Raw genomic sequence first — 207,634 nt, forward strand, 5'->3', positions numbered from 1 at the left:
AAAGAAAAAGAAAATTCTCCTAAGCAAACAACATGATGATCAACCATGCATGTGGTTCACTGGAAGAAGAGGAAATCAGGTCTCACTGAGGGACTGTGTAGATCAGGTTGGCCTGTGGGTATATCTGTGGGGCAGTGCCTTGACTACCTAAACAGATATAGGAAGACACAGGCTGAGAGTGGGCAGCACCATTCCCTGGTTTGGGGCTGTCGCAGCTGAGCGCTAAGAATGCATGCATTTGTCTCCCTGCTCCTCAGTGTGGATGTGATATGGCCAACTGTTTTAAGTTCCTGCTACTGCAACGTCCTTGACGTGATGAGTCTGTAACAGAATTATCAGCTATAGTAAACCACTTCTCTCCTTACTGTCAGGGTATTTTATAACCACTGAATTGAAAGTAGAACAAACAGAAATAAAACAAACCCCCCTGTAAGAAGAAACTAAGTACAGTCTCCCTGTAATGAGTAGCAGAAGCCTGGAGCTTGAAAGGCAGGAAATAACTTTTCTTAACTGGGGACATTCCCAGATATGTGAAAGCACAGGGTGGCTCAGGAGCTGGAACTCTGGTAGTGATGGCAGTGACAGATGAAGATCTAGAGACTTAGAAGCTAATAATGACCTTGTTCCAATGTATTTGGTGTTTAAACTGTAATATATACAAATATGTAGACACACACACACATATATTCTGATAATGACCTTGTTTCAATTTATGTGGCATATGTGTTTATATTACAATATACATCCATATTTAAACATACACATATATATGTATATATACATACATACACAAGATATAGGTGTGATTGTGTGTGCATGTGTGTACACATATAAACATGCTTAAATATGCATAGCCTTACTTCAGTCGGACAGACCACACATAGAGAAAACATAATAAGCCCAGCTGACACTCACTGAATCACAGAGAGAGAACTATGGAGAGCTGTCACCAGCAGTTCATTGATAGAGGGGGACACTGAAGAGCCAAGAAAAGTGGTTTTCCCAACTCCACTAAGAGAGACAACGTGGTTCCTAACTGTGCTGAATGTTTTAGGTGTGCTATGTACTCAGAAAAGTATACTCCGATGAGGTGGTCCCTGGGTAGAGTTTGGACTCAAATCACATTGGAGATCCTGAATATAGCTGAGCCCAGATAGTATCCCAGAGTGTGACTTCTGACTACAAGCTCCTCATTCCAACTCTAACTGGGTAGGTCTGGATGTCAGAATTCTAGGTTTTGAGTGCAAAGGTCATCATGGACAGATGACAAGTCCTTGAATACCAGGTTCTTCCTCTCAGACCTCCTAACAAAGGTCAGTCCCAGAACATAGGGAGTTAGGACATCTGCGGTTAGCTGCAGTGAATCATGAGGCCTAAGAGAGTACTTGACCTATGACAGGAACTCCATACATGTTTACTGAATAAATGAATTAACGTTGTGACAGAAGGGAAAATCAAAAGCTGGGAGCTACAAGGCCTTTTCAGCATGTATTAGAGGGCAACTTGGTTCATTTAGGCTACTGCTAATGAGAAAAGGGAACAGATGAGAAAACGGCTCCTTTATGGTCTGTAAAAGCCACAGCAGAGAGGGAGAGGTCCGTAGTCTCCTCCCCGTGCCAGGGCATGGCTTTTCTCTCCATTCCAGGAGTGAGAAGAATTCCACAGAGGAGTGTGCTAGGCAAGCAGAGGCTTGTCATCTTACGACACTCGCTGAGCTCTAGCCCTGAACGGGCTCTAAAAAATAAAGAACTCGATTGTCTTTTGGTATTGAGGGGCAGTGTTGGAATGTATGTATTTGATTAGTCAACCCACACCTAAGATACATAAAAGTCTTATAACTCAATAATAAAGGTAAATACTTTTCTTTGCCCAGGGTAGCTTCCAAATTGCTATGTAGCTGAAGCCTTGTATTCCCTATTCTCCTACAACTAACTCTCAAGTGCTGGGATTGCAAGAATGAGCCTCCATTTCTGGATACACCACATGTTTTTATGGGGTAGAATATTTTAATAGACATTCTATGATGTAAGGTAGATAGGTATGAAGTAACTACATGAAGAGATTCTCGTAACCATTAGTCATCTGGACATTTACATGCAAACCACAAATACTATAGCACACTATTTATAGAATAGTAAAATAATAATCATAATCATAATCATAATAATAGATTGCCATTTCCAGTAATGATGGTAAGGAACATTCACATAATGTTGGAGGTAACTGAAATGGTATAACTCACCTGAAAAAGTTATGTTATTTCTTAAAAATCTCTAAAAAGAGAAAGAAAGAGTATATAATTTCATTGTAGCAGACCTTGAGTATTTACTCCAGAAAAAATGAACACATATGTCTCTATGACCTTAACCTAATCTCCCTGTAGTGCACAGGCACTCAGCACCCTTCTCTCAATGGCTCTTAACATGTTCAGAGAGGAGCATGTTTTGGCATTCTCTCCAAAGCCTTGATGGAGTCAGTCCCTTCCACACAGGCGCTTTCTCTGTGATTTCAGCATTTGGGCTCTGGAATGCATAGGTAGCATTCAGAATGACAAAGCCTAAGAAATTCCTTCTGCCTGAGAAAATTTGTGGGAGATAAACATTTGCCCTTTCCAGGACACCTAATCTGTCTTTCTGTCTAAGTAATAAGTCCCTTAGCAATGCACCCCCAAGTGCTGCCCACCCACAAATACTGTGCACCCACTAGGACTGCTCACCCACAAACACTGTGCATCTACAAGTCCTAGACACCCACAAGTACTGGAACACACATGTACTGTGTGTGCATCTACAAGCCTTGAGCATCAACTGTACACTGTACTCTGTAAGCCCCAAAGAGCTGACATGTCCCAAGGGTGAGGACAGTGGCAAATGATAAGCCAATGTAAACACTATTAACCCATGGTTCTTTGCTAAGGTGACATCTGAATGGGACTCTCAGGGAATGAGGAATGGCATGGTTGTCTGGAGACACAATCTCCAGGCAAAGAAGCAAGCAGGAAGTTGAGAGGCAAACATGTGCTGCCATGATAACACTTTGCAGGGCATCATGGGCTGAAGAGGTATGGGGATGAGAAGACCAAAACCCAGTGTGCCAGCCAGGTCAGGCTCGGGGAGGAGAGACTATGGGACCTGAACCGAGAACGCATCAAAGCTTTTCTTGGGTCTCCTGCTGCTACCAACTTAAAGTAAATGAAAAAATTTTGTCTTTTTTTTTTTTTTTAAGATTTATTTCTTGTTCTAGATTCCCATAAGCATGGCTGCAGAGCAAAAGCAGAAATAGAGGAGGCTGTGAGTACAGCTTCATTTCTGGTCATTTCTGGTTCTGCTTCCGTGCTAAAGGACTTCTTTGGTCTCTCTATGGATCTTCATTCCCAAGTCAGTGGGGCTCTAGATGTGATTTGGGGAAATACAACTGGGAAGACAATAAAAGGACAATGTTCAGCTTTAAGCTAAGAAACAGGAATAATGGCTGGCACTTAGGTGATGTTAGGGTGATGGTGCTTTGTGCAGAGTTGTGTCTCAAACAGACAGCATAATAATTCCTCAAGCTCAATACGGTCAAGCACCTCCATTTTACATAAGAGTCAATTGATCCCCAAAGAAGCTCAGTCACCTGCCAAAGGCTACAGAGCCTTCAAGGGGCAGACAGTGAGTAAGAACTAAGGTAGACTGGCTCTGGCATGCAGAAATTATTCCACAGGTGGTCATGATTTTAGCATCTAACACAGTCCTCCTGCTCCAAGACCCCACCCCCACCCCAGGCACCAATTCAAGAGGCACAGCCCTGCCTAGGATTCCCAGCCAGGAAGGTACTGGGGCTGGCAAACAGTGAAGTGGTCCCAGGACACTGAGTGTAATCTCTTTTGATATATAGCAGAAAGACAAACACCTCACATTTGTAGCACATAGATACAAGATGGGAATTCCACTAAGATAACTTGAACAGCCTGATACCATGCCACGGGCATACTGGCTTCCTGCAGATTAATAAAATAAAGATCTAGGTCAAATGTGCACGTCTCTGAGCTAACCCTAAATAGGAAGCTCATGGTCACACTTGTGAAGAGATACCCAGAGGGAAGAGTGACACCCTGGTTTCTATTGCAGAGATAGTCGGAATTTTACTTTGTACACCCTGGTTTCTATTGCAGAGATAGTCGGAATTTTACTTTGTACACCCTGGTTTCTATTGCAGAGATAGTCGGAATTTTACTTCGTACAGACTCAGACTGTACTCTCTTCCTCCAGAAGGTGGCAATGTTCCCCTAAAACTCAAGCCACAGGTGATCTGATACAACCCAACAGAACATATGCTCCTGCTACACATGTCTAGGTTACACTCGGACTCCAGGTTGCAGGGACCCTAAGAGTTTACTTCTAATATTAAAGCAGCAAAGAAGTTGATTCTCTCCTAGCTTTATTATAACTTGCTGCAATTTTTATGATTACTACTGATTCTTTAACCAAACAGAAGCTATTCCATATTTTAAAAATGAAAATTAAGAACTAAACAACAACCAAAAAAAGCAACTCAGCTTTTTATGTGCATGTGTATATGCACATGTATCTGGGTTCATGCGTGTGCTTGTTTGTGTGTGTGTGCATGTATGCATGTGTGTGCATGTATGTGTGTATATGTGTGCATGTATGTACACGCAGGCAGTTTAGGGATCCAACTGGATGTCTAAATAGGTGCATCAGATCTAAACTTAGCCCATCCTACTTATGTAAGCATGCACCTTACTCAGTGAGCCATTTTCATATCTCAACCACAATCTGAAATCTCCTCCGCTTTAAATCAGCAACAAAACTCCTCCACTTTAAATCAGCAACAAAACTTCATTTCTTGAACAAAAGAAGCTTTGGGCCAATCAGTCTTCAGGCATTAGACAGTTGTATCTGCCGTGCTTTCCCACTCCACTCACTCTGGCATGCCACTTGTCTCTTTCACTGTGACCATGGTTCAGTCCTGGGGGCTTGCATCCACCAGGCCAATCTTCTTATCCCAACACTGGGAAGAAGTGGAGCATATCCCGTATCCCTGAGGACTGGGAAAGCTGCAGGTCTTCCTGCTTTTTTGGCATCTATAAAAGCTTACAAGAAAGGTTTAAAAAAAAATAACCAAGGCAAAGAGAGAGCAAAGGCCAAGTTCAGGTCCTGGAGGGCAAAGGGCCTGTTCTCCGTGACACTTCCTATTGATGGAGACTTTGCTGAAGAAGAAAGCAGGCAAGGAGGACCCTGGGCAGTTCTTTCTAAAATGCCACTGGAATTTCAACCACAGAGACTTCTGACACTTATTAACGTGCTGCTCAGACCTCTGGCTTAGCACAGTTTAAATGTTCATGTTTTGTTTGGACTCCTTCCATTATGCCATATGTTGATGTCATCAGGATGGAATTCAAGTCTTGGTAGAGGATATGAAAATCAGGGAAAGCAGCAAGGAGTCCAATGGTTTTCTGACAAAAATCTTTCCGGTGTGATCCATCCTGTGGGAGCTTACACGCCACCAGGAGATGGTCTCAAGAAGGGGGGCAGCAGGAAATGAGAAGGATCAAAACTCTTGCAGCAGGGCAAGGTAGAAAAAAATAGAAGCAAGCAGGAAGGGGTGGGAAACAGCTGCCCAAATAATGCTGTCCTGTAGTGCTAAACAAAGAAACAGCAAGGGATACTGTCCTGTGACTAGAACATGTCAGAATCTATAAAAAAAAGCCTCCTGCCTTAGCTTATGGCTAAACAACAGCATCTGTTTCTAGGAGACCTCCTACACCCTGGATCCTGGGTGTGCTCCCTCGTATTATGACTCCTGGGTATTTCTGAACTGATGCCCAGAGTGGCTACAGAGGAGGACAGTCTCTATAGTCCTCACCTGCATCTGCCTATGTAGAAACCCTATTAGATGAAGAGCCAGTGTATTGGTATCTTATATATGGGTATTCCTTGTGCATGAACAGCAATTTCTGAGACAAGACTGCAAGTGGGGCAGATATTCAGAAAATAGTTTGGTTAATGTTAATTGTTTTGTTTTATGTTGTACTCATTTACATAACAAGCATGTTAGTTACTTTCAACTATAGTCTTTTATCATCATCCCATATTATTATCATAATTATTGTTTATCTTATAAGAATTTTCATTTGTTTACAAGGCTTATTAATTTCTGGTTTGTTATATTCATCGTGTAATTCATTTTCACTTACATCTTTAACGATCAGTTGAGAAGGATGCAGTTGGGACTGAGGTCGGGTGTGAGGTCCAGGACATGTACAAAGCTGGAAACTCTACAGCACTGCTAACGTGGGCTAGCATATCTTTGTTCTCAAACAAAATATACTATTTTTTAAGATGGAATTACCTTTAATCTTTCTTTTCCCTTAAAGACATGAGGTAATCATTCTTCCTTGGGACAAACATTATTTTCATCTTTTCTAAGAACTATACAAATTTCCACTTTGAAATCTCTAATGATTTCCTTAAGATATCAATGTTTCTGAAGATGAGAAGGTACAATATTTTATGTTTGGAATGCTTGTTTGCAAAATTGCTCTGTCCTTACATATCACAGACTATGGGTGAAGACAAAGGAACAACTACTTAATACTTATCAATTAAATATCTTCATGTATACTCTGCTACTCACACCATCATTAGCTGTAGATAAGAGATAAAAAGATATTTGTCTAGAGTAGAAGAACAGGAACCAACATCCTTAACTTACGATTAATTATGGTGCTAATTACAACCATCATATCTTTGTTAAATTTTCCAAAACAATGAATGACATGACTTTTAATATCACAAAGGATGACTCATGTAAAAGAAATTACCTTTCCCTACCTAAAACTTTTGAGCCCTAATAGTACATTTAAGCTCTTTTGTTCTGCCTGTCAGTAAATAACTAGTAAGCAAGCCTGAGTCATTGAGAACCGAAATCACTAAACACCGTAAAAATTGCTTAATTTTACTTTACATTTTGTATTGGGCAGTTTTTAGTTATGTGGTGTAATGTATAATGACATTAACAAATTATAAAAATGACTCTGCTTCTTCTAAAAGAAGAAACAAACACCAGTAATTGTTGGGGAAATGATTGCAGGAAAAGGCCACTGAAAACGGCCACATAGAAAGCTGTAAGTAAGTTAGATGATCATAGAGACAAAACTGGAAAGAAGAAAGACTAAGAAAAAGCTCAAGGTAGGGACAAATCAAAGGTTTTAACAAAAGTTAAAAAAAGGGAAGAGAAACAATAAGACCATCTTTCTCAAGGGACTGAAGCTGGCAGGCACAACAAAGTCTCAACTGCACTTCAGATTCTACACCACGACAGCATCCTGCATATATGTAGGCCATCCACATGGGGTCGCATTACAATATGATCTAACGTCCACATGAGATACTGACCTTTACTGGTTTTCAACAGCACAGTAGTAAAATGCTAGTGTGTGAATCCATCATTAAATGAATCTGTTCTCTTCAGAAAGAGACACATGTTAAAGACAGCCAGGTTGGTGCTTTGAAGGGGGGCTGGAGCCCTTCCCCATGTCAGTGTCTCAATGCAGCTCACCACCTGCTCGTTACGGTTTTCATGGAAACAGCAGCAGACTGGACAATGGTCAGCAAGATTCAGGGGACAGTGAAGGATATTTTCAGTTTGCAATATGAAATTTAGAAACCCAGAGGCCTCAGAAGACACAACCTCACAGATAGGTAAGGAGTAGATGGTCTTGTGAAAAAGCCTATGAATTCAAGAAGATAAAAGTTTGTAAATACAATTTATACTTAAAAATGTAAGCTTATACAAAATTCTCAAATATTTAAATGAGAACAACAAAGACAGAAAAGCCAGAGCCGCCACTCAGCTGGTGATGAAGACTTTCCATTAGAATCATATAGTATTACTAAAGTCACATGATTTCTATCTTTGAATTGTGGGAGCCACAGCCCTTTTGGTGTACAAGCCTTAGGTCTAAGATCCAGTTTTCAGGTCATTATACTTGGCTTATGATGTTATTTACATAGAAAGCCTATTAGCTGCTTTCACTCAACTGCAAATCCCACAGAGGTCTTTATCATGACTTCTCTATATAGTTATTATATAAGAAGTCTCCTCATTCATCTTAAAGGCACATTTGTTATATTGTTATGCGCTATTGTTTTCACTTACCCTTGAGGTCAGTTGGCTGGGACTGTGGCAGCGCAGAGCATGTGCAAGCCTGAGTCCTATTGGCTAGATGCTCTGTGCATCACAGCAGACAAGGATTCGCAGACACATCTCCCCTCACACATGAAATACATTGTTTTTAAAAGCAGAGGAAGTTACCCTTAACTCATGACTATCTTAATTATACATATAAATGGAAGAAAACGATTTCTTAAAAGTATTTTGTAGGATTTTGGCAGCATTTACATAAATTAAGCTTAATTATTTTTTAAATTTTAGCATGTTTATAGGATATTTATTCTCATGAATCACCTCTCAAGGGGAAAGGCCATACATTATTTTTCATTGTATATCTTAAATTGGCTTAAGATTACAAACAGTGGGACACGGCTCTATTCAGTATGTCAAACAGCTAGAAACACATGACTATATGAATTCAGCTGCTTCTAAGAAAGACAAGAAGCAGTTGATAATAAGAATTTGGGGATAGCGAAAACTATACTCAACAATAAAAGAACTTCTAGGGGAATTACTATCCCTGACATCAAGCAGTATTACATAGTAATAGTCATAAAAACTGTATGCTATTGGTACAGAGACAGACAGATAGATCAGTGGAACAGAATTGAAGACCCAGAAATGACCCCACACACTTATGGTCACTCAAAGGAGCCAAAACCATACAATGGAAGAAAGATAGCATTTTCAACAAATGGTGCTGGTTCAACTGGAGGTCAGCATATAGAATGCAAATCAATCCATTCGTATCACCCTGTACAAAGCTTAAGTCCAAGTGGATCAAGGACCTCCACATCAAACCAGATACACTCAAACTAATAGAAGAAAAAGTGGAGAAGAGCCTTGAACACATGGGCATTGGGGAAAATTTCCTGAACAAAACACCAATGGCTCATGCTCTAAGATCAAGAATCAACAAATGGGACCTAATAAACCTGCAAAGCTTCTGTAAGGCAGAGGACACTGTCATTAAGACAAAATGACAACCAACAGATTGGGAAAAGATCTTTACCAACCCTACATCTGATAGCGGGTTAATATCCAAAATATACAAAGAACTCAAGAAGTTAGACTCCAGAGAGCCAAATAACCCTGTTAAAAATGGAGTACAGAGCTAAACAAAACATTCTCAGCTGAGGATTATCGAATGGCCAAGAAGCACCTAAAGAAATGTTCAACATCCTCAGTCATTGGGGAAATACAAATCAAAACAACCCTGAGATTCCACCTCATGTCAGGCAGAATGGCTAAGATCAAAAACTCAGGTGACAGAAAATCCTGGCAAGGATGTGGAGAAAGAGGAACACTCCTCCATTGCTGGTGGGATTGCAGACTGGTACAACCACTCTGGAAATCAGTCTGGAGGTTCCTCAGAAAATTGAACATTGAACTACCTGAGGTCCCAGTTACATCTCTCTTGGGCATATACCCAAAGATGCCCCAACATATAACAAAGACACATGCTCCATTATGTTCATAGCAGCCTTATTTATAATAGCCAGAAGCTGGAAAGAACCCAGATGCCCTTCAACAGAGGAATGGATACAGAAAATGTGGTACATCTATACAATGGCGTATACTTCAGTTATCAAAAACAATGACTTCACGAAATTCATAGGCAAATGGAATGAACTAGAAAATATCACCCTGAGTGAGGTAACTCAATCACAGAAAAACACAGTTGGTATGCACTCATTCATAAGTGGATATTAGCCAAAAAGCTCGAATTACCCAAAATGCAATCCACAGACCACAAGAAGCTCAAAAAGAAGGATGGCCAAAATGCAGATGCTCCCACTCCTACTTAAAAGGGGAAGAATATCCATAGGAGGGGATATGGAAGCAAAGTTTAGAGCAGTGACTGAAGGAATGGCCATTCAGAGCCTGACCCACATGTGGCCCATATATATACAGCCACCAAAACTAGATAAGATTGATGAAGCTAGAAAATGCATGCTGAAAGGGACCAGATATAGATCTCTCCTGAGAGACACATCCAGAGCGTGTCCAATACAGAGGTCAATGCTAGCAGCAAACCACCAAACTGAGAACAGGACCCCCTTGGGGGGAATTAGAGGAAGGATTGAAAGAGTTGAAGGGGCTTGCAACCCCATAAAAACAACAATGCCAACCAACCAGAGCTTCCAGGGACTAAACCACTACCAAAAGACTATACATGGACTGACCCAGGGCTCCAACTGCATATGTAGCAGAGAATAGCCTTGTTGGGGCACCAGTGGAAGGGAAAGCTCTTGGTCCTGCCAAGGTTGGACCCCCAGTGCAGGGGAATATGGGGAGACAGTAAGGGAAATGAATGGGGGGAACACCCATATGGGGAGGGGCGGGGAGGGGATGGGGGCTTATGGACAGGAAACCAAGAAAGGGAATAACCTTTGAAATGTAAGTAAAGAAATATATCTAATAAAAATTTTTAAAAGAAAGAATTTGAAACAATAATCGATGAATAAAGCCATATACACCTATTACACAAGGAGACACAACTAAATTAACCAACAACAGAGAAAGAAACTGTAAAGCATTTTTAAAAGGCAGGAGGACAGGAAAACAAATAAAACTCTCAGTATTATATCAAGTTCTACTGTCCTCTGTGACAGTGAAATAGTAACTCGAGTGAGACACTAACCTCAAACATTCCACTCTGCAAGGTGAGGTTCTCTTTCTCAGCATTGAGGTTGATTCAGGAACCTGTTTTTTGGTCACCAGGGAAAGATTAAAGTAACATAACATCATTACTAGTTTGGTACTTGGTACTTTGAGGGAGGACTGGAGCCCAGAAGTTCCCAAACTTCTTTGTTTCTGTGCTATTGACTGAGTTGGAGAAGACCACAAATGACAGAGCAGAATGATAGCGAACAAGTTTCAGAAAATGGTAAGGAAAGATATTACCAGAAATTAAGACACCCAGAGGGCTTAATACACAGTACTCTATCGATCATTAGAAGAGGAGGAGGTCTTACTTAGGAAAAGCAAATGATTTAAGAAGATAAACATTTGTAAAGTATGTTAAATAAATGCAAGGATACACAGAAGTTTGAAACATTTAATATAAAACAAGAGAGAAATATCTTAGAATTATTTCATGCAGCTCTATGGTCTCTATCTCTCAACATACAGTGTGGTTTTGTTTTTGTCATGTGATTTATTTCTTTGAGATATATAAAGCAAGGTCTTGTTTTCTTAGACCTCAAATACTCAGAAAAAAATGTTAACTGGAATTTCTTCAAGAAAAGGAGTCAAGAAAAGGGGAATAGTTCTGGTTGTAGGAAATCAGAACCATTCAGTGATCAGGTTGTTGGAGGTGTCTGGGATCTGTTAGTCATGCGAATGGTGTTTTTAAGAAATCTCTTCCTTATGGTAGCTTAAGATTTGCCAGGGAAAGATAAAGATAGGTGACCAGTTTGACCCTGGAGACACCCCAAAGGATGACCCTTTTGTGGGTTCAATGATCCCTTCACAGGGGTTCCCTAAGACCATTGGAAAACATATTTTACAATTTATAACAGTAGCAAAATTATACTTATGAAGTAGCAACAAAATATATTGTATGGTTCAGGGTCACTGCAACATGAGGAACTATATTAAAGGGTCACAGATTTAGGAAGATTGAGAACCACTGCCCAGGGGTTCATAACCCACAGGTTGAGAACCACTGCTCTAGATGTGCCTACTGAGCCAGTTTCCAGCATGAAGTGCCTTCATACTTGCTCTTATCTCTTCATGAAGCATTTCACATGTCAGGGATGGTTGGGAGAAAGAGAGCAAGAGAGAGCAAGAAGGGGGTGGGAGGGAGATGGAGAGACAGAGGCAGAGACAGACAGAAACAGAGAGAGAGAGAACTGTTGACATAGCAGGGGTCTTTGAAAAAGCTGTCTTGGTGACACTGATAGGAGACGTCTGAGTGTCTCCTTTACCCCATCACTGCTGCATGCACTTTGGCCTCCTCTCTCCTGCACCTTATTTCTCTTAAAATGTCTGTTTGATGATAGTATACTGTTGCTTTTCTGTGGCTCTCTGTCTTTGCTGTGATCTGCGTGTCTGTCTATCTATCTATTCATCTATCTTCTTTCTGAGAAACTTCCCCAGACCCACAGCCACTCTGGGACCAACTGTACATTTATTTACACTATTCTATTTTTTATAAACTTTCCTACTTTATTTTAGTATTAAATGTGCCCAGACATCTCCCATCTCTTTTGATCAATATTATCCAAAATTCCCCAATTTATTTTTTGGAAATTCCAGAAGACTATGCCTGCATACCATGTGTCATCTTCAGAACAACTGGTCTCTATTTTGTGTTGAATAAATTCAACTGAGTAATAATTTCTTATTAATTAGGATTGTGTTACCCACAATGGGAACTGAAATTATGGGATTTAAATCTATATTTTTCTGAGATTCATGGCTTGGCATTAATAAGTAAATAAGAGTACAAAATGGTGTTCTAATTTCAATAATCTGACTGATGTTTCAAGCTTATAAAATTATGAAAAGTGACAGCCACAAGATGAAGATGTTTTCTGGGATTATGTCTATGCACAAGGAACTTCTCTCTTAATTCTGGGCAAGAACATCCAGCCACAGTGCCCAGCTAGCTTAGCTTCTCAAGGGGACACAGCTAGCTCTGTGTGCACTAAGCTGGGATGACAGGAAGGTTGGGTAGATTCTGTGTGTTCTCATGTACAAAGTTCAGGGACAGCTGTGCCTACATATGAAAAACTGTTCTTCCTCCATTCACATCAGCTTAAGTGTGATGCTTAAGTCTGACTGCCTCAGGCAAGTTTTCTCACTGTATGTAACCAGAGATGCCAGACAAAAATAAATATTAAGTAAATAACTACAAGAATTGGGAGCTCAGGAGTATGCCCATCATTGATCTTATTTTTTTCATGGGATGTTGCCAATGAGACCACAGATCCTGAGACGCACATGCCAGAGTGAACAGTGGTCTCTGAAAAGAATGCAGAGCTCCACAAGAGCACGAGGGACTGGGAGGAAACAACCTAAGACATTTTCCTTCGTCGAAAATCTAGAAAATAGCCATGTTTCCAGTTCAGACCACAGAAGGGCTGCAACTGGGCAGTGCCAATCCACTGTCTGTAAAAGAAAATTAGTTTTTTTTTTTTGGGGGGGGGGTCTGGAGAAAGATACCATCAAATAGACTCTCAAACTAACTATGATTACAGAGTAGGTGGGATTTATATAAAACTTGATAAAGAATATACAAAGACCTAGGGATTGAATAGGAAGCGAAATAGACACGGGGGGATTCTCAAGAGAGCCAGAGAAAAGGCATCCAGTCACTGGGAATTACAACAAAACTAAACAGAGTCTTCTCACAGAATTACAAAAGCCAGAAGACAGGAAAGCAAGTCCAGCCCACTGTTATGGCTTAGACATGAAATATCTTCAAATTTCCACTTGCTGAAATCTTGAATACTAGTTTAGGGGCTTTTATGATTGATTCATGAAATTCCTGACTTCATCAATGAGTAACTGAGGACAGCACAGCCCACAGGGCTTATTAGGAAGGGGGCTGGCTGGAGAAAGCAGTTCACTGGGGACAGGCCTTTGGCAAGTACATTCTGTCTCTGGTGCTTGCTGACTTTCTGCTTCCTGACCTTCAGGAGGTGAGCAGCTTTATTCTGCCTCAGCCTGTGGCCATGATGCTCCTCCTCACCACAGGCTAGACCTCTAAAACTATCAATCAGAATAAAACTTAATTCCTTTTAAATACTTTCTCTAAGGTATTTTGTCCCAGTGACAAAAAGAAGTCTAATACACTTATATGTACAAATCTTAGAAAAACACAACTGGGCAAAACAGATGCAAGAAAAATGTGTAGTTTGAATAACTGTTGATGAAAAGAAATCCACTCAAGAGGAGGCGAGGCCCACACCAATCTGCAAACTTCTCTCTTCCTCAAGATCAAACAAAAGCAAAAGAAAGGAAGATAAAACACCACAAATTCAAGTTTTCCCAGAACTACTAGGCACAAATCATTCTCAGATGCTGAAATATTTCAAAGTAATATCAAACACAGATGCCACATTAAAGGAAAACTAAAGAATCATGAGCATATTGTAAAGAACCCAAAAGAGACATAATACCAGCCCAGGAAAAGATAAAAATTCAACATGCAGCATGTTTCCACTGAATTTATACTGTGCTCATACCATCATAAATACAAAAATCCTGAGACTGCCTTGGGATAAATTTTTAAAAATAATTTTTAGCTTACTTAAATACAAATCTACTTGTAAGTTCCTTCCAGTATTTTTAAAATAATTGATACAAACACACACACACACAGAGAGAGAGAGAGAGAGAGAGAGAGAGAGAGAGAGAGAGAGAGAGAGAGAGAGCATGGAAGAAGGAACGTATCTCACTGCTGTTTCTGGGAGCCAGCAGAGTTCCTCAAACATAATGATGCCACCGTACAACCTTTGATTAGCAGGTGAACAGGAAATGCTTCCATGAAAGGCAGCACCTTGATTCCCTATACCCCTCCAGAGCATAGGGACTTGATTGTCAGGCCAACTCATCTTGGAGGGAATACCACAGATGGTAAGAAAGGAAACTGACCCTTGGTGTCATTTACCTGAGAGTGAGTCTGACTGGTTTGTCTGAAGACCTTTGAGCTGATCTCTTGAGCAAAGACCGTTCTGTCCACTCTATTTACTGAACAGCACAGCAAGTATGGTGTGGGAAAGGAATGAGGAACTTTTGTCTTAAGTTTTTACAGAGTCTCGTGAAGGGAAAAATTGTTTCTCTAACCCCATTGACTCAGAATATCACCCAAGGATACAACCACACATTGCTTTCAACAATGGAGGGAGAGGTCCAAGCCTTACTGCTTCCAGCAAATGGTCATAGTTCTAGACCTTACATCTTTCGCACAAATACCTTGCTCTGAGCTAGGACTCAATGAATCATTAAGGAAATAGAGCAAGTTAGGGAGGCCACAGCATAGCAAGATTAAATACGTTGTTTTTCTTAAGGGTCAATTGACTCTGAACAGGTTAAACACACTGTAAGTAAGCAGAGCAGTCAGAAAGACCTCAAAGCGCATTACTAACTTGGCTGTAGGTTGGGTAAAGTTTGATATGTAATGGCAAGCTGCAAACAACATTTCTTAGAAAAATCATTGTTTCTTCTCCTGAATCCACTAACCTGGATTTGCAGAGGGGGTGCGTCAACATGCCTCGGTTTCAAACTGGAAAAACATGTATGTCTTTCAAAATACTCTGAGCCACCACATGAAGAAAATGGGCATTCAACCATTGTTCCTGAATGTAGGAGGACTGGAAGGCCACACTGACAAGGCTGTAGCCACTTCGTATAAACAGTGAGTGGGGCTGTGCAGCCACAAAGATAACTTCTGCATGAGGGCCAAACTGAAGCTTGACTGAGAGCCTAGAGGTTGGTGACACAGACAATGACAGCCAGTGGGAAACTGTCACTTGGAGAACATGCTTGCTTGGGATCAATGGAGCATGGGTGAAGGACATAAAGGGCGATGCCTGAGAATAAATGAGCTTGCTGCCTCATTCTCACCTGCTCCAGGAGTCTGAGCTCCATGACTTCTTACCCACTGCACCTAAGAGGGACGCAGGGCAAGACAAAGGACTCAGGCAACACCTGAAGAGGTTTCAGGACAGAGACAAGGAGTTATGTCCTTCATTTGCAATCTAAAAGTAAGAGAAAAAAGTGTGTGGGAGGGGGTGGGGTAGGGGTAACAGTGCTGCTATAAGGGAACTGGGGCCTGGAGAGCATTTCAAGTTAGTTCAGAAAAGAATACTTTTCTCTGTTCAGATCAGGGAGAGTCTCCCTCAACAGATATCAGCTTTTGAGTATGAATTCTCCTTTCCCGTGGTGATGCCAGACAGGTCAGCTCAGCTACTTTAGCTAGGCCTCAAGCAAGCCATGGAATCAACTTCCCTTGGATTAGTCAGATGGTAAAATCATCTTTTGTTCCTGGATTCTTTCTCAGGATTTATCAAATCAGAAGCCTTTCACTCTCTTGACACACTTCATAAATCCATTTGTAATGTCCAAAAACAGTTATCCTAGGATTTCTGTCAACACTGTTAATGAGGATAGAACGTCCCAAAAGTGGGAGGAAAGGGACTTCAGAGGTCAGAGTAACTGATGGGCAGTCCTTCCCATGGCATCCACTTGCTTAGAGAATAGGGAGACCTCTGTAAAAAAGGAACCACCGCTATGACAGGCCATTAGCAGGGTGTCAATGCCTGAGGAAAAGTCAGGAAATTTGTGGCTGAAAGTTGAGCTCCTTCATTGAAGCCATCCCTTGAGGAATGTAAGCTCCAGGGATGTGGCAGAGAGGATCTGGTGTGCTCCTACTTGGAGGAGGTTTGGTGCAGCAAACAAGATATGGTAGATACTTCCCTTAGCAAATAAGGATCTGAAACTCTTTACACAATACAGAATTTTCACATGCCTCTCTTTGCTCACTGATGATACAAATTGTTAAATGGTTGCTGCTTCCTTTGATGAGCTATTCTGGTTAAAGTTTATCTGGAAATGAACTACATGAGCAATTTTGAAAAAGGAAATTAAGGAAGTTTTGTAACCAGCCCAAAGGAACAAATTCAAAGTCCAATTGCTTCAAACATGCACACGCGCGCGCACGCACACACACCCACACCCCCACACACACACCTTTAGAAGGGGCCTGAAACAGTTAAGTTTTAATGAAAGTCAAGTACAGAATAGTTGTGGTGAGGCTTGCATTAGAGGAAGAACTGGAAGGCTGTTGTTCACTAGTGTCCTAGTTTTTATGTTTCCTCAAGAGGCCATGTCCAACCTGACCCAAAAGTTCTGTGCAATCTCTGAGGAAAACAGTCTTCTGTCATTCTGTGTCCTGCACCGTTATCTCAGTAGCAGCACTATGGGCAGTGTGAACCAAGTGATTCTTCATTGGGTAGGGCCAGGGATGGAAGAGCAGAACACAACCCACTTCTAGGGCTCCAGACACTGGAGCCAGCAACACCTCCTCCTGTGCCGTACAATCAGAAAATGTCTCTTGGGGCTGGAGAAATAGGTTGATAGATAAAGATTTGGCCACACACACAAGCATAAGAACCATAGTTCAGATCCCCAGCAGCCACATAAATGCCCAGGTGACTATACTTCTAATGCGGAGAAGGCAGGCATGGTTTGCCAGGGCAAGCTGACTAGCTAGACTAGCCATACCAGAGAGCTATGAGTTCAACTGAAAGACTCTGCTTCAACAAATAAGATAAGAAAAGAAGACTCACAGCATCAACCTCGAGCCTCCAACATACATGCATGCACATCACACATGCACATGAGAGAAAGTGAAAAATCTTCTCTAGATACTGCCTTTGTCCCCTACAGGGTGAAATTCTCCCTGGGAGGGAAGCACTGCCCTGTATCTGTGCCTCTGAAAGGGCTTAAAATGAAATTTTTCTTTCAAGAATTGACTGTTACTAAGTGGTACCAAGAACACTACCATTACACACCAATGAGAATTTTTTGAAGGATCTCACAACCCTTAAGAAGCCCCCACTTCTAAAAGTGTCTTCTACTCAGAAGCAAAAACTACACACACACTCAAAAAACAAAACAAAACAAACAAACACCCCCAAATCTGCCTTGAACTTGTTTTCCAGAGAAAGGAAGACTCCCTTTTAAGCTTCACCAAGTGAAGATTTAATCTATAAGACTTGGTGTTGATTCACTGAAACTAGGCCTGTGAATTGGCTCAAAGGTTATAAACTGTTGCTGTCAGAAGATACGAGCCTGATGATCAGGTTTCAATCCTAGAACCCACATACAAGAGGAAGAAAAGAACTCATTCATCTTGCACCATAGTATGCACACCCCCTGTTTAAAATAATAATACATAAAAGAAAAATAGGTCATGAAACTTTATACTAGTAGCACATTACATTCAGACTACAGAATAGCTTAGATATTAACCTAGAAGACTGACACATATTATGATCGAATTGTCAGTACTAAGGATTCCCAGTTGATAAAGATTTCTAGCTAAAGAATGAGCCTAAATGTCTGTCAGGAGCCATCCAGGAGAGGCTAAGGCTAGAAGGTGACTTTGCTGAAGGTGGCCACCTTTTTGCATGGCCTTAGATGGGTGAGTTCTGAGAGACCAGGTCCCAAGACACTGCATCCCAGGATTGCTTTTGCTGCTGATATGCCTTTCCTGTCACTATTACATAGCCTAAGGATTCCTGGACATCAGCCCACCCGGTTGAGCAGATTTCCTAAAGATTATCATAAAGATGAACTTTCATGTTAGTACTGTTCAGACAAATTAATTATCTTATAGAATTCCTGACTTGATTCAGATAATTTTAGTAAGAACGTTTTAAAAAAATGGTTTTAGTTGTTTTGCCAGAAAGATATAATGTAGTTAGAATCAAGAATAGAATGTGCCCACTCCTCATAAAATTGTAGTAAAGGCTGTATTAAAAGGAGCTTTCACACTCCAATGAACAATCGCACTAAAAAGAATAGGCTTGGGACAAATTTGTGATCAAGGAAAATCATTCATTTTCAGTCAGATCCAAGGATGAAGCACTGTGCTTTTAAACTTCTAATGAGCTTACAGAAAGAACACTGATTTGAACTTAATATCAACATCCTTTTGTAACTCCCCTTTTGCATAACATTTTATCTATGAGGTAATTTTCTAAGAATTTTTGTCTATGAGAAGGCCAGAGACTAGAAATAAGGTGGTGGTTTGGGGGGCTCTGCCCCATCCATCCATTCAAATGTTTGTGTATGGCATTTGGGGCTCATCTCCATCCTTGACTGTGTGTGTGTGTGTGTGTGTGTGTGTGTGTGTGTGTGTGTGAGTGTGTGTGTGTGTGTGTGTGTAGGTATGCATTAACACTTGTGGAATAGATGAAACAGGTAGTCAGGCGCAAGCAAAATGTGTATGAGTGTGTGTATATAAATGTGTGTGTATGAATGTGTGTACATGAATGTGTGTATATGAATGTGTGTATATGAATATGTGTACATGAATGTGTGTATATGAATGTGTGTGTATGAATGTGTGTATATGAATGTGTGTATGAATGTGTGTATATGAATGTGTGTACATGAATGAGTGTACATGAATGTGTGTATATGAATATGTGTACATGAATGTGTGTACATGAATGAGTGTACATGAATGTGTGTATATGAATGTGTGTACATGAATGAGTGTACATGAATGTGTGTGTATATGAATGTGTGTGTATGAATGTGTGTATGAATGTATGTGTATGAATGTGTGTGTATGAATGTGTGTGTATGAATGTGTGTGTATGAATGTGTGTGTATGAATGTGTGTATATGAATGTGTGTATATGAATGTGTGTGTCTGTTCATATTTGCCTGTGTAAAGGATTTTAATTATTTTCCTTTCTTTGTAGCATTTTATCTGAGATAATTCTTTCTTACACAGAGAACATTTTGTCTAAAAGCTATAAAAAGCTGAAAGTAATTTAGAAAAAGGAGGTGTAACCATTCCAGCTTCATCTGATATGTATGTTGTCTGTGTAAGTGACTTCTTTCTTTCCTTTTCTTTTCTCTCTGGTTGAATAAGAGTTGATGAGCTCTGAGCTTCTTGCCTGGCCAGAAAGGGGCTTCTGGCTGGCCTGCCAGAGAAAGGAACACTAGCAACTAAGCCTTTACTTAATTCCCTGCTTCTAAACAGCATGCACTATTGCAAGGAATCAGCATTTACATTTAAGCACAAATAATAAGAAGCCAGCACTTACTAAAGCACAAATAATAAGAAAACTAGAGAGTAAGAGACAAGACCTTATTAAAGCACAGCTGAGAAGATTATAAAGCCAGAGGTTGTTCAGTTGTTTAACCTTCATCCAACTCTGTGCTCCACCCCAGAACTGTTCCCTTAAGACTGGGACAGGCCTCCAGCAAGTGTCTGTACACCTTAAGTTATTTAAAATGTCAGTGTTTAAAAATTATTTTTAAAAACGTGTCATGCATCATCTAGGCCTTTCTCAAGGGATGGCTCTTTTGGTGAACGAGCTGTACTGATAGCATCAGCTTGGGAGTCAGTCGTTTGTTGCAAAAACAGCAAAGGTATCTTTCCCCAAGAAAGGTGACCTGTTGCACTGCTACAGACATTTTGTAGTTGCATTAGCAAAAATAAACAACTATGCACAGTACATCAAACACAACCCTGCAAAAAGGAATGTGACCATTGGAGACATTTCTCTAGGATAAAAGAAAACTATCGGGAAGCTGTAAGGGAAGAAAAGAGCCTTTGAAGGAATCTTGGAGAAGGTGGCTATCAGCAGCATGCCCTGGCTAGGGAGAAATGAAGAATTCAATCCTTTATTCCAACTCTAAGACACTGCAATTTAGGTAGTATTCTAATTTATTTTAACTATCGTAGTGTGATACGTTGGAAATGACACAGATCTGTAGAAACACAGCCATTTGACTGCCACCACAATACTGAGAACCGGGCTTAGGCCTGTGAGGTTTAAGAGAAGACACATAGACTTGGATCATTCCTGTTAAGAATGCCAAAACTTTACTGAGGTTCACAGAATATATACCCCAAGCCCACCAAGTGGAAGCACAATGGAAAAATGAGTTTACATTCTCAGCAGGAAAACAGAAACCAAAACCTGACAAAGCTGACATCAAAGATGTTAGCGCCCAGGTGTTAACTGCCATGACCAAACAGAAAGGCCAGGATGTTCCTTCAAAGGAACAAAGGCTTTCACATGCCTCAGCAAGGCTCAGCAGTGAGTAAACACTGTCGAACCCAGGAGGGTCCGACAATTATTATATGTTAATCTTGCACCACTGTGTTTCATAGCAATTTTTGTTCATATGGACAATGGACACTGTATAAGGGTTCTCTAGGGTCACAGAACGTATGGATAGTCTCTATATAGCAAGGGGATTTGTTATGATGACTTACAGTCTGTAGTCCAGCTCCCCAACAATGGTTAGCTGTGAATGGGAAGACCAAGGATCTAGAAGTTGCTCAGTCCCACGTGGGTAGTTGTTTCAGCTGGTCTTCTGTAGAAGTGGCTTCCAACTGGCGAGTGCTGATGAGTAAATACAAGCAGGTGAAGAAGAGCAAATCTTCCTTCTTCCAATGTTCCTATGTAGGTCTCCAGCAGAAGGTGTGACCCAGATTAAAGGTGTGTACCACCAACCATGGATCTGGGATTTGGTTTGTCCCAGACTGACCTTGAACTCAGGGATCTTGCCAAGATCCAGGTGAGAAACTTGTGTCTTCCAACCTCAAGATCTGGATCACAGGTGAGCCCTAAAATTCTGGATTGTAGTTAATTCAAGATATAGTCAAGTTGACATCCAGGAATAGCCATTGCATAATAATTAATAATTAATAGTATTTATTATTAATATAAGTGATATGTTATTAATAATATTAAGATGATATTAATAGTGTTGATAATTATATTAATAATGATATTAATTGATATTATAGTAGTGCTAATATTGATATTATGATAATATTAATATTATACTATTAATTAATAATAATTACCCATCCACTGCCTCTCCAGTCTTCCTCCCCACATAGACCCTTCTACTTCCATGTCTTCCTGTTGAAATGTAGATTAGGTATATAAGAGAAAAATGCAATGTTTGTATTTCTGAGTCTGACTCATTTACTTAACATGATCTCAATTTGGCCCCATTTTCCTGCATAGATCTTTCACAATTTTGCTCTTTCTATGGCTGAATAAAATTCCATTACACACATGAAGCATAGTTCCCCTATCTGTTCATCTGCTGAGCATCTAGACTGTTCCACTTCCTAACTATTGTGAACAGTGTAGCAATGAACACAGATGTGCAAACTTCTCTGTGGTGCCCTGACTTAGCCTTCCGGGTATATAATAGATTCAGGGGTGGTATAGCTACAGGTACATGGTCGTTTCTTTGGGGTATATTCCATGCTGATGTCCATAAGGCCCCAGTAATTTACATTGGGTGATTTGCGGTCAATCCTTTGTTACTAGGAGAGGTCGGGCTGTCAAGGGTTTAGGTTTTTGACAATTTGCATGTAGTACTCTCATACGCAGTGTATGAAAGTCTATGAAATGTCCTTTAGAAACAAAGTAAAGCAGGATGGTATCCAGCCAGGGGCTGCTGCCCTCCTCACTTTGTAATCCTCCTACTTAACCTTCTTAACAAGGAAAGTTCCTGCCCAACAGGGAAGAGGGGCTGCATGGGAGAATGTTAACAAAGAGGGCTATTTACAGAAAAGTGAGCAGATGACAGGAAAGGAGCAAAGAAGAAACCACAGGCTAAGGACAATAGGAAGCTATTTTACATAGTAACTTAAAGCAGGGCATAAACTGATTTTCATAATCATCTTGGCTGGACAATTTCACAAGGACAAGCTAGAAAGATTTCCATACACACCCTTTACTGGACATTATCCTTAAAATGAAAACCTTGATTTGATAAACGGGTCAAAGGATACATGTGAGCATCCCCACATAGGAAGTTGTACCTTCCCTAAATAGGATGCCTCCCCAAGACTGAAAGGGAGAATAGCAAATGTTGCACCTATGGATAGGCTGCCCTGTCTGCTCCAGGACAAAACAGAACCACAACGTCAATGGGCAAGCAAGGAGACTGGGAGACAGTCGCTATGCCTTCTACTTCCCCACCCCTGCTCCTTCCATCTGCTGCACCCACAGGAGGGAAAGGGGGAGGGAAGGCGCTGCTGGGGTCTGAAGACTGTTCACTGGTCGGGCAGGGCAGAAAGACACAAGCGAAGAGGCAGGTTGTTAGTATTTCCACTGTGTGTAATCTGTCCTGAAATCCTTACTGTGGAAGGAACAACAGCCTGGGATTCATGAATGAAAGATGCACACACATGCATACACAAACGCCAGTTAATTTTAAAAATCCTTGACTAGTTTAATGCCTAGCGTTTCTAATCCTTCCAGCTGCTAGCAAACACTCCCCTCTGGTACTCCTGAGTTAACTTAAGGACTGTGAAAGGTAGCTTAGTTCCTGGTTGAGCTAAGGCTCAAAGCCGCAAAGACCCTGAAGGGACAGTAGGTACTTTGCCTGTTCCCGGGCACCAGGCCCCTGTCACTGGCTGCAGCCCACTATAGATTTGTGGCCATCAGTCCCGTAAGGGCAACACCCCAACCCCCTCCACAGGTAGAGGATGTGACCTGTGGTCACATAGGCTCAAGACAGATCTCCATTTTATGAGGTACCTAAAGGCCTAGAGGGCTTAGCCAATAAGCTCTCCTTCCCAGACACTCCTCCCTGGAAAAGGTATTTAGTCTCAGGCCCACCCTGACAAGGGAGGTATGGTTTTATACATCCACTTTCCACCATGACAATAAATGCCTCAAAACCATGGACTGCCTCTTTAAATCAAGATCCGCCATTGCGGCCTTTGTCTAGAGATCTGCTGTCTAATCTCCCACACAAGGCCTCTCTGTGCTCCCAACCACAACCGCCACCAAGCCCAAGCCTGAGGGGCCAGGCAGAGCTCCTCCCTCACCTCCGCCTACTCCGGGCTAGATCCAGCCTACAGGCCCAGACTCTGTTCTCAGCTCTTCTGCATCTTCTAGTGGCACCTGGATGTCCAAGAGCCTGAAAACCAGACGGCCTAGGCCTCCTTGCAGGCCTGGGAACCCAAGAGCCAGCTCCGGCTGTCCCGCACCTCAGAGAGGGCTTTCCTACCCTGGAGCGGTGTCCTCAGGCTTCCCTACTACCCAACACCCACTCAGCGACAGCGTGGGGTAAGCTGGGTCAAACTTCCTGCGTCAGGCTCCGGGAGCAGCCATGCCCTCTGGCAGAGCGGACGGACGCAAGACCTACAATCCTACAACTAATGTCTTTTAAAGTCTAGATTTCCTCTCTGCTAACCCAGGGGAAGTTCCCCTTGTCCACTTACCCTGATTCTCACTTGTCTGTGGGCCATTAGGTCTGTCCTTCTTCCCTGTCATGGAGATCAGTGCCTCCTTCCTCTCTCCCAGTTCCTCACCTGCGCAAATCTCCAAGTCCCGCCTCACTCTACCTGCGCTGCCATTGATCGTTAGCTTTTTATTGATCGATCAAAATCTAATTGGGGACAAGGACCTTTAACATATTGACAAAAGGATTCCTGATTTTGGGAGCCGGATTAATTCAAAGCATTAGAACTATCCCCCAACAAAAGCTACGGTAAAATGATTTTGTTAAAAACATTAACACTGGGAGTCTTACTACACCGGTACCACAGTGAAGGGAAGAAACTGGAAGGAATTTTTCATTCTTTTCCATACCTTTTTATTATATCCTCTAATACTCACAACTTGCATTTACCAACCTTAAAACACCTTCTTAGACCCTCAAACACTTTCTCGGAGCTTTCATATCCTCAGACTTACACAAACTTTAAACTTTACACTTTTCTCCTATCCGGTTATTCATCGTGCGACACAGGTGGTTGATCACTGGGATCAGTTACTGTAAAGTGAGTTTGTTTAAAGGAATAGTAGAAAGTTACTTCTTTCACTAGTCTAGTCTTCAAACCCTTCGGAAACCTGAGAAGAATAGATTTCACCTGAGTAAGCAGAAAGTATAATTCAAAAGGCCTGTGTGTCAATTAAAGTGGCAGAGATTTACCAGTTACCTAGATGACCACCCAATTAGGATACTATGATGTCGTTGGCTTCATTGAGGGCATAAGTCCCACGGCAAGATCAGTCTTGGCTGTCAGGCCTGGCAAATCTGAGAGACCTTCCTGTGGAGGAGAAACTTAGGAGACTGACCTGACTTGGTTTTAAGCAATACAAGGCATGTCCCCTGATGTCATAGACTTTCCTGCCTGAAAAGAATATTTTCGTGAAGTAGATCCACTGAACTGAGCACACAGATGATGTGGACTCAACATTTGTCTGCCTGCCCAAGTCTTTATTTTCCTTACTTTACTTTGTATGTACAATTATGGATTAGTAGTTTCTTCCTGGAGGCATGTTAAAGATATCATCAAGCTTCTATAAATGACTTATTTTCACTTTCTGCATTAATGTTACTATTGTTTCTCTGGTTGCCTTCAAAATCTTTTCTTCTCAGAAATTCAAATATGGCACACTTATGTGTATAGGTTTTTGACAGGCTTGTTGTTTTGGGTACAGATGTAGCTGGTTGGATTTATGATGTATAGGGCTTTACATTTTTAATTTCCAGATCTATTTATCTTTTTAATATTTTATGAATTTTTAAGTTATATAGCTGGTATTAATCTTTTTTTCATTTTATTAACTTGAGTATTTCTTATTTTTTTTTATTAACTTGAGTATTTCTTATTTACATTTCGAGTGTTATTCCCTTTCCCGGTTTCCGGGCAAACATCCCCCTAATCCCTCCTCCTCCCCTTCTTTATGGGTGTTCCCCCCCACCCTTCCCCCCATTGCCCCCCTCCCACAACAATCACGTTCACTGGGGGTTCAGTCTTAGCAGGACCAAGGGCTTCCCTTCCACTGGTGATCTTACTAGGATATTCATTGCTACCTATGAGGTCAGAGTCCAGGGTCAGTCCATATATAGTCTTTAGGTAGTGGCTTAGTCCCTGGAAGCTCTGGTTGCTTGGCATTGTTGTACATATGGGGTCTCGAGACCCTTCAAGCTCTTCCAGTTCTTTCTCTGATTCCTTCAACAGGGGTCCTATTCTCAGTTCAGTGGTTTGCTGCTGGCATTCGCCTCTGTATTTGCTGTATTCTGGCTGTGTCTCTCAGGAGAGATCTACATCCGGCTCCTGTCGGCCTGCACTTCTTTGCTTCATCCATCTTGTCTAATTGGGTGGCTGTATATGTATGGGCCACATGTGGGGCAGGCTCTCAATGGGTGTTTCTTCTGTCTCTGTTTTAATCTTTGCCTCTCTATTCCCTCCCAAGGGTATTCTTGTTCCCCCTTTTAAAGGAGTGAAGCATTTACATTTTGATCATCTGTCTTGAGTTTCATGTGTTCTAGGCATCTAGGGAAATTCAAGCATTTGGGCTAATAGCCACTTATCAATGAGTGCATACCATGTGTGTTTTTCTGTGATTGGGTTACCTCACTCAGGATGATATTTTCCAGTTCCAAACATTTGTCTATGAATTTCATAAAGGCATTGTTTTTGATAGCTGAGTAATATTCCATTGTGTAGATGTACCACATTTTCTGTATCCATTCCTCTGTTGAAGGGCATCTGGGTTCCTTCCAGCTTCTGGCTATTATAAATAAGGCTGCTATGAACATAGTGGAGCACGTGTCTTTTTTATATGTTGGGGCATCTTGTGGGTATATGCCCAAGAGAGGTATAGCTGGATCCTCAGGTAGTTCAATGTCCAATTTTCTGAGGAACCTCCAGACTGATTTCCAGAATGGTTTTACCAGTCTGCAATCCCACCAACAATGGAGGAGTGTTCCTCTTTCTCCACATCCTTGCCAGCATTTGTTGTCACCTGAATTTTTGATCTTAGCCATTCTCACTGGTGTGAGGTGAAATCTCAGGGTTGTTTTGATTTGCATTTCCCTTATGACTAAAGATGTTGAACATTTCTTTAGGTGTTTCTCAGTCATTCAGCATTCCTCAGCTGTGAATTCTTTGTTTAGCTCTGAACCCCATTTTTAATAGGGTTATTTGTCTCCCTGCGGTCTAACTTTTTGAGTTCTTTGTGTATTTTGGATATAAGTCCTCTATCTGTTGTAGGATTGGTAAAGATCTTTTCCCAATCTGTTGGTTGCCGTTTTGTCCTAACCACAGTGTCCTTTGCCTTACAGAAGCTTTGCAGTTTTATGAGATCCCATTTGTCGATTCTTGATCTTAGAGCAGAAGCCATTGGTGTTTTGTTCAGGAAATTTTTTCCAGTGCCCATGTGTTCGAGATGCTGCCCTAGTTTTTCTTCTATTAGTTTGAGTGTATCTGGTTTGATGTGGAGGTCCTTGATCCACTTGGACTTAAGCTTTGTACAGGGTGATAAGCATGGATCGATTTGCATTCTTCTACATGTTGACCTCCAGTTGAACCAGCACCATTTGCTGAAAATGCTATCTTTTTTCCATTGAATGGTTTTGGCTCCTTTGTCAAAAATCAGGTGCCCATAGGTGTGTGGGTTCATTTCTGGGTCTTCAATTCTGTTCCATTGGTCTATCTGTCTGTCTCTGTACCAATACCATGCAGTTTTTATCACTATTGCTCTGTAATATTGCTTGAGTTCAGGGATAGTGATTCCTCCTGAAGTCCTTTTATTGTTGAGAATAGTTTTAGCTATCCTGGGTTTTTTGTTACTCCAGATGAATTTGCAAATTGTTCTGTCTAACTCTTTGAAGAATTGGATTGGTATTTTGATAGGGATTGCATTGAATCTGTAGATCACTTTTGGTAAAACGCCATTTTACTATATTAATCCTGCCAATCCATGAGCATGGGAGATCTTTCCATCTTCTGAGGTCTTCTTCAATTTCTTTCTTCAGAGTCTTGAAGTTCTTATTGTACAGATCTTTTACTTGCTTGGTTAAAGTCAATATAAATATAAGTACTTTATATTGTTTGGGTCTATTATGAAGGGTGTCGTTTCCCTAATTTCTTTCTCGGCTTGTTTCTCTTTTGTGTAGAGGAAGGCTACTGATTTATTTGATTTAATTTTATATCCAGTCACTTTGCTGAAGTTGTTTATCAGCTCTAGTAGTTCTCTGGTGGAACTTTTGGGATCACTTAAATGTACTATCATATCATCTGCAAATAGTGATATTTTGACTTCTTCTTTACCAATCTGAATCCCCTTGATTTCCTTTTGTTGTCTGATTGCTCTGGCTAGAACTTCAAGAACTATATTGAATAAGTAGGGAGAGAGTGGGCAGCCTTGTTTAGTCCCTGATTTTAGTGGGATTGCTTCAAGTTTCTCTCCATTTAGTTTAATGTTAGCAACTGGTTTGCTGTATATGACTTTTACTATGTTTAGGTATGGGCCTTGAATTCCTATTCTTTCCAGGACTTTTATCATGAAGAGGTGTTGAATTTTGTCAAATGCTTTCTCAGCGTCTAATGAAATGATCATGTGGTTTTGTTCTTTCAGTTTGTTTATATAATGGATCACGTTGATGGTTTTCGGTATATTAAACCATCCCTGCATGCCTGGGATGAAGCCTACTTGATCATGGTGGATGATTGTTTTGATGTGCTCTTGGATTCGGTTTGCCAGAATTTTGTTGAGTATTTTTGCATCGATGTTCATAAGGGAAATTGGTCTGAAGTTCTCTTTCTTTGTTGGGTCTTTGTGTGGTTTAGGTATAAGAGTAATTGGGGCTTCATAGAAAGAATTCGGTAGTGCTCCATCTGTTTCAATTTTGTGGAATAGTTTGGATAATATTGGTATGAGGTCTTCTATGAAGGTCTGATAGAATTCTGCACTAAACCCGTCTGGACCTGGGCTCTTTTTGGTTGGGAGACCTTTAATGACTGCTTCTATTTCCTTAGGGAGTTATGGGGTTGTTTAACTGGTTTATCTGTTCCTGATTTAACTTTGGTACCTGGTATCTGTCTAGGAAATTGTCCATTTCATGCAGATTTTCAAGTTTTGTTGAATATAGGCTTTTATAGTAAGATCTGATGATTTTTTGAATTTCCTCTGAATCTGTAGTTATGTCTCCCTTTTCATTTCTGATTTTGTTAATTTGGACACACTGTCTGTGTCCTCTCGTTAGTCTGGCTAAGGGTTTATCTATCTTGTTGATTTTCTCAAAGAACCAACTTTTGGTTCTGTTGATTCTTTCTATGGTCCTTTTTGTTTCTACTTGATTGATTTCAGCTCTGAGTTTGATTATCTGTCCAGGATCTTCTGGCTTTCATAGTCTCTGGCGAGAAGTCTGGTGTGATTCTGATAGGTCTGTCTTTATATGTTACTTGACCTTTTTCCCTTACTGCTTTTAATATTCTTTCTTTATTTTGTGCATTTGGTGTTTTGACTATTATGTGACGGGAGGAGTTTCTTTTCTGGTCCAATCTATTTCTGTAGGGTTCTGTAGGCTTCTTGTATGTTTATGGGCTTCTCTTTCTTTAGGTTAGGGAAGTTTTCTTCTATGATTTTGTTGAAGATATTTACTGGTCCTTTGAGCTGGGAGTCTTCACTCTCTTCTATACCTATTATCCTTAGGTTTGATCTTCTCATTGAGTCTTGGATTTTCTGTATGTTTTGGACCAGTAGCTTTTTCCGTTTTACATTATCTTTTACAGTTGTGTAGATGATTTCTATGGAATCTTCTGCTCCTGAGATTCTCTCTTCTATCTCTTGTATTCTGTTGGTGATGCTTGTATCTACGGCTCCTTGTCTCTTCCTTTGGTTTTCTATATCCAGGGTTGTTTCCCTTTGTGCTTTCTTTATTGCTTCTATTTCCATTTTTAACTCCTTCACCTGTTTGATTGTGTTTTCCTGGAATTCTTTCAGGGATTTTTGTGATTCCTCTCTATAGGCTTCTACTTGTTTATTTGTATTTTCCTGCCTTTTTCTAAGGGAGTTCTTCACGTCTTTCTTGAAGTCCTCCAGCATCATGATCGAATATGATTTTAAATCTAGATCTTGCTTTTCTGGTGTGTTTGCTTTGGTGGGAGAATTGGGCTCCGATGATGCCAAGTAGTCTTGGTTTCTGTTGCTTGGGTTCCTGCGCTTGCCTCTCGCCATCCGATTATCTCTGGTGTTACTTTGTTCTGCTATTTCTGACAGTGGCTAGACTATAGGCCTGTGTGTCAGGAGTGCTGTAGACCTGTTTTCCTGTTTTCTTTTAGCCAGTTATGGGACAGAGTGTTCTGCTTTCGGGCGTGTAGTTTTTCCTGTCTACTGGTCTTCAGCTGTTCCTGTGGGCCTGTGTCCTGAGTTCACCAGGCAGGTCGCTTGGAACAGAAAAGTTGGTCTTACCTGTGGTCCCATGGCTCAAGGTTGCTGGTGGGGTGTTGCTTTTGAGCTCTCCGTTAGGGCGGCAACCCGGAGGGCCTTCGCCGCCTTTTCTGGGAGCCCCCGTGCACCAGGGTCCCAGCTGGCGTTAGGTGTTTTCCTCTGGAGTCAGAAATGTGGGCAGTGTAGTCTCTTCTGGCTTCCTAGGCGTGTCTGCTCCTCTGAAGGTTTAGCTCTCCCTCCCATGGGATTTGCATACAGAGAACTGTTGATCTGGTCCCTTCAGGTCCCGGTGGCGTCTGGAGAGCAGGGGACCTGCAGCTCCAGTGCCCCTATCTTCCGGTTCCCAGAGGCCATATACAGTTTCCTCTTGGGCCAGGGATGTGGGCAGCGGTGGGCAGTATTGGTGGTCTCTCCCACTCTGCAGTCTCAGGAGTGCCCACCTGTCTGGGCGGTGAGCTCTCTCTCCCACTCTGTCCCACAGGGTTTGGGAGCAGTGAGCTGAGGGCGGGGATCAGCGAGGTTGGGAATCCAGCTAAAAACCGGACGTGTCCGGTCCCAGAGGAATTTTGCCTCTGTGTGTCCTGAGACCACCAGTCAGGTCGGTTGGAGCAGAAAAGTTGGTCTTAGCTGTGGTCCCTCGGTTCAAGTTTGCTCGTGGGTGGTTGCTTTTGAGCTCTCCGTGAGGGCGGCTGGAAATGGAGTTTAATGACATGTAAAGGTGAAAAAAAAAAAGAGGAAAAAACTCATTCTCTGTGCACTAGGGGCTGTGGAGCTGGTAGGTTTGCTCTGATGGGGTTTTCTGGAATACAACCAGGGAATGAACACTAAGGCCGCTCCAAAGAAGCAAGCTGCTGAAACATGAGAAACCTCCATAAAATAGTCTCTCTCTTCATGTTCTTCCCCATTCACTCTAATGACAAAGACACACAGTCAAGGGCTGAGATGGGGGAAGGAGATGGGACTGAACTGAGGCAAACAGAGACATGCAACTGTCCAGCTTAGAACATAGACAGTAAGAACCATCAAGCCATAATCATCAAGCTATCCAGCCATATATAAACAAGAGCTAACCATCCAGCAATCCAGCCACATATAAATGAGAGCATATTGGAAGAATAGCAGATGGTTCAGTTTAAGGTGATAATTCTGAAAGACAACATTCATGAGCACACATACAAAAGTCAAGTACTTTGCTGTCATACTTCCTGTGCTTATAGGTGACTAACACAAGGCAAACCAGAGTCAATGATGTGGTGGCAGAGTCGGCTTCAGAAGGTGACATGGTTTTTAGGGTTTATGTGTTTTTTTATTCTTTCTCTCTGAGCCATGTTGCCAGCCCTCACATAGCTTTCTAGAAGTTTATTTTTTAGGAATAAACATGGAACAATCTGCCCAGCCTTGACCAGGGACCCATCTGCTGCTTCTACATTGTCAGCATTAGCCCAGGCTAAGCTAGCCTTCTCCAATGACCTAGACAGTCAGCTTTCTTTCTCAATTTTGAGATTGAGCCACTGAAATACTAGGTGATCTGTGTTGTATAGTGAATGATTATGTCCTCCTGAAATCTGTGTGTGGTAACTGGGACCACAGGATGATGTGATTATGAGCCTTTTGGCAGATTACTAAGTCACAAGTACGTATCCTTCATGGAGTACTCATGAGTGTGGTTCTATCCTTAGAAAAGAAACCCTGAGAGCTCCGATATTCCTCTGCCATGGGAACACAGCAAGAAGATTGCAGTCAGGGAATGGTCATCTCTGGACCTCAGCAAACACCTAACCTGGCATCCTAACTTAGTATTTCCAGTGTTTCTGTGCTGGAAATTTACGTGACTTTTTTTATAATGATGGAATATAACACAATCTCTGTTGTGTTCCTGCAGTGGAAACAGGCATGTGCCACACACCATCTGCAAAGCAGTCTGTAATGACCTGTACATGGCAGCTTTATGAGAGCAGAGACCAGGGCCCACATGGTCCTATAGAAGTGGGGCAATATCCTTTGTCCCCAATTTCTTATACCTAGCTTTACTCCTTCTAGTAGCTGTCCTGCTAAAGTAGAAGATGCCCTTTCTCTGTAACTGTATTTCTGTTACTACTATCTTCTGTCAGCTATTTTTCCCTTAAAAGAGCATTCTATCTTCAATTTTCTAATCAAACCATATATTCTGAACTCAAAAAGAAAAATAAATTTAGGACAGTAGAATGAGACAAATGCCTTTTCATTATAAAGAACACCTCCCCCAACAAAGAGCTAGTAGAATAGTCAAATTATGTGTTCCCCAGAATTACGTTTTTGAGTCTGAAGCATTAAAGGAAAGCATTTTCTGTATTTTACAAGCACTAGTTACTGGTAATTGTAAAATACAGCAGAGCCAGCCTGCTACAAGAAGTATGTGAGATCAAACACAAGCCAGATTGCTTTTTTATGTTCAAATCCCCAATCTTTATTTAGCTTTCATGTTCTTACTCTTTCTGTAGACTTTGGCACTGTTTACAATTAATTTCAACTATTAATTTATAAGTGCTACCTCCCCCACTTGAAAGCAGTCCCCTTGCCTTCCATCTTTTTTCTTTTCTCTTCTGTCTCCTTCTTCTCTTTCTTTTTTATTTTTCAGACAAGGTCTCAGTATGTAGCTCAGGCTGGTTGTCTCAAACTCTCCACTCTTCTGCCTTAACCTCCCAGCTTTAGCTATGTAGACATGCCATACCACATGCATGTGTGACAACCTTTTCATTCAATCAGATTGTCTTTTCTGTAGCAGTGATGGCTTTTCCTTTATATAATAGGCTAAACATAACTTTCTTTCCCAATCCAATTATTTTTAAATTTTTAATTTAATTAATTACTTTATTTTTACCATTTCCTTCTATTCTCAGGAAATACAGTCAAATCATGGTCCCAGACTCAGAATGACTTACAGATAGAAATCCCAAGTATTTGCTGTGGCATTCAAAGCCCTTCAAGCCCTCTGGAAGGAGCTTTTCTGCTTCCTGTCCATGCTTTCCACCCACATGGGGCTGCCTCCTGTGTGTGCCCCTTGCCCATGAGGAGCCCTCAGGAGCTGGCATTCTTCACTTGCTCATTCCTTCTTTCTTCTCAGTCTGGACTCTCTCTCCTCGAGGCCCCAGGACATCCTGTGAAGTCTCCCATTCTCTCTTGCATTCAGTAACTGCCCATCCATTGCACTCTCCTTGCCAGTTCTCTCAACCAACACTCTTTTTAAGTCTTGTTGTGGGTTAGCCTGAAGCGTTTCACATTCTGATGTTAATTCAGCTTCCTCAGGAGGGCTGCCCCCAGGCTTCGAGCAGTCCATCAAACCTTCTCTCCATTTTAAGTGGTCAATAAAGGCTAGAGTCCGTGACTGGGCAGAGGAGGGGAAAGGTGGGACTGGAGGTTCAATATCGGAGGCAGGTCTAGAAGGAAGAGAGGACAAGAGGGGAAGGAGAGAGGGAGGACACAGAAGGAGGAAGCACAATGGACCAGAACCATGTGGCCAAACTGTTGGGAGCGATGCCCTTGAAGCCCTCCATTATTGGTGTTACTATTATGGTTAGAATTAAGTATGATTGGGTTCATGGAAAATCCCAGCCAGCTGCAGAAGACTAATACAAATCTGGTGGTTAAGATGAATAATGAATGATAAAGTTGTGACCTTGCTGAGAAATACATCTGACGTCAAGATACCCAGTGTGATGACCTGTAACCTTTCTGAAAAACCAACATCCTGCTGACTAATAGATATGACAAACCTGTGACCTTTCTGACATCCTATCAACATCAGCCGATTCCCTGACCACACGAATACTGTGTCCTTGGCCTGCATAAATGTTTCACACTTCCCCCCTCCCTCTGTTACCCCTGTTATGGTATAAATTCAGCCTTGGGAAAAATAGCCTTGATCAGACTCTTGTCTTGGCGTCCTTCTTCATGTCTCTTGTCCCCTATTCTCTTCCAGGTACCCTCAGCACCCCTCGTTGACACCAAACCGCAAGTAGGAAGGGGGTCTTAATAGCTGGGGAATAAGTTAGTATAGTGTTGTATCTGCCCATTCGCAACACTGTCTATCTCAAAGTCTAGATGTTCTTTCTTCTACCTTCCTCAAAGGATTGTTGGTTCTTTCTAAAGGGCAGTGCCCCCTACTTCCATTCCCCCTTGTTGCTTTGTAAGTCACATGTTTAAAACATTTTGGCTAGATCTGGAAAGTCACCAAGTGCTATGGTTGAGAGAACTAGACCTCAACTAAGGTCACAGAGTCTTGTAGGAATGAGAAGTACCAAAGTAGGCTGCCTTAATAAATTAGCCTGGTCTTATTTTTTTCCTAAATAGAAGGGTTCACATATGTATTCTTGAACTAGCCTATTAGTGTAGAATCTTACAAATATGGGGAAATCCAGTGTTTTCTAACTAAAACATGTCCATCTATTCAAACAGAAATCATCTTGTCAGTTTAGTATAAGAGCTTAATACCATATATGGATCATATATATCCACATATATAAAATATACCATACATATAATATGCTAAGTGCTTAATGCCATATATATCTTCATTTATATCTTCCATTGAGAGTGGACTCAAGCTAATAATGGATCATAGCAGTAGAAATTTTGCCTATACCCATTACTTGATATGTAATATCTCAGTTATAATATATGAATGACATCACACTACTTACCAGAGGAACAACGGATAGAGGTGAAGAGATTATGATGACAACAGATCAAGGTTGTGTAATGCCCAAAATTAACCTGTATGCCTCACCTGCCCAGGGATCAGGTAATTTCCTGGAAGGCTAGAAATTGTAATTCTTAGAAAATAACAAAGTCCCATGGGAAAATAAGTGTCCTATAGGCTTGTCCTTATAAACCCCTGCTCGAGGCCATTCTCAGCTGGGAAATTCCAAGAAATGGTCCTGAGTAAAGTCTATCCCTTGGTCAATATTTAATATTTAAAGCTTGCTTTAAATTTGGCCCAAAGTGGTGGAGCTGGTTTTTCTGGGCAATCTCAGGATTAACAGTTGATAAAGAATAGTTCTACCATTATTGTAATTGTTCACTTGATTACCAAAGACACCTAGGGTCATAGGTAAGTAGTTCTGTTATCAGGTGAAATGATACTATGGGAGTATAGCCCCAACCAAATGACTGTACAGGATAATGCACATCAAAAGCCCTAAGAATCCTGAGAAAGGGCAAGGCCCAGCAGTAGCTCCCCAATCTCTCTGATTTTATTATGAGCCAGGAGTCTGTCTTCTCAATGGGTTTTGTCCAGGGCTTTGTACCAAGAGGACAACATCCAAACTTGGCAAGGATGGCTTTAGAGAAGCTGTTTTCTGTTCTGGACTTCTTAATGCACCTAAGTGAAGAAAACCATTCCTACAGTGTCTACTACAGATATCCATCCCTTCCAGGCTCCGTTGGCCAAGCTTAGTCCAGCTTTTGATAAGGGGTTATCAAGTTTGGTGAGAACCAATCATCATTTACCTGAATCTTCGAGCACACCTGGGATTTTGACAACAGGAGAGTGGCCATCTAGACAATGAATGTAGCTATATCAGGGTCTATATAGCATTTAGGCTGCCCCAGAGCTGTGTTACAAAATAACACATAAGGCAAATGGCCCTGAAGGCAATCCCCTAGTGCATTGTTTATTTTGAATAAAAATAACAATACCTCTTCTTGCTTGTGAAATACAGTTAACCATCCTCTCTGTGCACACAGTAGACTTACTTTAGTAATTCATTTTAATAGATTTCCATCAACTTCTCGGAATCTATTTCTGTTTCAAAAATAAAAGATAAAAATAGATTGTAACTGACAGGACTGTGGTCATATTTTCAGTAATTGTGCTAGAAGCATTTTATAGTAAGTGGATTTTTAATGTGGAAGACTGTATGAACTCCGCAGCTTAGTAGGGGTGAGATGACTTAATGGAGGTTGCTATGCACTCACATTTGAATCAACTCAAGGTATGTCCCATAAAAATGTCCAAACTATGCCTGGGCTGCTTGTGTTTGAGTTGGAACCTCCCATTTTTCTGCTTTGGTTAGACTTGAATGATAAGAAACCTCATGCAGTTTGGAAAGGCAGGCTTATCAGAGGCCATTGTCCTGGATGTTGTAGCTCAGATGTGTATATAAGTCTTTCCACATTGCTGGCTGCATGTGCACAGAAGCTATCTATAAAGATTTCCTAGGAGCTCTCATTTTGGGGACATGGCAGAAATCTAGTACTCCCTACTGTTAGCCCATTTGGCCTTTTGGACAGTTGTCCTGGCAACTGTGCTCCCTACTCTTGTAAAAGTCACAGAGTTTCAGATTTTTTTTAAATTGGATATTTTATTGATTTGCATTTCAAACGTTATCTCCTTTCCCAGTTTTCCCCTCTGCAAACCTCCTATCCCATTCCCTCTCACCCTGCTTCTTTGAGGGTGTTCTCCCACCCGCCCATCTACTCCCTCCTCCCTGTCCTAGTATTCCTCCACACTTGGGCATCAAGCCTTCACAGGACCAAGGGCTTCCCCTCCCACTGATGCTTGACAAGGCCCCTTTAGCTCTTTCAGTCCTTCCCCTAACTCCTCCACTGAATCAGTAAGTCCCTGTGATCAGTAAAATGGTTGGCTTTGAGCATCTGCATCTGCATTGGTCAGATTCTGGCAGAGCCTCTCAGGAGACAACTGTATTAGGCTCCTGTCAGCAAGCACTTCTTGGCATCAACAATAGTGTCTGGGTTTGGTAGCTGTATGTATATGGGATGGATCCCCAGGTGGGACAGTTTCTGGATGGTCATTCCTTCAGTGTCTGCTCCATTCTCTGTTCCTGTATTTCCTTTAGAGAGGAACAATTCTGGGTTAAAAGTTTGGAGATGGGTGGGTGGCTCCATCCCTTAACCAGGGGGCAATGCCTAACCTCTGGATTTAGTTTTGACAGGTTCTCTCTCTCTCCTTTGTGGGGTATTTATTGTTTTCCTCATCAAATCCAGACAGGTCATACCCATTTGCTTTTATACCCAAATTCACCTTACATCACACACATCCACTCACCCACTCACACACACTCACACATAAACTCATATATATATTTTTTTTTCACATACACAAACTCATGTACACTCACACCTGTATACACTTTCTAGATTCTGTGAGACTAGTGTTCAGCCAACTCTGGGATCTGTCTGTCTCCCTCATTCTTCACAGTACTGAGGTTACAAACACGTCGGCACCATGCCTAGTTTTCAGGTGGGTTCTGTGCATTTGAACTCAGGTCCTCATACTTGCACAAAAATAATTTCACCACTGAGCCATCTCTTCTGTCCCTCTAATTTGTTGACTTTTGACAAAGCCTGGCAGGTTAAAACAGGATTTGTAGACCATGTTCTTCCACTAGCAGGCTGTCAAGGTTTTTCCAGCCTTTTAATTCTTTAATTGGTAGGAAAAAATGAACATGATCAAGTCTCTTAAATGGTAATGTAAGGGTGCTGCTTACTGCCTTATTCACTGTGGCCTGCTCAGCCTGTTTTCTTACAGCACAAAGGACCACCAGCCCAGGGATGGCCCCATCCACAATGGTCTAGGCCCTCCCACATCAATGGCTGATGAAGAAAATGCCCTACAGGCTTGTCTACAGCCCAATGTTACAGAACATTTTTAAGTTGTGGTTCTCTCCTTGGATTGACATAAAACTAGCTAGAATATAAATGTTGACCAAAAAACTTTTTGAAACCTAACTGATAAGAAAATCTGATGTTTTAATTTCCAAACTTAAGTACCAAATTTTTCATTTCTAATTCAGTATTCTTGACTTTTAGCCTGGGAGTCTTTCAAGAAGGGATTTATAAGGAATTCATGGTAATGAGAGCTAATGACAAGCTGTTTGAGTCTTCTGTTTGAGAGTTGAACTGCTTCCTCACAGATCCACAGTACAGAGGTGAGACCAGTGTCAGTCTGACCCTTCTTTGGCCTTTCCAAATAGATCACACACACACACACACACACACACACACACACACACACACACACACACACGTGTGTGGAAAGAGAGAGATTGGTCAATTAATTTATAGAAAGTGTGGTTTCAGTTTATATTCTAGTAGAATATAGTTGATAAAACATTTAAAATAAAACATACATACATACATACATGACAGGAAAAACCACACATAAAATGACATTAGGAACTAACCTGGGTTGGCTTGTTACCACCCCATAAGTGCTAAGAGCACACAGTAAGCTCCTTGGGTTAGATGAAGATGTTTTAAAATAATACAATTCACAATAGGACTATTAAGAAACAGAAGAAAGATTTATTTGAAAAAAAAGAGCTCTTTTTCTCCTTCTCTCTCTCTCTCTCTCTCTCTCTCTCTCTCTCTCTCTCTCTCTTTCTCTTGGGAGGGAATAGGGAGGCAAAGTTTAGAACAGAGGCAGAAGGAACACCCCTACATGTGGCCCATACATATACAGCCACCAAACTAGATGAGATGGATGAAGCAAAGAAGTGCAGGCCGACAGGAGCAGGATATAGATCTCTCCTGAGAGACACAGCCAGAATACAGCAAATACAGGGGCGAATGCCATCATTAAACCACTGAACTGAGAATGGGACCCCCGTTGAAGGAATCTTAGAAAGGACTGAAAGAGCTTGAAGGGGCTTGAGACCCCATATGAACAACAATGCCAACCAACCATAGCTTCCAGGGACTAAGCCACTACCCAAAGACTATGTGGACTGACCCTGGACTCCAACTTTATAGGTAGCAATGAGTAGCCTAGTAAGAGCACCAGTGGAAGTGGAAGCCCTTGGTCCTACCAAGACTGAACCCCAGTGAACGTGATTGTTGTGGGGAGGGCGGTAAAGGGTGGAGGATGGGGAGAGGAACACCCATATAGAAGGGGAGGCAGAGGGGTTAGGGGGCTGTTGACCCGGAAACTGGGAAAGGGAATAAAAATTGAAATGTAAATAAGAAATACTCGGCTCCCAAATCCCGTGGGAGAGAGAGCTCACCGCCGAAACAGGTGGGCACTCCTGAGACTGCAGAGCAGAAGAGACCACCAACACTGCCCACCCCTGCCCACATCCCTGGCCCAAGAGGAAACTGTATACGGCCTCTGGGTTCCCTTGGATAAGGGCACAGGAGCAGAAAATCCGCTGAGTCTGAGACACCGCCAGAACCTGAAGAGACCGACCAGATAAACAGTTCTCTGTACTCTTGAAGTTCTAGCCAGAGCAATCAGACAACAAAAGAAGATCAAGGGGATACAGATTGGAAAAGAAGAAGTTAAAATATATATAATATATATAAAAGAAGAAGTTAAAATTTGCAGATGATATGATAGTATATTTAAGTGATCCCAAAAGTTCCACCAGAGAACTACTAAACCTAATAAACAACTTCAGCAAAGTGGCTGGGTATAAAATTAACTCAAATAAATCAGTAGCCTTCCTCTACGCAAAAGAGAAACAAGCCGAGAAAGAAATTAGGGAAACAACAGCCTTCATAATAGACCCAAATAATATAAAATACCTCGGTGTGACTTTAACCAAGCAAGTAAAAGATCTGTACAATAAGAACTCTTTGTATGTATTCCCTTACATTGTGACAGGTAAAATGCAGTACTGGCTGATACAGCCCAAAATCAACTGATTAACTCACCATTTCCTATCATGATTGCTCTAAGCAAAGTTTTATGGATCACTTTTAGGAACCTCTGGGCTTTACACTATTACTGTAGTTACTTTTGACAAGAAAGAGTTTGCCTATTTAATAGGATGTAGCGCTTTTGCTATAAATTATCCTTTCAATTGATAGTTTTTAGTTCTTAAAACTTGCCGGAAAATTCCTGAACTGGAAGTGACTTACAGGTGGAGACATGAAAACCCAGTCACTTTCCTGCCTTACAAAAAACAGCTAAGAAGGCCAAGCAACTTACTCAACTGTTCTCTGTCACACTGACAGACCAATTACAGCACACCAGTCCTTCAGCTCCAACGGCCCGAGTCCACAGCCCCGCCCGCCGCGTAGGACTAGGAATACGCAAGCGCCCTGCAAGTTGCGGGCGAACATCCGCGATCCGCTCCAAGCATCAAACGCTGTCCTATGGTCGAATGCAGGCAAGCACACTGGGATGCGCATGCGCTCTCCGCGCCACCCACTATACCCACCCTTCCCTAGTTGACTGACACCAGCTCGAAACTCAGGCATCACACTGCGCTTGCGGGAAAAGGAGGATGAGGGCGGGTCGCAGCTGTGGGCGGAGCCGGAGGCCGGGACCCAGCCGCGCAAGCGCGGTGATTTAGCCGGCAGGAAGCTGGGGAGCGCGGGGGTGGGGCTGACGCGCGTGGGCGGGGCTCGGGCCGCCGCGCTTTGTGCTGCGGCTGGCCGGCGGGGCAGGCCCCGGACCCGTGCGGTTCCTGGGCATGGTGAGCAAGGGGCTGCTGCGCCTTGTCTCTTCAGTCAACCGCAGGAAGATGAAGCTTCTGCTGGGCATCGCGCTGTTCGCCTACGCCGCCTGTGAGTGTGTGCATGGTGGGCGGGAGCCCATTCATTCCCGCGCGGCGGGTAGCGGACGCTGCGGCCGAGCGGCCGGCTGTTTAGGGCCGGGAACCGGTTCACCGCTTCCACGAGGCTGAACTTGTGCAGTGGAGCCTCTGGCCGCTTTACTTGCAGCCCGCTTCCGCGTAGGTCCGGCGTCAGACCCGTAGCCGGTGTTGGGGCCTTTGCCATGGGCGCGGTGGTCACGTTCCCCAAGCTGTAGACACTGCGGACTCGGCCAACCTCGCTGCGCCCGCCAGCTCTTACTGACCTGATCCTCTGTGCGGGGTTAGGGCGAACCTGGAGAGTGTGGCACGGGGACATCCATGGGGACGGTGCTGGTTCAGTAAGATAAAAATACTATAGCTATTGGCAGTGCCCCTGCTTCGACTGTTTGATCCGCAGGAAAATTACTCAGCAGCCGATTGTTGCCATTCTCCGTGGATGTCCTGTGTGGCGGTGCTCCGATGTCTAGGCGCACACTGCCCCCGCTCCCCGCACCGCCAGGTACTCCTCCAGCGTGTCGCGGAAGGAGGCACAGCTTAGGGGGCGGGCGGGGAGGGTGTCATTGGATCCTCAGCCTGGCTATCTGGAAGGGCCCTCAGCTTCTCAGAGAAGTCAAAGTCTAGTTTTGGGGGTTTTGTTTGTTTGTTGTTGTTTTTGAACTGTGCAACTGGGATATAACAGCTATTAATACTTTACCAAGTACCAAAATTGGGCTAAAAATAGCTCTCAGAGTGAACTCCTTCTGAATCCTGGCCACCCAGGCAAACATACTCAAATGAAAACTGGTAAGTGATTGAGTTTCCAGGGTCTGATTCCCAGGTGAGTAGGTACTTCCGGAAATTCAGTTCAACTGATGGGATGAAGGGGTTAGTAGGATGCAGTCTGCCTGCTGTAGATGAGCTGTTCCAGGAGGAGGGGGAGGGGGAGGAGGAGGAGCCAGGAAGCTATAGAAAGGCTTCTGGTTCCTAGGAGAAGTTTTAGATCTGGGTTGCTTGGTAGATCTGATTGGTTTCTGCTATGAAGGAAGAATTAGCCTCAAGTGTGATCTGTACTGAAAAAGATGATATTCAAGGAAAAAAAACCCTTACAGCTGAGTAATTATTACTGTTTTATTAGTAATGCCTAATAATGAAGTTTTAAGCCAGTCATTCATTTGACCAGCATGTTTCACTCAGTCTTCAACATTGTCAGTTGTTGACAGTAGCAGCAGGGCACAGCATGGAGTGCAGAAACATCAGGGTTTTGCCAGGACGGTACAGAACACAGACCCAGTAGTTCAGCACATGGAGTGTAGAAACATCAGGGTTTTGCCAGGATGGTACAAAACACGGACCCAGTAGTTCAGCACAGCACTTGCACCCCTGAGTGCATCAGAATCACCAGTGGGATTTTAAAGCACTTCGTTCTGTGTTCAGCAGGTCTGAGATGTGGCCTGGTAATTCCGTTTTCAATAGCTTGGTTTAGCGAGTAGTTTCTTGTTTGTTTGTCTTTTATTTTGTTTGTTTCACCCTGTAGTCTGGAGTGGCTTCAGAGTCTCAGAACCCAGAAGTCTTTCAGAGGGAGGCAGTGCTTTGAGAACCATTTGCTTGGAAACAGAAAGTCATGAATCCAGTATTCATGTAAAAAAGGTTAAGTTTACAAACTGATGTGATGGGAGGAGATGGGTTAGCAGTCAAGCATGTTGGATTCCCTGAGAAACCAGGATGTGAGCTGAGAATGAAGGATGTGTAGGGGTTAACAGGAAAGAATACTTTCCAGCTGGAGCAGCACTTGCACAGGTCCTTCTGCAGGGGAGATCAAATAGTAGTCTACTAATGCATGGGAGAGCATGTTCTGGGAGTGTGAGATCGCAGCACAGCAAGGCTACCCAGACAGGCAAGGACTAGAGCAGGGAGGTCTTGGTACAGCTCAGAGAATGGGTGTTGAGTATACTGTGAGGGCTTAAAGGCTGGTTGAAGATAATATTACTAATGAGTGGTAGCAATAAGTCTGGGTTGCTTTGCCAGGAAAATGTTACAGAGCTTCTGATTGGTCATAATAAGATTCTAAAACTGTAGTCTGGTGGCACCTGTGATTTCTTTTTAAACAAAATACCTTTTACTATTTGACAGTTTCACATGTAAACAGTGTTTCATATACACCCCTACCACCATTTCCTCTCCCCTAGATATCCCAAACTCCTTTCTTGTTGTTAGTAATGCACTGAGTGGTTACTGCTACCTGGTCAGTGTTGACCCATCTTGTTGGCTTGATCTTGAATAGGTAACTGCAGCTGCAGTGAGTTCATGGTTACAGTGGTTGTGATGTGTCCTAAAGACAGTGTTTCACAGCACTCCTCCCCATCTTTCAGCCCTTTGGTTTGTTCTTTCCTCCTGTTCTTTAAGATATTGCCTGATGTTGGGGGACGGAGCTGTGCACTTGAGGGACTAATTGTCCCCACTGTGGCCAGATCTCTTAACTGCAGAGAGAAGCTGCTCTGGCCAAGGGCAACACACTAACCTATGGGTCTGAGCATAGATATTTAGAAGCAGTTTGACAGCATGTCTTCCCAGCAGAACAGAACCACAGTATTAGGTTTGGCCCTGGAGCCTGCTTCTGAGCCTTGGCCTTTTAACCAGGTTTATAGCACTAGGTCTGAATCCTTTCCTGTGGGGCATGCTTGAAACCAATCCAGGGCAATTCATTGGGTTACCCCCTAAGTTTTGTGACCTTGTAACACTGTCACACCTTGCACAGAAGGTTGGTATTATAGCATGAAGGTTGCCTGCAAGGATACCATCTAGGTCATATCTCCCCCAGGAGCCTGTGCAACCCCTTTGCCACTATGCAATGTAATTAAAAGGGAGGATGATTTGACATCGTTTCCAGCTTGATTTCTCTGTCCTGTAGCCAAGTGTATCATCTTTGGCAGTGAGATTTTATCATCTAGTTCTGGTATGCCTAGGTTTTCTAATCTCTGTTTCTCTTTATTAATAATCCTACCTTTCTGTTATAACAGAACTTTGCTGTCACCTTCTACAATGCACAAATACTCCCAATTATAACACCTTTCCCTTTAGTCTGCTTTCTATATTTTTTTTCTCTTCCATCAGAGCTCAAGCTGTGCGAGCCCTCTTCTTTTTCCAGCACTGCTCTTGCTGTAGTAGACCTGCTGTACTTGCTCTCATACAACTTGTGTGCCAGGGTAGTCTGGGTCACCCTAGACTAACTTACCGTTGCACATGAATTCTTTTTCCTAGCCTTTGCCTCAGACCATGTAGCACTTCAGTGTGCATTAGGCAGTGCACATTGAAAGAGCCCAGTAACTCCCCAAGGGAATGAATTGAAATTCACTGCAACTTTCCATGTAGTTGGCACAGGTTCAAAATGCTTACCCATAGTGCTTTTGGTTCAAAATGCTTACCCATAGTGCTTTTGGTTTTTAGCCTGGATAGAACTGAGAAATACCTGATGAGTTTTTGCAAGGCTTATAGTCAGATAACCTCCGAGAGATGTCAACAATCAACAGCCTCCTCTGCTGCCATCCTCCCTGCACTTAGCAGTGGACACTGCTTCTGGCATAATTTCAATGGTTTCGGTCTTATTATACCTCCGAATTTTATGCTTCTTGATTTTTCCAAATTGAGCTGAAATTTATGACTTCATTCTTTGGAAAGTGATCGGGTGTTAGCTTTCTTTCTCCTTTACTATACACTTGTTGACCCTATCCCCACATCTGCATGGTATATTTGAGATCATGTGGCGTTTGCATGTGTGACTGCTGCTGGAGGAGAGCCATGTCCTGTGTGTGTGTTCTTGGCTATCTCTCCCACCTGCTTTTGAATGTGCCTTCTCTCTCTGTACTATGGCTGATTTTACTTTTTGTTCCCCAGTTGTTTTTGTCTAGATTTTAAGTATTAGGGCATCCTTGTGTTGTCACCTTCCAGAAGTGTGGCTAGGGTTAGGCTGCCAGCCTCAGAGTTCCCATCTGCCTGGCTCTGCCTCTGATCAGGGACTTTTGACACTTTATCCACAGTGCCTTTTTTGCCTTATATTTAGAGACTGAAGGTAGATTCCAGAAAAGCATTTTTTTTTTCAGAATCTGAAAGCATTTCCCATTCCTTCTCAGCTTCTAGTATTATTAGAGAATTGTGAAGCCAGTTCTTTTTTTTTTTTTTTCTCGGAGCTGAGTACCGAACCCAGGGCCTTGCACTTGCTAGGCAAGCGCTCTACCACTGAGCTAAATCCCCAACCCCATTGAAGCTAGTTCTAATGTTTCTGGAAAATGTCAGACTCTGCCTTGTGCCCCTGGTAGGCACTGTTTCCAGCCACTTTCCTCTTCTCTAGTAACACTTTTTTCTCCCTCTCTACTTGGTGTCCTTGAATAGTGGCCGTGTCCACAGCCTGCCAGGGACAGAGCAGACATGCTGATCCTCATCTTTGGGCCAATGTTCTGATAGGAAAGTAAGCTAAGTTGTTCTTATGGGCTTCTCTTCATCTGGTTTGGCAATGAGCCATGGTTAAGGTGATGGAGCAATTCAATTCCTCTCCATCTTGTCTTTGAGACTGGCCTCTCACTGGCCCTGGAGCTCACTGATGTGCTAGACTGACTGGCCAGCAAGTCCACACATCCTCCTGTTTCTCCTTCCCTAGCATTGGGATTATACAGACTTGCACTGCCATGCAAGCTCTTTTACTTAGTGTCTGGGAATCCAAATTCAAGCCCTCTGTGCTTGTGTGGCAAGCACTTTACTCACTGAGCCATCTCCTCAGCCTGTTTTTATTTGTTAAATATAGAATCTAGTAAGTATGTGTTGCATTTTGTTTGGTTGCTCTGTCTCAGATTTCTGGAATGATATTATACACACGTGCGTACACACACACACACACACACACACACACATTTCTCATGGTATTTGCCATTTCTGAAATTTAAAACCCACATCTGTTGTCCTATACAACACTCCAATTTTGGATTAATATGATTGTTTCATTGTTATTAAATTTGGCTGTGCATTATATTATGAACTGAGGATAAAGCTCAGTGGCATAGTGGTTATAGAGCACCAAAAACAGTTTTCCTAATTAATGCTAAATTAGGGGACAATTATGTTGAGTTGGTTCTTCTGTTGATGATCCAAACCTGATGGACCAGAAGGACTGGCTGTCACATTGCTTCACTTATAAGTGCATGTCCCAAACATAACTGTAGGGTGATTCTTGAAGCTGCAAGTATCTGGTTCTTCTGCCTGATCTAGTATTTATATGGGAGGTTTGCAGGTGGTAATTTTCTAATCTAGTTAATCCTTCTGCACTTACTGTTATCTTTCCAGAACAAACTTTGTGTCCTTCCCTTTTCTCTCACTCTATGGTTTAGTTTCCAGTAGGTAACTGCTGTTGCCAGAATTACTTGGCTTTAGAGCAAGAGAAGTGCATTCTGCCATCTTGTTCTCATGGCTGAGGGGAAAAAAAGATGTGCAAGGATTTATGGAGGCCACCCCTGTTTATTGATGTGTAGCAATCCTCTGAACAGTGCTATATTTTAATGGACCAGTATCCTAGCAGAGAGGCTAGGGTTCCAAATGCTGCTGTAGCTGATAGACTTCTGTACAGGCTTCCGCCCTTTGTGAGACGGGCCCTAACCTCAAGGACATATTTGCATTTTTTTTTAAATGCAAGTGTGAATATAGGAATCATGGTTTCCTTTTGTGGGCTTTTAGATTCATTGATTAAAAAAGAAGTTCGAGGACCATTTTATTAGAGAGAGGAAAACAACAAGGCAGGCAAGCTATAAATCCCCCATAGCAACTGGGAAGAGAGGGATAGAAAAGATGAAAAGAGGAAGTCATGAGAGTAGGTGGGCTCAGTGCTGAAGGGCTGTACATAACTGCACTGCAGTGGTGGGGTTTCTTTAGAGAAAGAGTTGCTTAGAATTTAGGCCAGTATCTAGAAATAGGGGGGAGAAATTACAGTTTATGAGTTAGACTGCAGAAAGCAGACAGGCTAAGTAATGAAGCAGCCTGAGGGAGAGTGAGGGGTCAGGGCCAGATTCTTCAGCCATAAGAAGGCCCAGAGTGTCCTGATCGGCAAGCTTAGGGTTTTGACCAGTATCCAGAAATCAGAGAAGGGAAACAGGTTACACTTGAGTTAGAACTCCAAGGAGCTGGCTTAGAGGACTTAGCAGTAAGGTTACATACACACCTGCATGGAGGGAAGGACTTTGGGATGTATGTATAAGTACATCCCATTGAAAGGTTAGTTATTGTTGCCAACTTTCATGAAGGGCGAAGGGGTGGTCTTCTGGGCAGGTGATTGACAGACCCACTTGAATTAACTCTTGAGAAAGCAAGCAACAATGTCTTTGTAATATATAATTTGGAGGAAATTTGGAAGGGCAAGTCTCTACCTAGAGCTAGAGATGGGGCTTAAACTTCTATTGGCTTCTGGGATTGTTATGCCAGTGCTACCTTTGGTGGTTTGAATGGGAATGGCTCCCATATCGATGGTGGAACTGTTTTGGGGAAGGTCTAGAAGGTGTAGCTTTATTGGAAGAGGTGTTAGACTAGTGGTGGGCTTTGAGGTTTCAGAAGCCCAAGCCATTTCCAGTCTCTTGCTCTCTCTTTCTACAACTTGTGGATCAGATGTAAATGCTCAACAGCTACTGCTTCAGTGACATGCTTGCCTGCCCACCACCATGCTCCCTACCATGACGTGTGGATTTATCCTTCAAAACTATAAGCTTACAATGAAATGATTCCTGTTTTAAGTTCCCTTGATCATTTTGTCTTTTACAGCAATAGAATAGTAACTAAGACACCGCCTAACACTATTCCTCACAGTTTTAATCTGCACTTTCCTTGTTGCAGATGTTTGAAAGCTGTTGATAGACCTTTTCTGTTGACTTTTTAATACACTTTCCTCTCATTTGTTGGAACTCTGTTGAGGTGTTAGCTTTCCTTTGTGTTGTAAATGACAGTGTCTCAAGCCTGGTCAGATAGAATGCAAGGATATATTTGGTTTTGTTCTGGGTTCTTGGCACAGTTGTCCTAAACCCGTGGAGTATTCTGAGTGACAAGAATATTTTCTGTTCCCTTTTAACATACTCAAGTATATGCCAGTGAGTTGGTTTAGTCTGGGACCCCAGTTTCCCCAGACAGGCGGTTCCTAAGAAAGACTGCTATTGAGTTAGAAGTGTCAGCCCCAGTCACTGGACACTGAGCTTGGTAGTGAGGTTTGAGTTTCCTGGTTGAGTTTGTGAAGCTGCTTAGAAGGCATCAGGGAGGGCATGGATGCTACCCAGTTCTTCTGACCTTGGCTTATGCTGCTGCTTCATTTGACTTTCTGGTTATATAATTTATAAACAAACTGGCAAACTATTAATTATAAACAGAGTGCTCTTAGAGTTCTATAGCTACTCTTACACTGAGGGAGGGGTCACAGGAGCTCATGGTTTGCAGTTGGTCAGCTGTACAGGAAGCCTTAGAGCACAGAAGGTTTTTCAGATGAGAACAGCTCCATAGCCTAAAGCCCTTTGCCTGTGAGGTAGCAGAATAAACTCTTTTGTTGGGAATCCAGGTTGGCAATTAGAGAGTTGGTGAGTGGTTTCCTGGAGTGGAAAAAGTCCACACATTTGATATCAGCTCTCCATTATCAACAGTTTCCTGTTTCTCATATCATTCTTTAGAACTTGCTCATGATGGAGTGCCAAGTGCCTCAGAGAAACAGGCCACCAGAAGAACAGTGCCTTCTCAGTACAAGGGCAGCGTTCAGCATTTGGATATTGGAGTTGAAGGTAAAGGAACCTGAGCAAGAGGTACAGGATGCAGGGCATGAGGAGTCTGAGTTCTGGGGTCCACAAAGGCAGTCCACAGAAGATCGGTGGGCTTGGTGAACGACCTCATATTGGCCTCTCCGTCTTGAATGTTCCCTCTTGTGGGTGCTGTCTGATATGGTAGACCTACTAGAGGGTTTCAGCCCTGACACTAGCTGTAGACTGACCATGGTCTGGAATTCAAATGAGAAAGTGGAGCCCTGGGAAGTGATTGGGTCATAGCATTAAATGTCTTATGGATATTAATTCCCATAGAGCTGGTTTGCAAGTCCACCATGTAACTACATGTTAGGAACATGCTACCCATGATCTATGAGCTCTCCTAAAACAAAAGCCTATTTATCCTCATGGTTCTTAGCCTCTGACCTGTATGAAACACAGTTAAGTTGTTTATAAGTCATGAAGTCTGTGGAACTTGGTCACAACTGCCTGAGCTGACTCACAAATACAGGAAAGTTTGTTGCGACATCAGAGGGCTCTCATGAATAAGCTTCTAGTTACTAAGACAAGTCACCAGATTCTCTGTGTGCACTGAACACACATTTACTCCACCTTTGCCTTTTAAAAATGTCTTTATATTCTGCAAATGTGATGGGTTTAAGAACACCTGAGAGAGTAGACTTGAGCTCGAAGGGAAGGAAGGAGCAGTCTTTAGGACTGTCTCTCTTTGAAAGTGATTCCATTTGTCCTTCAGGAAATTCTAACTTGGGACAAGCTTTGCTATTTTCCTTATAAAATGAAATGTCTATGCTCCATATTTTCCAGGGATAAATAGATACTTAAAACCTATTGTGCAGAAAGGCCAGAATGTATAAAGAACTAAAGGCTTTTATTGATGAGTAACATGGAAACAAAGGCACTGCTGGGATGGGTTTCATATGAAGGAACTTGCAGGGTAGAAGGGTAGTGAAGCTCTGCTCAGATTGACTTTCAGATATGTTGACCAGTTTTTTTCCTTCCTGGTTTAGCTATTTTGAGTTTCTTTGACCAAAATAAGTAAGTAAAGTAGAACAACGGAAAACACTTGGCCTCTTCAGTCTGTTTTTCAAAGGGGATCTAAACGTGCTAGAAAAGAAAAACAGTGTTGTCAGGGTGTTGAGATCTTGCAGTGGTATTTCTAGTATCTTTGAGAGTTTTTATATCATTTCCAGAAACTGAAAACAGAACATGACATAAATACTGAGAGTGCTGGATTCATTTATGCCTTTGTTTAATGAAGGGAGCAGGCAGCTAGGTTATGTCAGCAGCAGCAGCAGACATAGGTGTGGGGGTGGGTGGCTCAGCTCTAAACCTAGACCTGAGATGCCCATTGGAGCCAGTGATAGGCAGGCCTCGTGGGATGACCATGAACTAACTGTAAAGGGTCCTCTAAAGGAGACTCTGCCCAGTTAGGATCTCTTTCTCTTACTTTCCTTTGTGACTGTATAGTTTACTTCTAATTCTCTGTTCTCTTTACTCCAGCACACCTTCTTTACTTAACAAGCCACAGTGGCTGTCTCGGCTTCTTTTTTTATGAATGATGGTTTATTTGCCTTTTGGGACTTTGATCTTCTGCAGATAGAACTCCAGCTCCTTGCCTTGGAGCACATAGCTCTGCCACACTGTCCTGGTCTTGAGGCAACACAGGTGAGAAGCTTTGCCCTGCTGGAACTACTCCTGAAGACTGCTGATCTTGGCATTCTTTTTCCTTTCGTCATATTTCTTTTGAATTTTGTTCAATCATTTTTGTTTAAAATTTCTGTCTCCTCAGCAGTCAGCTTGGCCCCCTTCCTATGGCCCAGGGCAGTGCATAGTGGGAATGTACCACTGCCGGTATGGTGTGCTGTCAATAAGCACAGTGCACTTCACCAGGGTCTTGGTGCGGACGAACTCGTTACTGGATGGATTGTAGACAACATCAATGATCCTTGTTTTTTAAGTACAACACTCAGAGCCCCAGGAAAAGTTCCCCACATCCAATCTCATGGCACGGTACTTCTTATTGCCTCCTCGAACTCGGACTGTGTGTCTGTGTGTATGCGGCAAGAGCCAGTCTTCGTGTTGGTGAGCTGGCCATCCCAGCTCATACTTCCACTTCTTGTGGTAGGGTTTCCCTTAACCCCGGTCTTGAGGTGCTTGTGCCACTGTCCCAAGAGATACCCATTGCTCAGCGCTGGCTGGAGAGAGGAAGCCCAAAACTTTACAGACCGGTTTTTCCTCTGGTTCTTAATATGGTGCAGTACCCCCAAATCCCCCAGTGAGGCATTCTGTGCCCTCTTCAGCTCCCCCTACCCCACTGTGTTCTTTACCTCTATATCTGCAGCAGTAATGGGTTCCAGAAAAGGAGTGGTAGCCAAAGTGAGGCGTTGGATGGGGAATGTGCTCTATTTACAGATGGGGAAACTGAAGAATACAGCAGTTATATCTTTTTCTCTATCTAGATTGGCAGTGACTCTGTTGTATCAGGTAAGGACCAAAAAATTCCTATGACATTTTTTAGCCTTTAGGTAGGTTTATTTTAAAATGATGATAAAATATCCTGTATAACAAAAATTTACCACTTTAGCTATGTTTTTATGTGTTGGGATCTGGTCCAGCCTGTGTTTTAACTATTTCTAAATATATGGTTCAGCAATGCTATGTATTTTCACATGATTTTATATCCAGCCCCCAGGACATTTTCATGTACCCTAACTGGTGCTGCAAACCTGTTTAATAGCTCCCCAGCCCTCTCTCCAGCATCAGGAAGTTGTGCTTTGTATCACGTGAATATGATTATAAAAAGACCTTCCTTTTCATGTATTCACACACTGTGTATGTGAGTGTGTACGTGTGTTTCCCTGGCTTATTTACTTATGTTCATCCACACTGCAGCATTAGAATCCCCTTCAGTCTAAGTGCTATTCTACTGTGTTTACTCATCACTTTCTGTTTACTCACGTATCAGAGCATAAATACTCAGCTTGTTCCCACCTTCATACTGTTGACAATGATGCTGCATGGGCATACTTGCTTTCAATTATTTTTTAATTAATTCTTTGAGAATTTCATAATGCATGCAGTGTATTTGATCATACTTTCCTCCTACTCCTCCATGTAATTTTTTCTTTTAATACAATTTTATTTATATTGGTGATTGTGTACACAAACTAGTATGAGCGCGAAGGTCAGAAGCTAACTTTTGGGGAGTAGTCTACTCTCTAGCTTGTCTTAAAGTTCTCTTGTTGTTTCTGTTGCTGTATTGTGTACTTCAGGCTAGCTGTTCCTTGAGCTTTGTCAAGTCTTCTGCACAGTGCTGGGATTATAGCTGTGTGCCACCTTACCAGCCTTTTTAAAGTGGGTTCCAGGAAATGCTTGTGTGTGCTTTTATGTTGAGGTAAAAATTAAAAAGGAGACATTTTCTATCAGTTCCTGCCAGCCAGATCTGCTCACTCTGGCTGCACGTAGTCTGCAGACTGCCCTCCGCCGGCTGTGTCCCTTTTGGCCTCTCCCTCTCCTGGGTGGTAGTTATCCCCTCTCTCACTCCTCTTCCCCCTCCCTCCTTCCTAGACTTTCCCCTCCTACCCTTCTTTCTCTTCCAGTGATAGGCTATGCCTTCTCCCGGACCACCTTGCTGCATAATGACATCATCCTACACTTTTACCCCCTAAGTTCCAGTTCTTTTAGCTCTATACTCAGAATTAGAATAGGTAGGTTATACTGTGTTCTGAATTTGTAAAGAACCATCCATTTTTTCCACAGCAGCTGTATCTGTTCTTCCCACCACTAAGATAGAGACCCAACCCCTAGCTCATTCTTTTGTTATGGCAGCCATCCCAATGGTCCTGAGGCAGCTCTAATGGGATGCAGACAGTGCAGGAGGGAGCAGAGGGTACAGTCAGCTATATATATTTGTGGATACCTTATTAGAGATCAAACCAACCATGACTGAAGATAGTAAAAAACGGTACTGAACATACACATATTTTTCTTCTGATCAGTCCCCAAACAAAAGGCATAAATATAATAATTAGTATTCACATTGTGATAGAGATGATTTAAAGTGTATGTTAGGTTATATACAAATATACAGGGAGGGGGACTTGAGCATTTGTGAATTTTCCATTCCTGAGAGGAGTCCTGGAACCTTGGCACCATGGAGACCAGAGAGAACTGGATTTGGTTAGATTGAATTTGAAGGTATTTTCTTTTCCACCTGCTCTTTTCTTCTAGAGGGTGACCCAGCAGCCTCCTCTCTTCCTTTACTGGACTTTTGATATGCACACTGTGTTGGTCCTAGATGGGCTATTGTCAGTTTGTATAGATTAGATTCTCCATAGATTCTGTCCCTGAGTTTGGATAACGGGAAACACATTCTTTTAGCCAAACAATAATGATCTGTTTGGCCACTATGCACTGTGTCTGCAGGGTCCTCAGTTATTATGAGCATGGTGGAAATGAACCTGCTTCTTAGAGAGATAAATTAAATCTACTATATATTCTTGCCCTGCTGTACACATGTATCCTGCTGTGTTCTACCTTTGCTGTCTCCTCCAGAGACCTCCACTTCATTCCTACCGCCTTTGTTCTGCCCCATGACTTCAGAGTCTTCCACCTGGAGCCTGCTGCTCCCAATACTCCTGTCCCTCTCCCTCCGTCCTCTTTATTCCTTACTCCTGGTCTCACCCCCTTCTCTTGCAACATTCCTATCTCCATGCATACTTGACTCTGCCACCCTACCCCATGACTTAGTAGTGACTGTCAGGGCACATTGTTAGCTTGATCTCCAGGAATAACTGTGTCACATAGGGTCTGTCCATATTGATGACCACCCCTGTGGAAAATGAGCCTAGAGTTCCTCCTTGGTTAGGGGACAGCCCATTGAGGATCCTAGTGGTGAAATGAGGAAAAGGTACAAATTGTGCCCCTGGGTACTTGTTTTAGAGGTGGTCATCCTAGACCCCCTTCCCCACATTCTGGCCCTCTTTGCCCCTATAAATTCAAAATGAAAGGCTGATTTAACCATTCAAAAATGTAAGGCTTTATTCAGAATTTCTATAAATCTACAAACAGAAAAAGGAGCACTCAGTGTGTGAAAAGTGGAGCAGGTCACAACGCTTGTAATTTACATGTAGAGAAATGCTTTTCCATCCTGAAGAGGCCCAGTTCAATTGTGCATCTAGACAGGTCTCTATTTTGGCCCTCAAAAATAAGTTTTATAATTTCTTTCCTATAGATATCTGCTTTTTTCCCCCGTTTTTTTATTCTCCCAGTGAATCTCTTTGCTTTCCCTCTAAAGATCCAGTAGCAATTCTGATACACCTTCAACAGCAAGCATTAGTCAAGGCCTATAACATTAAAAAAAAGTTCTCTTCTGCGCTCATTCTTGATATATTTATATTTGCCTATGCTGTTCTTAAATAACATGTTCACGTTAGTCAGAGTGTTCTGGGTCTGTTTGGGTGGCAGGGCTCCTTTAGCTGAATTTATTTTTCCTCACCACTAGTGCTTCCACCCCCAATCCCTACTTTCTTTGTCTCTGTATTTTACAGCTGATCTTTGAAGCCCTGTCTGTACTGGTGGTGATGCAGGTGAGGCTGTACCACACTGGTACTGCCTTCCACTTCAGACGCTGTAGTTTGTACCTTAGTATGATGAAGCCCAGTTCACTTGAGCTTCAAGGGCACCAGAGAAATGGGGAGAACAATGCTTTAGTAACTTCTCCCATAGACCTGGACTGATGCTGGGGGACTCGGGGAGAGAAGAATTTTTTTTCCTTTCTTGTTCTCTTTTTAACAATTCCAGTTTCATAAGAAAATCTAAGGAGATAATATTCCTTTAGTAGCATCAGGAGAGGTGTATTTCCATTCTTTGAGAGAAAATATTGCCTCATGTCCTAGGGTCATCCTACAACTGACCGGCAAAAGCCAGAGAAACAGTATAGTTGCATTTCCTAAATCACCCAGATCTGTGTTGGTATTTGAGGCACCTGGGATAAGATGAAGGAGAGTTTATATTCCTTATCACTTGATACATGTCTCTTGATACTTCAAAAAAAACTATTTGTTGTGTGTTTTAAACTGAGTCTCACCATGTAGCCCAGAAACTTGCTATATAGCATGGCTGGCTACAAATTCATGATCCTCTTGTCTTAGTCTCCTAAGGAAATAATTTTAGGTATGAACCACCAGACCTGGCTCTTCAAAGTAGTTTTGCTTTTTGGAGATGAAAAATTGTTAAATGTATTTCTTTCTGTTTCTTCCTACTGTCTTCACCAAATCTGATGATGTTTTCTAAATTTTCGGGTGTAAAGACTTGGGATGTGTATGTGTTAAGAGGAGATTCGACAGACTGGAATATTGAGTATAACACAGGATGGAAATGTACTCAAGACCCATGTGTGCCCTGCTGCAGATGGTAGGAGTGGCACTTTGTGGCAGAGATTTGCAGACAGAATGAAGCTTGGTTCCAGATCTAAGAATTAGTCACATAACTGTTATCAAGGCTCATTTCTAACAAGCTTTTTCTTTATAGGCCTGTTACTGCTGAGCTCAAAGTTAAGTTGGATAGTCTAGGATCTAGGCTCTTAGGATTAAGAGCAGTTGGATAGAAAGGTTTTGGGTCTTTGGAAATTTTACATTACTTCTGTGATTTAGCTTTAGTTCACAATGTCAATATTTAAGTAACCCAGGACACTTGAACAGTGTGTTCCCCTTCTAGCCAACCCAGTTGCCCTCCCTGTAGGCATCTGCATAAGCCACCCAGGTGGCCTTCTTTATATTCTGTATCTCCAAACAACCTTTGAGCACTTTCAATGTGCTGATGGCCGTTAGACCATGCAGAGCACATCCCATTCATCTGATGGTTGTGCAGAACTCAGATAGATGCACAGCCTACTGTATCCTCATTTATACAGAAAGAAGCCTTTGCATAAGTGGGGCATCACTGCTCTCGAAAACTCCAGGCATCCAGGATTAGCAGTGGAACTGTAGCCTTAAGCCTGTCTCAGGGGTTACAAGGTCTGCTGTTTTAAAGTGATTGTTACCATCTGTACTAATTAGGGTTCTTTAAAAGTATAGTGCCCCTACCCCCACTATAATTATAAAAAGAATGTATTAGATCAGTTTACTCAATTAATACTCTGGAAATAGTAGCAACAGCTGCATCACACCAGAGAGGACCAAGAACCTGGTATTTGCTTAGTTCCCGAGGCTGCTGCCTCAGCAGTCTCAGTCTGATGCCAAAGAATCCTGGAGGATTCCTGGAGAGTCACTGGTCCTCAGCCCACATTGGCAGGTTGGGCATGCTTATTCTAATACCTGAAGGAAATCAGCAGCATTACAAAGTAAATTCATTGAGTAGCAAGAGGCAAGGCCAATTGAGCAAAAGGCAAATGAGTATTTGGTGTGTGAGCCCCTGAGATAAAGGCCAGAGAAGGTGGTAGAGCTCAGAGTTACAGATGCTCAGGAATAGGGGACATGGGAGTGGTGGGGTTCACTGTGTGGTAAGAAATCTCCCATATAGTCTAGAATGTTTGAACACTTCATCTTCATTAGGAGGTGCTGCTTGGGAAATTTAGGTGGTATAACCTTGTTAGAAGTGTGTCACTGGAAAGTCACGTGGTAGTTGAGGTTTGCTTTTCCTGCTTGGTGTGTATAGTAAAGGATGTTTGCTCTCAGTATTCTGTTTCTGATAACATGCCTGTTCCTTCTCCACCTAATGGACTCTTATCCTTCTGGACCTGTAATCCCAAATAAGCCTTTAGTTCTATAAGTTGGCATAGTGCTTTGTCATAGCAACAGAAAAGTAATCTGAGTTTGGAGGGAACATTGGACTGCAGTGGTCATGCAGGACTTGGCTGTGCTGAGTGTAGGGCAATGGTTTCATATAATCAGCAGCCTTAGATCATGTACAGTCTAGTAGCAGGAATGGTGCTGAGCAAGCTTGCCTTAGCATCTTTCTGCTTTCCATTAGAAAGATCACTCTGTGTTGAGATACGGACCATTTAAGGATGTGCAAGTATTACGGAAGAAATCAGAAGGTACTCTCGGTTAGGGAGGCTGCTATTACAATGATAGTTAAATTACAGCATGAGTTTTGAAGGGAAATTCAAACAATAGCAGTAGGAGTTCATGACGTAAGCCTAAGGGGTATGAGCCACTGATAATGATTTTGTAACTGGGATTTGGGACTTATCTATCAGCAGAGGCTGACTATAGGTTGGGACTTATAGGGCCAGGCTAGAGACACAAGGAAGTCTAATTAGTCTTTTGTTGTGCAGGAGACACAGAATGTAACAGTCATAGCTTTCATTCACCATTGTTGTTAGTACCTATTTGCACGCACACACAGACCTGCTCTGTGAGGATAGAGGAGGCTGCAGTTAGAGTGTAGGCAGCCCTATTCGGTGAGGTTCCTGTTGCCTGGCCTTTAGCACCTCAACTTTGCCTGTAGTAGGAAGTAGAAAAGGGAAGCTAATGTATTTCTGCATATCTCCTTCCCCGTTTCAGTTTGAAGAATGAAAACCAGCATCTTGAACCTTTTGACTAGTTAGACCAGAGGTGCACTGTTGCTTTTACTTGCTGGATGTTCTCTTGTGCTGGGAGAAAGGAGGATTTTAATTGGGCCAGCAGAGCTCATCCAGGGTTTTTGTCACATGTTTACCACCATACGCAGTCTTTGCCTTGTTGAGGTTTTGAAGCTATGCAAGGCCCGTTTTCACAGGGAGCACCTGATGTTTCATGGTGCTGGGGAGTAATGCAGTTAGATTGTCAGCAACTTCATTCACTGGGGGGTCGAGATTTCCTCAAGTCTATGTCTTGTTCCCTCCTGTGCCTAAAGACAGTTTGCCTGTATGAATCGGTTGCTTTTGATAAGGGAGGTGGGCTGGTTGTAATGCAGCTCATACTGTTTCAGTGCTGGAAATGATGTCTGAACATCTGTGGGCTTAAAAGGGTGTTGGATCCAGCTCTACTCTAATTCAGGCTGTTTCACCACTTTTACTACCGTTATATTGTATCATGGCCTTTGTGGGTTGGGAATTCATGTCTGGAGCTTTGGTCCGATTAAATCAGACAGCCAATGAGAAAAGACTCACCAGCACATGGCTTCTTGGCTAACTCTGGAATGACACACTCAGCACTGGCTGTCAGCGTGTCCGCACACAGACACACACATAGACACATAGACACTCTCTCTCTCTCTCTCTCTCTCTCTCTCTCTCTCTCTCTCTCTCTCTTTCTCTCTCCCCCCCTCTCTCTCTTCCCCTCTCCCCTCTCTCTCCCCCCACTCTCCCCCTCTCTCTCTCCCCTCTCTCGCCCTCGCCCTGTCCAGCCTTCTTCCATGATGACCCGGCCCTCAAACTGACTGTCCTAGCAGGTGAGGAAGCACTAGGTTGGCTGTGCCCAGCTTCAGAAGTCACTTCTGTTCTCCTTGTAGTCAAAGCACATAAAGCCCATGGAGCTCAGAGATGGGACACAGAGCTACAGACTGTTGGGACAAGTATTTTAAATGCAGCCTTGGAGTCTCCATGATGGCCTGAATGAGAATGGCTCCATAGATTCATATATTTGAATACTTAGTCCCCAGTTAGTTGAACTGTTTGTGAAGGATTAGGAGATGTGACCTTGTTGTAGATTTGTCACAAGGGTGGGCTTTTGAGGTTTTTTGTTTTGGTTTGATTTTTTGTTGTTATTGTTGTTGTTTTTTGTTTTTGAGCTGAAAATGTAACAAAATTTAATTTCACTATTAACAACTCTTTAAGAAATAATTTCAGAGCTAATCTCATCTCACCAATAAGAAGAAAATGGCAAGATGCCCACTCTTTTAACTTTTACTTAACACAGTACTAGTCATAGCCAGAACAACTAAGTAACAAAAAGAAAAGGCACTCAAAATGGAAAAGAAGTTTAAAATAACTTTGCAGACAGTATAATCTTACATATAAGTCCCCAAAACTCCACCAAAAACATTAAAATGAACATAAAAATCCAGTTACTTCACCACATAAAATCAAAATATAACAGTCAGCAGTCTTTCTAAATATTGATTCATCCTATTCATGAAAACAATATATCTGGATTTTCCTCATTTATTTGCACCTTTTATTATTTCATCCTTGTTTTATAGTTTTCAAATGTAAATCTTCTTAATTTTATGTTTTACTTTTTTTAGATAAATGAGATTACTTTCTCAGTTTTGTTTGTGGGGCTTTGAGGTTTTAAGAGCTCACGTTATTCCCAGTTAGTATTTTTCTCACTCTGCTTAGGGATCAGGTACAAGTTCCTCACCACTGCTTCAGCACCATGCCTGCCTGCTGCCTTTCTCCCTGCCAGGATGCTCTGTAGACGCACCCTCTAAAACTATAAGCTCTCTCCCTCCTCCCCTCCATGAAATGCTTTCTGAAAGTTGCTGTGATGGTTTGAATAAGAACAGACCCCATAGGCTCCTATATTGGAATGTTTAGTTACCAGGGAGCAGAAGTCTTTGAAAGGATGCGAAGAAGTAGGAAGGTGTGGCCTTGTTAGAAGTGTGTCACTCAGGAAGGGCTTCGATGAAGAAGAGGAGGATAAGCAAAGCCCATTCTTTGTCCTTCACTCTGCTTGAAGATCAAAATGGAACTCAGCTACTGCTACAGCACCATGGTCCCCACTGTGATAATAAACCACTGAGGCTAAACAGGCCCCCAGTTATGTGCTTCCTTCTATAAAGGTCGTGTTAGTCATGGCGTCTCTTCACAGCAATAGAACAGGTACTGAGACCGTCCCTTTGTATAAAAACACAGTGACACCGTAGAGCTTTTCCAGAAGCACTGGGTCAGGTGAGACATTTGGTTCACTGAACTCAGAAGGACTAGAGGCAGGCACTAAGCTATGCAGACAGAGCAGAATGAGTGCAGCAGTATTGTTCTGGAGCTTCCTCTGCCAGCTATACTTGGAATGAGTTTAGGGTACCCTCTGTTTGTACAATTTCTGTTCTGAATATTTTCTAAATTAAACTGATGATTACAATAGCTGCTCATCTTCCTGAACTGCTGAGTGTCCTCCATAAGGGAGTAGGCTTACTGCCCACCTGGAACTTCCTTTAGGGTAATGACACGCTGAAACACTTGTCATATGGCATCAGGGGTGGGGATCAGCTTCAAGGACAGTTTTGAAATGAGCATAGTGCCATTCTTCCCTGCAGATAGTTTTTAAGTGAATATAAATAAGGTCTGTGTGGTAGCTTATACCAATAATTTCAACACTCAAAGAGTTTGAAGTAGGCAGATTACCACAGGTTCTAGTTGTCTTAGGCTACTAATAAGACCCAGTTTTAAAAACAAACCATTCAGGTAGAGAGTGGTAGTGCACACCTTTAATCCAGAAGCAAGTGGATCTGTGATTCCAGGACCAGCAGGTGCTATATAGCAAGTTACAGGCCAGTCAAGTCTGCATAATGAGGCTGAATGAAAAATAATAACAGAAGTTTTAGAAATGCTTTAATCAGTATATCTTATTTTAAATTTTCAGATTTCTTACTTTCTTCACCCTTTAGTGTGCAAGTTCAGTTTTTCCCCCTACTACTTCCCTCCTCTTCTGCTTGGGAAGTTTTGGTGTTTGTTTGTTTGTTTGTTTGTTTGTTTGTTTGTTTGTTTTGGGGGGCTGGTCAGCTACATTCTTGACAATGAGGTTTATTGGGAAAGATGCTTTGGATACTGATAACTAGTCAGTATCCAGTGACAACAAAAAGATACCTGGACCCATTGGAAACTAATCTTTAGGTCTTCCAATTTCATACAGAACCCAGCCATGTCAGCAAGGAGATCTGTACTCACTGTGTGTAAATTACCAATACCTGAACAGGAAATAATGTTAGGACTCCACATTCACAGCAAAGGTGTCTATGAAGTAGTCCTCTGCATGGCCTAGTACTGGTTCAATATCTCTTCTGTAAAATAACTGGGGCCAGACCTGTTTCATATTTTCAGAGGTTTTTTTGTTTGTTTGTTTGCTTGTTTTTGTTTTGGGGTTTTTTTTTGTTTTTTTTTGAAAGAAGAGTATTTGCATGTCCTTGAGTTATCTTAGGAAGGGAACTGACTATAAACACAGGATTCATTTGTTTCTTATATGTGCAGTCTGAAGATAATTTTATACAATATTCTAAATAAATTTCAGCATGAACTAAATTTCATGTATGAAATTTCCTTATTGTAGTAACATCATGCCAAGGTTCAATGTTTTGCATTTGGGCACATGTCAGATTCCAGCTTTTTTTTTTTTCTTTTTTCTTTTTTTTCGGAGCTGGGGACCGAACCCAGGGCCTTGCGCTTGCTAAGCAAGCGCTCTACCACTGAGCTAAATCCCCAACCCCTAGATTCCAGATTTTGAATTAGGGGTTTTCCAGATTTTTATGTGTCTAGATCATGTATGGTAAGATGTCGTTGTTGGGTCAGGACTAATTCTGTGCAGTTATTAGAGGCAACTGTGCTTAGGCACCTGGTTGATAGCCTGCCTGTCAAGTGCCTGTGACCAGAGAAGATGAGAGCTGAAGTCAGTTGGTAAAGGCTGAGGGCTGGGTGAATACAGCCCAGTGGGCTTCTTTGGGTTCTGTCTGCATCAACACCATGCATAGGGAGAGCTCGAATAAAACTCTGGGTCTTCAAGGTGTGCAATTCTTTTACATTTCCTTCCTGCCTGCCTTTCTTCCTTCTGCCCGCCCTTTCTCCCTTTCTTTTTTAAAGGAATGAATCTTTCTTAAAACAGAATGTTGAGGACAAAATGTTTTTCATTCAAAGCACATCCTTGAATTCCAAATGCCAGAGCTACAAGAATACGTGGAAATCTTATTTTCTTCTTTTTATAGTCGATTTTTCTGAAAACAGACTATATCTTTTATTGTCTTTGTAAACACTGATTTTTTTTTTTAGTGAACTTTGAATAGCATTTAAAAGTTAAAATTTGATCAGTTGGAATCACAGAGTATTGTAGATTTAAACACTGATATATATTTTTTTTCTCCTTTCTCTTGCAGCTGTTTGGGGCAACTTTGTTAACATGAGGTAATTGTTTTTAATTGGGCATTATGGTTGGGTTTCATAGACTCAGTTGGACTGTGGGTTAATTGAGTATATTTTCGGTGAAGCTGTTGTGCTATTTACACATCTGGGTGTTTCATGTAATGTCTTCTGTGGGTGTTCTCAAGGCATACAACTGACTTTAGAGTCTATCTCGGCAAGTTCAGATGGAAACGATGGTCACTTAGTGTTGCCTGCCTCCATCCTCCTCCTCCCGTAGATGTACACAGTTGACACTCGCTTTTACTACTCACACGTAAAGTGCATTCTAGGTGACTTGAGTGACAACATAGGGCCTTTTGCACAGTTCTTCTAGAAGGATAATGTCTTAGAGAAATCATGGTTGCTTTTTTGCCTAAGGGAGCCAGTTACAAGTTGAGTCTTCCCTATCTCCAAAATGCTTGGTTTAGATTAAAGTTTACTTGTTTATTTTCTTTTTCATATTTTGGAATATTTTTGCATGTAAAATGAAATTGTGTGGGCTAGAACCCATGTTTAAACACAGGTTTCACATGTGTTTCTTACACGTAAATAGCCTGAAAGTGACTTTATAGATACTTTTGGTAAGCCTGTGTTTTGATCTGGACTTTTCACTTGATGTGAGCTGTGGAACTGTCTTATTGGTGCTTATTGTGTATCAGATTTCAGAGCATTTTGGGATGTTTGGATTTTCAGATTCAGGAATGCTTGGTTTATACTAGATGTGGTTGTCTAGACATCCTTTCTTTCTGGGGTTAAAGCTTGTGGTACCCTCTAAGTTGAGTGACCATGGTTTTTTTTGTTTCAGTTTTACTTATTTTTTGGGCATAATATTACAATGAAGTACAGGCTACTTTTGAACTTACAGTGTAGCCCAGGTTGACTCAAGTCCATGATCCTCTGGGCTTAGCTTCCTAAGCATCAGGGTTAGAGCCATTCATTACTGAATTGGCTTTAACTTTTTAAAAAAATAAGCAGGGGGTATACTTGCAAATATCCAAGTTCCAAGTAGGAATTCTTGTGTACCAAATTAAAAAATAACATTTAAAACATCAGGTGAGGGGTTGGGGATTTAGCTCAGCGGTAGAGCGCTTGCCTAGCGAGCACAAGGCCCTGGGTTCAGTCCCCAGCTCCGAAAAAAAAGAAAAAAGAAAAAAAAATCAGGTGAATAAGCATTCGTTGTGCAAGCAGATTTGCTATAATAGAACAGTTTTCTGTTTAAAGAAACATTTGTGTCACCTTGTTATCTCCTAGTATCAGATATGGAACAGTAGCTGTTTGTGATGGGAGGTTGGCTTTGAAATCTTCAAGCTTCTCACTAGAAACAAGCTAACTTCCCCAGCCCCCAGCAGCCTCTTCTTATGGAATTGGGTTTGTAAGACGGGTGAGGCTCTGTTCATCTGATTCCCACTGCCAGTGTGTGTCCGCTAAGAAAGATAGCTGTGTGTGGAGAGGCGAAGTGCTCAGGTCTCATTGAGAGGTACTCTGTTTTCACTTGGAATAACTCCATTTTGTGTTAAATCCCTGAGAAAGACCAGTAGACAAACACAGGCTCCTATAGACACTCTACATCCTGCATCATAAAATTTCTTGTGGGGTGTAACATGGGTGAGATTATTTAGTTTAATAGAAACAATCTGTTGGATAAAACCACTTGTTCACAGATCGGAGGAGATCCCTTCACACTGTTACTGGTGACCAGTACTTGAACAAGGCAGAGGGTCTGTAAGTAGGATTTGTTTTGGGCTAACATATCGAAGGCACAAAGTCTTTCAACTGATTTCAGTTCTCTAGCTTTCTGCTCAACAGGTCTATCCAGGAAAATGGTGAACTAAAGATTGAAAGCAAGATTGAAGAGGTTAGTCTACTCTCTGCTTTGCTTCTATTTCATTTGTGTGTCTGTCCATTTCCTTTCCTCCGTGATTCTGTTCAGTGCTTCTGAAACTCAAACATCATTCAGTTCTGTAAGGAGACTTTCCGTTTGTCAGTCTCCAGACCATCTGCCCTATTCAAATCTGTTTTGCTCATGCCACCTGACCCTCCATTGTTAAGCTAGGACAAAAGTAGTGGAAGACCTGTTTGCTTTAAAATTGATTTTGTTCTTGTTCCAGATTATTGAACCATTAAGAGAGAAAATCAGAGATTTGGAAAAAAGGTATGCACCCTTTTTTTTGGTTTTACCTTTAAAAAAAATGTCTTAGATGTATGCCAGGAAATATTGGTGTTTAGAATGTTCTTCTCAGTTGAATTCATTATATAGGAAAGTTACATACGAACTTAGAGGGCATAAAAAATTCTCAAAAGGGATCTTTTCCTTCTGTAAGAAGCTAAGTTCTTAAACCTTGAATGTAGTGGTAGTTGTTTAGAGACAAGGTCTGTTTTCGTTGCTCAGATTCTCATTGTGTCCTTATTGACCTGGAGTTCTCAGTTCTCCTACCTTAGTCTGAATTACAAACATTATCATTAAGAACTATTTTCTATGAAAGCAATGGATTTCCTTTAGGAAAACAAAAGGGAGATTTTGTTTGTTTGCTACTTGTTTGAAGTTAATTTTTACTCTGATTTTGCTGAAGTCTAATGAGATCCCAAGTTTTAAAAAAAAAAAAAATCCTTCTACACTTAGGCCTAGGACATACTTCAGTGGAAAGTGCTTACCCTGTAAGAATGAGGGCTGGAGTTAGGAACCCCCAAACCCACATGAAAATCCTATAGAGGTGCAGCTCCTGCAGTGCTGGTGAGACAGTTGATTCTCCTGCCCAGTGCTTTGTTTTCCTCATGATTAGCCACCCCCTATACACACACCTTCTTGTCCCTACCCCACACTCTTTTTTGTTGTTGTTGTTGTTGTTAATTTTTGGTAAGACACTGACTCCAGTTAGTGATTCTTGCCGGGATGATGTTGACTGATCTTGTTGGCCTTATCTTGTGCAACTAACCATAGCTGCTGTGAGTTCATGGTGCAGTGGTCATGCTGTGTCCACCCAGCAGCACTCCACATCCTCCTCTGGCTCCTAGAGTCTTTCTCCTACATGTACAGTTCTGTGAGCCTCGGGGTGGGGGCATGGATTTGACACTTAAGGTTGAGTACCAAACAATCCATTGTTCTCAGCACTTGGACAGCTCATAAGTCTGTACATTAACTATTGCCAACTTGGAACAGAGGTGACTCTGGCCAAGGTTAAGATAAGCTCTAATCTAAGGCATTTAGAAAAAGGAAGAGTATATTTGAGCTTATGGGTCCCAGGGCTGAATCCATGATGGCAATAAGTGATAGACATAGCATTGAGAACTGAAGCTGAGAACTTAGATCTCAAACCTCAACTAGGAAACAGAAAGGAAGAGAGAAAGGGAGGGAAGGAGGGAGGCCATACCACCTAAACCTCCACAAACAGCACCAACAACTGGGAACCAAGAATTAACATGCAGGACATTTCTCCTTCAAAGCATCCACTCCTTCAAAGTAGTCCACTCCTTGGCCTCCATAAAGCAAATGCATTTTGTCAAGCTTTAAAGGTCCCTTTAGTCTTTTACAGTTACAACACTGTTAAAAGGGCCATAATCTCTTATGAGATTCCATGTAGTATCTTAATCGCAACCTCCTGTAAAATCAAAAAATAAGTTGTATACCCTTAACATATAGTGACACAAAAGATACATTACTCTTTTAAAATAGAAAAATGGGGGCATAGTGAGGAAACACTGGAGTAAGCAAGACTTAAAACCATCGAGCAAACTCCATATCCTGTAGTTCATGTCTGAATTTTGGAACTTTAATTTTAAAGGGTTTAGATGACTCTACTCCTCCAAATTTGTTATCTTTCTTGGGCTCCTTCAACTTTTCTGTATACCACATCCCTTGGCAGGAACCATGGCCCTGGCATCTCCCATGTCTTGTGGCTTCCAACACAGCCTAAGTTTTACTTTATAACTTCACAAAGTAACTTCTCAGGGCCTTCACATAGGGACTTCCCTGGCACATGCTGACTGGCAGTTGGAGGCTCTGAGACTGCAGTGGATGATTCTGTAACCCCCTCACTCCTAACATCCTTGTGCCTCTAAAGACAGCACAGTATGGAAACATTGTCAAGTTTAGCTGCCCTCAGGTGGACCCCAGCCCCAGAACCACATCAACGTCAGTTTTGATTGAAGTTGCCTTTCAGAAGCAGAAACAGCCTTATGCTTTTTGTTCTTTTGAAGTTGGAGGCTTGGCTGGGTGGCCTCTCACCCTGAGTACACCCTTCCCGTTCACTGTTCCAATTCAGATCAACCTTCTCCATTGCGGGGTTAGACTTTTTAATGACTGCAGCCTCTCTTCTGCCAAGTTTTGTCTATACCATTTTAAGGTTTTCAGTGTCCCTTTGCTCGGAAAACTAAACATTTTGTATTTTTGCTGCCCTGTTTGCTCTTTTTTATTGTAGACCCATATAAGACTGACTGCTAATAACCATACTGCAGGATCTATGATAGGGCTGTCTGGAAATCTCCTTTGCTAGTGAAATAAGCCCTTCGCTTTTACGTTTACCATGGTCAGATTCTTAGGACAAGGACAGAAAGCTGTCACATTCTTTGCCACAATATCACAAAACAGTCTTTAACCCAGTTGCTAATATTGTTCTTCTCTGAAGCCTCTGGAACTAGGCCTCTGCTGTCTGTCTGACTCTCAGCAGTACTGTCTTCCAGGTGCCTATTATAATGGCCTAGGGTTTCTTTTTGTGTAGGGTGAGTAACAGATCTAGTTTCATTCTTCTGCATGTAGAAAGTCTATTTGTTGAAGATGCTTTTTTTCTTTGGTATGCAATTTTTGGCACCTTTGTTAAAAATCAGGTGGCTGTACTTTGGCCTTGTATCAAAGTCCTTGGCTCTTTGACCTTTGTAGCTGTTTTTGTGCCAGTACCATGCTGTTTTTACTACTATGGCTCTGTAGTTAACTTAAAATCAGGAACAGTGATACCCCCATAGTACTCTTTGCTCAGGATTTCTTTGGCTATCTGGGTCTTTGCTTCTATATGAATTTTAAGACCCCATCCCCACTCCTCAAAGCTGCAAAGAACATCATTAAAATTTGGGTATGGATTGCATTGAATTTATAGATTGGTTTGGGTAGAGTAGCTATGTTCACAGTATTAAGTTTGTCAGTTCATATGTATGGGAAGTCCACCCTTTAGTGGCTTTCTCATTTTCTTCAGCATCTTAAAGTTTATGTCACTGAGGTTTTCTCACATCCCTGGTTAGCTTTATTCCAAGATCTTTTGGGTTCTTTCTCAGTGTATTTGTCAATGATATATAGGAATGCTACTGAGTTTTTGATTGATTTTGTATCCTGCCTTTGCTTGAAAGTGTTTATCAGGTCTAAGAGTTTTCTAGTGGAGTCTCTAGGGTCTTTAGATATATCTTACGGTGATATCATCTACCAGCCATGATACTTTGGCCTCTTTCTTTCCTTGTTTGCCTTTTCCCTTCTCCTCCTGCCTTTCTACTCTAGCTAAGATTTCCAGTGCTATGCGTTTCACCTTCAGTCTTGACTATGTTGAAATGTTTTCCTTCTATTCTGAGTGTCTTCAGGACTTTTGACATGAAAGGATGTTGGATAAGCGTCAGAAGACTTTTTTTGCATTTATGATCATGTGATCTCTGTCCTCGAGTCCATTTATGTAGTTTACATTTTTTATTGTGTATTGATTACATTGATATGTGTATTGACCCTTCCCTGAATCTCTGAAATAAGCCTGACTTGACTATGGTGAGTGATCTTTTTGATGTGTTCTTGAATTCCATTTGTATCTTAAGGAGTTGTTATCTTGTCCTCCCTCCAAGAGTGGAGTGGGCAGACTAGAAGGGGTTGGCAAACGAGGAGAGTTTTACTTTGCAGATAGGAGTACCAATTATAAAGAAAAGTAGAATCATAAGTTGTGGGTAGTAGCAAGATCCGTCAGCAACCATTGCAGCTTTGACCTCTCTGTGGGTCTGTGACTGGAGACACTAACCAAGAGGTTGCTGAAAAGTGTTACAGCTCTGCGTTCACAGCTGCCTCATCCAGCTGTTAATAGTGCATGGAGAAACAAATCTGCAGAGGGCAAGAATGGCATAAGCAGTGACCTTACAGCAATGGTGACCTCCACCTGTGTGACCTCCACCTGTGTGATCCTTTGGAGTGTGGGTCAAATGACCTTTATACAAGAGTTGTCTAAGACCATCAGAACTGTCAGATGTTTATATTTATGAGTGGAATTATCGTTATGAAGTAACAACGAAAATAATTTTATGATTGGGGGTCACTACAGCATGAACTGTGTGAAAGGGTCACAGTATTAGAAAGGTTGAGAACCACTGTCTTAGAGACTGTAGGAGTGGTTTCCATATTGATTTCTTGCTGAAATAACTGCTTTCCTTCATGAGTGAGATCTGAGGGAAGAGCCTCCTCTCTTCAGACAGTCTCACAGTATAGCTCATGTCCTGAGCCTGCACATTGGTTCCCATTTATTAATACTGATTTTGCAGTTATTCTCGGTTATTTTGTGGTTCTAGTACCTTCCATAGAAATAAGGTCCTCAGATGTTCCATATATAAGGCAACATACTACTGCATAGAATCTGAGTACTTAAGTCCTCTCTAATGGCCTGCTTTGGTCAGAGAGCATGCTATGCAAATACACTAAAACACTTCTGATCTGCACTCACTGGAACTCAGAGATCCTGCTTCATGCTGTTGCTTAATTCTTGTCTGTTTCTTTAAATGTTCTTTGGATATACTAATTAATGATGACTCTTTTATTGTGATATAGGTTTGAAACCCAGGGCCTTCTGCATGCACTGCAAGCACTCTGCTGCGGAGCGTCAGTCCTAACCCGGGAGTAGTTCAGACTTGTAATGAGAGTGCTTACTGTTCTACAGGTGTGTCCTCAACCTAAGGCTAGAGTCTAGACTGACTTTAGGTAATTGATAAGTGATAGCTGGCACACAGTTGCTTTCTGGCGAGGTGCTATATGCTGGATGCACACCTTTCAGATTGGCTGTTTCTAAAGTATACTCCTGAGAAAACTGTTTGCCATTTTCTTCCTGAGACAAATAAGCTCAGCTTTCTTTCAAGGGACTATAGATGGCCACCTATATCCTCAGGTTACATATCACTTTCTACCAACTATAGTTTGAAGATGTTTGGGGAAGAGTCGCATTTGTAGCAAACACAAACAGTTTTGTTGTTATTCTCCAAACACTCTGGTATAGCGCCTATTTGCATGACATGCCCCTTGTGTTAATGTCAGACTGCACTTGAGAGGACTCGAAGCGTTACTGTCTAGGGATCTGCATTAGGTTTGTTCTCTGTGCCCATTAAAGGACTAAGACAGGGAAAATCTTGAGTGTAACAAGTATCAGCAGGGGAAATCTTAGGCATTGCGGGTGGATCAGGCACCTTTTATTAGGAGTGAAATAATATGCACCCAGCAACTACACAGAGAAGAAGACCCTCTGAGGGAGGACTTTGAACTCCTGGCTTTTCCTGTGTTTCACCAGTCCATGTCAGGGGGCTCAGGTACAACCTGTCCTCCATAGTTGGGGTTTTACAAGTCTTTGAGGGAACTTCCTCCCCTGAGTTAGGGCCAACTTGATAATGGCAGGGAATTGATAATGGCTCACAACTTTGGGATAAACATGCCCTGACCCCCCACCTTAAACTTAAACTTATCAAACAAGTCTATTGCAGAGGGATCCTACTAAAGACAGAAAAATCATACAAGGCCTTCAGGCCTTTGTTTCAGGCCCAGAGTGTGAGGAAGAAGCAGGAAGTTTGGAAATTTTGTTATCCATTTGTGTCCACCTATCTGGATAGTCTCTCAAAAGCACTCTGGGGACATGTGAGGGTTCTGCGTAAGCACTGCGCCCTTGAGGAGCTTGAACACTCCTCTCCTCTCAGGATTTCTGGGGACTTGAACACTCCTCTCCTCCTCTCAGGACTTCTGGGGACTCAGAGGGGACTCCTGAGATACTGCCGCATCCAGAGCTAAACTTAGGTTTGTTTGTTCCCCGGCTGACTCGCTCTTGGGATTTACTTCACAATCTTATGCTTCTGGTCCTCTGAGCCATGTCTTTCCTCCCACTTCATCTTTCCAGTGTGTTATCTACCGACTCACTCCCCTGAGACAGAGAGAATGAAACTCCTGGGGTGGGTCTGTAGGTGAGCAGGATAGAAAGTTTGGCTAAGGCGCTAGCAGCCTTCAATTTTATCCTCGAACACTGTTTGAAAAATGACAAGGTAGAGTGGGTCTTAAAAAAGAAACCACGGAGAGGGAAGGCACCACCATGTCTAGTTCTGCCTGTATTTTCTGGCCTATGGTTATGTCTCTACTGCCAGCTTGTAGCTTCTAAGAGCATCATCATCTCTTAGCCTGGAGGGTGGGAAAGGAAGGTGACCTGTGACCTGACTCAGAAGCTGGGGAGACATGGATGGGGCCGACCACTTGACTTCCTTATTCCGAGGCCTCACAGGCCTAGATGAAGGAGGTGGTGTAGCAGAGAGTCATTTGGCAAGTGGGGCGTCTGTCCAGCTTTTCCAGGTCTTCCAGAACATTCCACATGCACCAGCTCTGAGCAAATGCCAAAGACAGTCTGTGACTAAGACAGCACTGGGTAAACCCAGAAGCACTGAGCTGCACAGAACTGAGTGCCCAGAGTTGCTGTCTTCATCTTCATTGGCCCTTCTGTCTGCCTGGGTGCAAGGGAGTTTGCCTTTTAGAGAACATGGAAGCTCTTCCTAGGGAAATTCTGCTTTATTTTAGTGTCTCTGCCTTCCACTTTCAGGGAACATGCCCCTGTATACTGGATGTGATGTTGAGTTCAGTGACCACTAACATGTGCTCTGTACCAACTCTGCTTGCTGGGGACAAGGACATTGCAGACAGCCTCACTCCTCTCCTGTTAAAACAATAACTACAAAGCTGCACAAAGATTTATTTAGAGCACTCAGCTCCTAATAGCATTAATAAGAAAGAACATTTAAGTCTACATTCATCTCCTTTGACTACTTTCTATGCTAATTATGTTGTTCTCCTTCTGGGATGTCAGTGTGCACTGGAGACCCTTGGAGCCTTTGCAGGGTGGGAGGGCATTGGAAGAGCAAGTGGCTGACGGAAAGTGCAGGTGCTCAGTCTCTCAGCTAGGGATTCTGGCAAGAAAGGAATTGCAGAAACTTCTAGAGTAGGACACAGTTTCGTTCTGTTTCTTCACTATCTTGAGTCACCTTTCATATGAACCTATGACTTCATAATGCTCCTGTGCTCCATTTTGTGTGTGTGTGTGTGTGTGTGTGTGTGTGTGTGTGTGTGTAGGCGGGGGGGGGGGCTACTGAGGATTGAACTCAAGGACTTTTCCGTGTTATATCTCTCTTATCTCTCTTACATCCTCAGCTCTGTCATGCTGACTTGGAACTCTCGATCCTCTTGCCTTTGCCTCCCCAAGCTGAGGATTACCGTGTACTTCTACCATGTCTACTGCATTCCATATTTTGACCTGGCTGAGTACAAGTAGTGCTTCTCTTCTGCTGCTGACAGCCAGCAGCTTCTCTTACCTTCAGCCTGAGTCTCCAGGTAGAACCTTAATCTAAACAGGGGTGGGTAAGGAATATTGTAAACTAGAGCTAGCCGGTGTCCTTTCTGGCTAAGTATTTCTTCATGGAGGAGAAAGAAATGGAAGCCTTATTCTGAGAGAAGATGGGAAAATACTCAACTGAGATGTTTTCTTTAACAAAAAGATATACATGTATATACCCTTAAACATGGTGTCCCTTTCTCTTTTTTTGCTGTCTTGAGTGCCCCTTTATCCTTTTTGCTGTCAATACAGCAAAAAAGGTAAAATCTGTTTGTTGGAAAACATATAGGGCTGGCATATACCTTGGTGGAATGGTGCTGTTTCCTGCATGGTTTGTGAAGCCGGACTTTGTCCACAGGATTCTGAGGAGTGCTCCTCTGTGCCATCTCTACAAAGCCTGGACAGTGACCTGGGAACCACACTGGGCTTACTTTTTCTTTTAATCTTTTCATATTATAGTTTCACCCAGAAATACCCACCAGTAAAGTTTTTGTCAGAAAAGGACCGGAAGAGGATTTTGGTAAGTTTGCATACCAGATTTACATTTATAATAGTAAGAAATTTGCTTTATGTTGGGATTTCAATGCTATTAAATTCTCCCCCCTCAAGTATCCAATTCTCTGTTTTATATTTTGTTTGCATTGTCTTAATGGAATCACATACTGACAAGAAACCATTTACCATTAATAGCTACTTTCCTTTTCTCCTCCTGGTTTTCAACATCCACTAAAGCTGCTTTCTAGCCCAAGGGCTTGCCCCGTTTGAATCTTTCATTGAATGAAATGATAGTACACTATACCTTTTTGTGCCTAGCTTCTCTCATTGAGAATACTGTTTTCAATATTGTTCCACTACCTTTTTGATTCATGGCCGAACAGATACTCTTTTGCATGGCTGTGCTACATCTTGCTTGTCCATTTCTCAGTTGATGGGCATTAGAACTGTTTCTACTCTGAAGCTATTGTGAATCACGTTGCTGTGAACATACATGATGTTGTGTGGACTTTCAGCTTTTTTCCTGTATACTCAGTGATAAAAGGAATGTATAATGAAAGGCCAAAATTAAACTACATATAATCAAAGGTAATATGATCTTATATTTATAAAGCTCAGAATGAATCCCCTTAAATAGAATTTCTAAAACTAACCAAAAAGTTCAAGGCTGGAGAATACAGATTATAAGGAGATCTTGAAACTTCACACCTGCAGCTTTTAACCCTTTCTGGTTCTTGGACCACACTGGCAAATGTCCTGGGGGCTTTCCTGACTAAGAGTCTCCCTGTTAAATATTAACTCAAGCTCTCCAGGAAAAAAGATGAATCATTATTTTGTTGGATGTTACATAGAGATTTTACTGTTGTGTTTTGTGTTTTTTGTTGTTTTTTTTTAAAGTCACATCTTTATTGGGGCACCAGTCTTATACCTTGCAATTCACCGTCTACAAGTTGGCTTCCTTATCTGGTTAGGGTAATGCCACATTTGTCCAGTTGTGATGGATCCTTTTATTTAGCATAATGTTTCAAATGTTTATTTGTCATGTATTAGAACAATTTTTGGGCTTATTGGCTGGTTTGGATAGTTTTTTGAAAGTTGATTGTTTTCCTTCTTACCATTGGATCATAATTGTGTTTTTTTTTAATATATCTGCAGGATCTTTTCCACTTTTTTTTTTTTTTGCATGTTATTTTTTCATTTTATAAGTGGTCTTTTTACTTTCTTGATGATGGTGTCTGAAGCACAAAAGTTTTATGTTAGTGTATTATATAAATTCTAGCCAGAGAAGAATCAGTCATGCATTTGGATAGACAAGAGAACTCTTTTGCATGGGCTGTGACTCAAGCTAATGCCTTGGAAAAGTTCAGTACCCTCTACAATTTCTTACAACCAGATAACCTGTGACCACCTGAGGGTGGTCTCTGAATCTCTTGCCACCTAATGAATTTTGCTCACAGTTAAGCATGTTTACAGGAGCAGAAATGTCAGGACCAGACATTTTGCTAGCAGATGTTTTAAAGGTATCAATAAATACACACAAAAAATTTGCAAGCAGTTTCTGGCAAGTGTTTCCCTTCCCGAGATACAGGAGTAGGGCCTTTAGCTAGCAGGTAGATTTCAGCACACCAATAAAACCTACTTTTTTGTTTAAAGCACTCTACTTCTACATAACCCTATGTTGCTAGGCAAAGATTTCTACTAAACTATCATAATGTAGAGTAGTAATTTGATTTGTCAGATGCCTGTACAGTTGTATGTGTATGTTCAGATGGTCCAATCCAAAGTCACTAAGACTTGTGCCTTTTTCTAAGAGTTTTATAGATTTGAATCTTAAGTTTAGGTCTGTGTATGAAGTGAGAACATCACTGTTTCAGAGTATGGTTGAGGGGAAGGTTTTTATCATAGATGAGGGAGAGTATAGTCCAGAGCAGGAAGAGAAAGCAGTAAAACATGACCAACAGAGTGTACAGGGCCAGAAGAAGAGAGAGAAGTGGAAGGGTAAAAGAAGAAGAGGAGAGAAGAGGCAGAAAGGCCTAAGAGGGCGGGCACATGGACAACATGGCAGGATTCTATAGGAGTGAAAAGCTTGGGGAAGGGAGGACTGTGAGCTGGAGGACTTGATGGTAGGGTGGGGTTATAAGAGCTGAGAAGAGCCATAGGTGCTGAGTGAGCCTGGAGGCAGCAGACACTTGGACTTGCTATTGGGAAGGGTAGTTAGCCATTTGTCCTGAGTTTCTCTTGGGCCCAACAATTATATTTTGAGGTAATTTCTGAATATAGTGTTAGGTGAGGGACTTTTTTTCTTAAGCTTCACAATCTGTTTGTCCTGATACTTTTGCTGAAAGTGGAAAATCATTTGAATATAAGTATTTATATCTGGACTGTCGTGTCCACTGACTTAACAGTATTGATTTCTGTGACTTGGTAGTAGGTTTTGAATTTGAGTGGCATGTCATACTACCTTGTCTGTTCCAACCACAGTGTGTGTGTGTGTGTGTGTGTGTGTGTGTGTGTGTGTGTGTGTGTGTGTGTGTGTGTGTGTGTGTGTGTTTCCAAGATGATTTTGGCTATTGTGGATGGATCTCTTTGCAATTCCTTAAAAATGTTAGGATCAACTTCTCAAATCTTCCAGAGAAGCCATCTGTGCTAATGGTAGACTACGTTGGACCATTTTGCCATATTATTATGGGCTGTGTTATTCTTGTTGGGATCATGGATGTCTTTCTGTTTCTGGATTTTCTTCAGAGTACCAGTAGCAAAGTCTGTTCTTCTAGTGTGTCTGTTGCCATGTATCAGACTGATCACAGATGAGGTCTGCAGTTGTGTGACTGTATTGCCATAATGTCCATTACACATGTAATTTCCAAGGCACAGAGTAAGTAGTTTCTGATGATCAAAAATATGGAGACTAAGGTCCTGTGTCTGACTGGGTTACCATGTTACTTTGTGCAGATGTAGAGGGCAAGGGAAGACAGAGGCTGAGCCTTTGCTCAGTGGTAGCACTAATGTACCCAGGAGAGCAGATCGCTAATGGCCTCCCAACTCTGTTGCCTTGCAAATGAAGTACATTTCTGATAAGGGGACTTAGGTGGACTCAAAGGGTAGGCGCATTGGTAGATAAGCACTCTGTGGTCTTGTGGATTTTTTTTCTTTGTGTCTTACTGCAACAAATGCACTTAGGATTTTTGGTTCATCTGCCATCTCATAGGCTATCCTCATTTCAGCATCATTTGGTGCTTGAGTCTAGCATATTGGTGCTAAAACCTAAAACCGTTTGTATATTTGTTTTAAGCCTTAGACACAGAAGAGGTTTGTTTGGAAATTTATTTCTGTCGATTTACTGGGCAGCGTAAGTTAAATGCTCACCTTAACAAGGCTATTTGAGCTGCCTGGTAGTACCCAGAAAAAAAAAGAAGTACATGCATGTACACTGAAATGAGCCTAAGTGTAGAACCATGCCGTGCTTGGGTTCACTGTTCCTGGGAAAGCTTTGTAAAAGCTGAATTTCTGCTAGTGTTTCCATTTGAAATAGTTGTCTGATGAAATAAAATTTATAATTAGAAAAGTATAACTATGTAGATATGTTGAAAAAAACCTTTAAGTATTTTCACTAGAGTGGACCTGCTTAAGAAGGAAACAAAAGGAATCTCAAGCATGGCAGCCCACGATACACAAGATGCCTCAAGAGTTGGCCTGCTCAGGCTCTGGACGCTTACAGTGTAGGCAGCTGCATTTCTTCTTCCTTGGATGTCCTCAGTCTTTTGGCTACAGACATACTAGAACAGAGGAGCTCACATCATAAGCATTTGCACAATGATTTGTGGAGTGTCTGTCAGTGAAAACAGTGAGAGTTTTTAAGTTGGTAATCATGGATCACCTGGAAAATGTAACCGGGTAGAACATGAAAATTTGCTGGAGCCAGTGGCACCTCAGGCCTGTAGTCCTAGCTACTCTGAAAGCTGAGGCAGGAAAGTCAAGGCCTCTCTGGACTACAGAGTGAATTTAGACAACTTATTGAGAACCTATCTCAAAAAGTGAAAAGAAGAAACAGCCAACAAAAGATGAATGTGGCTCTAGGGTAGAGCATTTGCGCACCATGAGCAAGGCCCTGGATTTAACCTCAAGGACCCCAGAAAGAAGTGTTAAAATGTGTTACATTTGATTCAGATATTTTCCCAGAAAACCCTTATAATATAGGTACTGCATTCCATATAGGTAGAATATAAGTATATTGCTGTAACAAAATACTTGAAGGTGGCAAGAAGAAGAAGAAGAAGAAGAAGAAGAAGAAGAAGAAGAAGAAGAAGAAGAAGAAGAAGAAGAAGAAGTAGTAGTAGTAGTAGTAGTAGTAGTAGTAGTAGTAGTAGTAGTAGTAGTAGTAGTAGTAGTAGTAGTAGTAGTAGTAGTAGTAGAAGAAGAAGTAGAAGAAGTTGGGAGGCTGACCATCACTTGGTGCTCTTGAGGTTCACCTGGTAGAGGACATCACAGCAGTAGTATATGGGGACCAGAGTGATGTGACAAGGCAGAAAGCTTTCTCTCTTTTATGATATCACCTGAGACATAACTGGGATCCCCTGAGCTCCATTAATCCCTTCTGAAAACAGCATCCAAACCATAACAGTAGGAGGGCCTAGGGAAAAGCAGCCTGTGTGAATTGGTGGGTGTGCGAAGTGGTGGGTGAGCTTGGAACTGCAAGGAGGGGTGAGGAAGTTTGCCCCAGGCTAGTGAGTGATTATCTAAGGTTATCTTGAAATCCCAGCTTCTCTGGTATCTGTTTATCTCTAAAGCAAAGGAGTGAGGAAATGTCCTTAATCTGAGAAAACTCACCTTGGGACTTGCACTCAGCCATTTTCAGAGCATAGAAAAATGGCTAGCTGGTGTTTTCTGACTAGTCTTATTGGTATCTGTCACAGGTTACTTGGCCCTCTTACCTGTGGGCAGAGCCATGTACAAGAGGTTCGTGGGTACCGACAACTTCTAAAACCACATTTCTAGTCGTTTATGTACTTTTATTGTAGAGAGAATTGCATTTTCCTACTGATGACTCTTTCAGGTTGAAAAAGTAGGTAAAGAGAAGGACAGATTCATATCTCATAGAATCTCACCTTCCCCACCTCACCTCACTCAGTCATCTTACTCCCCTCCCCTCCCCTCCCCTTATCTCACCTCACCTCACTCTATCATCCCAGTTCAGCTCCCTTCACTTAACTCAGTTCACCCCACTTAACTCACTTTATAAGTTGCCCAGGCTAGCCTTTAACTTTTGATTCTCCTGTCTCAGTTTACCCAGTACTAGGATTGTAAGGAACATTGATAAACTGAAGTCCAAGTGGAGAAAGAACAGAGCAGAATTGTGGCTGCCATCGCTGTCTACCTCCTAAGCTGGTGCTTTACATTCTCATCTCCTGTTCTCTGACCAGAAGGAAGCCATCTTGTGCTTCTGCTTCACCCCATGGTCACATTCAGTTTGTATGAATTGGGTTGGTTGGTTTGTTTGTTTGTTTGTTTGTTTGTTTGTTTTCAGAATGTTTTTAAACATAATCAGTATGGCACATCTGTGGTGATTTGGATTTAGGGAGCATGTTGCTGCCAGCCCTCTATGCTGGCCCCTTTAGTGCTTCATTGGCTTTGGAGAGCTGCAGCTTTCATGTTTCTGTTCCCACTCAGCTGTTCCACCAGGCAGCGGAGCATCACTTATGACTTTCTTCTGTAAGAACATCTGTGGTTCTCATTTGTCCATAGAAATAATTGCACAGACCTTTTTAAAGTATAACAAATATCATATACTTTTTTGGTAGTTAGCCAAGTCCTCTGTACTTTGCTGATCACTTTAAGAGAGTGACTTTAAACACTAGCCATTTTTATAGCTGTGTACGATTGTCCCTCCATACCTGTAAGGTCCTCTAGGTCCTCATGAGGAACAGAATCTAAGGATGCCTGTACCTCCCTTTCTGCACTTTAAATTATCAGTAGACAGCTGTGTAAATTATCAGTAGACAGTGTAAATTACACTCAGGTCATTCAGGAAGGGGTCAGAGAACACCCGTGTGTATCCGATTCGGATACAGCCATCACAAACCACACTGTATTTTCAGTCTAGACCTGTTGACTCCATGGCTATGGACCCTAAGGATATGGAAGGGCAGATGTTGGGGGATGGTCAGTATTTCTTCTGTGGTATACACCTCTGCCGGTAGAGATGTTTGGAACTGAGTAGCTGCTATCCCTGAACACTGTCATGGCTGAAGATGGCAGTCTTCAGGTAGTCAGGCTACTCTGCAGTATGTCAAGATGCTGCCATAACCTTTCCTGTTTGCTCCTTACCCACTGCCAGATTTTTAGTTGTGTCTGCATCAAAGCTGTGTCTCCATGTCATCTGTCATCACTTCTTTCTGGGGATGTCCCAATACAGATCACTGGAGGTGCGGGCTTTGTGGGCTCCCATCTAACTGACAAACTCATGATGGATGGCCATGAGGTGACCGTGGTGGACAACTTCTTCACAGGCAGGAAGAGAAATGTGGAACACTGGATTGGCCATGAGAACTTCGAGCTGATTAACCATGATGTGGTAGAGCCACTCTACATCGAAGGTGATTGTTATCACATTTTATTTTTTGACTGTTTTTTGAGTTTTTTGAGTGCTATCCTAGTTTATGTAAGAAGACTGGTTGTTGCCAGGTGAATGCCTGTCTGCTGTCATGTGGCTTCCCAAGTCTTAAAATTGGTCTGTGGAAGGTAGCCCCTATGAGGTGCACAACATTGTGGTCTAAATGTGGCCTGTTGAGGTTCTGCTTCCTAGGGTAATGGTTCTGAGAGGCGGGGCCTTTGGGAGATAGTCATTTCATGAGTAGTGCCCTTACAGTCCAAAACACTTCTTCACCCTGAGAACACAATGAGACACAGTGAGAAGAGACCATAAACTAAGAAGTGGGTCCTTCTCGTACCCCACGTCTTCAAGCACCACTGGTCTTCCCAGCCTCCAGTGTTAATAGATTTCCTCTGTTTATAAGCCAGCAGTGTATGACATTTCCTTACAGTGGGCTGAGTGAACTAAGACAGCATCCTTGCTCTCTGATAAGGCTGTTGCCTGATGCTTGTATGCCATTACTTTTAGTATTCTATATGAAGTTGGCTGTTGTAAAATGGACCAAAGATCCATCTAATAACACTTTGTTTTCCAAGGTGATTTTATTGGTGGGCCTTTAAAGGTTACTACTGGTGTGGGTAAGGGGTCAAATGGCCTTTTCACGGGAGTTGCCCAAGACCATCAGATATTTATATTACAATTCACAACAGTAACAAAATTACATTTTTGGAGTAGCAATGAAAATAACTTTATGGTTGGGGTCACCACAACACGATGAGCTGTATTAAAGGGTTGTAACATTAGGAAGGTCGAGAGCCACTGCCTCAGACTGTCAGGAGTATACTTTTAGAGGGAATTGTGGGATCTAGCTTATTCTCTCTCTCTGTCCCAGGATTTATAATAAAAGTATTTTGTCCCACTGTACACTTGTGCCATGACATGGCCTCTTCCCAGAGGCCTCAATTCATTGAAGACACCTGATTTTAGATAATAGCCTGCTGTGGTTTGCCCTGGAGTTATTTGTATTTTGATGCTAATTCCACTGCCCCAAGGATAGCTGCCCTGTCACTGCTCAGGTATCAGATGACTTCACCAGAACCTTCTCCCCATTGAATTTGTAAAATACAAGTGAGGGGCAGGTACAGGAAAGGAGGCCTGTCATTGGAGGAGAAGGAAAGATGGGCAGGAGAAAAGTTTAAAGAGGAGGAGACTGGAATGGAAAGGAAGAGAGAAAGGAGGGAGAGGGGGAGAAGCCATGGCAGGTGACGTTAAGATTCCTCTCCGTGTATTTACAGGTTGTTATGAATGTTCTTAAGGGATGGATTGTACTGAACTTTGTATGTTTAGGTGGGCAATTATATCTTACCAATTGGGTCAAAGGTTATTGTGTTGTGTGTTCTTTCATGTGTAGATTTAATGTAATGGAGTATGGGGCGGCTGGTCTGGGCTGCCAAGGAATTGGAATGTGTGCTTCTAGCAGATATCTTGGGGCACCGCAGTGCTGGACCTAGTGGGGATAAAAGACAACCTTACTTTTTTAATTTTTTATACAACAACAATAGCCTCCAGAATTGTCAGCTAGGATAACCCTTTTCTTTTATAAGTTAATTATCTTTGGTATTTTGAGACACTTATAGAGCTATTATTATAGCTTTTTTTTTTTTTTTCTTTTTTTTTTCGGAGCTGGGGACCTAACCCAGGGCCTTGCACTTCCTAGGCAAGCGCTCTACCACTGAGCTAAATCCCCAACCCTATTATAGCTTTTAAATAATAAAATCTCACTTTTAAATGTATAAGACCTTCAGGGAACCTGGCTACTTTATGAGATTGCATTGGACAATAGTGTAGGTGAATGGTGGGTCAGCAAAAGAACCAATCATAACCTGTAGAAGCTGTGAGTGACCCCTTTCTATGGAAAATGGATCTTTGCATAGGTGATTGAGAATCGCTGTCTGACTCTCAGCTTCAGAGCTGTCCTTATAGTGGAGACCAAGAAGGACACAGACACATGGGGAGTAGGGCCTGTGAGCATCCAGGCAGAGTGCCATTGTGCAGTCCCAAAGCCAAAAAGCAAAGACTTGGCGTTGGAGCCTTTGCACATGGCCAGCCAGAGGTGCTTAAATGATATTAAAACTTTCCTCTGAAGTTCTGTGGTGTGCTAGTGAGAACTGCCTCTCAGAGACCTAGCATCATGCTCTTGCTAATCCAACAGTGGCACAGGAGCTGAGTAGTGTCGTATTCACTTCCCTTAACAGTGCAAAACCCAGTCTACCTGGAGCCTGCCAGTCAGGAGTCCTGCGTGGGTTGTTGGTAGTAAAAGGCTTCTGCAGCCACACCCACCCACACCACCACACCACCACCATCGGAGGTGAATGCATTGCTCCATGTGAGACAGTGTGTTGAGGCTATGTAGAATTCATGTGTGTTTTTCATAAATGCCTTTGTTGGAATTTTATCTCAGTACAACAGTCTTAAATAGGAGTTCTACAAATGACACTCCATCTCCTTCATGTATAAACTGACAAGACTCCATGGTATGGTCAAGGGGAAGGTTTTTATTGTTGATGAGAGAGAGAGAGAGAGAGAGAACAGCCAGAGGCATCTGAAAGAGTTGGGAGCAGTAGACAAACATGGCCTGCAGACATGGAGTGGGATGGGAGAGCCAGTGAGCTAGAGGAGTTTAATGTAGGGAGAAGGTAAAAGGAGCTAGGATGCTAACTTGGACTGAGGGTATCTGCAGGTCAGCTTGTGCTTTGGAATGCTAATGGACACCACAGGTGGCCATTTGTCACTTCTGACTTACGGAATTTGGGGTAGAGTTTCCTTTGGACCTGACAGTCATGGTTTGGTGGCTTGGTATCTCTCACTTCTATATTGAATACTGTCTTTAGAAAAAGGTGTTAGTTAGCAAATGAATTTTGCTAATTCCATGTAAAACCAGTGTCTCATTCAACAGCAGCAGAAAAGGCATTCTTTACAAGCTCACTCAGTGTTGTGAGACTACACTGAAAGTAAACCAGGCAGGAAGATATCATGGGAAGTTAAGTGTCTCAAAGATGAATGACCCACATCTTCATAATGTGGGCATTTAACTGGAGCTGGGGAGGTAGCCTAGTGAGTAAGACTGTTTACTCTGCAATCCTGAGGACCTGGGTGTCCTCAAGTCATATGCCTCTGCCCCCAGTAATTGGGGTGGAGACAGACAGATCCCCAAAACTCACTGTCCAGGCAGCTTAGCCCAGACAACAGTCAGAGACCTCACTCAAGGCAACAAAGTGAAGCATGATATAGAGAGATGTGCAAGAACCTGCTCTGGCCTCTGCGTGTGCACACACACAATTTGCACACTCGTGTTTGTGTATTACATGCAACAGACATACAAGTTGATCATAGTAAGCAAAAATTTAGTTTCTTATATATACTTAGTAAAGAACTCTTAAAGGGGAGACAAATACTTTTCCTTTTTTTTTTTTATTCTTTCCTAGTGATGAAAATAAAGACTATGTGTTAAAGGAAATTTGGAAACCAATCAAAAACTGAGGAAAAAACTACCTTGAATCCTCATTTCAGAAATGAATCTATTGTTAACATCTAACTTCTACAAGCAGGTGTGAAGGGCAGTAAAATTACATAGTTCTCATTTATGCAAAATTAAAAATAAATGTTGTGAACAGTCTCTTACATTTCCAGTCCCAACTGGACTTTGGAAACTTCTGTGTCTGTTAGTAACCAGCTAATATAAGTGGATATTTCACACCTGGTCTTTCTTCAGGAAGCAGCCTCTGCCATAGGTCTGCATCTCATCTTCCAAGGGCTTTCACACATAGAAAGCTACTTAATTTTTAAAGTAGGTACTTAGTGTTCTGTTGTGTTGCCTTACTACATCTCTCTATAAAAAAAAACAAAAACACATTTCTCTCACTTCTATGTTATTACAGAGGCTCATCATGTGAACATAGTACAGCCTTATTCTCTTTGTTGGGCATTAGATTGTTGGCAATTGAAACTGCAGAAACCCGCTTCAGAATACCATCCTTTGTGCCTCTGGAATAATCTAACTAGGATTCTGTTTATGCTCCTGAGGCAAAGAGCCTGTACTTTGGTAGAAGCTCCTCCATTTTGGTTTTCCAGTAGCTGCATAAACAGATTTAGAGAGCAGCACTTCTACAGTGCTCAAAAAACAGTAACATCCATGAAAGAGCACAGGAGAGAAGGGGAGAGTGAAGGGGCAGCCCTGTCTGTTGTGCGAGCTCAGCTCTCTCTGTGCTCATTCAGTTATCTTCCATTACACCAAGCCTCAGCAACCCCTTACCAAACACTTCAGTGCTGGGAGAGACCATGGGGAGACACTAAGAAAGGGGAGGAAGTCAGAGACCTAGGCTATTTCTCATGGGCACTCAGGGTGAAAGGCAGCCTTGGGAAAGTGTTTGCAGAGGGGCCTGGCTCCTTGGTGATGTAAGCATTAGGGCCATGTTTTGCTCATGAGAATACTTCAGTTAATTATATTTATGAATTAATGTCTCAACTTTGATTTCACACTCAAGTGTGAAAATATACTGAAGGAGGTGGTAGATCTCAGATGCCCTGTCTGTTTAATTTGCAGCAGAGGGCTTCATGCAGAACTGTAGACATATGAGAAAGAGAACCCTGAAAAGCCCAGCCTCCGCCCCAGGCTCAGTTCAAGTTCTGTTTGACAGGAATCCCACTCACTGAGCTGAGAGGAATGTGAAAGGTTATACATCTGGAATTCTGTTTTCACTGTAAATGCTGCTGTCAAGGATGGGCTACACTGTGGAACTCCATGTTATAAGCACATTCACAACAGCAACACCCCCACCCACACACCCCCATTCCTGTGCTAGTTGGTTTTGTGTCAGGTTGATAGAAGCTAGAGTGGTTTGAGAAGAAGGAACCTCGCTTGAGAAAATACCCCACCAAATTGGCCTTTGGGCAAGACTGTGGGGCATTTTCTTGATAGGTGATTAATGTTGTAAGGCCCAGCTTATTGTGGGCAGTACTGTCCCTGGGCTGGTGGGCATAGGTACTGTAAGAAAGCAAGCTGAGTAAGTCCTGAAGAGGAACAAGCCACTTAAAGCACTGTTCCTCCATGGCCTCTGTATCAGTTACTCTCTCCAGGTTCCTATCTTGAATTCCTGCCCTGACTTCCTTCAGTGAGGGACTGTGGTGTGGAAATGTAAGATAAAATAAACCCTTTCCTCCTCAAGTTGCTTTTGGTCATAGTGTTTTATACAGTCATAGAAACCCCAGCTAAGACAGTATCCATGGAGGATGGTTCCAGATTCCCAAGGATACAGCAGCTACAGATTCCACACAGAAGCTGTGCACATCCACTTGGCACTTAGTATTATATACACTATGATTACTGTGACTCAGTTGCTATAGTGGAATCATAGCCGGGAAAGGCTTCATGTGTTCAGTGCAGATGCAGTCGTGGGGATAGTTTTAACTTATGGTTGGTCTAATTTGTGGATACAGAACCTGTGGAAATGAGGCTATGTTTCTGCCATGTCTTTGATTTGGAGTGTTGAAAAGAGAAAGCTTTCCTTATGCACATATTCACAGAGAGACTCATAGACTTCAGTGTCATGGTGCAATCCTTAACCAGTGTGTACCAGTCCTGCTCGTAAGCATGGACACTATCCCAAAGGAACTTCAGTGCCACTTGGAACAGTAAGAACTTCAGTAGTCAAGAGGAGCCTGTTATTCTGCAGTTGGCTGTATAAGGATGTGTCTCTCGGGAAAGACAATGCCTGATTTCTCTTGTGACTTCTGAAAATGGCTGTGGGTTCTCTTCAGGTGTTATTTGAGATACACAGTGTCTCTTCTTGCATCTGCAGGACACACAGGAAGCTCCTTTTGTTGCTATTTGTGTCCCCCGTCCCCTGGCAACCTCAGTGCCCAGACTGCTCTACTCTTCCCAGACTAACCTCTTGGGAGGCGGGCCTGATGATCAGAGGTCTCTCAGGAGTTTTTTTCTCTAGGTTCTTTTTCCTAGCTAAGATCACAGCTCATAACCTTGTAAATGCAAAGGGTCAGGGCACTGGCAGCCCACGTCCAGAGATAACACAGAGCAGTGGGTTAAGTGGGTGAATTGACAGACCTCTCTCCACTTCCAGTCTGAGTGTTGTGCTCATTCTTACTGTGCTTTGAACTCACAGCTAACATGTACTCAGGCTTTTATCTGGACGTTGAGCGTTAAACACTTTGTAGCTTCATTTACATTCCAGAGCCAGCTATTAATATCGCTTGTGGCATCTCACATTTGTACTTGTTTACTCCTACTCTGGTTTCCTTCTCTTCATAATTCCTTAGCAGACTAAGTATGTCAATAGAGCCTGTGTAATGCCCTTTTTGGGATAGGATCAGGGGTGCTGCAGACACTGAGAGGCACAGGGAAGTAGGCTGTGTAGAACCTGGATTTTCATGCAGTTTTCAGGTTCTCCTTAAGTGGGCCACTTCATCTAAGTTCTGCTTAATCAGAATTCCTGATATAGGGTATTCTTCATCTTTCCAGGGCTAACCTGTCAGATGGCAGAAAAACAAACCAGATGGACTAGCTTTTGGGGTGTGTGGAAAAGACCTAGTTTATATCTCATATCTCCACTCTCTTAACTTTGCAGTTCCCAGAGCCCTGGGCTGAAGCACTGAGGGAGGACTATGTGCTTTCTGTTGACGGTTTTCAGGACCACCAAGGGATTGTGTTGATCCCTGCAGTGGAGCTTGGGACTCTGCATTTGTAGTCTAAGGTCACTACTGTGTGGAGGTGGGAAAACAAACTACAGTGCCCAAGTAGTTTGTTGATTTGTTAGACAAATCAGATGACAGTTGAAGTCATTGGCTAGCAGCATGAGTAGTCAGCCACAAGAGGGATTATATCTGACTGAGGGCAGCAGGAAATTTCTCATACAAACTGGCGTCAGGGTGAGTCTTGAAGAAAGCTGGGCTGGAGTGATAGGAAAGAGGGCAGCTTCATGACTTCGTTTGATGCAGGGAAATGCTTTGGGCTCATCAGATACGCTCTCCCTCTTAGTTTATAAGATGCACCCACCGTCTTAGTTCCCCAGTCCACCCTTTTAAGACATGGTTTTACACAGCCCAGGCTAACTTTAATTTTCCTCTGTAGCTGAGGTACATAGAGGTAATCCAGGCCTCTGGGAATTACATGCAGGAGGATCAGAAGTTCATGGCTCAGTGGCTAAGAGCACTGACTGCTCTTCCAGAGGTCTTGAGTTCAAATCCCAGCAACCACATGGTGGCTCACAACCGTCTGTAATGGGATCTGATGCCCTCCTCTGGTGTGTCTGAGGACAGCAACAGTGTCTCTCACATACATACATAAGTCTTTTAAAACAAGGTTCAAGGTCCTGAGCTACACTAGACTCTGTCAAAAACAAACAAACAACACACCTCCCACAGACAAACAAACAACACACCTCCCACAGACAAACAAACAAACAACACACCTCCACAGACACACAAACAACACACCTCCCACAGACACACAAACAAACAACACACCTCCCACAGACACACAAACAAACAACACACCTCCCACAGACAAACAAATGAAACGTCAAATTAGTAATGAATCTGAGGTGTTTCTGGCAGTGCTTACCCATGTGTCATTGTGCAGCCTCACTGTAGCCTTGATCTGAACACACAGCATGCACATTGCACTGCAGCGCCAGCCATGCCAGCTAATGTGCAGATGTGAAACTATTTATTGTATGTTATAAACTACGTTTCTTTTACTGCTCAGTTTTCTCCTTATGGCATAATATTTTTCTATCTCCAGTGCAGAATTATCAAATATTATGGATTATAATAGGATGTCTGATTTTAAAAATTGCTATATGGGTAGCTGTGTGTGTACAGTTATATATTTATACAGTTTTATATACTTATATATCTGTGAATATATAATGTGTATTATATATTTAAATACATTTCCACTTAGAGTTAAGCCAGAGTTTCCAAAATTTTCAGAAATACCCTAAGCTCACTGTTTGACTGCACATCTGTGTGAAGCAGTGCTCTCCACAGTGGTTTCTGAAGTCAGAATCCCCATCGGCTCTGAAGCACTGAAGGTGCTCGTGCCCCACACTAACAGTATTCAGTAGATAAGCATGTTCATCGTAGATTTACTTTCATTTTCAATAATCCCATAATTATATATGTACTAAAGAATTATTCTAAAATAAATTTATCTGTGGTTTATTGTTGGTGCTTGCTTTGTTTGAAGTTAAGAATGTGATTGGTTTCCAAATGGAACAAAATATTAGCAGATAGAACTTCAGTGTGACTCAGAAACAAAAACATGTTCTTGGAACTGATATTCTTCTCTTTGTCTCCTTTAGTTGACCAGATCTACCATCTGGCTTCTCCAGCCTCCCCTCCAAACTACATGTACAACCCCATCAAGACCCTGAAGACAAATACAATTGGAACACTAAACATGTTGGGTCAGTATGCTGTCCTTTGTTTCTCTCCTCTTTGTGGAAATATTTTAAGAGATTTCAGAAGTACACAGAAGTCGGACTTCCCACCCATAATGCATATTCCAAGACCCCTGTGAGTCTCTAACGTCAGATTGTACCAAATCTGTGACTGACTGTCTTTCCCATCCTAAGTCAGGACTTGAACCCTGCCTGTGTCCTGAGCTTTTACAACGATAGAGCTAGTATGTCTTTCTCTTTCCTTTATTTCTACTCCAGTATAAAATTCATTCTTAGATAGATCATTTCACCCTCAGTGTTATTGTTTTTCTTTCCTGAGTTGAGAACATCTACTTTTTATCTGAAGGAAGGAAGCATTCCTGGCTTCTTGTTGATATTGAGTCACAGAGAGTCACTGCTCTTAGGCCTTTGGGATATTACTAAGTTCTTAACTTAAACATGATTCTTCTGATGCCATCATAGTCAGTCCTTGATATGGACAGTGACTAACAAGTGGGTAGGATATACCACAAGAATATGTCTGACACAGAGGAAAATGGGTAATTCATACCATGGACAGGATAAAGCAGGAAGGTACAAGTTATGTTTTTCATAACAGGGCACAGATACCAACTGTTTGGATTTTTTTTTTTTTAATTTAAGATGTTTAGATTGATATTGAGTATCTACAGTGGTCATTGAAACTTGCTCAGTTCTATGGTTGGATCGTCTGCTGGTTTGATTATGGCGTTTGCACCCTCCTCCACCTCTCTGTGGGGACTGTTCAATAGTTTCATAGTACGGCTTTTTGACATGGGGAAGGCACCTTTCTTTCCTGAATTATGGTAACCAGTCTTCCATGGCTCTTTTCAATTCCCAGGGAGTGGGACAAGTACTTAATTCAAGAGCCAACTTGTTTTCCTTTTCTTTGTCCCTGAATCTAGGTCACCAGTGTCTAGGATTTTGGGGAGAGAGCAGCAGAGTGCTGGTGGCCCTGGTCTGGGGATGGGTAGTGTGGCCTTGCACCTAGGAAGGTTCACTGATCCACCTGGAAGGAGAAGGGGCCTGCATGGGAGTTTGGAGGATGAGCTCCTCCTCAGACTAATCTGAGGATTCACATTAGAATTAGGAGGTGAAGGGAAAGTATGAAGAAAGGTGGCCACATGCAGAGTCACATGCTGCGTGCCCTAGAAGCAGATTATGTGTCTGGGGATGATGACATGTCCTTACGCTTACTTTAGACTTATTTGTGTTTTGGTGATTGCAAAGTGGAAGAAAAAAGCCACATTTTAATGTTGAATTGGAAAAATAGAAGTTAATAGAAATGTTGAAAACAGGTTGTATGGATAGATCTGGAAACAGCCCTAATCTTAATTTAGGCAAAGCGTGAACCAAGGGTCTACAAGGGCTGGAGGTTGGTTTCAAGTCTCATGGGCTGAATGTTTTGGAGGATTTGTTAGCTAAGATTTGCAGGGGACAGAAGCAGTGTGGTATAATTAGACAAGTAGAAAGGTCTATGGTAGACTTCGTGATTGCAGAGACTGAGAATCCCCCCAATTTGCTTTTCACCCACCGGAGACTAAGGAAAGCCTATATGGTGTAGTGCCTGAGAACTGGAGAATACTGGCATTTCCAGCCTGGTTCTGTGATGAAACACCATGACCAAAAGTAAGTTGGCTAATGCAGGAATTCAAACAGAACAGGAGTCTAGGGATCTAGGAGCTGATGGAGAGACCATGGAGGGGTGCTACTTACTGACTTGCTCCTCGTGGCTTGTTTAACCTGCTTTCTTATCACCAGCCCAGGGGTGGCACCACCCACAGTGGACTGACCCCCGCCCATCAATCAGTAAGACAATCTGACTGGAGTAATGCTTGGGTCAGCATCACGGTGCTATTGTGACCTCTCATCTAGTTGTACCATTTGGGTGCTGTGTGCAGGGGAAAGAACAGGATCTCTCCTTTGTGCATTTGAATTTGCATATACAATTATCTCAACATCAAAAGGGTTTAAAATAAACAAACAAATAAAGCAAAAGGAAAAAAAAAAACCCTCAGGATCTTTCATTGCACTACTCTGTAAGACTCCACAGTGCTACACCATAAGTCTGGGGGCATAGGTGTGTAGGAGGTAGCCTATGAATTCCAGCTGATGTATGGGAGTGGGCAGTCTCTGTGCTTGCCTTCAGAGCAGCCCCTGCTTTCACTCTTTGATTCCTTCCTTTCAGTTTGTTACTGAAAGGTCCTGCCATCTATTATCTTACCACATGCTGGTCAAGCTACCTATAATTGAACTACTCCAGCCCATTTGTCTCATCCTCCCCGCTCCCCCTTGTTTCATTCTTGACATTCATCTTGGAGGCTCCCTGCTACCCTCCCTAGTTGCTCACTCATCCCTGGCTTTCTCCCACTGTTGCCCTTCAGCCTACTTCCCCAGCACTGCCCTCAGGTCATGGATGCATGCCTGTTCAGTCCCACTATAATTCTTGGGCAGCAGTGTGGATTTCTGTTCCATGTCAGGGCCAGATGCCATAGCCATCCTCTCATTGTCCTGGTGTACAGTAGTGGGAGACAGTGGGGGTGTATCAGAGTTAAGTGAGAGTGATGGGCTTCTTCACTATATGTTGGAAATCTGGGAAAAGTTTGGAGGACTTTCCGTGTTTGCTTGACTCCACACTTGGTAATGGTCTAGTTGTTCTATATGTGGGTAGTGAGTGCAGAAAACTGATTTGGGGATTATAGTGGCTATATCCTAGAAGGTGCCTGTATGTAGAACCTGGAAAAGGATACAGGTAGTTATCCAGGCAGGGTATGCAGAAGAAGTGGAAGGTGTGCCTAACATTTGGGAAGTCAAGATGAGAAGCAGTTGGGAGAGGTTATCTTACTAGGTAACCTGCCAGTGTGGTTACTTAAAAAAAAAATATGGGAAAGACACAAAAGGTGATTCAGAGAAAACTATTCCAAACATAACAGGATTGGTGAGCATATGAACTCATAGAGACTGTAGCGGCACACACAGGGCCTGCACAGGTTCAAGCAGGCAGGGTCCCAGCACTGAGCTCCTATCACAACCAGGAAACTGACTGATGTCTGCTAGCAGAGGAGAACTTCCTTTCCTCCACTTGGTTCTCACCAGCTATACTAACCAAAGTCCTGCAGGGAAGGGCAACGCAAAGTGAGTTCAGTAAACTTTTGTAGATTTTTCAATATTGTGTTTAGGCATTTTATGTTCTATGTGTCTTTTGCTTGTATATTATTTCCAATTTTCTGTTCATATTGGTTTTGTTTTTGTGTGAATATCTGTGTTTTTTTCTTTTTTAGATTCTGGTTTGTTTGCTCACTTTATTTTTTAAAGACGCAGAGAAACTGTTGGATGGATAGGAAGGGTAGGGAGGAGCTGGGGGGAGTTGGAAGAGGGGAACTGCAATCAGAATATATTGCATGAATAAAAATTGTTTTTCAATTAAATCGTATGAGGTAGCATTTTTGGAGTATAGTCTGTGCAGAACTCTTGAAATCACACTGTGTTCAACAGAGTCTGGATCTGGCCCTGTTTGCAGTTACCATGTTTCACTTGAACATTGCTCGTTTGAAGGATCCATTTGCAGTTTTCTTGTTGGTGGTTTTTCTTCATGTTCCATGGAAGGTGCACTAGGAGTAGATAATTTGGTAGATACTAAGGCACCTTCAGGACTAAAACATTGCTTACATTGGCCACACACACATGTGTGCCTGCCTGTGTAAACTGGCTGTTTCTCTTATGATTTACACTTTCTACAGGATTGGCAAAGCGTGTGGGTGCCCGTCTGCTCCTAGCCTCCACATCTGAGGTTTATGGAGGTGAGTGGTGGGGCCCCTGAAAAAGCCTCCTGACCCATGGGACTGTACCCTGTCGTAGGCAAGAGGGAACCAGCTTTCAGGATTCCACTTAAAGAGCCCAGTCTGTTAACACAGCCTCTTTTTACTGCTACTTGGAGGCCTGGGTCAGGTCAGCTGTCTAGTAAGGTTTTTATGATTCTACAGAGGTGGCCATTTTCCTATTTGCTCTGAAAGCATCTCAGAGATTACCAAAATGAAGTTGCTTTTGTCTCTTTTGTTGGTGCAATTCTTCAGCGAGAGCAGTGAATACGGTGACCTGGACTAGTGACATGGGCTCATTTCCTCGCGTGTTACAGAAAGATTGCTAAAAGAAGCAGTAAAGATAGTGCCAGTCAACTCCAGGTCACATTTTTACCGACCCACCACCATCATGGTCCCTCCTGAGCTAGTCAGTACCCAGGAACTTGGAATGGAGTTTTAATTCGTGTTTGGTTCATATACACAGTCCAAAAACCAGCTGGCTGCAGGGTGTGCCTCTTCACAGGTACAGCAAGGAACCAGACCCTGGCATGATGTACTTTTTCTCTTTTTGCATTATTCTCCTGGACAAGGGAAATGAGGGTGTTAAGATGTGAAATTGGAAGAGACCATTTTTTGAAGTAAGTTTGCCAAGTAGGAAAACAACATAGCAACACAAATCCTACAGAAAGTAGTTGTAACTGCAGTGCATCCTCCTCTCTGAGGCTCTCGGCCATTAAAAGGGCAAAGCAGGTGCCCCAGCCTCGCCCTGCTCAGTGTCTGAAAGGCACAGTGTCAGCAGCCATTTGTGTATTTGGTAGGAGTTGTAAGCAATGAGGCTGGGGTGATTCCCGTGGTTCGGCACTTTCTGCACCAGTGCTGATAGAGCATTTGGGTTTTGTGAAGCCTCTGCCTTCCCTTGCAGCATCACAAATGCTTATAAGAGGGTAAGGATTGGATTTTTATTTTGTCTTTAGAAACCGAGTGCAGCACAGGCTGGGCTCCAGTTTGCTATCCAGCCCAGGCTAGCTTCCACTTGTGGTCCCCTGCTCAGCCTTCCAACACCGGATTTTGGAAATAATTTCAATTAGACCTTTGCATGTGTAGGCATATACAGATGCTCACTAATAAAAGCATGAACACATATGGGTATTCCATGTGCGGGTAGGTGCCCATGTATTTGTAATGGACAGAGAATAACTTTGGAGTCTGGTTCACTGGGGTGTAGAGTGCACTAAGTAGGGTGGGGAGGGCAACTGGCCAGCAGACCCCAGGATCTTTGCCTCCTCAGGGCTGAGGTTACAAACTGGGGACCACTGTGCTGAGCCTTTTTTCTTTTTTAGTTGCTTCTGGGGATAGAACTCAGGCCTTTGTGATTGCAAACTGAATACTTTATGGAGTCACCTTCTCAATCCTGGCCCTTTACTTCTGTAGCCCCTCCCACTAACTCCACCCCCAATGGTTTTCTGAGGCAATTTTGTGAAGGAGATTTTTGAGAAGCTTGGCTCCCTGGGCATTCCAGCCCAGAATGGTGCCAAGACTGAATGGCTTAATGCTTGGCTTTCTTGTGTGCCAGAAATATATGACCGTCTCCTTTGGGATCTAACCTGTCAGAAGCTAGGAAAATGCCTGATCTTGGTCATATCTTTGTATATGTAAATTCTTTTTTAGGGAGTCTTTGCCTTGGACCTCTTGTCTCACGTGTACCTTGCCTCTCATGGGAGGACTTTCACTCAGGCCTTACTCTGCACTGTACACGGCTGCACAGTTGTAGCTGCTTCTTGACGGCTTCACTGGCTCAGATGCATGTGCCAAGGGTCCACCCATACATGCTCCTCTCCCTATCCCAACAAGCCTGGTGTCAAACCATGTGCCAAGTAAATTGGCCAGGAATTTATAACACAGAATTGCTCTATGTTTTTTTCCACATTTCTTAGGAGAGATTTATACATTTTATAGCATGGTTGGACACATACATATATGTAGGGAGAGCACCAGGTACCCTAGAACTTAGGAAGGAGGGCACAGAACTCTGAGCTTCCCTCACTGGCATTTCACTCTGTTTTTAAGTGTTCACCTATTCCATCATAAATAAACATTGCTTCTGGTAACGAACTAAGGGCTGGGTGGAGGACCTAAATTAAGTCCATTTTCTCTTGCTTACTCACAGATCCTGAGGTCCACCCTCAAAGTGAGGACTACTGGGGCCACGTGAATCCCATAGGACCCCGAGCCTGCTATGACGAGGGCAAACGTGTTGCGGAAACCATGTGCTATGCCTACATGAAGCAGGTATTGGTCCGTACTACAGGGCACTGTACACAGATGTGTGTTTACTGTACAGGAATAAACCCCAGGGCTTGACACCTGCTAGTGGGTGTTGGGAAGACCTGGTGTTTACTGTTACAGACAAGAGTGATATTTCCAGCCATTTCTACCAATCTTCTGGTTTTCAAAAGGATAGGAACTTGTTTATAGTACTGTGAGAGGCCAGGAACAGCATGCTTCCCTACTGCCATATTGTGCACCATCAGCTAACATCTGCCTCCTTTTCCACGGCCTCCAAGTTGGTGTGGCTCACTTTTAATGTGTATTTACTATGCGTATGTGTGTATTTATGTTCCTGTGTGGAGCCCCATGTTCATGTTCATGGAGGTATGGGGAACTTGCAGATCACCTGGTCTTTGGTAGCCAGCTTGCTCCAGATACCCTGTTTCCTCCTGTTGTGTGCTACGGTTGCAGGTGGGCTGTCATGCTCATCTGGTTTTTGGGCCAGGGACTCTGGATCTTATCATTGCACAGCATGCACTTTACCTAGCTATGGTAGATTTTAAAAATCATCCTCTTTGATGTCTATCATATTCTATACATTTCCCTGTCGTTCCTACGTGCATCATCGTTACACTGGGTGCTTCCACCATGGGTGTCTCGTCTTGTTTGGGCATCATCTCACCCACAGACCAAGAGGCCAAGCTTCCCACACTGGCTCTACCATAGCATGAGTTGGAGATGGAGGGCACTCAGTTCTTCCCTCTGACTTCTGGTCTGGGCTTGTAGCTTTGGGCTGTTGCCTTGGGGGTGCAGTAGAAGGCAGGTCGTTTGGCCAGGTGAAAACTCTGTACTTTCCCATTTTCTCACTAAACTTGTTTGTGCTTGGGACCAGCACGCTATGGTCCTTGGGAACTTTTCTTTGTTCATTCTTTATTTGTTTGTTTCTTTTTTCTTTTCTTTAATTGAAGCAGGACATGCAAGAAAATAACCATGGGCATAGATGTACTGTCCACCCTGGGAGTAGTATTGTCAGGCCCACATCTAGCCTGTGGGAAAGAGAGGAGGGCAATATGGGAGTACACTTGGCCCCTGACTACCATCAGTCATGCTTTTATGTAGATGATAATGCAGCATGATGGGCCTAGAGCACTTAGCTTCCTCAATTTTAATACAAAGTAACTTATGTGGGTATCAGGCTCTAGACCTCTCTGCTCTGTTTCCCTGCCAGAGGTAGACTTGAGTTCTCACAGATGTAGCATAAGCCATGGTGTGAGCTTCCAGCTTTCAGTCCCTATTCTCCCTGTTGTAAATAGTAAGCTCCCACAGGGGCATGTTGCTGTCACTCTGCCCCCGCTCTTGATCCTCTGGCACTTACTCTAAGCATGCAAGGTGACCCTTTAGAGAATGTAACCCATAGGACCTGTCACCAACCCCCTGCCCTGCTGGACACCATGGTGTTCTACTTGTCAGCTTATGCTACTGGTTAGAGATGACATAGTACATGGGGCTTCGGCTTTGTTGAGGCTGGGTCTATTTAGTCTTCCCTTATTCCACCTAGCGTTCTTGAGGTTAGTATTGGTTGCCTACTATTGAGATAAGAGAGTGGACTTCAAACTTGTTCCCAGGTCCCTGGCTCCTAAGTGGAGCTTGAGCTCCCTATACGTATAGCATGCTCTGTCCTGCTGTCCGCTCTGTCCTGCTGTCCTGACAGGCTGCTGTGGATAAGTGTCTTAGGGTTTTACTACTGTAAACAGACACCATGACCAAGGCAACTCTTACAAGGACAACATTTAATTGGGGTTGACTTACAGGTTCAGAGGTTCAGTCCAATTTCATCAAGGTAGGAACATGGCAGCATCCAGGCAGGCATGGTGCAGGAGGAGCTGAGAGTTCTACATCTTCATCTGAAGAAGACTGGCTTCCATGTGGTTAGGAGAAGGGTCTCATTGCTCACCCCTACAGTGGCACACTTCCTCCAACAAGGCCACATGTCCTATTGTGCCACTCCCTGGGCCAAGCCATAATCAAATCACCACAATAAGAAAGTATCCAGTGAGGTGGCACAGCTCTGAATCAAAGAGCATCAAGTCTAGGACAGTAAGCACAGTCATCGACAGTGCCCAGAACAGCAGCTCATGTGGTGTTATCGGGTGTCAGTTGTTCCTTACCCAGACCTAAATACCAGGTCACTACATGGTAGCGTCAATTCTGAGTTCTAAATGTAAAGTATTTTCTAGCAGTTTAGAGAAAAGTAATTTAGTTGTTAGGATTTATGCTTTTAGAAAGTCCTGAGTCAGGTTTATATTAGCATATTATTTGATTATTTTAATAACTATATACAATAGCATTTTACATACAAGAATGTATCTTTTTTGTTAATGATAATCTTTTTATGGTGTGTAAATGTAAGAAATGAAAATGTAAACAAAATAAATAGTTGTCTGAATTGCCTTTTTTATTAAATAAATGTTGCCTTTTAACAATTTTCTTTCAGGATTCTCATAATTAGTGAAACGCCCTAATAAATTCAATATAAAGTTTTATTTCATTGTACATCTTTTAGGGAGATCAAAGGGCAGAGCAGAGCATCCTTCATAAATAGTTTGAATTTGTCAGGGAGGAACTAGGTTGCTGCTTCTGTGTGCCTGTGGGCATTGGGACTTTATAATGTGGGGCTTGCCCTAGGACTGTGGTCAGGGCTTAGGGTACATTTGCACTCCTAGCCCCCTGTGACTGTACCTTTGAAGTCACGGACCACCCACTTTCTGAACTGAGTCTGCATAGCAGGCTACCATTCATAAAACCACAGACCAAGAGAACAGAAAGAGAACTCAGAAGTCAGAAGTCACTTGGGGCAGTAGCCTTGAGGGCAGCATATTTATTTTTTGACATTAGTTAGCATCCTTTAAAAAAACAGAATAGTTGCTATGTATATAACGCTACAGGGCCTGCTTTGTTTGCTGGTCCTGGCCTTGTTCTCAGGGTGTCTGCCCACATCCTGCCACCCCACATACACATCTGTAGTGTGCTATTTGACCCTACTAGCTTTGCAGTGATGTCAGTATACCCTGACGCATATCAGCCATGAGGTCCACTTATTAACGCAGTAGTCCCTGTTATCTTTGAGGGAGATATACCTAAATGACCCAGGGGATGTCTAACTTGAAAATGCAGGAATCTATATGTTATGTTTTTTCTGAACATTTATAACTATGTTAAAATGTAATTTATAAGTTAGGCATAGTAAGAGATTACTTGCAGTTACAAAACAGACCAATCGTAGCAATAATGCTTGGTAAAGCTCAGAGGCATACGCTGCCTCATTGTATCTTCCACACCACACTGGCACTTTTTGCGGGCTGTAAGTGACTGAAACCATGGCTAATGGATCCATGTCACTAAAGTGGATGTGTTGAAGAGGATTGTCAGGGAACTACAGACACATCAACTGTCACCCAGCCTTATGTGGCCTTCTGCCATCCTCCAGAGTGAATGTGAGTATCACTCAGCCTAGTGAATTATACTCCACAGTGCAAAACCTGAGGTGTATGAGAAGCAGCAGAGAATGAGATGATTCAGTCTCCTGTCCCTATTGATTCACACATTTGCAAGGAACAAGAAGACTTGAAAGTGTGGCAGAGTTAGGGCTACCATTTCTGGGAGCACCGTATGTAGTTTTCAGGTCAGCATAACCCAGGCTTCTCCTATAGGACAGGTCTTTGTAGATTGGAGGGTGACAATCTGTGTAGTGCCCCTCTGTCCTTTGAGGACTTTCCATCATTGAACATTGATCAAACTACAGCATCTATGACTTAATAGAACACTCTTCAAGGCATAGCTTACATTTAAGAGCAGTCTCGATGGAGAACCCATTTTACTCTAACTCAGGACTTGACCATTTATAAATGAAGCCGTCCGATGCCACCTTACCTTTGTGGGTGGTACACTAGGCCCACCCAGTTGCTCTTCCTCAAGCCTGTGATTAATCTTCCCCAGAGTGCTGTGGGATTCCACCATGTAGTCCTGTCACTCTGGTGAGGAACAGATACTGAGAAGCATTGTACATGATCACTGTGTTTTAGATTGAAGATAATTTTTAAGCAATATATTCTGATCATAGTTTCTATTCTTCCATCTTTCCCCAGGTCTTTCCTGCTTACTCAATTCCATGCCTTCTCTTTCTCTTTAGAAAATAAAACAAAGTAAAACTAGCAACCAGATTTTTAAAAAAATAACAAAGTGAAAGCACAAAAAACACACATATACACATATACATACATACTCTCATATACACACATATACATGTACACGTACATATACATACACACATGCACATACATACCTACATACACAATACACACACTTACATATACAATACACACACATACACACACACCTACATACACAGTACACAGAGAGAGAGAGAGAGAGAGAGAGAGAGAAGAAAACAAAAACACAAAATTGGAAACCATAATGCACAAGCAAAAGACTAGTAAGCCCACACACACACACAAATGCCTAGACAAAGAAATATGAAACAAAAGTCTACAAAAAATACCACTGAGTCATTTTGTGTTGGATGTCTACTTCTGGGCATGGGGCCTACCATTAAGAGTGGTTTATATATCCAGTGAGACTCTGTTGAAGAAAAGTAATTTTTCCTTTTCAAAGGAATGTCTACTGATGATACCTTCTTGGTTAGGGGTGGGAGCTCATAGCTCCTTTGCCCTTTCAGTGCTGGGGCCCTGTCTAGCTTAAACCTGTGAAGGCCCTGTGAATGCTACCAGTCTCTGTGAGTTCATGTGCATGTCAGTCCTGTTGTATCTGAAGGATAGTCCCATTTAGCACTGCATGTTCCAGGGTCTCTCAGTCTCTTCATGCTGTCCGATGGTGGGTCCAATGAGGGCTGAGGAAGGATTGTGCGTCATTAGTCATTTCGTTGCTGTGTTTGGTTTCCCTCCAGACCCCTATCCTATGCAATCTCAGGTTCTTGGCCACCTGAGCATGGTTAGTCATGAGTTTCAAATCAAATGTTGGTTGCTGCCACAATATTTGTGTCACTGTTGCACCAACTTATCATTGTCAGTAAGTGACCATTCTCAGGCTTTGTAGCTGGGTTTGTGGTAACCAATTCCAGGTAAGTTAGCATGATTAGGAGACAGAGACAAAGGTCAGTTACAAGTGCGGACATCTGTCCTTCACTGAGGGCTCAGTGTCAATTATGAAATAAAAGCACAGTGGAAATGTTGCATGTGCTAAATGCTTAAATCCTCATCCCGTGAGCGATGCAGTATGCAGCTTTGTGCAGGGCACTTACATCATACTAGGTTCTGAAATCATCCAGAGCTGACATGTATGATTGGGAAGGTTACATGCAAATCCTCCTATTCAGGACTTGAGCATTGTCAGATTTTCTATCCAAGGGACACTGAATATCAAAAGACACCTATTTGTCTTGGGCTCAGGACTGTGACATGGTCAATTTTCAAAGTGGTGTCACTGTTTTGTAATTTTTGTGACATACCAGAATAGACATTGTTATCCCCACTTCAAACATCAAAATTAAGTATAACTGGAGACTGCTGGGAAGAACATGGAGCGTTCCCACTATGCTCATGAGCTTGTGCTCTCTGCATGGGTATTCACACTAATTTCTCTCCTCTTAACTTTCCATTGGTTTTATGCTGACCTAACTCACTGCTCAGAGTCTTGAGTGAAGGTCTCAGGGTTCCGGTGAAGGGCAGAGCATAGCCCAGCTGCCACCATAAATAGCTTGCTGATACTTCAGGGCTATACCTTCACTCTCCCTCTGTGAGGGTAGAGGATTAGTGTCAAATGAACTGTACACGATGAACCAGTGTTACCTTTGTGTCAGGGCAAAGTTTGCTAACACTACAAAGAAAGAGCTGGGCATACTAATTCTAGCAGATGCCAGTGTCTAAAAGGAGAACAGTCTCAGCTGAACAGAGATTCGGACTTATGTCTTTCCATGTAGCTAATCTTGGTGTGATATCTGGACTTGAGAGTAAATGTTTGCAGAGGTCGGTTTATAAGGCCATACTTTGGAATGTTGTTCCTGTGAAGGGGGAGAACAAGAGATTTATGCCTTCCTCTGCTGGGCAAGCTTGTTTGACTATTGTAGAATTGCTGAGGTTTTCCAGTCTCTTAAAAGAATAAAATCATATCCATCCTTTTCTGATTTACTTATCAACTGAATGCAAGTGGGAACATGAGTTATCTTCTGTTGAAAGCCTAGTCTCTGCTCTTCCCTCTCTTTCCCTCTTTAATACATTATCCTCTGCCATTCCCAGGGTATGAGTTCTGAGATCTATGGTGGATTCCTGGAATCATAGACTAGTCTGTGCTGTGTAATCTAATGCCATTTCTATCTTAACCAAACATTTGGCACACATCATGGCTGTAACTTAGTGCATAACAAGCATATGTCTGTTTTTTTGTCACCAGTTTCACAGAAGATCCCCTAGTAAATTTTAGGGCATGACCACACACAGAAAAATAGGCACCTGCAGTGAAACAATTTATATAAACAGTTTACCCTCACACACCAGAGTTCCCATACTACAGCCTTTCCACAGTGAAATGGACGGCAGCGTTGGCGTTGATGCCGCTCTGCATCCCGCAGTTGCTTTATGATGAGCACATTAGCAAATTAGAACAGAATCTTGGCTTGTGAACACAGAAAACAGCCTTTTCTCCATCCTTGCAAGGCACTAGAAATGTAGCAGAGGGCTGCACACTGCAGAGAAGCGTGCCTCATATTCTTTCTCTCTCTTCCAGGAAGGTGTGGAAGTACGGGTGGCCAGGATCTTCAACACCTTTGGGCCACGAATGCACATGAATGATGGGAGGGTGGTCAGCAACTTCATCTTACAAGCACTACAAGGGGAGCCACTCACAGTGAGTACTGCCCAGTAAACAAAGGGCCATTTGCTCCAGGGATTTAATGTTTCCTGAGTTAGCATACCACTTCCACATGTATCTCTGCTACCTTCATGAAAGGAAGAAAAATACGTGGGTAGCACACAGTGCAGGAATAGCCTTACAATGAGCCTTGAGTCTTGTTTCATTCAGCCTATACTCAGGGACTCTACCTGTCCCAGCTAGCCTGCTTGAACCTTCCCCATAGATTCCTGATGGCCCAAACTTGCTTTCCTCTTCTAAGTGGCACCTTGCTGCGCCTTGATGGAGGCTCTATGGTAATACCTGACCTCTCTTTCCATATCATTTATGGATTCCACCAGTTCTTCCTGGTGGCCTGGCTTTGGATCCACCCTGCCACCGTAGTGCCCTATCTTTGAAATAGTCCCATTCTTGTTCTTTAGTCGTGTTCTTTCAGCCTGTCCTATAGCCAACCTTCCTGAAGAGGAGAAACCCAAAGATCTCAGGGACAGCATATGCCACGGACCTTTCCCAAACTTCCTACCTTCCCCACCCCTCAGACTGACTCCTTCAGCTTCTATCTTGCCTGCTCTGGGAGTATTTCCTGGGCATTCTCCCCATTCTCTGTAGACAGTAGTAACTGGACCACTCTCTATATGAAGACATTGGATTCCACTAACTACATGGTTTTGTTTTCATTGCACTTGGTACCAGTGCAATGCTGTATTTCCAGGTCCCCAGCACAGCATTAACTCTGGAAACCAGGACCTCTGTTCCTTCCGTTCATAGCTGTGTCTCTGGCCACAGCACATAGGCAATATAAGACAAATGTTGGTTGAATTAAAGATCAGATAATACGATAGCTGCTTTCTGTTGCAACAAGTAAAAAGTGACTCTGGGGTTAGCCACAGAAACCAGGAGTTTTAGTTGTAACTGCTAGGTGAACCTGTCTTTCATATTCTTTCTTGCTGCATCTGGCTTCTTTTTTTTTTTTTTTTTTTTTTTTTTCAGATTTATTATTTTTAGGTTTATTTATTATATATAAGTACACTGCAACTGTCTTCAGTTACACCAGACAAAGGCACTGGATCCCATTGCAGATGGTTGTGAGCCACCATGTAGTTTCTGAGATTTGAACTCGGGACCTCCGGAAGAACAGTCAGTGCTCTTAACCACTGAGCCATCTCCCCAGTCCTGCATCTGGCTTCTGTCCACAGGTTTCCCACATGCAGATTCAGCCAGCTCAGAGTTAAAGTGTTGGAAAAGATGGTGCTTGTGATGACATAGACAGACATTGTTTTCCCATGTGGAGAATGTTCATGATTTATATGCAAGTTCCAAACCATTTCACAAAAGGGACTTTGCCATCTTGGATGTTGGTATCTGTAGAGTGTTTTGGAACCAAACCCCATGGATAACTATATTCGGGGTTCAGATGATCTCTATTGGGATATTCCTGACGGCTTCTCAGCCCCCATGCACAGTCACTTACCCAGGGACAGAGCTACCTCGTTTGCAGAGAAAACTGTTAGCCGCCTCTGAAGAAACAGCTTTTTGATTTATTGCCTCCTTGGCAGCTTCAAGGACCCCATATTAAGGAGGAAAGAAGTCCACTGGCAACCTCAAGAATGTGCATATTGTTGGCACAGGTCATGTCTCATGTGTTGTCTTCAGTCCCAGAGTTGTGGGGAGGATCACTGGCGCCATTCAAAAGCCCTTAATCCAGAGCTGGCCAGATTTCCCCCTTTACTAGCCACCCAGGCAGAAGGCTCATGGAGGCATTTAGAGTGTTCTGGGGGGTTTTACTTGTTTGTTTGTTCCAAAGAATTCTATTGCCCATCAAGGACTTGAAAAACTGCTTGTGCTTTTCTCTTGGGTTGAGATACCATTTCTTTCCCTTGTCAGGTAGTTCTGTCCAGGAGTCAGCAGGGCGGAGTGGGGAGAGCTGTGGTGGAGACCAAACACAGCTTTGAGCAGAGAGGGCAAGTGGAAACTCACAGCAAAGGAGCAGAGTGGGAGTCGGCAGATTAAAAAAAAGAAAGAGGAAGAAACATTTGGGAAAGAGGGTCCTGATGGAAGTGACCTAACAGGATTCTCGCTGAAGGAGACCAGATGGCCCCACAGCTTTGAGGGGTTGGAAAGAGATGAGTAACTGAGACAGTTATGAAGGTCAGATTCAGTAAGCAGGACCTTTTGTTGACTTCTGTGAGAAGTACCCAACTGGGCCAAGAGACTAACTTAGTTTAGTAGAGGCTGTCATAGCTTAAGTATTTAATGCACACTGTAGAGGGCAGTGCTGTGCATTCAGACAGCTCCCTTTGGTATGATTGCTGATCCTACTCCCTGAACATCTTGGTGACTCCTAGGTCACCATATTGCTGTGACCTGAACATGGACAGCACTTAATCCCGAGAACAACTTTGAGTCTTCAGAATCTCCTCAAATCTCTCTCGTCCTGTAAAATATAGCTGGGAGAACCACACAGACAGCAAAGTGCAGTGCTGCACAGATCCATGAGGATAGCTGAGCACTCACTCTGCCCAGCCTGTGGACAAGGAGTAGCTTCTGCCCCCGAGGGGGTGGGGGGAGGCGGGCGGGCGTCTGTGAGCCAGGAGAGCACATTCACTCTCAGGATCAGGACTTTGTCCTTATTCCTCCTTTGCTGAGATTTGCTCCTGCAGTTTCTGTATCCTGTCAGCAGACTTCTCCATAACTAGTGACATTCATCCTTTTCTCATGGGCCCTCTACCCTCAATTAGAACCTAACAACACAGACCTCTGAGCTAGGCACATGTGGTCTGTGTTGAGACACAGCAAGCAGGGTTTTTAACTCCATCGTTACAGCATGCAGCCTGGGCATGTCAGCGATGCTTCTCACTTTCCGGGAAAATGTGCACTGGCTGTTAGAACTTTTGAATTTTTTGTGTCATTTTTGTTTCTCTAAGGATCTTCCCCAGGCCCCTCACTTAGTCAAAATCAAGCTCCATAGTTATTTAAGACAAACACGGATACAGTGTGGTGTAGCCACATTCTATCGAGGAATTTTTGTAAGCATTCATATCTTGTAGCTCAGCAGTTCTCACCGTTAACCCAGATCCATCAACATCACATCTGAGGTCTCAGAAAGGTGAATTCTCAGTCTCGAACCGAGATCTTACAGAAGTGAAGTATCTGTGTTAGTGAGCCTGGGGACTGGGGTCCCTCTGGGTGTGTACTGAGTAGTTCTGAGCCTTGGCTACACCTCAGAATCATCCCAGGAGCTTGAACAGTAGTAAGCTTTGTCCCCCACATCAACTAATCCAACTGTGGCTGTTACTCAGGAATTGGTGTTTTTAGGGCAGTGAAAATACAAACTGCAGAGCCATAGGCTGTGTACAGACGTAGTCAGATAGGAAGGGTTGGTAGCCTCCCAAGAATAGTTCATCCCGCCAACCAGGACCACCTACTTCCCATTGTGAATTAATTTTAACTGCTGGTTTCTGTCAAGGTGGAATTTTTATGAGTATTCAGGTCGTCTGACTCGGTTCTTGGTTTAGAGGGACCAGGTCTGTTAAACTTGTACCTCTAATATCATATCATATCATATCATATCATATCATATCATATTATATCATATCATACCATACCCTACCTCTAACTCCTATCAGTCATCTAGAGGATCTTAGCTTGGTCTTGGCCATATGTTGGAATTCCCTTAGAGCCAGCTATGCAACTATGAACAAGTCTGCCCCATAGTTTATCAACCTATCTAGGCAGAGTTCTATCACTTGTAATGGGCATTCATGGTGGAGAGTTCCCACTGAGTATTCTTCACAGCAGATTTTCTCTGGCTCTCAAAAGTCTGCCTATCCCCCTTTCCACAGTGTTCCCTGAGCCTTGGGAAGAGGAGTTGTGTTGTAGATGTGTGTTGAGGATGAGCGCTCCATGATCAGTTCTCTGTATTCTGGCCAGTTGTGGTTTTCTGTGATAGTCTCTGTCTGATGCAATGGGAAGCTTCTTTGATGAAAGTTAGATATACCAGGCTAGAGGGTTTGTAAACCTTAAGATGTTAAGTTAGATATACCAGGCTAGAGGGTTTGTAAACCTTAAGATGTTAAGCCCATATCAGTGCCTCTTCAAGGATTGGTTCTGAAGTCAGACCCACAGAACTCCAAGGACCCTCACTAATAGTATCAGAGTGGTTTTTCTCAGGTCTAACTCTTGGTTTCCTTTTAGGTATATGGATCTGGGTCTCAGACACGGGCATTCCAGTATGTTAGGTAAGGCTCTCGTAATTATCCTTGGTTCTGAGTAGAAGACAGCAGTAACAGTTCACTTTATATTGTACGTGCTGGTTATTTCCACAGCTCACCTGTGCATTAAGCTAATTTTAATATTTGATTGGAAACCTCTTGCTTCTCTGTTTAGAAGTAGATTTTCATCCATTATTTCCATGATTCCTGGTTAATATTTTACTGCCACCTAGTGTTGCATAGCTAAAAGTTATCCAGCACTGAGGGGAACTTGAATAATTAATGCTACAGACCAATTAGTCACCCGTCAAACCTGCAGATTCGTATTTTTTTTTCCGACCAATTTTTGAAAACATGGCTCTTTATCATGCAGAGTCTTTAAGACTATGAGGTAAGAGTGTCTTAATGGTGTCCTGTGTTGAAGCTGAGGCAGGCTCTTGTTCCCTCATACTTTCACTTGGTGACTTTTATTATTGTCTTTGGAATTCTACCTAGAATTTTGTTGGTCAACACAGTTGGTGATTATAAGCAACTACTGCACTGACATACCTTGTGCATACACATAGCTAGTACAATTTCCATGGAAATTTCCAACACCCTTGGTCATTATAAAACGCAGTTCTGTATTTTAACACATGTACTTTTGCTCTTAAATGCAAGTTCCTCAAATGGATATTGGCCAGGAAATGCCATCCCGGGTGTGGAGCCTTCCAAGGGAGCTGTAGAGTGAGATGGAGCTATAGGGTGCAGGCTAAGGAGCTTCCAGCCTCAGCCCCCGCAGCCATGTGTCACTAGATAAGGAGCTTAATAGAAGCCACTTAGAAAAATGGAAAGTTAAAATAACCAGTGTACACTTTTCCCTGTGAGTGTGTAAACTCTTAATTGAGAGTCACACAGTCAGTGTTTGTTTCTTGAAAAGAGAGTTAGCTGGTCATGTGTTGCCCAGTAGATTAGTTTATCCTAAGAGACAGTTAGTTTCACAGGGGGACATTGTCCATTCCGCCCTCAGGACAGTTCTGTTTTAGAGTGTAAAGCTTGAACTATGTGCTTGGAGAAATGGATTGGGGCTCATTTCTGTAGCTGTGTATTGAACCATCTCTTCACAATAATAACAGTGTGTTTTCATCCCACGCCCCTCCACACACCCATCAGTCATGCACTTCCAAGGAGATCTTAATGTCTTCAAGGACAGAGATTCAGCCTTGAACTATAGAATCAGGGCCCCAGACGTTCTCATCTTCCACCATCATGAAACTTGGTGTAATACAAGGAGCACTGTTTAGAGACCTGTCTTTTTCCTAGTTTCAGTGGCATCTCATACAAAATTAAATATCTCCAGATACACTTGGTGGGGAGAAAAAAAAGGGTAGATGATTAAAAACTTTAAGAATTCAGCAATGCCTGTGCTGTGTACTATCCCAGTTAGAACAAAACACGTGGCACTAGGCCTCTCACGGCCACAGTTTACACACCTAGTTGCTGTGACCTGCGTGGCCACCTCCTATACCTACCTGAACCCTTGGAAAGAGGATGTAAGTAGTTTCCTTATTCATAGGTGTGAACCCTTTCAGCAGAGCCTTTTTCTGCAATGCTACCATTGTCTTGGTATCTGAGATTACTAGGATGCAGGCACATTGTGGGTCAGTTTCCTGACGCATGTGCTGTTTAGTAGAGAACTGTTTGGCTATTTTTAACACACTCCCTACCATTTTAAGAAACTGATTTTTTTTTTTTTTTTTTTTTTTTTGCAGTGAAAGAGTACAATGTTCCAATCTGTAGCTACTGTCCTTGGTTAACTGTCCCCAGAGCCACAGCTGCCTCAGCAGCACTGCAGGGATCCAAGGCCTATATGGTCATCTGCATTGACATCTGGCATGACATGTCTGATACTTTCATAGCTGGGCTGTGTCCTCATTCACATAACAAAGGCATGTTATATATTTCTTAAAAGTCACTTTGTCAAAATGACACTTTTAAAGAGCTTTAGGCTGAAGGAGTTTGACTTACACAATTTTAACTTTAAAAGTTGTCAACCTCTGTTAACAAGGTGTATGGCCCTCTCTCCTCTCCCAAAGAGGATGACTGCTTAAGAAACAGCCATCTTCTGACACCACATGACCCTACCCTTTTAACATTAAGAGCCATTTCTGATGCTACTAAGTGGTAGCTTTTTTTTTTTTTTTTTTTTTTTTTTTTTTTTTTTTCCCGGGGCTGGGGACCGAACCCAGGGCCTTGCGCTTCCTAGGCAAGCGCTCTACCACTCAGCTAAATCCCCAACCCTAAGTGGTAGCTTTTAATGTCTCCTTACAGACACACCCAAGACTGTGTTGTGAATTTAGTGACTACTGCCATGGTGATGAAGTGACTTTTTGCCAGTTTCTCTTTTAAAAAAAAAATCATTAAAAGTGGTTTGCATTTGCACTTGATCTGTGAGAACAAAACATTAAGCATATTCATATAAAATTTCCATTGTTGAAAACTGAAAAGCAGAAATAACCTTACTAAATGACACACCAAAAAGAAAAAAAAAGTTTTTTTCCAGTTAAAAGAAAAGCAAAACAATCTCGGGTTTTCCTTTGGAAGCCAATCATGGGCCATAGTGGCTTGCGCCTTGTGGTAAAGCTGGAGGGAGAGGGAGAGGTTTCCACGTGAACTTCATTCAGAACCATAGCTGCTGGGCATGGGCATAGAACAAGCACTTAGATTCCCAATGAGGTGTCATTTTTACGAAGTAACTTTCCTTTAACAGAGCTACACTTTAACGCTTCTGAAACTAAGACCCAAACCTTGGTAAGCGGAAGTTTGCTTACTTCTCTTCACCCTCATGGCTCCGCTGATCACAATTCATCTGAGACATCCAGATGCCCTGGCAGCTTCATAGGATGTGTTAGGGGTGGGCTGCTGAAGGCTGGGGCGGGCAGCAGCTTCTGTTGGTTTCAATACTCGGTTTGTTTGGCTATCGCTGTGATTTGCCAGTATGGAGTCAGCATACTGAGGTCCATTCATTCCTGTGCAGCTTATTTTATACAGCGATCCGAAACTTCTGTTTCCGTGACCAATGTGGGTTCACGTTAAACATGAGGTTTCATCAGATGCCATCTTGGAGGTGTATATACCTACTTTATCTTATGTTTGTTGGTCATTAATTGTTTTCAGAAATGCACAGAAAGGGTAGATGTCACCCATAACCTCCCACCGTGTTTACCACCCCACCACACCCACCAAAACAAATCCCAGTGTTACAGGACTCATTCCATCCATGAACATGCTAGCATTACAAGCACCATCTTAATTTACAGGGTTTTATTTCCACATCCAGTTTTCCATTTGGGTTTCTTTTTGTCTGGGAAGGGTTGGTCCATGCCCTCAGCACTCCTGCACTCTGGCAGGCAGTGCCTGACCCAACTCTCCTTTTTTTCCCCAGCGATCTAGTGAATGGCCTGGTAGCACTGATGAACAGCAATGTCAGCAGCCCTGTCAACCTGGTGAGTACCATTTATTTGCCTCTGCTTTGCAGCCGCCAGAGGGTCTTTTGTGACAGGCTCTCCTTGTATAGGGCATCTGCTAAGTACTCAAGTGAAACAAAGCCAAGTAAGAGACTGAGAGAAGGTAATTGTGAGGCATTCATGAGCAGTGTAGTGAACTTCCTCTGCCTGAAAGTCTTTCTGTAAAGATCACACATGGAAGGTGGATGAGACTTAGGATAAAGTCCCCCTGCTCAGTTGTTTTTACCTGCACATTCTCTGTACATTGTGTTCCCTTATTCATTTTAGAAAACTTTTGTACAAGAACATTTAGGGACTGTAGCTGTTTAGAAATCTGTCCTCCCTCAAATCACAAAATTATTTGGCAGGAGCCTCCAAAGCCCCTACATGTGTCTCCCTCCATCACTCTTTTCTGCCACTTTGCCTTGCTTTGTGTCTACAATGAAGCCTGGGTCTTCCTGAAACTTTGATCTCTGGGTCCAGGATAGCCTTGGAAATCGGGAGCTGGGGGAATTTAAAAGTCACACCTCCCAGGCTTTCCTGTTGTCTCTGCTAGAGCAGTGTACTTGAAGTAAGAATAATAGGGTAAAGAAATGGCGGAGCACCTGCCTAGCCTGGGAAAGGCCCTGCATTCCATCTTCAGCACTGCAAAGATGAAGGCAGCAGCTGTTAGAAAATGTGTGTGATGGAAAAAAGGCAGACCTTAACAACTTCCCACCCCACCCCAATAAGCCGCCTTCATAAGCTCATGGAGACTCTGTGGCTCACCCAGAACACTGGTCTGTGTCAGCATCCATTGCTGCTGCAGCTGTCTATGAGGGCCATCAGTCCCGCACTGTGGAAGACGTTGGCACCGTTCTCACAGAGGAAGTATGCTGTCCTAGGAGAGCCAGCATTGTGAAACCAAACATGCAAAGTGACACTAAAGTAAAGGAAAAGGCAGATTAAAGTTACTCGTCCTGGAAGCTCACCCGATGTGTACGCCACCCTGTAAAATGATCTTGTCTTACAACGTAAGGCCCTTCTTCAGAACAGAGAGGTGAAAGGTAGTATATGTTTGTATCTTGCATGATGAAAACCATTCCAGAGTGTGCCAGTGGAACAAGAAGCTGGGGTGAAGTTACTTGGAGAAGGGATCGTCTGGGAATTGGTGGTTAATGCAGCAAATGTCTCTGAAGTCATATGTGGTCCAAGCAGGGAAGTGCTGCAATTGTCATGACATTTATAAGAAAATCCACTTCTTTTTTAGGGAAATCCAGAAGAACACACAATCCTGGAATTTGCTCAGTTAATTAAAAACCTTGTTGGTAAGTAGGCTACTCCACTCTGAAAGACCTCATCTGTATTCCCCCTGTGTTAGCAGCACCTTCCTTAGAAAGTAGACGTTGATTAATTGTATCAGAGCAGTGATTTTAACAAGTAAACACTGCTAGTTTTTCTGAGTTGGAGATTAGAGGGAGGATGAAACGAGATGGGTTTGCCTCCTAGGTCCAGTTGTAGGTCTTGATGGAGTGGAGGGCAGACATTTGACCTCCAGGTGTGACACAGGTGCAAGGAGCACTGCTCCCATTGAGACCAAATTTCAGGAGCATGGAGAGAGGGACATTAGCTCTGACCAGGCTGGATTAGAAAGTGTGACATTGGAACAGTGCTCCCATCAGGGAACAGGGTGTTCTGGGTCTGGCCTGGCTCTTGGGTTACGGTGCCAAGAAGGTACTTCTTGACCTGGCCTCATTCTCAGACTTGCTAAAGCTCTGGGAAACCTGGTCTCCAATCCAGAACCTTGATTTTAGGGCATGCCAGTCTGGCTTAGACCATTATATGATAGGTGTGCTTCAAGATGCTCTGACTTGATCCCCTCGGCTGAATGGGCTCCTCCTTCTTGGCTGAGGGCTGTGGTGAGCAGCTATGTACAGCTGGAATCCTATTTTCATGTTACAGTAGAGACTGAAGTCTTCTGCTGTGTGGTTCTAGCAACCCCATTAAGACTAGTTTCCCAGTTACACATTCCCACTGTTGAGGCGAGGACCTTCTTCAGTCACCATAGACCTCCAGTCACCATGCCTTTGAAACCTCTACTGCCCAGATGGAGTCCATGGGCCAGATACTTTGGTATCTGTGCATGTGAACTCTAGGCTTTTGTATCAGAGTGTGCACAGTGATCCATGTGCACTTCAGAGTTTAGAAAACCCTGACCTGCAGAGTGTGTGTCTCTGTGTGGTGTGTGTGTGTGTGTGTGTGTGTGTGTGTGTGTGTGTGTGTGTGTGTGTGTGTGTGTGTACGTACAGCAGTGATCCAGGTGAACTTCACAGTTTAGAAAACCCTGACCTGCAAACTAAGGAGAACTTAGGATTTCAGCCTTGCTGCTTTGTGACTTTGTGTGTGACTGTGCTATGTGACTTACCCAGGTCTGCCTGGTGGTCACTGCAGTAGCTCTCTTTTGTGGTTACTAGGGTCTAGTCCCCACCCTTAGGTGCTAAGCCAGGCTTTTTTTTTCCTTCACATCAGAGCTGACATCTCATGTGAGTGACTTAGTTCTGTGCTTGCTCTGGTAGAGCATTGATGGCCAGGTTTTCCTGGGTTCCAAGTTACCATCTGCATGTAAGAACAGAACAGTATAAGCCACTGATCTTCATGAAAGGGACCCAGGTATGGCCCATTAGGAACATCCACCTCCAAGATGCTTCCAGCCCACATTTATATATTTGTGTTTATGAGGTGCACCTGTTCCATGAGGTAAAGATTTGTACTTGGGACAAGCCCTTTTGCCGTCCTCGGAAGCTCTTGTGGGACCAGAAGGAAGCCTGGCACCTGCATGTGGTTGCTTAGTAATAACCATGCAGCTGCACTCCTGTGTTTGTGAGGACTGTCCTTTGTGGCTTTGGTAGAGCTATAGGGTTCCTGCTTACAGATAGGATTATTTCCTCTGCCGTAGATGGTAAAACATTGCTCCCTGGATGCACTTGGCCTTACCTTTTTTTTTTTTCCCCCCAATAACTCAGGTAGTGGAAGTGAAATTCAGTTTCTCTCTGAAGCTCAGGATGATCCACAGAAAAGAAAACCAGACATCAAAAAAGCAAAACTGATGCTGGGGTGGGAACCTGTGGTAAGTTTGAAGGACTCCCACTGCCTTGGGAGAAAGGCATTTCCTCCCTTGTCCTTCTCCTCCTAAGCTTTGGCCCTTGTTAGGTTTCCTGTGAAATAGGGAGAGTTTGATCATCCAGGCAAGTACAAGGTTTTCTCCATAGGCCATTCAGTGGTATGTGATCCTGTTAGTAAAAATGGCTTGGGCCTCCTACATGACCTCTGTTTTCTCAAGAGTGCATAAACACATTGTCCTTTCTTATTCAGTTGCTGTGATAAAACTCTCTGACCAAAAGTACCTTGGGGAGGAAAAAGGATTATTTGTCCTACTCTTCCAGGTCATAGTTTATCACTGAGGGAAATCAGAACAGCAACCTGGAAGTAGGCACCATGGAAGAGGGCTGCTGATTGGCTCACTGGTTTATGCTCAGCTAGTTTTCCTATACATCTCACGACAGCCTGCCAAGGAAATAGGGCTCTCCTCAGTAGACTGGGCTGTCCTACATCAGTTACGACAACCAGGGCAGTATCTCACAGACATGTGCACAGGTCAGCCTGATAAAGACAGTTACTGTCTTGAGACTCTGACAGTAGTCCTCGTCCATCAGGGTGAATGTTACTCTTAACTCTGACATACATCAATCTCCAAAGGCAGTGTTAAGGTCTATGTTGTTGTTTTCCTCAGTGCTGTAACAAGATACCTTAGAGAAGGAACTTAAAAGGGAGAAAGGGGTTATTTTGGTTCACAGTGTCATAGGATTCCAGTACATCATGGCAGGGAAGGCATGGCAGCCAGAGCTACAGAGTCTGTGGCTGTTGCTTCTCACGTTGCAGGGATAGGAAGCAAGGGACCAGGGGCAGATATAATCTCCAAAGGTCCCACTTTCCTGGAATAGCATCATAATCTGGGTGACCTTTTAAATTCAAATCATCAGAGGGTAACAGCAGCATAATTGCAGGGCCCTGGTGTCTGGGGATGGACCAGGTGAGATTTTATGTAAACAAAGGCGGTCTAGTCATAAAGCTCCCATGCTGTTGGAACTTGAGCTGGAAAGTGTGAAGACTGAAAGACATTGTGGAATGTGGGCTTCCATACCTTCCTGAGACTCCTATACTGCTCAGCTCTTCATATCTGACCTACGAGACCAACAGTTCTCAGTCTGTGGGTCTAGACCCCCCCAGGGGGAGGGTACATTTCAGATATTTACCATACAACAGTAGAAAAATTACAACTATGAAGTGACAATAGAATAATTTTATAGTTGGGGGTCACCACAATGTGAGGAATTATATTTACAGATCACAGCATTAGGTCACTGTGCTAGACACTGAAATCTACCTAACTCTCTCCCTCACTGCTAGGCTGCATTCATACTCTGAACCCCAGTCTCCTTCTCCATCTGTTAGTGGAGAGCTCCTCCCCTGTCCTCGAGCACCCATCTCCCAGGCTATATATGTCTATCATTGTTGAAAATTTCCCTGGCCATCCAGGTTGCAGGAGTAAGACGCATCTTTTTTTTTCTGAGCAAGCATGTAGCCAACAGCTGTGACAGAAGCAGAGACATATTAAAGGGAGGATAAACATGGGGTAGATGGAGCTGTGGTGTGTGATACCTTGAATTTGAGAGGTCTGCAAAGGATAGAAAATTGGTAAATGAAATACAACCGAGTTTGCTCAGACTTCAAATCTAGTTGTCCCAATTGAACAAAGTGAAGCGCAGAAGCAAAGATCCTAGTTCTCCGAGTTTTCTGGTTTTGTTCATTTAATTTATGCTTGTGTTTTGCCTACACGATACATTGACTCAGCAGCTAGTTGGCTTCTGTTTCCTGTTTCCAGCTCCTGGTTAAGATTGCTTTCAATGTCATGTTTCATGGGTCCTTCCCTACCTGTGCTGTTGGTACAAGTTCAGGTGTATCACTAGGGAGGCCCAGTGAGACAAGCCTCCGACAGCTGCAGACAGCCTCCTCAGAGCATCTTCCTTGAAGGGCTTCCTCCCAAGAGCAGACCTGCATATGTTTCAGTCTTTGCAACTACCTGTCATAGGCAAGCCTGCAGGAAGAGACTCAGGAACTTCAAAGGTCTGACGTCACTGCCACAATGTCACTCGCAGACACTGTACAGTATGTGTTATAGAAAGCAGCTCTAAAGGATGTTAGCATCTCTGAAGTGGCCTTGGTGCACTTCTCTTTAGAGTGAAGCTTTCAATGTCCTCATGAAGCAGGAGACTGATGGCAACCTCTCGTCTCTAGGGCACTCTGCTGTTTGCTTCAAGGAAGTCTGTCTGTTAATGGTTACCTTGTTCCTTTTTCTCACTCCAACAGGTTCCATTGGAGGAAGGATTGAACAAAGCCATCCACTATTTCCGGAAGGAACTAGAGTACCAGGCTAATAACCAGTACATCCCTAAACCCAAGCCTGCCAGAGTGAAGAAGGGCCGGACGCGCCACAGCTGAGTTAGCCTTGGGAAGCGAGACTCTATTTTACTTTATAAGGTGGACTTTTGTGGGATTTTTTTTTTTTTAAAGACTTAAACAGGTGTCATGAAGAACAAACTGGAATTTTATTCTGAAGCTTGCTTTAAAGACACTGATGTGCCTAAAAGCTCCCTTGAACTCTGCAGACTTTGCCTTGCACTTTTTAACTCTGTCTTTTTTATGCACAACAGCCTAGATGCATTCTCTGCTATTTTCAGGTTTTTTTATCTTGCTGTTAGAGTGTATGCTGTAACTGTCACTGACAGTTTTATTTACTGGTTTCTTTGTGAAGCTGAAAAGAAACATTAAATGGGGTGGAAAATGCCAATTTTATTTATAAAAGTGAGTACTTTATAAATGAGATGTTACACTATGCATAAAGAATACAAACCTAGAGGTATGGCCAGCTGGGCAGTGCACCAGTGTTTATTTGGGGACAGATGAAAGAGCTCCATTGGAAAGCTTTGCATTTCTTTTTTAATTCTGAATTTTCTGAAGGTCTAGTTTTCAGTTGCAGACTTGACTTTGAAACATCCCTGTTGGTTCTTGATCAAAGATATTTGAAATCACTACTGTGTTGTGCTGCATATTGGGGTGGGGGTGGGGACAATGTTAACATATTCTTGGTTAACCATGGTTAAATATGCTATTTTAATAAAATATTGAAACTCGTCAGTCATGGGCTTTGGGCTACAAAGATTTTTTTTTTTTTTTGCTTTGCATCAGATGTGGGGTTGCAGAGAATAACACATGAGATCTTAGTTTGAGGGAGTTCGGAGAACGTCCAGATTTATACCATATTTAACTTAATGTGAGGCTGTTAGAACCATCTGTGTGCCACGTGGGCTGAATCTGTGCATATGATACACACATGTATATGTCTTTTATCTGAAATGCTTAAAACCAACAGTTTCAGATTTCAGAATTTATTTTGTTCCACTTGGGAACACTCTCCTGAACTATGCAATTTGAACATGCTAAATCCCAATGCTGAAGCCGCAAAGTCTGAAGTCTCAAGTCCCAGAGTCCCTTCAGCACTGGGGACTTGGGGCTTGGGACCCAAATTAACTGAGCTGTGAAGTTTTCGGAACTCAGCCTGGGTTAAGATAAGTTTTGTGTCCTGTAGCAGCACAGACCAGGTGGAACAGGAACTTCCATCTTTCTGGTGTGGAATTCAAGCTGAGTGCAATGAAAGCCTTAGGGGTTTTCACTTTCACTAAGAATTCTCTCAAGGTTTGTGCTAGGATTTTATTTTGCACCTTAAAATAAATGGAAGGAAAGCACAATGCACAAAAACAGCCTATCTCCAAGGAGATTGTCCCTCCATGGTGGCAGCAGAAACCTAAGCAGATGCCCAAGGGATAAAGGTGTGGACCGGGTGTGAGCTTGTTCTAGTTTTCAAAACCATGGTGGGCTTTTTCTTTTTTTAAATAGGGTTTTTGTTTTGTTTTGTTTTGTTTTGTTTTGTTTTTCTATTTTTTAAAAAAAAAAAAGCTCTAGTATTCAGCCAAAGATGCTCTGACTCTGTCATGATAAATTTACCAGGTTCTGAAGCTGCACTGAAGATTGAGCATGATGTGAGAAGGCAGAGTCAAGAACAGCCTACATACACACACACACATGTCCTGCGCGCGACCTTGCCAGCAAGAAAACACGTGGGGACATACGAATCCTCGCTGCAGCCAAACTTTTATTCAATCTTAAGGAGAAGCCCCGTGCGGCTTATATACACCCTAGCGCGGCGCATCCACACCTGATTGGTCGCTTACCCATGATCTCATTAGGCACGCCCCGGAGTGGGCAAAGACCTGGCACGAAGGCACTCTTGCACATGCGCACACAGTTAACTTCCTGAAAGGAAGTTGGCTGGCGCGGCGGAGGCCAGCGCCATCTTGTAATGGCGGAAGCTATCCTGGCCTTCCACATGGGGCGCAGTGGAAGCCAGCGCCATCTTGTGGTGGCGAATGTTATAGCAGCCCTCTACATCTCCCCCTTATTATTTATTTTATAACAATCATGATCACCCTATCGCGTGCAATGAGGAAACCTCAGCGATGTTGAAGGGCTGATCAAAGGATCATTGAGTCTCTCTCATCCCAGTGCAATGGATCCACAGATCCATGGGGTGCAAGAGCAGAGAACTCAGATACCGACTAATTTTTGAAGATAGATAACCAAATTCCAGGGGAGGCCCCTTGTACAATGGCCACGAGTGCTTGAGTGATAACGGCCTTGTCACGTTTCTGTTGAGATCTGAGTTTGCAAACCAACCATAGCATGAACACTAATCCACAGCATAGGGCTGCACCAAACAGAGCCACTCCCGATAAGTAGTGGGCACCTCATTTGGTTCTCTTCAGCTTTACCACCAAGGGCCGTAGTCAAGCCGCTCCTATAATAAAATTTTGAACTCCCAATTGTTAGCAACTACTCCAGAAAGTTCACCCACTGTGTTTGTCTAACAATAGATTGGGGGAGGATAACTCCAGATACTGCAGACACAATGTCTGCAGCAGTAATGGCTGCTACAATAGCAGCGAAAGTGTCAAGGTCTTTTCCAGGACAGTTCAGGATCAGTCATTTTTCTCTGGAACAACCAGCAGACAATGGAACCATTTCTGAGATCTGTACAACCAGGGCAGAGTTCCCCAGTCCACAGCAGCTTTACGCAGGTGGCATTCCTGTGAAGCTACAGTCTGTAAAATGACCAGTTAAGGCAGCAAGAGTCACCAGGGAAATGAGGGGGGCAGCAACGGCTGGAGTCCAGTCTTCTCCAGCAAGCAGCAGTGCACAGAGGGTCAGAGAGTGGGCCATAGTGGGACGGGACACACGCAGCGGTAACACTGACTGCAGCAACGGCAAAATCTCTGTGATGACAAATGATGAGGGGGAATCTTCCATCTTCCTCTCAGGGCAGAGGAATGACTCCAGGGACCCGAACCAGGAGAGCTGAATCTTTATGCCACCAGGATCATTCAAGTCTCAGCAACCACCTCTGGCAGCTGGCACACTCTTGTAGCATCCTGTAGAAAAAACACAAACATTCCCTCTTCCCCATATAAAATATCTGGACAGGATCATGTCAATATGTGGATCTCTCTATTTCACCTAGGCAGAAGTATGCCTAGTTGTAGGGTGCCATAAACTTTGGCATCCAAATTTTAAAATTGAAATAAAAGGAGCATTATTTAGCATACAGGGATAACTCCCCCTTTTTATTTATTAAGATATAGTAAAGATATTATTTATTAAGGTAAGTCCTCGAGGATTAAATTGAGGACACTGAGCACTTGTATTTATAAATTGACTTGTATACCAAATTATTGTCTCCAGCATTATTGTTTTGGATATATAAAGAATGAGATTTTTTGACTAATTGTTCCTATGTAAGGCCTACAATCTGTCTGGTATCATTGTCCTCCCTTGTTAAGGAGCCCAGGCAATCCAGTTTGAGTTCTTAAATGGTCTATTAAGGAACAGTACTTAGTGCTCTTAACCACTAAGCCATTTCTCTAGCACCTCACAAACTTTATTTACCTAAACATAAGCATTAATTAGAAATGTCAAATCCTGTAAATATTGTCCAGATTTAGTCGTACTAGAAATCCCTGAGCTGGCAGGGCGAGGCTGAGAATTTAAAGTAAGCAAATGGAGTCTTCCTCTTTTTCATATCAACTCCATTATCATTTTCAAAGAGCTGGGTCTATGGTTTTGTTTAGTTGTCTGAGCCAGAGCACTGAAAGGACAGTGAGTTGTCAGACAATTCACACTGAAATCATCACTCACTAATTTCAAGTAGAAAACCTGCCTCTAATAAAGCATTAAGTAATTGAAATCAATTGTAAACCACAAGCCACACATTGGCTATCAGTATGTGAATTGAAAGCTTGATTTAAAAACAGTGGCTAAACCATGGAAATTAATAATCTGTGTTGAAGCAACAGAAACTCAAGAGAATAAACAAGTGATCCAATCATACATGTAGCCTTTTCATTAGATGAACCACCTATAAATACACTAAGCGCATTTCCTATGGGTTGTATGCACAAATATATAGGAAGTACAAAAGCATGTAAAGAGTAAAATTATCAATTTTGCCTGAAAAATTTGTATATGTAATAGGCCAAATATCAGTATTTTGTAATAACCAATTAACTGTTGTTTGGAATAAGATATGTTTTACCAGGTTTCTTTTTAAAATGCTTCCATGACTCTAGTCTACAATTCTGTATTAACACAGCTGAAGCTTTATCTCCAACGTGCATAACAAAGACCTCTAGTAGGGTGAGGTACTTAGCCAATTAACATATCCTTAGAAGCTTAAAATTAGCTTCAAATATTCTTTTCTGGAGTAGTGCAACAGCTACTCCCCAAATATTAAAGCTCATTTTGAAAAGCAAAGATTTGTAGTAAAAATTTCCATATACACTGAAAGATTCAAAGTTCTAACTTCTTACATTGAAGAAGCAACAAAATTACATAATATAAGGCTATTAGCCATTCTTTTGTAAAAATTTTTAATGATATCACTTCATGGGCTCTCTAAAATTATAAGCAAGCTCACAAAATGAAAACTCACAATTGCCAGGACGTAAACAAATTGTATAAAAACAATCCTCTAAATCGTGAAATGGCAGTTGGAGTAAGCAAACAGGCTATATAATGCTCTCACAAGTTCCAAACCCTCATCAATCTTTCATAAATCTTGTAACAATCTCTACCTGTTTGATTTTTTCTTAATTAAAAATAAGTTTGAGTTAGTCAGTGTAACATTGGCAATCCTTAATCACAATCCTTAAATTCTCCTTGTAACACCAGAGCACAACCACAACTTTGGGAAGTCACCTGAGTTCTGAGTACTGACTAGGCAGCTGTTCTTGGGGCAGTGGAATTAGCATCAAAATACAGATAGCTTCAGGGCAAACCACAACTTTGGAAAGCAAAACCTCCAACAAACTAGTCTCCAAAATCTAGTCTCCAGTCTATCCTTCATGCTACAGGGTTTGACTGCCAATTCCTACATATGAACGCACGATGGTGTAGTCTCCAGTACCTCAACAAAGTGACATTGTCTTAAATTCTTTTAGAAGCCTGGTTTCTAGAATAAGAGTTCCATAAAAATATTATCTCAATTTAGACCTGTTTCCCTAGGTTGGCTCATGCCACATGTTGTCTAGAATGACTCCATCCAAATTACCAGTTTTAAGCCAACTTTCTGTTACCAATATTATACTTTTTTTTTAAACCATATCCAATAACTTGAAAGCCAACAATCCATGACCAAGGCAAGTAGAACATATTTATACATTTAAAACCAATGAGAAACAAAATTGAAGTGGCTATACATGTCTTAATATTTAGACCAAACACCATTTTTACCTTTTTAGCTATGATTTTAAGAGAAGCACCTTGTCACCTGTTGAGTCAAATAATAAGTCAGGGATTTTTCTAAGAGAGACAGCTATCAGCTCTTGTACTAAAGAAGCTGAGGAGCTGTTGGCGCCTTTAAGATCAGCTCGTGCAGACGCTTAGCTCCTGGGCAGCTTCTCCAGCTGACCCAGACTCCTGGCTGCAGGTGCAGGGCTCTAAAGGCCTGATTGAAACTGTTTTTTATTCATTTGTTCCTTTTTTGAAGCGAGTTAAAACCAAGTCAAGGTGTGAACAACCAGCAGATAAAGTTTTTACCATTTTTTCTTTTGAACATGAAACATAAAACATTTAAGTAACAAGAAACAAAAACCACAGACATAAACTGACATACATGGACAGCTTGGTGCACCAAGGACAGACAATAGACAAAGAGGGGAAAAAACCAGATGGTGTTCCACCAAAGGGACCCAGATTCCAATAGGAGTCAGCAGAGAGGTAGGATTTCCCCTTTCCCACCACTTCCACGGTGACCATCCACTCGAGTGGAGTTGATATGGACGATGGATTGTCTCAATTCCTGGACTAGTCCATCAACGTGTTGAAACCAAATTCCTGTAAGATACTGAGATATATTACGGGATATCTGAGCAGCATGACTGACATTCACAAATGGTATGGAAGTGGAACACAGTTATCTTTCTTCTTCATAGCAAGCTTCCTCATCTTCTAAATCCTCTTCCTCAGAGGGGTTAAGCTCATCTGTTTCTGAACTATCAAGCCCCAAAGCCTCTAACTCCTTTACCGGATAAAAGCTTTTCCTTTTCGGGGTTTTCTCCTCCTTTCCCTGTTTCTCTACCGGGGCGTCCTTTCCCCTATCTCTCGCTTCCTCGGATCTAATGTCCTTGGAAGGGTCTTTTTTCTTAGGTGCACCTTTTCTCTTTGAGCTCTTTAATCTTTCATTCCGCTCTGTTTCTGACATGCTGTCCTGTAACTCCCCTAGCGCTCCCTGTCCTGCTATTACTGTTGGGCGGCATTCCTCATCTTCTAGGCACGATTTCTGACTGTGCCTAGCGGCAGCCGCAAAATCAAAAACCAAAAGAGAAAGAATGAGTGCTGCCAAAACAATAACAAAAGCTTCTACCGCATCTTTTAATGGGGGAGAGAGATGAGAGAGATCAAGACCAAACATGCCTCTCAGAGCTTACCTTTCGACCTGCAGTTCTGGACCCTCTCCGCGAACGGAGGCTCTCCTCGGCGCCGGCGATGGTGAGGCGTTTTTTCCCAGGTTTCAGCACCAAATATCCCGCGCGCGCGACCTCGCCAGCAAGAAAACATGCGGGGACATACGAATCCTTGCTGCAGCCAAACTTTTATTCAATCTTAAGGAGAAGCCCAGCGAGCTTATATACACCCTAGCCATCCACACCTGATTGGTCGCTTACCCATGATCTCATTAGGCACGCCCCGGAGGGGGAAAAGACGTAGCACGAAGGCACTCTTGCACATGAGCACACAGTTAACTTCCTGAAAGGAAGTTGGCTGGCGCGGCGGAGGCCAGCGCCATCTTGTAATGGCGGAAGCTATCCTGGCCTTCCATGTGAGGCGCAGTGGAAGCCAGTGCCATCTTGTGGTGGCGAATGTTTTAGCAGCCCTCTACACACACACACACACACACACACACACACACACACACACTTGCCAAGCACTTACTTGGTCATTAGCTACACCCCCAGCCTCTTTCTCTTAGGCCCTGTTATTTTGGTCTGAACTAAGTGATGCATCATTTACAGAGATGGGGTGAGCAAGCAGAAGCCTGCTTGGGAAATTAGTAATGCTAAATTTGGACCGAAGAAGAATGTGAACAGAAATAGCTCAGAGCTTTATGTATAATTAGGAGTATCCTGTCCCGCGCTATTGTCTCGCCAGCAAGAACATGCGCGGACACCAGGATCCTTCTGCAGCAAAGCGTTTATTACAACTTGAAGAGGAGAGACCAGGGCCCAGAAAGGCGCTGCTTATAAGACCCTAGCACGGCGCATCCACGCCTGATTGGTCGCTTACCCATGATCTCACTGGCACGCCCCAGGGTGGGCAAAGACTTGGCGCGAACACACTCTTGCACATGCGCACACAGCTAGTTTCCTGAAAGGAAGTCGGGCTGGCGCAGCGGAAGCTAGTGCCATCTTGTAATGGCGAATGCTATCCCGGCTTTCCACGTGGGGTGCAGCGGAAGCCAGCGCCATCTTGTGATGGCGAATGTTATTGCAGCTTTCCACAGTATCCAAAATCCTGAAGACCTGGAATTCCCTTAGCTTATTACACACTAATATCTGGAATTCTTTCTTCTTGTATCCATAGAATAGTTTCAAAGTAGTAGAAGAGAAGCAGATGTGTACAGTGAGTCCTCTAAGGAGGTGAGTAAAGCAGTGAAGAAAACACTGAAGTTTGAATTAAGCATGATAGTATCTTAGTCAGAGAGGGAAATGAAGTTGAGGGGTTGTTAGGGAATGGCTGCTGTGGTCCAGCAGGGTCTACATGGAGATACCTACTCTTCAGTGCAGTAGTGTTAAGAGATGGCGCGTCTATGTAAATTGATGAAGGCAGAGGGGCACCCTTTCTATAGGAGTCCCAGTGGCACTTGCTTACTGCTTCTACTGCTACTCTGAGAAGGCATCATCTGTGAACCAGAAAGTGGCCTTTACCAGACTCCAAATTTTGTTAGCACTTTGATCTTAGACTTTGTAGCTCTCAGAACTATAAGCAATAAATCCCTACTGTTTACTAACTACTGAATCTGTAACTTTTTATAGCAGCCAGAGGCTGCTATTTGGAAGTGATTTCCTTTGGGATGTCACTGCTATTGCTTATGGGGAGAGATTGCTACAATTTGGGCTCCAACAAGGTACAAATCATAATCTGAGTGACTTGGGTTGCAGCTGCAGAATTGAATACTGAGCCCAGCCTTCTAGTCAGGTAGAACCTTATGGCATTATTTTTGATTATGACCCTGGTGGTCGTCAGTCATGTGATCTTGATAGAAGCTGGGGTGAGTCTTGTATTGCTGTCAAGTTTCGTCTCGTAAGGCAGTGGGGAATTTGGAGGTTCTTTAGTGATTCTTCAGAAACAAGAGTTGCATGCTAACTTTGTCGTGTATCTATCAAAATAATTTGCTTAGTTGACCTAACCCTTCTTGGTGTTGACTGGTACCTTTGATGGGTGTTAGAGAAATCTGTAATTCTGAGAATTTGATACCACAGTATCCAAAGGCAACAAGACTTTTCTGTTTTCATCACCATGTTAGCCCACATATGTGCCTTGCTTACATCTTACTTACCATGATAGGGATGGGGCCATTTTCATCTCCAGCTACATCGAAGCAAGGGAAATAGAGATTTTTCACCAGGAAACCTGAGCTGTGGAGTGGGTGGAGCTGGAACGTAGCTTGATGGTTCATGTGATAGCATTCAGCTTCATTTCCTTGAAAAGTTCTCAGAGAGAACCTTCCCTCGGGAAGGAGTCCCTCCAACCCAATGACCAGACCGAGACCACAGGATGCAATCAGCAAGAGGATTTGGTTTATTGTCGGGATACACAGGCACCTGTGGGCGCTTCAGTCAACTCGGGGGACTGGCACGCCCAGCGGAACCAAGGATGGGCTTTTTATAGCATTCTGGGGAGCAGAAGCAAGCATACAGAAGCAGATGCATGGTTACAGGGATATAATTGGTGGATTCTAATGTGGCAAGGGTTCAGCCCTGGGGCAAGTTCCCTAGCTGCCTTCCTGGAACATAACGGCTGACTTGGCCCCCCACCAGGGTGTGGGACCTCTCCTGGGGCTTTCCACATTCCTCTTTCTCATTGTCAGGTGCTCAACCGAAGTCATCCTGTCGCCAGGCTCTCAACCACACACATCCTGCTTGGCAGCCGCTGTGTACTCAGTGTTCTAACCTTTCCCTGAACCAGTCATCTTAAGTACAGCCTTGCAAAATGGCGTTACTGCTGCTAATTCCCCCATTTTTTTTTTTGCTAACTTTAAGTGAAATCCTTCACTCGACTTGGTTAAGAAATCTCTGTCTCTTGTTGTCTCAGCCTATGGTACTGCTGCGTCAGTACGAGGGTCTGAATGACTGAAAGTCTATCCCTCATGAACAGTACCAGCCTATTAAGGATACAGGGTCCAAAAAGAAGAATTAGGAGAAGAATAAGCAGGGGTCCCATCAGGGTAGACAGGAGGGTAGCAAACCAAGGGGATCGGTTAAACCACCCCTCGAACCACCCCTGCTGGGAATCAAACAGCTTTTGTCTCTGGGCCAGGTGTTCTCGAAGCTTAGCCATATTATCTCTTACTATTCCAGTATGGTCTGCATAGAAACAGCACTCTTCTTTTAGAGCAGCACATAATCCACCCTCTCGGAGGAACAACATATCTAGCCCTCGTCTGTTTTGGAGGACCACTTCAGACAATGATGTCAAGGACTTTTCTAATGCACTCACAGACTCTTCTATAGCTTTAAGATCTGCATTCATGGCTGCTTGTAGCTGACGGAAATGACCAGTTTCTACGAGTGCAGTGGTCCCGGTCCCTATACCCGCAGCCACTCCCCCCAAGATGATTCCTCCTAGGAGTAAAGCTAAAGTCAGGGTGGCAGGCTCTCGCCGGAATCGAGTCTGTCTCTCGAAAAACGAGTATATATACTCAGATTCATGGTAGGTGACTTTGGGCCAAATTTCTACTAATACACAATAGTCAGAGGATTGATTGAGGACTGTGGCTGAGATGCAGGGTGTTAGTCCGGTGTTGCAGGCCCAGTATGTGCCTTTTGGGGCTGTCAGGAAGTAGTTCCCAGTGGGAACCTTCTGAGTGGTGTTGCAGAGGGTCTGGTGTGTGGGGGGTACATTCCCCAAGCAGAGCCCTCGTCCCGAGACCTCGGGCAGAGTTAGTTTGTGGCTAGGAGTATTGGCACAGCTGTCTGGGGCAGCAGTCAGGTTGGTATAATTTCCAATGACTACCACCCCTTCATAATAGGGTGGACCGGAAACGAGGCACAACCAGCACTCCTGAGTCCTAGAAGGGTCTGAATAATTGAGAGCCAGATATGCACTAGCCACCAAATTGAATAATCGATCCCCGGTGCCTGGCGACAGGGAGATCAAAATGGTGGAGCCCCCCATCGTGAAGAAGGGGCTTGTAGGGGTACTACCAGGGGCCTGAGTGACCTTAGGCACTGACGGGGGTTGGGCCTGTGCCGGGAGCGAGGGAGGCTTCTGATCTGGTAGAACTAGGTTGGGTCCAATGGGTCGAGTGGCCAGGGGAGAGACCTGTCTATTTAGCGAGAACAGGCCCACCGGGTCGGTCCCTGTGACATATAAGCGCAGGCCCCAGTAAAATCTTGTGGACATTGAATAGGAAACAAACATAAGACTGAATGTGAATAGAAATGGTAGCCTTCCCAGGGACCTCAGGACTTGGGGAAAGACACACTGTGTCAGGGGCTGTATTGCACGGTTCAAAATTCGTATGTTGTGATCTAAATTTTCCCTCCATTGGAGGACTGCAGAGTTTAGACATACGTTCTATTAAGTTAGGTTCTGATAAAGTCTTCAGAGTGGACCCTCATCTAGTCTGACTGGCATCCTTTCGAAAGGAAAGGAAAGTTAAATACCACACATCTGCATTTACAAAAGCCCTGTGAGAACACAGCAAAGCAGCTATGTGTAAGCCTAGATGGCAGAGTGTGTGTGTGTGTGTGTGTGTGTGTGTGTGTGTGTGTGTGTGTGTGTGTGTGTGAAGGTATCCTGCTGACATTATTTTTACTATTCTTAAGACAGAATCTCACTTGTACTCATGATTCAATTCCTCTTAAACATTGGGCTGATGGGCATGTATTGCCATGCTGAGTTCCTGCCTATTTCTTATCTTGAACTTACATCTTTTAGAATTGCAAGAAAATTATTATTATTATTATTTAAGCCACATACTACATTCATAGCCACCCTAATAAGCTAACATTAATGGTAAGTTCCCTGGGTTTTCTTTTTTATTTCAGGAATTAGGATTTTAACCTGGCGTTAAAAAATAATTGCCCCAACAAAAGCCTGTTCTCTCTAGCCACTGTGCTAGAAAGTGCAACCTGGGAGAACATTTTACTAAAATAACTACTAGAATCAAATAGCACTTAAAATTCTGTTCATTCCTATACAGCAGGGGTGTGGTGGTTTGAATTCTCGGCCATAAGGAGTGGCACTATTAGGAGGTAAGGCCTTGTTGTAGGACTGTGTTATTTCATAAGTGGGCTTTGAGGCCTTCTATACTCAGGCTTTGCCCAGCACAGAAGAGACCCTCCTCCTCTCCTCCTCTCCTCCTCGCTGTCCGCTGTTGCCTTTGGATCAAGATGTAGAAATTGGCTCTTCTAACACCATGTCTGTCTAGAAGCTATCATGATGATAATGGACTGAACCTCTGAAACTAAGCCAGCCCCAATTAAATGTGTTTTCTAAGAGTTACCTTGGTAATGGTGTCTCTTCACAGCAATAAAATTAAAGTTAAGACACCTAACCACCAGCTTTCCTTCTACAGAAAAAAGACAACAAAATGGACAAAGGAACCCAGGTCCCTTGGTTGTTTGGACTCAGATGCTTGTATCAATGTCTTCTCAGGGGCCCTTTGAGTCCTCTGTCTGGGACTGGGGTTTGTCTCACCAGTTTCCTTGGTTGTAAGATTTCAGGCTTCTTGGACTTCGTTGTGTCACTGCCTACCCGTCAGAAGTTCAGTCCACACACACAGAGGAACAAAATTATGTGTTTTGCAAGAAAATGGGGAAAGGGAGATGGAGGGGAATATGGTGAAAGAAAAACAAATACATGTTTTCTTTCATGCAGGATCTTGGGTTAGCAATGCAAACCTATGTGAGACACGGAAACAGGGAGGCAATTTGGAGGATGAAGAAATCTGAGACGGTGAGAGGGTGAACAAAGGTAAAGTGTCTGTGAGAAGATCACAGAGAACTCCACCATTAGGTATGATAACTAAAATACACTAAAATTTGAAAAGAATGAGGTTTACCAGGACCCATGGAGGTGGCATGGAGAGGCAGTGTCTAATTGGGACAGCTTGGTTTAGGGTGATAGAAATGTTCTAGAGTTGATGGTGATAATGGCTTTGCAGCAGTGAAAATGTACTTGCTCCCACTGAAATCAACACCTAGAAATTCCTCCATGCTCATTTTTCATTTGCTTCAGGCAACTTCTCTCACCGTTTGGACTCAAGCAGTCTTCATTGCTCAGCTCCCAGTGCTGGGACTACAGACAGGAGCCACCACACCTAGCTTTAAATGGGAAGACTTAGGTGCTGTGCGTTTATTACACTTCTTATTTACCCAAGTCATGTTTCCTAATAACTTAGGATGGCTCAGAAGCACTTTATCCTGAAGGCAAGACCCTTTTAAGAAGGAGTCATTTACTCCCTAGATCTTGTAAGTCACAGTGTTCCAGAGAGGATATAAAAAGTAGCCTACAGGGCTGGGGATTTAGCTCAGTGGTGGCGCTTACCTAGGAAGCGCAAGGCCTGGGTTAGGTCCCCAGCTAAGAAAAAAAGAACCAAAAAAAAAAAAAAAAAAAAAAAAAAAAAAAAAAAAAGTAGCCTACAGTTTTTAGGAAAAGAGTAACACATTTCCATGATACTGTCAGAGTACTGAGATCCAGCACAATGTGACACCCATTCTGAAAGGCCTCTTACTATCTCCATTCCTCACCTTCCTCTTTCTCCTCTGCCCATCCCAGTACACTTCTTTTTTCCTTCACTCAGCTTGTTTAAACTTCATGAGAAATGGAAAGTCATTTTAAAGAAATCTTTGTGGGTTGATTGAAGCTCATTAAAATTTTTATGGAAGTGTCATTCTGATTCCACTAATCTTCAAGTCAGTTTGTGCTCTCTTTCCTGCATGGCTTGTTAAAAAATAGGCCCTGTTCTGGCCTGCATCCCACAGCAGAGAAAGCCCCTCACTGCTGGTGAGAACTTTCCAGATCATGTTTAAAACTAAAATTAATTCATCACCAACTGGATGTTCCTATGGAATTGATATTTTGCATTTAGTACCAACTACATTTTAACAAGCAGACACCCCTGGCTTTCCCTCCCATGCTGGCTAGACACTGAAAGGATTCCTGGAAGGAAATAGAGAAGCCTTCAGATGACATGCTAACTTCAAAAATGGAGGCGGTTAGAATTGTCACAGCTTTTCTCCCAAGTAAATTCTCTTTTTAAAAAAATGCCTTTATTTCTATTTTTAAGGGAGATGTATTGTTAAGTGTATACATGAAATATAAAAGGCACTTACTTACATTCTCTCCTTTAACCTGATGTTCACGTGTTACAGTAAGGAAGGCCTGCTGAAGCAAGGCACAGGCTCTGTGGCACCTCAGGGGGCTTAATAGTCATCATAGTTGACAGTGGCTCCGTGACTGAAGCTTCCCGGCTGCAGGGACCAGTGGCCGTGTCTTCATCATAATGACTTGGTAGTAGTCACCATAGTATATATATATGGTTTCTGTTTAGCCAATAGTTGACATCATCTTCAAACTTCTGTAGGAAAGAGAAAAGGAATGATTTTGAAGACACACACTCCTCAAAAACACAGAAATGATGGCTTTTCTCAAAGTGGCTCTTTTTTTTTTTTTTTAAGTGATTGACAATGGGAATCATGACAGCTGCCTGTTACAATATTTTTGTTCACAGGTCAATCTGGCCTTAGGATACCAGTATGAACTACCTGCCCGCTAAAAAAAAAAAAAAAATCTATGCCTATGCTTTTGATAATTTCCACCATGCCAGGGTATATTCCACACCTGAGCACTTTTCTCCTTATGAGGTAAGTAAAATGTGCATCTGTCAGATGCAGTAAAAGCCCACTGGCCCTCACTATCTCCACATCACCATGTCCTGCTGGCCTCCTCCTGGGCTTGGCCTGCCACAGGGATTAAGTCAACCACTGGTGCCTTCAGCTCTGGGGTAGTGCATCTGGGACACCGCACCCATGCTCTTAGCGTGCATTGTTTATGTCTGGAGGCTTCCAGGTCATGTTTTTATATCTTGGCTGATGGTAAGTGACAGAGATGAAGCAGGTGAATCTATAAGCCATGGAAACTTCCATGCGTTTGCAATCTCCCCCTCTCGTGGAAGGTGGGCAGTGGCAACATCACATCATCCAGGAACCCGCAGGACGCCATTGGCTGCCCCTGAAATCTAAAGCTAATCATTTATTCAACACTGCGATTTCCAGTTTAACCCCTGGTTCTCACAGAGTCAATAAGATAAAGCCCTGTTTATAGGAAGGGACTCCCAGGGGCCAAGCCTTGTTACTCAGCAGTTTTCCTAGCATCTAAAGATCCCAACGTTCACCATGTATTTCTACCTTCTAGATAAACCTTTAGCAACCCAGTCTATTTTTGTGCTAACCACAGACCCCAGACTCGATGATGCCAGTGTCTGATTGGGTCCTGTCCTCAGGAGGCTGACCCAGTACTGAGGATCAACATACAAACAAAAAACCCATAATTACATTTGCAAGCTATTTGAAAATCAAGAATTTACTAAGGACTCCAAAAGGCAAGATTAGTGTCGTTTTAAACAAGAGTGACAAAGATTTATAGAATCATCAGAACACTTATGAAGCACCTTGGAGAAACTTCATTACTTTAAACAGAGTTCTAGGCTGAGACTGAAACATGTTTGCTGGACTTCAGACTCTAACAAGCATCTCATTCAGGATAATTTTTTAAATTTTTATTTAGTATGCATATACTTTTCTGTCTGCAGGCCAGAAGAGGGCCTCAGATATAGATGGTTATGAACCACCCTGTGGTTGCTGGGAATTGAACTCAGGACCACTGGAAGAGCACCCAGTGTTCTTAACCACTGGGCCATCTCTCCAGCTTCATTCAGGATGTGACCCAGGAATTCTTTCTCCTACTGATGGTTACAGTGCCATTGAGTCCAGAATGGCACATAACTTCTAAACGGCTCAGGAACTGCCTTTAGGCCCTGCTCTATTTCTTGATCCTGTGTGTGCTGAGGAGGGCAGGCATTTTTCACGTCATGGTTGTGAGACTTGCTGACTGGATATGCACACTGAATTAACCAAATCACCATTTACTACTTACTCTCTCATCCTTGGAGAGCTGCCTCGTGATGGAGGCAGGGGTGAGTCTCCCCTATGCAGGAGACACACCAACTCCAGCAGGACTGTGTTATGGGGCGGCTGCTGAGGGTCTAATATCTTGTCTCTATTTGAAGGAGTCCCTGCAACCAAGCAGGAATGATAGGTGCCTTAAGACCTGTACAGCTATACAATTGTCTCTTGCAGAATGAAACCTGAGCATCAATCGTTAACATAGTCTGGGAGACCCTAGGCCTTGGAGGAGGTCCACTTAGTTGCCTTTGTGTAAGAAATGCATACAGTTTTGCTTTCTCCACTGGTGAAGCTTAAAAACTCTTATCTAAGCACACCTACATTTCCTAGTTATGTTACTGAAGTATCTTAAACTATGTGACCCAATGAATGCTGGCAGCTGCAGTGACAACAATAGCAAGACAAGTGCTTACATCATCCCTAAAGGGGATGATGTAATTCCCTTTGCAGCACCCCCCTTCTTCTTCCTACCAATATAGTTTGTCTTTTCTGAAACTACATCAAACAAAATTACACAGTGGACCCTCTCTTGTATTTAATGTCTCTGTACATAATGTTCTCAAAACTTTCCACATGTGTCAGTCATGTCTTCCTCTTTAAGCGAGTTTAGTTGGTGACAGTACCATATGAACAAGCACCAGTTGTCTATGTAGTCACCGTGATAGATAAAGCTGCTGTGAATACATACACCTATGTCTTTGTGTGGAGACATTTCTTCAGTGAATCCCTATGCGGGTGGGGGCTGGATCACATAGTGGTTTTCTGTTTTTATGCATTTTAACCCTCTTTAATGATAATGAAGATGAGGGAGGCAGTTATTTATTTATAAATGTGTATTAATAGTTACCAGGAGAGCCCCAAGGGGCAGACAAACCAGTGAATCCCCCACTTCCCCAGCCTGATGACTTAGCATGTCAAAATCAAGAATGCCCACACACAGAAGGAAAGAAGCTCCCACAAGCCACAATTTTACAGCCCCTGAGTAGAGGCTCAGCCTCCCTCCACAGCATGTACCTGCTAGTAGGGGCATCTGCAGTGGGGTCCACAGCTGCCTCAGAAGCATGTGATGCTGCTCTTGGGCATGATGCCTCTGCTACACCTTTGTTGGAACTCAGAAAAGATGCCCCAAAGCCAGCTCTCCCTCATTTCTGGCCCAATCTCAAGGAGCACAGTGAGCCCTCAGTACTCAGTCCCCAGCATAGTAGTGGACTATGACTGCTTCTCTGCCTTTCACTAGTCAGAAGAGCCCATGCTTCTTGTTACACACACCCGTGATCAGGCCCTTTCCTTATGATCCACCTACACCTCTCCTCCTTCAACTCTGAGCCAACTTCCAGGCAACGTTGACGTACAGCGTGACCAACACACGAACCAAGCCCACTGCTTGTTTCAGTCAGGGAAGCTTTGTTGGAGTGTCTAGGTTCATGAATTTAATTATTGCCATCTGTATACCTGTGGTTGTTCAGTTCTATTTGGTTCAGATGAGTAGCAGGACAGAGACCTCTCACAGCTAAAGTACTGTCTGGTCATTATAGGAAAAAGTCTGCCATCCCTGAGAACAGGGTACAGTAAAAATGACACCTGACCTCCCCTAAGCACCAGTGACTCATTCCCTTCTCACTTGGAGGACAGCTACCATGTGAGAAGTCCTACTGTCCCTTCCAGAGGGGGCCACACAGGAAAAGATGCCATGTTGGGACTTCTGACCCAGCCAGGCCTCAACTGAGTCCAGCAGGAAAAACTTTCAGCAGAATTGCCCAATTCAGGGAAGCTGTGGGAAATGATGAGCTGTTGGTGTTTATGTCCCTACCCAGGAAGATAGCCTGAACTGCATGCACCCTTGTCTGAGCTCAGTGCCACCAGGCTGTGCCATAGGCTCAGGGCATGTGTGGAAGATCCATGAGGCAGAGTCCAGGGAAGAAAGAACACAGGGTTGAGTGGGGGTTGGAGGGAAGGGACTTACACAGGAGAAAGAAAGCAACAGGGAGCATAGTGGTCTGGGTTTGTTACTGTAATAAAATACCCAAGCAGGTACATGGCATGCTGAGCCTCACTGTCACCTGGCAGAGGTCATGGTGAGAGCATGTGTGGGAGAGAGGGGTCACATTGCTCAACAGAAAGGCAGGGGAATAGGGTCCTGACATCCTTCCAAGGGCACACAACAATCACCATGCCTTCTATCTTAAAGGTCCACATCACCACCCATCAACATTCGGATATGAAGGTTTACAGGACACAGGATGTCATGCACCATCAGGAGTGTGCTTGGACACGGGACACAGGACATAGCAGCACCGTCATGAGTGGGCTAGGACGTGGGGTTGGGTGACATGGGACAGGACATCATGGCACTGTCATGTGTGTGCTCAGACACGGACAAGGAATGTAATGTCAATAAAACGCATGTGCTCGGACATGGGACACAGGACATTGCACCATCATGCATGTGCTAGGACTTAGGGTTGGAGGACACAGGACATCATAGAACTGTCACATGTGCTCAGATATAGGACACAAGATATAGCAGCACCATCTGGCCTGTGCTCACACACAGGAGATGGGATCTCATATCACCATCACATGTGTGCTCGATTGTGGGGTTGGTGAAAGGAGACATGGACACAGGACATGTATGTCATGGTGAAATCACACATATGCTTAGACATAGGACACGAGACATCATGGCACCATCATGCGTGCGCTTGAACAAGGACACCAGATACAGCAGCACCACCGCGCATGTGCTTAATTGAGCATCACAGGTCATGGACATCAGGCATCATAGCACCATCACATGTGTGCTTGGACACAGACATGGGACACAGCAGCACAGTCATGCATGTGCTAGGTGGCACAGACCACAGGATATTGTGGCACTGTCATGCATGTGCTCAGACACAGGACACAGGACATGGCAGCAATGTCACACATGTGCTTGGGCATGGAGTTTGGTGACATGGGACACAGACAAAGGATGTCATGGCACTGTCAAATGTGTGCTTGGACACAGGACACAGGATATGGCAGTACTGTCCCACATGTCCTCGGATGTGGGGTTGGGTGACACAGGACACAGACATGGGACACAGATATCATGGTGAAGTCACACCTGTGCTTAGATACAGGACATGGGACGTCATGCCACCATCACATGTTTGCTCACACACAGGACACGGGATATAGCAGCATGGTCACAGGTATGCTAGAACGTGGGGTTGGGTGACATGGGACCCAGGACATCATAGAACTTTCACGCATGCCCAAACACAGACAAGGGACACAGCAACACCATTGTGCATGTGCTCTGACAGGACACAGGACATCATGACACCATCATGAGTGTGCTCGGTCATGGGGTTGGGGGACAGGGGACACAGATATGGGACACGGATGTCATGGCGATGTCACACGTGTGTTTGGACATGAGACACAGGACGTCATGGCACCATCACGTGTGTGCTCAGACATGCGACACAGGATAAGGCACTACCATCACACGTGTGCTCGGACATGGGGGTGGGTGACACCAAACACGAATACAGGACATGGATATTCTGGTGAAGTCATGTGTGTGCTAAGACACAGGACATTGGACATCATGGCACCATCACGCCCGTGCTCAGTCATGGGGTTGGGTGATAGGGGACACAGAAACGGGACCTGGATGTCACAATGAAGTCACACGTGTGTACTCAGACACAGGACATGAAATGTCATGATACCGTCACATGTGTGCTGAAACACAGACATGGGATATCATGACATCATCACACATGTACTTGGACACAAGATGTCATGGCAACATAATGCGTGTGCTCACACATGGGACACAGGACATAGCAGCGTTATGCGTGTGCTAGGACGTGGGGTTGGGTGACATGGGACACAGGACATCATGGCACTGTCACATGTGTGCTAGGATATGAGCATGGGACATAGCAGCACTGTCACACATGTGCTCAGATACAGGATGTCATGGCACCATCACACATGTGCACGGGACATAGCAGCACTCTCAAGCATATGCTCAGACATGGAACATCATGTCACCATCATGCATGTGCTCAAGCATGGGGTGCCATAATGGCCCATTTCCTGTGTCTGTGCACACACATGACGGTGCTGCTATGTCCTGTGTCCCTTTCCAAGCACAGGTGTGATGGTACCATGATGGCCCATGTCCTGTGTCTGAGCACATGTGTGACTTCACCGTGACATCCATGTCTCATGTCTGGTCTTCTGTCACCCAACAACACGTCAAAAGACACGTGTCATGGTGCTACTATGTTCCAAGTCCCATATCTGAGCACAAATGTGATAGTGCCATGACGTCCTTTGTCTGCATTCCATTTCATCGAACCCCACGTCCAAGCATATGTGTGATGGTGCTGCCATATCCTTTGTCCCGTGTCCGAGCACATGCATGACAATGCTGCTAAGTCTTGTGTCCGTGTCTGAGCACATGCATGACTTCACCATGACATCCATGTCCCGTGTTTGTGTCCCGTCACCCAACCCCTCAACTGAGGACATGCGTGACAGTGCCATGATGTCCAGTGTCCTGTGTCTGAGCACATGTGACTTCATTGTGACATCTGTGTCCATGTGCCCTGTCACCCAACCCCACAATGTAACACACGCATGATGGTGCCATGACGTACCATGTCCTGTGTCTGAGCACACATGTGATGGTGCTGCTCTGTCCCAGGTCTGACTTTGTGAGTATGAAGACGAGAATTGGGCATCCCCCTAATGAGGTCTGCCAGGATATGCGGGCCTCAAGGCCTATGAAGATGTGAAAGGGGTGTTTCCCCATGACGTCTACAGGGGTAGGGTCAGCCTAAGTCGGCCTGAGTCTGGCTGGGAATTGTCCTGTCCCAGCTCATTATACAGAGGTGGGAGGTGGGAGGGACTTTCTGAGTATGCAGATGATAGGGGCATACCCCCATGACGTCTGCAACAATGGGTGTGCCTCATGGCCTATGCAGATGAGGCAGCAGGCCCAGCCAGGGTCCCAGTCAGCCTAAGTCCGCCTAAGTGTAGCTGGGAATTGTTGGGGCGTGGCCATGTCCCAGCTCATTATACAGAGGTGGGAGGTGGGAGGGGGCTTTCTGAGTACGCAGGTGAGAAGGGGGCTTCCCCCCAATGATGTTTGCCAGGATGGGCATAAAGAACTAAAATAGTATCACTCATACTTGGGGTGATGTAAATTTATAAAATTAGACTTTGGGTTTGCCTACAACTTTGTGAACTTTCTAAACCCATGAAAATATGCTTAATTCTGTGTGAAAGAGTGAGTTCTATACTATGAGATTACATCTCAATAAAGCTGTTGGGAAAAAAACACAAAAGAAAAATAAAGGGGAGAAGACTAGTATGGCTTCCTCACAGTACTTTATTCTCTAGTATAAAGCCTTTTTTTTTTTTTTTTTTTTTAAATTTGGGCAAGGAAGGCCCCACCGTTGCACAACATTTTAGGGCCCTCTTTAAAACTTTACAGTCACATCCTTCAGAGAGATGTTATGGAATCAGATCAATGAAATGGCCCAGATCCAGGAAGCCAGGGCTCTGTTCCTGTTATTCCTCAGGATACTAAAAAGCCTTTGTAGATGCCTAAAAGGCTGACTACCTATGGAAGATGGACCAAGAGCTTCCAAAGTGTCTCTAGAGACTATACCTAAAGAAAAGGAAGAGGACAGGGTTATGGAGTTGTAGAGTCATGAAGTTCTGAGTCAAGGAATATAAAATTACAAAAACAGACAGACATATAAAAGATAGTTTAGGGGTTGGGGATTTAGCTTAGTGGTAGGCGCTTGCCTAGGGGCGCAGGCCCTGGAGTTCGGGTCCCCAGCTCTGATAAAAAAGAACCAAAAAAAAAAAAAAAAAAAAAAGATAGTTTAAACAATTGAAAACATTAAACGGTGAGTAATCCAAAGGAAACTCATTCCTATTGGAGCACGCAATTACATTCCAAGAATAATTCTGTGTTTTGAAGACATTAAGGTCATGTGACAATTTGTATATGCTTGGTCCAGGGTGTGGTGCAACTAGGAGGTGTGGCCTTGGATTGGGTGTCACTGTGGGCGTGGACCCTCATCCTAGCTACCTGGAAGTCAGTCTTCCATTAGCAGCCTTCAGATGAAGAACTCAGCTCTAACTTTTTATGTGAGAGCAGGAAATTGAACTGAGTCCCCTGAAAAGAGCAGCCAAGCTCTTAATCTCTGAGTCTTTTTCCCCAACCCCTTTAGTTGTTTTTGTTTTGGTTTTGGTTTTGTTTTGCTTTACTTTGACACAGGGAACTCTCTATGTAGCTATGACCATCCTGGAACTCACTATGTGGACCAGGCTAACCTTAAATTCAGAGAGATCCACTAGCCTCCCTCTCACAAGTGCTAGAATTACATGTGTACACCATTCCATGCAGCTGAGATATATTTATAAAATGAACTATCTATAAATCAGAGAACAAATATTGTTTTAAACAGTAGTGTTGCTTGGAATTTTAAAAAGAATTGCAACTAGTAAATCGTGATGTATGTACCCATTATTTTTGATTAATTGCTTTGTTAATTTCATCTTTTAAACTTTTTAACTGTATATATACTTATGCAATGGTGTGCATGTGCCAGTTACAGGACAACTTGGAGGTGTCGGTTTTGTAGTTCATCTATGTGAGTACTAGATATCGAACTCCACTAGTTAAGTTTGGCAGCAAGAACCCTAAACTGAAGAGTGAACTCATTGAACGTATTTCAATTTCAACAATATCTGTATTATGTACCAACAATATCTGTATTATGTACCGGTGTGTGGGTATGCACACACACCAAGTGTTGTATTCAGAGAAAAACTGAATGAGTAGCATGGATGTCCAAAAGAATGAACTCGGGTCTTCAACCTTAAAAGAAACAATGTTTACTCCCTGAGACAATTCTCTGGCATTTACTTGTGTTTCTGAGACAGTGATAAGGACAAATTTAGGCTAAAAAAAAAAATAAAACAAGGGGCTGGAGAGATGGCTCAGTGGTTAAGAGCACTGACTGCTCTTCCAGAGGTCCTGAGTTCAAATCCCAGCAACCACATGGTGGCTCACAACCATCTGTAATGGGATCTGATGCCCTCTTGTGGCATGCAGGTGTATGTGCAGAGAGAGCACTCATACAAGAAATAAATAAATAAACCTTTAAAAAAATAAATAAAATAAAACAAAAAACAAACTTAGAATAAATAAATATAGTCCAAAAATAAACAACAACATAAATATTTCATTCACAAATAGATTTTATTATTCAAATTGTCTGTTATTCCTAAATTTTGGAGTGACAATATGTCTAAAATTTGAAAAGGAGACAATATTTTAATGAAGAAATGGTTCTACTAATCTTAAACACCACTAAGAAAACTCAGATGGGAAAATGAATACAGTATGCAAGGCTACACCTTATTTCTTAGATACATTTCTTGGATATTTCTTAGATATTTCTAGGGAATTTTTTTTTTCTTTTTTTTGGAGCCGAGGACCAAATCCAGGGCCTTGCGCTTGTGCAAGTGCTCTACCACTGAGCTAAATCCCCAACCCGGGAACTTTTTTCAGTATGAATTCCTTCATGCTTTTGAAGGCTACTGAGACATGCAAAGGCTGTACCACGTTGATTACATTCAAAGGGTTTCTCTCCAGTATGAGTTCTTTCATGCTTGTTAAGACTACTGCTATATGCAAAGGCTTTACCACATTGGTTACATTTATAGGGTTTCTCTCCAGTATGAATTCTCTCATGGATTTGAAGATATCTTTTACGTGCAAAGGCTTTAGCACATTGGTTACATTTATAGGGTTTCTCTCCAGTATGAATTCTCTCATGGATTTGAAGAGTACTGTGACATGTAAAGGCTTTACCACACTGATTACATTTATAGGGTTTCTCTCCGGTATGTGTTCTCTCATGCTTTTGAAGATTACTGTTACATGCAAAGGCTTTACCACACTGATTACATTTATAAGGTTTCTCACCAGTATGAATTCTTTCATGCATTTGAAGATAACTGTTACATGCAAAGGCTTTACCACACTGATTACATTTAAAGGGTTTCTCACCAGTATGAATTCTTTCATGAATTAGAAGATAACTGTTACAAGCAAAGGCTTTACCACATTGATTACATTTATAGGGTTTCTCGCCAGTATGAATTCTCTCATGGATTTGAAGATACCTCTTACATGCAAAGGTTTTACCACATTGGTTACATTTATAGGGTTTCTCTCCAGTATGAATTCTTTCATGCATTTGAAGAGTACTGTGACTTGTAAAGGTTCTACCACAGTGAATACATTCATATGGATTCTCTCCAATATGAATTCTTTCATGGATTTGAAGATAACTGGGACATGCAAAGGCTTTACCCCATTGATGATAGTCACACTTTGGGTCTCTAGTATTACTTCTACCTTCTTGATTACAATTCTGATGTGTAATGAGTTTATCTTCTTGATTATGTTCACAGCATTTCATTTCCAAATGAGTTCTTTGGTGTAATTGTAAAGAGGGTTTACCACATCGATTCCACTCACAGAGGTCCTTGTCATCACAGGTTGTCTTCTGGATTTGAAGATGCCTGTGATGGGTTAAGCTTTTACTGCTTGGTTCACGTTTATCACTTCCGTTTCCCACATGAGTTTGATCATGTCTCTGAAGAGAACTGGAAGAACTCAGAGCTTTACCACACTGATTGCATTCATAACATTTTCCTGTAGTGTGAGTCACACCACATGTGCAAAGTAAATCAGGACAGAAAGAAGATTTTCCACTTTCCTTGTACTCATAGGGCTTTTCTCCAATGTCAGTATTTTGATATATTCCCACTGAAGCTGGAAAACCAAGTACTTGTAAACTTGAATCCCATTCACCTCCTCTTTTCACAAAAGGGATGACTATATATCTTCTAATTGGTCTAGGAAAGAGACCAGTACACTGCTTCTTTCCATATCCAGAGGGACAGCTGATACATCTATTAAAGGAAGAATAACAAATACAAGATGTTCATATTCATACTTTAATATGTATATAACCTTTTGTTCCTCATAGACATGTAGTTTAGGGATTTAAGTTTCTCAACCACAACACTGTTGGGATTTGGTTTATTGCTTGTATTATGTTCACTGGTTCCCAAAATTGCACAGAAACTTGCACATCAGCATGTAGGACACCGAGGGTCCCCAGTTGGCTTTGATTAGTAAATAAAGTTTCCTGTGACCAATGGCTGGGCAGGGAGAAGGGGACAGGACTTTAGGATTACCAGGACGCACCCCCCCCCCAACACACACACACGAGGAGAAAAAAGGACTTTAGGATTACCAGGAACACACACACACACACACACACACACACACACACACACGAGGAGAAAAATGGGCCATGCTAGGGAAGGAGAAGGTCCAGGTGTGAGAAGGGTAGGACAGAGGGACAGACAGACTGCCAACATCTAAGAGTTAGGACCCCAGGAGGGCTGCGGGCCTGTGTCCAGAGCAGCAAAGATGGAATATGGATTTTAGTAAGTAATAACTCAAGAGTATTGAATGTGAGGTGTTAGCAATATAGAAGTTTGGGAGTAGCCCAACCATTGAGCTGTTTAAGGGAATATTAAAATAAAAGACTGCATGTATGTGTCTTTCTTCAAGATTCCAGACCATTGGGCAGATAGCAAGGAATGCACACACCACTACTAGGGAGACTAGAACAGATTAATCAACTAATGCTACAAAATACCGTCTTGACTCTCACAAACTGCCTGCCTATCTCATTACACTATAATACAGCAATATAAGTATATGAGGAATATTAGCTTCACTATGGGCAATTTGCTTATAGCAAGTATTTGACATATGTAGAAATAATGTTTCCATACACTGTGTTAAATTTACCCTTGTATTATTCAAATGCTGATTTCTCCACCCTCAGATCTTGTTTCAATCTGGGCAATCCAGACACAGCACTATACTGCTTATACCAAGAACCTCCTGTCTCGAGTTTGTGTAAAGAGTTCTTAGCATTTATTCTCTGCCTTGTCAATAAATGCTGATCACCCAGTGGCTGGGCAGAATAGAGAATAGGGCAGCACATCCATCAACCAGAAGAAGGAGAAAGGCAGAGAGGGAGATTTAGATCATGGAGAAAGAAGGAATATTTGGAACCTTGAAGAAGGAGTCCAAAGAGCAAAATAATATACAAGTATCATGGAATAGGTCTGGGATGTAGCTAGATTAGCACAGAAAGTAAAAGTAGACCATAAATAGTCAGCTATTGATGTGCATTTTTAAATACTGGTTTATCTGTTGATTACAGGGAACTAACAAAAGTGAAAAAATATAGTGCTCAGAAGTGTGGACAATCCTGAGAGCTCAGGGGAGACCACCAATTCTGCTCACATTCCTGGCCCAAGAGGAACCTGCCAAGAGCCTTCTGGACACAGGAACCAAGAAGAAGTCTGGGGGTTGGGGATTTAGCTCAGTGGTAGAGCTTGCCTAGGAAGCGCAAGGCCCTGGGTTAGGTCCCCAGCTCGAAAAAAAAAGAACCAAAAAAAAAAAAAAAAAAAAAAAAAGAAGAAGACAGAATATGTCTGGATTCTGTCTGCGCCCAGAGCTGACTTTGTGACATACCTCTCAGTACCTAGATCCCGCTGGGAGAAAGTCAGTCTGCAGGAGTACTGATACACAGGCTTACAGGAGCCTGTTAGAGCCAGCAAGACCAGCTAACACCAGAGACAACCAAAATGGCAAGAGGCAAGCAAGTACAGGAGCCTAAACAACAGAAACCAAGACACGTGACATCACCAGAGCCCAGTTCTGCCACCACAGCAAACACTGGATATCCAAACACACTGGAAAAGCAAGATTTAGATTTAAAATCACATCTCATGATAATGATAAAGGACTTTAAGAAGGACATGAATAACTCCCTTAAAGAAATACAGGACAACAAAGGTAAACAAGTAGAAGCCCTTAAAAAGGAAACACAAAAATCCCTTAAAGAATTATAGGAAAACACAATCAAACAGGTGAAGGAGTTAAACAAAACCATCCAAGACCTAAAAGTGGAAATAGAAGCGATAAAGAAATCACAAAGGGAGACAACCTTGGAGATAGAAAACCTAGGAAAGAGATCAGAAGTCAGAGATGCAAACATCACCAACAGGATACAAGAGATTGAAGAGAGCATCTAATGTGCAGAAGATAGCATACACTTGATCTTTGACAAAGGAGTGGAAAAAAGAAAACACATTCAAAAAATAGTGCCAGTTCAACTGGAGGTCAGCATGCAGAAGAATGCAAATCAATCCATTCTTATCTCCCTATACAAAGCTCAAGTCCAAGTGGATCAAGGATCTCCACATCAAACCAGATACACTGAAACTAACAGAAGAAAAAGTGGGGAAGAGCTCTGAACACATGGCACTGGGGATAATTTCATGAACAGAAGACCAACAGCTCATGCTCTAAGATCAAGAATCGACAAATGGAACCTCATAAAATTGAAAAGCTTCTGTAAGGCAAAGGACACTGTCATTAGGACAAAATGGCAACCAACAGATTGGGAAAGATCTTTACCAACCCTAATCTGATAGAGAGCTATTATCCAATATATACAAAGAATATATCCAGAGAATCAAATAATCCTATTAAAAATGGGGTACAGAGCTAAACAAAGAATTCTCAGCTGAGGAATAGCGAATGGCTGAGAAGTACCTAAAGAAATGTTCAACATCTTTAGTCATAAGGGAAATGCAAATCAAAACAGCCCTGAGATTCCACCTCACACCAGTCAGAATGGCTAAGATCCAAACCTCAGATGACAACAGATGCTGGCGAGGATGGACATTCCTCCATTGTTGGTGGGATTGCAAACTGGTACAACCACTCTGGAAATCAGTCTGGAGGTTCCTCAGAAAATTGGACAATGAACTACCTGAGGACCGAGCTATACCTCTCTTGGGCATATACCCAAAAGATGCCCCAACCTATAACAAAGACACATGCTCCACTATGTTCATAGCAGTGCTATTTATAATAGCCAGAAGCTGGAAAGAACCCAGATGCCCTTCAACAGAGGAATGGGATACATTAAATAGTATATACCTACACAATGGAGTACTACTGAGCTATTAAAAACAATTACTCTATGAAATTCATAGGCAAATGGATGGAACTAGAAAATATCATCCTGAGTAAGGTAACCCAATCGCAGAAAAACACACTTGGTATGCACTCATTGATAAGTGAATATTAGCCCAAAAGCTCGAATTACCCAAGACAAAATCCACAGACCACATGAAGCTCAAGAAGGGCAACCAAAGTGCGGATGCTCTGTCCTTCTTCAAAGCAGGAACAAAAATATTCATAGGAGGGGATATGCAGACAAAGTTTGGAGCAGAGACTGAAGGAATGGCCATTCAAAGCCTGCCCCACCTGGGGATCCAGCCCATATATATACAGCCAGCAAACCTAGACAATATTGCTGATGCCAAGAAGTGCATGCTGACAGGAGCCTGATATAGCTGTCTCCTGAGAGGTTCTGCCAGAGCATGACAAATACAGAGGTGGATGCTTGCAGCAAACCACTGAACTGAGAACGGGATCCCCATTGAAGGAGTTAGAGAAAGGACTGAAGGAGCTGAAGGGGCTTGCAAACCCTTAAGAACAACAATACCAACCAACCAGAGCTCCCAAGGACTAAACCACCATCCAAAGACTACACATGGACAGACCCATGGCTCCAGCTGTATATGTATCTGAGGATGGCCTTGTTGGGCACCAATGGAAGGAGAAGCCCGCCCTTGGTCCTGCCAAGACTGGACTCCCCAGTGTAGGAGAATATCAGGGTGGGGAGGCAGGAAGGACTGGGTGGTTGGGTGGGGGAACACCCTCACAGAAGAAGGGGGAGGGGGTACTGGATAGGAAGGTTAATGGACTGGAAACAGGGAAAGGAGCTAACATTTAAAATGTAAATTTAAGGAGAGCTCGTAGGCAGCACCCCACGAGCAAACTTGAGCCTTGGGACCACAGGTAAGACAAACCTTCCTGCTCCAAGCGACCTGCCTGGTGAACTCAGGACACACAGAGGCACAATTCCTCTAGGACCGGACACTTCCGTTTTTTGGGGGATCCCCAAACCCGCGGATCCCTGCCCGCAGCAGCTCGCTGCTCCCAAACCCCGTGGGAGAGAGACCTCACCGCAAGGACAGGTGGGCACTCCTGAGACTTCAGAGCGGAAGAGACCACCAACACTGCCCACCCCTGCTCACATCCCTGGCCCAAGAGGAAACTGTATACGGCCTCTGGGTTCCCTTGGATAAGGGCACAGCAGCAGCAGGTCCCCTGCATCTGAGACACCGCCGGAACCTGAAGGGACCAACCAGATAAACAGTTCTCTGCACCCAAATCCTGTGGGAGGGAGAGCTAAACCTTCAGAGAGGCAGACACGCCTGGGAAACCAGAAGAGACTACACTCTGCCCACATTACTGATTCCAGAGGAAAACACCAAACGCCATCTGGAACCCTGGTGCACGGAAGCTCCCGGAAAGGGTGGCGCAGATCTTCCTGGTTGCTGCCCCCATGGAGAGCTCATAAGCAACACCCCGCGAGCGAACTTGAGCCTCGGGACCACAGGTAAGACAAACCTTCCTACTCCAAGCGACCTGCCTGGTGAACTCAGGGCACAGGCCCACAGGAACAGCTGAAGACCTGTAGATAGGAAAAACTACACGCCTGAAAGCAGAACACTCTGTTCCCATAACTGGCTGAACAGGAAAACAGGTCTACAGCACCCCTGACACACAGGCTTAGGACAGTCTAGCCACTGTCAGAAATAGAAGAACAAAGTAACACTAGAGATAATCTGATGGCGAGAGGCAAACACAGGAATCCAAGCAACAGAAACCAAGACTACATGGCATCATCGGAGCCCAATTCTCCCACCAAAGCAAACATGGAATATCCAAACACACCAGAAAAGCAAGATCTAGTTTCAAAATCATATTTGATCATGATGCTGGAGGACTTCAAGAAAGATGTGAAGAACTCCCTTAGAGAAACACAGGAAAACATAAATAAACAAGTAGAAGCCTACAGAGAGGAATCACAAAAATCCCTGAAAGAATTCCAGGAAAACACAATCAAACAGTTGAAGGAATTAAAAATGGAAATAGAAGCAATCAAGAAAAAACACATGGAAACAACCCTGGATATAGAAAACCAAAAGAAGAGACAAGGAGTCGTAGATACAAGCTTCACCAACAGAATACAAGAGATAGAAGAGAGAATCTCAGGAGTAGAAGATTCCATAGAAATCATCGACTCAACTGTCAAAGATAATGTAAAGCGGAAAAAGCTACTGGTCCAAAACATACAGGAAATCCAGGACTCAATGAGAAAATCAAACCTAAGGATAATAGGTATAGAAGAGAGTGAAGACTCCCAGCTCAAAGGACCAGTAAATATCTTCAACAAAATCATAGAAGAAAACTTCCCTAACCTAAAAAAAGAGATACCCATAAGCATACAAGAAGCCTACAGAACTCCAAATAGATTGGACCAGAAAAGAAATTCCTCCCATCACATAATAGCCAAAACACCAAATGCACAAAATAAAGAAAGAATATTAAAAGCAGTAAGGGAAAAAGGTCAAGTAACATATAAAGGCAGACCTATCAGAATCACACCAGACTTTTTGCCAGAGACTATGAAAGCCAGAAGATCCTGGACAGATGTCATACAGACACTAAGAGAACACAAATACCAGCCCAGGTTACTGTATCCTGCAAAACTCTCAATTAACATAGATGGAGAAACCAAGATATTCCATGACAAAACCAAATTTACACAATATCTTTCTACAAATCCAGCACTACAGAGGATAATAAATGGTAAAGCCCAACATAAGGAGGCAAGCTATACCCTAGAAGAAGGAAGAAACTAATCGTCTTGGCAACAAAACAAAGAGAAGAAAAGCACACAAACATAACCTCATATCCAAATATGAATAGAACAGGAAGCAATAACCACAATTCCTTAATATCTCTCAACATCAATGGCCTCAACTCCCCAATAAAAAGACATAGATTAATGAACTGGATACGCAACGAGGACTCTGCATTCTGCTGCCTACAGGAAACACACCTCAGAGACAAAGACAGACACTACCTCAGAGTGAAAGGCTGGAAAACAACTTTCCAAGCAAATGGTCGGAAGAAGCAAGCTGGAGTAGCCATTCTAATATCAAATAAAATCAATTTGCAACTAAAAGTCATCAAAAAAAGATAAGGAAGGACACTTCATATTCATCAAAGGAAAAATCCACCAAGATGAACTCTCAATCCTAAATATCTATGCCCCAAATACAAGGGAACCTAAAAGCTCAAAACACACATTGCACCTCACACAATAATAGTAGGAGATTTCAACACCCCACTCTCATCAATGGACAGATCATGGAAACAGAAATTAAACAGAGACATAGACAGACTAAGAGAAGTCATGAACCAAATGGACTTAACAGATATTTATAGAACATTCTATCCTAAAGCAAAAGGATATACCTTCTTCTCAGCTCCTCATGGTACTTTCTCCAAAATTGCCCATATAATTGGTCAAAAAATGGGCCTCAACAGGTACAGAAAGATAGAAATAATCCCATGCGTGATATCAGACCACCACGGCCTAAAGCTGGTCTTCAATAACAATAAGGGAAGAACGCCCACATATACATGGAAGTTGAACAATGCTCTACTCAATGATAACCTGGTCAAGGAGGAAATAAAGAAAGAAATCAAAGACTTCTTAGAATTTAATGAAAATGAAGGTACAACATACCCAAACTTATGGGACACAATGAAAGCTGTGCTAAGAGGAAAACTCATAGCTCTGAGTGCCTGCAGAAAGAAACAGGAAAGAGCATATGTCACCAGCTTGACAGCACACCTAAAAGCTCTAGAACAAAAAGAAGCAAATACACCCAGGAGGAGTAGAAGGCAGGAAATAATCAAACTCAGAGCTCAAATCAACCAAGTAGAAACAAAAGGGACCATAGAAAGAATCAACAGAACCAAAAGTTGGTTCTTTGAGAAAATCAACAAGATAGATAAACCCTTAGCCAGACTAACGAGAGGACACAGACAGTGTGTCCAAATTAACAAAATCAGAAATGAAAAGGGAGACATAACTACAGATTCAGAGGAAATTCAAAAAATCATCAGATCTTACTATAAAAGCCTATATTCAACAAAACTTGAAAATCTGCAGGACATGGACAATTTCCTAGACAGATACCAGGTACTGAAGTTAAATCAGGAACAGATAAACCAATTAAACAACCCCATAACTCCTAAGGAAATAGAAGCAGTCATTAAAGGTCTCTCAACCAAAAAGAGCCCAGGTCCAGACGGGTTTAGTGCAGAATTCTATCAGACCTTCATAGAAGACCTCATACCAATACTATCCAACCTATTCCACAAAATTGAAACAGATGGAGCACTACCGAATTCCTTCTATGAAGCCACAGTTACTCTTATACCTAAACCACACAAAGACCCAACAAAGAAAGAGAACTTCAGACCAATTTCCCTTATGAATATCGACGCAAAAATACTCAACAAAATTCTGGCAAACCGAATCCAAGAGCACATCAAAACAATCATCCACCATGATCAAGTAGGCTTCATCCCTGGCATGCAGGGATGGTTTAATATACGGAAAACCATCAACGGATCCATTATATAAACAAACTGAAAGAACAAAACCACATGATCATTTCATTAGATGCTGAGAAAGCATTTGACAAAATTCAACACCCTTCATGATAAAAAGTCCTGGAAAGAATAGGAATTCAAGGCCCATACCTAAACATAGTAAAAGCCATATACAGCAAACCAGTTGCTAACATTAAACTAAATGGAGAGAAACTTGAAGCAATCCCACTAAAATCAGGGACTAGACAAGGCTGCCCGCTCTCTCCCTACTTATTCAATATAGTTCTTGAAGTTCTAGCCAGAGCAATCAGTCAACAAAAGGAGGTCAAGGGGATACAGATCGGAAAAGAAGAAGTCAAAATATCACTATTTGCAGATGATATGATAGTATATTTAAGTGATCCCAAAAGTTTCACCAGAGAACTACTAAAAGCTGATAAACAACTTCAGCAAAGTGGCTGGGTATAAAATTAACTCAAATAAATCAGTAGCCTTCCTCTACAAAAAGAGAAACAAGCCGAAAAGAAATTAGGAAACGACACCCTTCATAATAGACCCAAATAATATAAAAAGTACCTCGTGTGACTTTAACCAAGCAAGTAAAAAAGATCTGTACAATAAGAACTTCAAGACTCTGAAGAAAGAAATTGAAGAAGACCTCAGAAGATGGAAAGATCTCCCATGCTCATGGATTGGCAGGATTAATATAGTAAAATGGCCATTTTACCAAAAAAAGCGATCTACAGATTCAATGCAATCCCCATCAAAATACCAATCCATTTCTTCAAAGAGTTAGACAGAACAATTTGCAAATTCATCTGGAATAACAAAAAACCCAGGATAGCTAAAACTATCCTCAACAATAAAAGGACTTCAGGGGGAATCACTATCCCTGAACTCAAGCAGTATTACAGAGCAATAGTGATAAAAACTGCATGGTATTGGTACAGAGACAGACAGATAGACCAATGGAACAGAATTGAAGACCCAGAAATGAACCCACACACCTATGGGCACCTGATTTTTGACAAAGGAGCCAAAACCATCCAATGGAAAAAAGATAGCATTTTCAGCAAATCGTGCTGGTTCAACTGGAGGTCAACATGTAGAAGAATGCAGATCAATCCATGCTTATCAACCTGTACAAAGCTTAAGTCCAAGTGGATCAAGGACCTCCACATTAAACCAGATACACTCAAACTAATAGAAGAAAAACTAGGGCAGCATCTCGAACACATGGGCACTGGAAAAAATTTCCTGAACAAAACACCAATGGCTTCTGCTCTAAGATCAAGAATCGACAAATGGGATCTCATAAAACTGCAAAGCTTCTGTAAGGCAAAGGACACTGTGGTTAGGACAAAACGGCAACCAACAGATTGGGAAAAGATCTTTACCAATCCTACAACAGATAGAGGTCTTATATTCAAAAATATACAAAGAACTCAAGAAGTTAGACCGCAGGGAGACAAATAACCCTATTAAAAAAATGGGGTTCAAAGCTAAACAAAGAATTCTCAGCCGAGGAATGCCGAATGGCTGAGAAACACCTAAAGAAATGTTCAACATCTTTAGTCATAAGGGAAATGCAAATCAAAACAACCCTGAGATTTCACCTCACACCAGTGAGAATGGCTAAAATCAAAAACTCAGCTGACAGCAGATGATGGCAAGGATGCAGAGAAAGAGGAACACTCCTCCATTGTTGGTGGGATTGCAGACTGGTACAACCATTCTGGAAATCAGTCTGGAGGTTCCTCAGAAAATTGGACATTGAACTGCCTGAGGATCCAGCTATATCTCTCTTGGGCATATACCCAAAAGATGCCCCAACATATAAAAAAGACACGTGCTCCACTATGTTCATAGCAGCCTTATTTATAATAGCCAGAAGCTGGAAAGAACCCAGATACCCTTCAACAGAGGAATGGATACAGAAAATGTGGTACATCTACACAATGGAATATTACTCAGCTATCAAAAACAATGACTTGGGGGTTGGGGATTTAGCTCAGTGGTAGAGCACTTGCCTAGCAAGCGCAAGGCCCTGGGTTCGGTCCCCAGCTCCGAAAAAAAAAAAAATGACTTTATGAAATTCGTAGGCAAATGGTTGGAACTGGAAAATATCATCCTGAGTGAGGTAACCCAATCACAGAAAAACACACATGGTATGCACTCATTGATAAGTGGATATTAGCCCAAATGCTTGAATTACCCTAGATGCCTAAAACACATGAAACTCAAGACAGATGATCAAAATGTGAATACTTCACTCCTTCTTTAAAAGGGGAACAAGAATACCCTTTTGGCAGGGAATAGAGAGGGCAAAGATTAAAACAGAGACAGAAGGAACACCCATTCAGAGCCTGCACCACATGTGGCCCATATATATATACAGCCACCCAATTAGACAAGATGGATGAAGCAAAGAAGTGCAGGCAGACAGGAGCCAGATGTAGATCTCTCCTGAGAGACACAGCCAGAATACAGCAAATACAGAGGCGAATGCCAGCAGCAAACCACTGAACTGAGAACAGGACCCCCATTGAAGGAATCAGAGAAAGAACTGGAAAGCTTGAAGGGCCTGAGACCCCATATGTGCAACAATGCCAAGCAACCAGAGCTTCCAGGGACTAAGCCACTACCAAAGACTATACATGGACTGACCCTGGACTCTGACCTCATAGGTAAATGAATATCCTAGTAAGATCACCAGTGGAAGGAAGCCTGGTCCTGCTAAGACTGAACCCCAGTGAACTAGACTGTTGGGGGAGGGGGCAATGGGGGAGGATGGGAGGAATACCCATAAGAAAGGGAGGGGGAGGGGTTAGGGAGATGTTGGCCTGGAAACCGGGAAAGGGAATAACACTCGAAATGTAAATAAGAAATACTCAAGTTAATAAAAAAAAAAGAAAGAAAGAAAGAAAAGAAAAAAAACTGTATATTTAAAAAAATCCGATAAAAAAAATCTAGCTGCCAGATTATTCATTGCTAAAATTTATATTAGGAATAACTTGGGGGCTGGAGAGATGGCTCAGTGGTTAAGAGCACTGACTGCTCTTCCAAAGGTCCTGAGTTCAAATCCCAGCAACCACATGGTGGCTCATGAACATCTGTAATAGATCTGATGCCCTCTTCTGGTGTGTCTGAACAGCTATAGTGTACTTATATATAATAAATAAATCTTTGAAAAAAATTTCTTAAAAAAAAAAAGGAATAATTTGGAAACACCCAACATGACAGGTGAGACCACCAATACTGCTCCAATAGCTGTCCCAAGAGGAACTCCCACAGGGCATAGGAACTGAAGACAGCGAGGGACAAGAGACTTCAGGTTTCCATCTGCACCCTGGAGATAAGCCTGTACCACAGCTCTCCATACCCAAATCCCGCCTGGGGAGAGTGGTTCTCCCAAGAGTGCTGACAGTCCAAAGATCACTGGCTAACAGGCTCACAGGAGGGACAAGCTCCACTCGGAGACAACAAGACTAGCTAGCACCAGAAATAACCAGATGGCAAGAGGCAAGCACAAGAATATAAGTGACAGAAACTAAGGCTACTTGGCATCATCAGAACCTGGGTCTCCCACCACAGCAAGTTCAAGATACCCCAACACACACCGAAAAAGCAAGATTTGGATTTAAATTCATATCTCATGATGATGATACAGGACTTTAGGAAGGATTTAAATAACTCACTTAAAGAAATGCAGACCCCCCCTGGCACTGGGCAAGCACCTGGTTTGTGGTGTTCCTATATCAGTCAGGGGCAGAGCAGATGGCAGTTCTTTGTTCATCCTAGTTTGATGCCTGGCTTGGTGGCCAAAGCTGTTTCATGCCTAGGACACATGAAAAAAAAAAAAAAAAGAAAAGAAAAAGAAATATAGGAAAACATGGAAAAACAGACAGAAGCCTTCAAAGAGGAAACACATAAATCCCTTAAAGAAATACAGGAAAATACAATCAAACAGGTGAAAGAATTGAACAAAACCATCTAGGATCTAAAAATGGAAATAGAAACAATAAAGAAATCACAAAGGGAAACAACCCTAGAGATAGAAAACCTAGGGAAGAGATCAGAAGTCAGAGATGCGAGCATCACCAACAGGATACAAGAGATAGAAGAGAGAATCTCAGGGACAGAAGATACCATAGAAAACATTGACACAACAATCAAAGAAAATATAAAACGCAAAAAGCTCCTAACCCAAAACATCCAGAAAATCCAGGACACAATGAAAAGACCAAACCTAAGGATAATATGTATAGAAAAATGAAGATTCAAAAGATGCCCATAAACATGCAAGAAGCCTACAGAACTCCAAATAGATTGGACCAGAAAAGAAATTCTTCTCGTCACATAATAAGCAAAACACCAAATGCACAAAACAAAGAAAAAATACTGAAAGCAGTAAGGGGAAAAGGTCAAGTAACATATAAAGGCAGACCTATCAGAATTACAACAAACTTCTCAACAAATATTTTAAAAACTAGAAGATCCTGTGATGTCATACAGACACTAAGAGAACACAAATCCCAGCCCAGATTACTACACCCAGCAAAACTTGAAATTGCCATAGATAGAGAAACCAAGATATTCCATGACAAAACTAAACTTACACAATATCTTTCCAAAAATCTGGCCCTACAAAGGATAATAAATGGAAAACTCCAAGACAAGGAGGAAAACTACACCCTAGAAAAAGAAAGAAAGTAATCATTTTGCAAAAAAAAACATAAAAGAAGAAAGCCACACAAACATAATTCCACCTCTAACAACAAAAATAACAGAAAGAAACAATCACTATTCCTTAATATCTCTTAACATCAATGATCTCAATTTCCCAATAAAAAGAATAGTCTAACAGACAGAATACGTAAAGAGGACTCAGTATTTTGGGGTATACAGGAAAAACACCTCAGTAACAAAAACAGACACTACCTCAAAGTAAAAGTCTGGAAAACAATTTTCCAAGCTAATGATCCCAAGAAACAAGCTGGAGTAGCCATTCTAATATCAAATAAAATCAACTTTCAACCAAAAGTTATCAAAAAATACTCATCCAAGGGAAAAAAATCTACCAAGATGAACTCTCAATCCTGAACATCTATGCTCCAAATGCACTTCATAAAAGAAACTTAACTAAAGCTTAAAGCACACATTGCACCACACACAATAATAATGGGAGACTTCAATACCCAACTCTCATCAATTGACAGATCATGGACACAAAAACTAAACAGAGTCACAATGAAACTAACGGAAGTTAGGAACCAAATGGATTTAACAGACATCTATAGAACATTTCATCCTAAAACAAAAGAACATGCCTTCTTCTCAGCAGCTCAAGGTACCTTCTCCGAAAATGAGCATGTAATCGGTCACAAAACAGGCCTCAACAGGTACAAGAAGATCGAAATAACCCCATGCATCCTATCAGATCACCACAGACTAAGGCTGGTCTTCAATAACAACAAAAATAAGAGAAAGCCCAAATACACATGGAAACTAAATAACTCTCTACTCAATGATAACTTGGTCAGAGAAAAATAAAGAAATTAAGGACTTTTTAGAATTTAATGAAAATGAAGGCACAACATAACTAACATATGGGACACAATGAAAACAATACTAAGAGAAAAACTCATAGTCCTGAGTGCCTCCAAAAAGAAACTGGAGAGAGCACACACTAACAGCAAAACAGTATACCTGAAACCTCTAGAACAAAAAGAAGCAAATATACCCAAGAGGAGTAGACGGCAGGAAATAATCAAACTCAGAGCTGAAATCAACCAAGTAAAAACAAAAAGAACTATACCAAGAATCAACAAAACCAAGAGCTGGTTCTTTGAGAAAATCAACATAATAGATAAACCCAGACTAAACAGAGAGCACAGAGAAAGTATCTAGAACAACAGAAACATGAAATTCAAAAAATCATCGGATCCTACTACAAAAAGCCTATATTCAACAAAACTGGAAAATATAGATGAAATGGACAATTTTCTTGGCAGATACAAGGTACCAAAGTTAAATCAGGATGAGATAAATGATCTAGACAGTCCCATAACCCCTAAAGAAATAGAAGTGGTCATTAAAAGTCTCCCAACCAGGGGTTGGGGGATTTAGCTCAGTGGTAGAGCGCTTGCCTAGGAAGCGCAAGGCCCTGGGTTCGGTCCCCAGCTCCGAAAAAAAGAACAAAAAAAAAAAAAAAAAAAAAAAAGTCTCCCAACCAAAATAAGCCCAGGGTTTAGTGCAGAATTCTGTGAGACCTTCAAAGAAGACCTAATACCAATACCCTTCAAACTATTTCACAAAATAGAAACAGAAGAAACACTGCCTAATTCATTCTATGAAGCGACAATTACTATACCCAAAAGATGCTCCAACATATAACAAAGACACGTGCTCCACTATGTACATAGCAGCCTTATTTATAATAGCCAGAAGCTGGAAAGAACCCAGATGCCCTTCAACAGAGGAATTCATACAGAAAATGTGGTACATCTACACAACGGAGTACTTCAGCCATTAAAAACAATGACATCATGAAATTCGCAGGCAAATATTGGAACTAGAAAATATCATCCTGAGTGAAGTAACCCAGTCACAACAGAACACACAAGGTATATACTCACTGATAAGTGGATATTAAGCAAAAAAGCTTAAAACACCCATGATATAACTCAGAGACTATATGAAGCTCAAAAAGAAGGAAGACCAAAGTGTGGATGCTTCAGTCCTTCTGACAAAGGAGAAGAAAATACTCATGGGAGGTAGAGAATGGGAGGGACTTGGGAGAAAGAGAAGAGAAGGAAGGGGGAAAGAGGGGAAGGATCAGGTATGGGAGGAGACAGGGATGATGTACAGAGGGTCAGGAAATTGAACAGAGGTGTGTAGCAATGGGAATGGGGAACAGGTGGTAGTAACTAGAAAGTCCCAGATACCAGGAAAGCAAGAGGTTCCCAGGACCCAATGGGGATGACAATAGCTGAAATGCCCAACAAAGGTGAGGGAGAACCTTGTAGAGACTATATCCAGAGGTTAGACAAGTTCCCCAGTTGAGGGATGGGGCCATCCACTCATCTCCAGATTCTTAACCCAGAATTGCTCAGTCTAAAGGAAATACAGGGACAAAGAGTGGAACAGAGACTGAAGGAAAGAAAGGCCATCCAGAGACTGCCCCACCGGGGGTCCATCCCATATACAGACACCAAACCCAGACACTATTGATGATGCCAAGAAGTGCTTGCTCACAGGAGCCTGATATGGATGTCTCCTGAGAGGCTCTGCCAGAGCATGACAAATTCAGAGGTGGATGCTCACAGGCAACCATTGGACTAAGCACAGGGACTCCAATGGAGCAATTATGGAAAGGACTGAAGGAGCTGAAGTGTTTGCAACCCCACAGGAAGAATAACAATACCAACCAACCAGACCCCGCCCCCAGAGCTCCCAGGGACTAAACCACCAACCAGTGAGCACACATGGAGGCTCCAGCTATAGCAAAGGATGGCCTTATCTGGCATCAGTGGGAGGAGAAGCCCTAGGTCCTGTGAAGGCTTAAGGCTACCAGTGTAGGAGAATGCCAGGGCAGTGAAGTGAGAGTGGGTGGGTGGGTAGGGGAACCCCCTCATAGAAGCAGGGGGAGGGGGCAATGGGATAAGGAGCTTGCTGAGGGGAAACCAGAAAAGGGGATAACATTTAAAATATAAATAAATGAAATATCTAATTTAAAAACAAAATAATTCATTTACAGACAGACAGACATTAATCCTGAATGAATCTGTATGCTTTTTCTGTGGATACTTCAATAACATGGTTCTCACATGGCTATCATTAAATTTGTGACATCTACTAAAGCCTTGTTTTCTTGTTTCTTTTTTTTTTTTTTTTTTTTTTTTTTTCGAGCTGGGGACCAAACAGGGCCTCATGCTTCCTAGATCAAGCTCTACCACTGAGCTAAATCTCAACCCTGTTTTTTGTTTCTTAAAGGAATACCACCATTAACTACCTGACACTGACTTATTGCAATGATGGAAGAATTTGACACTCCTTAGAAAGTCATGCTTGTTTACAATTTTTTTGATTAAAACTTCAGGGTACATTAAAATTTCTTCAGAAGCACATATGTATCAGCATGCACATGAAAATTACCTTCCATGTCCTCTAGAACTTTGACAATATTCTTCAATATTGTGGTCTTCCCATTTGTAGCCTAAAATATAGTACCAAAAAAATATATAATATATCACTGGAAATTATGTAAAATTTAAATCACTATATTCAGCAAGCCTTAGAACAGTGCCTGATTTATATACATTTTACCTCTTTCACAATTAAAATCACAGAGAAGCACCTATCTCTAAGAAAGTCTCCTCTTAAGTTAAAAAGTAAAGGAAAATGCATATAATTACCTATAGCAGTGAGGTTCCAGTAGGTCTCGAGCATCACATCCTTGTAGAGACTCTTCTGAGAAGGATCCAGCAATGCCCACTCTTCTTGAGAGAAGTTCACATGCACATCCTCATAGGTCACTGCATCCTAAAGTATATCATGTATATGGATATATATACAGAGAGTACACACACACACACACACACACACATATATTAGAAATATTATATATATATATATTAGAAATTGTGATGCTGCTACATTTTAAATGTCATTTAAATATATACTTCATTGAATATATATTTACATAATTCTGTGTGCTTGACATATTAATTCCATGTCAGAGAATTTCGAATACAATCACCAACTCATTTTACAAGGAAACAATAAAGGAGACTCACAACTTCTGGCCTCCATCTGTACCCAGAGCTGAGGCTGTCCCACAGCCCTCAGAAACAAAACCTGGCCACAGAGAGCTGGTCTGCCAGGAGTGCTCTCCCTCCTAAGCCCACAGCCCACCATTGACTTTCTCACCATTGACTGTCCAAGGAAAGACCGGCCAGGAGTGCACTGGCCCAGAAGCCTCAGGGCAGCCTAAGGCAAGACCCTTCCAGTCTCCATCTACACCCAGAGCTAAGACTGTCCCACAGAGCTCCAGACCCAAAGACTGCCCTGAGAGAACTGGTCTGCCAGGAATGCTCTCACTCTTAAGATCACAGGCTCAGGGGTTGGGGTTTAGCTCCGTGGTAGAGCGCTTGCCTAGCAAGCGTAAGGCCCTGGGTTTGGTCCCCAGCTCCGAAAAAAAAAAAGATCACAGGCTCACAGGAACACAGGAGGGACAACCTCCAGTAGGAGACAGCAAGAACAACTAACATCAGAGATAACCAGATGGTGAGAGGCAAGCACAAAAACCTAAGCAACAGAAACCAAGACTCCTTGGCATCATCAGAACCCAGTTCTCCCACCACATCAAGTCCTGGATAACCCAACACAATGCAAGAGCAAGATTTAGATTTAAAATCACATCTCATGATGATGATAGAGGACTTTAAGAAGGACATAAATATCTCCGTTAAAGAAATACAAGAGAACACAGGTAAATAAGTGGAAGCCCTTAAAGAGAAAACACAAAAATCCCTTAAAGAATTACATTAAAACACAACCAAACAGGTGAAGGAATTGAATAAAGTCATCCAGGATTTAAAAATGGAAATACAAACAATAAAGAAATCACAAAGGTAGACAACCCTCAAGATAGAAAACCTAGGAAAGAGATCAGGAGTCATAGATGCAAGCATCATCAACAGGATACAAGAGATTGAAGAGAGAATCTCAAGAGCAGAAGATACCATAGAAAACATTAACACAATAGTCAAAGAAAATGCAAAAAGCAAAAAGCTCCTAACCCAAAACAACCAGGAAATCTAAGACACAATGAGAAGATCAAACCTATGGACAATAGGTAAAGAAGAGAGTAAAGATTCCCAACTTATATGGCCAGTAAATGTCTTTAACAAAATTATACAAGGAAACTTCCCTAACCTATAGAAAGACATGCCCATGAGCATACAAGAAGCCTACAGAACCCCCAACAGATTGGACCAGAAGAGACATTCCTCCCATCACATAATAGTCAAAACATCAAATACACAAAACAAAGAAAGAATATTAAAAGCAGTAAGGGGAAAAGATCAAGTAACATATAAAGGCAGACCTATCAGAAATACACCAGACATCTCAACAGACAATGAAAGGAAAATTATACAGATTTAAGGTTTAAAAATATAAAATTAAAAGAGTAAGTTTCAAAATCCACAGACTCGGGTTGGGGATTTAGCTCAGTGGTAGAGCGCTTGCCTAGGAAGCGCAAGGCCCTGGGTTCGGTCCCCAGCTCCGAAAAAAAGAACCAAAAAAAAAAAAAAAGAAGAGGATATATTCAAAATCCACAGACTCGGGGCTAAACTATAAGAAACAAGCCCAGACAAGTCCAGGCAGCCCTGCCGCTAAGACTAACAGACCATAAAGATAAAGAAAAGGAATGCAGGAACCAGCCCAAGCTATCAGGACTGACTCATAAACCATCTGGCAGAAGGGCATCTCCCCCAGCTTACTCAGAGTCACATCTTAACCAGATGTCCTTCAAACCCTGATAAGCCCCTAGCTTATAAAATCCTGAACGCCCCAGTCAGCAACTCTTCTGCTGTGTTGTCTATGTTTGAATGAGCCAATCACTTATAGCCGCGCCAAACCCCCTAGCTTTCCCTATATAAACCCCTGACTTTTGAGTTTCGGGGTCGACACCTCTGTCTCCTGCGCGGGATACGTGTCGGCCCGGAGATCTCCATAATAGATCTCCGTAATAAACCTCGCCTTTGCTTATTACATCCAAAATGGTCTCTCTGTGTCTGGGGTCTGCGATTTCCCGAGACTTGAGTAAGGGTCTCTCTTCGGGGATCTTTCAACACTATGAAAGCTAGAAGATCCTAGGCAGATGTCATACAGACCCTGAGAAAACACAAATGCCAGCCCAGACAAAACTCTCAATCACAAAAGATGGAGAAATGTTGTTGTAAAATATAAAAAAAAAAAAAAGTATAGGTGTTTTACCCCACTAGGTCCAAGACCTAGTGCCCCAAGATATCTACTAGATATCTTGGCGGAATCACATCCCAGTGGCCCATTGTCTCCTGCCACTGAACACTTTCCTACATTCAAACCATCACATAAAAGAACACACAACACAATAATCTTAGATCCAATTGATAAGATATAATTGCCCACTTAAACATACAAAGTCCGCACCATCCATCCCTTAGGAACATTAATAACAACCTGTAAATACACAGAATCTTAACATCACCTGCCATGGCTTCTCACCCTCTCCTCTGTCCTGTCTCTCCTTTCTGTTCTAGTCTCCTCCTCTTCCTTAAAACTTCTCTCCTGCCCATCCTTCCTTCTCCTCCAGTGACAGGCCTCCTTCTATCCTGTACGTGCCCCTCACCTGTACTTTACAAATTCAATGGGGAGGTTCTGGTGAAGTCACCTGATTCCTGAGAAGTGACTAGGCAGCTGTCCTTGGGGCAGTGGAATTAGCATCAAAATACAGATAACTTCAGGGCAAAACACAACAGAGAAACCAAGATATTCCATGACAAAACCAAACTTACACAATATCTTTCCACAAATCCGGCCCTACAAAGGATAATAGATGGAAAACTCCAACACAAGGAGGGAAACTACACCCTAGAAAAAGGAGGAAGTAACCCTTTAGCAATAAACACAAAAGAGAGCCACACAAACATAATTCCACCCCTAACAACAAGAATAACAGGAAACAATAATCACTATTCCTTAATATCTCTTAATATCAATGAATTCAATTCCCCAACAAAAAGACATAGATTAACACACTGGATACATAAACAGGATCCAGTATTTTGCTGCATTCAGGAAACATACCTCAGTGACAAAGACAGTCACTACCTAAGAGAAAAAGGCTGGGAAAATTTTTTACAAGTAAATGGTTCCAAGAAACAAGCTGGAGTAGCCATTCTAATATAGAATAAAATCAACTTTCAAACAAAAGTTTTCAAAAAAAAATAAGAAAAGACACTTCATACTCATTAATGGAAAAATCTACCAAGATAAACTCTCAATTCTGAACATCTATGCTCCAAATGCAAGGAAATCCACATTCATAAAAGAAACTTTACTGAAGCTCAAAACATACACTGCGCCACACACAATACTAGCAGGATACTTCAACACCAATGGACAGCAATGGACAGATCATGGAAACAGTAACTAAACAGAGACACAGTGAAACTAACAGAAGTTATGAACCACATGGATTTAACAGATATCTATAGAATATTTCATCCTAAAACAAAAGAATATACCTTCTTCTCAGCAGCTCATGAAACCTGCTGAAAAACTGACCATATAATTGGTCACAAAACAGGAATCAACAGACACAAGAAGGTTGAAATAATCCCATGCATCCTATCAGATCACCATGAACTAAGGTTGGTCTTCAATACACAACAAAAACAACAGAAAGCCCGCTTACAACAACGCTCTACTCAATGATAACTTGGTCAAGGAAGAAATAAAGAAAGAAATTAAAGACTTTTTTAGAATTTAATGAAAATGGAGGCACAACATAACTAACATGAAAGTTAGTCCCAGCACAATGAAAGCAGTGCTAAGAGGAAAACTCTGAGTGCCTCCAAAAAGAAATTGGGGAGAGCATACACTAATAGCTTGACAGCACACCTGAAAGCTCTACAACAGAAAGAAGCAAGTACACCCAAGAGCACTAGACAGCAGGAAATAAACTCAGAGCTGAAATCAACCAAATAGAAACAAACAAACAAACCAAAACAAAAAACTATACAAAGAATCAACAAAACCAGGAGCTGGTTCTTGGAGAAAATCAACAAGATAGATAAACCCTTAGCCAGACTAACCAGAGGGCACAGAGAGTGTATCCAAGTTAACAAAATCAGAAATGAAAAGGGAGATATCACAACAGAAACTGAGGAAATTCAAAAAATCATCAGACCCTACTACAAAAGACTATACTCAACAAAACTGGAAAATATGGATGAAATGGGCAATTTTCTAGACAGATACCAGGTGTCAAGTTAAATCAGGACCAGATAAACCATCTAAACATAATCCCTAAAGAAATAGAAGCAGTAATTAAAAGTCTTCCAACCAAAAAAAGCCTGGGACCAGATGGGTTTAGCGCAGAATTCTATCAGACATTCAAAGAAGACCTAATAGCAATGCTCTTCAAAGTAGTTCACAAAGTAGAAACAGAACAAGGAATATTACACAATTCCTTGTATGAAACCACAATTATGCTTATATCTAAACCACACAAAGACCCAACAAAGAAAGAAAACTTCAGACCAATTCCCCTTGTGAATGTCAATGCAAAATTGCTCAATAATATTCTCGCAAACTGAATCCAAGAACATATCAAAAATATCATTCACCATGATCAAGTAGGCTTCATCCCAGGGATGCAAGGATGGTTCAATATATGGAAATCCATCAACGTAATCCACTATATAAACAAACTAAAAGGGAAAAAATACATAATCATCTCATTATATGCTGAGAAAGCATTTGACAAAATTCAACACTGCTTCATGACAAAGGTCTTGGAAAGATCAGGAATTCAAAGCCCATACCTAAAATAGTAAAAGCAATATACAGCAAACCAGTAGCCAATATCAAACTAAATGGAGAGAAACTTGAAGCAATCCCACTAAAATCAGGGACTAGACAAGGCTGCTCACTGTCTCCCTACCTATTCAAGATAGCACCTGAAATCCTAGCCAGAGCAATTAGGCGGAAAAAAAGAGGTCAAAAGGATACAAATTGGAAAGGAAGAAGTCAAAATATCACTATTTGCAGATAATATGATAGTATACTTATGTAGGATGTCATACAGGTGAGGGCAGGTACAGGATAGAACCAGGCCTGTCATTGGATGAGAAGGAAGGATGGACGGGAGAGAAGTTTGAGTGAAGAGGAGGAGACGGGAACATAAAGGACAGGAGACTGGAGGAGACAGCAGGGTAGCTGTGGAGAGAACATGGAGGCTGTCGTTACGATTCCACTCTGTATTTACAGGTTGTTATGCATATTCTTTTTTTTTTTTTTTTTTTCTTTTTTTTTTTTTTTTTTTCGGTTCTGGGGACCGAACCCAGGGCCTTGGGCTTGCTAGGCAAGCGCTCTACCACTGAGCTAAATCCCCAACCCCTGTTATGCATATTCTTAAGGGATGGATCTGTACAGGGCTTTGTATGTTTAGGTGGGCAATTATATCTTATCAATTGGATCAGAGGTTATTCTGTTGTGTGCTCTTTCTCGTAGCAATTTAAATGTAAGAGAGTGTGCAGCGGCTAGAGACACTGGGCCACTGTGGAATTGGGATGTGTGCTTCTAGCAAGCTATCTACCAGATATCTTTGGGCACTGTGGTGCTGGACCTAGCAGGGTAAAAGACAGCATTTTATTAAATATAATTTTACAACAACATACTTAAGTGACCACAAAAGTTCCACCAGAGAATTCCTACACCTGATAAACAACTTCAGCAAAGTGGCTGGATATAAAATTAACTCAATTAAATCAGTAGCCTTCCGGGGTTGGGGATTTGGCTCAGTGGTAGAGCACTTGCCTAGGAAGCGCAAGGCCCTGGGTTCGATCCCCAGCCCCGGAAAAAAAAAAAAAAAAGGAAAAAAAATATCAGTAGCCTTCCTCTACTCAAAGAATAAACAGGCTGAGAAAGAAACTAGGGAAAGAACACCCTTCACGGTAGCCACAAATAATATAAAATACCTTGGTGTGACTCTAACCAAGCAAGTGAAAGATTTGTATGACAAGAATTTCAAGTCTCTGAAGAAAGAAATTGAAGAAGATCTCAGAAGATCGAAAGATCTCCCATGCTCATGGATTGGCAGGATTAATATTGTAAAAAATGGCCATCTTACTGAAAGCAATCTACAGATTCAATGCAGTCTCCATCAAAATTCCAACTCAATTCTCCATAGAGTTAGAAAGAGCAATTTGCAAATTCATTTGGAATGACAAAAAACACAGAATAGCAAAAACTATTCTCAAAAATAAAAGAACTTCCAGGGGAATCACCATCCCTGACCTCAAGCTGTATTACAGAGCAATAGTAATAAAAACTGTATGGTATTGGTACAGAGACAGGCAGGTAGATCAGTGGAACAGAATTGAAGACCCAGAAATGAACGCACACACCTATGGTCACTTGATCTTTGACAAAGAAGCTAAAACCACCCAATGGAAAAAAAAGAGAGCATTTTCAACAAATGGTGCTTGTTCAACTGGAGGTCAGCATGGAGAAGAATGCAAATTGATCTATTCTTATCACCTTATACAAAGCTCAAGTCCAAATGGATCAAGGACCTCCACATAAAACCAGATACACTGAAACTAATAGAAGAGAAAGTAGGAAAGAGCCTCGAACACATGGGCACTGGGAAAATTTCCCTGAACAGAACACCAATGGCTCATGCTCTAAGATCAAGAATCGACAAATGGGACCTCATAAAATTGAAAAGCTTCTGTAAGGCAAAGAACACTGTCAATAGGACAAAATGGCCACCAACAGATTGGGAAATCTTACATCTGATACAGAGCTAATATCTAATATATACAAAGAACTAATATATACAAAGTTAGACTTCAGAGAGTCAAATAACCCTATTAAAAAATGGGAGCTAAACAAAAAATTCTCAGCTGAGGAATAAATACTGAATGGCTGAGAAGCACCTAAAGAAATGTTCAACATTCTTAGTCATCAGGGAAATGCAAATCAAAACAACCCTAAGATTCCACCTCATACCAGTCAAAATGGCTAAAATAAAAAACTCAGGCGACAACAGATGTTGGCAAGGATGTGGAGAAAGAGGAGCACTCCTCCATTGTTGGTGGGATTGCAAGCTGGTACAACCACTCTGGAAATCAGTCTGGAATTCCCTCATAAAATTGGACATAGTACTACCTGAGTACCCAGCTATACTACTCCTGGGCATATACCCAAAAGATGCTCCAACATATAACAAAGACACACATTCCACTATGTTCATAGCAGCCTTATTTATAATAGCCAGAAGCTGGAAAGAACCCAGATGCAGATGTCCTTCAACAGAGGAATGGATACAAAAATTGTGGTACATCTACACAATGGAGTACTACTCAGCTATCAAAAACAATGACTTCATGAAATTTGCAAGCAAATGATTGGAACTAGAAAATATTATCCTGGGTGAGGTAACCCAGTCACAAAAGAGCACACATGGTTATGCACTTACTGATAAGTGGATATTAGTCCAAAAGCTTGTAATATCTAAGAAAAATTTAACAGATCATATGAAGGTCAAGAAGGAAGATCAAAATGTGAATGCTTCATTCCTTCTTAAAAGGGAGAACAAAATATTCACGGGAGGAAATACAAGGACAAAGAGTGGAACAGGGACTGAAGAAAACATCATCCAGAGACTGCCCACCCTGGGGATCCATCCCATATGCAGCCGCCAAATCCAGTCACTATTGCAGATGCCAATAAGTGCTTGCTGACAGGAGCAAGATATGGGTGTCCCCTGAGAGGCTCTGCCTGAGCCTACTGATACAGATGAGGATGCTTGCAGCTAACCATTGGACTGAACAAGGGGACTGAAGAGTTAGAGAAAAGACTGAAGAAGCTGAAGGGGTTTGCAACCCCATAGGAAGAACAACAATATCAACCAACCCAACCCCACCAGAGCTCCCAGGGACTAAACCACCAACCAACAAGTACGCATGGAGGGACCCATAACTCCAGTCACATATGTAGCAGGGGATGGCATTGTCCAGCATCAATAGGAGGAAAGGCCCTTGGTCCTGTGGAGACTTGTTTCCCCAATGCCAGGGTGTTGAGGGTGAAGTAGGTGGGTGGGAGTGGGAGCAACCTCACAGAAGCAGGGGAAGGTGGGAGGGGATATGGGAGAGGGGGGAAAAGGGATAACATTTGAAATGTAAATGCATAAAATATCCAAGAAAAATAAAATTTAAAAAAAAAAAGGAGAATCACACCTCTCATTTCTGTTCACACTGAATAAGAGACTGCATTGCTGGAAAAATGCCTACTATATATACAGAGATATAAACAGAGCAGCATAATTGATGATACAAATTATATTAAATTTATATTTATATTAAAATTATATTAAAATTACTAACTTTTAAAACAAGGAGAATCCATGGGCTGGTGTGGTGGCACTCACCTTTAATCCCAGCCTCAGGAGGCAGAGGCAGGTGAGTCTCTATGATTTCCAGGCCAACTCGGTCTACATAGTGATCTTCAGGACAGCAAAGGTATACAAAAGTTCTATGGCTGTGAAAATGCAATACAACCAAGACTTTGCAATACAACTCTTTAATGGAATACTTTGGGGATTGATTATAGTGACAGTCCATTGTCATCTTTAAAGGAAGCATCATGGTAGACAGGCATGGGGCTGAGTGTTATATCCTGATACACAGGCAGGCAAGCAGAAAGAAACACCTGCCTTGCTCTGGTCTCTTGAAACCTAAAGTCCACCTAAAGTGACACACCTGAATGAATGTGACAAACCTTCTCCCATAGGTCATACTGCTTAAGTTTACACAGTTCTACTAATTGAAGACCAAGCATCCAACAACAGGAGCATGGCACTGTTGAGCTAATGTAAACCATGACAGGAATGTAACCTAAACAGAAAACAGCTCTGAAGGAAAAGAGGGGGAAAAAGGAAAGACAAAGAAAATATTTCATCCAAATAGTGAGGAGCCAACTTCTCTCACTGGGTTATAGGCTTCCTTAATATAAACATCACTAGCCTCTCCAGGAAGAGATTAAACAACTGAAGGCCTCCAAACCCTTATCTGTTCTCTGAGTACATGGTACGTCCCTTGTTTGTCTCCTACATAGCTCCCTCATGGAACCTGGGAAACCTCCAATGAGGTCAGGTGGAAGCAGTGAAGGCACTCTCTTGCTATGCTGAAAGTGTGACTGTTGTAGATGATGCCATCTGGAAACTGTATTTCTAACTGTGTAGACATGCCACACAAGACTAAGGCTTTAAATTTGATTCAACTATTTAACTACTTGAAATCTGAAAGTCTTAAATTCCAGCCAACAAGGAGATCTGTCTGATCACAGCCCAGACCATACTCAATTGGGATAAAATGGGGCCAAGCAACATTTTGTGTCGGAGGACTGAGGAGAAGGTAAAACAGGTAGATGATAAACAAAGCTTGGCTTCCACAATACAATCTATGTGGTGAGACAAGGATGGACTCAACCATCTCTGCTGGAGGCCATGGCATCCTTCTTCTGTTCCACAGCCATGGGAGGTCTACCTGCCCAGACCATGCCATAGGTTTCATCTCCTCTTATGTTTATGCTAACCTCACAAAAGGGCATTTCTTTTTTTATTATTATTATTTATATAAGAACACTGTGGCTGTCTTCAGACACACAGAAGAGGGCATCTGATCCCATTACAGATGGCTGTGAGTCACCATGTGGTTGCTGGGATCTGAACTCAGGACCTCTGGGAGAGCAGTCAGTGCTCTAACCGCTGAGCCACCTCGCCAGCCCGGGGTGTTTCTAAAGAGGAGGCTGTAGCACTGTACATTTAACCTTGAGAAGAGCACATCCTTCTGGGACTTGTTCCTGATGAAGATGGCCTCACCTGAGCAGGAAGTGAGCTAACCTTGAGTAGAAAGCAACCTTATGGTATGCTGCCATCTTGGCTAGTGTTAACATTATATTATAATGCAGAATTTGAGTTACAAATTCAACAAATGCCCAATAAAAAGTGTCATATTTGATACCAAGGGAAACTGATAAAAATAAGTAACCATGAATGAAAAAATAATCAAGGCTCTATAAACACTAAACAGTGACAACCTCTGACTTCAAAACTTCAAAAACAGCTGCAATAAAGAGAGAAAATATAAAGAGCGAAAAAAATAGACAAAAGATAGAAAGTATTTCTTCCAAAAAAGGAAGAGACAACTCCTCTGGCTGGGATACAGGCTTCCTTAATATAACCTTCCCTACTTTATTGAAGAAGAGATTAAACAACTAGAGGCCTCCAAACTCAGGTTTTAAGTATGTATCTTTTCTCTGAATGTATGGTATTATCCCTTGTTTCCCTCCCCACCCAGTTCTATCAGGGAATCGGAAAAACTTGCCTGCCCAGTACCTTCTGGAAAGGGCAGAGATCAAAAGAACGGGAGAGCAAACTTAGAAAAAAATACACAATTAAAATGGAGTAAATGTCGATGAATGAAGCCAGGAAACCCAGTGAGTCTGGCCTTATTAACACACGTGACTGGACCGCCAAGGCATCTACATGCCAATGTGTTAATAACACAAACTTTGCGCCTGCAAAGGATTAACTGCAGACGGATCCTACACCAGAACGTCAAGTGCCGAGTGCAGAACTTCTAGAACACACTAGAGAAAGTAGAGTTCTGCGAGTCAGTACATCTGCCTTCCCTAGCGACACTCGCTACATGGTGACGTCAGCAACAAGGATATTTTTCACACAGGGGCCGTTCCCCATACTATGCGCAGGCGCAGCCAGGGGATCTAAGCCGTAGGACGCCCCGCTTCCGCTTGGGAGGTGCAGGGACCTCTGAGGAACAAACGGAATCACACCGGGCTTCGAGTCTGGCCCCGGTTCACGCACCCCGGGACGAACCCCACAGTCTTCCGCCGCTCCTCCCGGAATGGGGACGTCGGCCCTGCTCACCATGGCGTGGATCCCGAATCGCCCCGCTCTCCTCACAGCTCCCGAAAGTGGGTCACAGATCAGGACAAGGAACCACTAGAGCCTCTCTCAGACGCAAGCCCGAACATTTAGCATTAAGGAACGGAAATGCTCTCCCCGTTCTGACTGGCGGGTCCGTCTAGAAGCCGTGATTGGCTAGTGAGGCCTGAGTGACAGCTCCCTTAAAGACAGAGTGCTATGAAGTGTCACAGCACAGTGGTTCCCAGACCTGGCCTCAGCTCTAGGCACAGAACTGTCCCAGACCTGGAGAGACTGGCATTGCCGTAGAACTTGCGCCTGTTAGCGTACGGGCAGTTCCACAAGCATACTCTCAGGGACCTAGCAGTGGCTTGTGTCATCATCGGCTGCCATCACCTCCTGACGCCACCTGGTGTGCCTGGTGTGTTTGGAGGACGTGTCCACCCGCCAGCCACTCTCCCTACTCTCTCCCTACTCAGCAGGCCGTCTCTCTGTTCCCGGTGTGCGCTCCCTTTCTATCTCTGCCTTCATTCCTCTGTTCCCCATCTGTCTGTCTGTCTGCCTACATGTCTGTCTTCCCCAGGACCTCACTCCTCCCCCCTTACCCCCATAAATGGCATAATTTCTCAGGGACACACTTCGGCTCGATCTGCCAAAGCTAATTCACTTCACTATATTATGTTCCCTAACGGCTGGGCTGCAAAGCCGTCCCTGCTCTACTGCACTCAGTAAGCTTACAAAGAAGTCCTGTCTCCAAAAAAAAAAAAAAAAAAAAAGTTTAAATGAGTTTGATCTATGAACCCAAAAACCAATTATTCTGGCCTCCAAAGGGGAGGTGACCAGGGTGAGAACCTAGGATGAGAATACAAAAATAGAAAGTTTGGGATCAGTATGTTTTGTAAACCGTGTTGGCTCATTTTAAGCGGGTTTATTAAGATGTACACTGCTACACTGTAGGTAGAGAATGAGACAATCAGCAGAAAGAAAATTTAGCAGTGTTGGCTAAAAGGACACAGGATACCTCAGAGTGAGCACACATTGGCCATGAGATTGATAACTGAAGATGATGGTTTCCCTTGACTCTTTCAAGATGCTCAACCAGACCAGACTTTCCCAATCTGTCCTTGAAGAGGTCACAAAGGTAATGTTCCCTTGGTGCTTTCATCAGGGCATCTGATAAAGCTTTGGATAGTCCTAGCTTCCCAAAGGCCCACCTCCAACCTAAACAAGACACGTATATAAAATAGAAAGGAAGGAATCGATGCATGGAAAGAGGGCTGAGAAAGACTGGTAGAGATTGGAGATGAAGTCCACATTATAGGGAATAATAAAGTATTAATGACACCAGGGGCTGGAGAGATGGCTCAGAGGTTAAGAGCACTGTCTGCTCTTCCAGAGGTCTTGAGTTCAATTCCCAGCAACCACATGGTGGCTCACAACCATCTATAATCAGGTCTGGTGCCCTCTTCTGACCTGCAAGCATACATGCAGGCAGAAAGCTGTATGATGTATACATAATAAATAAATAAATAAATGTTTTTTTAAAAAAAAAGTATTAATGACACCAAAAGTTGATTTCTAAAAACCATAATTGAAACACCTTTAACTAAATTACTTTTTTTAAAAGCAGAATCAATTTGCTAATTTTTCACATGAATTTAGATCTTAGAGTAATGATTCGCTTCTAAATTCCCACCACATGAAACGGTGAATCAGAAAGGTCCCAAGGTTAAGGCCTGGTATGACTACAGACTGTATTGACAAAATACTTGGGCAACTCAACCAAACCCTTCCTCAAAACAACTTTTCTTTAAAGCTCAGTGTACTGTTGACTGATGTTGGTCATAGGGGCCACAGCAAAGAGAGAAGCTTGCCAAGATGCTAAGCCTTCACTTTCTGAGGAGCAGAGGGGTTCAGCCTTCTTGGAAAAAGACTGACACCCAGCTGGCTCACCCCAGTAATACAAACATTAAAAAAGGTTAATTTGGGGGTTGGGGATTTAGCTCAGTGGTAGAGCGCTTGCCTAGCAAGTGCAAGGCCCTGGGTTTGGTCCTCAGCTCTGGAAAAAAAAAAAAAAAGAAAAGAAAAGAAAAAAAGAAAAAAGGTTAATTTGGGGCTGGGAAAGGATCCACCTCCCAAAGTTATCTGGCCCTTGATGCCCCTGAGAGCAGACAGCCCACACAAATCTCAGTCCCTTTTGACCATGGCCACCCATAATCAAAAGTAAGAACTCCAGGTCTGCCAGGAGAGCCTTAGGGCCAAGGTCGGTACAGCTTCAAGTTCTCACACAGCACCAAATGCAGAGTCCCTGAAAAGACAACATTTCTTCAAAGTTCAGTCTCAAAACAATTTCCCAGCTTCTGTTGATTGACCCAAACATAACAAAGGCTTTGCTGAAACATTTCTCTCAAAGCCAGACACAAAGGCTTTACTATTCATTTCACTTAAAGCCATACATAAAGGCTTTTATACATATCACTACAGTGAACAGATGCTGGGCAGGCATGGGAGGAGCTCTAGAATGAGTGCCCAGTATTTTCTATCCCAAAATTAAAATAGAGCTACTACAACTAACATACAGAAATGGGTGGGTCAGGAGGAAGTACTATGAGAGGAATCGGCTAGTTTGCTCAGTGAGTAAGAAAACTTGTAATCAAGTGATATTCTGATGTTAATACACCGGAAAGAAGCCCCTTCTCCAACCTTTATGTATGTGCTATGGTATGTCTGTTCACACATGTCTCCATGGCACAAATTCAGAATGTTTAAACAGAAGTCAATATGAACAAAAAAAATTTAAAAGCACTGAAAAAGAGAAAATCCAGCAAAACAGCTAGGTATGTGTTAGTATAACCACTGACTGAAAGACCTCCGGAGAGGACCTTTCCCTCAGGAGGAGACCCAAGCGCCCAATGACCGAGCCAAGGCCACTCGGATGCAATCAGCAAGAGGGTTTATTGGAAAACACAGGTACCTGCGGGCACACAGTCTCTTCGGAGGACTTGCGCGCCCAGCAGCTCCAGCATGGGGCTTTTATAGGGTTTGGGGAAGCAGAAGCGGGCGTACAGAAGCAGATGCATAGTTACGGGGATTGGTGGATTTAAATGAGGCATATAGACATGTTCACATATGATTGGTTATTTCACATGAGGTAATAAGGTATAGCTACACACATTGGCAGGTTTGAATCATATTCGAATGAGGTTGTAACATGGTAAAAGAGTACGTGCGGGCTGGGACATCCTGAATGTCGGGGGCTAGGGGCTTATCCCTTCCTGCCAGATCCGGTACTCCTAGTCTGTTCTGTATTCCTTTCCTTTTATGGTCTGTTAGTTTTAATGGTGACTCGGCCCTAGGTATCTGGGCGTGCCTGGGCTCCTTCAAGCCTGTTGCAGTTCTGAGTTAAGACTCATGGGGTGGGGGGCTAGGGATTTAGCTCAGTGGTAGAGCGCTTACCTAGGAAGCGCAAGGCCCTGGGTTCAGTCCCCAGCTCCGAAAAAAAAAAGAACAAAAAAAAAAAAGACTCATGGGGTGGGTCTTTCACTGACCAAAACAGAAATCCACCGCACTGGCAGTGTCACAATAGGAAGCAAAGCACTCAGTTACCTTCCTACCACTTCCTACACCTGAGGAGCATTTCGTGGAAATTCTTATCTCCTGGGCAGTTTCTGTTGGATTAAACAGCCAATGCTATTTTGGGCTGACAAAGAAAAAATGAAGACAAAAAGTAAAGAAATTTATACTAAAATGAGCAATAACCATGAATATAAGATCTGCCCAATCACACTCGTGTCATGATGCACCAAGGTGTGCACTTGGCCTTTGACCTGATCCAGCATCTAGACTGAAGACTGAGTCTATTCTATGACCATCAGATCTTTACTGAGCTCCTTTGTGACAGGAACCATTTCTTGTTGGGACACTGAGGATCTGAGACCACACATCTAGGCAGTGACTGCTCCAGAGGCTAACATGTTGTATGTCATGTATGAATCATCCACACTGATTGATGTCTTATAACATTACATATGCTACTGGGATCTCCACACGGGTCCTGGGTGGATGACATCTACCCATGGCCACCCTTCTACTGAGGTGTCAGAGAGGTTGGCTGCATGCCTTCCAGCTGACAGAGCCCACTCAACAGCCTCCATACCCTGGACTTTTAAACCCGAAGACAGACCACTCCTTCCTGTCAGCCTTACAAGGGAGCTCCTGCATGGAAGGAAAAGTGGTACCTCACTCCTTTCCAGCCCTGATGCTGTGCTCCTAGGCCTGTGCTCCCAGCACCTGAAGCCCTGACTACAGGAGGTTGGAGATGACGCAGTGATGGCAAATCCCCATTCCAAAGACCTGCAATCTTAGACTATCTCTGAGCTCAGGGGTTACCTAGTAGGGCCAGAGGAAATGTATGGTCTGGCAAGGCTAAGCCTGAGCCCAAGACTTTTGTAGCACCATGGCACCTACATGAGGTGAGAGGCTCCCACCATCCCAGGCAGAAAGGAAAGCATGGTGACTTGAACCTCTGCTGGCACCATCCATCTACTGAGCCAGACCTCCACTCTGACCAGCCTCTTGGGAGCTGAGGTCCCATTTCTGGGACATTAGTCTGGTTTTGCTATGAAACTGAAAAAGCACAATGGAAGTTTGATGGTTTCTAAGCTAGTCATACCTTAGGACAGCTATGAAAAATCTTCTATGATGCTCTTTTTGTTTTAAAAAATTTTAATTTAAAAATATGAAAAATATACATCAAAAATCCATTGTTCTACAGAGAAGACCCATCAATGTAAGGCAGGATTTTAGTCGTCAGTTCAGCCCTGTGGAACCAGACAGTTGTGTTGTTTGTTTTGTTTTACTATGGAGCCTCTTTTTTTTTTTTTTTTTATTAACTTGAGTATTTCTTATATACATTTCGAGTGTTATTCCCTTTCCCGGTTTCCGGGCAAACATCCCCCTCCCCCTCCCCTTCTTTATGGGTGTTCCCCTCCCCATCCTCCCCCCATTGCCGCCCTCCCCCCAACAATCTAGTTCACTGGGGGTTCAGTCTTAGCAGGACCCAGGGCTTCCCCTTCCACTGGTGCTCTTACTAGGCTATTCATTGCTACCTATGAGGTCAGAGTCCAGGGTCAGTCCATGTATAGTCTTTAGGTAGTGGCTTAGTCCCTGGAAGCTCTGGTTGCTTGGCATTGTTGTACATATATGGGGTCTCGAGCCCTTCATGCTCTTCCAGTTCTTTCTCTGATACTATGGAGCCTCTTAATAATCCGATGAATACATTACACATATTTTATTGCCTTAGTCTTATTTATGGGAAATATATATGAACCTACAGATTTATTTTTTTCTCAATTCTGCATCACTAGGAATACTAAGTAAACCAGATTAAGCATAAGGGTTTTTTCGGCTTGTTTTGGCATGGTTTGGTTTGGTTTTTTGAAAGATTTTCTGTGTAGTCCTGGCTGTCCTGGAACTCACTCTGTAGACCAGGTTGGCCTCGGACTCACAGAGTTCTGCCTGCCTCTGCCTCCCAAGTGCTAGGAAAACATAATTATTTTTGTTTGGGTCGGGGAATCACTGCACAAACCACTCAAACACCAATCTCAGTCAAATAGGTATGGTTTATTAAACACGGCATCCAAATACTGATGGATCGGGGCCAGGTTCCAGTCTTTGGAGCTGAACCATGACCTTGAGATAAGACCATACAGGGTTTTTAAGCCTAAAATCAATCTATGCCAAGTTATTCGGACATTCAAGGTTTAGAGATAGAAATTTCCTTAGGAGCATGTCTTTGCTGTACACTTATTTTGCTCCCATTGGTTGGGGTTTTCAACTTTGTCAGGAGACTTGCCTTGCCTAACATTCATGTCTTAACTTGTCAAGCAGGATGAAACTTATCTAATAACATGTCTTAACTTACCAACCAAGATGTCAGTTACCCACATACATGTCTCTCTGCTAAGTCAGACCTCAGTTCCCAGGGAGGTCTTGGGAACTTAAACCTTACTCAACCCCTACTCAAAATGGGAGCCTTATTTTTAAATAGATGCAGGTGTCTCTCTTATGTTGGGATCCACTGTGAGGTTTAGTCAGACAGTAAATAGCAAAGTGTGTGCAGTCTCTTCCACCCCAGCTCTTTGGTCCACAAGTGTCAGTATTTGTTCTGGAGTCCCCAGAGGAATCTTGGTTGTACCACTGAATCAACATTCCAGTTTTTGACATCGATGATGGTGCTGAAGCAGCAGCCAGCAGTAGAGAAGAACCCTCATCCAGGTGCCTTCCTGCTATACTCCACTGTATATGTGGAGGAATTTCGTCCTGTGTCCTGCTTGCCTTCCACTGAGGTTGCTTGAAACCCACAGTAATAATTGACTGGCATGTTCATCTGCCATTCTGTATTACTTCTAGTCCAGGTAATCTAGAATCCCAGGGCTGCTCTATCTGACCTTGGAAAATAGCAAACAGAGTCACCTTCTAATGCTGATTATAGAACGCCTGGTCAGTTGTTGAAAACTCCTGGGTGGGCCCAAGGTACAAGTGGAACTCTCATTACAACTTGTAAACAAGTGCCAAATGGCTTTCCCTCCCATGAAGTGGAAATTTCTGGTTCCTTTAGAGACTCAGTTGTGTCATATGATGTTCTTCTGGAGTGTGTCTGATGAGAGTATGTTTTGCTGAAGCAGACACATGGTGTTTTTCTGAAAGCTTCCTAGAAAAAGGGCATGTGATATTTTACCCGAGTGGACACTTGAAAAGACATATGATGTTTGGCAGAGGTACAACCCAACAGACGGTAGACAACTTTGTGGCATTGGTTCCCTTGCCTTCTTTGCTAGTCATCTTTTGTTGTGACTTTGTAGAGAAAAACACACCAAAGAACTTCTCATGATACTCTGTTGGCTTCTTGCCACTTCTGCAGACTTGGGGCAATTGGCAGACAGACCCTTGTGGTTTCTTCTGGATTGAACTGTCATTGCTGATTCATGAACAATGTTAACAAGTGGGTGGAGCTACCACTGCTGATTCATTCGAACTGAACTGCTGATTTCCTGACAATGAAGACTGGAATAGCCCAAAAGAACTGTTTAGAAACAGGCCTACATGCCCCTTTGCCCTACTGACCTTTCCTTTCCACTACCTCTGGTGGGCGGTGGGCTAGAAGGGAGGTAAAAACATTTAAGAACCCTTATTAAAGTAGGTTTTGAAAATTCTTTTTCAAAGCCAGATCTGATGTGATTATCACTTTTATTTATAACAAACTATTCCCCATTTCTTCTGCACAAAGGTTCTTTGAGACAATTCTATCAGCCTTAGCCAATCATCTGACTCACCCATCCTGCGAATGGCCCCACAGATACCGTAGGTTTTAAACTGGCCATTAAACGGCCTGTGCCCCTGTCCACCTCAGCCACATACATCTGGATGGACATGTGGACCTTGGCAGCAATGATCTGGTTGCTCGTGGAGCATTTCCACGGTACATACAGGTCCACAAACTCGCTGGCATCGTTCTGCATACTGAGGCTGTCCCTGCTCACTGGTCTACTAAGAACGCAGAAAGTGGTTTTGAAAATTCGAAGCCTACATTTCCAAGATGACCCTGCTGGAGTCATATGTTTCCCTAATATGACCTAACATGAACATTAAGACAGCCATGATGACACAACCAAGAATTCTACAGTGACTCCTGCTCTTTTTGAGAGAGCAGAGAGTGGGACGCTCAAAGTTTTCAGCTGTGGGCTGTACTAATACAAGTACTGAGTCAGCTCGGCTCCAACCCTGAATCCGTGACCCTTTATCAAGCTGCCCAGCAGAGGTGCAAAAGTCACTGATCCCTGCTTGTCTCATCATGGCTGCTCATGGAGCCCCCTTACCAGATCACAGATCAGTCCAAAGAAGGTGCAGCAGGCCGCCCTGCCTAAGCCAGATCTGAAGAAGAGGGTTACCTTGCAGCAAGGAACAGAGGTACTGCCTCTGTGAAGCAGGGCACAAGTGATGGGAGCCACAAACAGTGAGGGTGCAGACAGGATCCAGGCTGCTCAGGGCCCCTCAGGCACAGAGCACACATCTGTGACTTTGTTACTTACCATTACTCAGGCTCACTGTAGAAGGGTCTCTCTTCCTGTTCCCCTTCTCCACCTCCCCTTCCTTCTCCTTTTCTTCCTCCCCTCTTACCTACCCCTATTCCTTTTCAGGTAGGGTTTCATGTAGCCCAGGATGATCTAAAATTCACTATGTAGCCAATGATGAGCTTGAACCCCAGGTCCCTCTTCCCATTCCTCTCCACTTCTCATGCCCATGGGAAGAGGCCCAGGAGCATGGCACTGTACCACAACTCTCTCTTGTATGCCATTTAGGTGAGTTCCCTAACTCCTGGCTGCACTTCAGGCTGTCCATCTAGCCTCACCATTCCTCTGTCACCACCTTACCTCTGTTTCCCTTCTGTTCTGGGCCAGCCTGTGGCTTTTGGGAGCATCCTTGTACATTCATCTACCTCATGGATCACTGATTCCCTTGATTTTAAGTATAGTGACTTGCAGGTGACACCACAATGTGTGTCACCCCTACCCTGTCCCTCCTAACTGCAGAGACAGATGGACAAGGACGTACAGTGCATTCTCAGCCAGATCCTACAGCTGCAGCCCCAGGACTGCTGAGGGAAGACGGCTCAGCTGCTGAGTCTCCATCCTCTGTTGTTGTAAAAATAAAATAAAGAAGAAAAAGACCCCGCAGGTCCGCACTAGGCGGCCCAGACCACTCTCCTCACACTCCATTACATTACTTAAATCTACACATTAAAGAACACACAACACAATAATCTTTGACCCAATTGATAAAATATAATTGCCCACGTACAAAGCCCGATACCATCCATCCATTGAGAACATTAATAACAACCTGTAAATACACAGAATCTTAACATCCCCTGCCTTGGCTTCTCACCCTCTCCTCTGTCCTGTCTCTCCTTTCTGTTCTAGTCTCCTCCTCTTCCTTCAAACTTCTCTCCCGTCCATCCTTCGCTCTCCTCCAATGACAGGCCTCCTTCTATCCTGTACCTGCCCTCACCTGTACTTTACAAATTCAAAGGGGAGGCTCTGGTGAAGTCACCTGATTCCTGAGTATGTGACTAGGCAGCTGTCCTTGGGGCAGTGGAATTAGCATCAAAATACAGATAACTTCAGGGCAAACTACAACAATCCTTCACCTGTAAGAGGTGAAGCCTCTGGGACCACTTCACCACCCTGTTCTGTCATGAACAATACCCATTGTGCACTGGAAGGTCCCCTAGGATCTAACGGTGCCCAGCTGTCTCTATCACACTATGGCTCCCTACACTCTGACCCTCTGAGTCCCATCACTGTACACCTGGGTTGTCGAAATTCTCTGCGCATGTCACCTACATCCCAACCATCTCTCCAGGAGTATAAACTCATTCACAAGAAAAATGTAACCAGTCTAGAGCACTGAGTAAGGGCAAAGATGGGGCTAGGAAGCTAAGAACATAGTCTGAGCTTCTGGACCCAAAACATAGGTATGATAATAAACATGTCTGCAGTGCAATGTTTAAAGAAACCAGGGAATGGAGTTATGGCTCAGGCGGTAAATCCTATGTCTTTAATACCCCCAGGAAGGGGCTGGGGCTGGCACTGAGGCCTGGGGCTCTCTTCTTATCAGTGCTAAAAAGTGAATAGATAATCACAGACAATGTTCTCATTCTTCATTTCAATGCTTTGGTTCATCTTGGGGTTTTTCATTTTGTTTTTTCTTTTGGTTGTGGTGTTCATGCATGCATGTATGCATGGGTGCATGTGTGTGTGTGTGTGTGTGTATCTGTGTATCTGTGTGTTGTGTCTGTGTGTCTGTGTATCTGTGTTTCTGTGTATCTGTGTCTGTCTGTGTGTCTGTGTGTGTGTATGTGTCTGTGTATCTGTGTGTCTCTGTGAGTGGGGGGGGGGGCTGAACTTGAGGTCCTGTACCCTCATCCGCTACTCTTTTCTCCATTTTGAGATAACAGTCTCCCTGTGCATCTGGCTGGAGTTTAAATTCACAGACATCCCCTACCTCAGCCTCCCACACGTTAGGAAGACAAATGGTTATTGTTATGCCCGACTTTCCATTTTTCTTTGTCACCTTCCTGGCAGGGTCCCTACTCCTGCCTCTCCCTGCCTCTGGGCAAATCCCCTGAATCCCCAGGGGTTCTGGGCTCTGTTGATGCTGACGGAACACATGTGACCTGGAGTTCCCAGAGACTCCAGCCTGTCCTTGGGGGTTTCCTTGGGTATTCTGCACAGGTGTCTTTAACAGTTCAGAGTGTCCCTGGAGTTGGGGACTATCTAGAGGTGGAAGTTGCTCCTTGCTGTCTGGAGCCCGACGCAGTATTGGGGAGACTGTGAGTGGTGAGAGGGCCACCATCCAATTTCTAGAACAGTGTCCTCTCTCTCTCTCTCTCTCTCTCTCTCTCTCTCTCTCTCTCTCTCTCTCTCTCCGCCCTCTCTCTCCCCTCCCCCCTCCTGATTCTGTCTCTGTTACTCTCAGTTCCCTCCTCTCCCTGTGCCTCATGCCCCCTTCCTGGGGATTCCCCTTGGCCATCAGCCGGAAAGAAAGCAACTCAGTGACTTCTCCCTTTTGGGGCCCTCCCCCTACCTCAGGCCTTTACACACACACACACACACACACACACACACACACACACACACACACACAGCAGCTGGTGACAGACTCAGGGTTCCCGTCACCATCACCATCTTCTGCCCCATACCCTGGGCAACTGAGTCACACTGGGCAGGTCCTTATGTAGGGCCAGGTTTCCTGTGGGAGTCCCTGGTCCTTCACCCCTTCTCTGATGGGTCACTAACTCGGATCCAAAGAACAGAGTATGTCCAAGCTGCTCCTCCTGTCACTTGCTCTCTGGGCCAGCTGCTCCCCTGGTAACACTGGGACAGGTAGGTGAACACAGTGGGGACCGGGGCACCTGGGCAGAGGGAACTAACCCTTCGCTTTCAGTTTGCGGTCATCTGCAATTGGGTGGGAACTCACACCTATACCAGTTGGACCTGTTCTCATTCTACGATAGGGACGGGGAAACTGAGACATGAAGAGACGAAACCTCATTTATCCTGGCAGAGGCACCCTTGATCTTAGAGATTTGTGGAGCTAGACAGTTGACTCTCAGAAACCCGAAGCCTCACCTTTGTGACTTAACAACTGTAATACAGAAATGGTAGGAGATATTGGGTATGGTGGGGCACACGTGTATGAAACACTCAGGGGGCTAAGGCAGGAAGCTCAGGAGTTCAGGGTCACTTACAGTTACATAGGGAGTTCAAGGCCAGCCTAGGGTACATGAGACCCTCCAGAATGAAGAAGAGGAGGAGGAAGAAGAAAGAAGAGAAAGGAGACAGAGGAGGAGAAAGAGAAAAGAGAGAAGGGGGATTTTAAAAACTCAGCTTTCTCATCTAGAAATTGAGCTGAGAGCCTTGGGTTTTGTAGTGGGTATAGGAGCTCGTGCTTCCATGTGTAACAGAATCCTACGAGGCACATGGAAGCTCATGTTCCTTCGTCTCCTCTAGCGCTAGTGGATCTGAGCCAGCCCAGAGTGCGATGCCATGCTTCTCGGTACCCTGTGGCTGTGGACTGCTCCTGGATGCCACTCCAGGCTCCCAACTCCACCAGAGCCATGTCCTTCATTGCCACTTACAGGTGAGAGAATGGAAAGGGTTTAGGATGAGGCTGAGAATCAAGAGATTCCAATGTCCTGATCCACTCAGGGCAGGAGGCAGCCTAGGCCCCATGGGAGCCTGCTTCTAAAGCAACAGAACAAGTGTGGGGTGTCGTATTCTAGGGAGTTCTTCAGAATCCACAGCCCCCATATGCCCCTGAGCATGTCACCTCCTGAGCATGACCCACAGTCAGCTGTGGGTGAGCTGGGGCCCCACGGGCACCCAGGTTCCTTTCCTGACTCCCCATGGTGCCTCTCATGCAGGCTCGGTGTGGCCGCCCAGCAGCAGAGCCAGCCCTGCCTGCAACGGACCCCCCAGGCATCCCGATGCACCATCCCCCACGTGCACCTGTTTTCCACAGTGCCCTACTTGCTAAATGTCACTGTAGTGCACCCTGGCGGCGCCAACAGCAGCCTTCTAGCCTTTGTGGCGGAACGAATCAGTGAGTGTCTGTCCTCCCTGCCCCTCTCCAACCTCTCCATTCCACAGCTCATCCTCCCCCCCACCCCAAAACACCTCCCCATCCTCCTTGGTCCCTGCAGCCTCCTACCTTTGGATCTGCCTCACAGGCCTCCTGCTGCTGGCCCAACACCCCAGGCTCCATCCTGCCCCAGGGCCTTAGCACTGCTTCCTTCCTTGGACTTCTTAGGTCGCTGCTCCAGTGTCAGCTCCTCAGTGAGGTCTCCCCCAAAGTATGCCATTAAACATAAGCAACAGTTACAGTTAAGAGAGAATGAAAGCCGGGGTGCTGTACAGGTCTTTAATCCCAGAGGTGGGCAGATCTCTGAGAATTCAAGGCCAGCCTAGTCTACAGATCATGTTCAAGGCAAGTCAGGGTCACTCCTGAGCACCTGTCTCAAAAAAGAAAGCCAAGAACAAAAGCTGATGCAGGTCAGTGAAAGGCTACACAGCCCTCAGGGGTTTAAACATGAAATCTTCTCATGATCTCACAACTCCAAGTGTAAGTATCTGCTCAACAGAAACAAAAATGTGCATCCCTACAACTCCTTGGCAACATCATTCACAGCATCCAGAAGACCAGTGCCATGTGTATTCCTGTGGATGAATGGACACACAATGTTCATCTACACAGAGGAACATTACTCAGCCCTAAAGAAGAATGAGGCTCTGGCACCAACCTGTGTAGTGGGACCGTGAGGATACCATGCTCAGTGAGCAACCCAGACTCAGACCACACAATGTGGGCTGCAGTACAGAGGAATCTAGAGACAGGAGACCTGTGAGTGCTAAGGACTGGAGAGGGATAGGAAGGTGGCTTGTGTTGTCATGGAGGAGTGTTCTAGAAGCAGGTGGAGAAATGGAGACACTTCTAGCAGAGATTTGTGCTATTAGAATTGTATCTCAGAAAAGCCCTTGAGCAGATAGAGGAATGAAGGAATAAATGAATGCATGCATGACTAATATGAGTGAATGATTTAATAATGAATGAGTGAATGTGTAACTGACATAATGAATGCATGAGTGAACAAATGCATAACTGACATAATAAATACATGAAGGACACGAGTAAATGAATGAATGGATAAATGAATGACTCCATTAGGGAGTGAAGAGTGAATTCACAAATGATACACTGAATGAATGAATGACCTAATGACTGTAAACATGGATCCCTGAATGAGTGAGTGTATAAATGATAAGTGTAAATGAATGAGTTAATCAATCCAGGAACAAGTCTACACTTGAATCAAACAAATAAATGTGTGGGTGAGCTGGTGAGTAACTGAGTAAAGGAATGAATTAGTGAAGAATTAAGTAAATAAGTGAAAGAATGAAGTGTACCCACTAAGTGTATCCACGGTGCAAATACATGAATGGCTGCCTGAGGGTGAAATCGAACGTATGGATGAATGAGTGAGAGTCACAAATGAAGGAATGTGTGCGTGATGAACCAGTAGAGCCGACCCTGACCCAGGTCCTGCTCCCACCAGTCAAGCCCGACCCTCCGGAAGGCGTGCGCCTGCGCAAAGCGGGACAGCGCCTGCAGGTTCTCTGGCAGCCCCCTGCTTCCTGGCCCTTCCCGGACATCTTCTCTCTCAAGTACCGACTTCGCTACCGGCGCCGAGGAGCCTCTCACTTCCGCCAGGTGAGGTTCGCGGGAGGGGGCGTGGTCTGGAAGAAGGAGTAGTTGAGCGGAGCTCAGAAGTAAAAGCCTGGATCCCACTGGGTAACCTCGTGTCTCCGCCTATCGCCTCTCTGAAGGAGCGCAGAGATTACAGGTGTGATCAGCAGTTGACTTTCCCTGCTTGCTGGGAATTTGAACTCACTGCAAGCTCTTTACCCATCAAGACAATTCCCCAGCTCCCCAACTCCCCAGCTCCCCAACTCTTCAGCTTCCCAGCTCCCCAGCTCCCCAGCTCCCCAGCTCCCCAGCTCCCCAGCTCCCCAGCTCCCCAGCTCCCCAGTGCACTGTGGTCCTTTCCAACTCCTCTTAGCACTAACCTGACACCCTTTCTCCTCACAGGTGGGACCTATTGAAGCCACGACTTTCACCCTCAGGAACACACAACCCCATGCCAAGTATTGCATCCAGGTGTCAGCCCAGGACCTCACCGATTATGGGAAACCAAGTGACTGGAGCCTCCCTGGGCAAGTAGAGAGGGCGCCCCAGAAGCCCTGAAGAGGGACTGCATCCTTGATATCAGACCGTGATGTTGACTACTTGAGGGTGGCTGAGTGGCCTGTCCTGAGTTCGAATTCTGATTTCGCATGTACTGTGCTGCTCCGAAGCATTGGATAATTCACTTGACCTCTCCAGACCTTAATTTCCAAAACTGTAGGGATCTTCTTTCTCCTTCCATCAGTGCGGGACTTTGTGAACTTTAAATGTGATTTATTTCGAAAACCTAATTAAATAAGAATCATTCTCTCTCTCTCTCTCTCTCTCTCTCTCTCTCTCTCTCTCTCTCTCTCTCTCTCTGACAGGGTTTCTCTGTCCTAGAACTGGCTCTGTAGACCAGTCTATCCTCAAATTCACAAAGATTGCCTGCCTCTACTTCCTAAGTACTAGGATTAAAGACATGCACAACCACCCAACAAGAATTACTATGAAAAGTAAGATTCCTCTTTGCTCATTTTTTTTTTTTGGTTCTTTTTTTCCCGGAGCTGGGGACCGAACCCAGGGCCTTGCGCTTCCTAGGCAAGCGCTCTACCACTGAGCTAAATCCCCAACCCCATCTCTTTGCTCATTTTTAAGTTTTAAATATTTTAATTTTATTTTCAAATATAAGTATGGGTATGTGCAGTGCCCACTGAGGCCAGAAGACGGCGCCAGAGCATCTGAAGCAGGAGGAGTAAGGTACGCAGTGTAGCTGCTGGGTCCTAGCTTGAACAGCCTGTGCTCCAGCACAGGAGTGCCTCTTTATCGCTTTGTCCATCGCGTCCATGGAGTGAGTGACTCGGGGCTCGTCTGGGTTTGTGTGCACACAGCACACCTCAGGACCTCATTCCTCCAAGGCTTCACCATCTCCACAGGCCCCTAAACAAGGCCTTCATGACAAAAAGTTTATGTGGCTCAAGGGTCAGGAGCCTGGGAGGACATAGAATGGTGCTAGCTTCCAGAAGGAACTCCACGTGGTACAGTGCATAAAGGGGGAAGGGTTGGGGAATATGTAAGTGGGAGAAAGGGAGAGGGTAGAACGAGGTGCAGGGCCCTGCACAAGGAAAGGGGGCAGGAGCTACCTGAAGGAGAATGTTGGGGACACACACCTAGCACCTGTTTCCCCAGCTAAGAGCCAAACAGGGCGAAGTCCAGCTTTATTGAAATGAAGATGGGGTTCGGTGGGGTGGGGTGGGATTGGGGTGGAGTGGGAATAGTGGCAAGCTAAAGCCCAGCCTAGAGATCCTGTTTCAAAAAGACCAAAAGAATGAGAGGAGGAGGAGGAACCGCAGCAGCAGCAGCGGTGGGGGCGGGGCTCCGGGGTGGTGACCTTGCCTAGGCTCAATGCTGAGGCTTGTCATATTTCGTTTGCACGAATAATAAATAAACAAATGTAAAAAACGATACTAAGTCTGGTGGTGGTGGTGCATCTCTTTAATCCCCAACACGCAAGGGAGCCACAGGCCCATCTCAGTGAGTCTGAGGCTAATCTAGTCTACAGACTAAGTTCTAGAACAACCAGCACTACACAGAGAAACCCCGTCTCAAAAAAAAAAAAAAAAAAAAAAAAAAAAAGAGAAAAAAGATTAAAAAAAAAAAAAAAAGTAAAAAAAAAAAAAAAAAAGTTGGGTATAGTGTCTCTTATTTGTAAACGGAGCACTTGGGAGGCAGAGGCAGGAGGATTACTGAGTTTTCAAGGTCAGCCTGGACTAAGTGGTGAGTTCCTCTCTCGTAAAAGAAGAAACACACACAAACCAACAACACAATGAAAACCAGGCAGGTCACTGAGTCCAGCTACTGAAGGCTTGCAGTATGATTGTTTCCAATTTAAGACCAAGCAGGGCTTGCAGAGTTGGTTCCAGGCCAGCCTGGGCATCTTAGTGAGAGGCTGCTTCCCAGCACTAGAATGCTGGGCGGTGTTGCGTGGTAGAGTGCCTGCCTGGCATATGCAAAGATCCTGGGTTTCATCCCCAGCATCAGAAATGAAGGAACGAACGAAGGAGGAACACAGGAACGGGACATGGTAGCCTTTAATTATTTAATCCCAGAATTCAGAAGCAGGAGGATCTCCATTAGTTTGTGACCACCCTGGGCTACATGATAAGTTACGGGACAGCCAGGGACACGAAGTGATACCCTCACTCAAAAAACAAACAGCATCAATAGAGCAGTGATGCGGGAGAAAATGTTATCCTAGACAGCTTTCTCCATCTTTCCAGTGCGACAGACAGGCACACGGGATCCACATGTCCCGGAACCTTTATCTAGCGCTTCACCTACCCGCACTCGGAAGGGAACGAAAGCACACTCACGACTTGGATCGACAAAGATTGCAGCCAATGAGAATGGTAAAGCGGGTAAGCACCAACCAGTAAGACGGCTGAGGAAGTGGCGACACTGAGGCTCTGATCGGAGAAACTCCAGGAGGACTAAGAGAACAATTTCTTCTCTTGTTCGTTGAACAGGAAGCGAAGATGTCGGAACGGAAAGTTTTAAACGTAAGTGCTCAGCGTCTAGATGTTTCTACAGAGAGTGTAACGTGCGAGGGTCCTGGGAGAGGCGTGCTTCCTTCCGGTCATTTCCTTTTGGAATCCGCTCTCGTGTCCCCCCCCCCACTACACATGCACGCACGCGCGTGGGGCTTTCAGTCGGGCGGGAGCTCCCCAAACTCTTGCCAATCGCATTTTTTTAGGGGCGGTCATTAGCTTTTTTTTTTTTTTTCTTTCTTTCTTTTTTTCCTTCCATGCGAGTAACCAATCATCACCAGGGAAGCGAAGCTTATGTCACTTCATCCCATTGGCTTTTTCAAAAAGAACTATCTGATCGCTTTCCTGGGGGAGGGACTGCTTCTTGTGAGCTTCCCCCAGGTCAGGGGATATTAGTCTCCTCAGTTCGCCCGGGGTATTGTTCAGTGAATATTCGAAATCTTTTTTGTTTTCTACACCATGTTGGGATTACTGGGGTGACTCAGTCTCCTCTCTTGAAAAATTTTGCTCTCCATTTCCTGGATCTGTTTTTTAAATGTTTGTTTTGAGCTAGGGTTTCACTATGTAGCCCAGAATGGCCTCGAACTCAGAGACCCACTTTCCTGAGACTCCCTGTTGCTGGGGTTAAAGACGTGTACCCTACGCTGGGCAATATTCATTTTTAAAAGGAGTTGTTTATTTTCATTTTATGTTTTTCCTTCATATCTGTGCACCACATTTGTGTGCACTGTCCATGCTGACTATAAAATCACAATGTATATCAGCCTCCTAAGTACCGACATGACAGCTGTACACCATCATTCCCATCAACCACTTGAATTAGTAATGCTTCCTTCAAGCAGGGAGACAGCTTCCTTTCCCATGGGCCTGGTTGCCAGTAGGTGTCAAAAGCAGAGTGCCTGCTTGTTGGTGGTTCATATAGCTTTTGTTTTTTTACTTTTTTTTGGGGGGGGGGTAGGGTTGTCTCTTCAGCCCCCTGTCTCAGATGTACAGGTGCTGGGGTGATGGGTTTGGACATTGACATGCCTGTAACCCAGAGTGTTGTCCTGTGTGCCTCGCCCCAGCCTCCCAAGCACACAGAGAGGCCAGAGCCTGTTCTCCCTAAGAGAGCTAGAGTGTCTAGAGTCTTATCATGTGATAGGCAACAGGGGTCCACCCCCACTACAAACCCTGGACCTCTAGAATCTTCCCTGGAAAGCATATCACAGCTCAAGAAAGTGTCTTGGAAGCCTGTGCACTCCTCCTCCCAACTTCTCTTCTCATGGCTGTGCTTCAAATACCTCTTGTCTGCAAAGGCTCCAGCAAGCTGAATCCTGAGCAGATCTCTAAAATCAGGGTATCCTGGGTGTGCTGACATGGTTCCCAGACCCCATTTCTGCCCACATGGGACCAGAGCACCAGAAAACAGCAACACTCTTCTCCACAGAAATACTACCCACCTGACTTTGACCCATCGAAGATCCCGAAACTCAAGCTACCCAAGGACCGGCAGTACGTGGTGCGGCTGATGGCCCCATTCAACATGAGGTGAATCCCTGGGCACATGAGACTGGAGGCCGAGTCTCTGGAGAAACAGTAACAAGGATGAAAGTCCCAACCTCACAGCCTCACAGAGTTCCCAGCCCCTATCACAAGGTCTCGGTGAACAGTCAGAGTGACACTTGGTCCTGCAGGATTCTGGATCCTCTAGTGACAGCCCTCCTCCCGCCCAGGCCTTTGTACCACCTATGGCCTCTGCCTGCAGATCTCTTGTCACTAGGTTCTCTACTGACAGAGCCTGACTGCCATCTCATCCCAGATAGGCTGCCAGCCTCTCCTTAGACCTTAATTCCCCACTTTCCTAGGTTCAGCCAGCTTTGAATCAAACAGTTAGTCACACTTGACTTTGTGTGAGACTCAGTCCTGTCAGTTACACCTATGTAGTCACTGAGGATGGAGAAGCTGGCTGCGTGACTAGTTGATTATATCTTGTCTTTATTTCTTTGCGCCTGTCTTAGTCACTGCGAACATGGGAACTCTTAGAAGAGAAAGCATTTAATTGGAGCTTGGTTACAGTTTCAGAGGGTTAGTCCATTATCATCATGGTGGGCAGCATGGCAGACATGGTGCTAGAGAAGTAGTTAGAGACAACATCCTGATCTGCAGGTAGAAAGAAACACTGATGTGTCATGGGCTTTTGAAACCTCATAGCTTACCCACAGTGGACACACTTCCTCCAGCAAGGCCACACCTCCTAATCATCCCACACACACATACCTTTTTTTTTTTTTTTTTTTTTTTTTCAATAACAGGGTTTCTCTGTTTAGTCCTGATTGTCCTGGAACTCAGAGACGTGCCTGCCTCTCTGCCTCCAAGTGCTAGGATTAAAGGCTGACATTCTAGTCCTCACCAGTAGTGTTACTCCTTGGTGACTAAGCATTCAAATAAATGACCCTTTAGGGACCGTACTCATTCACATCACTCCACTCCTCTAGCAGGCAGTTGTCGGGTGCCTGTCATTGATGGGGGTGAGGGGAGTGGGGCTCATACCCATCCTCTATAGTAACACAGACATATGAGGCAGGAAGGGCAGGTGGTCTGCTAGCTGCACAGTCAAGGAAGTGTTAGACTCTCAGGCTATAAGGACTGCAGAGCAAAGACCCTGAGGTAGGACCCTGAGGTATTTGTAGGCACAGCAGTAAGCCAAGGAAGGAAGGAAGGAGCAGCTAGGGTCAGGATCCTGCTGTCCCCTGGACAGGTCTCAGAAGTTCCATACACCCAGGCAGGGCAGTCCCTCCTACCTATGAAGGTACTTATGCTGCCACTGGGTGCTGGACAGAGGGCACAGGCACTCACATTTCTGCTCTGGCCGCAGGTGTAAGACATGTGGAGAATACATCTACAAGGGGAAGAAGTTCAATGCACGAAAGGAAACAGTCCAGAATGAGGCATACCTGGGCTTGCCAATCTTCCGTTTCTATATCAAGTGCACACGCTGCTTGGCCGAGATCACCTTCAAGGTAGGGGCTTCGTTCTTTACCTTCCCCTCACAAAGGGCAGAGTGTGGGCGGTGCTTGCAGCAGAGCCCTACACCAAAAGCCTGCCTGTCCGCATGTGTGCAAGGCATGGGCTATGCTGCGGGGTCAGGACAAACCATGCTGTTCTGGGCCTTGCTTCTTGCTTTGCTTACAGTCTTCCTGCAGCACAAGCCAGACTCAAACTCCTGTGTAGTCAGGGTGACCTGATGCTCCTGCATCCACTCCTAGGGTGCTAGGATGGAGGCGTATGCCACGTCATCTGGGTAAAGTCATGATTTTCTTCTGTTCTTTCATGTTTCTTGGGATGGAGGTCAAGGCTTCACATACACTAAGCAAGTGTTCTTCCTGAGCCAGTGCCCAGGCACAAAAGCCTGAGGACTCAGGGGAAGACAGGAGAAGGAAAACGCTCTTCCCAGTCTGCACCACTAGAAGCTGTGGGTTATTGTTTGTTTGTTTGTTTGTTTGTTTTGGTTGGTTTTGTTGTTTTTCACTGTAAGCTTTTTTTTTTCTTTAAGCTCAAAATAATAAGATTTGATAAAATGAACAAACTAAGCTTGAAGAAGTTGCATTTTATATTACATGTGTATCCGCCTGGACATTTTGTGTGTCTGTTGCCCAAGAAGGTCACAAGGGTTGGGTCCCCTGCAGCTGGACTTACAGAATTTGTGAGCCACCATGTCAGGACTGGGAACTAAACCCAGGTCCTCTGCAGTGGCAGCCAGGGATCTAGCCTCTCATCACTTATTTTTGTGAAACACAGCCGTGCTAGGCTGCATTCTGCTGGGGTACAGGGCTACCAACTCACTCAGGGAAGGTGAAATAGAGTCTAAGATAGGGTCCACAAGCCCTCAATGAGCTCCAGAAGGGGGGATTCCACTTGGCTCTGAGTGCCAAATGTACAGAGGGCCCTCTTTGGGAGTCTTAGGTATGGCTCTGTGTGATGAAGGTCTCTCTTCCCATCCCTGTGGCAGTCCTTGAAGGGATTGTCCACAGACTGTTTTATTCATGCCAGATGAGGGTGCATACTTCCTACTCAGGGGGAACCAGAGATTAAATACCTTTTGCAGAAACAGATGCCTAGGAAGGGAAATTCACTGGCTAAACACTCCAGGCCTGTCTAGGTAACCTCGTTAACATGAGGAACTCTAGATTTTTATGCTATGTGACTGGGTGTCGTAATCACGTGCTCCAGGACAGGAACTCCTGCTGTTCTCAATTATAAGATTTATCGGGACTCTGAACTTGCTACGACCTTACACCAGTTCTTCTGTCTGGTGGCACCGTCCACTGACCCACAGCCCAGAGGCGTACTAAGGGCAGAGATGGAGGGGGTGCAGTAATAGTGTTCGTGAGGGGCAGGAGTCCATGAGGGAGTTAGGTGTTCTTTGCTTTGGCTACAGAATGTTCCAGAGGTGTGGGCATTAGGAGGAAAGGCCACAGCCACCAACGGAGCGAGCACAGATAGATACTGGCAGAAGGGATGGAGAGATGTACACAAGGGGCCCAGGCTACCACCCAGGAGCCATTGTCTCCCCTCCCCTTCCTTCCCCTTCCCTAACAGACAGACCCAGAGAACACAGACTACACCATGGAGCATGGGGCCACGCGCAACTTCCAGGCTGAGAAGCTTCTGGAGGAGGAGGAAAAGCGCATGCAGAAGGAGCGTGAGGACGAGGAGCTGAACAACCCCATGAAGGTCAGCCCTAGGCCACACAGCCCCTGAGCTGCCCCTCTACCCTTTTCCCACCCTTATGCCCTTCCCGCACTCCTCCACCCCACCCAGGTACCCCTACCTTCCCCCTTATCCCTCATGCCCCGCTTCTCCACCTCATCTCTTACCACCCTTACTCCCTCTCCCCATGCCTACACCTCCTTCCTTTTACTCCCCTCTCCTACCCCTGCACCCTCTCACTAGCTCTTGTATCCCCAGGTCCTAGAGAACCGTACAAAGGACTCTAAGCTGGAGATGGAAGTGCTAGAGAACCTACAAGAGCTAAAAGACCTGAACCAGTGGCAGGCCCACGTGGACTTTGAGGCCATGCTGCTGCAACACCGCCTATCTCAGGAGCAGTGGCAACAGCAGCAGGAAGAGGAAGACGAGCGTGAGACAGTGTAAGCCAGGCCAGGCCCTTCTGGATCTTTCCACGGCTGCCCTCCCCTCTTGTCCGCCCCTCAGACTCCACTGCCTGGGACCCCTGAGACCCATTGTTCCATAGCTATCACTGTGGCTTTTTTTTCCCTACTGTGGCTGTGGGTTTGTTGTTTGAGACAGGGCCTCATGTAGCCCAGTCTGGCCTCGGAATCATTAAGTAGCTAAGGATGACCTTGAACTCCTGATCCTTCTGCATCCACCCCACCAGTGCTGGTGCAGTAGGCATGTACTTCCACACCCAACTATATGTTTACTTATTTTTGTGGTGCTGGGTATGAACTCAGGGCCTCATATGTGCCAGCCGTCTTCTCTCAAAATTGTTATGGTGGTGACCTGCTCCCCTGTTCCCAACATCATGAGAGCAGAAAGAGGCAGTAGCCCCTAGCTGCTGCCGAAGAGACCCGAGAGACTGCCCACTGCAGTACGTCCTTACCATATCAATCCCATAGGGCCTTGCTGGAGGAGGCTCGTTATCGAAGGCTTCTGGATGACTCTGACTCAGAGGATGAGGCTCCACCTTCCCGACCACAGGCAGCTGCAAGACCCAACCCCACAGCCATCCTTGATGAGGTAAGCCAGGCCAGGGTGTGGTGTGTGTACTGAGGCTGAATAGCCACAGGAGGAAATCATGGGCAAGGGACTCCTGTTCATAACAGGATAAACAATCCACAGTATGCCTGCTCGGCTCGGCTCCCTACTTCTGAGTCTGAGGGAGGGAATAGCCAGTGAAGCTACATCAAGAATGGGGAGTGGCTCAGTCAAGTGCCTGCCCCATAAGCGAAAGACCTGGATCTGTCCCGATGCACCCTAAACCCCAGCACCTGGGAGCAGAGACAGGTGGGATTGTCATGATTAAGGTCAGCCTGAGCTACATAGCAAGATCCCGCTTCAAAAAACAAAGCCAGATGCAGCCCAGCAGTCCTGGGATCCTGTACCAGGAAGGAAAAGGTAGAAGGGTTCTGGGCTGTGTTAGGTGGGATCCACAAATCACTGAAATTCTGCCTCAAAAGCCATGGTCACAGCAGCTGATGAAGCACTTGATGCATAGTGCACAGCACAAAGGCCCAGGGAACCACAAGCCGGCCCACTGGCTGTAAAGTATAGGATGAAGGGCTCTCTAAGTCCCGTCAGGGTCCTGGGTACATCCAGAACCAAAGCTCTGGCCCCAGCTTTTGGGCTTTTTTGTTGTTGTTTTGGTTTTTTTTTTTTAAAGATTTGTTTATTTATTTATGTACATGAGTACCCTGTAGCTGTCCTCAGACACACCAGAAGAGGGCATCAGATCTCATTACACATGGTTGTGAGCCACTATGTGGTTGCTGGGAATTGAACTCAGGTCCTCTGGAAGAGCAGTCAGTGCTCTTAACCACTGAGCCATCTCTCACAGCCCCTTAGGCCCAGCTTTTGAAGGTTCCAGCTTCTTCTTCCTTCCAGAGCATTAGTCCCTTCAGGTGACATCCAGCTGTGAGTGCCAGTGCACATGTTCCAGCCTCCCCACCCACCCTAGGAGAAAGAGTCTACTCTTGTGGCAGCTGTGTGTGCCAGGCCCATTGACTCCCAGGGTTCTCCCACTGGGCTTACAGCCTCGTGCTGCTGTGCCTAGCTCTTCTGTGGATGCTAGAGACTCAAACTGCATCCTGTGGACCCACCGGGTCCTCCACCCAGGCCCCATCAAACTTTCCATGTGGAATCCAGACTTGGTCTGGTTCTATTTGTTTTATTTTTCTTTGAAGCAAAATCACACTCCACAGCCCAGGCTGACCTTGAACTCATAGTCCTGCCTCAGCCTCCCATGGTGACAGGCCTGCATATTACACCTCAGTTCTTCATACCCCAGAGCTCTAAACATCAGCATGCATGTGCCTACCACATCAGCATGGGAAGGCACCTACTGTGTGCTGGGAGCTAATGCTGGACTTGGGCTGAGGAAAGTACTAGCCCAGTGCGAGGGAGACCCTGGATGCACCACACTCCTTAAGACCACACATACAGCACATGCTTAAGATAGGTATTGAGGGGTGGGTAGGAGTTCACTGGATGAAAATGGGCAGCAGATAAGAAGTCAAGTGCAGAATGTGTCATAAGGGGCAGGCCATGGAGACTCAGGTAGGAATTTAGAGCTGGGGCAGCAAACAGAGCCAAGTCAGGGAGGCCAGAGGGACAACAGCTGTGCATGGTCCCCACAGGTACCAAAGACCAAGAGGAAGGCAGAGGGCCTGTGCAGGAAAGCCCAGTTGGCAGGCTTGGTTATACCAAAGAAGGCAAAGACGGAAGCCAACCCGGGTTCAGAGCAGGTCCCGGTGCCCACCACTGGTGAGTCCCCCTCAGCAGTCATGGGTGGCAACAGTGCATCTGGCACTGCCTAGGAGGTTCATGAGGTGGGCGGGGTGAGGACCAGAGTGAGGCTACAGCTCGAGGGTAGAGGCTTACCCAGCAGCCTGTCACACAGCACTAGAGGGAGGTAAAAGAATTGGGGTTCAGGATCAGCCTCAGCTACATAGGGAATTTAAAGCCATCCTGGGCTACTTGAGACTGTCTCAAAAAACAAAATGAAGCTGGGTGGTGGTGGCACACACCTTTATTCTCAGCATTCAAGAGACAGAGGCAGAAGGATCTCTTGAGTTTGAGACCAACCTGATAGACAGAGTGAGTTCCCACAAGCCAGGGCTACACAAAGAAACCCTGTCTTGAAAAACAAAAAGAAGAAAAAAGAACAAAAGGAGCAAAGGCTTGGAATTGAAGTCACGTAATAGCTAAGTGTTCCCTGTGACGGCACTCGAAGTATCACGGGCCTGCAGCTTTAGTGTCCTTTCCTGGAGTTTGAATAATTCCACCATATGTGGAGAGGACCTGGTTTGGGGTTGGCACATGGTGACATTTGACACAGTTGTCACTGCCACTATTAACATCAGTCAGAAGCAGATCCTAGTGCTCAAAGAAGGTTTTCCACTACCTGAAGCCACACAGCAGGCCCAGTGTTGGAGCCTCCTCTGTGCTCCCTCTTAATCATGGAGGCCCTTGGCAGCACTTGGCCCCTGACACTGTTCCAGTGTCCTGTGGGCATTCAACTGCCTGGACAGGATCTCTCTGACCCAGTTTAGGATTGGGGTGACCAAGTCACAGGGTCTTCTAAGCTGGGCATACTCCCCTGGACTTGTCCTCCCCACAGGTGCCCCCGAGAGCAGGAAGGTGGCCAACCCTGCACCCCAGACACCTGGTGCCTCCTCCCTGAGCCAGCTCGGTGCATATGGGGACAGTGAGGACAGTGACAGCTGAGCATCAGTGATGCCCACCATGGCATCATAGACCAAGAAATGAAGATGGTATCAAGCAAACACCTTCAGCCAAGCCTCAGGACCATTCTACCATGGGTCCTGGCAGGGTGTGGAGAAGCAATGTCCCCAGGCACCCCAGGACAGACAGCCTGGTCCACTCTTTCAGTCCTTGAGTTGTGTGAAGCCTGTTGACTGATCCCTTCCTGCAGCAGATCTGAACATTGTCTGACATAGGATGGGGGCAGGGACCCTGGGCAGCATCTGCCAACCATACACAAGGCCTGGGGCTCCACCCACATGCAACACAGTAGTACTGTAAAAAACAAGAAGAATAGAAAATCAGCTGAAGCTTTTGGACCTGAAGACAGTGGAGACAAAATGAACAGGACTCCAAAGGACTTGTCCAGGATTCCACAGTGACTCAGAAGCAAGCCCAATGAATCAATGTCCTGACCAATCTGTGGCCCACTGTGTGCCAGTTCACAACATTCAGTGTCCAGTGTGGAGGAAAGTGACCCATCCCAGTAAATGCAGCACCCAAGAGCTGGACATAGAATCTGAGTACAAAGCCATCCTTGGCTATAAGGCTTTCATGGCACAACCCAGGCCTGTCTAAAACTCGGAACACTTGTTTGCTACTTTCAAACAATAACACCAAAGTCTGGTTGCAACAGGAACTTCACAATCGAAAAAGCTTAAAATGTAACCTAGGCCTTGGCTTGTCAACCTCAATACAGCAAACTTTTGACAGGCCCTCACTGTGGAATGACACTACAGACATTTCACACCTAATATAAAGTTGGTGGGAGCAACACCACTGTACCCTAAGAGACTGGTTCTCCCTCAAAACTGTCACTGCTGAACAGGTAAGAGTGTTCACAGCAGGGTTGGGGGAGGGGGTCAAGCAAATGTCACTCCACAGCCTGGAAATCCTAATCTTCCTTTAATAAGAGTTAACCTCCTCCTAAGGTTTTCCTCATTGTATACTAAAAGCAAGTGTTCGTTACCTCAGTGAAATCTGCCAGAACTAGCATGTATTTGCCACTGGAACAAACAATGGGTTTTTCTTAATTAATAAAACATTAACATGAAAATGTCAAAAAATGAATTGAAAAGCAGAATCATTTGGAGAGAACCTTCACGGGGCTGCGCCAGGGCTTAGTACCTAGGATTTCTGCCACACAACTTGGCACACGCCCTTCACTCAGAATTTGGGATTACATCAGTCTGTTACAGAGACCAGAGTGGGCCAGGCCCAGGGTCCAGGTTATGAGCTGTGCCCTCTACCTCACCAGGGCAGGGCTTAGAGACTGAACCACCAAACTGATCTTAAGCCTGAAACCTTCCTGTTGGGGTCTGCTTTTCCCATGGGGATTCTTTTCACACCCCGTATTGGGGGTGGGGCTTTCCAAGCCAAGATCAGGGACATCCTGGGGAGCCCTGTCCTGCTGACCTCCATGCTCCCAGCTCTGTAGCTGTCATCATGTCCTCAGAAGTTGTCAGGTCTAATCTGTCACCTCCATCAGCTCCCTGGGGCCCCCTGGCAAAGGGAAGCACCCCCTGTCCCTGGCTGTACCAGCTCCCCCATGGCCCTTTGCCTGCTTGCTGATCACAAGCCTGGTCCCTGCAGAGTGACAAAACTGCATGGCAAGGAGTGGAGTGGCATGCTATAACTGCATCTGTGACGTCTTTTTGGCCCAGATGCAATGTTCCTCCAGCAAACTGAAGCAGCTAGACCTCAACCCCAGACTGGGGACCTGCAGTCAGGCCGTGCTTCTTCCATCAGACTATGAGCTCAAGGAATCAAGTGTGTTCTTCCATCAGGCTGGGAACCATTAAAGGCAGGATCCTGATGCCTCCCTCAAGCTGGGAGCCTTCCTACTGCACCCTCCAGACTAGAGGCTTCCCAGGGCAAGCCCTGCATCTGCCACCAGACCACAATTAGGCAAGACCCGTCTCCCTAGCTGCCAGAGTGCTTTGGTCCCCTACATATACATGCCTAGGTTTTTTTGGTTTTTGAGTGGGTCTCACTATGTAGCCTAAAGGCATGGCCGCCGGCCTCAAAGACCTGCTATGGACCAAAGTACCTCCCCTTCTGTCCCCATGCTTTGGCACACTTCCCCTTCCCAGACTTGAGGGGCAAGGGTTCTTATCCTGCTGTTTCCTGAGGCCCCAGTTGCCCAATGTGTACACTGAATGCTGATGTGTACCTCAGAATGGAACAGTCACACAGCCCTGAACAAGAATGGGGTACCATCCCATGCCACCAAAAGTCTATGTGAGACTCCATGGCAGAGTATCCAGGCAAAGACAGGACTGATTCATAGGGACTGGCAGAGGAACAGGGAAATGGGGGTGTTCTGGAACTACAGTGTAGCAGATTACATGGCCTTTGCGATACGCTGTACAACCCACTCCTCATGCCACGGTTTCCCCTGCTGTTTTGTTTGGGTTTAAAGTGCTGGGGGCCAACACTACCTTCTCAGCCCCCAGCCCTTGAGTTGTACTTCTGAAAGGGGCAGCAGAAGAGCGTGTGAATTACAATCTGGGATAGGTGATACACACTGCGCCTGTCCCATCTTCCAAGTCATCCAGAAGGGGATTCCCAGGGTAGTCGCTTCCCCCATCAGATAGAAGAGTTTACGGTCCTGGCTTTTTCTGTTCTAATCCTTACCTGCAGACACACCCTCACACTCACACTCCCCAAAAGGCTCTGAGGCAAGAGAAAGCCAAGCACCATTTGATACCGCCTCAGGCCCCTTGATTGCAATTCCTGCTGTATAGTTCTCAGGCTCCATGTGAGGAGGTCTCTTGACTGCTGCCAACACAAATGGGATCTGAAGGCCCCCAAAGATGCTACCTGACAGAGATAGGACTGGGTGGTCAGGGTGCCCATCCTACTCCAAGTGCATGCTGGCTCTAGGCCTCAGTTTCCCCACCTGCAAAGCAGGGCTCACAGTGAACAAAAGGATGACCGCTCCTTCTGTGAGCAACCAGTGCCATCTAGAGTGTCCAGGCACAAATGGACAGCCTTGAGTAATGCTCCACCCACAAAGCTTTTCTATGCCTCAGTTTCCCCAACCTCAGCATCTCAGTCAGTAAGACACTTGCTTAGCATGCCGGAAGCCTGACGACCATCCCTAAATACTGGGAGGCTGAGGCAAGAGGATCATCAGTTTCAAGTCATCCTTTGCTGTGAGTGTGAGGCCAGCCTGGGCTACTTAAGACCCTTAGCAGTTACTCTCCTCTGTCAATGCCTCCTGCACCGCTTACCGGTTGGGGAGACTAAGGGACACAGACCCTTGGCCATGGCTTTTGGGTCAGTCTGGCTGACTACTGCCCGCCCTTTCTCTCCTTGGGGTTCGACCTCCCGGCTCCATCTCCAGCCCTTGAGGTCTGAGCCCATCTCCCTCCCTCCGCTCGCAGACCCGCAGCTGCAGAAGCCTCCTGCCCCTCCCCCTCGCCCTGCACAAAGCGAGGGACGCAGCGGTGACGGTGGACGCCTCCCGCCCTGCGCCACCTCCTGCCAGGACCCTGCGCAATGCTCGGGCCTCTCGCCCAATCCCTGCCCGGCCTTGGTCCCAAGGGTGACTCGGTCCCCGCTCCGGTGGCCTTGTCCTCTGGGACCCTCCAGGGTCTGAGTCCTGCTGTCTCCATCCCAGAGCCACAGAAGGTCTGAGGTCTGCAGGTCTGTCCCCGCTGGGCGAGGGTGGGACCCGATGGGATGCGGTTGTCCTCGCCCTTCCCGTGGCCCTGAGAATCCTGGACCCAGAGGTTTAAGTCCCTTTTGTTTTGTGGTGGCGGCGGCTACAGGCAGTTAAGGGATAGGGGAGATTAAGGGATTCAGGGGGCGGTGTGTGACAGGAGTTAGGGAACCTGGAGGTTAAAGGAAATGGAGCAGGGTAAGGGATTGGGAGGTTAAGGGATACGGGAAGGGGAGTTAAAGGATCCCGAGATTCAGAGATTAAGGGATGGGGGATAAAGGATTGGGGGTGGGGGCATGAGATTTATAGAATTCGGGCCGGTGGGGCGGCCTCACCAGATTAGACAGCAGCCCTACCGGGACCCGCTGGGGTGGCTCAACCTCTGGCAACTTTATGCAAAGAGCTGAAGAGGAGATGTGAAATTGCCCTGTTGACACCACACACAGAGACCCTAAAGTTCACATTTCCCACAGCACTAGGGTTGCCACTTGCTGCCCTCTCTACTCTGAGCCCAGCCAAAGACTCCTGACTTCCAACCTCCTTGTCCTCTTCCTCTCTCTTCTCCCTTTTGTCACCCGTTCCTCTCCCCTCCTTCCTCCCCCAACCCCAGGTCGAGCTGCAGAGCTCGACATGGAGGCCCTTGTTTGACACCAGCATATTTTGGAGACACCAATGGCCAAGTGGCTCCGGGACTATCTGAACTTGGGCAGCCGGAGGCCCCCTCCGCAACCACCCACCCCCGACTACACTGAGAGCGACATCCTGCGGGCCTACCGTGAACAGAAGGACCTTGACTTCGAGGACCCCTATGAGGATTCCAATGGCCGTCCTGAGTCAGAGATCACCGAGTCCAGCGACCCCAAGTACAACTCTCCCAGGCACCGGCTGATCAAGGTGGAGGCTGTGAACTTGGCCAGAGCTAAGACCCTGCTGGGCAGCCTGGGGGAAGAGGTGGGTGTGGACCTGCACAGGTGCTCCATCCCTGTCACCCTGGATTCCCCACCTCATCCCCTGCCCCCTGGAGAGTCTAGGATCTGGACTAGCCAGTGTCCCCCTTAATCCATTCTCCCTTCAGGGATACAGAGGATAGGTGTTTTTGTTTTGTGCGAGACGTGGTCCAATATAGCCCAGGCTGGCCTCAAACTAAGTACAATGAGTTTGAACTCCTGATCCTCCTGCCTCCACTTCTGAAGTGTCACAGGATGTCATGATGGAAGCTGGACCTGGTGCCCTGCTTTGAAACCCCTTTGAGACTGAATGACCCTTTCATAGGGGTCACCTAAGACATAGAAAACACAGAAAATAAATAAAGCATAATTCATTTAAAAATTATATTTATGAAGTAGCAACAAAATGATTTTATGGTTGGGGGTCACCACAACATGAGGAACTGTGTTAAAGGGTTGCAGTGTTAGAAAGGTCCAGAACCATTGCTCTATTGGTTTGGTTTGGTTTGGTTTGGTTTGGTTTGGTTTGGTTTGGTTTGGTTTGGTTTGGTTTTGAGACAGGTTCTCTCTGTGCAGCCCAAACTGGCCTAAAACTTGTAATCCTCCTGCCCCACAAATCTCTGGAAGCGGGAGACATGAGAGGAGGAAGAAACACAGACAAGACAGACTGGGATCAAAGCCTGTCTCATACTCACCAGCTGTGTGACCCTGCCCAGGTCATTACCCTCTCTGTGCTTCTGCAAAATAGGCTTTGTCCTCACTAAGGGCTTGAGGGCTGCTAGTAGAACAATATCAGAGAGAGGGCTGGGCTCAAATTCCCAGAACCCACTTCAAGAGCTGAGTGTAGTGACATGTTCTTGAAATCTAGTGGCCCTTGGTGAGGCAGGGATAGGAGGGTACTGTGAGACTCCCTGACCAGCCTAGATCTGAGAAGTGTGAAATGGCTCAGCCAGGGCAACAGTGTCCCACAGCAGGGTTATCCAGAGCTAGCCCCAGCCTTTCCCAGCAGCCGGAAGCAGACACTGAGTACTCAGACCCTTTCGATGCCCAGCCTCAGCCACCAGCCCCCAACAATGGGTACATGGAGCCCTATGACGCCCGGAACGTCTCCAGCGGTGAGCACACGTCCAGGGGTGAGGGGAATGTTCTGTTGGGAGGGGAGGGTGACCAGTGTCCCCACCCACCCCAGAACAGCCGAGTAGAGCTGTCCAGCTTTACGATACTCCATATGAGGAGCAGGATACGAAACCAGAAGATGGAGGCTCTTCAGGCCAGAGCCGGAGGCCCCTGGAGGATGAGAGGCCAGCAGATGAATATGACCAGCCCTGGGAGTGGAAGAAAGATCACATTTCCAGGGCTTTCGCAGGTACGCTCAAGGCCAGTCCCCTCTCCCCAAGGCCGCTTCCCACCAGTGCCTCAGTTCTTACCAATGTGTGAACTTCTGCCAATTCTCCCCCAGAGAAAATGCCTACTGGGGGAGCAGAAAGGAGAGTTGAAGGGACTTACCCTGTTCTCTGAAGTTTGGGGACCTATGGTTATTATAGACCCAACCCAACAGAGTGAGTGTAGGCTAAGCACTAGAATGCACTAGTTATATGGAGCTAGTTATGTGTGAGCTAGTGGAAGGCAGAGTGGAGGTTTTAGGAGCTGTCCAGTGATGGACTTGGGGTCACACAATTCATTGCTAAATCAAGTAAAGGGGTAATAGGATCAACCTATTGAGTATCAAATAGTCCAGGTCAGGATGAAATGGGGCCATGACTTGAACCAGAATGTGCCTTCCACTATGGAGCCTAGGGTCCCCACAAGCACCTTTACTGCCAAAGTGACCCCTGATTACAAATTTATAACCTATCCCTGTTAGCCACACCCCCGTGCTCTGATTTGTCAGTTAAAATACCGCCCCTCCCCTACCATGGTAGCCTGATCTCTGGGTGGCCTTGCCATTTCATTTCCAAAGACCAATCTCAGCTCCTGTGTCAATCCTGTCCTATCTTATACTCCATTCCCATCACTGAAATCCCTTTGGAGAGCTTTTGCTCTGCCACCTGAGTGAATGAGACTTAACCTCTCTCCCTCATCTTCCAGTGCAATTTCATGGTCCTGACTGGGAACGGACTCCGTGCTCCACCAAGGAGCCTTGGAGACCACAGCCTGCGGAGCGTGTGGATACAGCCCTGGCCCTGGAGAAGCAGCCGTGAGTGCAGCCCCTGTTGGAGGGGTGGCCCCTAGGACTCTTCGATCTGTAGGGGAGCTGGGGCCTCATGTATTCATTCATTCATTCATTCATTCATTCATTCATTCATTTCTTTGGTGAATGTCTCATGTAGCCCAGGCTGGCTCCCATTCATCACGTCCAAGGGAAGTGTCTCACTTTGCCCTGGGGTCCTGTCCTTTCACTCTCCTCAGCTGTGTGAAGCTGCTGACCTTCTTGAGGTGTCTATTTCCACTCTGCCCAGGTGGTTTCACGGTCCCCTGAGCCGAGTGGAGGCCGAGAACCTTCTGTCCCTCTGCAAGGAAGGCAGCTACCTTGTGCGGCTAAGCGAGACCAGGGCTCAGGACTGCATTCTGTCCCTCAGGTGAGACACAGCCTTAGGGACACACTAGAGTGATGCTCCCAGGCTAGTGGGTAGGGTTCCTAGGCCAGTGAGTGGGGCTCTGGGAGAGTGGGTGGAGCTCCAGGGGTATGGTTCCTGGGCCAGTGGATGGGGCTTTTGGAGGTAGGCGGGCCTTCCAGGCAGATGGGGGCGCTCCTGACCAGTGGCTAGATGGGTCCAATAGGGAATGAGCTTGGAAACCTAAGGGGCTGGAGAGATGGCTCTGCTCTTCCAGAGGTCATGAGTTCAATTCCCAGCAACCACATGGTGGCTCACAACCATCTGTAATGAGATATGATGCCCTCTTCTGGCCTGGTGTATCTGAAGACAGCTACAGTTACTTACATAAAATAAATAAAATCTAGAGGGGGTTGGGGATTTAGCTCAGTGGTAGAGCACTTGCCTAGCAAGCGCAAGGCCCTGGGTTCGGTCCCCAGCTCCAGAAAAAAAAAATAAATAAATAAAAAATAATAAAATCTAGAGAGAGAGAGAGAGAGAGAGAGAGAGAGAGAGAGAGAGAGAGGGGAGGGGAGCAGCTCGGTGTCAGGGTACTTGCTGTTTTTCAGGAGGACCTGGGTTCAGTCCCTATATCATGAGGCTCACAACTGCCTGTAATCCCAGCCCCAGGAAATATGACGCCCTTTCTTTTCTGGTCACTATGGGTACGGCAAACACACACACACAAACTAAAATTTCCTGGGCAGTTGTAGCACATGCCTTTAATCCCACCACTAGGGTGGCAGAGGCAGTTGCATCTCTCTGAGTTCAAGGCCAGCATGGTCTACAGAGTAAGTTCCAGGACAGCCAGAGCTACACAGATAAGCCCTGTCTCTAAAAACAAAGCAAAACCAAAATTAAGTAAGTAAATAAAATAATAAATAAATAAATCTGGGCTGGTGAGATGGCTCAGTGGGTAAAGGTGCTTGCCACCAAGCCTGAAGAACTGGAGTTCAATCTGAGGACCTACATGGTGAAAGGAGAGAGCAGGCTGCCACAAATTCACAAGGTGTCCTCTGACCTCCATATGTGTACTCCTGATACATGCATGCATACACACACATACATACACACACATGCATACATACATACATACACATATACACATACACACATGTCTACATACATATATACATACATATGTATGTAAGTACGTACATAAATTTTTTTAAAAATTTGAAAGGGGGCATAGCAGTAGAATCAGCCTCTTCATTGACTCAGCATCAGTTGAGCATCTGTTGTATTCCAGTGTCTCCTCATTGAGACACTGGTGATCTTGAGTTCCTAACTAGGATTATGGAAGATGAGAGGCTGTGAGGGAAGGGATTTTTACAGAAGTGACATCCAAACTGAGCTGAGATCCATCAAGGCCAGGTTGAACATGGAAGGAGGAAGTAGTATTACTGCAGACTCCAAGCTGGCCTGGAACTCACTAAGTAAACCAGGCTGGCCTCAAACTCACAAATATCTGCCTGTCTCTGCCTTCCAAGTGCTGGGATTAAATAAATGAATAATGTATTTATTTAAATTATTTCTTTATTTTGAGTAGGAGGCCCTATTAATGTAGCTGTGGCTAGCCCAGAACTCACTATGTAGACCAGGCTAGTCCTGAGTCCTGAATTTGTAGCAATCTGCCTGCCTCTACCTTTCAAGTGATGAGATACTTATTTTATTTCATTTTTGTGTGCATGTGGGTGTGCAGGTCAATGGACAATTTTGGGAGTTCAGTTCTTGCCTTCCACTATGTGGGTCCTGTAGAATCAGACTGGCTACAAGTGCTTCTACTTTCTGGTCCCTCTGACTGGCCCAGAGCTTAGCTTCTTACACAGTCGTGGACAAGAGGCCACTTGTGACTGTTCTGCAGAGAAGTGCTGAGTGGGACTGCCAGAGGTGTTCTGGAGGCTAGTGCCTACCTGCACCTATAGGAAGGCAGCTGTGGAGAGATGGAGAGTTTAATGGGTCTGGGAAACCGATGCTCTGCCTTGTCCCACAGAAGTAACCAGGGTTCCATGCACCTGAAATTCACGAAGACCCGGGAGAACCAGGTGGTACTAGGACAGCACAGTGGGCCCTTCCCCAGCGTGCCTGAGCTGGTCCTGCATTACAGTGCTCGCCCACTGCCTGTGCAAGGCATTGAGCACCTGGCTCTGCTCTACCCTGTCACCAGCAGCCAGAGCTCTCAAGGACCCTGCACATTGGCTGCTAGGCCAGAGAAGGGACAGGGGGACCCATGACATACAGAAAGGCCCTGCTGCCAGACCTGCTGGGTTCAACTGTGGAATCCACATGGTGGCAGCTGAGAGCTGCAAGTTGACCTCTGATTTACAAACAAGTCACACGCCATAAATTAATAAATAAATGTAATAAAAATTAATCCTAAAACCTTGTCATTCCCTACTGTTCTTTTGGGGCTGTGAGGAGAGACTCCTGATTCAGAGGAGAGGTGACCACTCAGACTTTGGAGTATCCCTAAAGACATGACCAGCACAGGTGCCTGTGGAGACTGAGAAGGGAATGACAAACCCGGCATGGGCCTTTGTCTCAGGGACCCAGCTGGGGCCAGAAGTTCAATGTCTCCAGAGTCTGGGACAGCACCTCATCTCACCCTGTAGCTGGGCCTCTGGCCTCCCAAGTAGACATCTGTTCTCACCCCCTCCCCCAACATCCCCCTACACCTGAGAAATCCACAAGACAGAAGGGAAGGCCACAACCCTGTCACTTCAGGGTGATGTGGAGACATAGAACAAGGGTACATGTTGCTAGCCCTGACCTAACTTTCCTTGCTCGAGAAGAGGTCATCCTGGGACCCATTAAGGAGGTATAAGGGTCCATTGTAAGTCTTGAAGTGAGTCTTAACTACCAGGAGACATGAGAACAGAATTCAAAGCAAACACAAGAAGTTTATTTTTCCCACATGTCAGGGTTGACCCTCAATCAGCTCCTCGTGACAAGTGACTAGAAGGTGACCCCGAATGACTATAACAAGCAGTTTTTATACTTTTTAGGGGTACAGGTTGCATCAGCAAGGTTACAGTTTAAACTTATTGGCTAAGCATGTTGACCTTTGAATCTATTGGCTAACAAGCATATGGCATGCATTCGAACTCTATCTGGGACCAGAGGGTCAGGTGACCATCAGTCAGTGCACTCCGAGTTTTTTCAAGAATGTCCCTGCTCCTTGACCTGCGGTGGAAAGCTGGTACTTGGTCTAGTTTTGACCTGAGCTGTGAGTGTAAGGCTGGCAAAAGCCCCTAGGGTCCTTCACCATGATTCACCGAAGAAGGCACCCCAGGATCAAATAGGATGCAAATGCAAAGAGTGTTTTATTCTGTAGAAGTTCAGCATGCTGGGTTCTCCCATTCCAAGATGGAGAGACACCCGAGTGAGCTCGTAGGCCTGATTTAAAGCACATTAGGGGAATTACAGGTGTAGGTACTTAGGTGTAGGTCTAAGGACATTCCAGAACCATTACTGGGATATGGGGGCCGGAAACTGTTGCTGACCCATAGCCCTTGCTTCAGGTCAGATGGCAAAGCAGCCTGAAGCCTGTGGTTTTTCTCCAGTAACTGACTTGTCTGGGTTTGCCTGAACTTGCCCAGTTCTTAGGCCTAGTCTCCTTCACTGCCAATTTAAAGTCTGTCATGGAGTCAGCCTACCCTTCTCAGAGGAGCAGACCAACCAGACCTGGGTGTGGATTACCTGCTACTTGGACATGTAAAAGCAAGAGAGGGCAGGAAATGGCGTAATTATAATCACAAAATGAATAAATAAATAAACAAACACATTGTTTGACTTTTGTTTGTGTGTGTGTGTGTGTGTGTGTGTGCGTGCGCGCGCGCGAGCGTGTGCCCATGCATACAGGTGTCTGCAGTTCCAAGCCACCAGAAATGGCTGTTGAGAATTGGCCCTCTGGAAAGGCAGTGCGAACTCTTAACCTCTGAGCCATTGTTTCAGCCCCCATTATAAAAATATAAGGCACTTGGGCTAACCCTAGCATTTGAGAGGCAGAGGCAGGTGATCTCTGTGAGCTTGAAGCCAGCCTGTTCTACATAGTGAGTTCTAGGACACCCAAGGCTACATAGTGAGAATCTGCCTCAGAACAAACAAGGAAAACTCAAAAGTGAGCAGACTCTTCCTGACCAAAGTGAAATGTCCAATGAAGAGACAAAAGGCAGCCAGCACTTGCCTCTGCATTAGCCCTGGCACTGAGTTTAGCACTCCCCGCTGAGTTAGTCCTTGTTAAACAGCCAGCACTACCCACTGCTGCAGCTGTCTCCTGTCTTTGAAGGAGGCAGAAAATTAATGTCCTTGAAGTGATAAGGCTTCAAGGTTTAAGTGATAACCCTTAAGTTATGGGAAAGAGACAACCAAGTGTCCCCAGCAGTCGACAAGAGACATAACAGCTGTGGCCACCTTGTAAAAATGCACTGGTCACTGATAACAAAATGAGTCATTTCTTCCCAGGTCAGAAAGATTCCTTTTCGGGGCTGGAGAGATGGCTCAGCGGTTAAGAGCACTGACTGCTCTTCCAGAGGTCCTGCGTTCAAATCCCAGCAACCACATGGTGACTCACAACCATCTGTAATGGGATCTGATGCCCTCTTCTGGTGTGTCTGAAGACAGCTACAGTGTACTCATATATATGATAAATAAATAAATCTTTTTTTAAAAAAAGAAGAAAAGGGGGTTGGGGATTTAGCTCAGTGGTAGAGCGCTTGCCTAGGAAGCGAAAGGCCCTGGGTTCGGTCTCCAGCTCTGAAAAAAAAAAAAAAAGAAGAAGAAGAGGGCTGGAGAGATGGCTCAGTGGTTAAGAGCACCTGACTGCTCTTCAAGAGGTCCTGAGTTCAGTTCCCAGCAACCACATGGTGGCTCACAACCATCTGTAAAGAGATCTGATGCCGTCTTCTGGTGTATCTGAAGACAGCTACAGTGTACTTATATATAATAAATGAATAAATCTTAAAAAAAATAAAATAGGGGTTGGGGATTTGGCCGAAAGAAAAAAAATAAGAACTACCTTCAAAAAATTTCAAAGTTTACATTCCTCCAGAGAAAAGGTGATAGAAAAAAAAAAAAAAAAAAAAGAAGAAGAAAAGGTCCTTTCTAGCTGTATAGTTCCTCCTTGCTGTCTGAACAAACGTTATCAGTTTGAAGGATAGCATTCCTTCACCCTTCATCCAATCATGTAACACCAAGGCTCGAAAGTCCCAGTTTATGCATTTCCTATATATAAGCCCTTAGCCCCTAGACCCAAGCATTGCATTCCTTTTTTTCTTTTCTTTTCTTTTCTTTTTTTAGGAGCTGGGGACCGAACCCAGGGCCTTGCGCTTGCTAGGCAAGTGCTCTACCACTGAGCTAAATCCCCAACCCCAAGCATTGCATTCCTAACCTGCCACCAGGGAGGCCTGCATCTGGGTTCAAACTCAAATAAAAAGGATTCTTGTGTGCTTGCATCAACATCATGGTCCCTGGCAGTCTCCTGGGGTTCTCGAGAACTGGGCATAACACAAGCCATCTCCAGGGACTCTGGAATCCACAAATGATTCTTCATTATTGGTCCACCACAATGCTCCACCACAGGCTTTTGATGGGAATCAGAAGTAGAGTCCCCTTGAAGGGAGAATAGATGACCTCCTTGGACCCTGGCTTTTTCCAGGGCCTTCTTTTTAGGCCAGGCATCAGGCCTGCATGGAGTCTCTCTGGTGGGCTGGTAGAGGACACTGCTGTAGAAAGAATTTCCCGGGGCAGGTGACATAAATCAGAAGGTGCCAGGGGTTGGGGATTTAGCTCAGTGGTAGAGCACTTGCCTAGCAAGCGCAAGGCCCTGGGTTCGGTCCCCAGCTCTGAAAAAAAAAAAAAAAAAGAAGAAGAAGAAGAAGGTGCCAGTCAGTTAAGAATGGCAAGAGCTATCTTGGCATGGCAGACTTCCATACTATGCTGCCTCCTGTCCCACCCCAATTCCCAGCACCCTTAGCAGGGTGCTGCAGTCAGTACAGGGATAGTAGCATCATGTACCTGTGTGAGACTCACCTGGGCAAGCGATCTTACCTGAATCCTCCTGGTGATACCTGCTAAGGTCCCACAACACAGCACCCAGCACTACCAAGGCCACCACTCCAGCCACCAGAAGCACCAACAGGAGTCCTGAGTGAGGAGATAGAGAAGACAGAGAGGCATGGCAGGGTGGGACAGGGGACAGGGGAGGGGAGACTCTCACCTGACTAGCTAGAGGCCTCTTTTAGGGAAGAAGGGGGACACCTGCAGGGAAGAAATGCCTGCCTCAGGAGGGTAATTACTATGGAGCCCAGACACCTGCAGTCATACTCCTCCCTGCCTCAGGTTATAGAATTTCTCCAGGCTCTGTGATTTAGACAGATGTCTACCTAGAACCTCAGTACCGTTTTCTGAAAATTTGTTTTCAGAACAGCTGTTTTCTTGCATTATTGGTGGATGTAACTACAAACTAAGGAGTCATTCTCGGTCCCTCTGCATTTTCCTCTTTCTTTCTTTCTTTCTTTCTTTCTTTCTTTCTTTCTTTCTTTCTTTCTTTCTTCTTTCTTCCTTCCTTCCTTCCTCCCTCCCTCTCTCCCTTCCTTCCTTTCTTATTTTGTCTTTCTTTTCTTAATGTATATGAATACACTGTCACTCTCTTCACACATGTCAGAAAGAAGCCATCAGATCTCATTACAGATGGTTGTGAGCCACCATGTGGGTGCTGGGAATTGAATTCAGGACCTTTGCAAGGACAGTCAGCGCTCTTAACTGCTGAGCCATATCTCCAGTCCCCCTCCACAGTTTTCTTGGTGACTTCTGCTCCCAGCCCCTCACTCAGGGATTCTATGGGAGACGAGCTCTACTTCTCATCCAAATCCCAAATTTAGTATGAAGCATGTTAAACACCATCACTCTGTATTCACCCTGCCTCCATAGGAAAGCTCCACGGGGGGGTTGGGGATTTAGCTCAGTGTTAGAGCGCTTGCCTAGCAAGCACAAGGCCCTGGGTTCGGTCCCCAGCTCCGGAAAAAAAAAAAAGGAAAGCCCATACGGTAGTATGGGAATAGGCAGAGAGCTCAAGCACCAGGTCAGTGAACATGCAAGGTTGGAGCCCAGGTCTATATGATTGCTAGGAACTGCAGTCAAAGGTGCAGATCTCTGAAACCCCTCCTCTTGCAGACTGAGACCCCGAGATGTGGGCAGGGGTCCCTGGAGACTACTGGGATTAGAGAAGCCAGCTGAATACAGCTGCTCCCCCAACCCCATCCCTCAAAAGCATGCTAATTGGCTGCCCATCCCCAGTCCATTTGGGTATAAACCACACAGATCCTGCAATAGTGCCACGTGTGTCATCTGCAAAGAACAGACCAGGTGAGGTTAGCAGGAGCCATTGAGTCCATTCTAGGCTAGGGCTATTTGGGACCCCCACAAAAGGGAAGGGTGTGAGCCCAGCTTCAGAGTAACCAAGCTGAACATGCAGTTTGCCTTTGTTTTATTTGAGACAGTGAACCCCAGGTTGGTGTTGAACTCTTGACAATCCTCCTGCTTCAGCTTCCTGAGCACTAAGCTAGCAGGCGCATGTCAGCACATCCCACTAAAGTTGTCTGTTTGTTGTTTGCCTCACCCTCCCAAATGCTGGGATGACAGCAGTGTGCCACCACACTTGGCTCTGCCATTCTATATTGATTTTTGAGATAGGATCTCTCTCTGTAGCCCAGGCTAGCTTCCCAAGTGCCCCCATGATAGGTCTGCCACTTTTTTTTTTAAGATTTTATTTATTTATTATATATGAGTACACTGTAGCTGTCTTCAGATACACCAGAAGAGGGTATTGGATCTCTTGGATCTCTTTACAGATGGTTGTGAGCCACCATGTGGTTGCTGGGAATTGAACTCAGGACCTCTGGAAGAGCAGTCGCTGCTCTTAACTGCTGAGCCAACTCTCCAGCCCCTGCCACTTTTTTTTAAAGGACTTTATTTTTATGTTTGATTATGTGTGCATGTAGTTTCAAATGGTGGCCAGAAAAGATATCAGGTCCCCTAAAGCTGGAGTTAAAGCCCGCTGTGAGCCTCCATGCGGGTGCTGGGGACCACAGTCCTCTGCAAGAGCAGCCAATGCTGTAAATACTGAGCTGCCTCAGCTCCTCACACAGCTGTTTGAGACGGGATCTCATGTAACTCAGGCTGGCCTTGAATTCCTGACCCTCCTGCCTCACCTGCCTGTGTTTTATTTTGTTTTGTTTTTAGAGACAGGGCTTCTCTGTGTATCGCTAGCTGCCCTGGAACTTTTCTGTAGTCCGGGCTGGTCTTGAACTCAGATAAACCTGACCCTTTCTCCCGAGTTCTGGAGTTAAAGGCATGCACCACCACCACCTGTTTTTATTTGTTCGTTTTGTGCTTGCTTTCTCCACCACAGAGCCAAGCGAGCTGTGAGCCTGGTATCCTCTTGCCTCAGCCTCCCAAACGCTGGAACCACAAGTGTGCTGTGAATAATGTTATACTCAGATAGGCTCTGAGAGGCAGGAGTCTGAAGATTCTAGAACCTTCCCCACCCACATATCCCTTCATCCCCAATCATACCTGCCTCTACCAGGACTTTTGTCCTGTTGCCCTTGGCCTCCTGCAACTACACATGCCAGGTCCTCCATGGTGACCTGGCATGTGTAGTTCCCACTGTTCTTGAGACTCACATGGTTCTGCCACAGGGTGAGGTCCTCAGATGGACCAGAACAGCTATCCCTGATCCCACAGCTTCCCAGAGTTGAGGCTGCCATTAGAGATGAGTAGGTGGCAAAAAAAAAAAAAAAATCACTGTGTGGGGCCCACTCCACATGCAGTCTCTCCCAGACCTGACTGCGTCACCCCACAGGATAGGGGACACATTGTCACCTTGTGTCACCCTCACTCACAGGGGCCACTGATGCACACTCAGGCTCACAGCTTCCTGTACACCTAAGTAGAACATGAGTGTCACCCAAGCCTGGCAAGCTGTGTGAGGGCCTGTGTTTGAATTCCTAGAGCCCCGGAAAAGGGTAGAGTTTGAACCCCAAGACATAGAAACTGTAGGATTCACGAGCTTTCTGCCCAGCAGCCCCATCTGTAAGCCTCAGGCCACAGAGAGACTAAATCTCCAAAAATTAGTGGAGATGGATTTGAGGAAGATGCCCCAGGTGAATGCTGGGCCTTTGTGCATGCACACACATGCAAACACACACACACACACACACACACACACACACACACACACACACACACGAAAGAAAAAAAAAAAACAAAGGGGTCAGCAGGTAAATCCACTTGCTGCTAAGCCTGTGACCTGAGTTCCATTCCCCACAACTCACTTAGTAAAGGGAAAGGGGAGGGGCTGGAGAGACGCTCAGGGTTAATGTGGCTTCAGGAGATCCCACACCTCTAATCTCTGGGGGGGGGGACCTGAATTCACATGCACACAAACAGCCCAGGTGTGTGTGTGTGTGTGTGTGTGTGTGTGTGTGTGTGTGTGTGTGTGTGTGTGTGTGTGTGTGTGTGCTTTAAATCCCTGCCAAGCATGGTAAATCATGCATTTATTCCAACTCTGCAACAGCAAAAGAAAGCAGATCTCTGAGTTCCAGGCCAGTCTGAACTACAGAGTGGGAACCTGACTCCCAAAAGCAATATCCTGTCTCAAAGGAACAAAAAAGTGTGAGGGTCAGAGAGGCTGGGGCTCCACATGCTGGTATTTAGGTTGTGGTTTGGATTCCTCTGAAGACTCTATAAGGGCACCCAACCTCTAAGAGGGCCCAAATATCCTGAAAAGGAGACTGAAGTTCAGGGTGGTTCTGATGAGGAATCAGGCAGCTGAAGTAGGCTAGACAACCGGAAGGGATACACAAAGTGGGGACCCCCAGATACTCACCCCAGAGCTGCAGCAGGATAAACACTCATTGGAGAGACCCTATCCCTAAATCATCAGGCCCCAGGTTCACCAGGCTGCACCCGTGTCACCCCAACCACCATACACACATACACACACACACACACACACACACACACACACACACACTCTTCCTGTCACAGCATCCACCCAATCCTACTCCACTGAAGTGACACTGGGGGCGAATAAAGACAGAGGGTAGGCAGACATCCTGTGTTCTAGGCTGTGAGGAGAAAGGGGTCAAGTTCCTTCCACCCCATGTGTCATTTTCCCCCAAAGTATTCCACATCCAAAAGAGAGTATGCATTTATCTGTGAGTGTAGAGACTGAGGTCATGGGGATG

At 43.9% G+C, this 207,634-nt stretch overlaps 5 protein-coding genes and 4 pseudogenes across 15 annotated transcripts; 5 read left to right on the top strand and 4 right to left on the bottom strand.

Moving 5' to 3' along the window:
• Positions 1-40,441: 40,441 nt before the first annotated feature.
• Uxs1 (UDP-glucuronate decarboxylase 1) lies at positions 40,442-113,524 on the top strand. Of its 7 annotated transcripts, XM_032900713.1 has the most exons (16): positions 40,524-40,613; positions 48,304-48,411; positions 61,420-61,447; positions 63,236-63,299; positions 63,553-63,596; positions 71,482-71,542; positions 77,930-78,110; positions 86,485-86,589; positions 90,342-90,401; positions 92,569-92,690; positions 99,468-99,587; positions 103,785-103,828; positions 107,226-107,286; positions 108,536-108,593; positions 110,289-110,392; positions 112,693-113,524. In XM_032900713.1, exons 3-16 carry the CDS (start codon positions 61,443-61,445, stop codon positions 112,822-112,824), a joined length of 1,161 nt encoding a protein of 386 aa, XP_032756604.1. In that variant the 5' UTR covers positions 40,524-40,613; positions 48,304-48,411; positions 61,420-61,442; the 3' UTR covers positions 112,825-113,524. The 7 variants fall into 7 exon arrangements, with proteins under 7 accessions (XP_032756599.1, XP_032756600.1, XP_032756604.1 ...); XM_032900708.1 differs by lacking the exon at positions 48,304-48,411 and having other exon boundaries at positions 40,442-40,613; XM_032900709.1 differs by lacking the exon at positions 48,304-48,411 and having other exon boundaries at positions 40,442-40,613; positions 63,251-63,299.
• On the bottom strand, positions 49,975-51,436 carry LOC116897728 (annotated as a pseudogene).
• Positions 113,525-135,966: 22,442 nt separating the features above from the next.
• Positions 135,967-136,647, bottom strand: LOC116898411 (annotated as a pseudogene).
• Positions 136,648-137,299: 652 nt separating this feature from the next.
• On the bottom strand, positions 137,300-164,966 carry LOC116899157 (zinc finger protein 431-like). Of its 2 annotated transcripts, XM_032900715.1 has the most exons (5): positions 164,870-164,966; positions 153,558-153,684; positions 153,298-153,358; positions 148,878-148,978; positions 137,300-137,408 (listed from the first exon to the last, which is right to left on the bottom strand). In XM_032900715.1, the coding sequence occupies exons 1-4, from the start codon at positions 164,870-164,872 to the stop codon at positions 148,933-148,935; spliced, it is 237 nt and encodes a 78-aa protein (XP_032756606.1). In that variant the 5' UTR covers positions 164,873-164,966; the 3' UTR covers positions 137,300-137,408; positions 148,878-148,932. The 2 variants fall into 2 exon arrangements, with proteins under 2 accessions (XP_032756606.1, XP_032756607.1); XM_032900716.1 differs by lacking the exons at positions 137,300-137,408; positions 148,878-148,978 and having other exon boundaries at positions 153,294-153,358.
• Positions 148,855-148,991, top strand: LOC116899833 (annotated as a pseudogene).
• Positions 164,967-172,118: 7,152 nt separating the features above from the next.
• On the bottom strand, positions 172,119-172,419 carry LOC116898412 (annotated as a pseudogene).
• Positions 172,420-175,730: 3,311 nt separating this feature from the next.
• Positions 175,731-179,487, top strand: Ebi3 (Epstein-Barr virus induced 3). The gene is made up of 5 exons (XM_032900717.1): positions 175,731-175,812; positions 176,440-176,569; positions 176,853-177,031; positions 178,542-178,696; positions 179,075-179,487. Exons 1-5 carry the CDS (start codon positions 175,746-175,748, stop codon positions 179,228-179,230), a joined length of 687 nt encoding a protein of 228 aa, XP_032756608.1. The 5' UTR covers positions 175,731-175,745; the 3' UTR covers positions 179,231-179,487.
• Positions 179,488-181,495: 2,008 nt separating this feature from the next.
• Yju2 (YJU2 splicing factor homolog) lies at positions 181,496-191,247 on the top strand. 2 transcript variants are annotated; one of them, XM_032900719.1, is made up of 8 exons: positions 181,496-181,707; positions 183,122-183,222; positions 184,550-184,694; positions 186,274-186,408; positions 186,643-186,824; positions 187,314-187,434; positions 189,051-189,177; positions 190,034-191,247. In XM_032900719.1, the coding sequence occupies exons 1-8, from the start codon at positions 181,684-181,686 to the stop codon at positions 190,138-190,140; spliced, it is 942 nt and encodes a 313-aa protein (XP_032756610.1). In that variant the 5' UTR covers positions 181,496-181,683; the 3' UTR covers positions 190,141-191,247. The 2 variants fall into 2 exon arrangements, with proteins under 2 accessions (XP_032756610.1, XP_032756609.1); XM_032900718.1 differs by lacking the exon at positions 189,051-189,177 and having other exon boundaries at positions 181,514-181,707.
• A 2,359-nt stretch (positions 191,248-193,606) lies between these two features.
• Shd (Src homology 2 domain containing transforming protein D) lies at positions 193,607-199,766 on the top strand. 3 transcript variants are annotated; one of them, XM_032900720.1, is made up of 7 exons: positions 193,607-193,827; positions 194,454-194,794; positions 195,797-195,905; positions 195,980-196,156; positions 196,879-196,987; positions 197,250-197,369; positions 199,378-199,766. In XM_032900720.1, exons 2-7 carry the CDS (start codon positions 194,516-194,518, stop codon positions 199,616-199,618), a joined length of 1,035 nt encoding a protein of 344 aa, XP_032756611.1. In that variant the 5' UTR covers positions 193,607-193,827; positions 194,454-194,515; the 3' UTR covers positions 199,619-199,766. The 3 variants fall into 3 exon arrangements, with proteins under 3 accessions (XP_032756611.1, XP_032756612.1, XP_032756613.1); XM_032900721.1 differs by having other exon boundaries at positions 193,607-193,819; XM_032900722.1 differs by having other exon boundaries at positions 193,609-193,827; positions 195,800-195,905.
• Positions 199,767-207,634: the final 7,868 nt, after the last annotated feature.

Source organism: Rattus rattus, chromosome 4 (genome assembly GCF_011064425.1).
Source record: "Rattus rattus isolate New Zealand chromosome 4, Rrattus_CSIRO_v1, whole genome shotgun sequence".
NCBI lineage: Eukaryota > Metazoa > Chordata > Mammalia > Rodentia > Muridae > Rattus > Rattus rattus.

Bases quoted from the DNA above. Each gene is read 5' to 3' on its own strand.
- Uxs1 (XM_032900708.1), top strand. From the start codon at position 40,520: ATGGTGAGCAAGGGGCTGCTGCGCCTTGTCTCTTCAGTCAACCGCAGG. The intron at 86,590-90,341 runs GTCAGTATGCTG...CACTTTCTACAG, and splicing joins TGGAACACTAAACATGTTGG to GATTGGCAAAGCGTGTGGGT. The intron at 110,393-112,692 runs GTAAGTTTGAAG...TCACTCCAACAG, and splicing joins TGCTGGGGTGGGAACCTGTG to GTTCCATTGGAGGAAGGATT.
- LOC116899157 (XM_032900715.1), bottom strand. The intron at 153,359-153,557 runs GTAATTATATGC...ACTATATTTTAG, and splicing joins CTGGAACCTCACTGCTATAG to GCTACAAATGGGAAGACCAC. The intron at 148,979-153,297 runs GTAATTTTCATG...CATGTGTCCTAG, and splicing joins AGTTCTAGAGGACATGGAAG to GCATGAAACAGCTTTGGCCA.
- Ebi3 (XM_032900717.1), top strand. From the start codon at position 175,746: ATGTCCAAGCTGCTCCTCCTGTCACTTGCTCTCTGGGCCAGCTGCTCC. The intron at 175,813-176,439 runs GTAGGTGAACAC...CGTCTCCTCTAG, and splicing joins CCCTGGTAACACTGGGACAG to CGCTAGTGGATCTGAGCCAG. The intron at 178,697-179,074 runs GTGAGGTTCGCG...TTCTCCTCACAG, and splicing joins GAGCCTCTCACTTCCGCCAG to GTGGGACCTATTGAAGCCAC.
- Yju2 (XM_032900719.1), top strand. From the start codon at position 181,684: ATGTCGGAACGGAAAGTTTTAAAC. The intron at 186,825-187,313 runs GTAAGCCAGGCC...TCAATCCCATAG, and splicing joins GAAGACGAGCGTGAGACAGT to GGCCTTGCTGGAGGAGGCTC. The intron at 189,178-190,033 runs GTGAGTCCCCCT...TCCTCCCCACAG, and splicing joins GGTCCCGGTGCCCACCACTG to GTGCCCCCGAGAGCAGGAAG.
- Shd (XM_032900720.1), top strand. From the start codon at position 194,516: ATGGCCAAGTGGCTCCGGGACTATCTGAACTTGGGCAGCCGGAGGCCC. The intron at 195,906-195,979 runs GTGAGCACACGT...CACCCACCCCAG, and splicing joins CGCCCGGAACGTCTCCAGCG to AACAGCCGAGTAGAGCTGTC. The intron at 197,370-199,377 runs GTGAGACACAGC...CTTGTCCCACAG, and splicing joins GACTGCATTCTGTCCCTCAG to AAGTAACCAGGGTTCCATGC.